Source organism: Homo sapiens, chromosome 6 (genome assembly GCF_000001405.40).
Source record: "Homo sapiens chromosome 6, GRCh38.p14 Primary Assembly".
Classification (NCBI taxonomy): domain Eukaryota; kingdom Metazoa; phylum Chordata; class Mammalia; order Primates; family Hominidae; genus Homo; species Homo sapiens.
Window position 1 is genome coordinate 152,692,987 of NC_000006.12, and position 264,102 is coordinate 152,957,088.

Below are 264,102 nucleotides of genomic sequence, written 5' to 3' on the forward strand. Positions count from 1 at the left end.
TGTTTTGGCTATACAGGGTCTTCTGTGATTCCATATAAATCTTAAGATTTTTTTTCTATTTCTGTAACAAATACCATTAAGATATTGATAGGGATTGCATTGAGTCTTTAGATCACTTTGGGCAAGTGAGCATTGTAACAATATTAATAATTCCAAATGATGACATTGGCATGTCTTTTCATTTACCTGGGTTTTCTTTAATTTCCTTCATCAGAATGTTATAATTTTCAGTGTAAAAATGTTTCACCTCTTTAGTTAAGTTTATTCCTAAGTATTTTATTCTTTTTAATGCTATTGTAAATGGAATTGTTTTCTTAATTTCCTTTTCAGATTTTTCATTGTGTATAGAATACCATTGATTTTTGTATGTTGATTTTGTAGCCTGCAAATGTACTGATTTCAAACATTCAAAGAATAACAATTGTCCTACATTCTCACAAAAAAACAGAAGAGAGGGAATGCTTCTAAACTCATTTTATGAGGCCACCACCCTAATACCAAAGCCAGACAAACCTACCACAAAAAAAAGAAAAATATAGGCCAATATCCCTGGTGAAAATACATGCAAAAATCCTCAGTAAATGCTAGCAAACCAAATTCAAGAGTGCATTAAAGGGATTATACACCATGATCAAGTGGGATTTATCTCTGGGATGAAAGAGAATTCAACATATGAAAATTAATCAATGTGACACATTGCATTAAGAAAATGAAGCTTAAAAACCATACACGATTTTCTCAATAGATGAAGAAAAAGCATTTGAGAAAATTCAACATGAATTCATGATAAAGCCCCTCAGAGAAACAGATATAGAAAGAATAATAAAAGCCATATATGAAAAGCCCACAGCTAACATAATAATCAATGGGAAAAAAACTTAAAACTTTTCCTTTAAGACCGGGAACAAGGCAAGAATGCCCACTTTTCCACCTCTATTTAACGTAGTACTGGACGTCTAGCCAGAGACTAGAGAAGAAAATGTAATCAAAGCATACACATCAGAAAAGAAGAAGTAAAAATATTTTTATTTGCAGATGATTTAGCCGTATATGTAGAAAACCCTGAAGACTCAGCCAAAAAACTATCAGAACTGATTTCAGCACTTTCTCCCTGTGCCTCTAGCTCTGACTCTCATTGTTCAGATTTAAGTCAATTTCCCTCTCAGATCTGATCATCACTTTCCATAGCCACAATCAGACATTCATGAAGACTTATTTACTGAGAAAAAAATTAATGACACTGACCTTGGGAAATTATCTTTACTTCCACTGTAGTTTGTAAAATCTTAAAACTTAACAGCTAGATTTTCACCTGACCTCTATTTTAATGTTGTCATCATCACCTCTATTTTTAATTTTGTCATTCTCCCTACCAAAGTGAATGAATTTAAAGAGAAAGAAAAAGAAGACCAACATTTATACCATGTAAACAAAGAAGAAAAAAGGCATAACTCTGTTAAAATGACATGTTCATATTTTTAGTCATCCTCCTAGTTACTTTCTAAAAACTTGAATTAAAAAACAGATTTAAAATTTTAATTTTTTGTGGGGAGTTCTTATAGGTTTTGACAGTACTCCCAGTTTACTGAAACTGTTTGGGTCAATTTAATATTGGGAAGATAAAACCTATTATAGTTTTAAAATATAAAGCTAAAAAAGGAAATTCAATGTCAAATATGTACCTTCTCTTAAATGTGATGATGTTCTTTTGTATCATTTGATATTGTTATAAGTTAAAATGTAAAACTATTAAAATGCATGTGAATAGAGATTTTTAACTTGTTTTTTAGGGTCCAGTGACACTTTTATTAACTTGGAGTGTCCAAAATACTTTCATCTTGAGATCCCTTCAAATTATTTCATTTCCCTATTTAATAAATATTTATGAAGAGCCTATTGCATGCCAGGCACTATTTCAGCCACTGGAGTTCAGTTTGTGAACAAAATCAATAAAGCTCCTATCCTCATGAAACTTATTGCTGGTGGAAGAGACAAAACACAACCAAAAAAGCAAAGCATTTTTATGTACCCTGAATGCTTACGTTCCCCCAAAATTAATATGTTGAAATCCTCCCCGCCAAGGTGATGGTAGGAAGAGGTGGGAACTTTGGGAGTGATTTGGGTTATCCAACCCTCATGAATGGGATTAGTGTCCTTATAAAAGAGGCTGAAAGTGACCCTTCACTCCTTGCACAGTGTGGGATCACAACGAGAAGATGACTGTCAACGAGACAGCGAGCCCTCAACAGACACTGACCTGCCAACCCCTTGATCTTAAACTTCCCAGCCTCTAGAATTGAGAAATAAATTTCTGTTGTTTTAAAGCCACCCAGTTTAGGATATTTTGTTATAGCAGCTGGAACAGACTAAGACACATATATAGCATAATGTCAGGGTATGATAAATAACATAGGGTCAGGAGACAGAGCATGGTTTAAGTGGGAACACTTTAGACAGGGTGGTTAGCGAGTGCCTGTTGAAGAGTGACTTCTGGCCAGAGACGTGAATGAGGAGAGTGAGGAAGTCATGTGAATATCTGAGGCAAGAACAAACTTCTCAATGTACTTTATGACCACTGGAGAACCCAGACCTAAAGACCCAGGTTATGAAATAATGAGCAGTAGAAAAGCAAACCTAACAGTTTTGTAAAGATAAAAATCAAGTTCCTGTTGTGGCATGACAAGTCATGGGACTCAAAAATCACGTAGACATAAACATTCACTTAGATAGATCCATGCCAGGGAAAGGTATGAACCCTTACCAAGCAAATTACATACACAGACAAGAGCCAGTGCTGTCCACAAGCAAGCTATTCCTAGGTCATAAACTGATTTAAGAAACACATTTTCTTTAGAGTTTTGACTGGGTTGTGGCCATCTGCAAAAATGAAAACCCATTGGGAGAAAATCTGCATAGTTCAACATAGAACAATGAAAGGAAGTGTCAGCCTGTATCCCAGCCCTGAAATGGAATGAGCTCTGTTTCTGCACAGAAGGCAGTTGAGACAATGTCAGTTACCCATTCCACTCATTTTGGTTTATTTTAAGGAAAATGCAATCTATGCAGTGTTTAGGAAATTATATACACCTTTGAAATTAGGATTTATTGCAATCAGGTAACCTTTAATAATGCAAAATGTGTATTTAAAAATACATTTAGTAATTAAGAATCGTACTCGATGCTTTTAGAACAGTAAAGTGATTAGTATTTCAATATACTTTCATCCAGATTACATTTTCTTCAGAAATAACATGTTCTTTTAATTTTCTATTTTTATGAACTTTGTTAACAATATTGAAAAGTAAAGACAACTGTTGAAATGTAAGCCCTTTTTGTCTGTTAAGTAATAGTAGGAGCTTTTATTTACTGGATTATTTGAAAATAAACTTTAGCAAGAATATTATAGAGGTGAGTCTTTATATTTGCTCAGTGAATTCTCTAAATTTTCTATGACGTTTTATAATTCTCTTAGATGATTTATATTTTAATTTCTAATAAATTTATACTTAAATTCACAAAAAAATGAGACTGATCAGAAACAACCTCATTTTGGAAGAAGCAGGACTGCAAAAATTAATATAACTGTCTTTTTTTGTTGTTTTCTTAGAACTACTCAGGAATATATTACAGACTTCACAAAGAGGAATACTACTTTGCACTAAGTCATATTCTAATGACTAATAAGTTAGAATATGATTAATACAAGATATATGCAAGAGTTCAGGCTAGAGTTACTCAAAGATTGATGAAGCCAGATCATGGAATGCAGTTTAGCGCAGTTACTAGGTGCAGTTTGACACGTTATTCACAATTTCCAGTGCCTCCAAAGTCCTCAGAGGATCCAGTCTAAACAAGCAAAGCTTGAGGAAAGACTCTTGAAATGTTAACTAACTTGTGTTTCTCAAAATGTTTCATGTAACTCTTTCCTATATCAGTTCTCAAACTTCTCTATAAAAAACAAATTCCTGAGATCGTTGTACCCTTTGTTATAGCACTTAACAAACTTTGTAATGAAAAATTTTGCATTTATGTTTTCCCTCCTTGATTTTAAATATATTTCTTCAATGTAGAAACTGTTTTTTCATACTAAATACTAAGTAAAGAGTAACACAAATTTTATATAAATTACACTTAGATATTTATGAAATGAATTAAATAACTTTCAAAATTTGTATACCAAATAGAGAAACAGACATGTTAAGAATATAGTGGCCGAGCGCAGTGGCGCATGGCTGTAATCCCAGCACTTTGGGAGGCCAAAGCAGGTGGATCACTTGAGGTCAGGCCTAGTTCATGACCAGCCTGGCCAACATGGTGGAACTCCATCTCTAGTAAAAATACAAAAATTAGCCGGGTGTGGTGGCACGCGCCTGTAATCCCAGCTACTCTGGAGGCTGAGGCAGGAGAATCGCTTGAACCTGGGAGGGGCAGGTTGCAGTGAGCCGAGATCGTACCACTGCACTCCAGCCTGGGCGACAGAGCGAGACTAAGTCTCAAAAACAACAACAACAACAACAACAAAGAATTTAGTAAGTATCTGAGTTTTGAATAGTCCTTTCCCCCAATTTACTATATAAATTTAATTTTCAAGCATTGGAACGTGGTCTATTTCTCAATTCTGTATACATTTAATTCAAGGTGCTGTAGCTGAGAGTTTGGAGTCTTCCTTTCCATGTCAGTAGGGGATGAGGAAACACACACACACACACACACAAACACACACACACACACACAACCCTGTTATCCTAAAAGCAGTTTTGGAGGTGGCTGAGAGGAGAGAACTTAGGAACTTAGCTGAGGAAATGATGAAAAGGACATTGTTTTGTGTCTCAGGAACCATGTGGAATTCCAAGATAAGAAAAACAGTTGCTAATTTGAGTATAAAAGCAGGAAACATGATACACTTATTTCCTTTTATGCGAACACAAGTATATGAGGGGTTGTGTAAAAATTATTTTTCTCTTGCTGTACTACAAAGAGATAGAATCAAACTGCTTTTTTTCGACATACTGGTTTTTCTTTCTGTTTTTCTTCTCTTTCTTCTATTTCTTGTGGATATTATGGCTAATAACACAACAAGTTTAGGGAGTCCATGGCCAGAAAACTTTTGGGGTAAGGTATTTTCTTTTACTGTTTAAAATTTAAAATTAGGATGTAAGAAATGCACTGCGTGATTATTAAAACAGTGAAAATCTCTGAGACATTTTGTTTACTATAATGTGATTACTTAAAGTTTTCATGTTTATTAACAGAAATCTATTTCATACGTTTATTAGCAGAAATATATTTATAGATATAAATATATACTTATATATTTATTTGTCTTTATAGTGTTCTATGAAGATATTCAAGAAGAATCTGGGTATTAAGTACAGATTTTGGCTGGTGTTACAAAATATAATTAGGAAATAGTGAGGATAAAAATAAAAAACATAAGGTGGAGGTAATTCCTGCTTAGAATATGGCATGTAGATTTTGTTGGAAAAATTAACTTTCATTTGTTTGAAGGTTATAGATTATATATTTTATTTTATGAAACTGAGATTTTCCATAGAGGCTATTTTCACTTATGTTGTGAATGTTATATGCTTTAATTTCCAAAGTGAATCCTAATAACATCTGTACTTAAATGAGTGAATTTAAAGTGCAATAACACAGGTAAAATAAATGAATGACTTTAGAGTATAACAAATAAAACATGGAATAATATGAAATTTGAGAAAACTATAGTAGAAAAGATTAAGTGGAAATAACATCACGTGTAACATTCAATGGAATCCTATCACAGGGGTTGGGGGGAAAGAACAATACAAAAGTATTTTTTGGAGAATTTTTTGTCTGAGTCCAGCCACAGCTAACAGTCCAGTGTTCCCTGATGTTGACAATGGGACTGTGCTGAGGTCAAAACTCAGTTGCTCCAGGTTAGAGGTACAAAGAAGATGGGCTCACATGGGGAGTTGACATGTACTCTTGGGTTCAGGGAAATTTTTATATTAAAGGAGGCAATTTAAATTAAATTCAGAAAAACACTTTAATGAAGAAAATAGTATATATGGACAGATCTGTTTATATGGCCAGAACAAGTTTTTAATCCTCTCAGTGTACAATTCAGACTTTCTGCTGTGATTCAAGGTGGGGTTTTGGGAACTTTCACATAAACAGTGAGCAGTAGTGGCCGACTTTTCCCAGCAATCTATATGTCTACCATCACAGAAATTTGCATGAAAAGAATTCACTCCAGTCCTTTAACCTATGTACTTTCTTAGATGAAAAATGTGGGGACAAATATTTATTGGTTTTAAAAGATATTAAAATTCAGCATAAGAAAAAAAAGAATTAACTCATTCTTTTTTTCTCACCTACATTTATGTTTGCTGGAAGACTGAAAAGGAAGGATATTGGTGAGCTCCTAATAAATTTATGTAACAGAATTAAGAAGAAGAAAAAAGATTATTCTAGTACATTGTAAAGAAAGGCTTTGGTAATAGGTTATTTTAGGTAGCTAGCACTAGACAGAAGCCTTTGAATTGTAGATGTCTGATTATATGCTTGTTAAAATATTATTTGCTGTCCTCACTTATAGAGAAAATAAGTGCTAAATGCACACTGAAAAAGAGCTAGAGTCTGTCTAAATCAAATTCATCATTATAAAAGTGTTCTGTATAAATTATTCAAAAGTAAAGTAGTTTTTGCAAAAATTAATATGTAGAAGTCAATCTATTTTTTTCAAACCATTCAAAATTAAATTTCAGGTTTACTTAAAAAAACAAATCATTATTCACTGACTAAAAGATTAAAATAAACTTGATATTAATAAGAGAATGTTTAGTTGGAGTTCACCTATTGATTCTAAAAATTTAGATATTTTTAATATGGAAATCTGTGCTTAAGAGGGAATTAAAACCTGTTATTTCAAAGCCAAATACTAGTTTTTCCTTTCTCTTGTTATGTGACTGTAATGAAAATTAGATGAAAATAATGAAAACCAGAAAGGGGAGTGTTACATTGATAAACATTAACAAAGCCAATGGAAACATGGAGAGCAGATATAATGTTTGATGATTTTAGGAAAATATATAAAAGATTGTATTATTGCCTCTGGGGTAAAAATATGAAGTATAAAATGTGAATAAAAATATAAACATATAAAATGTATACATTTCCTGAAATATAAATGTCAATCTTTTAAATTTCCATTGCTTTTGTGTATCTAAATTGATGTCTATTTTGACCACTGACTCCTCAAAAATATTATTTTGAGAATCTTGTACAATGCAGTGTAATGCATTGTTATTGCTTCCAAAATCAGTCATCTGCTTGGCACATTGAATTTGGAAAATAAAGAAAAACAGCTTAGAAAAGGAAAACTTGTACATTGAACCATATAAATTGCTCAGACGTAGCACACTTTAAGGTACAGAAAAAGTTGTTTTCCCAATATAACTTTTCTGGTTTACTTTAATGAGCGCTAAATGATGGCATAATAATATCGGGTTATTACCAAAAACAATAGCTTGCATTTTCATAGCTATCACCCACTAAAACTTCCTAAAGGTGTGCAAGCATTTAAGTGCAAGGGTTGGCAACAAAGTTAGCCTGAAAGTGACAACACAGATGCAGACTATCACCTTCCACTCCCTATTTTTGCTTTCTTTAACGCACTTCCTTTCTCTATAAACATTCCCATGAAAGCTGCAGGAAACATGGCCCGTGAAAATTTGCCATGTCCTCCTCTAAGGCAATAGGAGACAAATACTGAACTCAGTTATTCTCTCAGTACTTGAGAGTCCTGTAGAAGACGTAGTTTTGGTTGTTTCTGCTGTCTTGCTTTGCATTTTTTTCCTTATGGCTAGCTTTGTGAAAAGTTGGGGGAAGATGTGGTTGCAGGAGTTTGCATTTATTCACTTAATTCAATTCTCACCAAAAGTACAATGTCTGTCTCAAAAGGATTATGCTCTTGGAGGCAATTATGCGTCTATACATATGCTACATATGCACATACAAACCTATATAGTTGTGGAATAATACAAGATAACATATGATAAAATAGCAATGGTTGATAATATGAGTTAAAACAATATATGGCAGAAATAATCCCTAAATCTTTCTCAGAAAAAAAATGAGGTGCTATCTGTTCCTAGAAAGATAAATTTCAGACAGGGAGATAATTCTAAGAAGGACATTCTAGTCATTCATTTTTTTCCCTCACCAACTCATTCTCATCCAGTTCATTAGTTCACTCAGAAGCGTTCGCTGACCATATTAGGCAATGTGTTAGGAGTCAGTGACACAAATAAGGCATTTCAAGAGGTTTGGGGAGCTCAGGAAAAATGTCACCAGCAAATATGCAGAAGTAAAAACACCCAGGCATGTTTGTGGAGAAAAGAACGTCTTGGCTAGAGATTCTGTGTGTGGTCGTTTCAGGGACATAGTTTGTAAGGCAGGTTGGAGGCAGATTTCTGCAAGATTTGAATGTCAGCGTGAAAGTTTGATCTAATTAAGCCTGATCACTTGCAATCCAGTGATTTATAATCTCTCCATATTCCTCCCTCTGGGAATTTTCTTTAAGGTTGGAGAGGGTGTGTGGATGGGTGGAGGGGTGGAGGGGTTATATATTCTGTGTATTGGAGAGGGGGGACCTTTGTGCTTGATCAAGTTCTGGCCTCTGCTGACATCTACTGACATGTATTTCTCATCAGCTTTTGAGACATTGCCCTTTCTCTGATTTTCACTGCCGAAATCTCCTACTATAAAATCTGGCTCACATGATCTGTGTAATATTAGCTAACAGCATGGCTTTTCCTTTCTGTAAATCCCTCTGGTCTACTGGCCCTTATTCGGGTACTTCTCCATCTGTCTCAATGGCACAGAATAATTTTCAATATTGTCCCGTAACCCTAGAGCTGCAGGAGCCTTCCTTAGGAGGTTGGGCTACATCAGGTGCCCTTGGCCTGGATGCAGTAACACTATGTCCCCTGCTCCCTACCTCACTTCCTTATCTGCCCTTCAGATACCCAAGGGTTCTCAGAGCGGCTTGCCATCTTTCCCAGGAAGCTGGAAATAAGTACCAGTTCCTCTGGGATTCCCTAATCAATCTGTAGCTCATCACAGGGAGGGCTGGAGAGTGATGCTTCCCTTCTCCAAAACCCTTACAGGTCGTATTCTATATAGCTCTTCTCTTTGTCTCCCCAAAGCTCCTCCTCTTTAGATGCATGGAAATTGACTCATAGGCCATGGTTTATTCTTTCCTATACTGTTTATGATAAAAAGTTATGTTCTTAAGTCCTTTAGGCTGTTAGCTTTTAGAAACTGAACCAAACAAAGAAACTCAAAGCACTCTTTTCTATTTCGAAATATCCAACTATTGCAGTAAAAATGTTGGCTTTCAAACAATTATTTATTCTATATGTTTAAAAAATTATTTAGTAATTTAAATGTGAAGTATTGACTTTTCCTTTTTCTATGCATCCTTGCTAACAGACTTAATTCTCTCTAAGGTAATTGATGAGATGCAGGGTTGTGAACTGATTTGTTGGGGATCAAGTGCTGTCAAGAGGAGGGATCCCTGGCTACTAGCAGCAAATACTGTTCTTTAGCCTGTAGAAAAATATGGCCCTTAGGGACCACCCCAGCAGATGGGCATAGGATGTTCCCCAAGAAGTTAAGAGGGGAACAGGTTTATGGCCTGGGCATATGTCCCAAGAATTTCCACTATATCTTCCCCAAATTTGGAAACAAATACTATGTCTCAAATTCGTTTTTTCAATTTGTATTTTAAAAAGAAATGTCTGTGTTGCATATTAATAGTCTATTCATTAGTTCCCCTATCTCAGTTACCTAGAAAGTTTGAAAAACAAACATTTACAAATGCTTGTCTTCAAAATGCATCAGAATTACTAAGAATTATGAAAACTCATCTCACTGGACTCCATGCTCAGAGATTATGATTCAACAGATGTGAGATGGAACCCATAAGACTGGACTTTTTAATACATCCCTGACCTCAAACTTCTGCATCTAAATTCATGAGAGAAAGTGGCCTATAACTGTCCTTTCTCTGATAGCTTTGTCAGGTATCAATGTTATGCAAGCCTTGTAAAACAAATTGGGACGTTTTCCCTACTTTTCTATTACTGGGAAAGGTTTGTATAAGAGGGCATTGTTTATTGTTTAAGTGCTTGGGAAAATTCCCTATTGTAACTATATGTAGTATTTTCAATTGGAGGGTTTTAAATGGCACATTCCATTTCTTTAACAATGGTGAACTACTCAGATTTTCTATCAATTCTGTTAGTGAAGGGAGTTTGTGTTTTCCAGGAATTTGACCATTTGAATTAAATTTCAAAATATATTGCTTAAATGTTGTTTATGCCATTCTCATTAGTTTTTCAACATTTTATTATGAAAATGTTCAAACATACATAAATATTTGAAGAATTCTACAGTGAACATCCATATACCTTACCATCTGAATTCTATCTGTAACATTTTTATAATACTCATTTTCTTTGTCATTCTATTAGTCAATATATTTCAAAGTAAACTAAAGGCATCAATACAGTTCCCCCTAATTACTTTAGTATGCATATCATTAACAGGAATTCAATTGTTTTGCAACTCTTTTCCCTTTAAAGTCAAGTTTACATACAATGAAACATATAAGGTGCATAAAAATGAAGTGTACAAATCATAACAGAACCTTTGTAGAATTTTGACACACACACTTGAGTAACCCAAAGCCCAATCAAGATACATAATCACTGGCCCAAAAAGTTTCCAAATGCCCCCTCCCAGTCTAAAGGCTTTAAGACTTTAAGATTTTAGCTTTCATATTTAGGATCCATAACTGTCCACTTCCAATTAAATTTTTGCATATAGTGTAGAAATTGAGGGATTGTTTTCATATTGATATCCAGCTTTTTCTGCACAATTTCTTGAAAATATTTTCCCTGTTTTTTATTTTATTTTATTTTATTTTATTTTATTTTATTTTATTTTATTTTATTTTATTTTATTTTATTTTATTTTTGAGACAGGGTCTCACTCTGCCACATGGGTGGAGTGCAGTGGTGCAATCACAGCTCACTGCAGCTTCAACTTCCTGGGCTCAAGTGATCATCCCACCTCAGCCTCCCACATAGCTGGGACTACAGGTGTATGTCACCGCACCAGGCTAATTTTTTTCTTTTTGTATTTGTAGAGACAAGGCTTTGCCATGTTGCCCAGACTAGTCTCAAACTCCTGGGCTCAAGCGATTTGCCCACCTTGGCCTCCCAAAGTGCTGGGATTACAGGCCTGAGCCACTGTGTCCAGCCAAGACTTTCTCTATTCAAGTCCTTTGGCACCTTTGTTGAAAATCAAATGGTCATGTAAGTGTAAGGCTATTGCTGAGATCTCCATTCTGTGTCATTTGTTGATTTTTATAGTAAGTCTTGAAGTTACGTAAATCTTCCAACTTTATTCTCCTTTTTATTTTTTAAACAATTTTTATCACATAATTGTACATACTTATGGGGTACAGAGTGAAACACCAAAACAAGTATACAATGTGTAATGATCAAATCAGGGTAATCAGCACATCCATCACTGCAAACATTTATTATTTCTTTGTGCAAGAACATTCAAAATATCTTCTAGATATTTGAAACTATACAATATATTATTAACTGTTTTTCTCTTTCAGGATTACTTTGGCTTTTCGTGACTTTTTGTATTTTCTCACTCCCAGGCTTTATTGAGGTATAATTGGCAAATAAAAACAATATATTTAAGGTGTCCAACATGATATTTTGATATACATATATATTATAAAATGATTACCACAATCAAGCTAATTAATACAACCATCACCTGAGGTAGTTAGCTTTATTTTTGGTGGTAAGAACATCTAAGACCTACTTTTTTGGCCAATTTCAAGTATAAGAAATAATTTCATAACTACAGTCACTATATTGTATGTTAGGGCTCCAAGCTCCTGCGCAACTGAAACTGCATTTTTCTCTCAGCATCTCCCTTTTTCCCTCACCCCCAAATCACTGGCAATCATCATTCTCTGCTTTTATAACTTCTTCTTTTTTACATTCCACAAATAAGTGCAGTCATGCAGTACAGATGCTCGTCCATTTACGATGGGGTTATATCCAGACAAACTCCTTGTAAGTTGAAAATATCAGGTTGAAACTGTATTTACTAGAGCTAAGCTACTGAACATCATAGCTTAGCATAGCCTAACTTAAATGTGCTCAGAACACTTACATTAGCCTACAGTTGAGCAAAATCATCTAACACCAAGCCTATTTTATTAAAAAATGTTAAATAGCTCATGTAGTTTGTTGAACGCTATACTGAAAGTGAAAAGCGAAATGGTCATATGGGTACTGGAAGTACAGTTTCTACTGAATGCTTATGGCTTTTGCACCATCGTAGCCAAAAAATCCCAAATCTAACCATGGTAAGTTAGATTAGAGGCTGGCTGTATTTGTCCTTCTGTGCCTGGTTTATTTCACTTAGCATAATGTCCTCCAGGTTCATCTAGGTTGCTGAAAATGACAGGATTTTTTTTTTAATGCTGAGTAATAACATTCCCTTATTATATACAGATGGTCCCTGACTTATGATAGTTCAACTTACAATTTTTTTGACTTTAAGATGATATGAAAATGATACACATTCAGTAGAAACTATATTTTGAATTTTGATCTTTAATGTTTATTATTTTAATTTATTATTATTATTATAAAATTTTCCCCTTCTTTGGTGTATTCCAGCCTTGGACTCATAGACTCCAGCTGACTGAGATAAAAAAACTGGTATGGAAATTATTAAAAGAACACTCAAAATTCCAGCAATGACCATTGCTAAGAATGCAAGTGTTGAAAGATCTTTGATTGTTGAGAAAATTATGCAAAGTTCCTCAGAAGTTGGTTACGATGCTATGGTCAGAGATTTTGTGAATATGGTGGAAAAAGCAATTATTGACCCAACAAAGATTGTGAGAGCTGCTTTATCGGATGCTGCTGGTGTGGCCTCTCCATTAACTACAGCAGAAATTGTAGTCACAAAAATTCCTAAAAAAAGAGAAGGACCCTGGAATGGGTGCAATGGGTGGAATGGGAGGTGGTATGAGAGGTGGCATGTTCTAACTCCTAGAATAGTGCTTTACCTTTATTAATGAACTGTGACAGGAAGCCCAAGGCAGAGTTCCTCACCAATAACTTCAGAGAAGTCAGTTGGAGAAAATGAAGGAAAGGCTGGCTGATGTTTAAGAAATCACTGTAACCATCAGTTACTGGTTTCAGTTGACAAACTGTATAATGGTTTACTGCTGTCATTGTTCATGCCTACAGATAATTTATTTTGTATTTTTGAATAAAAAGACATTTGTATATTCCTGATACTGAGTACAAGAGCCACGTACAATGTACTGCTTTCAACTTAAATCGCTGAGGTATTTTTACTACTATTTTCTTAAAATCAGGATTTTGGTGCTTGCCACCACCAGATGAGAAGTTAAGCAGCCTTTCTGTGGAGAGTGAGAATAATCGTGTACAAAGTAGACAAATATCCAATTATGTGACAACTTTTGTGTAATAAAAGTTTGTTTAAAGTTAAAAATACTACCTTTTATTATTATAAAGCTGGATGTTGTTAGATGATTTTGCCTAATTTTAGGCTAATGTAAGTATTGTGTGCATATTTAAGGTAGGCTAAGCTAAGCTATGAAGTTTGGTTAAAAGTTAGGGGTATTAAATGCATTTTTGACTTATGGTATTTTCAATGTACGATGGATTTATCTAAATCCAACCTCATCATAAGTCTAAGAGCATCTGAAATATAACATTTCCATTATAGAAACCATATATGTGTGTGTGTGTGTGTGTGTGTGTGTATGCATATATATGTCACCATATTTATCCATTCATCTGATGATGGACACTTAGGTGGATTATGTATTTTGGCCATTGTGACAATGCTGCAATGAACATGGAAGTGCAGATATCTCTTAGAGATTCTGATCTCATTTCCTTTTAATGTACACCTGGAGGGATTGCTGAATTCTATGGTAGTTCTATTTTTAATTTTTGAGGAACCTTCATACTATTTTCCACAATGGCTGCATCAATTTACATTTTCATCAACACTGTACAGTTTCCTTTTCTCCACATCCTCACCAGCACTCATTATCTTTTGTCTTTTTGATAATAGGCATTTTGGCATGTGTGAGATGATATTCCATTGTGGCTTTGATTTGCGTTTCCCTGATGAGTAGTTATGTTGAGCATTTTTTCATCTACCTATTGGTCATTTGTGGGGCTTCTTTTGAGAGATGTCTATTCAGGTCCTTTGCTCATTTTGTAAACAGATTATTTGTTTTCTTGCTTTTGTGTTGTGTGAGCTTCTTATATACTTTAGATGTTAACTTCTCATCAGATATACGGTTTGCAAATATTTTCTCTCATTCTGTAGGCGTCTCTTCTCTCTGTTGATTATTTCCTTTACTGTGCAGAAGCTTTGTAGTTTGACACAATTCTACTTGTCTATTTTTGCTTTTTTCCTGTGCTGTCATATGCAAAAATATAATTGCCCAGATCAATATCAAGCTTTTTCCCTATGTTGTCCTCTAGTAGTTTTTTGGGTTTCTGGTCTTAGGTTTGTATCTTTAATCCAGTTTGACTTGATTTTTCTATATAGTATGAGATAAGGGTCCAGTTTTATTCTTCTGCATGTGGATATGCAGTTTTCCCATTACCTCTTATTGAAGAGGCAATAATTTCCCCATTGTGCATTTTTGATACTGTTGTCAAATACCAATTGTCACAAATGCATGGATTTATTACTGGGCTTCCTCCCTATTATGTTTCATTAATCTAAATGTCTATGTAAATGCCAGTACCTTGCTGTTTTGACTATTATAGCTTTGTAGTATATTTTAAAATCAAGTGGTGTGATGCTTCCAGCTTTGCTTTTATTGTTCCTTTGTATTGTCATCATATACAACTTAGGGTCATTTGTAAAATAATACAAACAGCCTGTTTATTGGACTTTTAGTTGATTTAGTTATATAAATTTATTTATATAAATAAATTTAAGGGCAGTTGGCATCTTAATAATATTGAGGCTTGTAATTCACAAATATAGTATATCTCTCCACTTTTTAGACCTTTAATTTATTTCAGTAGTATTTCAAAATTTGTGGTGCAGACATCTTGCATACATTTTGTAAAAAAAGATGCCTAGGTATGTTATGCTTAATGATGCTATTGTAATGGTGTAATTATACTTTCCAGTTGTTTGCTGCTAGTATATAAACGTATTTTTATATATAAGTCTTACATTCTGCAGTCTTGCTTAATATAATTTGTAGTTATATTTTAGAATACATAAGATTTTCAATATAAAAAACAAGCTAATAGCTGAGTGCATTGGTGTGTGCCTGTAGTCTCAGTTACTTGGAGACTGAGGTGGGAGGGTCATTTGAGCCCAAAACTTTGAGACCAGCCTGGATGATATAGTAAGTCCCTGTCTCTAAAATCTCTTAAAAACTAAATCAATCAATCAAGCTAATAGATTTATTTATATCCTGTCCCAATTCTTTGTATTATAATTATTACATATTAAATCTATATAAACTATACATTTCATATGAAAATATTTTAATTTTTGCTCTAGCTAGAAAAATATATTTTAAAGAAATTGATGGAAAAGAGTCTTCTATATTTACTCTGATACTATTTCTGATGGTCTCAATTTCTTCTTAAAGATCCCAGTTTTCATTATCCCCAGACTAAGGATTTTCTTCAGCACATGTTTTAGTGTAGGTGTGCTGGTGATTAATTTGAATTCTGTTTCACCTGAAAGAGTATTTATTTTTTTATTTTTTTTTTTATTATACTCTAAGTTTTAGGGTACATGTGCACATTGTGCAGGTTAGTTACATATGTATACATGTGCCATGCTGGTGCGCTGCACCCACTAATGTGTCATCTAGCATTAGGTATATCTCCCAATGCTATCCCTCCCCCCTCCCCCGACCCCACCACAGTCCCCAGAGTGTGATATTCCCCTTCCTGTGTCCATGTGATCTCATTGTTCAATTCCCACCTATGAGTGAGAATATGCGGTGTTTGGTTTTTTGTTCTTGCGATAGTTTACTGAGAATGATGGTTTCCAATTTCATCCATGTCCCTACAAAGGATATGAACTCATCATTTTTTATGGCTGCATAGTATTCCATGGTGTATATGTGCCACATTTTCTTAATCCAGTCTACCATTGTTGGACATTTGGGTTGGTTCCAAGTCTTTGCTATTGTGAATAGTGCCGCAATAAACATACGTGTGCATGTGTCTTTATAGCAGCATGATTTATACTCATTTGGGTATATACCCAGTAACGGGATGGCTGGGTCAAATGGTATTTCTAGTTCTAGATCCCTGAGGAATCGCCACACTGACTTCCACAATGGTTGAACTAGTTTACAGTCCCACCAACAGTGTAAAAGTGTTCCTATTTCTCCGCATCCTCTCCAGCACCTGTTGTTTCCTGACTTTTTAATGATTGCCATTCTAACTGGTGTGAGATGATATCTCATAGTGGTTTTGATTTGCATTTCTCTGATGGCCAGTGATGATGAGCATTTCTTCATGTGTTTTTTGGCTGCATAAATGTCTTCTTTTGAGAAGTGTCTGTTCATGTCCTTCGCCCACTTTTTGATGGGGTTGTTTGTTTTTTTCTTGTAAATTTGTTTGAGTTCATTGTAGATTCTGGATATTAGCACTTTGTCAGATGAGTAGGTTGCGAAAATTTTCTCCCATGTTGTAGGTTGCCTGTTCACTCTGATGGTAGTTTCTTTTGCTGTGCAGAAGCTCTTTAGTTTAATTAGATCCCATTTGTCAATTTTGTCTTTTGTTGCCATTGCTTTTGGTGTTTTGGACATGAAGTCCTTGCCCACGCCTATGTCCTGAATGGTAATGCCTAGGTTTTCTTCTAGGGTTTTTATGGTTTTAGGTTTAACGTTTAAATCTTTAATCCATCTTGAATTGATTTTTGTATAAGGTGTAAGGAAGGGATCCAGTTTCAGCTTTCTACATATGGCTAGCCAGTTTTCCCAGCACCATTTATTAAATAGGGAATCCTTTCCCCATTGCTTGTTTTTCTCAGGTTTGTCAAAGATCAGATAGTTGTAGATATGCGGCATTATTTCTGAGGGCTCTGTTCTGTTCCATTGATCTATATCTCTGTTTTGGTACCAGTACCATGCTGTTTTGGTTACTGTAACCTTGTAGTATAGTTTGAAGTCAGGTAGTGTGATGCCTCCAGCTTTGTTCTTTTGGCTTAGGATTGACTTGGCAATGCGGGCTCTTTTTTGGTTCCATATGAACTTTAAAGTAGTTTTTTCCAATTCTGTGAAGAAAGTCATTGGTAGCTTGATGGGGATGGCATTGAATCTGTAAATTACCTTGGGCAGTATGGCCATTTTCACGATATTGATTCTTCCTACCCATGAGCATGGAATGTTCTTCCATTTGTTTGTCTCCTCTTTTATTTCCTTGAGCAGTGGTTTGTAGTTCTCCTTGAAGAGGTCCTTCACATCCCTTGTAAGTTGGATTCCTAGGTATTTTATTCTCTTTGAAGCAATTGTGAATGGGAGTTCACCCGTGATTTGGCTCTCTGTTTGTCTGTTGTTGGTGTATAAGAATGCTTGTGATTTTTGTACATTGATTTTGTATCCTGAGACTTTGCTGAAGTTGCTTATCAGCTTAAGGAGATTTTGGGCTGAGACGATGGGGTTTTCTAGATAAACAATCATGTCGTCTGCAAACAGGGACAATTTGACTTCCTCTTTTCCTAATTGAATACCCTTTATTTCCTTCTCCTGCCTGATTGCCCTGGCCAGAACTTCCAACACTATGTTGAATAGGAGTGGTGAGAGAGGGCATCCCTGTCTTGTGCCAGTTTTCAAAGGGAATGCTTCCAGTTTTTGCCCATTCAGTATGATATTGGCTGTGGGTTTGTCATAGATAGCTCTTATTATTTTGAAATACGTCCCATCAATACCTAATTTATTGAGAGTTTTTAGCATGAAGGGTTGTTGAATTTTGTCAAAGGCTTTTTCTGCATCTATTGAGATAATCATGTGGTTTTTGTCTTTGGCTCTGTTTATATGCTGGATTACATTTATTGATTTGCGTATATTGAACCAGCCTTGCATCCCAGGGATGAAGCCCACTTGATCATGGTGGATAAGCTTTTTGATGTGCTGCTGGATTCGGTTTGCCAGTATTTTATTGAGGATTTTTGCATCAATGTTCATCAAGGATATTGGTCTAAAATTCTCTTTTTTGGTTGTGTCTCTGCCTGGCTTTGGTATCAGAATGATGCTGGCCTCATAAAATGAGTTAGGGAGGATTCCCTCTTTTTCTATTGATTGGAATAGTTTCAGAAGGAATGGTACCAGTTCCTCCTTGTACCTCTGGTAGAATTCGGCTGTGAATCCATCTGGTCCTGGACTCTTTTTGGTTGGTAAACTATTGATTATTGCCACAATTTCAGAGCCTGTTATTGGTCTATTCAGAGATTCAACTTCTTCCTGGTTTAGTCTTGGGAGAGTGTATGTGTCGAGGAATGTATCCATTTCTTCTAGATTTTCTAGTTTATTTGCGTAGAGGTGTTTGTAGTATTCTCTGATGGTAGTTTGTATTTCTGTGGGATCGGTGGTGATATCCCCTTTATCATTTTTTATTGTGTCTATTTGATTCTTCTCTCTTTTTTTCTTTATTAGTCTTGCTAGCGGTCTATCAATTTTGTTGATCCTTTCAAAAAACCAGCTCCTGGATTCATTGATTTTTTGAAGGGTTTTTTGTGTCTCTATTTCCTTCAGTTCTGCTCTGATTTTAGTTATTTCTTGCCTTCTGCTAGCTTTTGAATGTGTTTGCTCTTGCTTTTCTAGTTCTTTTAATTGTGATGTTAGGGTGTCAATTTTGGATCTTTCCTGCTTTCTCTTGTAGGCATTTAGTGCTATAAATTTCCCTCTACACACTGCTTTGAATGCGTCCCAGAGATTCTGGTATGTGGTGTCTTTGTTCTCGTTGGTTTCAAAGAACATCTTTATTTCTGCCTTCATTTCGTTATGTACCCAGTAGTCATTCAGGAGCAGGTTGTTCAGTTTCCATGTAGTTGAGCGGCTTTGAGTGAGATTCTTAATCCTGAGTTCTAGTTTGATTGCACTGTGGTCTGAGAGATAGTTTGTTATAATTTCTGTTCTTTTACATTTGCTGAGGAGAGCTTTACTTCCAACTATGTGGTCAATTTTGGAATAGGTGTGGTGTGGTGCTGAAAAAAATGTATATTCTGTTGATTTGGGGTGGAGAGTTCTGTAGATGTCTATTAGGTCTGCTTGGTGCAGAGCTGAGTTCAATTCCTGGGTATCCTTGTTCAATTCCTGGGAACTCCCTGACCCCTTGCGCTTCCCAGGTGAGGCAATGCCTCGCCCTGCTTCGGCTCGCGCACGGTGCGCACACACACTGGCCTGCGCCCACTGTCTGGCACTCCCTAGTGAGATGAACCCGGTACCTCAGATGGAAATGCAGAAATCACCCGTCTTCTGCGTCGCTCACCCTGGGAGCTGTAGACCGGAGCTGTTCCTATTCGGCCATCTTGGCTCCTCCCCCTGAAAGAGTATTTATTTCACTACTATACTTAAGGGATACTTTTGCTGGATATAAAATTCTGAGTTGACAGCTTTTTTAAAATCACTTTAAAATATCACCGTGTCTTATTAAAAGTGAGTATTTAAATAATTGTCTTTTATGAATGTAATGTTATTATTATTTGTAATTTGGCTGTGTTCAAGTTTTTTTTGTTAACCTTTGATCTTCAGCTGTTTGACTATGACGTGCATAGTTCTTTATATATATTCTGCTTGATGTTACTGAGACTCTTGATTTGTAGATTAATTTGTTTCACTAATTTTGAAAAATTTCAGCCTCATTTATTCAAAATGTTTTTAGCTCCATCCACCCTTTCCTCTGTTTGGGGGATTATAATTGCACATTTGTTAAATATTTTTATATAGTTCCACAAGGCCTAGAGGCTTGCTTTTTCCCCCCAATATTTTTCTCCATTTTTCAAATTGGATAAGTTCTATTAATACACCTTTAAGTTGGCCGATTCTTTTCTCTCTCATTTTAATTTCACTGTTAAGCTCATGGTATAAATTTTTTAGTTCTCATTTTTTTAGTTTTAGAATATCCATTTTGTTATTTCTTATAGTTTCTATTTCTTTGCTGAAATTTCCTATCATTTTATTCATTGTGAGTGTTTTACTTGAAATCATTGAATATGGACATATGAGTTGCTTTAAAATTTTTGTCTGCTAATTATGTCTGGATCATCTTAAAGTTTGTTTTTGTTGACTGTCTTTTCTCTTAAGAATGGATCACATTTTCCTGTTTCTTCATGTGCCCAGTAATTTCATATTGTATCTTGAACATTTTGAATGGATTCTGCTATATTACCCTGAAGAGTGTTATGATGTATGTTTTCCCCCTAGTTTATTTTCACAGGCAAATAACTCTGTGGAACTACAACTACAGAAACCTATAAAGCCTGTCCCTTGGGCAGCAGCTTAAATCTCACTTTAGTTTATTTTTTTTTCTCTAGTGCTGTTTGGAATACATCCCACGTATGTGTGATTCAGGAGTCAACCAAAGATATGTGAAATGTTTATAAATAAAATTTGGGGATTCTCCTCTCTGGCTTTCTCTTCTCCAGGATTTCCCTCTCACATTCTCAGCAGCTCTTGTTTCCACAATCTCTGTCCTTTGTTTCTCAAGATCAGAAACAGTGCAGGTTTTCGACTGTAGCTTTACCTGTCCCAGACTGGAAGCTTCCCTCAGGTTAAAAGGTTTGAAAACTGGAGCTTGACTAGTACTTGCTGTTCTTTTCTTCCAGGTCTCAACTCCTCTCCAGTAGCTACAAGCATTTGGTCATTCTTAAGGCCTTTAGGTAGAATTTTTTTTTATATTGTTTTCAGTGTTCATAGTCATTATTACTTGAAAGGGTCAGTTCATAAAAGCTGATTTGGAATCCTAGCTTGATGTTTTTATTGCCTGTATCTGTTCTAATGTCACATTTCTTACTCTTGATATTGGTGATTTTCTCTTTCTCTCTGTCTCTTTCTCTTGCTCCTGCCCACTCTTTTTCCCTCTTTCTCTTTCTCTCCTCTTTCCATCCTTGTCGTTCCAATTAGTATTTTATTCATTTTTATTAGATTTTTTTCATATCTGGCTTTGATAATTTCCTCTATTTTTTCTTTTTCTTTTTTTTTTTTTTTTGCCCCTGTTTCATTAAGTTCTGCTTTCTCTTATTTACTGTATGCTACTTTACTTATGTTTCAGCTAGTGATCTTTTCCTAGCTTCTTAATATGGAAACTGAAATAATTGTTTTTGTAGGCTTTCTTATTTTAAAATGTATACCTATAAAGCTATAAATGTTCTTATGAATGTGGCTTTAGGCACATCTCACATGTTTCGATATTTCACAATTTTATCAGAATTCAGTTAAAATATTTTATAATTTTCATTAGGTATTTTATTTAATTTTCTTTATAGATCCTCAATCTCTGCTGAAAATTTTTAACTTGTTAATTTTTTAAACACATTAATCAAGTTATTTTAATATTTTTGTCTGATAATTCAAATATTTTCATAACTTACAGATATTTTTCCATTTTCTATTTGTTCTTTTAGTTTTTGTTTACTTTGTCTTGCCTCTTAGGATGACTTGTAATTTATTATTTATAACACATATATATATAACATTATTAGGTATATATAAATTTATTTAAGTATATAACTTTCTATTTCATATATATGTATAAAACTTTCCTTCTGGCAGTTAGGGGAAGATCACCTCAGTCCAACTTGGGATTGATCTATATTTTTATCTTTGTGAGGTCTGGTCTTTCTCCTGTTTACCATTAAGCTTAGGGAGTAGATCCTAGGGGGCCTAATTCCAGATTCTGGGATGTTTCCTAGGGTCCAACTTCCTTGGCAGCCCCTGAACACCAACTTATGTTTTCTAAGCTTACTTATAGTGCACAGCATTCTACTCAGATATTTTTGTTTCTTTTTACAGATTATTGTGATGAAAGATTTTCTTTTCTCCTGGAATTTGCTCCTTTGATTTAATAGTTTTGATAAGTCTCTGATGGCTTCAAACAAATTTAAGAAAATATTTTATTCTCCATTGTACGCTTGCTCTCATTGGTTTGATACATGTTAGTCTATCATATACAGAAAGGGGTGTGCTACCTTGATACTTTTGAATTTGCCCTCACCTCTAGCAATACTGTTAACTAATTATATTCAGAATATGGCTTGTGCTTTATAATTTTGATCAAAACTACTTTCAAATCTCCAAGCCTTTTGTTTATTTGACCACTACCATTCACAAAAAGGCATCTACAATTTATTTTTTCCATGAAGCTTTTTTAAACCTTCCAGATATATGTTATCCTCCTATCTTTCAAACATAATGACATTTTCAGCTCATAATGGTTATGCGTCTCATTCACATTTTCTTAGAGTATAAATTAATGAATGTAGTTTCCATTAACCAGGAAGGAAAAAAGAAAAACAAGAATTCCATTTAGGCTTCAGAGGTGGGACAGGGTGTCATTTTAGGTGGAGCAGCCAGGGTAGACCTCAATGAGAAACTTACATATAAGCAAAAGACCTGAAATTAACCATACAGATAGCTGAGGAAATAATTTTAGGAATAGATTACAACCAGGGATGGGCCCTAAGTCAGGAGCCAGCCCATCTGATGTACTTAAGGAATGGTGAGGGGGGAAGTGCAGACAGAGCTCAGTGACCCAAAGGAAGAGTAGAGGAGATGGGCTCAGATAATTGGGAGCCTATCAAGTAGGGACTTTTAGGATATTCTTAGGCATTTGTTTTTACTCTGGGAGAAGTGGAGGATTTAGAACAGAAGATTGATATGATTTGACTTACATTTTATAATGTTCTCTCTGACTACTGCATTGAGCACATTGTTGGGGTGTGAGGGATATGGCAAGGACAGAAGCAGGAAGACCATATTCCAGGTCACAGATGTGGGAATGTGGCCACTTGGATCAGTGAAGTCGCAGAGTGGGTAGTGAGAAGTTGAATTCTGGATTTCTTTTTGTTTGTGAAAACAGACCCAATAAGATGTTCTGGCACATGAGATATAATGGAAAATACTCCTCGGCTGTTTAAATTATTATAATCAATCAAATTTCTATGCCCTAAATATTATTCTCCCTAAAAGCCCTTTTCGTCAAAAGTAGTTCTATTGCCTGAACCATTCTCCTATACACTCTATGATACCAAGGACTTCATGGCCTGCTTTGGTGAACATTGAACTTATGATTCTTAACAACTGCAAAGGGTTTTTGAATGTTTTAAACAATGTTACATTCTGCCATCACTGATAAATCACTTTCAGAGTTGGAATGCTTCAACTCAAGGCCACTAGATGGTGACCTCTACTAAATTTTAATACCAGTGGATGGAATTTGAGGTATTGATTATATTTACTAAAAATCATATTCAATATTACAATATTAAAATTGGAAGACACGAACGTGGCTGTTATTATCAGGCCAAGAAGGGTCAAATGACTTGAGGAAATTACACAACTATTAGCAGTAAGAGCCAGTGTTCGTTGAGGGCTTGTTATGTGCCATCTACTTGCTAGTTTTGTAGGTACGTATTACAAATTAGGATGACATATATTTAATTTATATGGCATAGCTGACCAATGTTAGAGTTTTTTCCTTCTGCTTTCAAAAGGAAAGTTAACATTTTTAAAAGTAATCATTTGGTCTCATAAGTTGCATTATATTGCAATTATTAAGAAGAAAGATTATGGCTCATTTTTCTTCTCCTTAGATTGTTGAGAAGTAAGAAGGCATATCATTTTTTAAAAAGTAATATCTTTGCCAATGTCTTTTTTTTCAGTTACATTTTCTTCTACACTAGGTTTTAAAAAAGGCTCCCAAAATACATTGTCAAAAGTCTGCCAGAATGGAATTACATATATGAAAATTTAAAGCTGTATGACCAGTAGATGCTGCTTTCATCACACAGTTTCTAAATTCTAGTTTGGGCAGGTCAGAAAAATCATCAACTATAATTAAATGAAAAAAAAATGTGTATGAAAACCACCCCTGTTATTTGACTCAGCATCTCTTTCTTATTGCCTTTCTGCATTTCTACATTTGCCTTTGCTGTTTGGACTTAAGGGAGCTTAAGAAGATAGATAAGTATTTTACCATATACCTCAGGAAGTCTTAGAAATTCTTCTGTCAGCAGTATTATTTGTAGGTGTTTTAATATTCTGCAAGGTATAAGAATTAGTGCAATGATTTCTGATATGGTTTGGCTGTGTCCCCACCCAAATCTCATTTTGAATTCCCACATGTTGTGGGAGGGACCCGGTGGAAGGTAATTGAATCATGGGGGCAGGAATTTCCTGTGCTGTTCTTGTGATACTGAGTAAGTCTCACGAGATCTGATGGTTATTATGAGGGGGAGTTTTCCTGCACAAGCTCTCTTCGTCTGCTGCCATCCATGCAAGATGTGGCTTGCTCCTGCTTGTCTTCCACCAGGATTGTGAGGCCTCCCCAGCCATGTGGAAATGTAAGTCCAATTAAACCTCTTTCTTTTGTAAATTGCCCAGTCTCAGGTATGTCTTTATCAGCAGCATGAAAACAGACTAATGCAATTTCTAAAGTGTGTATTTTACTGACTTTATGGATTAAGAAGTCGTTTTCATGATGCGTGTACTCTACTGAGCAAAAATTAAACAAATCCATATCAAAAGCAATTTTTTTGTAATTTGTATAATTTCCGTTGCACCCCCATCTTATCCTACTTTATATTCATTCAAAATTTAAATAGCCTATTATTGTGTGTATATATTATTATTATGATTCTCACGTACATTTTAAATTCATTATTTAATCCTTTTTGGATATCTATATAACCCAATATTTGATGACATTTTAAGTCATTTCCCCAAATTTTGGGCATAGACAATAGGTTTACCATATCAAATCAAAGTATTACCAAGCCACAGAGAATGATCATTTTAAATAGGTTTGTTGTCAAATTCCTCTCATGGAAATATTGTTATAGTTTTAGTGCCACAAAAATAATCTTTTTAGTTCCCAAACTGAAACTTGTCATTTAAGAAAATTGTGATGGTCCAATATATTCTATAATAACTTGCCCATTAGAGTTTGGATATTATCCTAGTTTTCTTACATCAGAACAATAATGTATTTTGGAAATAAAACAGTCATCTGAAATATAAATATATTTCTCACTCCATGTATTTTTGTTGTTTTTGCTAATATACTCAATTGCTGTATTTTATTTAATTAATTTATTTTTACTTTTTGTAGAGACAGGTCCCATTATGTTGCCCAGGCTGGTCTGGGCTCAAGCGACCCTCTCACCTCGGCCTCGCAAAGTGCTGGGATTATAGGCATGAGCCACTGCACCTGGCCTCAATCACAATAATAGACAAGAAATTATTTTTCATTGATTGTGTATTTAAATAGTTTCTATTTTTTTCTCGAATCTAAAGTTTGCTATTATTCCACTATAAATAACATTTATATTGGGAATATCTGATTTGTCAGAAGATGAGAGGCTCAAAGGGCGTACACAGAGACCATGTACAAGGACTCTTGTAATCTTTAAATACTTTCATTGAGTAACTGAATATATTTTCTCCTTTCAGATTCTGGTTTTAACTCCATTTTGCTGAAATCAAGGAAACATCTCTTTTTACATTTTATCTATTATGCCTGCTTATATACTGAGATATTTAGAGTCTTCAGTCAGACTCTAGTAGTGGTTAGGTACATTTACACATAGGAAGGACATATACTTTGTAAATTTGAGTATTTGTCTTCTCATTTGTATCATACACTAGTGTAACTAATAGTTCCCTAACCACCGATACTTGCCAATCAATTATTACAATAAATCAAGTGTTAATTCTACCACATGAACCTTAGCTTCTGTTTCAATATCTATAAAATGAGGAATTTATGTCCAACACATTTTCAAAAGCTTGTTTTAGCTGAAACTCCATTTCTATGAGTCCATAGCTGAGCTTGTTGATATTTAAAAGTCTCCACTAAAGGCTATTGATTCATGGAAATATATCTGTAGAACACACAATATTATTTAACCACCATTCTCTCAAGTATTTCTGTTCATAACAGGCTGCAAGATACTCTGGTATTGAATCGACCAATTTTTATGCAATTTATATTGCTCATTTTCATTTTAGATTAATATTTTCTTACCTTACACTTAGAAAATAAATAAGCAATTAACTATGAATTAAGATGCTTTGGTCTCAGATCCTTACTTGACCTTCACCAGGTGTGGGACTATGGGCTTGTTACTTACCTCTCAGTAGCCACAACTATTAAATGGGAATAACGCTAGCATTTCCTTTATTGGGATGTTTGAGGATTAAGTGATATAATACACTAAAAAATGTGCCTGGGAACTTTGCATAAAGCCATTGCTTTAGAGAATGTTGATATAATTATTTGTACAGATAATTGTGAAAGTAGGACACAATAAATGTAGCTTTTCCACAGGAGATAAATGTGACAATATATGGTGGAAGGACACTGAACTATATCCTAAAATTAGACAGCAGTGATTATTCCTTTGTAGTTATTAACATTAGTTTGTTTTGTTATTTCTGCATTCTAGGTAGTCTACATATTATAGATTACAATATGCTAAAAAGAACCTTGGCAATCATAAAATCTAACTCCTTTATATATATGTATAATGAAATCAGTGGGTCTAAACAAATTCCCTAAAAATCACAAAACATATTAGGAACAGAGCTGAGTTTGGAACCCTTTATCAGAGAGCTTTTGCCATGTAACAATCCACCCCCAAACATAGTAGCTTAAACTAATAATAATTTGCTTAGCTCACAATCCTGTGGATTGGTAATTTGAGATGAAATCAGCTTGGTGGATTTTCTGCTGGTCTTTGCTCATGTGTCACAGTCATTTGGTGAGTTGACTAGCATCTGAATTATCTAGGATGACACCATTCATATGTCCAGGTTAGCAGGCTCTTGGCTAGGGCAGTAGGGGTTCCTGGGCCATGTGTCTCTCATCATCTGGCAGGCTAGTCTGGCCTTATTTATATGCTGACAATGGCAGGGGTCCCAAGAGAAGGAAGGGTGGATGCTGAGCCTCTTGTAGCTTAGGCTTGAACTTGTATAGCTTCAATTCCATTGCATCCTACCGTCAAAGCAAGTCATGAAGCCTGCCCAGATTCAAGGGGTGGGGAAATAGACTCTATCTCTTGATGGGAGGAACAGCAAAACGTTTGTGGCTATTTTCTCCTCCTCTTCCCCAGTCTCACAACACCCATCAGCTAATTTTCAGGCTATGGCTCTCTCAATACAGACTACCTACATAAGCAATTAGATATGATAGCTTACCTTTCTACTTAGCAGTAACTTATTTTTGTCTAGGAAATGTAGGAGTCTTTACTGAAGATGTGATACTTGAAGGTAGAGCTTGAAGAATGAGTTTTCCAGACAGAAGCTTAAAAAATTGAATTCAGATAAAAGGACAAATATGTGGAAAAGCTCAGAGTTTTAGAGAGAATGACAGGCTTTGGTACAGTGAGAAACGAGCATGACTTGTGGGTTAGATCATGGAGGGGAAACGTTGGGGACAAGGGGTTTGATCATGGAGGGGAAATGTGGGGGACCAACAGGCTGGAGGAGTCTTCTAATACCCAGAATTTTTCTTTGCAAAGTGGTGTGGTGAGGGGAGACTCAGTTACCTAGTTTCATTCAAGAATATGTATTTAGTTTACAAGAGGCAGTAAGGTAGCATTTCCATTAGGAAAAGGCATTTTTCTCCCCAGAAAGGGAAATCTGAACAAATTACAAGTTCTACAAATTACAGAATACTGGTACGTAGCCGAGGCTCTATGGAGGTTCAGGTGACAGGAATTTCATCATCACAAGGGCGTAACAGAAGCATGAGCTGGAACCTGGGAAACAAGAAAGAGCCCAGTAGTCTGCACAGGTCAAGTCATCAAAGAGTCAGAGATATAGGTGACTGTCTGGGAGTTCAGGAAATATGACATAAATCAGTCAGCTGGCCAGATGGTTCTATCCCAGCACTTCCTGTCTCAGAAAGAGCAAAGGAAGTGAGGCATCATGAAGACTGCAGGTGGCAGAAATCAATGTGATTGATGAAAGCAGACAGAGGAAAAGGCAACATCAAAGTGATGACAAAATTCTTTATCAATCTGGCACATTAGTTACTACTATAACTCAAAAGGAAATCAACTTTGGGCTACATTTGCAGCTCTGTAAAAAATGGATGAACTAAATGCCATAAATTAATGACATCAAGTAAGACTACTTTTATCTTTTATTTCTTAAAGATGATAAAACAGGTTAAGTGACCTGGAATGCCGCAGCTGAAAGTGTTATTTTGTATCTTTCTGCTTGAATAAATGGAAGCATTATCAGCTTCCATTTGTTCATATCCACCTAACACTGTCTTCTATTTCCCTAATTCAAAGTATGTTTAAATTAATCATGTATTCTTTGAATTACAGTATATATGCTGACCCTTGTTTTTAGTTGAAAACCTATTTAAAAATTGATTTAGCAATTTGTTTTCTTTGTTTCAGAGGACCTTATCATGTCCTTCACTGTATCCATGGCAATCGGGCTGGTACTTGGAGGATTTATTTGGGCTGTGTTCATTTGTCTGTCTCGAAGAAGAAGAGCCAGTGCTCCCATCTCACAGTGGAGTTCAAGCAGGAGATCTAGGTCTTCTTACACCCACGGCCTCAACAGAACTGGATTTTACCGCCACAGTGGCTGTGAACGTCGAAGCAACCTCAGCCTGGCCAGTCTCACCTTCCAGCGACAAGCTTCCCTGGAACAAGCAAATTCCTTTCCAAGAAAATCAAGTTTCAGAGCTTCTACTTTCCATCCCTTTCTGCAATGTCCACCACTTCCTGTGGAAACTGAGAGTCAGCTGGTGACTCTCCCTTCTTCCAATATCTCTCCCACCATCAGCACTTCCCACAGTCTGAGCCGTCCTGACTACTGGTCCAGTAACAGTCTTCGAGTGGGCCTTTCAACACCGCCCCCACCTGCCTATGAGTCCATCATCAAGGCATTCCCAGATTCCTGAGTAGGGTGGCTTTTGGTTTTTGTTTCTTTCTTGTCTTGTCTTTTATTGAAAGGAAATCAAAAATAGGCTAAACAGAATTTTGAGGGCATGGCCCAAATAACTCATGAGTTCCAAGTTGAAACATGGTTGTGCAAGTTGGACATTACAATGTAAAACACATTTTCTTCAAACACGTTTTCCCTTTTGTTTCAAAAAATGTAATATTTTCCCCCAAGCGTTTTATATTTATGTATTTTGTATTCAATGTGAGGCTTATTAAAAATAGTGATTCTAATGTAAGAATCAGCTAAGATGCATTATATATATTTTAATTAAAATTAAAACTTCAGATATTTGTGGATTACAATCCTCATTTACTTCCAATGTGACTAAAAAGAGAAAAAAAATCACTGTGTCACTTTAAAGAAAAATCTTCTAAGGGATTTGGATTTTACTTTCTTTAGAATGACAAGTGAATCATATTGACATTTTACAATCTTAGATTTTTCTTTTTTTTTCTTTTGAGACAGGGTCTTGATCCGTCGCCCAGGCGGGAGTTGCAGTAGCATGATCAGGACTCACTGCAGCCTCTATCTCCCAGGCTCAAGTAATCCTCCCATCTTAGTGCCCCAAGTAGCTGGGACTACAGGGGTGCACTACCACACCGGGTTGAATTTTTTTTTAATTTTAGTAGAGATGAAGTGTCACTATGTTACCAAGGCTGGTCTCAAACTCCTAAACTCAGATGATCCTCCTGCCTCGGCCTCCCAAAGTGCTGGAATTAGCCTGGCCAATCTTGGATTTTTAATGGAATATGTGGGCACAAAATGACAGAACATAGGACATTCTAAAGTTCCTTGATTTGATCATTATAAGAAGTGTGGGACTCAAGCACAGGAAACTGAACTCTTTTGGTGTCATTGGATGTTTCATTTTTGACACTAATTTTTTCTGGACAAACTCTTTATGTGTTTTTCCCAAGAATAGTTATCTACTTCCTGGAGGCAAAATCCTTGGATTTACTAACATGATGATTTACCTTTTCTTCACCGTTGTCGTTACATTGTTAGAAAAGCAACAGGAAAAAATCCAATTCATTTGACCTAAAAACAAGCCTCAAGTTTAAAACCAAGCTCACGTTTTTCTTAAGGGAAAAATTTTCTTTCTTAAACTTACATCTAGCAACTTGGAAAGCACTTTCTCTGGGGATCTTCTTTTGTAACTTTGCAGACAAATAAGTATGAGTCACTGGGGAGAGAGTTTGTTATTGAAATAGATGTTGCCCATGAAGAATTCTCCTTCCTGGATTGACTCTTAATCATCAGGCATCATTCCTGGTTTGCTTCTCTACGAATCTCAATTCCAACTTCTCTGCAGAGTCTGTACAGTGATTAAGCCATGCCAGATGGTCTTTGGTGCACACAGTTATTTAAGAATCCACTTCCACAGGTGGCTGCCCTTGTAAGGAAGAATGCATCCCTAAATGTGGCCACCAGAGAGTTCCAGTGGGCAGATGTCTGTGGCTGCCCTTCTCATTTAAGGACATGAGTTCACTGGAGTATTACTCAAAAAGTCTGTGGTTCATTTCCAGTATTGTGAATATTTAGTTTATGTGGCCGTTTCTTTGTTTCTTTGAACAGTGGGATTTTCAGTGAAAAAGTACCCTCTTTTTCATTTCCTATTGCAGTGGTCACAGCTAATAGTGTCTGAACATGGTTCAAGAATAAGAGATTCCATGTAGCATTTTCTTTATTATTTTCATTTCCCTTATATTATCCATCATTCCTTAAGGACAATTATTCTTAATAATGCTTATAGAAAATGTTCTCTAATTAAACATGCCAAAAGGAAAAAGTAAGAGAAAGAGGGAGCAAGAAGAAAATGGAAGAAAAAGGGAAAAAAGCTAACCGGATAACCAATTTGTTATAAGTTGGTTTTCAACAAAGAAATTTAGCAGCCAAGTAAGGTTTCAAGGGAATATTAACTTGGTATCAGGGCTACTTTTTTTTTTTTTTTTTTACTTGCATGTCATCCTTAATGTCTAACATGAAAAATCAGCAAAGAGTATGGTTTTTATCAAGAATTTGTGTTGGGAGTAAAAACTGCTTTATAGCTCCCAAATTAGGAAGAGAAGAGCAGAAATCCTCTGGGGCATTTAACCATCTGGCAGAATTGTTGCTGCACCCTTATCCCAGTTATAAGACAGTCAAAATGACTATTTCCTAAATATTGTGAGTGTATGAAATGTGAAATTAAAGCAAAAACTGGAGACTTTTAATGTATTTCTTTAATTTGAAATGTTTTGTGGATTGTGAAATAAAAATAAATTTATGTCAAGTTTTATTCAAAATTCATTTATGAAATAATGCCAACACTGTTCTAAAAAGCAAGGAGTCAAGAAATTATAAAATTCAGATTAAATCAGGAAAACACATTAGATGGAAAATTATACTATAGAATTTGAGCTTATTAAAATTTATTGCATAAGAAAAGTCTCCTTTTTACTTTGGTATTTAAACCTAACCTAGACTATTTGTAAATGAATAGACTGAGACACAAATCCTTTTTCATATAAAAATGTATAATGGAGAAAGGGAACATCACAAATAAATTTTACAAGATTTTTAAAATTAATGCAGATGGAAGAATTAGTAAATTATTTATTTAAAACATGAACTTAGAGTCTTATCTCATTAGCTAAATACATAATTACAGAATTATTTAATTATTTTATTTAGGGAATAAGCATTTTAAATAATGGCTATCTAAAAAAATAGAGGAAATTTGAAATAAATGTTTAGCAAATCTATGAAATAGGAAAGGGGTACTTTTTAAGAGCCAAAGGGATGAAATAAATTACAAAGGAAAATATTAACAGTTTTGATTATTTAAAAAAATTTAAAATTCTGTTCATTAAAAGATAAATTTATCCAAAATCTAAAACAAGCAAAAACAAAAAAAGAAGAAAGAAGTTAAGTTAATATAAATATGGCAAAAATGGCCAATATCTTGAAGTCATGATTAGCACACATAAATACATATGGAAAATACTCAGTTGTAAATAGATAAATTAGTAATGGACCAAAACAAGCAATTCACCAAAGAGAAAAATTAATTGATTTACAAGTTTGTGGTAAAATACTGCATGTTACTACTAAGAAAGTGCCCATGTACATTTAAACAACACTCTAGTAGTTTTTTCTATCACATTAGCTAATTATTATTATTATTTGAATAAAGACGGTGTTTTGCCAAGTTGGCCAGGCTGGTCTCAAACTCCTGGCTTCAAGAGATCCGCCCACCTCAGCTTCCCAAAGCACTGAGATCACAGGTGTGAGCCACCATGCCCGGCCCACAATAGCTAACTATTTATGAAATAATGAATCTCCTCACTGCTGGCAAATGTACTAAGAAGGGAGTGCTCCTACATATTTCTGGTGGCAAGGTAAACTGGCATTGCCCTTTTGGAAGGCAGTTTGATGAAATGTATCAGGAGTCTTGCACTAGGCAGACCACGAAGTCTCCTAGCACCTGCCAGGTACACGGTTTTCTCTGAGAAAAGTGGCGATGAACTTGTATGGAGACCAAGCCTGCTATACTAGCCATGTGGGACTGGATCAGAGCATTCCGTATCAGATGTGAGTAACCGACCGAACTAGATCTTCCCTGCTTTGTGTGAGAGGGTGGGGATGAAGGGAGAGAATGGGAGAACTGCCACTGAGAGACCTCGAAGGGAAAGGAGAGACGAAAATAACAAAGACCTGGAGTAAAATGGCTGCAGTATCTTTTGAATAAACTTCCATTACTTAAGATTACTCATATCTTTTTACAATGTTACAACTTGAAATAAATTCACCCGAGTACCAGTTCAAAGAAAGTGATGGCCGGGCGCGGTGGCTCACGCCTGTAATCCCAGCACTTTGGGAGGCCGAGGCGGGCAGATCACCTGAGGTCAGGAGTTTGAGACCAGCCTGACCAACATGGAGAAACCCTGTCTCTACTAAAAATACAAAATTAGCCAGGCCGTGGTGGCACATGCCTGTAATCCCAGCTACTCAGGAGGCTGAGGTAGGAGAATCGCTTGAACCTGGGAGGCAAAGGTTACAGTGAGCCGAGATTGTGCAATTGAATTCCAGCTTGGGCAAGAAGAACAAAACTCTGTCTAAAAAAAAAAAAAAAAAGAGAATGGCTGATGATAAATAGACCCTCACAGTCTAGACACTGGGATAGTTCTACCCTCACCCAGGCAAGTGGGACCCATGCCTCATGGGGCCCCACACTTCAGATTACCTTCTTTGAAGTTTTCTAAATCACAGTTCGGTGTGTAGAACTGGCCAGGACTGGCAATGCCAACTGGACAGGGCACATGAGCCTATACACCAAGACCTGTGTGGATGCTAGTCCTTTTTTATTTTTTTCGTTCCCTTTCAGGTGATCTTTGACCCGTATCTAGCATGTCAGGTCAACCAGCTATCTCAGAAGCTCTCCAGGACTTTTATCTATGCGGTCTCTGTGATTGAACCCCAGTTTCAGGAGGACAGCCTGGCAATCAGGTCACTGCTGCTGATGGGAGTGTATTTCTTTCACAGAATCACATGATACTGGACAGCCAGAATGGTACTGCCATGCTGATCTGGGGTGACTTTAACTCAGAATGAAGAATCTCTGGGTAATAACTATCTAAGTACTTCTTCTCAACTCACTTAAAATATTTATGGAGGCCGGGCGCGGTGGCTCATGCCTGTAATCCCAGCACTTTGGGAGGGCTGGAGTTTGAAACCAGCCTGGCCAAGATGGTGAAACCTTGTCTCTACTAAAAATAAAGAAAATTAGCCAGGCATGGTGGCGGGCGCCTGTAGTCCCAGCTACTCGGGAGGCTGAGGCAGGAGAATCGCTTGAACCTGGGAGGCAGAGGTTGCCGTGAGCCGAGATCGCACCACTGCACTCCTGCCTGGGTGACAGAGTGAGACTCAGTCTCAAAAAAAAAAAAAAAATATGGAAAGATCACTAAACCTCATTTGTGCCCATGAATTTTGTAAAACATTTTTAACTAATTTTTAAAATACAAGATAAGGCCCTGCAAAAAATATTTGTCCAGGGCCTCACACACTGTAGCTCTGTCCCTGTGCTGAGATGATATGGGGAGACACAAAGTATGAGCCTAATGTGATTTGAAAAGCAAGTAGTCCATACTTTGTTGTGGTAAAATTCTGATCATCTCTCATCCTTGTGTTATAGACATTGTGTCTGTAACCACAGAAGAGCTTAGAATATTGTAGCTATAGCTTGAGAGTGGTTCTGAGAGTTGAAGCCATGCTGGAAGAACAGATTTAATGAGATCTTCATTGTGGTGTAAGTAAAATAGAGAACGGCCATGCAAGTGCACTAGCATATGTGGTGGCTTTTGTAAGGTATGTTGGGGAAAGGATAGATGCAAGTTCCAAAATGCCTGACCAGGAGCTAGAGCTGCAGGGCCAGCAGGTGTCACTGCTGCCAGTGACAAATCCCTGCTCCCAATGGCTGTCACTCTGACACTACTGAAAAGCTACAGCAGAAATGGACACCTTTATGAACTGTGGGATTCTCAGAGTGCCAGGGACTCAGGGACTTCAAGACTGGGGAGAGTCTTTATTGAAAAATCAGGCTTCAGGCCGGGTGTGGTGGCTCACGCCTGTAATCCCAGCACTTTGGTAGACGGAGACGGGCAGATCACTTGAGGTCAGGAATTCGAGACCCGCCTAGCCAACATGATGAAACGCCGTCTCTACTCAAAATACAAAAATTAGCCAGGCGTGGTGGTGTGGGCCTGTAATCCCAGCTACTTGGGAGGCTGAGGCAGGAGAATCCCTTGAATCTAGAAGGCAGAGGTTGCAATGAGCCGAGATCATGCCACTGCACTCCAGCCTGGGCAACAGAGTGAGCCTCTGTCTGGAAAAAAAAAAAAAAGGAAAAAGCAGGCTTCATAGGTAAGCCTCTGCTTAGCTAAAATAGAGAACAAGAGGGCTGAAACTTAAATTAGATTACTGACTACAGTTGGGCAGGAAGAATGGGCAATGGGTGCCATTAAGTAACAGAAGTCAAACAGCCAAATGGTCAATGAGAATCTGAGAGTATAGGACTGTAGGGTATGATGGGAGTAGCCTAAGGTATTTGTTCAAAGCTGAGGAGCAAATTGAGGGAAAAAAATTCACAAAATGCATGACAAGGAGTTAATCCTTTTACATAAAGAGCTCACAGGATCAATGGGAAAAATCGTTGTAAGAAAGAAATTAAGAAATTCACTGGTGAAAATGAACATAAAGAATTCTAAGTAGAAAAAAAAAACCTTTAACAACACTGAAAGTGGAAAAACTAAAAACTCCTATTAAGAATTCACAAAGAGGCAGGGCGTGGTGGCTCATGCCTGTAATCCCAGTACTTTGGGAGTGTGAGGCAGGAGGATCACTTGAGCTCAGGAGTTTGAGACCAGCCTGGGCAACATAGCAAGACCTCATCTCTACTAAAAATCAAAAAACTAGCCAGGCTTGTAATCCCAGCTACTCGGGAGGCTGTATTCCCAACTACTTGGGAGGTTGAGGTGAGGGCATAGCTTGAGCCCAGGGGGTTGAGGCTTCAGTGAGCTGTGATCGTGCCACTGTACTCTAGCCTGGGTGACAGAGTGAGACCCTGTCTCAAATAAATAGATAATAAATTAATTAAAAAGAATTCACAAAGAATAGCAACAGAATACAGTCAAATTTTGATGATTGACAAGGATATCAAGAATCAAGAACAACATGTGCTTTCCAGCTTAGGGACACGGTGTGATTTGTGGAGAATGAGTTAAGTGGACAAAACTGTCATCTCTCTGAATATCCAGTTTGGAGAAACACTCATGTTTTGAAGCAATTAGGAATAGAATTTTTCAAATTAAGGAAAAGAACTCTAACAATATCTGAAAACCGCTATAAAAATTCTATGCAAAGCTATAAGTATTGACTCACACTGATGCTAGGCGCGAATGTTCTTTGGAATTTTAACTACACTAATATTATTACTAGGATTGTTAGTTTTGGTTAGTGCTCCAGTGACAAATTTCCACAGGTTTTTTTTTTTAAGTGGTTTGTCTTTAACCTTATTTTTCTATAAGCCCTGCTATTTTTAGCTCTTGGTTTTGTACAACCTGAGGAATACATATACAGTGTCACAACAAAAACATAAACACCTAAGTCTGTATACATAAGTATGAAAAATTTCAAAAGTTAAATGATTGCTCTTACATATGAATGTCTTATCACCAAAGTAGCTTGCTGAATGTCTTATCACCAAATCATCGAAGTATAATGCAAAGAACCAAGCTGAAATCCAAGGTACAGCTGCCACACAATTCAGGAACATTTCGTGGTAGGATGAAATTGGCCGCAGTTAGAAAAACACAAATTAAGGAAGAAACTGCAGAGTCAAAACTCAGACTGCAGACTCCCCCTGCTTTATCCAGTTGGTGTGCTGAATATTCAAGCCTACATATTTAAACCTTGTGATCTGCTGAGCAGCTACACCACAGGTGCTCAACAGACCAAAAGGGTCTGAGGGAAACAAGGGATTCCACCACATTCTAACTGGGCAAATGGCAGACTTGGGTAGATCCAGTGGCCTTTGCAAAGTGTTTTGGGGTAGGGATCCAGACAGAGTCAGGCAAATATCTTCCAGATGGCTCAAACTATAAAAAGTAAAATTTAAAAGCCCCTTTCTTCAACATGGAAAGAAAGGAATTAAACTAACCCTCAGAGAGAGGCAGTAAAATGTAGATGTGCCAATCACATTGAAATTCTTAATGTAACCAGGCAGCTTAACTTCAAAATGCATTTTAAAACTTGTATTTTTCTTTTTCTTGGATTTCAAGATATAACCTTGCAGCAAACTGCAGAAGCATTTTCCTTAGCCTTAAAATAGATTCCATGTTCTACCCTTTCTCACCATATATACTCCCTTCACATTTATCTAACTGTATGCTAGCATCTAATTATGTGCCATCTTAGAAGTTCCAAGGGCCAATCTTCAGACGGAAAGTCCAAATCTGGACCCAGGTGCAAAATTCCAGAGATTACTTCAAAGTGGCTAGTCAACAACTTGGCCATTGTCGAAATGACACCAGCCCATGCTCCCCGGTGGATTGAAACCCAAGATAGCCACTGGAACAAGATACACAGACATTGTACTCCGCACAATTTTTGCGTGCCATCCATTATCAAGTTTTCCCTTTTTAAGCCCTTGGCTTGCCCCTCAAAATTGAAGTGGTTGCTTTGGATGGGAATCTGGCCATGTCTCCATTACTACTTTTGTTTAATAAAATGACTTTCTACCAGACCTTACTCTTGTTAATTGGATTTTGCGAGTGGGAAGCAACCAGACTTGCATTTGGTTACATTGGTCCCTGCAGTCCCTGAAGCCTAGCTATTGAATATCTCTCTTTCCTTCATAGGTAATGAAATCTTTATTGGAATCTACTAGATACCACAATCACCTTTTATAAAATTTTCATTTTTATATAAACAACATTAGATTAGGTCACAATAACTTGCTGAAAAGATTTCTAACCAATACAGGGATTCAATATATACTGCTTTATTTCTGAAGCTGATAAATTGAGAAATATGTGTCTAAGCATATTATCTGAAATTATATTAGCAACTGCTGGCAAAATTAAATATAGATGATCTCTTTTGGGAAAATAGGCATGTAGACAAATAAAGCACAGGTTATACAACAAATGGTAGAAACAGAAAATAATAATGAAAACAAAAATTTAAAGCATAAGATATCAGAATTAAAATAGATTACTGTCTTTATAAAAATAAAAATGAGACACACACACATACACAAGACAGAAGACATCTTTTCAATCAAAAAATCCTACCTTCAAGTCAATAAATCTTGCCTAAAGTGAAGTGGCTCAGAAAATGTGAAAGTAAAAGGGCAGGCAAAAGTATGTTAGTGTGTACCTAGCGTGAAAAAAAAGTCGGGCAAGATGAAATATGTGAAATAGGACAAAGAATATTACTTTAAATTTTTTGTGTGTGTTTAATTAAATTTTTATTTATTATATCATTGCTAATCTAATAGATTGTACATGGTAGCTCAAAGCGGTTTTAGTTTGCATTTCTCTATTTTTTTTATACTTTAAGTTCTAGGGTACATGTGCACAACATGCAGGTTTGTTACATATGTATACATGTGCCATGTTGGTGTGCTGCACCCGTTAACTCGTCATTTACATGAGGTATATCTCCTAATGCTATCCCTTCCCCCTCCCGCTATCCCACGACAGGCCCTGGTGTGTGGTGTTCCTCACCCTGTGTCCAAGTGTTCTCATTGTTCAATTCCCACCTATGAGTGAGAACATGCGGTGTTTGGTTTTCTGTCCTTGCGATAGTTTGCTCAGAATGATGGTTTCTAGCTTCATCCATACTTTAAATTATTGAAGAGCCCACTCCCAGTGAGGTATAAAGCATCACGAGTAAGCATCAGAGAACGCCATTTTTTTTTTTTTTTTTGAGACCGGGTATCTCCATGTTGTCCAGGCTGGAGTGCAGTGGCGCGATATCAGCTCGCTGCTACCTCTGCATCCCAGGCTCAAGCTATCCTCCCACCTCAGCCTCCCAAATAGCTGGGACTATAGGGCACATGCCACCACACCTGGCCAATTTTTATATTTTTTATAGAGATGAGGTTTCACCATGTGGCCTCGGCTGCAGAAATGACTTTATAAAACAAACTACAGAGTGAAGGATGCAAAAGAATATACAAGTAAGTTTGGAAGGCTTATTTGTGGATAAGAAGTCTAACATTTTAAGATAGTTTATACCCAAATTAATTTATAATTCAATGTGATGAAAGACAGAATTCTGACATACAGACTTTTGTTTTGTTTTTTATATTTGCTTTTGTTTGTCTTTTAACTTAGATGAAGATAAAATGTCATGTGGAAATAAAACTTAAGAAACAATGTCATCAAAATTCTGACAAAGAAAAGTAACAGAAGATCCTCGGCCTAACAGATATTAAACTGGTCTTAAAGCTAAAATAAAAATTAAAAGTCATGCAAATCAACAGAAGAAAATAAATAATACTAAAATAGAACTAGGCATATATGGGAAATTAGTTATGATGAGAGTTGAATTTTCAACAAATTAAGACAATTGATTAATTAATGTTTGGGAGAAAATTAGCTGTAGAGAAAAGTCTCTGATTCAAAATAAGTTCAAAATGGAAAAAGAATGTAAACAAAAAATGAAATAGCGGCATGCAATAAAAATACATAAATATGTAAAAATATTTACATGGGAAAAACTTTTCTAAACTAGTCTTTGAACAATGTAATTTCAGATTCTTTTAATTTTGAAATTAGTTTTTAAAAAACTAAAGTTTTCAAATATAGATTCAAAACAATTAGGATTTATTATAAGTGTGTAGTATTTATTTATTACAGCAAGTGGCCTTATAAGAAAGGCAGAGGAAGATTTGGCACAGACACAAAGAAGAGAAGGTGATGTGAAAATGGGACAGAAAGAGATTTCTAGAAATACTGATCTTGAATATTGGAGTGAAGCAGCCACAAGCCAAGGAATGCCAGACCCTGTCAGAACATGGAAGATGCAAGGAATGGATGCTCTTGTGCAGAACCTTAAGGTGAGCTAAAGTTAAAACATTAGCGCCTTCTCACAGCCTTCCTGGGCATACACATGGCCCTTCACATGTATGTGGGTTTCTAGATTCCCCAGGAATATGTCAGAGCTTTTCCCTATAGACACTTCATTTTTTATTTTTGTGTGTTTGGTTTTGTTTTTATTTGTTTTTTATTTTGTTTTGTTTGCTTGTTCTTTTGTTTGTTTTTTTGTTTCTTTGTTTTTGAGACAGTGTCTCACTCTGTCACCCAGGTTGGAGTACAGTGGCATGATCTCAGTGCACTGCAACCTTCACCTCCTGGGCTCAGGTGATCCTGCCACATCAGCCTCCAGAGAGGCTGGGATGACAGACGCATGCCACCATGCCTGGCTAATTTTTGTATTTTTTGTAGACATGGGGTTTTACCATGTTGCCAGGCTGTTCTCAAACTCCTGAGCTCAAGCAATCTGCCTGCCTTGGCCTCCCAAAATGCTGGGATTACAGGCATAAGCCACCATGCCTGGCCTTCCACGGTTTTCTTAAACATTTTTTGCTCAGCCTCTTTCTACTCCAACTGGTGTCTCTTTATCAGGCAGCTACAAAATCAAACAGTTGCTGCTGACTGTTTTTAACAAGTGCCTTGGAGGAAAAAGGGAGCTTTCCACCTAGTGAGCTCTGAATGAAGTTATATAAAGACAATCCCTGTGAATGGGGTTTTCAAGAAGTTGCTAGTCAGGTCAAATAGTGACTACTGCTGAGGCATGGAGCTTTTTAAAGAAGCTCTAACCCATTTTGACTTCTCTGATGACTGTTAGGCTGTTGGTTTCTGTAAGCCTGATGATTTTCATGGCTACCTTGGAGCTGGCAAGAAGGACTTGGGAATAGGCAAGTTAAAATGTCACTAAGGTCTCTGTTCTTAACAAGATTCAGTTGCTTTTCTTGAATAAATGCTCCTCAAGTTGTCACAAGTCTTCAGTTAATTTCCAGAGTACTGAACAAGTTGCTTTTTCTTTTGCCATTTATTTCCACTGTTTTTATGGCAGAAAAAATGTTCAGAAGACCTTATCCCATCACTCCATAAGTGCTTCTGCTTGTTAACATTTTGGCATACAGACAGTCTTGCCTCTTAAAGTCTACTGGCACAAAGAGCCAGGTCTTAAAAATTAAAAACAGTCCATCAATCCTTCACCAGAATACTGTGGTGATTTCTCCTGTCTCTGCTTTTCTTATGCTGTGAAATGAAATGTGGGATTCAAGACTATCCTTTAGAGGTAGATGATTGCTTTTAAGAGCATACTCTTCCTCAATCATAAGTATCTTGTGAGACCAGATTGTGGAATTCCTACTGATGGTTAAAAGGTTCCCACATCATATCTCAGTTTTAAAACAGGAACTATATTATTCTAAGGATTTCAGTCCTCCAACTCTTCAGAATAAATCTCCGACTTCATGAAACTTATTTCTGGTTAAGCGCAAAACTTATGGTTCAAATTCCTCCCCAAAAGTTTCGGAAGTGAGGAGATGCTCATGTGTGTTAAACACCAAAGGCAACTGTGTTGCTTGGAAAAACTGCAATGTTGGTGTTTAGACACTTCCATTCACCTGCCTGGAAGGGAACATAGTCATGAGCAGTATTCTTTCTGGGTGGAAATAAGAGGTGGGAGCTGCGTGCAGTGACTCATTTGTCCTTTCTCTTTCCCTATGTGCATGCATGCTTTTCCACAGATTATAACTCATGGAAATTCTCATTGGAAAAGACACTTCAGTAACATTTCCCACATGCTTTGACATTTTTTTTTTTAGGAAAATGTTTCATTCTATTAGGTTAATTCCACCCCAAGGTATTTGCATAAGTGGCGTGGGTCTGGCCTTTGACGTTATCTTCCTGAATGATCTCTGATTGCTCACTCAGGCATATTGTAGACTCTTGGTCTCATTGAATCTTGTGCTATCTTTACCAAATCAAATCTGTAAAGTTCACTGGCAATTTAATGTATTGTTTTTGAGTCATCTTGACATTTTGACTTCTTAAGTGTAAACTGAAAAATGCATTTACTGGAAATTTGGAAATTTGTTTTTTAAAATAAAACAACATATGCCAGATCCCTAATCTACAGATGATTTATAAAATCAGGCAATGCTTATGAGGTAATGCTGCTGAAAGAAGGTTTCTAAAAAGGAAATTTATCTCCAATGTTTCTAAAGCACATAAAAGAACAAGACTGTTTTTAACAGGAGAATAAAACATACAAAGAAGGGTGTAAATTATTAGGATATCATCCAGTTTTTTTGTAAGGCAGGTAGAGAGGAGGCTCAAATGCTAAAAGGGTAAAAATATTTAGTTTAGCATTGTTGAAAGAACTGGAGAAGATTGTCTTTATTTCAAAGTTGTAAATATTATAAATAGATAAACTTTTTGGTAAGTGAGCCTTTATTAAGAAATCAATGCATATTGGTTTGAATTGGTAGAACCTTTGGATATTTCATAATAAATAAGATCTTATTTTGTAGTAATATTGAAATTTGAAATTTTCCTAGTAGATACTTTTTATTATTAACTTAAGTAGTCTAGAGTTAATTCTTGCTACCGAATTGGATCACCATATGATGAATTCTGTCACTACATTTATATTAAACATTTAGCTATATCCATGGACATTGATGTTTAGAGGTAAACAAAATGCCTAAATAGAGGTGAAGAGGAACTCCAAATATGCTTACCTCATGCATTCTAAAGTTTAGAAGTTTTGGCAACTGAGATTTTGCAATCACCAATGGATCACAGAAATTGACAAGATAATTGTTATTACTCTTTTCTGTTTTAATATAAATTTTCTAAAGTATTATAACATTTTGAAATAGAAAGTTTAAAATATTTGTTTACTTAATTTCAGAATTAAGTATTTAATTAATTGCTGACTTTGATGAGATCAGGCACACTCAGGGTGGTATAGCCATAGATGAATTGCTTACTTTGAATGAAATTGAATGTAAAGGAATGTAACAGTTAAAAGAAAAAAGCCCTTTTTTTCTTCATTTTATTCTTTCATTCCATCTTTTATTTCTTTCCTCTTTGCATTGTTATATGATATTTATAAAAGGGGTTCTAAACAAGATAACAAAAATATAAAGTAGATGATAGAGTTGGGGCCAAGGGGAAGCAAAGTGGAGCCAGTAATAAGGTTAGTGCTAAAAACCAGAGTCTTACATCGTTAAAACCAACAAAGGGCCATGGATTTAGCTCTTAGCTTTTTAGCTGTGCACTTAATGAAAGGAATAGGAACAGATATATATTCACAGAGCTCATAAGATAAAGACAAATTATTCATTCCAGAGCACAGTGAGTTCTGATTTTAGGTCCTAACAATATTTGAATTTTATCATAAAAAGGATCCTGTGTGATGCAATGAACAAATTACTAAGTAATACCCTTAGGATAAATACAGCAAGGAATTTTATGTGGATGTGTCTTAATTTAGGGAGTTGTCATCATGACAGAAAAAAAATCAGTGAAAATAATCCTGTTGAGTCAAACCCCACCATATCAATGAGGCAGGATTCACTTCCGTGGTCCTGTGAGGGGACTATTAGAGTATCTGGAGAAAACTTCCTGACCAGGTTCAAGACCCCAAAGGGAATCGATAAATTTTGAAAGAGAGCTCTAGGAAATCCTGTAAATTGTGTACATCGGTGGGTGTATAAGGTCATGGATGCATTTTTCTGAAAACAGGGTTTGCATTTTTTAACAAAAGAAACTTTGCCTTAGAAAAGGTTGAGAGAAAAGAATAGGCTGCACATCCATTATTAATACACTTTTTTTTAAAAAAAGAAATTCGTGAACATGCATGATCATTAGTTTTGAGAGTGTGCTCCATGCTTACTTCTCGGAATAAAAAATTTCTGTATGACACATTAAAGAATAAAAACATATGCTGTAAGAATCAGTCAACAAGGGTGGTTTGTACTTCCTCTTAAGAAAGTTGACATGCTGATTTAGTGCTAATTGGTAGAGAACCCTGCTTCATATATGTTTGGAAGTAAGCACAGGGTATATTCCTAGGAAAGATATAGATCTTAACAGAAAATGATGTTGTGAGCCTTCCAAATGAAATTACAAAACTTTGAGTTTTTATCATGTAGTGTGTTAATAAGTTTAACACAAGTATTTTTAAAGCAGATATAACCAAAAGCTTATCTTGAACATTACAAAAGAAAGAGTTGAATAAGACACTCATAGACTGTCTGGCTTTGAGCAATGCAATTTCCTGGAACAATATACTAAGATAAATTGCTTGCAAAATGTACTTCTCTGTAACTGAATGAGATACCTTGCTGAATGGGGTTGTTAGCTATAAATAAATTAAAAGTTTTTTTTTTTCTGGCAATAAAGAGTTTGAAGTAGAAGCTTCTTAAGGTCTTGGCTAGATCATGAGAATAAAATTACTATGCATCTTATGTATGTGTGTGTTTATATATAAATTAAGATTTAGTATTATATATTGTATATTAAGAAAAATATTGGAGATATCTATATCTATTTCTAAAGTCTCCCAGAGAGATTGGATAACTTGCATAAGGTCTTATACTGTATTTATGTGGTGGAGCTGGGATTCAAGCAAGGGCAGTGCAGCTCCAGAACACCTGTCTTAGCCATTACACTATGCTCCCTCTATGTACAATAATATGATCATACTATTTGCTTGTGAAGGAATGTTCACTCTCCACTGTCTGTGAAAGGGATCTAGGTGGGGAACAAGGCATCATCTATTTCATTCAAAATGCTATTAAGTCATAAAAGAACAAGTTATTGTGAATGAAAGAATAAACCCTCTTATTTACTACTAGAAATCAGTAACTGCTCTTTCAAGACCTGGTATAATGCATATGTTGTTTAAGGTTTCACAATTAAGAGGCATCCAGAGCAGCTAATATAATAGCTGTATCTCTTCATTTAGTCAATGACTGTTGAAGTGTAGGAAGTATTGTTTCACTTGTACAAAATTAAAGAGTTTATTTAAGTGATTTATTTTCTTCTCTCAGTTTCTCCAGCCAGCTTTATGACTCTTTGCACCAGTTGACATAGCAATTCTATTTCTAGGAATTTATCCCAATCAAATAATTTAAGGAAAGCAAAAAGCCATATTCATGAAGATATCTAGAATATCTTTATTTGTAACAGAAAATAAGAAAACATTAGTGGGGAAAACCATGGGTCTTACATTAAGGGACATAAAAACAGCTATATAAACACAAATATAAATAATTATAAAAATTCTGTAAAAGCATGGAAAATGTCTGGCTAAATGTCAAGGAAAAACAGCATTAACAACTATCATAGACATATATTTAACATGTATATAGACATGCTTTGAACATATATTATAGACATATGATTAACATCTATTATAGACATATGTTTAACATCTATTATACTTTCAGCAAGTAAAATGTATACTTGTGAAAGGAAATATGGAGAAAATGGAAATAGTTATATTGTAATAAACTTACAATTATTTTGTTGTTCTTTCCTTAATATTGTCGTTTTTATCTTCCAGTGAATTTTGCCAATTCCTTGACAAGTTCCTAGGTTTTCACTAGAGGTTTTCAGGATTTCACTGTCCATTAATGGAATTCCTACCTTTCAAATATTGGCTTCTCCACTCGTTAACTAAATGACACTCTGCCAGTTAATTAACTTCTTTATACCATATTTTTTTTCCTGCTGAATATGGAGCGAATAATGCTTACTTCATAGAGTTGTTGAGATCAAATGAGATAATGCAAATTAATCCTTAAGTTTACAGCGTTTCCCAGCACATAGTATGTGCTTAAAAGAAACAAAACAACCCAAATGGATTAGCACATTTAGCTACCATTTGTTGAGTATTCAGAAGGTTGGACTAATGTGTGAGACATTACTGTTTTAATGGTGAAAGAAAAAAATGTAATTAACATGTCAGAACAAAATTTTAGTTTTGTTTTTAAAGCCATGCTGATAAAAAATATATAATGCATCACAGAATTTTAAATATAAGGCACCATTACAGTTTTTCTAGTCTTTTAGAAACAAAGGTATTTCAATTAAATGCAGCTCAAAATCAATAATAAAAATTTGAAAAATAGAGAAGAGAATGAAAAAAAGAAAGTATTATCAATGGCATCATCCAAAATACAGCTCCTGTTAACATTTTGGGGGTTTATTTTTAGGATACACAAAGGATACTTTTAAAAAAATAAAATTATATTGGGAGTTTTATATTTCTCTTTACACTTAACACTAGAATTGGTTTCTTCGTTGCCAAATAGTTTCCCTTAAAAAAAAGCCTACATTATTTTATATTGATTGGAGATTATAATTTATTAAAATATTCTACAAGTAGTTTTTAGAATATTTTAATAAATTATAATCTGCAATCAATAGTATACCTTTTCACAATTAAAAGTAAAACTATTCTAAATATTTTTGTATTTTTTTTTGCTGTAGGATTATTTTTATTACTTCCTTAGCATAGTTTTCTAGAGATAGAATCATTGGTTTAAATTGTGAATATTTTTAATGATTTTGATATAGATTGATGTATCACATTGCCAGCAAAGAATGAAGAGAATTTAAAAATTTTGCAAGATGAGAGTTTCTATAATTTTAACTTAAGCCTCTTTCATTTTTGATCAGAGGTAATGATTTATGATGGAACATTTAACTATGTTAATTGATCATTTTAAGTTTTTATTGCATGAATTTTCTATTCATATCGTTTCTCCTTTTTTTAGGCATTTAATATTTATTACCCATTTGCAATGAATGCTTTAGGTTTAGAAAATATTAACTTTCTGTCATATATTCAAGTAAGCCCATAACTTCCTTTGCAATTTTTAATTTCACTTGAAATTTGAAATATTTTTTTAAAGTCATAAACTTGATATTCAATTCTATGTTTTAAAAAATACTAAGTTGTCAGGCAGTTTCATTTATTTGTATGTAACTCTTTAGTTTGGTGAAAATTGAATCCAATTGGCTGTTCATTTCATCTATCTGAGGAAGGTGTTTATATTCACTTCCAAGATTCTTTCTCTTTAGAATTCTTAATTCAGAGTAAGAAGCAAAAATAAAAATAAAAATACAGACTCCTTCTTAAATATTTTATATATGTATATTGTTATTGTTATTATTATTATTGTTATTATTTGCGATGGAGTTTCGCTCTTGTTGCCCAGGCTGGAGTGCAATGGTGCAATCTCAGCTCACCACAACCTCTGCCTCCCAGGTTCAAGCGATTCTCCTGCCTCAGCCTCCTGAGTGAGTAGCTGGGATTACAAGCATGCGCCACCATGCCCGGCTAATTTTGTATTTTTAGTAGAGACGGGGTTTCTCCATGTTGGTCAGGCTGGTCTTGAACTCCCAACCTCAGGGCATTGGCCCACCTCAGCCTCCCAAAGTGCTGGGACTATAGGCGTGAGCCACCGTACCAGGCCGGAAATATTATAATTATTATCCCTATCAAAAAAAGCATGATAACTTCCATTTCACTTTCTAAAAGTGCTTAGAAATTTGCTTCTTTTCTTACTGTTTAACCATATAGAATTTTTGGCAAACTGACAAAAGAGCCTTAAATAACCAAAAGTAGACATTGTACAAAAATAGAAATATAAACTTGAAAAATAAGAAGTAATAAAATAGTTCTAACTTTTATGAAGTGTTGGAAATTAAAGTATACATCTGACGTAAATGCATAATTAGTTGACACCATTTCAGTAAGTTACTCTCTTCCAAAAGAGGCTCCAGTTTGTTTTAAACAAGTACACATCTCCCAGATGAAATCCTTTTTAGGTGGAGCTGTCTTACAAGAAAGTGAGAACAAAAGGACGAATATTTTTTACTTTTGAAAAACTAATTTTTTTATATAAAAATTTACAGCGTATTTAGTTATATTTGATTTATAGATATATTTTTCTTTAGCCATAAGCACATTCTTAATAAGAATAATTGTAGAAATATGAAATTAATTTTGAAAGGTCTTTATAGGTCAAGTTTGTAAAGACAGTTAACAAAGCTGAGAGAGGAGTTTCAGGAAAACCCCAGCCACTTTTTATTTCCTGTGATAAATGTATACGAGCTATAGAATTTAAGAAGTGTGGGATAAGTATATTAAGTTCTAAAAACAATGTGAATTTCTAAATAATTTCTCCCCAATGTGATGCATTGACTTGAAGTTATTTCACAGAACAAAGAAAAAAAATCCCAACTTTGTCAATGTTTCCAGTCTAGGTAAAGTGACTAACACGTTTTGACATCGAATATGCCCATTCATGCTAAGAAAAACTCTTAAACAGTCTAAATAGAACCCCCTTTGCTTTTGAGTGAAGTGAAGATTTTAGATCCTGGAATTACTATAGAGGCTTTAAAACATTAATTGGAACTCTTTTTCACATAAGAACATTTCCAGATTGTTTTCTTTTTGCTTCAGCAAAAAGGAGGAGATTCAACATTAAGATTAAGTAATACTGGCTGCAAAAATAAACATCAAAAAAAACCTTTCCACTTTTCCACCTTGAATGTTTATTCTTATCAGCGCTCATTTGGGAGCAACTTATAATGTACCAGGTATTGGGGATATAATGATACATAAGACAGTTTCAGTAAGAGGCATAATTAAATCAATTGATTATGTAAGTGTGCTGTAGAAAATATTATCACAAAAAATACAGATAAAATGCAATAAAAGCAAGGCTGGAAAGGCATTCTAAAGGGGTAATGAATCATAGAATTTAAAAATTGTATGATTTTTATAGAAAATATTCCCTTTTCTGTTGTGAAGTTACACTATTTTTGTTTTTAACAAGACCTGGAAAAACATTTATGCATTTAAAAATACGTCCCAATATATGAATCAAGCATTATTCAGATGACTTAAAGGACTAAGAAAACGACTATCATCGAATGAAACTTAGCCTAGAGAAAAAAAGAAACATGGCTGAGAAATCTTTCAAAACAAAGCTGGTAGGATTTCAGTAATAGCCATCCTGTACAAAGACTAAGTTTTATTTGAGAATAGGAAAGAAGTATTGAACATTGGACCCAAAGAACTGAAAACTAAAACAATAAAAGTTTTTTAAAAAGACTTGAGGTCCAAACCAAATAGAGTTGAAATAAGTACAATTTCAATCTCATTCACTCGCTCATCTGAAATAGTTACTGAGCACCTATTACGTGACAGCAACATGCTTTTGCATGCTAAAAGTGTCTGGCGATGGAGGAAATGTCATTGTATGTCACTGTAGTGATCCAACATGCTCAGTGTTAGGCTGGGGGAAATACGGGGTTAAACAAGGGCCCAAAATCACAGCACCTCACCCAAATTTGATGGGAGAATGGGTTACAGTCTTTCTGGAAAAAAATGTTCTACTGTAAGCTGAGACCCGAAGGATAAAAAGAGATTGGAGTAGGTGTTTCTGAGGGAGGAAATGGTATGTGTGAAAAGCCAGAGACATGAGAGAATACGGTACTTTTGAGAACCTGAAAGTTGTTCCACGTGGCTGAGAATAGATTGTGGGTGGATGGGGAGGGGACAATGAGGGACCATTGATGAGAATAGCGTGATCCAGGCTTGCAAGCCTGTTTCCTTCAAGAGCAATAGGGAACCACAGAAAGATTATAAACAAGGGAATGATATGATCAAAGACATTTTGGGGGAAGATCACTTTAGCAGCATTATGGAAAAGAGCTTGGAAGAAAAAAGGTTGTAACTAGTGGAACCCTATTTGAGTCTATAGAAGTTGCACAGGAGAGGGAGAATGGAGGCCGGGCCTTCTTTAGTGGATCCTCAGTTTTGTCATCCAAAGAACTTGGAATCCCACATTGATTTCCCCCATCACACATAATGTATGATTGTATATGTGTAAGTATGATTGTCAGAGGCAGAGGTCATTGATACCTGTTTATACACATAAGTATGATTGTCAGAGGCAGAGGTCATTGATATCTGTTTCTAGAAACTCTGATGACTGCAAAAGTGTTTCTCATTTCCTTAGTAAGAAAAATGCCAAGAATAGTCCTTGTGAATGTAGAGAAGAAAGAAGCACCCTGTGCCTTCTCTATCTAATACTTAGGCTCAGCACTGTTTTGACAGAAAAAGCGGCTTTCTCTCTTTCCCTCCATGGCATTTCGATTATTTTGTAGTTGTTGTTGTTGTTGTTGTTTTGACAGAATCTCTCTCTGTCACCCAGGCTGGAGTGCAGTCACATGATCTCAGCTCACTGCAACCTCTGCCTCCTAGGTTTAAGCAATTCTGCTTAATTCTCCTGCCTCAGCCTCCCATGTAGCTGGGAACACAGGCATGCACCACCACGCCCGGCTGATTTTTGTATTTATAGTAGAGATAGGGTTATGCCATGTTGGTCAGGCTGGTTTTGAACTCCTGGCCTCAAGCAATCCACCTGCCTCAGCCTCTCAAAGTGCTGGGATTATAGGCATGAGCCACTGCGCCCGGCCCTTGCGTGGTATTTCTTTGAGACACCCTAAAGGCACTGCAGCCACAGAAAGGAGTGTGGACCTAGGAAGCGACTCCCCGTTAGGATGCATCTCAACAACATTTCTTTTGGTTGTCATTTGGGGTAAGAACTATTTGCAAGCAAATGTAAATCACTGGATTGAACTGCCTGTTAACATCATCACTACACATTGCTCAACCGTCCCGGTAAATCCGGAGGGTCACAGCAGCAAGGCAACCATGCCCCACTCCCCACTCTCCATGCTCTATTCTGTGGGTTTTGAATTTGCTGGCCTCACAACCCACTTGAAGAGAAAGGTGAAAGGTCCAGATCTCAGCTCCGCTACTCATTGGAAGTCACTTGCCTTTTTTCAGTTATGAAGTTGCTAAAATTTCTCAAAACAAAGTGACAGGACTAAATTACCTTAAATTCTTTCTAGCTGAAAATGATGGTTTTATGAGTCAGAAATGAGAACATTAGTGTTCCAGACTTGGAAGTACAGGGAAGTAACTACAGATACAGGATATTAGAATATATGATTAAGAAGAATGGTGATTTTAAAAGCTTATCAAATAGCTGCAGCTCCTGCTTCCTTGACAGGGAGAGTTTCTTTCCTGAGGGCCAGGCGCCAGCAGCCCTGGAGACGCAGGGCCCAGTTTGCCTCAAGTCTCCTTCCCAAGGCTACTCTACACCTCCTCACAAAGACCCCATGAGGATTTGGTGTCTGGCTTCTGGCAGCACATTGACCTTTTCTCTGCAATTGTGTCAGCAATGGATCCAGCTTCTTTTCCTGGAGGGGACTCGAGGAGCATCAAGGGCCTGAATGAACTTCTAATGTATTTGTGTTTCAGCAGCAGTCTTCAGAAATCAATTGTTCACCAATTGGACAGACCGGCTCGGGGCTAGAGTGCCCTTCCTCCAAGTTCCCACATTGATTATTTTAAGAGTTCTTCCAACTCAAATGAAAAATACCAAAAATTTTAAAACATGCAGGCCTTCTGAAGCTATCCAATCCTAAAATTAAATATTGGGTGTGGGAATGGGAGTACACTAGGAAGGGTCCAGGAAGGACTCAAGGCTCTTTCCAAAGGTGAATTGAGGAGAGTTTAATAAAGAGGTAGAATTGAGGAGAGTTTAATAAAGAGGTAGAAGTAGTGAGGTAGCGAGTAATCCATGAATGAGCCTCAGCAGGGAGCCGTTGGCCCCTCTAGGGCTGCAGGAGAGAGGCCACCCTGCAGAAACTGAATCTTGCGGGAGGAATGTAGTCTCTTCCAAGCCATGGCCTAGGGGAATAAATACCCAGAACTCTCTTTCCCTCCTCTTTGGTCCTTTCATTTCCAACCAGCACGTCTCTTTTGCTGAGCCCAGCCAGCAGCCAGAGGACCAGGGTGTGGACGATGTAGTCCATAAAGGTCAGCCTTCAAGGAAATAGAAACAGTGAAGAAGAGCAGAGAGGGTTCCCAGCAGAGGCGGGAGCTGGGGGGAGAGCCTGTGGCGTCAGATCTCTCCCAAGAGTAAGCCGAAACTCAGGGCTCCTGGGAGGTCCTCTAGGGCTGAGGCAAACTGAAAGAAACAGGTTTAGCTTTAGGGCCAAGGAATGGGTTGAAGAAGCCTAAGGTGAGGAACCAGGTGGCAAAGTTGGAGACCAGCTGGAACAACTGAAGAACAAAGAGAGGGAGGGAGACATGTGGCCTCCAGGGTCAGGGCAGGCCTCCATCCTGCCCCCGTGCTCCATTCTAGGACAAATCTCAAAGTTACCAAGCTTCGGTCCCAGGGCCTCTTTGAAACTGGTTTTAACACTAAGTAGGATATAGGGTCCCTGGCAGGCTCTTCCCAGGCAAACCATGACTATACACAATTCAAGGCCATTGTAAAGTAATGGTGAGTATATATTTTCACAGGCCACAGAGTAAAATGAACACAAAAATTTGTTTTTAAAAATGTTTACCTCTGCCAGGTGCAGTGGCTCACACCTGTAATCTTGGCGGCATGGGAGGCTGAAGCAGGAGGATCACTTGAGCTCAGGAGTTGGAGGCTGCCTTGAGCTACAGTTGTGCCACTGCCATCCAGCCTGGGTTACAGAGACAGACTCCAAGTCTAGGGGAAAAAAAGTTTAACTTGATCATTTCTAGGTAAAGGCAATACTTTTCAGATTTAAAATTCTATCATTTCAGATTTTCTGTCATTTCAAATGTTGTCTTTCAGATTTGAAAAGAGGATTTGTCTCCTCTTTTCCCTCAGAGTAGCATCTAAGCTTCTGACAGAGCAATGTGAAATCTGGGAGGCTTCCTCTGGGCACTTTGGAGATGGTCTAGGGCTGGCTGTCATCGACTGAAATATGCAGTGACATCTGGTCCCTGGGTGTGGACACCCACGCTGGCTCTTGGTAGGTTGTTTAAAACCTGTCCGTTGCTAGGCCCTTTCCACTCTTTGTTCCTTGGATGGTATTTTGGGTTTTCCTAAGCAGGGTGTGCAACTATCATCCAGGTTTGTCTCCCGTACCATTATGCAGAGTGTTTCTCCATGATTTGCTTTGTCTTATGTCAACCAGATGTGAAATGAAGCCAAGTTAGCCTCTATTGTTCAGCCCCTACACTTGATAACACAGGGTTCTGTCATCCATCCCTTCCACTCTACCATAAACTCACACCAGCTTCCCCATCTCAGAGGCTCTTCCCTGGCCTGTGGAGAATAGATGTAGTGGTAGAGGGGCCATGAGAACTCACTCAGAAAATATTCTTGCCAAATCTTCATTCTAACATCTAGACTGCAGCTTTCTTAAGGTTAAAAGCCAGAAATTAGACATGGTTGTTTTTCATTTGATCCATATAGTAAACACAGAGGGTGATTGAGTTGAAGGCTGGTTGCATGGAATGTGTACAGTCATCTCCCAACACCCCGGCAGACGCCTGAAACCACTGACAGCACCTAACCCTACATAAACCATGTATTTTCCATCTGTCAACAAATTGGCTAAGTGACTACCTGGGAGGTAGCATAGACAGCACAGATATGCTGGACAAAGGGATGATTCACATCCCAGGCTGGACTGGGCAGGATGGCAGAAGATTTCATCATGCTATTTGGAATGGCACACAGTTTAAAGCAAATAAATGGTTTATTTCTGGAATTTTCCATTAATGTTTTCAGACTGCTGTTGACCACAGGTAACTGAAATCATGGAAAGAGAAACTGCAGATAAGGGAGGACTACTCTATGTGGTGGGGGAACATATACATAAGAGATGACATTGTGAAGTAGGTAAAATTGGTTTTAAAATCTTTAATACTCTATTTTTCAACTTCCACATCTTAGTATTGTGTGTTCCTGTGATTTCTCTATACCCTTCTTTTTGAAATCTATTTTCAGGAAATCGTCTGATACATACAACCCTAATAAAGTTCGAATGACTTGCAGCACTTGCATTGTTCTTTCTACATGTAATTTGATTTGAAGCAAAAAAATTCTGAGACAAAGGAATAATTTTCTCTAAACTCAGCATCAGTAAGTGGGACAGATAACGAGGTTTTGGAGTTAAGGGAGAAGTTGTCCTCGATCATATCATTTAGATCATTATTTGTTTTGCTTTATATTTGCTGATATATTTTTAGATTCCGAAATGAATTCTAATAGGTAACTTTAAAGGGAAAATTTACCTTTATTGTAATATTATTTTCATCAAATCACTAATATGACAAGAATACAAAATCCTGAAAATAAGTTCAAATTTTCTAATTTAAAAGAATTGAAAGTGTTTATATATACTCTAATATAGATGCTTTAAATATATAAACTTTTAATATGCTATACAAATATACGTATGTATATACATCTTATGCAAATGTACACTTTTAGTAAAAGTATACATGTATATTAAATGTATGTATATATTCTGTATGTTATACATATATACATGTATAATATATTGTATAGAATATATGTATTTATGTATATATAACATATACAGTACATAATACATTATACATTAGGTATATAAAATATATATACGCAAATATATATTTCCTAATACAAGTTATTGAAAGATATTGGATTTAAGACTATTAAAGCAAACATATCATCTTAAATATCTGCCAAACAGGAGGATCTAGGGGATTGAAAAACTTTTTTTGTGAAAGATCAAATAGTAATTATTTTAACCTTTGAGAGCTGTGCAGTTTGTTGCAACTATCCAACTTTGCCGTTGTAGCACAAAAGCAGCTATAGAGAATACATATATGATGAAATGCTTTTATGTTCCAACAAAACTTTATTTATGGACACTGACGTTTAAATTATATATAAGTTTTGGCCAGGGAGGTGGCTCACACCTGTAATCACAGCACTTTGGGAGTCCGAGGCAGGCGGATCACTTGAGCTCAGGAGTTCCAGACCAAAGCCCGACCAACATGGTGGGCACCAGTGGTCCCAGCTACTCTGGGGGCTGAGGCACGAGAATCGCTTGAATCTGGGAAGCAGAGGTTGCAGTGCACCAAGATTGCACCACTGTACTCCAGCCTGGATGATAGAGTGCATGAGACTCCGTCTCAAAATAAAATAAAATAATAACGTATAATTGTCATGTGTCACAAAAAGTTCATTTAATTTTTTTAACCATTTAAAAATATAAACATCATTCTTAGCTTGAGAGATGTAAACAAACAAAAACAAATGAATGAAGAAACAAACAAACAAAATCCAGAGGGGTCAGTCTATTTAGCTCACAGCCTGTAGTTTCCAGACCTCTGATCTAGACTTACCCACTCAGGATTACCAACGCAGACATTGGCTAAGTCTCAGGACTGGAGGTGAAATAGGGTGAATTAGGCAGGTAAAACCACCATAAAAAGAGGCAGAAGAGCACAAGCTTAGGCATTTAATCCATAATAAGAATATGGACCCTCTATTAGTATTTTGCACTAAAGAAAAAAAGGCAAATTTGGATTTCTGCTAATATCCTGAGCTTGAAAATCCCTTCCATCTAATTTCCTTGCATCCAGTATGTTTGAATTTAGAATGCCAGTTTTATTTCCCTGCTCTTGGTTCTGTTGGTGAAAAAAGGGGAGAGGAGATGCCAATATTTTTATGAGCTGTCAATTTCCATATCTGACCTGCTAGCATCAAAAAGGTGATAGCAACAATTACAGAATATTACCAATTCTAAATTGAAAGAATGCTGACTCAAAATCAGACGGTCTATCTTCCAATCTCGTATTTGTTATTAACCACCTGAGTGGCAAAAATTACTGAAACTTTCTGGAGATCAGTTTACTTATTTGTAAAAGAAGGATCTTGAAGATTTTTCTATCCATGTGAATGAATTATAGTTCCCCTTATTACAAACATCACTTTACTGAGAAGGCCTAAGGCAAAAATAAACTTTGCCAGAAATGTAGGCAAATTATGGAAGAATATGTCAAAGTACGGAAAAGACACATTTAAACAGTAAATTCAAGTTTGTATCTTTGTACTTATTTACTAAGTTTTATGGTAACCGAGAATTCAGGATAAATTTGACTGCAGTACTTTTTCTTATGTTTATTTTTTCTGGAAGCATCCAAAAGTTAAGCTGGCTACAGGACCTCTGGTTTACAATTCATTTCCTTGAAAGAAAAGAAGAAATAAACACAATTCTATAAAGTCTGTGAATTAAAACTTTGAACCTGCAGATGGTGCTATGATTCCATTTTCAAATTGTTTTGCTTTCTAGTTTAAATTCATAAGAGAAAATGCAGTTGTTTGGTTGAGTTTACTTTTATTCAGAGGTAATAAAATTGAATTATTTCTTTTTATTTTATCTTATTATTATTATAATAGAAGCAATTGTCTTTTGTATTGGGAAAAGCTACTATAGTTACTCTTTGTAAATGCTAAGTGCTTGCCTAGGCCAAATAATGATCAGCTTTACATCTTTTATGTTTAAAATTTTTCTTCTTATCATTCAGCAGTCATTTGTCTGTGACCCTCAATTAAGTTGCTTTGCTGTTTCTGCTCTTAAATAAAATTGGTTCACTAAGAATTGGGTGATGAAGAGCTAAGGATAAAAAAATTCCATATGAGAACTGTTTCAACCTCTAGTTTGTAATAATCAGGTAAAAAAGATTTCCTGGAATTAAGCCACAGGAACTCTGGCTTAAGTCAGAGCTGTCAACTGGGAAACAAATTTCCAGACATTTTGAAACTTAATTCATTTAATTTTTCTGGTAACTGGATTAGAAAATATGATTAAGCATAGCAGGATATTCTTTTACTGGATCAGTCTGACTTTGAACGAAGGAAATAGATACTACAATCTTAAAGTAGAAGAAAGAGGACTGTAAAGCCATTCTGTCTTATGAAACTTAGAAACAAAATGTAAAAATAATACACATGGCAGAAAGCCTTTAAAATAAAAGGAAAAATGGCATTTTCCTCTGTTGTTTAGGAAATTTTTCATGTGGCTGCATTTTTACCTTAAACTCTGATTGAATGTGTGCTAGACTACCTTTAGTTACAAATCCACAAATAGAAGTGAAGTATTTATCAAAGTACTATATAAATGCTTTTCAACTATTTGAAGCCACCTGTCAAGTGATTGAATCAGAAATGTTCAAAACTGGTTTGAGTATGTGTGTGTGTTGGGGATGAGGGTAGAAAACTAATTCTACATTATGCAAAGACTTATAAAAGTGATGAGGAAAATCTTTAAAAAGAAAAGACAATTAAATTCCTTGAGGTATATAGCCTGACAACAATTTATTTTTTGGATCATTTGACACAGTGTATGTAAAAGTGCATTGGGAATTGTGCCATTTTATACAAATATGAAATAGCACTACTTGTACTGCTTTGTACAACAGCGTGCATATCTTACTATCTTAGAGACTTTCTGAAACACTTATCTTGGAATTAGTTTCAACAAAGACGAAATGTAATAATAGGAAGGTGAAAATTATCTCTAGAGCTTTTAAAGTTAGGATAGATTTCAAGAAAGATTAAATCTGGAACTATATGAATAGCATAAAAATTAAAAATATTAAGAGAATTGATACTTTGTAATAAAGTATAATTATACTTTTATAAGCGTAATGAACATAAGTGTTTGTTGCTTTATGCATTTGTTTCTACACATGAAGTCTTTATTTTCTGAAGGAATCCCAATGGCCCTGGCTATAACACTACAATCATTTTCTTATTTTACAATTAATTAAAGGTTAAAACATTTCACATTGAGCTTGCTACTTTGTTTGTTTAAAGAAAAGTAAATTTCCTCTTATCTTACATTTTGAAGTTGCTCACTATAAACTTATATAAATTAGGCATAATGACAATTAAGTAAGAACTTCAAGCCCTATTCATCCCATGGCCGTCATACTGTGACGTCTTTCAGAGCACTTTGTGATTGCTCAGTCCTAAGTATAAGCCCTATAAAATGATGGGCTTTGAAATGCTGGTCAGGGTAGAGTGAGAAGCACCAGCAGGCAGTAACAGCCAACCCTTAGCCATTGCTAAGGGCAGAGAACTGGTGGAGCCTTTCTCTTACTCCCAGGACTTCAGCACCTAAGACAGCTCCAAAACAAACCAGAACAGTCAGCTCCGGGGGAGCACGACTGGGCGAGGTAAGTGAAAACTTTACCTTTCCTCTTCTTTTTCCCTCCTGCCTCTGGAACTTTTCTCACAAAATAATGAATTTTTCTCTCTTGAAAAGAATTTGATAGTGCTTTGCTTTTGCAACAGCAAAAAACAAGTTTCTCAAGTCACCTGGTAAGGATAGAAATACTTCAATTTCTCTCATATGGATAGATTTTCTGAATTCTTTTGTTTGTAAGATGCTTTACCCTGCTTGCTCTTTTACTGAATACTGATTTTTACAAATAATTCATTCAAGTAAAGTTTACTTGTATGTAGATTTTTGACTGAAAATTTCAGTGGGAACATTTGCTTTTGAAATTTTCAACTTATTTTTAAAGTGCTTTTTTTTTCCTATTTCGTATGTTGGTTAAGTGAATCTAAGATGCATTTATTTTTTCCTTAAGTTTAAATTCCATAATTTTTATAGGCAGCAAGAGAAACAGACCTTACTCCTAGGCTTTTAATCTAGAAACTAGAAATGAAATGTGTAAGTTGATTAAATGCAAGAAATGCAAGCTTTGCTTTTAATATATATTTTCCTCTTATGGAAAAATTTATTTCAATGACAACATATGATTCAGTAATATTTTGAGTATTAATATTCACTACTGAGTTAAGAAGTTCAAATCCAGGTGTAAGGAAATAAGTTTCCGTAATATCTACAATTGAAAGAGGAAAAAGTAATGTATATACAAAATCTTTTTTAAAATTATATGTATATATACACATTATATTTATACATTTGCACACACACGAGCAGAATAATTATTAAATAGATGATACTCTAGTCTTATATTAGTCAGATACTGAAATTTTAAAGCAGAAGAAAATCAATGTCTTGAAGCTGTTTCCTTCGTCAAAAAATACACTAAGCTTGAGTGGTACATCCCTGTTATGAAAAGATTGTCCCCAGGGTTATTTCCAGCACTATAGAAGTATGGCATTCAATAGATACTGGGGCCAACCATGTGCCCAGACAGCAGGTGAAAAGGATTCTAATTTTTATTCAAGCACCTGTCACTGAGAGAAATACTGATTTTTGAATGTATCATCTTGCAATTTAACTCTTTCTACAAGATGAAAATTACTCTTTACAAACTCTGCAAGAGCCATTGAAAATTACTGCTAGACAATCAGAATTACCTTGCTGGTGACATCTTTGGCTGGAAGAACTGAGGTGATTCTCTCTCTTTAGAGGCACAGAAATGGACACCAGAAATAAGGCCCAGCTCCTTGTGCTCCTGACTCTTCTCAGTGTGCTCTTCTCACAGACTTCGGCATGGCCTCTTTACAGGGCACCTTCTGCTCTCAGGTAAGTTCCCTTTCAATTCAAACATCTGAACATTCCTTCCTCATCTAAATGGGAATTTCCTATACATTTTGTTGGACAACTAAATAGTATAAATTATGTATTATGTATTTAAATTTTTCCTTGATGTGTTGAGTGAGAGGTGTTTGTCAACATCAGGTCATTCTGAGTCCTGGAATTCACTTTCAGGGCATGAGAGACACTGTCAGTTATTAGTTTTATGGGCTGAGTGGATCACATTCCCAAACATGGTGAAAGGAGGCTTTCACTTTCTTTTTATTCAAAACCATCTTTAGATAAATAATAAGCTTTTATCCATTGTTATCTCAAGTCAGTTCAATTTCTGGTGGAAAAAAGCTGTTTAGTTGCCAACCACATTTGAGTTTATTTTCAAGATTAATCAGTAAATAATCATAAGACTAGTAGTTGATTAGTGAAACATGTATAAAATCATGTTGCACAGAAATCTATCTAGGCAGAGTCAATTTGCCAATATTAAATATGGGGTAATTGATCTATTGAGATACACTCCCCCAATAGGAAAATTTTGATATACTTTGTTTGGACCATAAATCCTTAGTTTTATTGTTCTATATGTTATATTATATATTCCAAATCCATAAAGTATAACACAACTCTTATTTAAAACTTTATTAATGTATGCTAAAGAAGTAAACAATAAATGAAAACTATATTAGCTTGAATTTTCCTTTCAGTTTACGGGCACCACTGTATCTCCAAAGGAAAAATAATAATTGGGTTGGTTTCCTTCTTTGCTTATTAGGTCATTCTTGATTTTTTGCTTAAGGTAGACTTATGCTCAACAGAGAGAATAACCTCTTAGCTATTAGTGTTCTCTGTGAAATCTGTTTAAATACAGCTCCTGCGTTGCTTTGATAACTAAACAAAATGGTTCTATCTGAATAGTTCTACCACAGCAGATGAACAATCACAAGAATGTGGACATTTGTGTTGATTGCTAAGCTTCAGACCCACAGAGGACTAGTTGCTAGTGACTCCCAACTCCCAAATCACTGAAAGATACACAAGTGTCCAGGAGCTGACACGCTCCTTGGATGTTTGCCCTAACAGTGAAAATCTGCACACACAAAATTATAAGAGTTGCCGGTGATTGAAATATGCATGCATCCATAAATATAGTCATATTCCATATATGCATTTGACTATTCTTAGTCTTTCAGTGTAACATTGTACATCCCTTATTAAAGTTGTGTTAATACATAAGATTAGAAAAAAGAAGGCCCCATAAAACTTATTGAATTCAAATTCATCTTCATAGATGAGCTATCCATCTATGGAGACATTCTTTGAACTCTGTCAATACAGAGAAATATATAATGCCAAAGTAAATATTTGAAGCAAAGCTTGGGGGTCGAGAGAGAGAGAAGCAGTTAATACTCTGTTCTTCAGAGATGTTTGGAACAGGTAATACTGAACATCACCAAATCCATAAATTGTTATCAGTTCTCATTCAATATTAGTTTTTTGCAAGTTTCTATTTTGCATAAAATATTTCTACATACGAAATTTGACTTTGCAAAGTGAAGATATTCTTGGCATAGTAAATTACACCAAAGAAGTATAGTTTGCTTAATGCTCTGATAAGATTGAATTAAGTAGCTCTTGTGTTTTGTATATTCAGCTTATAAAAGTCATATGGCATCTACTTTATAGGATAATAGGAATTTCCTATTTATACTCTCATTAACTATATGAGCCATTAAGTCAAATTATGCTATTCTCATATTATGACTGGGTAATACTTCCCAAGAGTCTAAGTATCTTATTTTAAATGGTTGCGGAACCATACACACTGTCTTCTGAAAAAAGAATGTATTATTCTCGTGTAACTTTCCCCATCAGGTTGGGTGACAGAATACCCTTTGAGGGAGCAAATGAACCTGATCAAGTTTCATTAAAAGAAGACATTGACATGTTGCAAAATGCATTAGCTGAAAATGACACACCCTATTATGATGTATCCAGGTGAGTTTATTTTTATAAAACTATCCAATGAGTTTTATTTTAGAAAATGTGTTTAAGAACTATAAACGTGCTTATTTTATCTCACCATGAAGCTATTCCGATAGCAAAACACTAGAGGTTTCTATGTGTCATGGCTTCATTCATCCTGATTTACTGCAGATCTTACAGCTGTACATAATTTTCATACTGAAAGGTTGTAACAAGCCAGGATGAACACACCATTCACTTCCATTCTGTTGCACATAATTCCAACATCACAGATTGTACCAATTCTGATAAAAGTACAGCATTTAGCATTCCAATGATGGAAGAGTTGCCAAGGAGTTTTGTCTCTATATAAAGAAAAGATACCTGATAGAGCTGTTCATTCATAGAGCTGTTTGTCTAGAGCATCATTTCAAGTACAGACCAAGTAGCTCTATAGTACTTGGTACAGACAAAGTATAAAAGGTGCTTCATTTGAAAGAGAAAAGGTGGGATGATAGGCCTTAATGCCTTCTCTATCTTAAGAGATTTTGTTTCCAAATATTTTGGAAAAAGAAAAAAAAAGGTGTACTGGGGTTTATGAACTTTCCAAAATCAGAATATTTTCCCATTGTGAATGTCTTTATTCAGTGGGGCAGACACAAAGCACCATGTACAAATAGCAGCTAATTTAAATAGATCATATTTTTACACCAATATTTCTTAGAAAGAAATAGTTATAAAGATTCAACCATGGAGGAATATTGAAATGTGCTCCTAGAAATGCCTGTTTCTTTAATTTTTCAGTGTCTTGGGCTAGAAATATAGGGTATATCTTGATATAAGTGACTAGAAGATCTCTTTTGTTAGGGTGTTAAGAAATCTCCTTTTGAACTTTAGTTTTAATGAGAAGCTTTCATAATAAGCCCATAATTTTTTTGTTATTTAATAAGCCATAATAATATTCTAGAAAGCCATTTACAAAATAATAGCTATTTTTTTCTTCCTTGTTTTAGAAATGCCAGGCATGCTGATGGAGTTTTCACCAGTGACTTCAGTAAACTCTTGGGTCAACTTTCTGCCAAAAAGTACCTTGAGTCTCTTATGGGAAAACGTGTTAGGTAAAGAGAATTTATTATTTTTATAAAATATGTTATCATTATTCAATCTGAATATTGTATTTTCACTCTTAACAAGTTATTTACTTTGTTTGAAATTGAAAACTCGTTGATAATGTTTAATTTAGTTAAATGAAATAACTTGTATTCTTCAATAACATCTATCAAGCCCATGGACTAAGACTTTTTCATAATATCATATTCATTGACTCCAGACACACATTTTTCTCAAGTAGCAATCATTTAGCAATCTGCAATCAAATTGAACAAGACTCAGTAAAACAATCAAAAAGAGATAGTACAGACTGAGGTAAATTTTAAGGTCAAACAGAATATTCTTTTTACTTCCTGCTCAAATTAAATGGAGAATTCCAAATGGCCAACAGTCAAATATTTAGATGACGTTGCTCAGGGTAGCATAGCTTCTAAAGAAGTAATTATGTTTTTTTTAAAAAAAAAAAAAATTTCTCCCAATGGCAGAGCACAACTTCAGCTATTCCCAAATTTTTATTTTTGGATGAATTATTTGCTCAGCTGTACAGAATGTGTCATAAAACAGTCCCAGGCCATGCCAAAATATGGCAGATGATTCCTTGCTTTCCTTCATCCTTAGGTTTAGTTGTATTTTTCTTTTAGTCTTTTTATGATAGAAAATTAGTTGGGTGGGAATTGCTTTTTATGTGGCTCCAAGAAACCTGGAACATGTGTGTATTTATCATTTCTTGTGAAAACTCTTTGATTTCCTTTTCCTCATGTTCCTTAGCAGTAACATCTCAGAAGACCCTGTACCAGTCAAACGTCACTCAGATGCAGTCTTCACTGACAACTATACCCGCCTTAGAAAACAAATGGCTGTAAAGAAATATTTGAACTCAATTCTGAATGGAAAGAGGAGGTAAAGAAAAAGAGAACTTGCTAAAATGAGGAATCATGACTGACTTTCAAAATAGAAGCTGCACATGGAGACCTCTCTATCTCACTTATCTAGCTATACTACGTGAAGCAGTGATTTTCAACCTTGGCTGACATTAGACTACCCCGCAGAACTTTAAAAATACAGATGTCTGGGCCTTCTCCCAAACCAATTGCCAGGAAATCGGTGTCTTCGGTGGTGTGGCCCTAGACATACATTTCTTTTAAGAGTTCCCCAGTTGACTTTACTATGCTGCCAGTGTTAAAAATGATGACTATACAGACATCTAGTCTGAATCTAAGAGCAAGTTTCATCAAAAGTGATGATTTTTAAAACATGTAAAGCATAGTCAATTGCAATTTGGTAACACATGGAACTCACTTCGTGTGCATATTCACTACTGTTATTTAATCAAATTAAACCATTAGGTATTTTGTATATTTAGATTCTGTAAAATCTATATCTCTCTATGGTGTGTAAATATTGGACACAATACATAAACAGTGTAGTGTTCTGTCTTTTTATTCCAATTGTTTTTGTTTAAGTGATGAGTATTAAGGATAATTCTGTTTGGGTGTGATCAGACAAGATGACCTCTTTGCCCACTAGATGATAATTCTGTGAGAATAATTTTAGAAACTCTAAGATTGATGAATAATTCATAGGTACTAACAAACCTCAAAGATAATTGTTTAGCCTCCCCATACACTTTCAGAGCACAGAGAACAGCACATTCATTATGTCATAATAGTTTCTTTAGACCCTTTCTCATCTGAGAGCCTTAATATGTACAATGTTTTTCTGGTCTGCAGCAGTGAGGGAGAATCTCCCGACTTTCCAGAAGAGTTAGAAAAATGATGAAAAAGACCTTTGGAGCAAAGCTGATGACAACTTCCCAGTGGTGGGTATATTCGTGCATTCCTTCTGTATTCTTATGGCTGTCTCTGATTATATAAGTAGCTAAGAGTCACTTAGTAAGAAACATCTTAGGGTTAAATAGTTTCTCATCATGAGACCTCATCCAAGACAGACACTTCTACAACAGTGGACCCCAACCCAGTAAACAGCTTAGAATGATTCATGAAATTTTTTTGATCTTGTAAAAGAGAGCACTCACAATAAGCAAACGTTTTGAGATCTGAATAGTGTTCCTGGCTTACTTGGGGTTATTTCTACCTTTGTATCAAGATAAAAAAACAGAGGAGGCTGACTCACACTGACAAGAAAAATGGGCTTTCCTTTTGAGGATCGACCCATGCTGCTTTTATTAATTGAAGGTTTAGTCTCACAATTGACTGTTAGCTCCTCAATTAAGTATAGGGAAATAGCACCAAATTAGAGCATGGCCCATTACTATGAAAATATCAAGGCATTCTGGGTCTAACTATATTCCTTGAAACATGGCAAACTTCATAGAGCAAAAGTTAAATTTAGCTTGTTTTACCTGTAAGTTTGTTTTACCTATATGACTCTAATAGCATTCTCTGCCAACATTTTTTTTGAGCAGAAAAAACATGGATAGACTTTTTTTCTTTGTGAAGTAATAAGCTTGCTATCAAAATTGATTTTATATAAATGTGGGTTCAAGACATATTTCTTTCCTGAGTTACATTACATTAATATTCACATTCGCTCATAAAAAATCTATAATACTGGGCAAGTGCTTAAAGAAATTTCATGCTGTCACCATATCAAAGGTTAGCAGATTTTAAAGGGCTATGGAGTAAAATATGTTTGGCTTTGTGAGCCATCTATTTTCTGTTAGAGTGACTTAACTCTGCTATGGTAGCACAAAAGCAGCCACAGTTAGATGTAAAACGAATAGGAGTGACTGTGTTCCAATAAAACTTTATTCATAAAACCTGAAGGTGAGCCAGATTCCAATCCCTAACTAGGTTAAGGAGATTAAATTCACCCATGCTCAAACTAAAGGCAATTCATGGCCTTACCTCAGTTCCTGATGGGGTTATCTAAGGTTTTCAACAGTCATCAAGAGTGGACATGGTGTCTGGGAAGATACCTGCTTAATTGACTGCTTTTGTCCACTAATTACCCTTAGACCTCTAAGAGAAAGCAGAGGCAGGAGTGTGGCCCACATCAACTCTTTATCTTTTATAGACATCTCAGAGAAACAAGTCCCTTTGCTCAAAGAAGAAAGTTAATTACATATAGCTTTTCTAAGAGTGTTTATAAGAAGGCTTCTCCATCAAATTAAGAAACACGGTAGGCACTAAAATATAAAGGAGAATTGATTAATCACACTGTGCTTTGTAAATGGTAAGATCACTTATGAGATTCCATCCTCCATTCTTTTCTTTTTTAAATGGGTGGCTTTGGACAAATTCTTTGAAGAGGAAATCATGTGGGTCATCCATTAGTGAAAATTACAAGTGAATCATTAATAATGGTTAGTTAGACGTCTTTTCACATTCCAGTTCCTCTCTGATAATCAGTCCTCTAGAAGCTGCTCTCTTGGTATGTCCCAGGACATGATCCCCTGCCACAGGCTGTTAACAAGGGACAAAGAGAAATAAGTGTTTATCAGATAAGTAAATCAGTGAATGAAACTAAGATGCTAGAAATAAAATATATTTTATGCCTAAAGCAACAATTTTTTCTTTTTCAGAATTCTTGAAGGAAAATGATACGCAACATAATTAAATTTTGAGTTCTACATAAGTAATTCAAGAAAACAACTTCAATATCCAAACCAAATAAAAATATTGTGTTGTGAATGTTGTGATGTATTCTAGCTAATGTAATAACTGTGAAGTTTACATTGTAAATAGTATTTGAGAGTTCTAAATTTTGTCTTTAACTCATAAAAAGCCTGCAATTTCATATGCTGTATATCCTTTCTAACAAAAAAATATATTTAATGATAAGTAAATGCTAGGTTAATTCCAATTATATGAGACGTTTTTGGAAGAGTAGTAATAGAGCAAAATTGATGTGTTTATTTATAGAGTGTACTTAACTATTCAGGAGAGTAGAACAGATAATCAGTGTGTCTAAATTTGAATGTTAAGCAGATGGAATGCTGTGTTAAATAAACCTCAAAATGTCTAAGATAGTAACAATGAAGATAAAAAGACATTCTTCCAAAAAGATTTTCAGAAAATATTATGTGTTTCCATATTTTATAGGCAACCTTTATTTTTAATGGTGTTTTAAAAAATCTCAAATTTGGATTGCTAATCACCAAAGGCTCTCTCCTGATAGTCTTTCAGTTAAGGAGAACGACCCCTGCTTCTGACACTGAAACTTCCCTTTCTGCTTGTGTTAAGTATGTGTAAAATGTGAAGTGAATGAAACACTCAGTTGTTCAATAATAAATATTTTTGCCATAATGACTCAGAATATTGCTTTGGTCATATGAGCTTCCTTCTGTGAAAGTACATTTGGAGACACAACTATTTTTCCAAAATAATTTTAAGAAATCAAAGAGAGAAAATAAAGACCTTGCTTATGATTGCAGATAATTTTTTTGTTTGATTATTTTATATGATTCAGCAGTAACTCATTTTAGCTCTAAAGTTCTAGGCACTAGATAGCTTTTGTGGTATTTGATTGTGTGCAAGTTCTAAAATAATGATGGCTTAAAATAAAAGAGAAATTTCTTTCTCACGTAAGTCAAGAAGTAAGATGTCAGGGTTATTATAATGGTTCTGCTCAGCAAAACCCTCAATAACTTACACCCCTTCCAGCTCATCCCTCATCTCCAATGGTGTGGCACTTTTCCTCATGATCCAAAATTAGAGCTAGCATTCCAGCCATCACATATGCATTCCAGGCAGCAGGCTATAGGAAGAAAAAAGGGAGCAAATATTATATGCCAGTTCTCTTTGAACTGATATCTTATACTAACATCCCCTTTACTAGTACATAGTCTTATGGCCACAGTCATTTGCAAGAGAGGCTGGGAAATGTAGTATGTTTTCTTTTCTTTTTCTGGGTGATCATGTACCCAACTTAAAACTAAGACTCTATTAATATAAAACAAGGAAAGAATAAATGTATGCAGCGATTAAAAATAATTCCAGGCTTGGATCTTAAATTCTCACCCAAAAAGCTTAAAGAAATAATAAAGAGAGCGAGAGTCAGACCCTAACCATTAATGAAGAAGCATTATCCCCATAAGGCAAAGTTTTGCTTGGTTTCATTTTCTACAATTAGGACAAATGGCCACATCAGGAGGAACTAGTCTAGAAGTACCAGTAATTGCAAAGTAGTTTTCACAAGTTGAAGTAAATTGAGCTTCTTGTATCTCTTTTTCTTATCTGATTCTTCAAATTATTAAATATTTATTAAGTGACATTTTTATGAGAAGCACTGCAGTGAAAACAGACAATTTCTAAGTGTTAAGTGTACATAAAAAGCTTGTAAAGATGAAATGGAGCCATAATTTGAGTGTGTAACTAAAGAGTTTTAATTTTATTTTATTAATATGAATCTTTTCAATTTATTCCCTATTGCTTCAAGAAATTCATTGAAGAAATATTCACTGAATGACTATGATGTGCTATGTAGCTATCTGAGAGATTGTTCTGGGCTGAGGGAACAGCAAGTGCAAATGAGGGAACAGTCCTGACATATCTGGAGAGCAAGGAAGCCCATGTGGCTGGAGCAGAGTATGCTGGACAGGGACTCAGTAGGAGAGGAGGTCAAAGAAGTTACTAAGGACTGGACCTTGTAGGGCCTCACAGGCCACTGTAATTGTTTGTGAAGTGAGATGAGGTATGGCAGAGTTTTGGACAGAGGTGTGATATTATCTGAACTGCACTTTAACAGGATCTTTCTGGATACTCTAATGAGAGAAGAGTGAAGGAGTGCTAAGGGTGGAAGCAGGGGTACAAACTAGGGGGCAAGTGCTATAAATCAAGTGGCAGATGATGGTGCCACCAAGGCAGAAGCACTGGAGGTATTGAGAAGTATATCTGAATAGATCTTGAAAGAAGAGTCAGGTTTTCTGAGAATGGGTTGAAGACAAGAAATAGGAGAGGCTGGGCATGGTGGGTCATGCCTGTAATCCTAGTACTTTGGGAGGCTGAGGCAGGAGGATTGCTTGAGGCCAGGAGTTCAAGAAGGAGGAAAGTCAAGAATGACATCCAAGGTAAATCACCTGAGGCAACTTGAAGGATGGGATTGCTATAGACAGAGAAGACTGGGAGGAACGAGGGTTCAGGGAAAGGTGAGCTTAGTTTGGATGCACTAAGGCAGATGTTGAGTAGGGAGTTGGAGATGTCATGAAGAGGAGATGCTGAGCTGCAGATGGGCAAGTGGGAGATTTCGCATATAGACGGGATTTAGAAACACAAGACTGGACGAGATCAGCAAGAGACCAAGTGTTGCTAAACAACAAAACACAACAAAAACAGAAACCTCAACACATAATCCTTGAGTGTTTTTATTTCCTAGTGCCACCATAAGAAGGCACCGCAGACCAGGTGTCTCAAACAAAGAAATCAATTGTCTCACAGTTCTGGAGACAAAAAACGCTAGAGCAAGGTGTCAACAGGGCAGGCTCCTTCTGAGAGCTGTGAGGAAGAATCTGATCCATGCCTCTCCTCTCGTTTCAGGTGGTTTGCAGGCAACCTTTGGCTGATAGAAGCATCACTTCTATCTCTGCCATGACCTTCAGGTAGCATGTCTCCAAATATTCACTTTACATAAGGACATCAGTCATTTTGGATTAGGGCCAATGCTAATAATCTCATTTTAAGTTGATTTCCTCTGTAGAAACCCTATCTGAAAATAAGGCTACATTCTGAAGGACTAGGGTTAAGGACTTTCACATATGAATTTTTGGGGACACAATTCAGCCAATAATCCTGGGGCATGCCAACATTAAGAGTTTGGAGTTTTGAGAAACAAATGGGATAAAAATGGACTGGAAGAAGAAGCTATTGAAATAGGAGAAAAATTGGAGACCATGTCATCTGGAAAACAAGTGAAGAAGATCTTTCAAGGAAGAGGGTATCATTAACAGAGCCAAATCCTGCTGCAGGGTAGATTACAATTCATTTATTTAATTCTTCTGCAAGAATTTATAAGGAACTTACTATCTACCCAGCACCATTTTAAGTTCTGATGATATAGTAGTGAATAATACAGATCAAAATTCCTGCCCTCATGGAGCTTGCATTCTTTGATTTGAAACAGATAATAAAATAGTCAAGTAAAATATAGTCAAGTAAAATATATATTGTTTTAGAAAGTGATAAATGCAAAGGAGACAAATTATGTACTTACAGTTCCATATGGCTGGGGAGGCCTCACAATCATGACAGAAGGCAAGGAGGAGCAAGTCATATCTTACGAGGATGGCAGCAGGCAAAAACAGAGCTTGTGCAGGGAAACTCTCCCTTATAAAACCACCAGATCTCATGAGACTTATTCACTATTACAAGAACAGCATGGGAAAGACCCACCCCATGATTCAATTACCTCCCACCGGGTCCCTCCCACAACACGCGGGCATTGTGGGAGCTACAATTCAAGATGAGATTTGGTGGGGACACAGCCAAACCATATCAGAAGGTGTCAATTTGGCTTTATGTCAGAGAAACATCAAAAGCACGTTTGCATGCTGAGGGGAGAGATGCAAGATAGGGAAAATTGGTGATGCAGAAGGTAAAGTGGGGTTTTACTTGAGTGATGTCCTTGAGAAGAGAGAGGAAGTGGGTGATTCAAAAATAGAGGGATTGACCTTTGCTTGGCACAAGCTCTCTTCAACCACACTAACAGGCAGAGTGGTTGGGTCCGAGGTGGATGAATGGAAGAACTGGTGGAAGTTTACACCAGTTCTGATTACACCTGTTTTCTCAGGGAAATAGCTGAGAGTAAGGATAAGTGAGGAGATGTGAAGAAAGTAAAAGAAAAATATGAAAGAGTTTGCTGGATGAGTGGGAGAGTAAATAACTAGGAAAATATGTTTCTTATACTTAGAGTCCAGTGATGACTGAGGTAACTTAGAAAAATGGGTCAAATTAAGTAGTCCAAGATTATTTTTTATTATTTTGAAAACTTAATGAAAACTAGGGACCTTTTTCCAGAAATACATATGTGTATATACACACACATGCAAACACACACACACACACACACACACACACACACACACACATATAATACTTTCAGAGCATTCACCAAATCTTACATGCCCATGCATGAAATTTCACAGTGCTCAGCACCTGCTGTTTAAGATCCTTACTCCAGAATAATGTAGTGGTTGGAGTCATGTGGAGACCACCCTACAGCTTGGGAAAATGGTATGTAGAGTACATTTATCAGGGGTGAGATAATAAAGATCTGGATTTAGACTGGTGGAAGTGAGAAAGAATAGAATTTGAGTCTAGCGCCCACTGCTTTAGGGAAATCTGCATCAGCAAACCACTGAAATAAAATGCTTGTTGGGACATGAGTTTAATTCCGGGAAGAGAGGAAGTGTCAAAACCCAGATTTGCTAGGGTAATCCTGAATTGATTAAGATGATTATAAAATTGACTGAAATTATTTTTTCAGTATTTTTTTAACATAAGGGCTGTTTAGGATACAAATTAATTTCAGTTATAAAAATTCAGCCATATTGCTGCATACATGAGTTTGAAGTGAGACTAAGATTAATGCCCTCTAAAATTATGTTAGAAATCATTCTCTATAGATCTGAAAATAACATTCTATCTTCTCCTTTCCTTTCAGTAGATACACACAAAATCTGCCAAAAAAAAAAAAAAGGAGAGACATAATATTCCTGGAGTTTCTCAGGTTTAATATGGTATATTGAGCTCATGAACATGTCTCCCTTTCCTTGCCAAAGAAATATTGTCCCATGCCATCAAAACAAGAAAAAGGGAGCCATAAATGGTCAAGAGATTACAGTACATTTCTGGGGAAAGACGGGCGGTGGATTGAAGAGCGGATCCAGGAAATTGACAAGGCAACTTCAATGTTGAACTAATGTGGACAGTTTGTAGCAGATTAACTGTCCTATGGAAAAGCTCAGATTTGACAAATACAAGTAGACATTTCTTCCTGATATTTCTGGGAGAATGTACACACTTTCACAAGTTCTGAATCCCAAAAGAAATCAGTTGCAAAATCAGGAATGCAAGAATTAAAGCTTAACATTCAACGTAAAAGCGCTACTCATTTGGAGGCATCCTCTTGTGTTGATTCGCTAAGGTTGCCATAACAAAGAATCATTGAATGGGGAGCTTAAACAACAGAAATTTATTTTCTCACAAGGAGGCTAGAAGTCTGAGATCAAGGTGTCAGCAGGATTGGTTTCTTCTGAGGCCTCTCTTCTGGGCCTGTGTCTTCACATAGTCCCCCCTCCATGTACATCTGTTCTCAAATTTCCTCTTCTTATAAGGACATTAGTCATACTGAATTAGTGTGCTCACCCTAAAGACCTCATTTTAATTTAATTATTTCTTTAAAGACCCTATCTCCAAATACATCCACATTCTGTGGTCACATTTTGTAGGGTTAGGACTTTAACATATAAAATTTAGGGGGACCCAATTCAGCCCATGACACTATTGATGTCAAGTCAAAAGTAAGAGCAGGAAACGCTGATTGGTGGAGTTGCCTTTTTTTGATGTTTTTTATTATCAAACGTCTTTATCAGGAAGAAATTATTTTCACATGTTATTGAAAGATATTTCATCACAATATATGAGTATATAATAACAAGCCATGTATTTATCATGCTGTTTTTGTTACAGAAAATCTCTGAAACATTTAGTGTGATCCCATCACAGAAAAATTTTCATGGTTGCAGTTTGATTATTTTTATTATTTTAAAACATATAAATAATGTGTTATGAAAAATGCAAAACTACTTATAAGTTTGGAAATTCCTAAGAATTCCTGCCAATTCTGATTGACCTTTCCTGAATACCAAAGATTAATATTTGTCAGGAATTTGGAAACACTATAACTGAGGGCAAGCTTATGGAAGGGCCTGAATATAGGGGCATACACTGAAGGCTTACATACAAGATTATTGATCTCCCATTCCTGCTACAGAATGCTGAAATTCCTGGATGATCAGAAGAAAAATAATTACAGAGTTATTCTCTAAAGAAATGGGGTTGGGGCAGAGGGAGTAGCTGCCATGGGAGAACTAGGATGACAATTGTGAGAGTCGAACCCAGAGTTAAGCCTTTGTCTATGTGGGGTCACCCTGGTTGCATCGGGCTTCCTACACCTGCTCAGCCTAAAAAGAAACCTGCCTTTAAATAACTTCATCCACATGGAGAAATCCCACATGTCGTAGTCAGACTTTCTAGCTCCCCCTCCCCTTCCCTCCCCTCCCCTAACCTCCCCTCCCCTGACCTCCCTTCCCCTCCCCTCTCCTTCCCCTCTCCTTCCCCTTCCCCTTCCCTTTCCCTTTCCCTTCCCTTCCTTTCCCTTTCCATTTTACCCAAGAGATTTTAAATTAATGGTGGAAGGGGCTATCATAAATGGTGTCTATGACTGAACAACCAAAGATGTCCTGGCATTTGAAGAAAACTTAAAGAATATGTAGTGAAAAGAGATGCTAGATAATAAAAGATAAAGTCTAACCGAGAATGAATAATATTGCACGTATAAAGCAAGAACCTGATGCAGTGTATTAGTCAAGGTTCTCTAGAAGGAGAGGACTAACAGGATAGATGTATATATGAAAGGGAGTTTATTAAGGAGTATTGACTCACATGATCACCAGGTGAAATCGCACAGTAGGCCATCTGCAAGCTGAGGAACAAGGAAGCCAGTCCGCATCTCCAAACCTCAAAAGTAGGGAAGCCAACAATACAACATTTAGTCTGTGGCCAAAGGCCCAAGAGCCCCTCGCAAGCCACTGGTGTAAGTCCAAAAAACTCCAAATGCTGAAGAACTTGAAGTCTGATGTTCAAGGGCGGGAAGCACCCAGCAGTAGGAGAAAGATGAAGGCCAGAAGACTCAGCCAGTCTTGTCCTTCCACATTCCTCTGCCTGCTTTTATGCTAGCCACGCTGGCAGCTGATTAGATGGTGCCCACCCAGATTAAGGGTGGGTCTGCCTCTCCCAGTCCACTGACTCAAATGTTAATCTCCTTTGGCAACACCCTCACAGACATACGCAGGAACAATGCTTTGCATCCTTCAGTCCAATCAAGTTGACGTTCAATATTAACCATGACATTCAGGAACAGAGAAAAAAAGCTCATGGAGTTTAAAAACTGCCTAAATTAAAATAAAATTTAATTTAAAAGTATGTCAAAATGAAACAAATTCTTAAAGTATTAGAGATAAAGTAGAGATTAAGTCATAGAAAATCAATAGAGGTCTTGGATTTGATAAATAGAAGTTTCAGAAAAAGAGAATGGAGAAGAGAGGGGAGAAAATAAAGAAATATCAGAAATGTAATGTTACCTTCCCTAGATTGTACTTCATGTGAGATCTGGATGCACGCTTATTTTATTCATGAATGAATGCATGTTGCATACTATATTAACTGTTTCAGGTGTTGAATTTGTAAGTTGGAAACTACGTTCTTTGGTGAAGGACACCAAATTTTCTTTAATAATCACTTAAGATAACCAAAATGTTTCTAGACATCTTAAATGTGATTATATTTTCAATATCTGGGAAAGTAAATTCTAAATACTTAGTTTTCTAACACATCTGAAAGGATTAAGGTGAATCTATCCATTTTAGTAATCAAAGTTACACCTTTTCTTCTATACGTTTTTATGTAGCAGATATAATATATATGACTATGAATACTACTGTATTCTGTATTAATATTAATACTAACACATACACACATACACACACATGTACACATACACACTCTGGTTTTGGGCTTCAGAAGCAGAAACTATCTTACAGGATATCTCAAAGATAGATACTAAGAGTTCTATAATCGTGTCTATGAGTTCCTAAGACCCTTAGAGCTGCACATTTCAGTAGATCTAGATTTTAGAAAAATATACTCTAATTACTTATTTCCCTATTCTTGTTTGGTGTTCCACACTCAAATGGTCTCCTAGCTGGTTAACTGATAACAGCTGCAGTTTTTGGAAAGGAGAAAGAGGGAAAGGATACATGAAAAGCATCTGCCTTTTCACAAACCTCTGTTAACAGCTTTTTCTCCCTATTAGAGAGAAAACATTTCCTTGGTCCTTCTCTTTTGCCTTATGTAATTGCAAATCTCTGGCAAGATGCATCTCTTTTCAGACTTTAACTTGTCTCATTTTTCCCCCACACAATTGTGCTCTTTCTTTTCTTGTTCCTTGGAAACTCGCCCTCGTTTCATAATTTTGCTTCTTCCCCCTTTGCTGTTCTGTTCTCTACAGAGTTACGGGTTCATTCTCTCGGGTGTCTTATTCTGCCTCATGCCCTATCTACATGTTAACCTCATCTGTTCCAGAGACAGAAAATGGATCTAGATCTCTCCAGATTTCCTTTTGTCTCTTAACTTTTCTTTGCATGGGATCTTAGACAGATGCATGACACTTGTTAAAGTATCTTTCTCAATTTACATTTCATTTACCTTTCTGCTTTAAAAACATAGAATCTTTGAGCTAGCAGTTGCCATTATCTGTAAGTTTGTAGTTGATGTCTAAGGAAATTACTATGCCATTATTCCTAATTTTTCTTCAAAGACATTTCCCCTTACCTTGATTCTTATAAAGAAATGTTGGCTATACCCTTATAAATTTGGGTAGACATTAATGAAATAAGGATTTGGAGCAACAGGCATATGCCAAAAAAGAGAGCTTATCATAGAAGGGTAAATCTGAAATTGTGTGTAGGTAGTGAAGATAAGACTAATGGAAGAGAACTGTGAAAATTCCCATTTTAAGATCTTAGGTCTCATGAGGACTCAAACGCATGAGAATGATATAATGGACTTTGGGGACTCGGGAAAGGGTGGGAGGGCATGAGGGATAAAAGGCTACACACGGGGTACAGTGCACACGGCTCAGGTGAGAGGTGCATCACAATCTCAGAAGTCACCACTGAGGAACTTATCCATGTAACCAAAACCCACCAAAATTAAATTAAATTTCCCAAAAACTATTGAAATTTTAAAAATAAATAAATATAAAAACAAACAAAAAGAAATAAAAAAGAAAAAGAAGTGAATCTTGGTTTTAAAAAAAAGATCTGGCCGGGCACAGTGGCTCATGCCTGTAATCCCAGCACTTTGGGAAGCCGAGGCGGGCGGATCATGAGGTCAGGAGATTGAGACCATCCTGGCTATCACAGTGAAAACCCGTCTCTACTAAAAATAAAAAAATTAGCCGGGCGTGGTGGCGGGTGCCTGTAGTCCCAGCTACTCAGGAGGCTGAGGCAGGAGAATAGTGTGAACCCGGGGGGAGGAGCTTACAGTGAGCCGAGATTGTGCCACTGCACTCCAGCCTGGGCGACAAAGCAAGACTCCCTCTCAAAAAAAAGAAAAAAGAAAAAAAAAAGAAAAAAGATCTTAGCTCTTGTTGAGCAGCTGCTTATAGGAGAGCCTGGGCTGAGAATATACCTGAAAAGTAAAGGAAAACTGTAAATAAATAAAAGATGATATTAGAAGTTGGGTTATATGTAGTGGTTATAATGACAATATTTTAAAACATTATGATGAAAGTATATAATGATTTTTACAAATAAAATATAAATATTTTACTTCCCAAATTGAATACAATTTACTAAATTGTGGGACATAACTACTAATTTGTTTCTAATTGGAAAATGTTTGGAAACTAAATAATAATGGAAATAATTTGTAGTGAAGTGATGTTGTATGGATTATACTAATTTAGTGATGTTGCAGGTGGAAAGGTAATTCAAGCTACCAAGGTTCACACTTCCTTTTGGGAAGTACTAAATAAGTATTGATGATGCAAGATGTATTGGAACAAACGACAAAGTATAAATATCATTTTTCTTTGTCCCGTGACTCTCAATGGGGCATTAACAGCAGGGGCTAAAAAGGAGAGGCTATTTCTCAACAGTCACTCTCTATGTACGTAGCCAACAACTTCCGTCCACCATTAGCTTGAATAAACTAGAATATTAATGTCATTAGTCATCATGTATTTGTGATAAGAAAAATTGCTAATTAGTGACTCTCCTTAACAGTCCGTATTATCAGAAAGAAAACATGACTCTAAAAGGACGGGTGATGAATAAAGAATACATGCAAATATTCTCTGGTTTTCCTAGAACTGGGAGACGGCCACCCCATGTGACTCAATGGCTTTGGAGCATGAAGATGAAGGTTTAGATTCCTCCCTTTTTGATAACTTCTAATGTCACTATGCAGTCTCATGGGAACCCAGGAACTCATTCTCAGGTTTGCAAATGAAGCCTCTGTCTGTAACTATAAAAATGAAGCATCAGAATAGAACTGAGAGCCCAAGTCTGTTACAGAATCTGGTGAGGTTCACACCAGAGCAATCGAAGTGCCCACACATACGTTGACATGCAAGTCATAGGTTGATGCAATTTTCATACCTACATTATTGTTGCCTGATATGGGTGGTGAGTTGCTACAAGACAGAACAGAGGCTCACCTTCCCCCCAGAATTAAGGAGTCACAAGGATATCAGCCTCACTGCCTGGAAGATACAAAAATGATTCAGCTTCAGGACATTGAATTGAGTGTTTAAAAACTGCATGGTACATCTACAGTCCCAGACCGGCTGAGAAGCAGGATTCACTTTTCCAGGAATCAAACACTCAGGGTATTAAAGCAGTAGCTGGTTTGCATCAGGACTCTGTCCCGAGGGCCCTCTGCAGCCCAGGAGCTGCCCAAGTCAGGGTTTGCCTTTGGTCTCACTTGGTTCAGTGACCTTTCTTTCCTTTGGTCCATTTGCCAGTACAGGGCCAGCATCTCTGCTTTGAAGGGGGTTGAATGGCCTCAAGAGCCTGCCTCAACCTTGGTCAACAGTTCATTTCTGCTCAAGCGCCAAACTGCAAAGGTCAATTGCTTACCAATCTGACCCACAGACCAACTCAGAGACAGAAATAGCTCTTCCTAGTTCCAGGAAGGGTCAATATTCACTAAAGCACAGTGCATATGGACCCTTGGTGTTTATTTTTTCCTAAAACATAGCCACAGGAGTTCACACAATAGGTCTCTGTTCCATGCTTACAGTGCCCATATTTCTTTAGCTATTTTTCATGTGTAATCCCAAAGATGCTTGCAAGGAAATCACAGAATAAGATTTGAGGAAAAAAAAAATCAGTAAGTCCACGTGTTAAATTTATAATTCAGCTCAGTTAAAAAGGAATCCGATCACAAATTGTAACCATGATTCAGAGCACAGAAAATTGTTTTGGAATTTGGATTACTCAATGTGAATTCATCCTGCTCCCTCTCATTTTAATAAACCCATTTCAATTCTTAAATTATTAGTAGGACAAAAATTAAAAGAAAGAAATGTTGTGGAAAGTATGTGGAAAATAAGATGTTAAAACTATTTTTTAAATATGCTTTGCTGCAGGCAAAACCCAGTGTTCTCATCAGCTTAGTGTATTAAAACCTCATCAAATTCCAAATTCCCTATTCCAATAAAATAATGTAAGAATTACTTAACTTCGTTAACTGGTCCAGATAGCCACCAGAATTTAGAGTTGCACTTCTATGGATACTGCTACTGTTGAAACTGTTTCTTAGTTTATCTTTTCAGATGATTATGACAGCCTTCCTTCAAAAAGTAGTTCATTAAGAGAGGAGATTAGAAAATATAAAGGAGTTGGGAAAATCGTGTCAATAATTGGATCTCCACAGCTACTGTAAGCCCCTTGCCTGTCTCTATTACTCTCTGAGGCTACTCGAGAATGTAGAATTACATACAATATTTCCCATATTTCTTGTCTAGAGGGGGGATGTAGTCTACAAGCTACAACTGAATTGCTGGGTCTCTATAGCCTAGGAGAGGTGGGAGTGGTGAAGGGCTGGCTTTGGAATGCGGTGTTGTGGAGATCACAGCTCACCTAGCCAGCTCTCTCACTGTGCCCTGAGCTGGGTAAGTCAGTCTTACTGCCTCCTAAGTGCCCTCAGCAACTTGAATGGAATCGTTACCTTCCCATATACAAGAGGACTGACCAGCTCTCTCAGATTCTCATGCCCTGAGGAAAGCTTATGAACCTCCAGAGTCCTCCCTCAGCTGGAGGGCCCTTTTAACCTCAGCCTATGCAGAGACAGATTTATTCTTTCCGGTTTACCTCTTACTAGACCACTAGTGTCTGAAGGAAACCACTAGCCAGACCTCCAGCATTGAGGGTGTCAAACCCAAATGATTTCAAGAGTCAGGTCATTAAAACACATGCGAGAGAATCTGCACACTGTTCTATCATAAGACTGGTAGAAGTTTTGATCTGTTGGAGAGGAAATCTCCTATATAAAGCCATATAATTTTTTTAAAGTATATTTTGACCAAACAATCCAAGTATTTGGGCCAAATTTAGGTCTAGGTGTTAGTTTATAACTCCTGAATTCTATTATAAACTGACATTACTAAGAATAAGGATACAGCAAATTAGGATTATACTTTCAAGAGTAATGAGCAGCTTGAAAGAGGAAGATCTGGTTGAAAAATCAGATTAAATGAAAGAAACAGGAGATACTATGATGGGGGAATTCAGACATATAAATATAGAAATTTATAACATAGGATTTTATCTCAATGAAGTTTAAGGCAGCTCCCAATGGAAAGGCCACGGTATGAATTTAAGATATAAGTGTTAGAAGTTAGAAAATATTAATATTGTCTTTTGATGAAGAGATACTTCCATTTTGACAACTTCAGTTTATTAATTTTCTATTCTATGGTTAGTTTTTGTTGTGTTTTTTTTCCTAAGAAATCTTCACCTGTCCCAAGGTTGTGGAGTGTGTTTGCATGTAGAAGTTTTATGGTTCTACATTTATGGTTAAATTTATGATCTCAAATTAGTGTTTAGAAATGGAGTTAAGTAGTAGCAGTTGAGGCTTTTTCCCATTGAACATCCTGTTGCCTTAATATTTGTTAAAAATATTTTTCTTAGCCTGGCATGGTGGCTCACACCTGTAATCCCCTCACTTTGGGAGGCCGAGGCAGGAGGATCACTTGAGGTCAGGAGTTCGAGACCAGCCTGGCCAACATGGTGAAACCCCATCTCCACTAAAAATATAAAAATTAGCTGGGCATGGTGGCACACACCTGTAATCCCTGCTACTCGGGAGGCTGAGGCAGGATAATTGCTTGAACCTGGGAAGCGGAGGTTGCATTGAGCCGAGGTCGTACCATTGCACTCTGCACTCCGCACTCCAGCCTGGGCGACAGAGTGAGACTCCATCTCAAAAAAAAAAAAAAATTCTTTTGCTCATTTAACTGACTTGGCTTCTTGATTTAAAAAATATCAATGGACAGTATATGTGTGGGTCTCTTTATGGCTGTGTGTTCTCTTCTCTTTATTTAGTTATCTATACTAATCCCAGTGCCACAGTGCTTTGACTACTGTAGCTTTATCATAAGTCTTGAAATAATGTAGCAGGGGTCTTCCACCATTGCCTTCTTTTTCAATAATGTTTTGGTCAGTCTAGGTCTTTGGCATTCCATATTCATTTTAGAATGAGTTTGTCAGTTTCTTCAAAAAACAAAGCACCATTCACTTTATCCCATCATCAATATAGTCTTATAATTGCAGGAGTAGGTGCTGGAGCTGGGACTTAGCTTTTAGGTAGCAGCCCCAACAAAAGAGCATGTCAGGGGTTTTCGTGGAGAAAGAAAATGTCTAAATGGAAGGGTGAGACAAAATTAGAGGCACCACAAGACGTGATATGAGAGGAGACATGAACAGATTCCTGAAAATTGGCTTTACCACTCACCAAGCCCTCACTGGAGTTTCAGTGACTTTATAAAAGAGCCACTGGTACTCCAGACACCGAAGGAACAAAACACAAACAAAAGAACAAAGAAATACAATGATAATAGTACTTGTTCCCTTCTCCAGGATAAGATAACGTAAAATGTCAGTTCAAACACAACTTGCAGGAGAACTACACATTGTGAAAATCAGACACTAAAAGGGTGAGTGCAGAGATGCCTGTGGTCACTCTTTGACTGCTGTGGAGAAATAAACAGCTTCAAAGGAAAGAGCCGCTTGGCCGGTGATACTTGACTTACGTATCATTCTATTGCCAGAGGTGACCACCTAGCTGATTAATAACCTCTTTTGCTCTCGAGGAAATCCTTACGTATCCTGAAGCTATCTTTAACTTGTTGTAGATTTTACAGCATTTGGCACTGAACTCTATTATAGTCTCAGAAGTGGAGGCAATTGGTAAATAACTTTTGCACAGCTGTGGTATATAGTCCCACACACCTCCACCTAGGATGGTAGTTACTATTTTAATTGACAGAGTCCATAGGTTTCTAGGGCTGTTTGAAGGTGGTGAGAGGATCTTTTGATAATTTAAACTAGATCACCTTGAAAGAAGTATAGGTAACTGGTTTTGAAAATGTGTCAGGTGCAGTGTTGTACATTAGACCTACTGAGAAATTATTACAAAAATAAAAATATAAAGCCAGGCGTGGTGGCTCATGCCTGTAATCCCAGCACTTTGGGTGGCCGAGGCGGGCATATCATGAGGTCAGGAGATCAAGACCATCCTGGCTAACACAGTGAAATCCCGTCTCTACTAAAATACAAAAAAAACTAGCCAGGGGTGGTGGCAGACACCTGTAGTCCCAGTTACTCAGAAGGCTGAGGCAGGAGAATGGTGTGAACCCAGGAGGTGGAGCTTGCCGTGAGCTGAGATGGCGCCACTGCACTCCAGCCTGGGCAACAGAGCGAGACTCATTCTCAAAAATAAATAAATAAATAAAAATATAAGAAAAGATGAAAACTCGAATGAAGGCAGTGACAGTGGAAATAAATAAAAGACAGATATTTAGAGATATTAAAGTGGTGGCCGGGCATGGTGGCTCACGCCTGTAATCTCAGCACTTTTGAGGCCAAAGCAGGCAGATCACCTGAGGTCAGGAGTTCAAGACTAGCCTGGCCAACATGATGAAACGCCGTCTCTACTAAAAATACAAAAATTAGCTGGGTGTGGTGGCACGTGCCTGTAGACCCAGCTACTCGGGAGGCTGAGGCAGGAGAATTGCTTGAACCCAGGAGGTGGAGGTTGCAGTGAGCGGATATAGCGCCAATGCACTCCAGCCTGGGAGACAGAGCGAGACTCCATCTCAAAAAAAAAAAAAAAAAAGATATTAAAGTGGTAAAGTCGACACCACTTGATGATTAAAAGAATGTGGGGTGAGGGAAGGAGACAGGGACAAATTTCTTAATAAGAAATATCATGTACTGAATAATTACCATGCACCAGGAACATTGCTTTACATATACTTTGTATGTAATTGTAAAAATCCTAGAAGTAGGTAATATTACCAACCCAGTTTAATGAAAAAGAAAATAGAAGAGTACCGAAATTAAGTAACAATTCTAAAAACACATTGTATGCAAGAGAATTTGTAATCAGACGAGCTAACTCCCCAGCTCTTGCCTTTGTCTACTAGGCTACATAAACCATAGATTTCTGGCCATTGGTGGGTCAGGATGGTGGTACCAATAGCAAACATAGGATGAGAAGGGTTTGGGGAGAAAGATAATGGCTTCAAGTGATGAAGAAATTGAAATTTGAAATTGAGGTGTATAGGGTCTCCACGTGGAGATATCTAGTAGCTCAGAAGAGATAACTTAGCTGAAGTTATAAATGTTGGATTCATATGCTTATAGGAAAGAGTTAATGCTATGAAAACTGATGAGGTATTACAGGAAGATCCAGCTAGTGAAAGAAGAAGTTTAATGCTGTGAATTGGTAACACCAGCATTTAAAGGACAGAGGAAGAAGACTAGATACTTTGTTTCCTCATAAATCATAAATGTACCACTCCATGAACTTTCACAAAGTGAATATGCCCAAATAACAGCATCTAGATCAAGAAAGAGGCCATTATCAGCACCCTACTTGCCCCATTTCAAGTAATACACATCCCCAAGGGTAACCACTGCACTAATTTCTAACAATATAGATCAGTTTGCCTGATTTTGAACGTGACATAAATGGAATTCCACAGTAAATGCTCTTTTGTGTCCAGCTTCTTTGACTCAGCATTGTTTTAATTTATCCATGTTAATTCCCATTGCAATAAAGAATTCTAGTCTGTGGCAGACACACCCTGAAGGCCCACAATGAGCCATGGCCCCTTCCCTCAAGTGAGGAAAGACCTGTGACCTGTCTCTAACCAACAGGATATGTCAAAGAAGATAAAGTGTCATTCCCATCCTGCTGGCCTTGAAGAAGCCACCAGCTCTGCTGTAAATTCCCCAAGGAGAAGGCCATGTGGCAGGGAACTGCAGGCTGCCAGTAAGAAGCCAGAGCCCTCAGTCACACAGCCACAAGGAAGGGAATTTTGCCAACAGCCTGAATGCACTTAGATGCAGATTCTTCCCTAATAGAGCCCTCAGATGACAGCACAGCCTGGCCAGCACCTGAGCAGAGGAACCAGTTAAGTTGTGCTAAGACTCCAGACCCATGGAAACTATGGATAATAACTGTGTGTTGTTTTACTATTCACAATAGCAAAGACATGGAATCAACCCAAATGCCCATGAATGAGAGACTGGATAAAGAAAATGTGGTACATTTACACCACAGAATACTATGCAGCCATAAAAGAAATGAGATCATGTCCTTTGTAGGGCCATGGATGGAGCTTGAAGCCATTGTCCTTAGCAAACTAACGCAGGAACAGAAAACTAAACACTGCATGTTCTCACTTACAAGTGGGAGCTGAACAACGAGAACACATGGACATAGGAGTGCGGAACAACACACACTGGGGCCTATCAGGGGGTGCAGTGGGAGGAGGGAAACTATTAGGAAAAATAGCTAATGTATGCAGGGCTTAATACTTAGGTGATGGGTTGATAGGTGCAGCAAACCACCATGGCACACGTTCACCTATGTAACAAACCTGCACATCCTACACATGTGCCCCAGAACTTAAAATAAAAATAAAAAATAAATAAATGTGACTTAGTTTGAGGTAATTTGTTATACAGCAACAGAAATCAAATATATACTGTATAAATACACTATAATTAATTTAATTTACCAATTATTAATAAATATTTCAGTAGCTTTCCATTTTTGTCTATTAACTGGTGATGCTATAAATATTCTTGTGTGTGTATGTGTGTGTGTGTGTATATATATATATATATATATATATATTTGTGGGGGTGTTGTGTCAGTCAAGGTCCACTCAGAAAACAGAAACAACAAAATAATTTGAACAGGGAGGTTTCATGCAAAAAAAAAATTATTGACTATTTGTAGGGGATTAACTACTAAAAAGGGGATAAAAGAGAGCTGTACAAAGTCCCTAATGCAAAGGGAGACAAAAACTTGGAAGAGGGCCCCTCTCTAAGGATGGGATTCAGATCTCAATGGAGAAGATGAAGTTAAAACCCAGTGGAGGCTGAAGTTAGCCGAGTTGCCCCAGGCCTGAGCTGCTCCATTACAGCAGGTGGAGGCCAAGGACTGGGACTGGGAAGCTGGAAAGCTCCCACTGGGGTGCTGGTGGGCAGAAAACCCCCTGCTGCAGTGCCTATGACATTTATGAAGAATTTGGAGGGAGGTGAAATTCTCTAGGAAGTAGGCTTGGGTCACTGTAGGACTTACTGGGAAATCACCCACAGGAGATGCTGGGAAGTACCCATGGGGACGTCATTGAAACCAGCTGGTGGTGAGTTCCACTGGGTGTCCCACAGCCTAGCCTTGCACTGTAGGAACAAAAACAACAACAAAAAAAGCAGGCACTTTACGGGAAGAATCTTCTTCCTGCAGCATCCCTTCCAGACCCTCTAACGGCAAAGGAAGAATATTTAGTAACTCCAGCTCCAGTATCCTCAGCAGGGCAATGAACACTGGTTTTGTGGCTGAGAGACAATAAACTGACAACTGGTACAGGTGTACACCCATAAGAGACTCGTAATCTTTTTATCCTCTTTTAAATTAGTGTGAAAGTATGAAATAAAAATTATTTAAAAATTTTATGGCCAGGCGTGGTGGCTCACACCTGTAATCTCAGCACTTTGGAAGGCGGAGGCGGGAGGATCACGACGTCAAGAGATCCAGACCATCCTGGCTAACATGATGAAACCCCGTCTCTACTAAAAATACAAAAATTAGCCGGGCGTGGAGGCGCATGCCTGCAGTCCCAGCTACTCAGGAGGCTGAGGCAGGAGAATCGCTTGAACCTGGGAAGCAAAGGTTGCAGCAAGCTGAGATCGCACCACTGCACTCCAGCCTGGCAACAGAGTGACTCCGTCTCAAAAAAAATAAAAAATTACATCATAATGTCTTATCTTTACCTATGTTAGACAAAATAAAGACAACAGCAGAAATCAATAAAGTAGAAAATAAGGAAATTATAGAAAAGATCTACCAACCTCTTTTAGCTCTTTGAAAATATTAATGAAGTTGAAAAAAGAACTTTGGCAAAATTAATCCAGAAAAGTACAAAGAAGGTGCAAAGGTATACACCAAAATATTAAGCATGAGAATGAGGAACTAATTGCACATGGAGAAGAGATTAAAATGTAATAATAAACTAAGGAGATCATCTTTTATGCCAAAAAATTTGAAATTATAGGCACAATGAAAAATATATCTGAGTAAGAATAGAAAGAGTAAATTACTTTACAATTATTAAGGAAACTTTATAAGTTGTTTAGCATTGCTGTGGACTGAATGTGTCCTCTTAAATGTCATATGTTGGAGCCCATTGTGACAGTATTTGGAAATGGGGCTTCTGGGAAGTAATGAGGGTTAGATCAAGTCATGAGGGTGGGGTCCTCATGATGGGCTGGGCCCCCATAAGAAATGACACCAGAGAACTTGAGCTCTCTCTCTTCCTGCCACGTGAAGACACATTAAAAAGACTGCCTTCTAGAAGACAGGGAGGAGCCCCTACCAGAAACCAACCATGCTGGCTTCAGGATCTGGGACTTCTAGACTCCAGAATAGCAAGAAAATAAATTTCTATTGTTTAAGCCACACTGTCTATGGTGTTTCGTTCTGGCAGCCTGAGCTGACTAAGACAAACATAATTTCACAAATGAGACCCCAGATGCAGTGTCTTGTATATTTATTTATTTTTATTTATTTATCTATTTTTTTGAGACGCAGTTTCACCCTTGTTGCCCAGGCTGGAGTGCAATGGCGCGATCTTGGCTCACTGCAACCTCCGCCTCCCAGCTTCAAGCGATTCTCCTGCCTCAGCCTCCTGAGTAGCTGGGATTACAGGTGCTTGCCACCATGCCCGGCTAACTTTTTTGACATTTCTAGTAGAGACGGGGTTTCACCATGTTGGCCAGGCTGGTCTCAAACTCCTGACCTCAGGTCATCTACCCGCCTTGGCCTCCCAAAGTACTGAGATTACAGGTGTTAGCCACCGCGCCCGGCCTCTTGTATATTTATATCTGACCAAACATTTAAGGGACAGATTAGCTCAATCTCAGGTACGTTTCCAGGGAATTGAAGAAGGATTCCTATCTAACTCGTTCTATGAAGTCAGCATAACGTTTGATGCTAAAACTAGATTAAAAAACGCATGAGAAAGGAGTGCTACAGGCCAGTCTTACTCATAAACATAGATGCAAAATCCCAAATAAAATATTTTAAAAATTACTTTTAATTTTTTTTGACAAATTGTAATTGTATAGAATTATGGGATACACAGTGATATCATGACATATGTATGTTGTGCAATGATTGAATCAAATGAATTAACCTACCCATCTTCTTAAATATTTATTTCTTCCTCCTGTTTAACTGTGACTTTCTATCCTTTGACTGACATTGCCCCATTCCACCACCCTTATCCTCTGGTAATCACCCTTCTACTCTCTGCTTCTATGAATTCAATTGTTTTAGATTCCACATATAAGTGAGAACATGTGGTTTTTGTCTTTCTCAGACTCACTTACTTTACCCAGTTTAATGTTCTCCAGGTCCATCCATGCTCCTGCAGATGAAAAAATTTTCTTCCTTTTTGTGGCTGAATAATATTCCATTGCATATATAATATGGTTTGGCTGTGTTCCTACCCAAATCTCATCTTGAATTGTAGCTCCCACAATTCCCATGTCATGGGAGGGACCAAGTGGGAGGTAACTGAATCAGGGGGCGGGTCTTACCCCATACTGTTCTCTTGGTAGTGAATAAGTCTCACAAGATCTGATGGTTTTATAAGTGGTTTCCCTTTCTGCTTGGCTTTCACTCTCGCTTTGCCTGCTGCCATGTAAGGCGTAACTTTGCTTCTCCTTTGCCTTCCGTCATGACTATGGAATTCCCCAGCCATATGGAACTGTGAGTCAATTAAAACTCTTTCCTTTATAAATCACCCAGTCTCAGGCATGTCTTTATCAGCAGCGTGAACATGGACTAATACAGTATATATACCACATTTTCTTTATCCTTTCATCTGCTCATGGACACTTCAGTTGATTCCATAACTTGGCTATTGTGAATAGCGCTGCAATGAATGTGGGCGTGCAGATATCTCTTCAATGTAGTTTCTGGATTATATGGTAATTCTATTGTTAGTTTTTTGAAGAACCTCCATGCTGTTTTCTACAATGGCTATGTTTACATTCTCACCAACAGTGTGTGTAATCTTTGTCTTTTTAATAAGACATTTAATCACCATTTCGATGGGTATGAGATGATATTTCACTGTGGTTTTAATCTGCATTTCCCTAATGATTAGTGATATTGAACATTTTTTCTTGCTTGGTAGAAATGCGTGGTTGAGGTTTGCCTCTTCATCTGGGAAGAGCTTTAGGGTGAGCTTTGAGGGTGCACTGAGCCATTGTTTGAAAGCCTGGATGGTACAAGTCTAGTGCCTGAGCTTTGCTAAAAGGGGCCTTGAGGCTGAGGATGGAGCCTAGCCATCTAGGAACTCAAGCCAGGCCAGCCTCTGTGGCTCACATCTACAATCCCAGCACTTTAAGAGGCCCAGGTGGCAGAGTTGTTTGAGGCCAGGAGTTTGACACCAGCCTGGGCAATATGGTGAGACCTCATCTCTACAAAAAATAAATAACCGAGCATGATGGCATGTCCCTGTGGTCTCAGCTACTTGGGACGCTGAGGCAGGAGGATATCTTGAGCCCAGAAGTTCCAGGCTACAATGAGCTATGATCATGCCACTGCACTCCAGCTTGGGTAACAGAGGGAGACACTGTCTCTAATAAATAAACAAACAAACAAAGACTCAAGCCTAGTTAATGTGCTCTGGGAGCAATCAGCCTGGCTCTGCTTGTGGGCTGTGCTGTTGGCACCTCTAATCCGCACCTCTGCTGGCAGTAATATGGAGCTACCACCAAGATCTGGGTGCAGGTCACTGTGGGCAGTGCCTCCTTGCTTTGTTTCTATCTGACCCTGGGCAGTCTGGTCATGTCTTTCTCCCCTGTGTTCCCTGTGTTCCCCATGAGACAAGATCAAAGTGGGCCTTGGCTTGGCGGGAGGCTAGGGGACCTGGATGTGAGGTTTTGGTTCTCTTTTCCCGCTGTTGGTCCTCTGTGTGTGGTGCTGCATCGACTTGGAGGATGTGGAGAGGCAATACCTGTCTAATGCTGTTCTTATTCAGTTCCATGGTCCATTCAGGAGTCTCAAGCTTATTCTCAAGTTTTGAGATTTTCACCAAGGTGTTCTTATCAGTGGATAGTTGTAGTTGAGCTTTCTATGCGGGGGAGAGCAGCCTGGGACCTCCTATTCTACCATCTTCCCCTGAATATCCCAAACAAAGTACTTGCAAACCAAATTCACCTGTGTTTCTAAGATAACACGAATTGATTAAGTTGGGTTCCCAGGAATTCAAAAGTATTCTAATGTTAGCAAACCTAAAAATGCTATTCATATTAGCAGATTAAAGCACATAAAACTATATGACAATAGGTGCACATATTTCAGTACCCATTCATGGTAAAAAAAAAATTAACAAAGTAGAAATATATAACTTGGTAAAGGTTTATACCAAAAAATTACAGCAAACATAATTTTGAATGGGAAAACATTAGAAGTATCTCTTTAAAAATTAAGACTACGTCAGAGATACAGTTGTTTTTTCTATTCAACTTTGTACTATAGGCCCTAGTCAGAGAAGACAATAAAAGTAAACTCTTGTATATAATCACCAGCAGATATGTACATGAATATTCCTAGCAACACTATTTGTAATATCTTCAAACTGGAAACAGCAAATAATGAGAAATATGAGATTTAGATATTCTTTACTGCCCTAGGACCCTTGTATAATTTAATCTGTATGTAACTTTTCTGGTTATGTATAGATCATGGTATCTTTTTCTTGTTTGAGAGGGAGAGATTTTTTTCTTTTATGCATACACCACATTGCTTATAATTTAAATCAACATATTAAGTATTTAAAAATAATTAGCAAATCAATAGCAGTAATAATTACTTATAGAAGAGTTAATATTTTCATATTTTATGTAACATTATATATATATTTACAGTGTATGTTTGTGAAATTATCATGTAACATTTGAAGCCAATCTTATTTTTGAAGAATTGTATTTAATATTTTCTGTTCTAGTAACCAGTTTCACATTATTCTAATTTATCCTTCTGTGAATTTTTGAGTGTAATATAGATATTTTAAATGAAATTAAATATAAACATATGTGAATATCTTTGGACCTTTATAGATGTATGGGTTTAAAATTACTCACATAGAAAAACATAATGATGCCCAAAGGGAACATAAATATTGCAGATCATAAGTAATTACACTCTCAAATGCTCATGGAATTGTTAATCCTATTCATGACTAGCAATTCACTCACTAAAATTTCCAATTCATTGTTTACACTAGTGAACTATTACAGTGTTGCCAACCTGACAACTTAACATTGTCAAAAACTTAGCTGATTTTAGTTGACTTGTATGTAGGAAGGCTTAATGCAATTTATGTGCAATGAAGATATGGTACAAAGCCTAAGAAGATATGAAAAATAACCTGCTCTTGGAATGATTCACCTTATTTTCAGTGGACAGCTGAAACCCAACTGAGACCACAATTTAAATTGGGAAATAATTTGTTGTTAGTTTCTACTCCCGGAGCCAACAGCCTACCTAGAGCCACCCTACTGGGCATTCATCAGTTATATTTCTTGGTCGACAAGCAGAGTGTAGTAGAGTTCATTTTGAATTTAATTTCAAACCCCATGGTCTTAACCATTTTCCCATTCCTTTCTGTGGCCTCTTAGTTCATCCCTGAGAGTTAGAGACTTATGTTTTTATGAGTGGTGATGAATGCTTAGAAAAAAATCTGGGGACATTTAGTAGAATCCTTCAGGCCCAGCACTGACTGAGTTGACAGAAGCCTCTTGTTTTTTAATTGCTCTGGGACTAGGGTTTTGAATTGTTGGCCACAGCAAAAACTTTGGTTCTACCTCTGAAATCTGATTCCAGAAAGGAGGAGAGAGAAGAAAGAAGAAATGTTACACCAAAATGTAAACTCTATGACAGCAGAATTTTTTTTCTTTTCTTTTCTTTTTTTTTTTTTTTTGAGACAGAGTCTTGCTCTGTCGCCCAGGCTGAAGTACAGTGGCATAAACTCGGCTCACTGCAACCTCTACCTCCCAGGTTCAAGCAATTCTCCTGCCTCAGCCTCCCGAGTAGCTGGAATTACAGATGCCCACCACCACACCTGGCTAATTTTTGTATTTTTAGCAGAGATGGGATTTCACCATGTTGGCCAGGCTGATCTCGAACTCCTGACCTCCTGATCCACACACCTTGGCCCATGGTGTTTCAAGCCTGTAATCCTAGCACTTTGAGAGCAGAATTTTTAAAAATCTCCTTTGTTCACTAATATATCCTGAGGGCCTAAAATAGTGTTAACACAAAGTTGTTCTGTAAATATTTGCAGAAGGAATGACAGAAGAAAGAAAAGGAAGAAAGAGGAGAGAGATACCTGGGTGACCAGGCGTTCCTGTGACAGGCCACCATCTGCCTGGCTCTCCTGCGACTCTGTCTGGTTGCTCGCCTCCAGTGCTTCAATTCTCTGTCCAAACTTCCTGACTTCTAAAGCTGCAGCTTTCTAAGGCCACTTGTCTCGCCCTTGGAGGATGTGGCTTCCTGCTTTTAAAAGGCACTTTTTAAGCACCCAGTTACCTACTGAGGGTGAGACAAGCATCGGGTTTGCCCCACTTAACAAGCTATTTTGAATATATGGAATATATTCAGCCTTAAAAAAAGGAGATTGGAAATTGTGGCACATGCTACAACATGAATGAACCTTAAGGAGGTTATGTGAAATACACCATAGTCAAACTCATTGAAACAGAAAGTAGAATGATGTTTGCTAGGGGCTTGGAGGAGAAAAAAGTGGAAAGTTGTTGTTTAATGAGTAATAGAGGTTCAGTTTTGTGAGATGAATAGTTCTAGAGACTGGTTGCACGACAATGCGAAGGTATTTAATATATTACTGAACGGTACAACAAAAAACATATCAAACTTCTCATTGGGTCTGTCGGAGAAAGTCACATTAAAAACAGCAAGCTGAAGTCAAGCCAGAAAAGGTCATAGGTTTTCAGAAAGCTTATCACAAGCAAAACTTTGCTATAAAAGTGAAAATCAGATAATCTCATCTCAAATATTTCAATTACAAAGGATTAAATTATTGAGCTCCCTGTTTTTTCCTTTCTTGAAATAGGAAATGTTCTAAGAAATAAAACCCTTAAAACATAACAATGATCCTGGCTGAGTTGTGGCAATTTCACCAGGATTTCTGTGAAGGACTTGAATTAACTTATTACTTCCCATTGCATGTCAAAGTTCAGGTTTATGAGGTTAGTCTAGCTACCATTCTAGCAAACTTTAGAGGAGAACAGCAAACAAAATGGCTAGCTATCGATTGTACATAAATTTACAAGATGAAAGGATTTTGGTATATTTTGGGTAATTTCCAAAAGCTGTGACATTGAAGTCGACTCCTCACTCACACAAGTTATTTGAGGCTGACAATTGTGTTCTTTGAGTATGCAGAATTGAAAACAATTAGATCCCTCTGATTTCTGTAAGACACTTTTGAAATTTAAGCATGAGTCATGACTTGCCTTGTAGCTAACCTAATGACCCGACTTTAATTAATGGACTGCTGCTCTAACAGAAGCACGCTACCATGGTGTATTTTGTCTATTTTTATTGGCCAAATTAGCCTTATTTTGTTAGCTGTCCTCCCTTTTATCCATCCACCCATCCATTCATTTGCTAGTCTATTTATTTATTTATTCACCAAAAATTTAGCAAAACTTTATAGAACATCTATCTGCTGTATACTTAGGAGGGACTAAGCTATGAAAACGAATATGAGTAAAACACCCATGAAGACATTCTACCCTCAAGGATGGATGTCACATTGTATTTAGGAACTTGAAAGACTGGTCTCTAGTTCTATTCTTTTTCTCTCCATTTCCAATCTATTTTGAACAGCCTTCTTTTTCCTTTCATGCCATTGGTCTCAGTTCCCTTACTTTATTTAACGTAGGTCATTTTGGTCTTGCATAACTCAATATCTTTTCATTGAAACTATTTTCATTGGTGTTCCACACCAACTTATTTAAGTATACTAGCAATTAACTAAACTTCAGTGGTTCTGTACACCTTTTCCTCCTAAAATGTGCCTCATTTTGGAAAAAGATTCTGATTTCCCTTTGGGAGGATTGTCTTTGTTCCACAGAATACAGTCTATTTAGTGTCCTAGTAAGTACAGTCTGCAAATCAAGGCACTTAGCTCTTCAGTAGCCAAAGAATGAGCACACGACTGAAGCTAGACTAAGGAGTTGATCTTTCTGGAATTTAAGTCATGAACAGGGTGAAAACAGAACAAAAATTCACACAGGCGGCAGGTCTAAGGGGATATCTATTGGCATCCAGAGCTATGCTGATTCCTGCCTTATTCTGCTTTCTCCTTGAATCTGTGAGCTACACTCCATCACACTAATGGTTTTCTTTCCTATTGGATCACATGAGTGGCTGTCTGAAGTTTTCATCCAGAAAACCCTGATTGATTGATGTTTCCCTATCTGTGAAATCTCCAGATCTCCAGGGATTATTTGCAGAGTTGTGTCTCCAACATTTTCATGGAGACCATAAGAAATATCTCATGAGGACTCACCAGTCTGTGCTCTCAACTATAAGTGGTGCCTCTGGGCATGATGGTCCCACCAAAGTGTAGCCACCACCTGCTGAAGTTGACCTCCGCTGATCACCCAAACCCTTTGTGTACCAAAGGTGGCTCTGACTTCCTGATCTTCATATTCTGAAGCCAGGCCATGTTCTTTGCCAACATGACATAAATCTCTTTACCAGTTGTATTAGTCTGTTTTCACACTGCTGATAAAGACATACCTGACACTGGGTAATTTATAAAGGAAACAGGTTTAATGGACTCACAATTCCACATGACTGGGGAGGCCTCACAGTCATGGAGGAAGATGAAGGAAGGGTAAAGGGACGTCTTACGTGGCTGCTGGCAAAGACAGAATTTGCACAGGGAAACTCCCCTTATGAAACCAACAGATCTTGTGAGACTTATTCACTATCATGAGACCAGCATGGGAAAGACTCACCCCCATGATTCAATTACCTCCTACCAGGTACCTCCCATGACATGTGGGAATTGTGGGAGCTACAATTCAGGATGAGATTTGGGTGGGGACACAGCCAAACTGTATCACCAGTAGTACTGTTCTGCTACATGGGCTTATGACTTGTGCTCCCTTGATTCCCAGTGTCTTAGAGATACTTAAATAGAATCACACTTTGTATTTTTACTTAAATTTTTTGTCTAGAGGACTGAGAAAATATTCATGGGAGCTGGACCTTGAAAAAGCAAGAATTAGGCAAAAATTTATTTCCCTGACTGAACCCTGGTTATGGTGATTAAAACTGCTCTTTGTGAGCTAAACATGTTTCCTTTGATTCTACTGAGAGGTTTTGAAATGACTGCAGAAGCCAACACCTGCTCACCTAAATAATGCATTTGTGTCTCATTGAAGATTTGCCTCAATGTCTAAAATATTTAGCTGTTTAAAAGGTCAGGTGGGAAGCTTGTATGAATAGTATGACTATATTTGGAATTTTTCCACCTGTGATATTGAGTAATGCTCTTTCCTGCTATTGTATTTTTTTATTTTTAATTTTTTTATTTCAATAGGTTTTGGGGGTAACAGGTAGTGTTTGGTTACATGAATAAATTCTTTAGTGGTGATTTCTGAAATTTTGGTGGACCCACCACCCAAGCAGTGTTCACTCTACCCAATGTGTAGTCTTTTATCCCTTGCTACTCCCACCCTTTCCCCCATGTCCCCAAAGTTCAATGTATCATTCTTATGACTTTGTGTCTCATAGCTTAGCTCCCACATATGAATGAGAATGTATGATGTTTGGTTTTCCATTCCCGAGTTACTTCACTTAGAATAATAATCTCCAATTCCATTAAGATTGCTGCAAATGCCATTATTTCATTCCTTTTTATGGCTGAGTAGTATTCAGTTATATATATGTATATACGTGTGTGTGTGTATATATATACATATAAAACATTTCTTTATCGATTCATTGATTGGATAAAGAAATTTACTTTCTTCTATAAATATAAATGTTTATTTATTTATTTATTTATTTATTTTTTTAGACAGAGTTTCACTCTTGTCACCTGGGCTGGAGTGCAATGGCACGATCTTGGCTCACTGCAATTTCTGCCATCTGGATTCAAGCGATTCTCCCCCCTTAGCCTCCCAAAGTAGCTGGAATTACAGGTGGCTGCCACCATGCCCAGGTAATCGTTTTGTATTTTTAGTTGAAATGGGTTTTCTCCATGTTGGCCAAGCTGGTCTTGAACTCCTGACCTCAGGTGATCCACCTGCCTCGGCCTCCCAAAATGCTGGAATTACATGTTTAAGCCACTGCGCCTGGCCTATAAATGTTTATTTATGGCAGAAGATGATTGACTTTATTCCATAAATATAAATTCCTTAATATAAATGTTATATATGTATAACATTTTCTTTATCCACTCACTGATTGATGAACATTTGGGCTGATACCCATATTTTTGCAATTGCAAATTGTGCTGCCATAAACATGTGTATGCAAATATCATTTTCATATAATGACTTTTTTCCTCTGGGTAGATAGCCAGTATTGGGATTCCTGGATCAAATGGTAGATCTACTTTTAGTTCTTTAAGGAATCGTCACACTGTTTTCCACAGTGGTACTATGTTTACATTCCCACCAGCAGTGTAAAAGTATTCCTTTTTCACTGCATCCATGCCAATATCTATTATTTTTTGTTCTTTTGATTATGGCCATTCTTGCAGGAGTGAGGTAGTATCGCATTGTGGTTTTGATTTGTATTTCCCTGATAATTAGTGATGTTGAGCATTTTTCTACACGCTTAGTCTAGTCACATCCTTAGCTCACTTTTTGATGGGACTGTTTGTTTTTTTCTTGCTGATTTGTTTGAGTCCTTTGTAGATTCTGGATATCAGTCCTTTGTCGAATGTACAGATTGTGAAGATTTTTTCTCACTCTGTGGGTTGTCTGTTAACTCTGCGATTATTATTATTATTATTATTATATGCTGTGCAAAAGCTTTTTATTTTAATTAAGTCTCATCTATTTATCTGTGTTTTTATTGCATTTGCTTTTGGGTTCTTGATCATAAAGTCTTTGCCTAAGCCAATGTCTAGAAGGGTTTTTCCAATGTTATCTGTTAGAATCTTTATGGTTTCAGGTTTTACATTTAAGTCTTTGATCCATCTTGAGTTGATTTTTTAATAAAGTGAGAGGTGAGGATCTAGTTTCATTCTTCTACATGTGGCTTGCCAATTATCTCAGCACCATTTGTTGAATAGGGTGTCCTTTCTCCACTTGATGCTTTTATTTGCTATGTCAACAGTCAGTTGGCTGTAAGTATTTGGGTTTATTTCCAGGTTCTTTATTCTGTTCCATTGGTCTATGTGCCTATTTTTATACCACTACCATGCTGTTTTGGTGACAATGACCTTATAGTATAGTTTGAAGTCAGGTAATGTGATGCCTCCAGATTTGTTCTTTTTGTTTAGTCTTGCTTTGGGTATCCAGGCTCTTTTTTAGTTCCATATGAATTTTATAATTTTTTTTTCTAGTTCTGTGAAGAATGATGGCGGTATTTTGATGGGAATTGCATTGAATTTGTAGATTGCTTTTGGCAGTATGGTTATTTTCACAATATTGATTTTGCCATCCATGAGCATGGGATGTCCTTCTATTGTACAGGTGTGGCAATTTCTGAGTCCTCTGGAACGTCAGCACTCTCTACTCAAATGGCCTCACGTATCTGTATTATCATCCACTTCTACTTACTTTCTTTAAAAATATAGTTATCACTTCTGATTACTTTGGTATCCTTTATTCACCACAAGAAAAAAAATCAAATCTATGGCTGCTGTATTAAGCGTACACATGATACAATGTCTTTAGATTTTTTTAAATGTAACATCTCATATTTTTTCTGTCTCACAGTTTGCCTAATGGAGAGTATTTGATAGTTTACTGTGTCATCTTTTCAAATGTTTTGCCTGCGCATGTAATGTTTGATCCTTATTAATATAGAATTCTCATTATTCATAGATATTTTCCCATTGATTTTATTAACTTCTTTTAGTTTTACTCAATTTCTGCTGTTCTCTAATCAGTATTTATTATAAGCTTAGAAGAAGTATTGTATTACAGACACTTTGTCTATTCCACTAATCACTGAGTGTTTATGTCTCAACCAAAAGTTCAACGTTGTGACTTAAACAGTAGAAAAACCAAATGTGTTACCCAATTCTTATCTTTCGATGCCAAGAAATACAGCTGAACAGATAAAATGATAATCTATAAAATTATTGATATGCATAACAAAATGCAGCAGATTAAACACTGTGGGCATGGGCTGTTAGTGTAGAGGAGCTATGAGCTGGGGAAACAATGAAGATTAAAGTAGCTCAAAGTTGGCATTGGGGAATCTGTAGAGATGCTATTGGGGCCCACCCAGATCACCTTCACCAGTCCAGCTATATAGCCCCCAGGTGCTGTGAGTGTCTCTGCTTCCCTCACAGTGGCATGCTTTACCTGAGAATCGCCCTCAGCTCAATAGGTGCTGCTTTTTTTTTTTTTTTTTTTTTCTCCTTGAGATAGAGTCTCACTCTGTCTCACAGGCTGGAGTGCAGTGGTGTGATCTCAGCTCACTGCAACCTCTGCCTCCTGGGTTCTAGCAATTCTCCTGCCTCAGCCTCCCGAGGTAGCTGGGATTACAAGCATAAACCACCATACCTGACTAATTTTTGTATTTTTAGTAGAGATGGGGTTTTGCCATGTTGGCCAGGCTGTTCTCGAACTCCTGACCTCAGGTGTTTTTTTATTTGAACTGCCTCAGCCTCCCGAAGTGTTGAGATTACAGGAGTGAGCCACAGCACTCTTCTAACGGGACCTTACTTCTTACTTCGAGAGGACAGAGGTTAATAACTGACTGATCCAGGAGGAGAAAAGGCCAGCTCCTTTGTCTCAAAACGGAACAATTTCTAGGGTATATACTTTCCGCTTCTGAGCCCCTCAGGGCTCAGATAAACTAAGACACATTTCCAGCCAAGGCCACTTTCTTGCTTGCCTTCCTTCCTGTCCTGCATCCTTTCCTGTCCTGCATCCTTTCCTGTCCTGCATCCTTTCCTGTCCTGCATGCCCTTTCTTCTGCAAATCCTCCTCAAAATGGCAGGCCCAGGCAGACTAATCTACAATTTACAGCAAAGTGTGAGTGTCCAAGGGCCTCCTTAGCTGCACTGACAGATATTCATCTCCTGCAGCCAAGGGGCAAACAGAGCTGAAGATCAGGCACAAACTTCATTAGAAAAATGGCAGTTTTCTAAGAATTAATTCTGAACCTAGACAATTCCTCCAAGTCAAAGTCAAGGCCCTGATAGGGAAGAAGGGCTATTTGATAGGATGATTTTACTCTGGAGAACCTGGTCTCCCTTGACTTCCCTGAATCCTCCTGACTTTCAGAAGTGGCTCCAACTCCCTTGATGTAAGGGAGATGACCCCTTTCTTGAATGCTATGCAGAGACCTCAAATGAGGCATTTCACAAGGCAATCAATGATTGTCCTCTTCAGGATCTGCCTTACTTCTCCTCATGGCCACCATAACTAACAGTAAGGTTAAATATCAGCATGACCAACCCTATTGGGAAGTGCTGGGCCTGTGAGAGCTGCTATCAAGGTATATTACCATATATTTATTGTCTCATTAATTTTTCTGTGAGGAATATGCAAAAGGTACTTGTGATTGAAAAAAGTCTAGGTGAACTTCACGGAGATGGGGCATTTCCCAGTATGATTTCCTCAGAATAATGGTCCAGTGAAATAGCCCATCAAAGAAGGCTCAGAAAAATTTGTAGGGAATAAACCTTGGTTTATCCCAGTGTTTCTTAAACCTAGTTTAATTATGAAAAAACTCTTACTTTTCACCTTTTTTTGTTTTCAACCTGTTAGTGTTCTGAATAACCAATATTTAAAGGATTCCACATCAGGAAATTCTGATAAAGAAAAAAACACAAGTCTTTTAAGTAATGAGAATAAAATTTTAGGGCAATTTCTGCCTTTCACTATCATACAATATGGGTTTCACTTTTCTGGCTCCAAATTTCTTTCTGTATTTTTATCTATTTATCTTTGTCTGTTTATCTATCATAATCTATCTTGATATCTATCTAACTTTTTATTTTGAAATAATGTTAGATTTACAGAAGAGTTGGAAGGATAGGAGAGTGTTGCTGTATAGCCTACATTCAACTTCTACCAGTGTTCATATTGCACATAACTGTGGTACATTTATCAAAACTAAGAAGCTAGCATTGATGTAATACTATTAATTATAGACTTTATTAAGATTTCATCTGTTTTCCCACTATTGACCTTTTTCTATTCCAGGATCCAATCCAGAATAACACATTCATTTAGGAATTCCTTTTATTTTTGTGAGGGAGTTCAACATGACTTACTCTAAGTATTATTCCAATATCCCCAACTGCAAATAACTGAAACTTAAATTTGAGATTCCAGGAGTCTCAATAAATGGGAATGAGCAGGCTGCAGTAGGGATAAACAATGAAGTATTCAGTAACTTCCCTACCAGATGCTCGCTGGCCTCACTGGAGACACAGTTCCCAAGTCCATTATCTGTGCCCTCAGATGAAATCCTCAAGAGACAGGCAATGTGATTGGCTCTTAGTCAACCACATGAGTAACTGCCTTCCCTATAAGTCCTGACCCAATTAGCTGAGGCCAAAGTGGAGGGGGTGATTCCTTATATAGAGAAACTGTCTTCCATGACTGTGAATGAAGCAAATTAATCCATGAGGGAAGTGATATATGGCAGAGAAATTAATGTCTCTGCCATAGATTGAATACAAGTTCCATTCTGTTGTAATGTTCTGTTGATTCTACTGTTTTTCCACACTCCTAAAAAATTTCCCGTGAGAAGTTAACTAATTTGCACAATAATACTTTTCTATTTTATAGTCTCTGAGTCGACCATGTGAAATCACTGGATATCCGAGTGGTGAACTGAACTCCTCTTGATAAAAACAAAACAAAACTATACATCATAACTGTCCTAATTATATAATCTAGCTACATTTTTATTAGTACCAGAAAAATAGAAGCTATTGTCTAGCTCTTTCTGTGTTCCAAATTATTTTTCTTTCATAATTCTGGAACAATCCACTAAGATTCCCTAGCAATCCAAACAGAGAAACACAAGTGGGTACTTCTTAAATACTTGTCAGTGATGATAAAACTGCCACATTAAAATACCATTTGTTGTGTATTAGGTAAGAAAATTTCTTGTAGATTTGTCAGTATGAATGCTCTAGTTTGAACTGTCATGCAGCAATGTGTTGAAGTCAGGCTTAAAGAATAGTCACATACTGGAGAAATAATTTGAGTATAAGGAATTGTTTCTGTCCATGAGGCACAGTCACAGTTAAAAACAGGATTAGTATATATTGGCTATCTACATTGCATAAGGAATAAATTCTGTGTTTATACCATTTGTGAAGGACTTTTAATGAGACATTTAACTTTTCAGCCACATAATTAACATTCCCTACATATTGTTAAATTCAGATGAAAAGGAGAGCAGCCATGCATCTCATAAGGTAATGTTTGAAACTGGCTGCTACTAACAATCCATTCACTCATAAACTAAAAGATGTAGGAAAATTGTATCCTCAGTGTCTTATTTTGGAAAACTCTAATGTGATCTAAAGAGTTTATCTTTACATAAGTGTGGAGGGAAGAAAAAAGGAAAGGAGGGTTTGTTGCTGAAACTTTTATAACCTTAATATTGGGCACGAGAATTATTTTGAGGGATGTAACACTCTTTGTAGAGATAAATGTCTTGAATAGCTTTGGTAAAAGGTGAGAACTCCAAGGCATAGGTAATATTAGGAGTTAAGGCAACCTTAGAATTGGCCAAACTTGTAGGAAATGGCCAAACTGTTTTGTAAAAGAATGATTTGGGGTTTTGTTTCATTTTGTTTTTGTTTTTTTGGGTTTTGTTTTCTTTTTTGATATTTAGAGAAAAGAAGAGGGGGGGAAAGAGCAATACAAAAGAGAGAAAGAAGGTATGAACCTGGGTACCACTCAGAGAGCAACAGGCAGAAAGCAAATCTGAAAGCTGGGACAATTAAAGAACTTTTAAGAACTGGAGTGACTAACGTTGAAGTTGAAGCTGTGTTGTAATGTTGACCACTCCTCTATCCTCCTCTACCAAATTATGATCACATCTATAATATTTCTAAAGGCCCCGGGAATAGTTTGGAGGGAGGAGCCATAGATAGCATCATTATATAAGTTTCACGTGTGACTCTATGTGTTGCCCAAATACAGGGAGAGCTTCTGGGATGGTTAGGTGATTCATAACTTGAATGAATTTGACCAGTGCAGAAGTCTGAAGCCAAAGATGCATGTGCATTTTACTTGTTATCGACTAGCACCCTAGTGAGATTTAAAGAAATTTAGGGGATCTTTGGAATATTAAAGAAATACATTTCCTGGGGGAAAATTCAAGGCATCTTTACATATACTCTAAAAATCAGGGAGTCATCAACTGATACCTCATTCAGTGAATACTCAGGATGGATAAATGCGAGAAAATAGTGCCTACCTGAAAAAAGAACAATAAATGCAAATGATTTAGTCATTGTGCTGGACATGACTAGTTCATTCTCAGTCACTTAACTATAGTAAGCACATAATAAAGAAAGGTGATATTATTATTCTACCATTGTATCCTTTCTAATAGATTCCACAGCGTTTATATCTCCCACACTATTCTCAACACTAACATTCTTCTGCTGTAAAATGAAGAGCATTTTCTTTCCAATGATACTGACTTCTCAAAGGAGACATTAAATTTTAAATAAATGAAAAGCAGTGAAAATATAATTACATATTCTCCTTTGATTCTTAAAAATTTATTGCTTACGAAATATCTTTCCACTCGTTGCTTGAGCTCCTGCATTTGACTATAATGTATATTCCATGTTTTACTGTCTTCTTATTTGGAAAAACTTCTTGCTTATTGTGTAATGAATTACTTTCTCATCTGCATGCAATATTGTTTCTTAAGAGAAGACAGGAATTAATACTCATGAATACCTGATAAACATTAGGCATTGTATTGGGTTCTACAAATGGATTATTTTCATTTGAATAAAATTCTCCTGTGAACGTAGCACCGATGTATAAACTGTATAAACTGATTTCATGGGTACATTTGTGGTAGCATATCTTATTTGAAGATGTTTTTTAAAGCTAGCAAATAGGTCAAAATAGAATTTTAAATTACTCTAAAAAAGTCCTTAACTACTTTTTACTTACATTATATGTTGTTACTTACATTTATATATTTACATATATTATATATTTAAACCTATATTTAAATATGGACTTATCAATGTATAATATATACCATAACATATAGTGCATATGTTAATATATTCTATAATATTTTAATCACTAAAAAGAGAGAAGTATAATTGAATTTGTGTAAGTTACTCATTAACATTGCAAATGTTGAGATATTTTATTTTTAAACACTGAAGATTAATTTTTCTTGTAAAAGTATCCTAGAATAAACAAATCAGAAAGGAAGATACAAGTAGCGAGTCTCATAATCAATTACAAAAATGCAGAAAAAGTGCCTCAGGTTAAGTGTAAGAAACTTGAAAGACAATTACATTTGAAAGTTTGAAATGAATAATGAAAAATTATTCCATATCTTCTTACTTCAAATTTTATCTTCTCAAAAGTCAGCTTTTCTGACCTACAATAATGAGATTTCTGTCATTTAAGGCTCATTCCAAAAATCCTGCTTCTAATGTGTTAGGTTAACCATTTTAAATTCTCCATTGCTGTCCCAAATGTCAGTGAACTAATTTGGCAGTGAGTGACTTTTTTCACAGATGAATGCCATTTCCTGACTCCAGCTTAGTTAGAAATGCAGGGCCATTGCATGATTCTTTGTTGGCTCTTCCTCTCATGTTTATAGTGAAAAATAAGTGTAGGAAAATTAATAACCTCAAAATAGAGGAATTTCTGTTGTCTTAGGAAACAAGATTTTGACTCATATCATCTCTTGGTCTTTGACCTTAAAAATGCAAAAAGTTCTTGCCCTATTATAACTATTCTCTATTAATAAAATTTGGCACATGCCATTTTCTGCTGGGAGAAATATTTTTCAGGATTTGTATTAGGTTTAAAGATCTATTGTAAAGCTAGGTGGTGAGAGTAGTAAGCCATCCCTTCATATCCAGAGTTGCTAACAGGTTCACTGAACACCACGATGCCAAATCACACTTTCAAAATACTTGCATGTGAGTGGCAGACTCAGAACATAGGATGGTAGCTGGAAGTGGATGTGGAGTTTAAGGATTGTTTTTGAGCCTTTGTCTTAGTTTTCCATTTTTTTAAAAAAAGATGGCTGTTGAACAGGAGAGGAAAAAGCAAGTACTTGGTGCAGACTTTCAGCCTGTTCCATCAGCAGTTAGCCTTGAAAGCAACAAATGTTTCAGATTTCCATTCTGAATTAGACAACACGCTACTTCTTTAGAACTTTCTGAGAATACCCACTGCATTTTGATAGCACGGTGGTCTTGTTATTCCTTGTTATAACTTTCAGTTTTTATTGTGAGAAAGAGGCTGCCCTGTGGAGAGCCCTGAATTCTTAATCCATTGGCCATCCCCTGGCCCAGAGAATCTCACCTCTGAGATTTTCTCAGTTTCGAACCTGGGTCCTGTTTGAGGTTAGTGTCTGTTTGATAAAAAGGGAATCCACATGTGATTTCTAAACCCAAGCTTTAGCCTGCTCTTACAAAGCCTTGTTTCAAGTGGCGAGAATTTTTTTAAAAAGTTATTTTCCCAAATTAAGAATGTGTTTCCTTGTCTGAGAAGCGAGATGCATGAGTCAAAGAAGCTAACTTTTTAGATGCCAAATGGGTCTGTATTCAAAAGAATTCCCAAGATAAAAGGCATGATTTCATTTCAGGATTAAATGATTCAGAAATGATGACAAATCTTGTGTGTTATTCCTTCAATTTTCTGGAAGAGTCAAAAAGAATAAGCACCTCGATTTATCATTCACTGTGGGCTTATAGGGTCTTAGGAGCTTTCCTTCCTATGTGGCATTCTTCAAGCCTGACACAAAACTAACCTGTTGTCCTACCTATGCCACCACCTAAGACCAGAGGCTTCAATCTGTGTATCTAAGTGTCAAAAGCTGGAACAGGACACAAGCAAACTATAGTGTGTGTCACTTGTTTGCTGGTGGACTTGGCAAATGACATTAAGAAATGTGATTAAAAAAAAACTAAAAATAATACATGGTATTTTTTTCCCTCTTTCTCAAGAATCCAAGGATAGGAAATGTGAAATAAATTAGGAAAAATGTGACTGTTTTCTCGGGAAAAAATGTGACTATATTAGTCCATTTTCACACTGCTATAAAGAACTACCTAAGACTGAGTAATTTATAAAGAAAAGAGGTTTAATTGACTCACAGTTCCACATTGCTGGGGAGGCCTCAGGAAACTTCCAATTGTGATGGAAGGTGAAGGGGAAGCAAGGCACATCTTACATGGTGGCAGGAGGGAGAGAGAGTGTGAGGGTCAAAGTGCCAGACATTTATCAAACAACCAGCAAGGGAGAAGTCCAACCTCACAACTCAATCACCTCCCACCAGTCCACTACCACAACATGTAGGGATTACAGTTCACAATAAGATTTGGGTGGGGACACACAGCCAAATCGTACCAGTGACAATCTTTATGAAGAAGTTTACCTTTATCTCCTTGGCCAGGAACATGGTCCCCACTGCACAGGAAAGGCATACCTTATCTGTCCTGCCCCCTGCTCCCTGGGGGAAGAGAAATAGATTCTCTAGCCTCAGCCAAAAGGTGCATTTTCCCCAGAAGGTGCTGCCCATGAAGTTTAAATTTAATGAAAGAGATGTGGCAAGTTCACACCACATACCCTGTGCCAAAAGATGCCATTGTCATTTGCACATGAAAGATGCTCTTCTTGAATTGCTGTTTGTTGAATCCACATCTGTATAATTCTCAGAGAAAACCTATTTGTTGACCCTCCCTCCTTCTACTATATTTGTAGACTTTGTTCCTTCCCATTTGGAGAATTTATGCCAGTCAAGGAGCAAATTGTCATCCAATGATCTTAGAAAATTAACAACATATTGGGTATTATATTCTATATCAAAGCATATGCATTCCCATGCAAAATATGTCTCTTTTCACTTAAAGGCCCTAAATCATGTCAGACCTGGGCTTCAAGAAAAGTTCAATATTCTGTATTTCACCTTTCTCTTTGATTTCTCTGACATTATTTCTGCGATGAGATTCTCTTTCTAGGGGCTGCAATGTTTACCCTCTTAGTTGTGTGAGCCCTCAAACCTCATATTTTTTTCTGAAAACTTGTAGCTAATTAAATCTGTTTATAGTTTAATAACGTGTTCTATTTGGACACTGTGGTTTTACACATGTTAAATTCCTAATCCATGTAGACTTCTTTTTTTGGCATGTTCTCTGAGGTAGATAATAGCATCTTGAACTTCTATAATTCCACTGACTTGCTCACTTCTAATTTGAGTGCTGGCATAATCCTTAGCATACAAGAGATTCTCAATATAAAGCAGTTAACCCATTGATGTGTGATTTGGGAAACAATTTAAAATGCGATGATGCAAATAAAGAAATAAAGGGATGGATAATTGGGGGCAGGTCAGGCTTATGAATTGGTGTAGAGCTCCATTCCCCAAATATCCCCTTAATTAGAGTGTTTTCATTAGAGTCATTTTGGAAATTGTTACAATGCTCACTGTAATGATGTTACAATTCTGTGTCATGAATGCTCCATGTAAAAGCAAAAATGCCTTCATTTAATTATTTAGTAAAAATGTCAAAGAGGGATGTGATCACTGAAAACTGGAAGTATTAAGTAAAATAATAAAATCATTCAAGGAACACAAACTCTTGCTTAAGTAAGCTTACCTACCTTCCTTTCTCCCTTCCTGGCAAAATTTCTGTGAATAGTCATCTTTACCTTCTCTCCTCTTAAGTGCATTTATCCTTCAGCTCGGTTAAATACTCATCTTGCCCTTTTGTACCATCTAAAACATTCTTTGGTTACCAGAGGCTGGGAAGGGAAATGGGAGTGAGGTTGGAGGGAGATGAGGATGGTTAATCAATACAAAAAATAATTAGAAAGAATGAATAAGACCTACTTTTTGATAGACCAGCAGGGTGACTACAGTCAATAACAATTTAATTGTGCATTTAAAAATGACTAAAAAAGTATAATTGGATTGTTTCTAACACAAAAGATAAGTGCTTGAGGGAATGGATACCCTATTCTTCATGATGTGATTATTATACATTGCATGCCTGTATTGAAACATCTCATGTACCCCATAAATATATACACCTACTATGTACCCAAAAAAAAGAAAGCAAAAACTAAAAAAAAAAAAAATTTGCTCTAATTTACTAGTGACAGCTCAAAAGTGAAATCCAATCCAAATCCAATAGTGAAAATCCGTCTTCATCCTACTTGACTACTCTTCAGTGAATCTCATACTTTGTCAAGCTTGCCCCTCGCTCAGCATCTAGAACTTCATTCACTTGTATCTCTTCACACTTCCAAGATTATTGGTTTTTTGTCTTTTTGGGGAGCCCTTCTTGAGTTTAAGCTAACTAAAGTAGAAACAATATCTTCTCAATCACAATATAACCTACCACTTACAATACATTTTCGAACAAAATAGGTGTGTTTATTTAAATGAATGGATTTTTAAAAATGAATTAATATCAGAAATAAAAGGAAATGGTTTCTCATCTAGCTCATTGTTGAGGTATAGAAATGAGATTGATGGAAATTCAGTGACTAGTCCATGGTCACAGAGTCAATTACCAACAGAAATGGAACAGGAGCTGAGGTCTCCTTCATGCAAATTCTACATTCTCTTCTTATACCACCACAAAATAAATGCAAATATTTTTTCCCTAGTAAACCTCCACAGAGTTAAAGTCATGCCTATTTTATCTGAAATCCCATAGGAGACTAGAAATTGAAAAAATCCAAAGCTGCCATGTCATCTAAATCATTCTTTATTCATACAAATATGTGTATTAAAAATATACCTCTAAGACGCCTAGTTCATAATGCCACTATGTATTAAGCCTTTTTAATTATTCCTCCAAATATGTTTTTTCTTATTTCCTTGGCTTTTTTTCCAAAATGAAACTACACTTTACTAATCTTACTGCTTTTATTTTAGAAATAAGCCCAAATCACTTGGCTAGTTTGCCAAACAGTGGAAGGGCTACAATGAATCAGAGAGTAATGTTTGTCCCTTAAGCCATTGAGTCACTTCAGAGGATCATCTTAAGAAACATTAGAATCATAGAATCTTCTCATTAAAAGGGACTAGCAAGGTCATCTACCTTGAAATTTCTCTAAAGCTGTAATTCATCAATGACCATTTACTTTGTAATAGATCATAGTTCTGAAGCTCTGCTGCAATTCTTCTCATTTCTCTCAGTGCAAGCTGGTGTTTTCTTCTCCAAAAGGCTCTATATTTCATAGGAGTGATTGATTAGTTGGTTTTTCAGAGCAAAACAGTCTGAATTCAATCCTTTCTTTGCCACTTAATAGCTATGCAATCTTGGGCAAATGTACTAATACCTCTAAATCTTAGTATTTCTCATTTCTAAAACAGAGATGCTTAATCACATAACAAAAGTAGGAGAAGCTACGATCATGCTGTATAGTAGCAAAGCTTCAATAAGTAGTAATCATCATTGTATAGTAAACAATTACTTGAGAATTCTCTCTCCCCATCATGTTCCCTTGCTGGCAATTTCTTGATGCTGGTTTTAATTCTCTAACTTCTTTCAAGTTCATTTCTTCTCTCTAGAGATTTTTCCCTCTCTCCATTGAGCTTGAGCACAGAGGAGCTTTTGTAAGCTTTTATGTTCTCCACTCTAAGGTTTCCCAACTTCCATGTAGAGTTTACATTAAATAGTCATCATCTCAGACACAAAGACAAATTAAGCATTTGCTAGGGGGGTGCATAGGAAGGTATCCATACCAGTACTTCATATGTCCTAGACCTTGAATCAGACAAATTGCCTCATGTTCTCCCTTGAAAATTTCACATGGAAATTTCCACGGCTGCCAGATTTTTAGGTGTCTAATTTTGTGGAGGACCTCAAAGTTCTGATTTTAAATCTATTAGATGGCTTCCCTTTCCTTGGTTCTTCCTGCCAAAAGTCACTGTCAAGCCTGGTCCCCCTTGGAAAACATAGGAGCATATATACATATGTATATGTACATATACATACACATATATACATACACATACATATATACCTGTATATACACACACATACACACACATAACACCAGTCAACTTTTACAGGAGTGTGGCTCTTCTAAGATATTTGCCCAGGGCTTGGGATTTCAATTAAATGATCTTATTGCCATACTTATCAGTCAATGCTTAGGTGTCATGCATCTACTTTGCTATCTCGGTGCTCCAAAGCTTTGTGAATTTCTTGATCATTATCCACCATATCTTCCAATGAAAAGTTTATTTATATCAAAAGTTGTGTGATTCCAGTCTTATTTCTGGTATGAATTCCACTTATGAATGAATGAGAAAGAAAGCTAGTAGATGGCCCAAAGCAAATTTGCAAAGTCTTCTGTCTCTCTTTCCATTTCCTGTGTGTGCCTGTCCTCCCTTTGTTGTTCTCATTCCAGTTTACCTTAATTCCATGAGCATTTTTCCACCTCCTCCCTCCAGACAGAGACTTGTCCTTCTGTAGTTCCACTTGTTTTTATTTCCTGTGGTTACCTGCATCTTTCTTGAGTAAAATTTGGACGCAAAAGGGATTTGAAAAAGTCCATGCTTAGTAATACCACTTCTGGGAATTTACTCTAAAGAAACAAATCATGAGAAGTAAAAAGTCATTCTGACAAAGAAATTTATAATATTTACAATGATAAACTGAAACAATCTAAATATCATAGTATATATCAACCAGATGGAATGTTATGTGGCTTTTATAAAATTCAAGGCTTTGCAGTAACAAAAAACTGAGTGAAATAATATTATGGAAAATATATAATGTAAAATTATATTACATATAATTAGAACAATTTCATTTCACAGAAAAAATATTAATGCTAGTATAAGCACCTTAATAAGGTTGTACTCAAATAGTTTGCCCTTTTTTTCATGTTAATTTCTGTTGATAAAATATTGATGCCTAATACTTTCATCTATTATGAGTCAGGAATTTTTCTAAGGCCTTTCCATGCATTTAATTTTTACATCTCATTTAATCTTCATAATAATTCCCTAATGAAAGTGACAAAATATGTCCATTTTACAGATGAATTCAAAGAAGATCAGGCACAAAGAACTAACTTGTTCAACTAGCTAATTTAGAATTTAATCCAGGTAGTCTATCACCAGAATCCATTCTTTTAATCATAATACTGTGCTAACTCTGATGTTTACATTGGTTTATAAATGTATTCTTTTTGTCAAATTAGTTAGAAAAAAATAACACTAATTTATTTAAGCTATAATTTGACAATGTTTTTAAAAGTGTTAATATGTCATGGTAATGATATCAACACACACACAAGCAATGCACTGATTTCAACTGTGTAAAACCCCACCTGACTCTATTTATATTAATTACTGGTTGAAATAAAAAATCTAGGAAGGAGAACAGGGTCACCCTGATAGAATTAAATTAATATTTTCATTTAAATCCATTTAATATTATTATCATATTGTGTGAAATAGAAAAACAAAAAATAAAATAAACAAAACAAAAACTTGCCTATTGTGAGGTCTATTTCCATGAAGATTTATAGGGAAAAGATTTGAAGAAGCCAATTTTTTTCTGAGGACCAGAAAATCAAGATCCAGTTTCAATAATGATAGCAATATTCAGTGAATTATAGATTACCAAATTCAATATCATATAAGTTTGATTCTAATGAGGTAAAACAAGGAATATTTTCTCTACAATTTACGTATAAATAAAGCTATTATTGCCCACTCATCTGAGAATTTTTTTTTACTTTTCCTTTTAATAAATTTTTTTGGGGGATTCAGTGGGTATATGTGCAGGGTTGTTACATGGGTATATTATGTGATGCTGAGGTTTGGGATACAGATGGTCCCATCAACCAGGTGGTAAGCGTAGTACCCAATACGTAGTTTTTCAGCCCATACACCCCTGTCTAGCAGTCCCAGGTGCCTACTGTTCTCATCTTTATGTTTATGTGTATTCAATGTTTAGCTCCCACTAATAAATGAGAACATGTGGTATTTGGTTTTCTGTTCTTGTGTTAATTTGCTTAGGATAATGGCCTCCAGCTGCATCCATGTTGCTGCAAAGGACGTGATTTTCTTCTTTTTATGGCTGCATAGTATTGTATGGTGTACAATTTCTTTATCCAATTCACTATTGTTGGGCATCTAGGTTGATTCCATATCTTTGCTATTATGAGCAGTGTTGTAATGAATATGTGATTGCATGTGTCTTTTTGATAGAATGAATTATTTTCCTTTGGGTATATACCCAGTAGTGGCACTGCTGGGTTGAATGGTAGTTCTGCTTTAAGTTCTTTGAGAAATCTCCAAACTGCTTATACAGTGGCTGAACTAGTTTGCATTCCTATCAAAAGCATTTCTTTTCTATGCAGCTTTGTCAGCATCTGTTTGTTTGTTTTTTTTTTTGACTTTTTAGTAATAGCCATTCTGACTGGTGTGAGATAGCATCTCTTTGTGGTTCTCATTTACATTTCTCTGATAATTAGTTATGTTGAGCATTTTTTCATATGTTTATTGGTTGCTTGTAGGTCTTCTTTTGAGAAGTATCTGTTCATGTCCTTTGCCTATTTTTAAATTGGATTATTGTTTTGCTTGTTGATTTGTTTAAGTTTCTTGTAGATTCTAGATTCTGGATATTAGATCTTTGTCAAATGTATAGTTTGCAAATATTTCCTCCCATTCTGTAGGCTGTCTGTTCATTCTGTTGGTAATTTTTTTTTTTTTTTTTTTGCTATGCAGAACTCTTTAGTCTAATTAGGTGCCACTTGTCAATTTTTGTTTTTGTTGCACTTGCTTTTGGGGACTTAGTCATATATTTTTTGCCAAAGCCCATGACAAGAAGGATATTTCCTAGGTTGTCTTCCAGAATTTTTATAGGTTGAGGTCTTACATTTAAATCCTTAATCCATTTTAAGATTTGTATATGGTGAGGGTAGGGGTCAGGTTCTTTCTGCATATGGCTACCCAGTTATCCCAGCACTATTTATTGAAAGCGAGTCCTTTCTCTATTGCTTATTTTTGTCGATTTTGTTGAAGATCAGATGATTTTGCATGTGCGGGTTTATTTCTTGGTCTTATTCTGTTCCATTGGTCTATGTGTCTGTTTTTGAACCAGTGTCATGCTGTTTTGATTACTGTAGCCTTAGAGTATAGTTTGAAGTCAGGTAATGTGATGCCTCTAGTTTGTTCTTCTTTCTTAGGATTGCTTTGTCTATTCAGGCATTTTTTGGGGTTTCATATTAATTTTAGGATAGATTTTGTTTAATTCTGTAAACATTGGGGTTGGTAATTTAATCTGTAGATTGCTTTGGGCAATATAGCCATTTTAAGATACTGATTCTTTAAATCCATGAGTATGGAATTTTTTCCATTTGTTTGTGTCATCTCTGATTTATTTCAGCAGTGTTGTGTAGTTATCCTTATGGAGACCTTTAACCTCCTTGGTTAGATGTATTTCTATGTATGTGTGTGGAGTCGGAGAGATGGGGGTGTGTGGGGGTTGGGTGTGTGGCTATTGTAAATGGGATTGTGTTCTTGATTTGTCTTTAAGCTAGAACATTATTAGTGTACAGAAATGCTACTGATTTTTGTACGTTGGTTTTATATCCTGAAACTTTACTGAAGTCATTTGTCGGTTCCAAGGTCCCTTAGGCAGAGTCTTCAGGGTCTTCTAGGTAATAGAATTATATTGTCAGCAAAGAGAGATGGTTTAACTTCATCTTTTCCTATTTGGATGTCTTTTATTTCATTATCTTGCCTGATTGCTCTGGTTAGGATTTCTCAATAACACTTGAAATTATCTTTTAAGCCTTAGTAGAGTTTTATTTAAAAAAGAATTTTACTTTACTATTTTCTAACCTCTTTAGGTTAAATTGAACATATTTACAAATGAAAGTACTCTAAATTTTTAGTGTTTATAAAGTATTACATCTTCATTTGCTAGTAGAATCTCAAGATTCTCTTCTGAATGAGTGTACTCACCATTGTCTAAATACTTTTTAATGCTTATGTTGCATAATTTCCCTGATGAGAATTGATATGGTTTGGCTGTGTCCCCACCCAAATCTCCTCTTGAATTCCCACATGTTGTGGGAGACACCCAGTAGGAGGTGATTGAATCATGGGGGCAGGTTTTCCCATGCTGTTCTCATGATAGTGAATAAGTCTCATGAGATCTGATGTTTTTTAAAAATGGGAGTTTCCCTGCACAAGGTTCTCTCTCTTTGCCTGCAAACATCCACTTAAGATGTGACTTGCTCCTCCTTGCCTTCCACCATGATTGTGAGGCCTTCCCAGCCATGTGGAACTGTAAGTGCAATTGAACCTTTTTTTTTTTGTAAATTGCCCAGTCTCGGGTATGTCTTTATCAGCAGTGTGAAAATGGACTAATACAAAAATTATATAAGTTATTTAATATAGATAAACTTCTAGTGAGCAGCTTCTTTTGACTGTGTACATCCTGCTTGATTCACAGGGGGCAATAACAATTCTGGCTCCTTTCCAACATTTGAGCTCCTGGACCTACATGAAAGGTGTGGGAATTGGAGAAACAGTTACAGGCCACACTAAGATCTCTGAAATCCAGACACTTCACTATAGCAGAAATGTTTGCTGTGAGTCTGAACAGTAAGGACATAAAACTGAAAGTTCTACCTGATGAAGTACAGAATGTTTTGTTGTTTATTTCTTTGAGTAATTCAGCTCTTTCTAAACTGAAGAGTGAAGGAATACTTAGTAAAATCACATCAGAGGAGAAGACCACTGTTTTATGTGTTTCTAAAAAAAAAAAAAAGAAAAGCAATTAGTGTTGTCCTTGAATTAGTTTATCAATCATGCGTATTAAAAAAAAAAATAAGAGCCTCAATCAGAAGCTAACTTTGCCCTTGCACAGAGCACTACGAAAAACCAGATTTTAATTTATTAGAGGAAAACATTATTCTTCAATTTATCATGCAAATTCAAAATTTCATTATAACCAAGAGAAAACAGAGTTTCTGAATGATCTTAGAGCTGCTGTCAGTGAATTCAATCTATGAAATTGATAATAAAGATTTTTTGTTTCATTTTTAACTTTTTATGAATAAAAAGCTTAAGTCACAACCATGAATACTGAATCAACACATAATACATTTCCCTAGATTTTTTTCCAAGCATTTAGAAAGCTTCAAGGCTTTGATTATTTCATTTGAAACCTGGAAGTACCTATTGAATAATCAAATTTTTAAAATTTGGCATTCCTTTTGCTGTCATCTGGCTTTTATAGTTTCTGTTAAGAAATCACCCATCAGCCTGGTTGTTATTCCCTTGAAAGTAATCTATTCCTTCTCTTTGTCAGATAATTGTTTGTTTGTTTTTCTGCTTCATATTTCTTTTTCTATTTTAAAGATATATAAAGATTTTGTATATAAAAAATCTAGGGAAATGTATTATGTGTTGATTCAGTATTCATGGTTGTGACTTAAGCTTTTTATTCATAAAAAGTTAAAATTGAAAGAAAAATCTTTATATTAACTGTTTATAGTTCAGGAGACCAAGAATCTTAAATCATGTGTCTATTTCTAGCAGCTTAGTACACATTTCACTAACTCTTTCCCTGAAAGAAATAAAGAAAAAAACTAAAATTATTGGATAAAATATTTAAAATTTTTTGAATACATTAATGAGCTGATAAAAGAGTGAGAAATCTCTGATGTGAAGTACTTTAAAACATTCACTTGAAAATCACATTCAGTGGAAAGTTTTGATAAATTCATAGCAATCTATGCACCCAAACTGGGAGCTTCATCTCCTGAATGACTAGATGGAATGTAAACTCCATTTTCTGTTACCATATAGTTCTTCAGTTATTCGTTTGATGGCTTTAACAAAATAACAAGGGAGCCACACACATCGATTTTCTTTTTTGTATTGTAAATCCTCAGGGCAGGTCGGTGGGCAGTTCTCAGAACTGTTTGCAGGTAGCTCTTTTCATTTTGCAACTTGATTGTGCGATTCAACTGTTCTGTTAAACTCATACAGAGAGGGCTACAGGAGTAAGGATAGTATTTGATTAAAATCCTATCTAATATTTATTAATTATGTGATCTTTGCAATTATTTTGAATCCAATTTCCTCTACTGTAAAATTATGATAACTCCTTCGTCGTGGTATTGTTTTAAGGATCAAACAATATATGGTTTGGAAAGCACCATGCCTACTGCATGGTAAAAATATTTAACAGATGTTAATTTGTCACTGTCATATGGAATCTAAGATGATTTTCAAAATAGAGCTCAATGATGTAAAAATTATTCTTTTTCCTTTGTATTAATAGAAAAAATCCTATTTTATGTTTGCTAAAAAATATTAAAATATATTACATTAAAAAGGAACTCTTGAAAGTACAATTCAGACTTCAGGAAGGAGTATTTCTTATAATGTCAAAAAGTTGTATTTTATCTATTCCCCACTCACTCTGAGTAAAGTAATCAGACTCTATTATGAGAGAGAATAAAAAAATCGGGGTGTGCAGGAAAAAGAATAAAATGAGTAAAAGTTTTGAGACCATCTTGTTAATAAACTCCATTGGAATACAAGTAGTAATATGCAAACAGAAAATGAAATATGAGCTACAATTGCAAATAATAACCATTTACATATTTTGCAGAGTTTTCTATAATATTCTATTATCATAGACTAGCATTAAGATCAAGACCTTGAAAAATACCAGGAAAAAAAAACACTAAATAAACTATAGATTGGTTAAAAAAATCATAATTCAGAAAACAGAGGATTAATAGTTAAAGTATAAGTTTTAAGAGATGAAAAACTTAGACTAGAAAGAAGTAACCAAAAGTTGGAGAAATGCCAATTAAATTAGCAAGATATGCTTTCTACCAATCAGACTATTTAAAAATACTTTAAAAATTTGTATTGCTGACAGAGATCAGGTGAAGATTATTATAATACATTGCCGTTACAGGATATGTAGCAGCTTTGGGTGCAGAAATATATAACCTATTAAGTTAAAAATCATTTGTCTTTTAATCTGAAAACCCCACTTCTAGAAATATATTCCATAGGAGTCAAAGTACCAGGATACAACATTGCTCACAGTGATAAAGCACTTCAACAACGGAATGACTGAACAAATTATGGCATAAGCATGCAGTGAAACATCATGCATACATTATACCATGTATTCATTAATAAGAACAAATCATTTCACTTGGATAGCTTTCCACAAAGAGTTGTTGAATATGAAAAGATGCAGATGGGGATGTAAAATCTTATTCTGTTTTAGAAAAGAAAACATGGAGAAAGTATAGACTGCTATATACTAGGATGTCACATGAGTTACCAGTGGAGGGGAGTGTGAAGAGGGTGGCTCCGGAAAGAAGAGGCAGCAAGCCAAACAAAAATGGAGACAAGAAATAGACTGCTACGCTAATTTCTATAAATGTTTGTAAGCACTTTTATCTAAAGTTAGATGCATGTGTCTGTAATAAAAATTTTAAAATTAATCAGAAACAGCTCTCTAACCCCAAAGTATCTCCAGTCCCCGAATTTGGAAGTCTTATGTGGTTTAGCTGCTGAACAGCAACTCCTTCCTCCATTTTCATTTCCAGTTTAAAACATGGAGAAATCGTTGGTGAGATGTAGTGATAGGAGGTAAATAAGTGTGCTCCTCAGTTCTAAATTCAAAGGATATATTTGCCAACTTCTTCATCTATCAGAATGATTTTATTAATTTACACTTCACTTCAAACATACCACGAAGAATCTGACTGACCCTGACAAATCTAGGGGGTTGGAAGGGAGTGCATTTTGTTATTAATGGACTCAAAGAAGAATATTTGTAAGCAAGGGTCCACGTTCCCTTTTTCTCTTAAAATTAGTACTAGTTTTCCATGAAATATGAACAAAACAGAAACAATAATTGAGATTCATGAAAAAATTCTGGGGATAAAAAAACAAAAGAAAGAAGAAAAATCCTAGAGCTAATACTCACCCTAGAATGTCCAATATATGAGGGGCAATATTTTTTTTTTTTTTTTTTTTTTTTTTTTTTGAGATGGAGTCTTGCTCTGTCCCCCAGGCTGGAGTGCTGTGGCGCGATCACAGCTCACTGCAAGCTCCGCCTCCCGGGTTCACGCCATTCTCCTGCCTCAGCCTCTCGAGTAGCTCCCGCCACCATGCCGGGCTAATTTTTTGTATTTTTTTTTAGTAGAGACGGGGTTTCACCGTGTTAGCCAAGATGGTCTCGATCTCCTGACCTCGTGATCTGCCCGCCTCGGCCTCCCAAAGTGTTGGGATTACAGGCGTGAGCCACCGCGCCCGGCGAGAGGCAGTATTTTAAGGCAAAAATGTTATTTATTTTCAGGGAGATAAAACAAAGCATCACAGCTATGAGAATTAATTTTTAAAATGAACCGGTAAAGATTTCTATGGAAAGCAGATGTAAAAGAATCAATTCTTTCAAAGTGAAGGTAAATGATGGAAGGTGGAGCTAATAATAAATAGGGAAAAAAATAACAATGAAGAGAATGAGACAAAAATGTCAGGTGTGGAATAAAAACAAGAAAGAAAACATTCAATAATAGAAATTACTAAGGAACAAAACGGAGAAGGAAAAAGTTTTATAGTAAAAGTCATGAGGCAAACTAAAAAACCAATATCATTGGATATTCAAAGTGCTTTTGATATCCGAGCAAAATTCATAGGAAGTCAGCACTTCATAGTTTGGTGCAATTCTTTAAAGGTTAAAAAAAGTCTTCAAGCTTTTATATAAAGAAAACTTAGTTTCAGGGCATTAAAATCAGGACTCCTTTCAACCTCATCACAAATAGAGTATCAATCAATGGCCTGGTCTCTGAAAGGAAAAAGATCTCAACCAAGACACTCAGGAAATGTGTCATTTGTGTGTGAAAACAATAGGAAGACATTCTTCGAACTACGGACTCCCACTTTCCCACCTAGAAATTCTTTCTGCAAAATACACAACAGGATATAAACCAGAACTCCAAAAGACTGAATTACATGTAAGCTCTCCAATTGGATTATGCATTGGAAAAAAAACAAACAAAAACGTTTGATGGCCATTAAAACCATGTTCCCATTACAGAGCAGTCACTAAAGTGTATGATTATTGTTTGATAATAGTAAGTAAGGGTCTAACAAGGGAAGACGTGCTGTAAGTCTAAATAACTGGAGTAAATTTTAGAAAAAAAAGTAGAACAAACATTTTAAATAATAAAATAAAAGTTTATTTAAAGGTTAAAAAATGGGATTTCAGATTCCAAAATTTAGATAATGAGCTAGGAGAAGCCACATGGCTTTGAGGTTACACCCTGCTTTCCTTAGAAGATAATTGAGAGTAACAACAAAAATAAATAAATAATAACAACATTAGAAAAGCTAAAGGGAGTTTGAGATAATCATTATGAAAGCAAAACAATAAAAACAGCATAATTAATGATTCAAAATTACTGAGGTAGATTAAAAGAAGCACAAAATAAATTTAATTATTGACACTAATATGATATTTATTTTTAAAACTATGGAAATAAGGAAAAATGTTTACAATGCTATATTAATACAATTTGAAGCAAAAGGAACAAATTGATAAATTGTACATATATGTCTGTGGACAAACCAGCACAAAAATAGAAATAAACATACTATAATGTAACATTATGGGTAATTGCTTTATTTACTCATACGGCTTAAAAAACTTTTAAAAATAAATAAGAACAACTCTCTTAATTTCATTGTTAAATTACATTAAGGCAAGATTAAACATTTTAAAAATATGCCAAATTCAATTTTAAGACGCAGCATATATTGCCACTTTTAACAGGTAGTAATTTAACTGCAGAGAAAGACTTTCGTTTCTTTCTTATTATAAAAAAAAAGTAAAGAATTATTCACCATTGTCTTATCATTACTTTAGAAGACAAGCTATTTGGTGAATCTGTACAATCTATGTATTAAGTAAAGATATTTTTGCGCTTGGGTAAATAGGTCCCTCAAAGCTGGCAGGGCCTCTAACTAAATATACACCATGTGCAGGTTATTGAAGTAAAAACGGAAGGTCTGTGTGTGACATTTGCAGATACTAAAAATGATGCTTAAATACAAACATGATTTTCCCATTGGAGAACGACGGCTTGCCACTAAGATAAGAATACTGCTTTCAGAATTTCCTTCTGAACTTTCTAGGCAAGCCTCTCTAGTATGCATTCTCCAAAATCAGATATATTACTGAACTATCATATAGTCCAAGACTGTAAATCTTTGGTTCATACAATGTCAGGGATCATGGAGAAATTTAACATTTAGGAAAAAAAAGTTATCTGTGGATATTGAAGAAGACTTTATAATCATATTACTCTTTCATTTTATTCATGATTCTAATTTCAAAAATTAATCTTGCTTCCCCCTCTACCTTTCCTGTACATCCTCCATATCAACTAGATTGCCCTTGTTTTAATTTTTCACTTTTTTAAAGAGCAGTTTTAGGTTTACAGCAAAATTGGGAGGAAGGTACAGAGATTTCCCATATATCTTCTGCCCTGACATGTGTACAGCCTCCCCAGTTATCAGTATCCCCAACAGAGTGGTACATTGTTACAACTGATGAACCTACATTGACATACCACAGTCACCGAAACTTCATGGTTTACATTACGGCTCCCTCTTGGTTTTATACCATCTATGGGTTTGTACAAATACATAATGACATGTCTCCACCATTATAGTGTACACACAGAGTATATACACTGCCCTAAAAATCCTGTGTTCTGTCTACTCATCTCTCTCTCCCCTCCAACCCCTGACAACCATTGGTCTTTTTACTGTCTTCATAGTTTTGCCTTTTCCAGAATGTCATATAGCCTTTTGATGTTGACTTCTTTCACTGAGTAATATACATTTACATTTCTTCTATGTCTTTTCATAGCTCTTTTTTTTTTGTCACTGAACATTTCTTTGCCTGGATGTACCACAGTTTATTCATCCATTCACCTACTGAGGAACATCTCGGTTGCTTCCAGATTTGGGCAGTTGTAAATAAGGCTGCTATAAGGATCCATATGAAGATTTTTGTGTGGGTATAAGTTTTCAACATTTTGGGTAAATATCAAAGAATGTGTTGGCTAGATCCTATGGTAAGAGTATGTTTCGTTTTGTGAGAAAACACCAAACTGTCTTTTAAAGTTGCTGTGCCACTTTGCATTCCTACCAGCAACGAGTGGGAGTTCTTGCTGCTTCACATCTTCCCCAGCATTAGGTGTTGTCAGTGTACTGGATTTCGGCCACACAAACAGGTGTCTCATTATTGTTTCAGTTTTTGTTTTCCTAATGACATAATGTGGAGCATCTCTTCACATGCTTGTTTGTCATTTATACAACTTGTTTCACGAAGTGTCTGTTAAGTTATTTGGCTTATTTTTAAATCTGGTTTCCTTCCTTCCTCCTTCTCTCCTTTTCTTTGTCTCTCTCTTTCTTTCTTTCTCTTTCCTTCCTTCCTTCCTCCCTCCCTCGCTCCCTCCTTCCTCCCTTCCTTCCTTTCTTCCTTCCTTCCTCCTCCTCCTTTTCTTTCTTTCTTTCCTTCCTTCCTTTCTCCTCCTCTTCTTTCTCTTTCCTTCCTTCCTTCCTCCTCTTCTTTCTCTTTCCTTCCTTCCTTTCTCCTCCTCCTTCCTTCTCTTTCCTTCCTTCCTTCCTCCCTCCTTCCCTCCTTTTCTTTCTTTCTTCCTTCCTTCTTCTCCTCCTCCTTTTCTTTCTTTCTTTCCTCCTTCCTTCCTTCCTTTCCTTTCCTTTCTTTCCTTCCTTCCTTCCTTCTTGATAGGATCTCACTTGTTACCCAGGATGAAACGCAGTGGCAGTCACTGTGGCCTTAAACTCCTGCGCTTAGATGATTCTCCCACCTCAGCCTCCCGAATAGCTGGGGCTACAGGTGCACCACCATGCTCAGCTAATTTTTTGTAGAGACAGGGTTTCATCATGTTGCCCTAGTTGGTCTCAAACTCCCAGGCTCAAGTCATCTGCCCATCTCAGCCTCCCAAAGTGTTAGGATTACAGACATAAGCTACCACACCCAGACTTGTATTCTTACTGTTGAGTTTTAAGAGTTCTTTGTAAACTTGGATAACAGACCTTTACAAGATGTGTCTTTTGTAAATATCCTATCCCAGTCTGTGGGTTGTCTGCTCATTCTCTTGATATTGTCTCTCACAGTGTGGAAGTTTTTAATTTTAATGAAGTCCAGCTTATCATTTTTTATCATAAATCATGCCTTTGGAGTTGTATCTAATAAATTACTACCATATCCAAAGTCATCTAAATTTTCTCCTATAGTATCTTCTAAAAGTTTCTAGTTTTGCATTTTACATTTAGGTCTATGATTCATTTTAAGTTGGTTTTCAGGAAGGATGTAAGGTCTATGTGTAAATTCATGACTATTCTTCTTTAGCCTATTGATGTGATTGATTACATTAATTGATTTCTTTATTGTTGAACTAGCCTTGCATATCTGTGATAAATGCCAGTTGGTCATGGTGTATAATTATTTTTATACATTGTTGTATTTGAATTGCTAACATTTTGTTGAGATTTTTTGCATCAATGTTCATGAGAGATATTGGTCTGTAGTTTTCCTTTTTTGCAATGTTTTTGTCTAGTTTCAGTATTAGGGTAAGCTGGCCTCATAGAATGAGTTAGGAAGTATGCCCTCTGCTTTTATCTTCTAAGAGAGATCTTACAGGAGTCCTCTAATTCCTTCCTTAAATGTTTAGTAGAATTCATCCCAGTGAACCCATGAAGGCCCAAGACTTTATGTTTTGTAAGGTTATTAATTATTTATTCAATTTCTACAATAGACATAGATCTATTCAGATTGTCTATTTCTCCTTTTACAAATATTGGCAGATGGCATCTTTCATAAAATTGATTCACTACAATCAACCAATAATCAAATCTGTGGGCAAACAGTTGTGCATAAAATTCCTTTATGACCCTTTAATGTCCAGGACATTTTTATTTTGTACCCTCAGTCAAAACTGTAGAACATACATATGATCTTTGTACTTGTTGAAAAATATTTGTTGCCTTTCTTTTCAAAAAACTACCTAAAATAAGTAAGAGTTCTTATTCTTCACTTAAACAAATGGAACACTTTATTATTGTGTGTGCATTTAGTTGGCTGTTATTTCCACTTAAATTTCTCATTTTTTATTTCAGTGGTATTAATCAAAAGCATTGTGCCATGTGGCTGTATATTCTCTTGGATAAGCAAAAGGATGCTGGACTTGTACAATATGTGCCTGTGATCACATATATTCTTAAATAAATGTGAAGGGCATGGCTTTGTAAAGAGGCTTTGAATTTCTTGACTTCAAGTTTCACTTCTAATCATTAAATCAATTGGAATTTTCTTTATGGTCATTTTAAAGACTATTATAAGCTGTTACTATTTACCAGCTTTTCAGAATTAAAGAACTTGAAGTTTTTCCTTTTATCTTTGAAAGGAGGCAAGCATCTCTATTGTCACAATCAGCCTCCACACAGCATGATGGGGATGGCCATGTTTTTCTCCCTAGGAGTATTGCATTGTCACTTGAGCTGTTCAAGATTTGGGATGTGATATTTTTAATCTGAACTTCCAAGAACCCATAAATATAATTAAATGATTCTGATGAAGCCAGTCCCAAATATCTGGGCCATGACATTTACTTCATCATTTAATTGGGCAGAGAAACAAACATTAATAGAATAAATTGGAAATCTTAATCATACAAACATGCAGATATGGAGAAAATCTTCACATTCCCTTGCACAGCTCATCCTCGTTGTTGCCTCTGTCTTCTTTCCCTCTGTTATTATTCTACCGCTAACCTGAAAATATCTTCTTACATTCTTTCCATTATTCAAATGCATCCATCGTGCAAAATAATAATTTATTCATTCATTTTCTGAGCTCAGTAACCTACAAGGGAATGCTTAATTGTTGGCTATATCTTTTTTCTCTAGTAATTTCATACATGCCTCTGTTTCTAAATCATTGTTATGCTTCTGAAGAATAAGGATCATAAAATGGTGGTACACAACCCTTAAAGATGTAAGAAATTTGAGCAATATTTAGACATGATACAAGGATCATTTTCAATATGGAGAAACTGAGCCCCAGAAGATTTAAATTCATTCAATCATGTATTTGGTAAGTGAGCATTCACATTGTGGCTGGTACTGTGTTGAATGCCGTGTATACAATGCAGACCAAAAAATAACAGAGTTTCTGTTCTCATGGACTTCAGTCTGAAGGAGGGATTCAGCCACTAATCAAATAGACACTTAAGAGGTAAAATTTTAAATTGTGATCAGCATTTTCGGAAAGCATCTATAGTGATACAAGAGAATTTACTAGGGGAAATGGACCATTCCTTAGGTTCTACCATCAGCTAGAACAGAGTATAAATTGGAACCCAGATTTTCTTCTTCACAAATAATCCCTTAGATCGTTGACCACATAGTTTACATTAGATGAATTCTTCCCAATCAGTTGATTCACTATCGTTCAGGTGATCTGCAGTTGCAGATAAGCGTGGTATACAAATTTGAGTACTGAGGCCATTTATCTCTTTAGCCGTGGTTTCATATAGCTGATTTTCTGCTCTCTTAGGAACCAGTTCTGAGAAAAATATATAGGAGTTGTTATTTACACTGAATTTTGCCAGCATGAGGTAGGCCAACCAATCAGACCTATAGCTTCTGTGTTCTCTGACTAGGCTCCCACCAAAACATGTTTAACCATCACCTAGTACTTGAAATTCGAATTCAGCATAACAGCTACATGACTACCTGGTGTATTTTTGTACTTCTCTGGCATTGAGAAGAGCTCCCTTAAGGCCACACATTCCATATTCAGATAGATCTTTTAGAGTTGTAAAGATGTTTGTTTAATATAATGCGTTAAAGTGTAGCTACCTTCCAAGAGTTAGAACTCAGTATTAGCACCATATTCTCATCCAGCCACTGAGATATGTGACAAGTGAAAAGTGGTGTAAGATATATATGCACACATATATTCCTGGTGGAGACAGGCTATGACAACTTTCTGACTTTAATCTTGCAAATGATGGAGTACTTGACAATGCTGAATCACAGAAAAAAATCCAAAGCTTGCTCTGTGTATTAAAACATCCATTTAAAAATATTTAGAAAGAGCCACCAAGCACTTGTGAGCATATGTGCATATGCCCGCAGTTCCCTTTGCTCTGGAAAATATTCAAGTGGAAAGCTACTGCTCTGTTTCATAAGTAACAGCAATTTGTGACAAGCATGGAATATGCTGGGCATCATCAACTGCATTGTTATCAGCTGCAGTACAATTTAATTAGCGAGCCTGAGTTTGATTATCTGCCAGTGCATGCTACCTTAACTGCTCTGTTCCAGTTTGAGGACTAAATTTTGTCTGATCATGTTAACATATTTGAGAGCATACCTCAACATTCTCAAGTGTTTTGTTCGTCATATTATGCTCCCGCATCAACAAAATTGTATTAAAAGCCTTGACGTCAGCTCAAAATATTCTGAAGTGAATCAAAAGCTTATTATTTCTAGACGTAAGAATAACTTGACTTCATGTTAGATATGATTTCCTCATTTATAGTGCTGCTTAAATCAGATGAATGTAAAAGGATATACTGGTCACTATAATTTCAAGATTTTTTTAGATTTAGGTGTGTTTGTGTTCATGTTTCAGAATGAGTGTAGTTCCAGCTTCAGATAAGGAAAGGAAGTTTAGGGTGACAGGAAGAGAACACAGTAGCCAGAAAGCCAGATGACAAATAATAAGATTGTCCAGGCAAGGTATCAGAATCAAGGCAGTCCAGGAAAGGGCTAACAGGGCATCTCCCAGAGCAAACGCAGATGAAAACAGATGTCACATCAGCAAGCACTGGTCAGAGTCGTTTGTGTCTGGACTTCAGATGCTAGAAACAGCAAACTAGAGGGCTTTGGCCTTTTCAGTTTGGCTCTTGACAAAGACATTTTCCATTTGTAGACGCTGTCAAACACTCATTCTTTTCATCTGTGCACTCTCACATGTAAAATTAATGGCAACAATTAGAAGCGAATGACCGGACCTAACACATAAAATATCGACTTAAAGAAAACATATAGGAGGAGCTGGCTGAAGAAAATATGAGAAGGTTTAACATATGGTATTTAATTTTTTCTAACATTGCACAAATGCAATATTTTCTTTAAAATGTTTCATATAAATCTTGGCAGAATTTATATTGTTAATTGACTTCTGTCTTTTTAGATAACTTAAGTGCTTGTATATTACCCCCGGCCAATTGTAAATGCTTGGAAAGGAAGCCTTATCGTATATGCCTTTGTTTATTTGTGTTTTTTTGAGACGAAGTCTCGCTCTGTCGCCCAGGCTGGAGTGCAGTGGCATCATCTCGGCTCACTGCAAGCTCCGCCTCCCGGGTTCACGCCGTTCTCCTGCCTCAGCCTCCAGAGTAGCTGAGACTACAGATGCCCGCCACCACGCCCGGCTAATTTTTTGTATTTTTTTTTTTTTAGTAGAGACGGGGTTTCACCATGTTGGCCAGGATGGTCTCAATCTCCTGACCTCGTGATCTGCCTGCCTCGGCGTCCCAAAGTGCTGGGATTACAGGCGTGAGCCACTGCGCCCAGCGTATATGCCTTTGTTACAGTGTCTATGTTACCTGGCACTGTGTGAATTATAGGGCATCTGCCCAACCAAGTCTCGATAAATTTAATATTTAGTGTGTATACCATAAACTAAAATCCTAATAAAGTGCTAAGTGCAGTATGAAAGCCTTAAGGGAGGAAAAAAAGCAAAATTCACATTGTGTTAAATCTCGTCTCACGTAAGTGCACCTGGCTTACAGAGTAGATAACTCAATGGGGTCAAAACTGAACATTTTTATTTTTCTCCAATCACTGCCCTTAACAAGACTCTGTCTAGTATTTCTTTCCCATCACATAATGGCATCTTTGAAGCTGTGATCCCAAATTTTATCTAACGCTGTCTTCTTTTCCTATCAAGAAGGAACCTATGTGAGGAAGAGCCAATGTCTGATCTTCCTCTTCTCCTCTCACATCAGGGTCTTTGAGAAGACTGAGGGGGAAGGTAAAAGTATGTGGACTTCTCTTATTTACACACCTTCTTCCCTTTCTCTTCTGGGTCTAGCTTTTCTTGGGGTATGGCAGAGAGAAGAAAAGGGAAACTAAAGAATCTTCAGGTTTTACAGACCTGGCCGTGTATTGGTGGTGGGGAGGCAACTCTGGTGCCATGCAGGCTTCATCTAGAGACCCCAGTCCTACTCCGGCACAAACTCTTCTTTTCTGCTGCTAGTGGTGTCATCACCTTAGATGTTTCCCTGCTGCTGATGTGGATGGCTTCCTTAGGGTGATCTTTAGAACATTCTTAGTGAGACACAGACACATCTCCCTATAACCCACCTATGCCTTAGGCTCATTCATGGGCCTTTATCTTACTTTGTCTACTTATCTCCTGGGTGGGGACCTTGTCTCCTGCCCTCTCCCCTAAACTCATGTTTCTTCACATAAAAACACAGAAATAGGAACTCTTTTACACTGCTGGTGGGAGTGTAAATTAGTTCAACCATTGTGGAAGACAATGTGGCAATTCCTCAAGAATTGCCCGAAATAATATTTGAACCAGAAATAATATTTGACCCAGCAATACCATTACTGGGTATACATCCAAAGGATTATAAATCATTCTACTATAAAGACACATGCACATGTATGTTTATTGCAGCACTGTTCACAATAGGAAAGACTTGGAGTCAACCCAAATGCCCATCAATGATAGACTAAATTAAGAAAATTGTGGCACATATACACCATGGAATACTATGCAGCCATAAAAAAGAATGAGTTCATGACCTTTGTAGGGACATGGATGACGCTGGAAACCATCATTCTCAGCAAACTAACACAGGTACAGAAAACCAAATACCACATGTCCTCACTCATAAGTGGGAGTTGAACAATGAGAACACATGGACACGAGGGTGGGGGTGGCATCACACACCGAGGCCTGTCAGGGAGTGGGGGGCAAGGGGAGAGATAGCATTAGGAGAAACACCTAATGTAGATGACGGGTTGATGGGTGCAGCAAACCACCATGGCACATGTATACCTATGTAACAAACCTGTATGTTCTGCACATGTGTCCCAGAACTTAAAGTATAATAATAATAATAATAAAACAGAACTTTGAAGTTCTCTTCTACAGCTTTGAGAGCTTTGGATAACTGGAATGAAGGCATGGGGTTACCTCCATCTTCTTCCTGGCACAACAGAGCAACTGCCCCTTTTGCCATGCTCTTATGAATGCTTCAGGCAAATGTGATTCCCAGGAATCTTCAGGTGAAAAGCAGACACCAGCCTCTCCTTCATCTATACCTGCAAGCTCCAGAGAGCAGATGGTAAGCTTTCTCCTCCCTTCCCTGGGGCAAGCATTTCATTCTCTTCTGAGGGTGACACTCTTGTGCCTGCAGGTACTACTGCCAGCATGACTGTCCCTGGGACTCTCGCTCATGCAAACCCCATAAATAATCATGAAAAGTCCTAAAAAAACACTCATGCTGATTTTTTTTTACTTCGTAGACAGTTCTTAGAAATGAATAGATCCCCTACCTATCATCATATACTTTTACTCTTAATTTGTGTTTAAAAATAATTAAGTTATAATAAAAAAGGCAAAAATAATCTACTTGAGATTCAGCAAAAAAAAAAAATCATTATAGCAAAGAATTCTTAGTCTTAGATGTCAGAGTGAATTCCTGCATAAAGCTTTATAATCTTCTCACTAAAAGTCATTAACATTCATTATACATAGAAATAGTGAGGAGAATAGTTAAAACAGCTGTGTACATTAATAGATAATTTTAAAAAGTATTCTGGGTAAAGAACATTCTGCACTGTGGCATTGTAGTTAAAAATATGGAACCCTGAGTGAGAAGAATCTGGGTTCAGGTTATGAACTGTGGCCTTGAGCGCATTATGCAACCTCCTGAGCTTCAGTTTCCTCGTCAATAAAATGGGCATAGTGATTCCTAGCCCAGAATTATTGTAGGAATTGAAACAGATAAGGCATGTAGACATGCAAAAAGCCCTTAATAAGTAGTAAACATCACCTTGTACCCCATAAATATATATAAATTGTTCATTAAAAATTAAATAAAATAAGTAGTAATATCTTTATTATTTTGACAAAATATAATCCTCTATTATCCTATGTACTTGATTTGTGGAAAGACACAATTATCCTCTATACGTGATTTGTGGAAAGACAGTCTAAAACCAAGAGAGAGAAATTCTTCTAATAATTCTTTTAAACAAAGTAATTTCATTTTGAAAAAGAATGCCAGTTATTCTTCTGCTTCAAACTTAAGCATTCAGTTATCTTAAGACTTCAGGCTTCAAACTTAAGTATTCAGTTATTTTAAGACTATCCAAGGATATATCAGGATAAATGTACAGAATATCAATATTTCACTGAGATGGTGTGTTTCACTAAGTCATTTGCATTGTATAATGTAAGATATCATCTTCTAGGTGGGAAATGAGAAATACATTCCATAGATGATGAGTTTGGAAACATTTTGACCCGAAAGGAATTAATATGGAAGACAAGTTTTAGAAATGCTGAGGCTCAGACTTTGAAGCCCATGTTCTACCTATCTAGTGTGTGCATGTATGTGATCACATTGCCTCACATAATATAATGCAGAGGTCAAACTGTGTCATTTCTAACATCCCTTCAGCTCTAGCTTTCCACAATTAAGTGAGTGGAATCCTGCTGAATGCAGTTGTTCTATTTTTAAGTTTCATTTTTGTCTGTACTTTTCCTAAAGCAAAGATCACCTCGTCTAAACTTCAAGAATTATAAGATGCTTTTTTCTCAGTCAGAAAACCCCTACCCAAAACTTGAGAATTTTGTGTCCCTATCAGTATTACCTAATTAGTATTTCCTATCTATTCCAATCTAAAAAAAAAACATCATAACAAAAAGAATATTCTATACTCTATATCACTTATTTTTATTTCATAATAAGGCAAAGCTGTTATCATATGTGAAACCCTACTTGTCCCTGAAAATCCTGGTCTTTAATGAAAAGTAAAAATAAATAATAACTTCTTTTGTGGTTATGTTGTGATACTCCTTTTTATCAATTGGTATTACCAAGTTAAGGGATTAATACAATAATTGAGCTCTGTTTTGAATTCAGAATGATCCAACTTACTCAGTGTGAGAAAGAATTTAGAAAAAAAGAAGGTAAATTTAGTTTCACACTAAGGAACTCGTGTTAATATTAGCCCTATTAATAATGATAAACATAATGGTTAATACTTGTTGGGTTGGGCACTGCTGTGCAAAAGGCAGTGTTCTGGGCATTTTGCATACACTGATTCGGTCTATCCCTAGAGCATCCCCAGGAGGTAGGTATCAATCGTGTTTCCTCATTATTGTAGTGAGGAAACTGATAAACAGGAATTTTAGCCACTTACTGAGGTTTGCCTAGATTGTGAGTAACACAGACAGTACATTGGAAAAAACAACATTTGTGAAAAATATTTTACCTGTGATTCTGAGCTGCAAATATTTTTAAAATTGTACAATGTACTCTAAAAATTGATGATGATAATTTACTATAGTAATTATATTGTAAAATAGAATGCTCTTAAATGATGTAAAACTAAAAATGTAAAACAACATACAAATGCATTTAAAATGTTAAAAGGAAAGTAAATATATTTATAATAAATAACATTTAGAATGTATATAATTAGTATGTTTAATGAGTACTAAATCTTTCTCTTTACAGAGTTACAGGAAATTCTGGTTTTGAGATTCTGTAATTTGTACAAACTCATTTTATTAAGGAGAGAAAATGGTGTTTAGAAATAGTCACTGAGAAATTGTTCTCTATTTCTACTAAGGAACCACCCTCTTCCTCTAGGCTATAAACTGGATCTTTTCCCTAACCCCCTACTTTTTTAAATAAAGCAGGAAAGTAATGATCTGGGCCACTTTTAAAGCACATTATTATAATATTTGAATTTAAGGTGTATTAAACATTCTGACATTAAGTGTCATCATTCTCATAGTCCCTAGGCCTGGGAACGTAGCCTGGCATGGAGGCACCATGAGGGAAGCAGGTAGCTGCATGATGTTCCCTAGGAGAAAAGAGGTTCAGGAAGCTGAGACAGACACAAGAAAGCTGGGAAAGCATAGCAAGGGGGAGGGAGAGAGAAGAGGTCTGGGTTGAAATCACGGAATGAGCAGGTTAGAAGAAAATGAACCTGCTAAGGAGGTCCAGGAGGAGGAGCCAGAAGCAAGGGAAATGAGAGGAAAATGCAGACACCACTAGAGAGCAGTTTGGTTGACCTGCCAAATGATTCAGAAGACTCGGAAGTGGAAAAATCTTCTTTTCCCATCTGCAGCCTCTCCAGAGAGAGATGATGATGATCCAGGAGCTGAGCTCAACGAAGACAGAAGTACATGCTCCTCTCTCCTCAAAGGGAAACATCAATGAAATTCACCTTGCTGAATGCTCAGACATTAATTTTCAAGGAAGGGTTCCAGCTCAGGATGGGGCTTAGGGTGTGGCCTATGAGGCACTCTCCTGGGGCACAAAATTTTAAAGGGTGCTAGAAATTCCAGTAATCAAGATAAATAATATTTTAATGCAATATTTTTAAAAACTGAAATTAATACAAAAAATCTGGGATGCACAAAATATCAGAAAGTTTAATAAATCCAGGCTGTTTTACCATGTGGCATTGTTGTGCAACAGCAATTGTCTCAGCCCATGTCCAGGGCATCTGAATGTTGACAATGGTGTGAAAACGGATTGGGCAGCACGGATTCATATATAGTCATATTTTTAAAAAATATAGAGCTGTTATTGACTTCTCCACTTGGCCCAAACTATAAGAAGGTATTTTGATATATGTATATGGGGTTCTTTTTTTTCTTTATACTTTAGGCTCTAATGTGGGACTGCTTCTGAAAGCATATATTTGATGAGGCAAAATTAAAAAGGGAAGGCAAGCAGGCTAAATACTTGAAGATGTTAATTTTAAAAATAAGGAGCTGGGCACAGGGACCATTCCCTAAATTGCATTAGAGAATTGTATTGATGGGTTGAACATAGGGGTAAGGGGGAATTTAGAACTAGATGAAACCAATTTGACTTGATCTCTCCATTTTACAAGATAATTTTGTTTGCAGTAAATACTAACAAAGTAGCTAGAGATTTTAGAGAAACCAAGAAGTGGTCTTTAAAGAGGCCACGGAAGAAAAGTTATTGAGTAAAAGTCATTCCCTAGAAAATAACACATTAATTAACATATCCAGGCATAGACACTTGACAGTTTGACAAAGGTGGGCTCGAAAAGAGGAGAAGGCAAATGAATTAAATGACAAATTCTACACGGTTCCTGCAGTGATGCCTTTGCTTAGGCAGTAATACAGATTAGAATTTTAAAATGAAGAAAACGAACTGGACCAGCCTCCCTAAAATTATCAATAATAAATTTATGCTTCATTCAGACTCAATATGACTGAGGTTAGACAGTTCTCCGTTATAAAAGAAAATGTATCTATTAACTTGTTATCTTCAAGAACTGGGATTTTGCATTTTCAATGGTTTTGAGTTAAAAGTTTTTGTAGATTCCTTTTAAACATTTACTGCTTATTTATAAGTATGTTTATCATTTACTTAACCTCAGTTGAAGCATATTCTGCTTACATGTTATTAGATGTCTTGTTATAAATAAATGGATAGTATTTTAAGGTGAAAAATTTCATATATTAATGTTCACTGCTTAAAACTAAAAGGTGAAAGTTAAAATTATTTTATTAAAACATTTATTTTTATGTTTGTATAATTTCATTTTGTTTAAAATGGCCTTCATTAACAGAGAAGGGATCTTGCACTGGCATTTTAAATGTTGGGATCTTTGCTTGTGGCCTTGGTTTCTGAGTGAGAAAAGGAAAGCCAAGTGGTATATAAATAAAATTTAGATAAAATAATCAAAAATTTAAAACTAAAGTATTTGAGTCATTATTCTCAAATTTTTTGGGTTAAACCCAAACATAAATGGACATTCACTGTACAAAACAAAAATGTAATATTTTGTGGAATTTAAAATATATATGTAATTAAAATTCATGACTACTATAAACAAACCAAGATTGCAGGTATAGCCTTCAGAGTAAGCATTAATAAAATATGTGACTAACAAATTAATAAGAAATTAGTGGACAAATAGAACTTTTGATTAATTAAAGAAAAAAGAATGTAGAGAAAGAGGACCATAAACTCAGGGGGTCAAGTGGAAATAACTGGTAAGACAAAAACACAACTATATCAGATATTACAATAAATATAAGTTAAACTAAATAAACCAAATAAGAAATAAAATACATTGAATAAGAAAGAAAGCCCAGCAATACGCAGCATAGAAGAAACACATTTTAAATACAAGAACATATAAAATTAAAAGTAAGAGAACAGAAAATGTTTACTATGAAAAACATTAACAAAAAAAGATCATCTAGCTATGCTAAGATCAGAAAAGTATGCTTTAAGGAAACGAGCTTTATAAAAGTTAAAGAAGGGCATTTCAGAATAATAAAGGGGTCATTGAAACAATAGAGTGACATACTCCTGGGTCTGCATGTACTCAGTGACAAGGTTTCAAAATATATGACAGAAATGGAAGGAAATAAACGTGAAACAGACTTCCAAAAGCTGACAGAATAAAGGGACAAAAAAAATTTAGTAAGGTTTGAAAAGATTTGAATATCATCATTAATTTGACCTAGTTAACATATATAGAATAGTGCACTGAACAACAAGGAAATGAATGACTAAGTGCAATGGATACCAATATTAACTATATGCTGGCCACAAATTAAGTCTTACCAAAGAATTTACTAATTCAGAATATATTCTCTGATTACATCAGAATTAAGACAAAATAATGAGAAGAAAGCTACCAAAATCTCCGCCTGCTTAGAAATCAAGCAATAAATGTCTATTCAATACATAGACCAAAAAAGAAATCAAAACAGACATTAGAAAATATATTTAACTAAATGATAATAAAGGTATAGCATATAAAAATCTCATGAGATACAGCAAAAGAGGTGCTTAAATAAAATTCTATGATCTTATGTTGATCCAAGGGTACCAACTTTCTGTTATAAAAATAAGATCTGGGGATCTAATGTACAGCATGGTGACAATAGTTAATAATATTGTATTGTATACTTGGAATTAGCTAAGAGAGTTTATCTTGAGTTCTCATCAAAAAAACAAAAATTAAAAAGGGAAACTACGTGAGTTGAGGGAAGAATATGTTAATTAACTTCATTGTGGTAATCACTTTACAATATATACCTATATTGAATCTTCATGTTGTACACTTTAAATATACACTTTATTTATTTATTTATTTATTTATTTATTTATTTATTTATTTATTTATTTTCTGTGACAGAATCTTGCTGTTTCACCCAGGCCTGGTCAGGAGTTCGAGACCAACCTGGACAACATAGCTAAATATATACTTTAAATATGTGAATTTTATTTTTCAGTTATTCCTTAACAAGCTGAAATTTTTTATAATTTTAAATGTACATATTAAAAGGGATGAGAAAGATTCATCAGTATTTGCTGCTTCACATTGCACAATTATGTTATGGAGGTGGCTTCTTTCCTTAAACCTCATGTACCCACCTCTGCTGGCTTACAACTTTTTTCTGTGGCTTCCTCACCTCTCTCAGCCTCCATAGAAGTTCTTGCTCTGGATTAGGCTTCAGCTTAAGGGAATGTTGTGGTGGGTTTGACCTTCTAACCAGACCACTAAAACTTTTTCCATATCAGCAATAAGGCTGTTTTGCTTTCTTATCATGCATACGTTCACTGGAGAAGTACTCTGAATTTCCTTCAAGAAAGTTTCCTTTGCATTCAGAAGTTGGCCAACTGTTTTTTTGCAAGAGGTTTAGTTTTTGGCCTATCTTGGTTTTCAACATGCCTTCCTCACTAACCATGTCTAGCCTTTGATTTAAAGTGAAAGACGTGTGACTCTTCCTTTCACTTAGAGGGCATCGTACTCATTTGCCTAAATTCAATACTGTTGTGTCTCAGGGAACAGGGAAGCCTAAGGAGAGGGAGAGAGACAGGGGAATGGCTGGTTGGTGGAGCAGTCAGAACGCACATAACATTGATTAAGTTCACCATCTTACGTGGGCACAGTTCATGGTGCTCCAAAACAATTACCATAGTAACATCAAGGATCACTGACCACAGATCACCATAACAGACGTAATGATAATTTAAAAAGTTTGAAATATTGAAGAAATTGCAAAAAATGTGACACAAAGACACAAAGTGAGCATATGCTGTCGGAAAAATGGCACCAATAGACTTGCTCGAAGCAGGATTGTTGCAAACCTTTAATTTGTGAAAAATGCTGTATCTCTGAAGCACAATAAAGTGAAGCATGGTAAAATAAGGTTTTTCTATATTATATATATATATATGTATACATACAAAAAACTACCAAAAGAGGAGATGGCAAACTATGGCCCCAGAGCAAATCTTTCTCACAGCCTGTTTCTTGAAGCTAGATATGGTTTTTATATTTTTAAATCTTTATGAATAAGAAAAGAAGGAGAAATAGGAGAAGATTTGCTATACAACATAGTGCCTATAAATAATACTGGTATTGTGCACCTGAATATTTAAGACTGTAGACTTATGTTAAGTCTCCAAACAATGATGTAATCTTTCGTTGAATTTAAAATATATATAATTAAAATTCATAACTACAATAAACAAATCAAGAATGCAGGTATAGCCTTCAGAGTAAGCACTAATAGAATGTATGACATACACACATATGTATACACACAGACACACACATAAAGGGGCATAGGGAAACTTTTGGAGGTGATGCACGTGTTTATTACCTTGATTTTGATGATGGTATCACAGTTGTGTGCCTACGTCCAAATGCTTCAAGTTGTACACATTTAGCATGTGCATTTTTTATACAGTTATACCCCAATAAAGCTGATAAAGGTACATCAGGGAGTTTATTAATAAAATATTGAGTTATTTGCATTTTTAATATTTATGGTGTTCATCAACTTTTATAATTAGTAACTGAGGAAGATATTTTTACTCATTCTAAATAAATATTTACTTTTGTTCCTAATTTTGGGTTTCTTGTTTTGCATTTTTAAAAAAGTTCCTCCCAATTGTCAAAGTTTCTGGGCCCACAAAATCTGGACCTGCTCCTAATTTTTTGCCACATATCTGAGTCTGGGTATTTTCTTCGTGGCTTTTAGGGGGCTTTGGGGTTCTACTGCCATGCCTGTGATTCCTAGTATTTGGAAGGTAACTAGAGGTTGCAGACCAGAAGGAACAGAAAGCCACCTGACCTAAGCTCTAGCTGTGGTAGAAAAAGGTGTGTAGGCCTGCTATGGTGACATAGGGCTAGTTACTTTACCTGTCCCTTTGCTCTACACAACTGATACTATGCATAGTTCCTTCTACCTCAATCCAGGCCCTGTTACCTCTGTATTGTATCACCAAATTGTAATTTGAAAAAAAAAAAAAAAAAACATAATAAAAAGGGCTCAAATATGCCAAGATTTTGTTTTATTTTATTATTATCTTTTTGAGACAGGATCTCACTCTGTTACCCAGGCTGGGGTGCAGTGGTGCATTCACGGGTCACTGCTGCCTGGACCTCCAGGGCTCAAGCAAACTTTCTGCCTCAGCCTCCCAAGTGGCTAGAACTACAGGCCACAGTGCCTGGCTAATTTTTACAATTGTTCTTGTGGAGAGAGGGTCTCACATGTTGCTCAGGCTGATCTCAAACTCCTGGGCTCAAGCGATCCTCCTGCCTTGGCCTCTCAGGCATGAATCACTGCACTTGGCCTCCATGATGTTAAAATGAGATATTTGTGATATACAGCATGCTGAACAATCTCTAACATGATAATTAGAATAACCTTCAAATATGTAAATTCTAACCATACCTTAGAGCACATTTTAAAATTCCCTGTCTTCTATTATATTACTTGCTCCCAAATATTCAAAATTATTAATTCAATTGATTGATTCTGAGAAGACGGTAGGGTGATGGCTTAGTTTTTCAATCTCTCTAAATCTCCACACAAAAATAGAGGGAACAGTAAAGAAACAAAAATCTGGGCATCTGTTAGGATTTAGTATATATTTTTTACTATTTACCTATGATATGCTCTATTTCATGTGAATATAGTTTGTTTTACTACTATAATTCCTTATAACCAAGACTAATATAATAGATTTTCTGTATTCTCCAGTAGATCTAAGTGAGTTTCCACTTCATATTGAATCATCACTAAGTAAACCTATTTATATTCCTGAGGAAATTTATATTTGAAAACAACTGGGAAAGCATGCCCTGAAGTAGGTGGTAATGATAAAAGTTAATTTTGATGGAGTGGCGTTTTCAAATGAGTCAAATGTGGCCAGTAGCTCCTCATCTATAAAAAATACAAAAGTAAATTCAGCCCTAATTTGGTGAATCAATCACTTTTTCATTTCATTGACTCTTGAACCAAGGGATTATGTTCACTCTTGAATATAAAACCTCATTCATTAAAAGACAGCCTTTGACCAAACCAATTCCATTTATACAAATGCAATTAATTTAAAGGAGCTGAGTGCTCCTTTGCACAATGCTTTGCAGCAGTAGTATGCTCATCAAATCCAATGTGGTTGTTTACAGTTATTATAGAAACATTATCTCCAATGAGCCAAAACTACTTCTAGGAAATGTAGTAGTTATATTTATCTCCAAAATGTTTTCTTTCTCAAAATTATTTTATCTGTAAATGATAAAACAGCAAGATTTATCAGTTTTTACTTCTATAAGTTACAAATACTGAAATGTCCCACATAAACCTTGTTCAGTTATGAACACATTTATGAACCATAAGTTATGGTGTCTTCAAACCATTTGCATTTTTGGAGCAATAATTTTTAAATGTTATTTCCTCATACAATTCATGACAGATGATGTTCAAATATGGATGCACTCCTTCTCATGCATACAATTATATATTTATGAAACCTAATATTTACAGGGACATAAAGTACTGCAGTAATTCATGCATACTGCTTTTATTAATGACAGGTGGTTCCCAGATGGGACCATCAACTGCCGGTACAAGGCACAGTGTCCTGGCCATAATCCAACTCTATCTCCCCAACTCAGGAAAATCTACCAAAACACAATAATATTAGTATGACAATAACCATGTTCTACTCTGCAAAAATGTTATGAGTTAAAATTTTACTTTAATTATTTGTGGAAATAGTCACTTGCAGTACTTTGGATTAGTATGTCATGAACCAGAGATTAAGAATTACAGTTTGAGGTTATAATCAGATCTCTCTATTCAATTTCCTGCCGTAAACTTTTCATTTAAAAACAAGTCAGGATTCAATCTATGTTTGCTATATAAAGGTATTAAGTATATGAGGAAAATAAGTGTATATATATTAATATTGCAATTATATGTCTTTGGAGCTCAGAGAGATTAAATTATCAAGCCTGTGCTCAGCCAGGATTAGAAACAATTCTTTTTAATTCCAATTACTTTAAATTTTACTAAAACCAATTGACTAAATCCAAAAGTAAAAAAAAGTACTGAATTTTGCAAGAAATGAAATTTTATAAACATTTTTAGAAAACATTATTTCACACATACTAAAAAGTTGCAAAAATTATACAAAGAACTTTAGGAGGCCAAGGCGGGTGGTTCACTTGAGCCCAGGAGTTCAAGATCAGCCTGGGCAACATGGTGAAACCCCATCTCTACTAAAAATACAACAATTAGCCGGGCATGGTGGCTTGTGCCTGTAATCCCAGCTACTCAGGAGGCTGAAGCAGGAGAATTGCTTGAGCATGGGAGGCAGAGGTTGCAGTGAGCCGAGATCACGCCACCGCCCTCCAGCCTGGGTGACACAGCGAGACTCCATCTCAAAAAAAAAAAAAAAAAAAAAAAAAATTATACAAAGAATCTCTGTCAACACTTTGCTAAAGGCCTCAAATGTTAACATTTCACATTTTCTTTACTCTCTCTCTCCATAGATAGAGATATGTTATATATAAAAAATATCTATATTGTATTTATATACATATGTATATATAAATTTGTTATATTAACACATACATATGTTATATATATAACAAATTTATACATACACATACTTATGTGTGTGTATATACATATACATATATATATATATATATATATATTCTGAGTCATTTAGGAGTAAATTATGGAGATATATCCCTTTATTCCTAAATTATTCAGTTTGTATTTCCTGGAAAACAAATTCTCTTATATAAACACCTGACAGTGATTAAAACTAGGAAATTAACTTTGATATAATGCTATCATCTCATGTACAGACTTTATTCAAATTTCACCAACTTCCCATTAATATTCTTTAAAGAAAGGGCAAAAAATAGTTTCTTCTGCAAAATCTAATATAAGGTTCTTTTTTTATTTAGTTATTGTGCACCTTTGGTCTCTTTTGACCTGGAACTGTCTTTTATGACCTTCACATTTTGAAGAGCACAGATCACTTATTGCAAAGAATATTGTTCATTTTGTTTTTATCTGATGTTTCCTCAGAGTTAGATTTCAGTTATGGGTTTTGTGCAGAGTAGCACAAAAGTGATGTTGTGTACTTAGCGCCTGATATGAGAATGAACATTATAGTACACAATTGTTCCATCTTGATCCCTTGGTTAAGATGCTGTCTGCTAGGTTCCTCCATTGTAGAGTCACCATCTTCACTTTGTCACTAATAAGTATTTTATGAAGGAGATGCTTTGAGGTTATATAAATATTATCTTTCTCATCAATTTGCATCCATTAGTTTTTAGCTTTCATGGATGTTTCTTGCCAGAAATAATTATTATGGTGTTTGCCAAATGTTGATCTTGTATCTCATTTTTCTTTTAAAATGTATTAGCTGTCATTGTCCTATAAATAATGCCTTCATTTATCCATTTATCATTTTTTATTTCAGTGGGTTATAATTCTTTACTGACATTTTTATCCTCAGAGTTATCCTATATTTGGCCAGTGGGATGCCTTTCAAACAGACTCCTATGTCCTTTTCACATGGTCCCATCATTCTTTGAGCACGTTCTTACTTTCTGACACAGAAAGCTTCTCCAGGTTCATCTTGTATTTTTTCATTCCATGCCCGAGAATTAGCCAGTTCTCCAGGGAGCCCTGGATCTTTTTAGAGACGAAAGGTATTTATAAACAAAGAGCTAAGGGCTATACGAACCCTGTAGCAATCTACTTTGTAAAAACATTTATTTATACATACACACCAATATCTGTCTATACATTAATCTAATATCTATCATTTATCTTTATAACTATGAGCTCATCCCCATCCCTCCAATTCTAACAAAATACCATATGCCATTCTAGTGTCTTTCAGACTTGGAATTTGATTTTGGGTTATTTTAACGAGTTAGCCTGCCACGGTTTCATGGATGCTAATAGAAGATACAAGACTTCTGAGTCAGAGACAAAGGACATTTTACTCACAGCATAGCAAGCAACATGATTTGCGTGGGATCCTCTTGCTCTCAAGTCCCATGGGGATGATGTGCGGGCCGCAGATGGGAACTGGATACACAGTGGATTTGCAGCATGGCTGAAGAACTTATTGGTTTGTAGCAAAATAAGCAAACCTGTTTTTTTGTCTTGAAGTCATGACTTCATCTCTCAAAACTGCTTGCACATCCAACGCTGAGAAACGGCCTGGATAAAAAGTGGCGAGGGTGTTGCATTCCTGGCACACCCAGCAATGATGCACAGGGATGCCCAGAGCCCTTCGTGGATTGCTGCTCCAAACGCTTACCCTTCCCATTTTGTGATACTCTTTTCTGATGATAGCAAACCTGACTTCTGCTACGCTTCATTCATTTATGTATCTGCTCAATCCTACAGTATGCACTAAGAAGTTTCAGAATTTCTAAACTATACCTCTGAAACACTAACCTACCAACTACTAACTTGTTTGCCTTTTTTTTTTTTAGCCAGAAAGTATATAGTCAAAATACCAAATTCAACAAGTAATTGGGTTAGTTCCTTATTTCTCAGTTGAGTGTATTATGTTATTCATTTCCTTCTGTTTGTATTCTATGGTACCCCTCCCTTTTTATTTATTTTATTTGCTTTTAAAGATTAAAAAAAAACATGTTCTTTCCCTGAAAATTTCAAAAAAAAAAGAAAAAGAAAAAGAAAAACATAGCATGTTCTAACAGACACGGGCCGATTTGAGGGTGAATGGTGGCAGAAGGGAGATGATCAGGAAAAATACTTATCAAGTATGGTGTTGATTACCTGGGTGATGAAATAATCCATACACCAAACTTCTGTGCCACATAATTTGCTTATATGACAAACCTGCGCATGTACTCCTGAACCTAAAATAAAAGTTAGAATTAATTAATTAATTAATAAAATAGCATATTCTAAAAATCAAATCCATACCAAACATATACTAGGAAAAATGTCACTCCATTGTTACCCTATCCCTATCCCTTCTCCCCATAATTTCTATCTCATTTCAAACCACCCTGGTGAAAGACAAGTTTCTCATTTTATTTCTTCTTCTCAAGTTCACCAGCTTTTCATTGTCGATGTTCTGAATCACATAACTTTTGGATAAGAAATTACTTTCTAGACAACCAATCATATTTTTACAAAAGATTATACTCTCTTTAGCTATTCATAACCAATTGAAAATGAAAGAAATCAACCTCAAACAATCTTGTCCCTCTTGAAAATAGGAAATCAAATCAAATTAGAACTGTTTTCTAACGCCCGCTATGTTGGAAAGCTCTTGGTAAGGATACACAAATCTTCCTAGTTTATTAGGAATAAATTTGGGAATTAAGCATCTATTCTACCTTTCTTGTACAAAGTGCATTTGTGAGTAATCAGACAGTTGATAAAAGAACCTTCTTTCTGAAATAATTCTAAACAAATTCAGAAAGAATTTAAAATACATGTAATATTTTTCCTAATAAAATCATAGAACTAGGTAACATTCATCAGTTTTAAAATCCTTAGGTAAAGGCCAATAGGAAACCTTACAATGGATGGATCAGGTTGATCACACATGAATTCACAGATCAATCTTAATATCAAGTAAAAGGGATTGAAACAAGACGTCATGTACCATCTGATACAGAGCAATAGAAAGCACTCACAACCACCTATGAAATGTTCTTGTCAAAAGGAATTTAGTTAAGCATCTAGATCTGACTTTCAGTTCATAGGACATTCATAGAGTAAATGAGCATGTTTAAAAAATACCATGATGCTGCTATTCAGATTGTGGGAAATTCCAACAAACAAACAGCAAGAAAAAATGAAGGAGAAAAACTGTAATATATCAACAGAGGTTAAGAGGCATATTACACAAAGGCAATGTGTAGACTTTGTATCTTCATTTGAATAAGCCAACTGAAACAATGCATTTACAATAGAACCAGCAAAATTGGAACACTATTTAGATACAATTTTATGCTCTGGAATTATTGTTTTTAGGTGTGATAATGACATTCTCCTCATATTTTTTTAAAGTTCCTGCCCTTTAAAGATACACTGTTAGGTATTTACAGATGAAATGATATCATATCTAGGAATTCAATTAAACTATGCCAATGGGGGTGATTAGGCAGAAATATGAATTAAACTACATTTTTATGTTTGAAGTTTTTCACAATAAAAACATGTTTTTAAAAACCATTTTTTAGCTTTTTTCCTTAGGGACATTAAAAATTTTAAATAGAAATTTGGACATTTGTAAAACTAAGTTTTAAAGACTACAGCTATTAAATAAAATAGTTGCTTTGCTAAACTTTATCAAGCTAAAAAGGCTCTAATATTTATGAAGACCAGCTTCGTTTTACTTGAGTCACCTCCTTATTTTTATGACTTGATGTATCATTTGTTTTTGGATCCTGCAGTCTGAGTATAGCAAGAGAGTGCCGGAAACATGGAGAGCCAGAACTAACTGATATGGGCTGATTTTGAAAATACTATTACTTGTTTGAAGTTGAGATTACCTCAGACCAATTTTCTCAAGCAGCTAGTGTCTATGTTTTCTAGAGTTAAATTTATTTCATATTGCAAGTATTTTAACCTGGGCATGGTGGCTCACGCCTCTAATCCCAGCACTTTGGGAGGCCGAGGCAGGCAGATTGCTTGAGCTCAGGAGTTTGAGACCAGCCTGAGCAACATGGTGAAACCATATCTCCACAAAAAACACAAAAATTAGCTGGGCATGGTGGCCTGTGTACTTGTAGTTCAGCTACTTGGGAGGCTGTGGTGGGAGATCACTTGAGCCTGGGAGGCAGAGGTTGCAGTGGGCTGAGATCGTGCCACTGCACTCCAGCCTGAGTGACAGAGAGAGACCCTGGCTTAAAAAAGCCAAAACAAAAACCAAAGTATTCTAAAATTCAAGGTGTAAAATGTTGATTCATATTAAATTTTAAATAACATTTTATTAAAAGGTCAAATAGTAGTAATCTGGCAAATTATGTGTGTGTGTGTGTTTGTATGTGTGTGTGAATATATATATAGAGAGAGACATAGCTTACTCTATTACTGTTTTATTTTATCTTCAATTGACGAATGATTGTGAGAGGTGACAGAGTGCTGGCAGTCCTCAGAGCCCTCGCTTGCTCTCGGCACCTCCCCTGCTTGGGCTCCCACTTTGGCGGCATTTGAGGAGCCCTTCAGCCCTCCCACTGCACTGTGGGAGCCACTTTCTGGGCTGGCCAAGGCTGGAGCCCACTCCCTCAGCTTGCAGGGAGGTGTGGAGGGAGAGGCGCGAGCTGGAACTGGGGCTGCGTGCGGCGCTTGCGGGCCAGCTGGAGTTCCGGGTGGGCGTGGGCTTGGCGGGCCCCGCACTCGGAGCAGCCGGCCAGTCCTGCCGGCCCCGGGCAATGAGGGACTTAGCACCCGGGCCAGCGGCTGTGGAGGGTGTACTGGGTCCCCCAACAGTGCCAGCCCACCGGCGCTGCGCTCGATTTCTCACCGAGCCTTAGCTGCCTTCCCGCGGGGCATGGCTCGGGACCTGCAGCTCGCCATGCCTGAGCCTCCCACCCACTCCATGGGCTCCTGTGCGGCCCGAGCCTCCCAGACGAGCACCACCCCCTGCTCCAGGGCGCCCAGTCCCATCGACCACCTAAGGGCTGAGGAATGCAAGCGCACGGCGCAGGACTGGCAGGCAGCTCCACCTGCAGCCCCGGTGCGGGATCCACTAGGTGAAGCCACCTGGGCTCCTGAGTCTGGTGAGGACGTGGAGAGTCTTTATATCTAGCTCAGGGATTGTAAATACACCAATCAGTACCCTGTGTTTAGCTCAAGGTTTGTGAGTGCACCAATCGACACTCTGTGTCTAGCTGCTCTGGTGGGGCCTTGGAGAACCTGTGTGTGGAAACTCTGTATCTAACTATCTGTTGGGGACTTGGAGAACCTTTATGTCTAGCTCAAGGATTGTAAATACACCAATCGGCACTCTGTATCTAGCTTAAGGTTTGTAAACACACCAATCAGCACCCTGTGTTTAGCTCAAGGTTTGTGAATGCACCAATCGACACTCTGTATCTAGCTGCTCTGGTGGGGCCTTGGAGAACCTGTGTGTGGAAACTCTGTATGGAACTAATCTGATAGGGACATGGAGAACCTTTGTATCTAGCTCAGGGATTGTAAACGCACCAATCAGTGCCCTGACAAAACAGGCCACTCGGCTCTACCAATCAGCATGATGTGGGTGGGGCCAGATAAGAGAATAAAAGCAGGCTGCCCCAACCAGCATTGGCAACCCGCTCGGGTCCCCTTCCACACTGTGGAAGCTTTGTTCTTTTGCTCTTTGCAATAAATCTTGCTACTGCTCACTCTTTGGGTCCACGCTGCTTTTATGAGCGGTAACACTCACTGCGAAGGTCTGCAGCTTGACTCCTGAGCCAGCGAGACCACGAACCCACCAGAAGGAAGAAACTCCGAACACATCTGAACATCAGAAGGGACAGACTCCAGATGCGCCACCTTAAGAGCTGTAACACTCACCGCGAGGGTCCGCGGCTTCATTCTTGAAGTCAGTGAGACCAATAACCCACCAATTCCGGACATAATTGTATGTATTTATGGGGTACAGTGTGATGTTTTGATACATGTATACAGTTTGTAATGATTAAATCAGGGTGGTTAGCATATTTGTCTACTGTATTAGTCTGTTTTCACACTGCTATAAAGATACTACCTGAGACTGGGTAATTTATAAAGGAAAGAGATTTAATTGTCTCACAGTTCCACATGGCTAAGGAGGCCTCAGGAAACTTACAATCATGGCGGAAGGCGAAGGGAAAGCAAGCACCTTCCTCACAGGCAGCAGGAGAGAGAAAAAGCAAGCGAACGAGGAAGTGTCACTTTTTTTTTTTTTTTTTTTGAGATGGAGTTTCACTCTTGTTGCCCAGGCTGGAGTGCAACGGCGCCATCTCGGCTCACTGCAACCTCCGCCTCCTGGGTTCAAGAAATTCTCCTGCCTCAGCCTCCCAAGTAACTAGATTACAGGCACCCGCTACCACACCCGGCTAATTTTTTGAATTTTTAGTAGAGACAGGATTTCACCATGTTGCCCAGGCTGGTCTTGAACTCCTGATCTCAGGTGATCCAGCCGCCTCAGCCTCCCAAAATGCTGGGATTACAGGCATGAACCACCACGCCCAGCCAATGCCACACTTTTAAAACCATTAGATCTTGTGAGAACTCCCTCACTATCATGAGAACAGCATGGCAGAATCTGCCCCCGTGATCCAATTGCCTCCCTCCCTCGACAGGTGGGGATTACAGGTTCCTTCCTTGACTCGCGGGGATTACAATTCGAGATGAGATTTGGGTGAGGACAAGGAAATATATTAATATATATTAATATAAAGAATATAAAATTATTCAAAGAATAATTTGAAATAAAAGAACTTGGTTATAAAAATGAACAGATCTATAAAAGAGACACTGTAATAGATAAAAGTTCTTCATCTCATCTACATTTTACACTTACTCAGTACCATCTCCTCATACCCCTTCCATATGGTACCTCTCCTAATGTAACCATAGTACTAAAATATAGAGGACTCTAGAATTGTAAATCCTCACGGTAGCAATTCACACCCCTTGGCTTGACAAGGCTATTCTTTTTAGCCCTCCCCAGGGGGTATTCTCTAAACATAAAGACTCATTCCTGTAAGGAATGCCTCTTCCCACAGGTCTCTGCTTTGTACTCTAATACTGGGGGACTTCAATCTACTTAAGGGAGAATGTCAACTCCTAATTGAGTGGAAGATATTTCTAGAAGTCTCATAGAAAATGAGTTCTTAGTAAACAGATACCATTGCCAAACATGCATCTCCAGAGATCTCTGAAGTAGAGATTTTGATAGAGGCCTTAAAAATTCGTTCTTTGGGGAGGTAAGTGATATTTTTGATACCCAATAGATTCTTTTTATAGTTTGGTTTCAACTATGAAAAGTTATTTCAGGGTCACAGCAGACTTAATTGAAGATAATAAGGGATGTTTATAATTAGATGAAAGGCCCCTGACTTCATTGGGTGCAACCTTTGTTAAACAGCAGTTTCCTGTGTACAAATAGCTTGGAAATTGGAAATTATTCAGGAAATTGCTCAAAAATTACAGAATGGCTTAACATTTTAATGTCAAGTTTAAACAGTTGTACTGGAGACATACAAAACTCTGAGGTCAATTCTGAGTTGCACAATTGAGTTATATACCTCAGCATCTAGAATCTATTCTACTACAGGAGGTTGAAAGTTTAATCATAAAGATTAGGAAGAAAGATTAAAGAATAATTTGAAATAAAAGAACTTGGTTATAAAAATGAACAGATCTATAAAAGAGACACTGTAGTAGATAAAAGTTCTTCAAATCCTATATTTCAGAGGCAAAAATGGCCTGTAACTGTTGAGTGAAGACAGGATTATCAGAAATTCTGGAAAGATTTGAGTCAACATTACTGAATTAGGCATGGTAAATCTCAAGTGAGCTCTGGACCATGGACAACTTTAAATGGCAGACACAAACATGACTTTAATCGCTCAATTATAAAGCAAATATTTTTTCTAATTTTAGACAGGTAACATCTATTTGTTTTAATATAAGTATACTTATTTCAAGGGAAATAACTCATATGTGAATTCTGACATACATTTTCAAACATAAAGAATATAAAAGACAAGCAGAGAAAACCAGAAATCCTAGTTCAAGAACTAAGATGCTCCTGTGCTGTAAACTATAAAATTAATGTTTCAGAAAGCTCATTTATACCCTCTTTCCATAAAAAAATTAAGCTACTTTTCAGCTTCTATATAAAATAGTGGATGTTCAGTTTTAGAATTACACCTGGTATTAGGAGATAAATGGAAAGAAATATAAATCTGGCTTTGGCTCAGGGTTTATTCCCAACATCTTTTACATCTTCATCTTGTGTCTTTTTTATCTTCAGCTTATGGGAGGAGAGTAAAAAATTCTCAGAAAAAAATAAAAAGGTTTGTTAATTTCTCCAAAACATATTGGACTATAGTAGCTTTAACAGCATGGATAATCTTGCAAATATTCCTAACATCATTCTTTGCATGACCTAATCAAAGAACTGCTGACATTTTGAGACAAATAATACTGAGACTAGCTTCCAAATTTACTTGTTCTCATATTTTCAGAATTCCAATGGATATGTTTTTGTGTCTGGGGGTATTACTGAAATGCTTTCATTATCTGTAACCCAACTGTCTTTTAGGTGGGGTGGGTTCTGCCAAATGAAAATCATTGATGAATCTGATTATGCAAATTTTAGGTGTAGAAATGAGAGAGATGTAAATAGCTACCAAAGGAGAATTGACAAGTCTGAGCAGAAGAAGCACAGATATCAAAAGGCAAAGGAGGAGGAAGACTTGGTGAGATAGTAAAAGTCCACACACTCAAATGAGAATCTCTTTCTAAACCTTCAACAAGGATTATTAATCTCACAAAAGTATATATTGATTTTTTACAGGAAAAACAAAAGGTAGCGACTAAGTTGTCTGAGTCTGATCTGACATGAACAAAACAAACCAAGGTATGAGGGATCTTCAAAAAGTTCATGGAAAAATGAAATTAAACAAAAAATAAGAAATATCAACTTTATTTTTCAATCTAAGCTCCATCACGTTCAAGACACTTTTGTAAGCAATGACACCGACATTTCGTCCATCCCTAAAGAAGTGAGGATCCTGGGAATTTAACCACATCAATGCAGCCTTTTTTACACTATTAACTGAAGAAAAATGGATGCCCTTTACAGATTTTTTAAATTAGGGGGAAAAAAAAGTTGCAGCCAAATCAGGACTATAAGGTGGATGCCTATTTAACATCGAAACTCTCAAACTTGCCCTTGTTTGATGAGAGCACTGAGCAGGAGCATTGTTGTTGTAGAGGACTCTCTCATGAAGTTTCCCAGGCATTTTTCTGCTAAAGCTTTGACTTTCTCAAAACACTCTCATAATGAGCAAGACATTATTGTTCTTTGGCCCTCCAGAATATTCCGAAGCAAAATGCCTTGAGTATCCCAAAACACCGTTGCCACGACCTTTGCTCTTGACCAGTCCATTTTTGCTTCGATTGGGCCCTTTCCACCTCTCAGTAGCCATTGCTTTGATTGTGTTTTGTATTTAGGATCATACTGGTAAGGTCATGTTTCATCTCCTGTTAACAATTCGAAGAAATGCTTCAGAATCTTGATCTGCTTGTTTCAAAATTCCAGTGAAAGCTCTGCTCTTGTCTGCAGCTGATCTGGGCACAATGGTTTTGATACTCACTGACTGAAAAGTTTGCTCACTTTTAATTTTTCAGCCAGAATTGTGTAAGCTGAACCAATTGAGATGTCTAGGGTGTTGGCTATTGTTTCTATTGTTAACAATTGGTCCTCTTCAATTAGGGCACAAATTTTTTTTCCTTGCAAATTGTTGTGGGTGGTCTGCTGCTGCACGCTTCATCTTCAACATCACTATTCCCTTCTTAAAACAAGCAGTCTATTTGTAAATTGCTGGTTTCTTTGGGGCTTTGTCCCCAGAAACTTTTCAAAAAGCATCAGTGATTTCACTGTTCTTCCACCCAAGCTTTACCATCAATAGATGTTTGTTCTTAATTTTAGCAGAACTCATGTTGCTCTGATAGAGACTCTTTGTAAACTAATGTCTTATCCTTCTTAGTATCTCAAACTATATCCTGTTCAGATACATTATAACAGGTTAGTATGAGTTTATTTTGGTGCAAAAAAGTTTTGAAGTCCATGCACAGTTTTTTTCTTAATAAACATCTTCCGTGAATCTTTGAAGACTCACATATATGAGTTAAGGAGCCTGGCACAGAAGAGTGGGAGAACACCAAGATATTAGCAGATATGATAGAAGGGCATTGAACTTCCAAGGGAAATCTGAAGATATCTAAGTTTCAGAGAGTAAAGAGGGCTCCAAATGACTTTTGAGTTACAAAACATTTGGAGATATGTATGCAACTTTATGCTTCAAAAAAATTAAAATCACTTCTAGTTTATTTGTAGGACATATGGAAGAAAAGCAGAGCTGAAAATTTATAACTAATTTTTTCACCTTGTTCTGATAACTTCTAGAATCACTGTGAGGAAGTACAGTTCTCACTATTTTTCTTCCTTAGAACTATAGACTTAAAGGAATATTTTACCTGTAATGACAATATATGCCTAACAAGTGCGATCTTTTCTCCAAAAATAAAGTTGGTGTAGATCACATAGAACCTGAAAATATAAAGAAAGTAAACAGATATCTATGGAAATGTCAACTCTTATTTTATTTTAGTTTAGTTTAGTTTGGTTTTGATTTTGCTTCAAAGAATTGCCTAAAGGAACACGTTTACATGTAACACCGAAGTCAGTTTCGGTTACATGTAACACCGAAGGCAGAGTAAACTAAATGTTTAGCAAACAAAAGAACTTCTGAGGGTAGAAAAATAAAAAGAATAATATTATAAGAATGCCTTTCTTCTATATATAGGAAATATTTTTCTTGTCCAGTTTTTAAAAAGCAGAGGGAAGACTACATCAGGAGAGCAGATCAGCTCTAAGAGTACTTAGCCCTTCCTGCAGAAATCTTCACCCTCTCAGCTCTTATGGCTCTGAAGACCAACCCTTCCATTCTTGCCTCAGGAACCTAAGGGTTTTGGGGTTTAGCAGATTTTTTTATGTCAGTCTCGAAAGGGAGGAATCAGATTTTCAAAGTTATCACATATTATTTTAAATATCCAATTACAACAAACAATGTATGAGGCATGTGCTGGGTGAGGAGTCAGAGCCGCAGCAACGTGAAGTGATCAGCTTACAGGTAGTAAGAAGAATTTACTGACAATAGTATAGGTTGGAAATCCTTTTATTAGATAGGATTGAAGTCTATTATTAGATAGAAAGAATGCTGCAGAAGAGTGCAGTGGGAAGCCTCAGCAAGAGAGGACTGACTGAACATGCCATGGTGGATTTTCCCTTATGGGTATTTATGGACCTTAAAGCAGGAGCTTAAGGATAATTTGAACCATATAGGCCATGTAGGTCATGATAAATGATTACATTTATAGACATTTTCGTGCCTTAATATTAGCAAGCGTTGCAGAATGAGTTTCAATATGAATGCATTCCAGAGATGTATAGACATTCTAGTTATTTATAAATTTTAGGAAAGAAGCCTAGTAGCAGATGCTGGCTTTGGATAATAGGGAAGTCTAATTACTTATAAATTCCTCAGATAAGGAATTTTGCCTCTGGACGGTCTGCTTGATGGCCACCAAGTGATCTTGGCTCTCCTCTGTATGTAAAGAAACTAGAAACTATGGTTCATACGTAGGAAAAAAACGTGGCCATTAGAAACTGTCTCTAAGGAAGTCCAGACAATGATTTCCTAGGTGAAGTCTTTGAATCAGCTATTGCAAATATGTTCAAAGAAGTAAAGTAAACCATGTCTTAATAACTAAAGGAAAGCATGAGAGTGATATCTCACCAAATAGAGAACACCAGTACAGAGTCAGAAACTATAAAAAAGAACTAAATAAAAATTTTGAAGTTAAAAAGTAAAATAATTCAAATGAAAATTTCACCAGGTAGTCTCAACAGCCTATTTGAACTGGCGGAATAAACCATTGGTAAATTCAAATATAGGCAGTTCAAATTATCTAGCCTTAGAAACAGAAATAAAAACTAAAGGAAAGGAAATGAATATAGCCTCAGAGACCTGTGGGACATCATCAAGTGTATCAATATACAAATAATGGAAGTCCTAGAGGGAGAGGAAAGAAAGAACAAATAACATATTTGAAGAAATAATGGCCAAAAGCTTCCCAAGATTTATGAAAAGATTCATTTATATGTGTAAGAAGCTTCGTAAATTCCACATAGGATAAACTCACAGAGATCTATACATCATAATCTAAATGAGACCGTGAAAGCTGTGAGAGAGAAGCAATCTATCAGGTACAAGGGATCCATAAGATCAGCAGCTGATTTCCCAGCAGAAAACATGGAGGCCAGAAGGCAGTGAGATTACATATTCAAAGCGCAGGAAGGGAGAAAGGTAGGCTGTCATTATCTTATATTTCTCTGAGTCCCAGAACTGCCATCATCTTGGTGAGGATTCTTTGCCTCATCCTTGATTCTTCAGTTCAGAAATCATTTTTATCTTTTTCCCCCACCCCCATCCATTTGCCTTAACTCTGATAGGGTAAAACTGGAAAAAATAAGGCAATGACTTCAAACAATTGGAATTAATGAGAGGCTCAAGTAATATGCACACATGCAAGAATAGTAGAACTAACTAAAAACAGAGAAAGTAAAAAGATTAGTGATGATGTTGCTGAAATATGAAAAGAGACAAGGTTCTGAGTCAGATGAATTTTTACATTTTGATTCTTCATTTCTGTTTTTCTCCCAAGGAGAAGTCCTATTACTCTCTCCTGAATTTTAAGAGATTAATAAAGATTCTAATGGATCCTGAAGTTCAGGATCAGCAGAAAGTTTCAAAGGGGATTTTCCAGGTGGGAAGAAAGTATGCAGAACAGAAAGAGATGGAACAGTCAAAAGACAAGTGTTGGTGAAGATGTGGAGAAACTGGAACCCTTGCACACTGCTGGTGGGAATGCAAAATAATGCAGTTGCTATAAAAAACACAGTATGGATATTCCTCAAAAAATTAAAAATAGAATGATTATATAATCCAGCAATCCCATTTCTGCATATTTATCTAAAAGATTGAAATTTAGATCTTTAAGAGATGTTAGCACTCATGTTTTATTGCAGGTCTATTCACAATAGCCAAGATGTGGAAACAACCTATTATGCCCATCAACAGATGACTGGATAAAAAAATTGTGGGATAATATACACAATGGAATACTACTCAACCTTTAAAAAAAAGGAAATTCTTCAATACACACAACACGGATGAATCCTGAGAACATGATGCTAAGTTAAATAAGCCAGTCACAGAAAGACAAATGCTGCTTGATTCCACTTGTATGAGGTATCTAAAATAGTGAAATTCATAGTATCAGAGTGCAATGATGGTTACTGGGAGCTGGGGATGGGGGAGAGGAAACGGTGAGTTAAAATTTCAGTCAAGCCAAATAAATAAACTCTAGAGATCTGCTGAACAACATTGTACCTGTATTCAACAATTATGTATTATGCACTTAAAATTTTAAGAAGGTGTAGTTTCTTACCACACTAAAAAAAAAAGAGAGAGAGAGAGATGAGACAACGAAGAGGAACTTTGCCTGCTTTAGTATTAAGCTAAAAGTCAATTCTACTCCAAAGACTCTTTAATCTATGTCACTAGGATGCATATCTCTGTACTAAATCCTTTTAGGGGAATTAAAGCAAATAGTGGCTCTTTCAGATGGCTGTTATCAAATATCTTTTATTATAAAGATAGAAATTTGAGTACCTAATTTGGGAACTTAAAATTTTCATAAAACTTTTCAATAATTTTTTACTAAATACATAGTTATGATTCTGTCCTCACCAAAAATAAGAATGCTCCTCAGGGCACTCAACGCAAGTATAAAAGATATCTATAAGTAAATAACTACCAAAAGATTACATTATAATTTTTTTTGAGATGGATTCTCATTCTGTTGCCCAGGCTGGAATGCAATGGTGCGACCTTGGCTCACTAGAACCTTCACCTCCCGACTCAAGAGAGCCTCCTGCCTCAGCCTCCAAGTTGCTGGGACTATAGATGCATGCCACCACACCTGGGCTAATTTTTGTATTTTTTGATAGAAAAGGGGTCTCACTATGTTGTCCAGGCTGGTCTTAAGCTCTTGACTTCAAGCAGTCCTCCTGCCTCAGCCTCCCTAAATGCTGGGATTACACAAATGAGCCACTGCGCCCTACTACAGTATAATTTTAATAAAGGATTAAACCTCATATAAACTTTATCATTTAGAGGATATTTACCTAAAATCAGTGCTTAAATATACTAAGAAAATGTAGCCTGAATACCATGATGGGGCAAAGAGAGTGAGTGAGTGATTGATTTTTCTTGAATTAGGACAATTCAAGTTTTTAAAAAATGTTACTCAACATCTGAGGCATTCAAAAAGATGCATAAATAACAATAAAATATATACCCATGATTCCCTCAACTTATAAAGCCTTTTATTTATTTTTTTAAATTTTTTTTATTATTATTATACTTTAAGTTTTAGGGTACATGTGCACAATGTGCAGGTTAGTTATATATGTATACATGTGCCATGCTAGTGCGCTGCACCCACTAACTCGTCATCTAGCATTAGGTATATCTCCCAATGCTATCCCTCCACCCTCCCCCCACCCCACAACAGTCCCCAGAGTGTGATGTTCCCCTTCCTGTGTCCATGTGTTCTCATTGTTCAGTTCCCACCTATGAGTGAGAATATGTGGTGTTTGGTTTTTTGTTCTTGCGATAGTTTACTGAGAATGATGATTTCCAGTTTCATCCATGTCCCTACAAACTACATGAACTCATCATTTTTATGGCTGCATAGTATTCCATGGTGTATATGTGCCACATTTTCTTAATCCAGTCTATCACTGTTGGACATTTGGGTTGGTTCCAAGTCTTTGCTATTGTGAATAGTGCCGCAATAAACATACGTGTGCATGTGTCTTTATAGCAGCATGATTTATAGTCCTTTGGGTATATACCCAGTAATGGGATGGCTGGGTCAAATGGTATTTCTAGTTCTAGATCCCTGAGGAATCGCCACACTGACTTCCACAATGGTTGAACTAGTTTACAGTCCCACCAACAGTGTAAAAAAAAAAATAAAGCCTTTTATTAACACTCCTCTGTGAAGCCTGCTATGCACCTATTCCTGCTATGAATCATTCTGTCACCAAAGGCAACCACTGTCCTGAATTCATTGTTTTTCATTCCTATATCTTTAATATTTAAGTTGTTTTCATGTTTTTAAATGGTATATAAATATTTTATACCATACATATTTTGGCAACTATTATTTTACTCTATGTTGGAGATATCCATGCATATAGGATAATGTAGCTCTAGTTCACGTTCCCTGCTACATAGTTCGGTTGAATGTACGTGTTCATTTATTCAGTCACCAATTATTCATTGAGTATCTATAATGCATTGTTTAGGTGCTAGGGATATATCACCCAGCTTTTCTAAATTTTACATTCTCGTTACAGTCTATGTGCCGGTGTCCCCACAAAATCCTAATCCCCAAGATGATGGTGTTTGACAGTAAGACTTTTGAGAGTTTCCTACCTAGGGTATTTCATGTATCAGCAGGTTGGTGAGGAGGAGTCATTTTATAGGTGTAGAGGGTCTTATTTAATACTCTGAAATCAAAAGAATAGTGGGTAGTTTATTTATTTGTTCACTTCTTTATTCACAGCTGTAATCCCAAGCCATCTCTAAGTATGTTCATTCTGGAGTCCAGACATTCTGAAAACCAAATGGAAGAAAAGGAGCCAAGGTGACTAAGAAGGATCAGCCAGAAAGGAATGAGGAAAAGCAGGAGTGCCCAGAACCTCAAAAGCTGAGAGAAAGTGAACTTCAAAGAACAGAAGTGCATCTGGGTAGATATCCTAAAGACTTGAAATCAGTATGTGGAAGAGGCATCTGCATTGCTATGTTCATTGCAGCATTATTCACAATAACCCAGATGTTGAATCAACCTAAGTGTCTATCCATAGATGAATGAATGAAGGAAATATGATCTGTATACATAATGAAATACTATTCAGCCATAAAAAAGAGTGAAATCCTGTCAGTTGCATCATGGAACTGAAGGACATAATGGAATACTATTTAGCCTGAAAACAGAATTCATACTCCAAGCCCCACAATACGCAATATACCTTTGTAACAAGCCTGTACATGTACCCCTGATTCTAAAATAAAACCTGAATAAGAAGAAGAAAATCCTGTCATTTTTTGACAACATGACTAAATGGCTGAACCTGGAGGACATTTTGATAAGTGAAATAAGCGAATCACAGAAAGACAAAAGCCATGTTTTCACTTATACGTGGAATTTGAAACAAACTCATAATAGCAGCAAGTAGAATGGTGGTTGCAGAGGCTGGGAGTGGAAGGCATGGGGAGGTGATCCAAGGCTAGAAAGTTGTGGTTAGACAGGAGGAATAGATGATGGGTATTTAAGGGGATGGATATGTTAATTAGCTTGATTCAATCATCCCATGCTATATACATACATCTTAACATCACTGTGTGACATATAATTATGCATGGTTAAAATGTGTCAAAAAATAAAATATAATAAGTCTGAAGCAAATCAAAAAAATTAAAAAGATGATATGGTCTATTTTATAGCTGTGCCATACTATCTTTAGCTAGTTCTCTATTGCCCCAATTTTACTATTTTAAATCAATCTGTGTATGAACAACAACAAAAGACAAAAGTGGAGAGTGGGGTCAATGGTGCTCAGAATCAAATAAAATGATGACAGTGTTCACTGAATTGAGCAACGTGGAAGTCATTCTTGACCTTAGAAAAAGCTTATACAGACATTTTTGGGCAGAAGGCAATTGGCAATGGATTAAGGTGAGTATGGGATATATTACAGAGGGCACTTTTACTGTGGGCTACTGTTCCCAGTGATTTAACTAACAGAAGAGGTTTATAATGGTAGGCAGATGTCACACCAAGTGTCAGGTTCTAGCCCAAGCTGAGGTCTGAGGGAAGTGGGTGGGTGAGTGGTGGGTAGCTGGAAAAACACTTGAGAAATCCTAGGCAACCATGGCATGGCTTTATTCTCTTTCTGGGTGCAAGCCGTATGTACAGCATCAGCAGGGTAGTTATGCCTTCTACAGACAACAGTGGCTCCAAGCCAAGCATGAGCTCACGTGAGTGTTCACCTAATGCACCTCACATGGCATGGTTACATAATGTTCAGGGTTGTGCGCCTGCGCTCCAAACCCTCTGAGTCATGCTGCATGGGAAGGCCACCTCGGCCTGCTCTTGACTAAAGCACAGCCATTTCCCTTACAGCAGAGTGCTTCCTGCTACCCAAACACAGACCCAGACCAGGTTTGGTGACCTTCTCATGTTTGCATACAGGAAAAAAAAAGCCATTTGTTTCTTGGTTTTATATATTTAAAAGATTTTCAGCACAAAACTTGCTTTTACTTGAATTTCGAATTTCTTCATTGTAAATATTTTAGGCAGTGAAGAGTTATTTTCTATACCTTTTTGTTATAAAGGATTTTGTAATTGAACAAATTTTTCAACATGTAGCCTGATTAAAACATGGTAATTTTTCCCCTTTGTCTCATTCTCAAATATTAATTGATTTTAAAATGTTCCTAAAGAAAAAGCAGACTATTGTTTTAAGTGTATGCTATGTCATTGAGAATCAAGCAACAGGAGCACAACACAATGTGAGAATACAAAACATTTTATAAGATGAATTCCAAAGCAGCATAAAATAAAATTATCAGCGAGTAATGAAATAGAGAGAAATATGGATCTGTAGTTGACGTTCAGAGACTCAGAAATCTAATCATCACAATTGAAGTGAGAGAAATACATCTTAATGAGTCCTTCAACATCCCCTCAAGATTTCAGTATATAAATATTTAAAAGCAGGGGACTTAAGCAACTCTACAACAGTTTCGTTCCAGTCCAAAGTATTGAAAGAATCTAACTTGTTCTTTTTCTGCCTAAAGTATTGAGAGATACTAGCACAAGTCTATGATACAATCTAATTTCCTGTACATTTGTAATAGTTCATTAGACTGTGGAGGAACTAAAATTTCCTCTAGAATATAAACATGTAGGGCCTGTAATCTCAGCACTTTGGGAGGCCAAGGCAGGCAGATCACTTCAGGTCAGGAGTTCAAGACAAGCCTGGCCAACATGGTGAAACCTTGTCTCTACAAAAAATACAAAAATTAGCCGGGTGTGGTGGCACCTGACTATGATCCCAGCTACTTGGGAGGCTGAGGCAGGAGAATTACTTGAGCCTGGGAGTCAGAAGTTGCAGTGAGCCGAGATTGTGCCACTGCACCCCAACCTGGGTGACAGAGCAAAACTCTGTCTCAAAAAAAAAAAAAATATATATATATATATACACACACACACACACACACACTTAAAGAACATAAATGGTCTTAATATTTCTAGCATGTGCAAATTTTAGAAAGTCACATAGTAAACATATTATCATGAAACTTTATAGCTTTATTTTCTATGTAGAACGCCTCTCTTAAAGATTGTGATTTTTAAAAAAATTTCTATAGTCAGAACATCTTATTTTATTCATAATACATGACTAAGTTATTAGTCAAATATGTTTTGAAAATCATCCTAATTTCTTTTACTGTAGCTGTTAGATATCTTGGTGGAAACACATGGTTATGTTTTAACAGGCAGCTCCCACTGACATATTAACAATGAGGTTTAGTGAGCAGTGTGATGTAGGAAGAAGGTGCTGCTTTGATTCTGATTAGGAAAGTCAGGTGGGAGGATGAGAAACACTAGCTGATAAAACAAAGAACTTGAGCAGGATCAGGAACTTCGCCAAGGAATTAGCCTTTGCAAAGAGAGATGTCTACTTCTCTGAGAAGAAGAAAGGGAAGATGGGTTCACATCCACTCCTTTTGAGAAGGAAGGGAGACAGCTGAGGCAATTTACAGTAAATAATCTCAAACTTCATAAAATTTCAATAGGTCACTGGCAAAGAACAGAGGGATAGTGGTGGAGTAGAGGGGTGTGAACAACAGGAACGTTTAGAAAAGCTACTGTAGGTGGTGCAACAGATATGCTGCTGTAAAAAAAAAAATCTAGCAATAGTAAAGATACAGCTGAGCTTGCAAAGAATGGCTTCAATCATTCACTCTGCTGTTGTGACTTGAACCATCAGAACTTATGAATACATCTAAAGCATAAACAGAGACTCTAATGCTAGGTTAGGGACTAATTTGATGCTTACAATGGAATGGACAAAGACATGAGCTTTCAGTGGTGTTCAACACGTGTGAACAGCCACTGCAGGGACTTGGTGCACGTGTGTTTCATGGGTGAAGAACGAATGAATAAATGAATGTACATTTCCTTCCCTCTCAGTGTTCATTTTCCAGGTGTCTACTATAGCCTATCATTTGACTTTTTGTTGAGAATAGCTATGTAGAAAGATGTGCCAACATTTTGCAAAATTTGTGACTATCTGAGGAGAAATAGTCACTATTTCTTAATGAGAGAATTCTGGAAAGAGGTATGGTGACTGTAATTTTTGAAAATTACTAAAAGATTTATTGTGTTTAGAACTTCTCTCTTTCTGGACTCAATTTTCTTATCTAAGTACAAGAGGTAAGAATATTGATCATTGGTACTATTGCCCAGCACTAAACCATTTTACATACAAGATTTCATTTAATTTTTATAATAGTCCTAAAACATAGGCACTATATTCACCTCCATTGTTTAGATGAGAAAACTGAGGAATAAAGTAGCTCAATTTCACATCAAGAAAATGAAGGAGCTGGGTTTTAAACCTAGAATGCAAAGAGAGATGGGCCTGTAGGCCTACGAACTGTGCTAAATATATTTATAGTTATATACTTTAATAAATTTGGAATTTTGAATTTTAAGATTATTGGAGGACAAAACTATAGATGGTCATCAGGAAGAACTTATAAGAAAGTTTTCACTATCTGCCAAATTCAGAAAAGAGTAACTTTTCAAGGGGAAAAAAGAAAAAAAACTTAAAATTTTTTTTGTGTGTTTTGAGATAGTCTCATTCTGTTGCCCAGGCTAGAGTACAGTGGCATGATCTCAGCTCACTGCAACCTCTCCCTCCTGGGCTTAAGTGATTCTCCAGCCTCAGCCTCCCCTGTAACTGGGACTACCAGTGCGCACAACCATGCCTGGCTAATTTTTGTAATTTTTAGTAGATACAGGATTCGCCACATTGGCCAGGCTGGTCTCCAACTCCTGACCTCAAATGATCCACCCACCTCAGCTTTCCAAAGTGCTGGGATTACAGGCATGAGCCACTGCCCACTGTGCCCTGCCCTAAATAAATAAAATTTGAGGCAACTGAAGTCATAATTTTTTACAAGGAATCTTCCCTTGTACTTCAGATTTGGAATGCACAAATCCCAGGCATATGAAAGAGTGTGGCAAGGTATACTCAAATAAACGGTATAAACTTCGAAAAAGGTTTTACACATAATTTTCCCCTAGGCAGTAATTTGAGTATTATGATAATATAAAAAAATTACCTTTTTAATTGGAATATAAAACTAGTATACTTTTTAAACTAAAACCTGGGACTTAATGTTCACTTTTCCATGATCTTAGGCTATGTAGCTATCCTTCTTAGTATTTACTTTCTTCTACCTTTAAACTTGTACTAGGAAAGTTTTTGAAAACCATTGTTCAAGGGCAGTAAGAAGATGTGGCACAATTTATCTAGCAATTAAAGATAACATGATGTTATCTTTAGGAAGAAAACCCTAAGGCACTCAAATAATTCTAAAATATATGGAGGTTGTGTTTTCTTGATCTCTGCTCCTGAGTGGTTAGAATGATCCATGAATTGGAAGGACTTCAGTTTGCATTGCAGGGACAGGAGTGCCGAATCCAGATCTTTGTAATAATTAATTTGCATCACTGCTCAGTACTGAGAATACAAGTGCAGAAAGAGAAGCTGAGACATAATTGCTGACAAATACGCTGTGTGTATTGAAAACCAGAAAATTTGCAGCTGCCTCACAGACGCCCTCATTGTGCAGATTTACAATGAACCACAAAAGAGACATGAGGTAAATGTAGGGTGTGTGCTGCAAGCCATTTTGATGAAATATCTGGGGGACAATTTAATATGAAATATCAGTTGGTAAAAGAGACCAGCTGCCCATTAAGAAGGATGACTCAAGCTAAAAATTCTAGCTCCTATTTTATAATGAAAGATTGCCGATATATAAACCTTCATTTGGGATATAAAATAGTGCTGGGTTTGAATGTGTAATGGCTATGCATGCAATCTTCCAAAAATCTGAAGGAACAGTTTTTTTTCTGAATCTGGTCAAAAGTCAAAACTTCTTTGGAAATCCAGCATGCAGGAACTTAGAAACTATCTTAGATGACTTTCTTTTATTCCTAAATCTTTCTGTGTGCATGCATGGGATCTCAATGTACTCTCAGCTATAGAATTCTGAATTATTTTTATGTAGACAACCAACCAATCCTTCTGTTCCAGCCTCCCATGAATCTCACTATTCAAGATAATAGATGTATCTAGCTGCTGAGCTTTCTGAGGTTTTGCAGTGCAAATCAACTTACTTCTAACGCTCACTTCCAGCTTAGCTTTGAGCTTCCTTCAGCCTGCGAAGTTGATTACCACGTGTTCCTATTCTTTCCAGTTTCCAGAATTTTGTTGCTGTCATCTTCTGTTCTGTTCTCTTTGTTCTTGTGGGTTAAAGCCCTTATAAATATAAGTCCCTTCAATCCACCAATGTTAGCTGCACATTCTGCTAGCTTTTACCAGAAAACATTTGAACAAATAAATCTGTTTTAAATGTTGAAACTCTGAGCATCTTGACAACAACAAAGGGAGGAATTTGAGGACTAAGGATCTTCCTGGAGTTCTTTACTGTATCTATGTGGAAATAAAAGCATGTTTTTAAATGAACTTTAGATTCCTGTTGAATGCAAGGTTTATAAATGACCTCTACTTTCATGTTAAGACTTTTCAACTCCCGGCCAGGCACGGTGACTCACACCTGTAATCCCAGCACTTCGGGAGGCCGAGGCAGGCAGATCGCTTGAGATCAGGAGTTCAAGACCAGCCTGGCCAACATGGTGAAACCCCATCTCTACTAAACGCACAAAAATTAGCCAAGCATGGTGGCACACGCCTTTAATCCCAGCTACTGGGGAGGCTAGGCAGGAGGATCCCTTGAACCTGGGAGGCAGAGGTTGCAGTGAGTCGAGATCGCACCACTGCACTCCAGCCTGGGTGACAGAGTGAGACTCCATCTCAAAAAAAAAGAAAAAAAAATTCAACTCCTTTGAAAATGTGTTTATCTCTGAATCCTACCTCTGTGAAACTTTCCTACTGACTTCTTTCTAGTTCGTACACTTGCTGCTGGATATTAGAGTGCTTATCGTTTTAAGCAATAGGCCCTTAAAAGGAAACACATCTTTCCCCAGCTCCTTTCTATATCTTTGTTTAGTAGCATTTGTTTTATCAGTCTTAAGTCGAACTATTAATCCTTATTGGCCATCACCTTGCTCAGTCCTTAGTGCCCATCCCCTTGCCAGGATGCTAACTTTCCACTGGGACTCGGCTCGATTCTAAAGGGAATATTACCAACCTTCACCCATCCTAACAGAACTAGAACTCACAGTCCTTGAAAATATCAATGACAGAAGTGAAGAATCCCTACAGCTATTGCCATTTTAAACTGAGTGTGTTCCAAATGGCCCTGGTAGCTGAGAAGTAGAGATTATTTGATTCAGTTTCCTAAAATAGCTCACTTCTCTCTCATCTCTGTGTTGCTCTTGCTGTCCAGGCTGCCCGCAATGCTCTATCACACAGGTGTCATTTTCCATTCCAGCCTTCTGTTTGTGCAGAAGCGTAAGTTCTCTTCCCTCCCTTCTTCCCTTCTCCATTCCTCCCTTCTCCCTTCCTTTCTTCCTCCCTTCCTCTCTACTTTTTCTATCATATTAAGATCATATTGTACACACAATTTGTACCTTACTTTTCTGTCAAAGCATTTTCCAACACCATTGGCTCTTCTGTGAGGATGTTGTTTTAGTGGCTGATACTTCACCATTTAAACTTTCCTCAATTCATAAATTTCACTCATTCCTTTCCCTCCTGCTTTAAATCCATGTACATCTTCTCCATGGTGCTTCTTCCTGACTCTCTCTGAGAGTGATGCTGCTTCTCTCTTTCTTTTCAAGTAAAAACATGCACTCTTGATTCCACAGCCTCTATTGTTTCTCCTTAATGCTCTTTTTGTTTCTGCTTTTTGAACTTTCAATTTCTGAAATCTGACTCTGCCTAATCATCTCAGGTCTTCCCATCAACAAGTAACCAACCCCGAAACCTTGTTTGACTTTGCTATTCTCTCAAAGCATTGTTCTAAGTGTTTTTCTTAACACATACACTAATTTGTCTCATTGTCTGGTCACCCCAACCACTCTTTAACTTCTTTAGTTAAATTTCTGTTGTCTCCATTCAACTTAAACTGCACTCAAGGCTACGAGAAACCTCCTAGCAGGCCCAGGAGCCTAAACTTACCTAGTGGCCTTTAATCAGTTTTTCTTTTCCTCAACATTCTTCAAAATACCATGGCATTTGCCCTTTCATCTCCCAGTCTCTCTAACCCCTCCCTCACTGTCTTTATTTATGTTTTCTCTATCAGCTCCCATTTTAACTTCTATTCCATTCTGTTTATGCTTAGTTTGTTAATGGTGTGCTTGTTTGTTTGTGGCAACCAAGTAAAGTAGCATAAAAATTTTGGAACTTGAATTCTAGTCTTCCCAAATGGGTTTACTAATACCTTCTATCTGTCACCAGTAATGGTTAGTATGAGAAGCAAGTATCTGTATGTGTTCATTGTGCATATCTAGAATTATATATTTTTAAATTTCATTAAACTGAATTATGCAATGTTCTAATGTCTGTGTGTGTGTGTGTGTGTGTGTGTGTGTGTGTACACAGAGAGAAAGCGAGTGCCTTAAGGCTAGCGAACATAGCTAAAAAAATTGCTGAGAATCAGAAGGATTATTCAACACAAAATTTTAAATGTATGGGGAAAGAAAGGATTTAATAAGAATCACCAAAAGAAAAAACTTTTGGTAAATAGATTCCAGGCTAAATTTGTTTTTGCTAATATGCAGATAAAATAACTAGTGGGCCTCTTCTTAATTTATAGATGTGTGAAAATTAACCTAAAGAAAAAGTAAGAGAGAAAATTGATTTAAGGTATAATAAGTGGCTTGGAGTCAAGCAAAATTGATAAGATAAACCAGATCTCTTTTAAGCTTGCTTCTGCAGGCAAAATAAGCTTTAATTCAAAACCTCATTGAATCTGTATTAGTGAGTATGTAGAGTATATAGCAACTAGATCATAGGAAAGGTCAGTCTCACTATCCCCTGAGGCAGAGTTGGTTGTTCTTACATTACACAGTTGCCTTTGAAGCAAAGGTTAACATCACTGTTATATTAAAGTCTCTCTGCATCCTACAAAGGGACCCTTCAGCCCTGTCTGTCATGAGAACAATGTGGTTTTCCCTTTCTCTCTCCTCAGTTAGGTTATGCTTTATTATATCTCCTTAGTTTATCAAGTCCAGGGATATAGATCTTTAAAAATAGATCACGTCTCCATAATAAGATTCTCCCTGTGAAGGTCTCTGGAAATAAAAACATCATGATGTTTATGTCCTACAGTACCAGCCCATCCTACGATACTTACAAATGTAACATCTGCCTGCACATGAAATCTTGTGGTTATAAACTGAAGTCTGTAGCTGAGAGGCTTTTGTCCAGATGCCCCTGACTTGTAAGTGAAAGTATGAGTACTTACGTTGAAGATTGTCTTAGAAAAGAGGTTCTTAAAAAGGCTGTCACAAGTTTAGAATCTGGCCCTCAAGGAAGGTCAGTCCTCCTTGCTCTCAGGGTGTCTGGTCTCTGCTTCCTTTGGCCTTTTAACAAACTTGTTTGAAAAACAGATTTACAAACATCTGATAGTTCTTTGCCATTCTGATTTCTTAAAAAGTGGCCAGGTGCAGTGGCTCACGCCTGTAATCCCAGCACTTTGGGATACTGATGTGAGCAGATCAGCTGAGGTCAGGAGTTCGAGAAAAGCCTGGCCAACATGGTAAAAGCTGACTCTACTGAAAATATGAAAATTACCCTGGCATCTTGGCATATGCCTACAATCTCCACTAGTTGGGAGGCTGAGGCAGGAGAATCACCTTGAACCTGGGAGGCAGAGGTTGGAGTGAATCGAGATCGCACCACTGCATTCTAGCCTGGGCGACAGAGTGAGACTCTGTCTCAAAAAAAAAAAAAAAAAAAAGAGTGCCTGAAAAGATCCACCTATATCTTTAGATGTTCAAGACTATAATCTACCTCAGGAAGAATATATAGTACAACCTACACAGAAATTAACTTTATTGAAAGAACATTTAAAAAAACAATCATGCTTCAGGAGTTGAAATATCATTACATTTATCTTAAATATTTATTTACTTCAAAACAAGTTTAAAGGCAACCACCAGAATCTGCTCAGTTCTGGTCTTTTACATGTTTACTATCCAACACCTGAGGCACATGAAGGCTCAACCCTCCTCCTACTCCTGTTCCCAAGGCCAAGATGGATCCTAAAGAGGGTGAGGGTGAGGGAGAGGAGTGAGGATGGGGGTGGGCAGACTTCAGGAGCTGCATGTCAGAATGGGTGACATCCCAGCACAGTAACTGCTAGTTCCCACCTGACCTCGGGTTCCATAGACAATCCCACAGTTTGGTATCCCTATACTTAAGCGTGTGTCTCTGACTCCTGTCTAGTATACTAAAGGGGACCTCTCGCATTCATTAATTCATTTATTGACTCATTCAGTCAACACTGACAGTGCTTAGTATGTGTCAGATACTAGGCTGTTTGTTATAATAGAAAGATGAACAGGTGTCTACTCACAGCAATGGAAGGGGAAAAAAAATGACCCAAACATCTTGGATGAGCTTACCTTTTTTGACAATCTCCTGCCATCAGACCTACTGTGCCTTGGCTAGATGATTCCTTTCCCAAATCTTTCACTCTTTCTCTTACAAAACAGACCCTTCCTGCATCTTAAGTAGTCTTTTGTTTATTTTTCTTCAAGACAGAGTCTTGCTCTGTCACCCAGGCTGGAGTGCAGTGGCATGGATCTCAGGTCACTGCAATCTCCGCCTCCCAGGTTCAAGTGATTCTTCTGCCTCAGCCTTCCAAGTATCTGGGATGACAGGAGCACGCCACCACACCTGGCTAATTTTTTGTATTTTTAGTAGAGATAGGGTTTTGCCATGTTGGCCAGGCTGGTCTTGAACTTCTGGCCTCAAGCAATCCGCCCACCTCGGTCCCCCAAAGTGCTGGAATTACAGGCATAAGCCACCATACCTGGCCAATAATGTGATTATTTTATATGATGTTTTTAATAATGCTTTTTCACTTAATATAAGAAGAATGTTTTCTCTCATCATTAAATAGTCTTTTAAATCTAGTTTTAATAGAATCATAAAGTCCCCCTGTGACAGGTATCCCATTATTAACTAGTTCCATTTTCTAATTAATTTTTCTTAAACTTTTTATTACAAATTACTCTGTGGTGGACATCCTATAAATATATATCTGCATAAATGTAGCACTGTCAAACTATTGGTTACCTGTCCAATATCCACTATCCCCTTCTTCCTTAATTAAAGAACCCTGAGCAGCACCCTGAACATTGAAAATATCGCAGCCCCGATCCCACGCTCTGTAGCAACTTGGCGTGGTCATTTGCCCCAGTGCTGGCTAATGATATATAAGCAGAAGTGTACTAGCTATTAGGTTGGTGCAAAAGTAATTGTGGTTTTCACCATTACTTTTAAAAACCGCAATTACTTTTGCACCAACCTAATAGAACTTCCGGATTAAAATAATCTAAATCAGGGTGTCCCATGCCTTTTGTTCTGCAACGTCCTTCTTTCTGTCTAGAACATGGACCTGATTCCCAGAGGTGCATTGGCCAGCGTGCAAGCCTGAGGAAGGAAGCCACACCATGAGGACAGTGAGGCCTGATCCTTGATGATGTCTGTCCTTGAACTAGCCATCCACAGAGTGCTCCCATACATCCCCTTATATGAGCAATGTAAACCTGTTTTAATGTAATTCTTCTCAAATCCTCCACATGGCTATGTTTCACTATTTTCTTTGAGTGGTGGCTAAACAGAATATAATTTTTATAGAGTTTATTATTTTAAAATATGTTCAATTAAAACTCAATTATAAGACAAAGAATCCAAATAAAATATTTGAACCTAACGATTTGAGTACACATTTCACTAAGGAAAAGAAAAAAGACAAAGAGGAGAAGGAAAAGAAATGTAAATGGCTAATAAACACATAAGAAAATGTTCAACATTATTAATTGTTAGGAAAATGCAAAATAAAATCACAGTAACATGCCAAGAAATTACTAATAAATTTTCATTTATTACAATGGTTATAATTAAAAGAGACAGACAATATCATGCGCTGGCAAAGATTGGAGAACTGGAATTCTATTGCACAGCCATTAGGAATTAAAATGGCATAGCCACTTTGGAAAACAGTTTGGCAGTTTCTCACAAAATTAAACATAAATTACCATCCGACCCAGCAATTCTACTTCTAGGAATCTATCCAAGAGAAATAAAACCATACATTCACGGGAAAACATGAACACTAACTTTCATAGCAGCATTACTTATAATAGCCAAAATGTGAAATTATCCAAATGGTTCCTGAATAAATGACCAGTGCATGAATCATAGACAGATAGTGAAGTCTATATAGCAATAAAAATAAAAGATGCACTACTACTGCGACAACATGGATGAAACTCAAAAACAGTGTGCTAAGTTGAAGAAGCATCCAGATGCAACAGTCTGCATAGTGTATAATTCCCTTTATATGAAATATGTGGAAAAGCAAATTTACAGAGCCAGAAAACAGATTCACGGTTGCTGAAGACTGGTGGTAGAGGCTAGGAATAACTGCAGAACAGCACTAGTGGACATTTGGAGTGATGGAAATGTTTAAAAATGGGTGTGGTGATGGTTGTACAACTATAAATTTACTAAAATCATCGAACTATACACTTACAAAGGGTGAATTTTGTTTTATGTAAACTAGACCTCAATAAATCTGTTTTTAAAAATATATCCAAATATTTTCACTACAAGTGTACTATTGTGGTTAAAATTTTTGTTGTTGCCAAAACATTAAAGCCTAATGGTAGAGATAAATTATGCTTGAGACAGTTTGAAAGTTTTCCTTAAGCATGAGATACTCTTTGTGCAGAAGAAAAATCTCATGCTGCAAATGTGAATGACTAGGAATAGAATGAAGAAAAGAACTCCTGAGATATATATGGACCAAAATGTAAAAAAACAAACAAACAAAAAGACTGCAATTTAGGTCACTTCACTTTGGAAAGCCGAAATGATATTTTGAAACCTTCCCAAATGAACAGATGGCCTAAACCCTTGGTCCAAAAATGGAACCATTTATTTAATTCTTACTATGCATCAGGCACTGTGTTAAACAAACAGTTTTCAACATTTGTTCCTTACTAACTCACAACTCCATGAGGTATTAAACATCTCCACTTTACAAATGAGAAAACGGAGACTCAAGGAGGCTTAGCCTCCTCCCCAATAGCAGGAGATGGCAAAGCAGAGCCTCTGATCAAACCCCAGCATAATTCCAATGCTGAAGCCTACACTGTTAACCTCTACAATGGACCACTTTCAAATCACCATGCCTCATCTCAGAGCTCCAGTGCCTAGAAAAACAAAAGGCACTTAGTAGGTAATCAGCAAACATTTGTCAAATGCATTTTAGTTGAGATATATATGGAAGTAATATACTGTGCTCTTAATAATCTTGTAGAAATAAGCTGATTATTATCAATTTTTTTGTTTTCTTCTATTCTCAATTAGTAACACAAATGGGAGCATTTTATAATGTGGATCCTCCTCAGGGCATTCTTGTTTGCTTGCTGTTGTTTTTACCCAAACCAATGTTCCAGATTTTAGATCCTGACTAACTCCTCCTCCTTTAGGAGGTTAGCTTTTTTGGTTTAGGAATACATCATTGGGACATCTTTCCCAAACTTCAGCTCTATACTTCTAGAATTCTATTATACATGTTCCTCTGTGTGTCCTGACAAATCAGATCTTTTCCACCAGTCTCCTCTTCCTCGTTTTCTTATATCTATTAATGGCAACAAAAATCTACCCTGTCAAAAATCTATCCTGTGGCTCAGACATAGAAATTTGATAGCCATGTTTAGTAAATGTCCAATTCCTATCATTTCTACCACCACAAGTTCTCCACATCACCTGAATCCAATTCCTATATATAACTCTCTCGTCATATGACATCTTATCTCACTGGACTTCTGTTACCAAGGAATCGATCCCTGGATGTCAACTTTCATTTTCATCCCATAGACAATTACCCTAGAGGAAAGTTCTTAATATCTTGTCAACTCCAACTCTGTTACTTCTCCTGAACGTGGCTGGTTATAACTCAAATCGAAACCAGATGTAAACGGAGCCAAAACAAGTGCAACCGCAACTCAAAATGTCAAGTGTCAATGTCAAGGAACTCACATAGCATGTGCTGTGTGTCTGACTTATTTATTGTTGTTGTTTGATTTTTTTTCTTAGTTTGGGGAGAGAAGAGGGAGCTTTGGTGAAAGCTGTTTGATTGTAAGCTACTTCTCAATGACAATGACAGAAAAATATGATGAAGCAGGAATCAATGTTCAAAAATGAGCTGGAAATACCTGCTTAGGGTGGGCTGTAGCTGATATTGACTAGCATGTTAGAGAATTGAACTTATTTCAGTATAAATTATGTAATAAAAAGATAAATCAGTAGTTATACAAAATGTTTCATGGTAATTCTTATTTTCACACACAAAAGTATATTTTTCTTTGAAATGCCATCATTTTCCTCTGGAGAAACTGGAATCAAACAAATGCACTATTTAGAAAAATTAAATCTCAGAATACATTTTTAAGACATAACAATAACGCAAAAAATTCTGATTTCCAAAATATTTATCTATCACAAAACATAGTTTGCTAACTTATTTGTCTATGTACAGCTCACAGCAATGCTCTTCTCCTTTATCACAGAGTTCTCAAATAAACTGTGGGTAGCCTAGAATATTCAGAGCTTCAATTGCCAAAGCTGCTGAATACCCAGAATTTCATTTTATTGGACTTTTATGCAAAATTCATATGGAGTTACATAAAATTCTGCCTCTGAGCATTTTCAATGTAATATTTGTTTCTTCGTTGAAGACTGTTTTTCACTTTCTAGGTTTACATATGAATTCATTTTCAGAGTGCCTTTATCTTGGTTTCTACTACATAGTCTCATCTCAGTGGAGCTCTGCGTTGCATTACCAATGGTGGGCTATCATTCTCCAGGTGTATGTATTGTCAGTAATTTTACTATTGGGCTTTCTTTGTTTCTCTAGTAACTTCCATATAATACCAATTAATTGTTCTGCTGTAACTATTATTATTGTCAATTTAGCCTTTACTAGAACTTTGGTTTATTGTTAAGAATTTATTTCGCCTGATAAGAATTTGTTAATATACTAACAAACTTAAAGTGATTTATTGAGCACCTATCTGTGCCAGATATTTGGCTAGACCCAGGGGAATTCAAAAACAAGTCAGAACAAAGCCAGAGGCCTCACATAACCTGACTTCAAAAGATATTACAAGGCTATAGTAACTAAAACAGCATGGTATTAGCATAAAAATAGACACATACACCAATGAACAGAATAGAAAACCCAGAATTAAAGACACACATTTACAGCCAAGTGATTCTCAACAAAGCCAACAAGATCTTACATTGGGGGAAAACACCCTCTTCGATAAACGATGCTGGGAAAATTGGATAGCCACATGAAGAATGAAACTGGACCCATGTCCCTTATCATGCACAAAAATTAACCCAAAATACATTACAGACTTAAATGTAAGACCCAAAACTACAAAAAACAAACAAACAAAGAAAAACCTAGGTAAAACTCTCCTGGACCTTGGTCTAGGCAAAGAATTTGTGACTAAGACATCAAAAGCACAGGCAATAGAAACAAAAATAGCCAATGGAACTTAATTAAACTAAAAAGCTTCTGCACAACCAAAGAAATAATCAAGAGTGAAGAGACACCCTGTTGAATAGGAGAAAATGTCTGGAGACTATTCATCCAACAGGAAATAATATCCAGAATATACAAGGAACTCAAACAACTCAATAACAACAACTAAATAATCCCACTAAAAAGCGAACAAAGACATGAATAGACATTGCTTAAAAGAAGACATACAAATGGGTCACAGGTATGTGAAAAAATACTCAACATTACTAATCATAAGAGAAATGCAAATCAAAACCACAATGCGATAATCATTTTATCGAGTCAAAATGGCTATTTAAAAAAAGACAAAATAATAGATGCTGGTGAGGATGTGGAGAAAAGGAAACCCTTATACACTGTTGGTAGGAATGTAAACCAGTACATCCCCTGTGGAAAGCAGCATGGAGATTTCTCAAAATCTAAAAATAGAATTACCATTTGACCCAGCAATGCCACTACTTGGTTTCTACCCAAGCAAAAAGAAATAAACTCATGAAAGGGATACCTGCACTTGCATGTTTATTGCAGTATTATTCACAATAGCAGAGATATGAAATCAACCTAAGCATCCATCAGTGGATGAATGGATAAAGAAAATGTGGTATATATACACAATAGAATATTATATGACCATAAAAAAGAATGAAATCATGCTATTTGCAGCAACATGGATGGAACTGGAGGCCATTATCTTAAGTGAAATAATCTATGCACAAAAAGACAAATATCACATGTTCTCACTTATATGTGGGAGCTAATAAATTTGATTACATGGAGGTAGAGAGTGGAAAGATAACAGAGACTGGTAAAAATGGGGAGGAGGATGAAGAGAAGTGGCTTAAAAGTGCAAACATACAGTTAAATAGAAGGATTAAATACAGTGTTTGATTGCAGAGTAGGGTGACTATAGTTAACAAAAATTTACTGTACTTTGACTTGATCACTCTGTCTTATATACATGCAAGAGCATTTCACAAGTACCCCATAAATCTGTACAAATAAAAAAGACACAAACATTTGCTCCAGTGAGGATAAAATATGATAAGACGAAAGGTCTTTCCTTAAATAACAGTGTGAGCTAACCAGAGATTATCAACTTGATCATCTTTTTTCCCTCTGATATAGACCAACAAATGATTAGTTGTTTGTTGTTATATGGAAGCATATTATAATCAAACAGATACCATTGTCTGAATTTGCTGGTTTGGCTAGTCTAGTAATATACAATAAAAAAAAAAAAGAACTACAACTAGAAATTAGAATTCTAGCATTTCAAAAATGCCTTTTACATGCATTATTTTATTTATGCATCACAAACCCTAAACATTAAAGAAAACAGACCTTTCCTACCTACCTTACACTACAGTAAGACACCAGGTGCTCACAGACACCAAGATTATTGTTTGAAGAAGTGTGTAAATATAAGCCTCCAGGACAGCTTATTCCTAGTTGGTTTTTATTTCAAGACATTATATGGGAGTTGGCAGTTATACATTATAGACATTTAATAAATATAAGTTCGATAAATAATATTATTAAGAATTTTTATTAATAATTATTATCAAAATTATTATTCTTAATAATAAATTTCTGATACTTGGTGCTACAATTTCATTCAAATCCAATATGCTTACATGAGGTCTGCCTATTTGAAAGGTTTTTCATCCACAATAATAATAATTAAAGAAACCCTCAAATCAAGTGCAATGAAGGGTTTCTTTCCATGGAAAAAATTCTTTAAACTACACTCTAAATTCCACAATAAAGAAATGTCTCATTTCAAAAATCAATATTAGATTCTTCTCACAACAACAAAAGTACATTAATATTATGGAAAGTGCTCTTCAGAACTATCAGATAGCAGAATCCTGGCATGTCATTGTTATTCTTTCTCCTTTGTCATCTTTAATGAGAAGTCCTTTTATATCACGATGTTATGTTTTAGAATATTGAAAACATATCAGACAATAGATAAAATATCATCTGGCTCTACAGTGAATCTTTTAGAATTTTTATTTTTAATGTGCTTAGATTCTGCATCTGTTAATTCCCAGTTGATTACTCAGAATTGTTTCTCCTGCCAAATACCAACTACCAAGTCTTTATTTTTATTTCTAAGTCCTGACGGTTCCTCTCCTAATAAACTAAGAATATGAAAACCTACAGAAGGAATTACAATTGCCCTACCTTACAGGATTGTGTCAAAGTTAATGAAATAATCAACTATTAAGTTCATTAATAGTTCATGACTTTCATAAGACAGGTATGACAATAAATGCAAAGTTTTACTCATCACACCAAAGTGTCATCATTTATGCTTTGTCAAAAATTAAAAATATGGCATAAAAACTTTCCTGAAATCAGCTGATTGTTCCTAAAAGAATGACTGTTGCTTTCATTTCTTGTACTGAAGTATATCCATTTACTATGACCTTTAATAATGGAGACTTTTTATTGGGTCACATAATATACTAGTATGTGTCATAATAGGCCCATTCTTGGCGCAGTGACTAGATGGAGCACATTTAGCTTGGCTACTGGACAGCCTTCATCAGCGACTCATGATGCTCATCTCTACAGCCCAGAGGACATTTAAAGAACTAAATAAAGATATAGAAGGCGGCCCCTTCTCTCATCAGTAAGCCTTACCATCTAAGGGACACTCTGGACATCGGAAGATTCCAAGTCGTCTCTTATGGTATAGAAATATTTGTAGAGAATTTTCGAAAGACGGATGATTTATTTCTGTCTTTCTCTCAAAACACCCCGGGGCCAGTACTTCATCACTATGTCTAGGCCTTGTATTGCCTAAAATAAGCATCCACTTACAAAATGGTGGTTTCTTCCTTTATTTGGAAAGGAAAATTCTCTGAAACAACTTACCAAAGGCTTCATCTTCAATGGGGCCATCTATTAGTGACATAGTTGGGAAAAGCCAATTAATGCAAGGATGGTGCATAACTGCAAATAAGCGCAATACAATATTATACAATACCTTGAATTACTCATTTCAATTGGCCACTTGAGGGCGCCAAAGCAGAAGCAATAAGAGTCCTTAGTCTTAGCACTTCAGAGAACTGCTTGCTTTCTCTACATTTCTGTTTACACAGATGGTCTTGCTTCAAACACCACTGCATGGTAAACAGTATCTTTAAAACTGGCAGATATGATAAGATGAATATTTTCTCATTCCTGCTTTTGGTTACTTCTAAACTGTGCAACAAAGCTAAGAGTTTGTGTTATCGCATGGAAACACATTCCTTTATTCTCAGCATGAATTTCGCATGAAACCAAGACTTCCATCCAAACACACTGAACATAATTTAATTCATTTTCTTTCATACTTCTTACTTCACCTTCAATTTTTTATGACTATTTCTTTCCCACTAGCATTTTTCTACTACTCTGACTCCATTGTACAATCAAGGATTTAAATTCCATTTGTTACATTAGTCTCAAAGCCATTTAAGTAACGACATAGCAGTCTGCTTGCTAGAATGCTATGGTGGATGCTTTAGTCTTCCTTCTTTTCAAGAGCCATGGTGCTTTGAAGCTTTAAGCTCTTATGTCTTTATGCTCTTTATGTCTTTATGATCTTTAAGTTCTTATGTCTCCATATTTTGATTATTTATTTACATATCTTTTCCTATTAAACTATGAGTTCTTTGAGTGCAAGAAATGGGCCTTAAATGTACCTTTCTGTCTTCTGTGTAAGCTCTCAATAATAGCTGGCTAAGTGAGAAAAGAAGAACATGATTCCTGATCTCAAGTAGAATTTAGTCTGATAGGGAACGTGAGTCAGGCACCTTGAAAAGTTAAATAATATTAAAGAAGTTAATACAATGTCAAAATATGAGTTGTCTACAGTGGTGTTGTCCAACAGAAACATAACTGAAAGTTTTCTAGTAGCTACATTAAAAAGGTAAAAGGTAACAAGTAAAAATAATTTTAATAGTATATTTATTTAATCAAGTATACCCAAAATATTATCATTTCAACATTTGACTGATATAAAATATTTATTATGATATACTTCACATTTTTTGTCTTTGAAATTCAGTATGTATATCTAGATAGATAGAAAGTTGATGGATGGATGGATAGATAGATAGACAGATGGATAGATAGATAGATAGGTTTTTTTGTTTGTTTGTTTGTTTGTTTGTTTTTGAGATGGAGTCTCCCTCTGTCACCCAGGCTGGAGTGCAGAGGCATGATCTCGACTCACTGCAACCTCCGTCTTCTGGATTCAAACAATTCTCCTGCCTCAGCATCCCAAGTAACTGGGATTACAGATGCCCACCACCACGCCCAGCTAATTTTTGTATTTTCGGTAGAGATGGGGTTTCACCATGTTGGCCAGGCTGGACTCAAACTCCTGAGCTCAAGTGATCCACCCTCCATGGCCTCCCAAAGTGCTAGGATTACAGGCATGAGCCACTGCACCCACCCTGAAATACAGTGTATATTTTACACTTAAAGGACAACTCAATTCAGACACAATATTTTCATCAGAAATACTTGATCTGTGCTGAGATTACTTACAATTTACAATTGAAAAGTAGATTCACATGCTCAAGTTGTTCCAAATACATTTTAAAACTTTTCCAATAATTTGAGTACCAAAACATTATTTTTGTTTAATATTCATATGCACATTGACAAAACTGGTTTGTTTTTTAAAAAGAATTGTTTAGACTTTGAAGCAAAATCATATACCTTTAAAACTATAGCTCCCCAAGTTAAGTAAACTCACTAACTGTTAAGTCAACCGGTTATTAACATTGAATTCAGACTATTGTGTAAATTAAAAATCAACTCCTAATCAATCAATATCAACAAAGCATTCTTCATGTTTTTCATGTAGTTTGTGCAGCCAATTTATATAAAACTGTCAATTACAATTAAAATCTTCTGAATACTGATTTATAAATATTTGTAAAATCTTTAGTATTGTTTAGAAGTATAAAAAGGTTTAATTTCAACAGAAGTTCTCATGCATGTCTACCTAATCACAAATATGCTTTTTCTTTCTATTGGAGCTTCAAATTTATATTATTCACATGTAGTGTGGTATCAGTGACAGAATATAAACCACATTGTCATTTCTTTTGTCTTTAATTATTAAATATATGGTAAACATTTATTAGTTTCAAGAAAATCTTGAATTGGAGTTAGCAGCACAGGAAATTTTGTAAAAAGTCTTCCATGACTTAATGCATGAGCTTTGGTCAAAGAACTTAAGATCATTAGAGTCCTAATCTCGTGTTTCTTTCAGCAGTCCTCTAAACTTGCAGTGATTCCTAGCATACACCCATATGTACTGAACAAGCATACCCATTAAATATTTCGAGGAGTCTGTCTGAAAAAACTGCATACATACTGTATGTATCATAGCACAGAATGAAAGAAGAAAGAAAAATTCTCGTTTTAAAATTCCAGTACACTAGAGCAGTTTCATCACAATAGAAATTATTTTTTTCATAATTAGCTTAAATTCTTCTTTGGAGATATGAAAGAATCAAAAATATCTATGCCGTGCAGTTGTGAAACCACACTTCTTCATATCTTTGGAAGTAAATCCTTTGAGACAAAAGGCACCCACATTGCTAATTGAACACTATCTCTTCTATTGCAAGACTCAACTAAAGTGAAAAGAAAGTGCTTTCAATTTTTCCAATTTGGATTCATTAGATCATTGATACGGTTAGAAGGGTCTTGTATTATGAAGCAACTGTTCGGTTAATTAAGTGTAGATATTTCACTTTTTATAAAATACCTTTTTAAGGCTTTTCTGCAAGATTGGAGAACAGAAGTTCCATATCTGACACAGTGACTCCTTTTACATTCCTTCATCTAAAAATGGCTTTCTTTTTCATACAAATATACAAGCCATTTAATAGCTGGCCCTAGTTACAAGGTCAGATTTACTTAAACATTATAATATTTTCATTGTGATGATTGGACTGTTCATCCTTATTTTTGCCAACTAATTTTTTTAATTCTTTTTTAACTTGTAACTGTTGAGAGGAAAGTTATTATTAAATTCACTGTGTATTTCCTGAAAATACATCTAAATATTATCCACTTTATTAACATAAAATCTTTTTTCACAACAGCTTTGAAAGCTTTTTAGGTTTTGCTCTGCCACAACAAATTGCAATTGCCATTCATCATTGGGACATATCTTCTTCCAATTTCTGTCTCTCACTCTTTCTCTCTCTTCCAGTCTTCTGGGCATAGTGCTAGCTTCTGCAACTCTTGATTTTAAATCAGCAACATGCCTTCATTTTAAATCTAAAAATATATGTCCATACTTACTTTTTAACAAGAAAAATAATTTAATTATACTACAATTAAAATATAATAGATATCCCCAACATAGTACCATAATTATACCTACCTTACAATTAGTTACTGTGACTTTGGCTGTCTGTCTCAACAACTCGAATACATTATACTGTTTTATCAGTGCTTAGAAAACATATTTGGAACTGAGTCAGTTCAGTGATATTGACTAGATGGATGATGCGTTTATCTAGAAATGAAGTCCATACCCCCATCCACCCTCACCTCACATACATTGTGATATAATAATGTTTTATGTGGTACAACAAAAAAATAAAATATTGTCCTACCAAAAAACAGAGTTGTGTTTAATAAAAAATGTTATTTGCATTGCTTCAGATTCTAAATTCGGAGATAAATTAATTAAAACTAAATAAAATAACAAACTCGATGTCTCAGTCATAGGAACCACATTTCTAGTGCTCAGTAGCCTCAGGTGGTGAGCAGCCTCCCAACTGAACAGTGCAGCTGTAGGCTGTGCATTCCCCAAGATTACGGGTTAAACATAACATTTTTGTTGTCCACCATACCCAGCACATAAACAATTATGGATTGAATTTGGTATCCTATTGCCATACATGATTAAAGTGAGAACAAACATGTGTTTGCAAATGCTTCAAGTTCCTAAAGAAGACTTCGCAAAAGAATTGAGACTTTAACTGGTATTAAATATTTAAAGGCAAAAAGCAACAGAGAAAGTGCACTTTAAGCAGCTAAGTAACAAACCAAAACAGAGCACAGATGGGAGAAGAATGAGGAAGGTAAAAATCTAGAACGTTAGATTGAGGTCAGGAGCAGAAAGCCAGAAGTGGACATTAGCCAGTTGGTAGTGCGGGACTTCTAAGAATTGTAAACAGGAAAGTTATTATGAAAGACACATTTTAGGACTTATCACGTTAGAGTGATATTATTCTAAATTTTTTTTTAGGAGGATTCATCTGGCGACTCAGCAGGTTAGTGAAGAAAAAGTTAGAAGAATATTACCCTAAATCACGGTCAGGTGATAAGGGTCTGCATTATGACAGCTGGAACTGAAGTGAATGAAATAAATGTGAGCACCACAAAGGAAGTCTCATCGGGGCTTGGCTGAATATAAAGAGAGGGAGGAATTAAAATGTGTTCTGTTTTTCATGTGGTAAGAAGGGATTGGTTTACAATTGTCCCAATGGTCCTTGTATCCCTGCTAAGGAAACATCATAATTATTTATCTTTATTTCCCTTCCTACCAAATTAAGAAATCAAATTTGAAGAAAAACCATGGCTAATCACATATGTGAAGGAGTCTCTCTGTCGCTCAGGCTGGAGGGCAGTGGCACAATCTTGGCTCGCTGCAACCTCCGCCTTCTGGGTTCAAGCGATTCTCCTGCCTCAGCCTCCCGAGTAGCTGGAATTACAGGCGCGCACTAACGCGTCTGGCTAATTTTTGTATTTTTAGTAGAGACGGGGTTGCGTTATGTTGACCAGGCTGGTCTTGAACTCCTGACCTCAGGTGATCCACCCACCTCGGCCTGCCAAAGTGCTGGGATTTAAGGTGTGAACCACCGTGGCTGGTCTGTGGAGGAGACTTCTGTACAATAGTGCACAGGGAGCTGGAGCGTTGAAGTTTTATGAGCCCACAAGTTATCTGAGGAATAAGGAAGGGGTCAAGAAAAATGACTCAGGAAGTAGTCTTCAAAAATGCACACAGTTCAGGAACTAAAAGAGAAAGGGAAATAAGAAAAGGAAGAGACCCAGAAAAATGTTGTGCTATGGCGGTCCAACCAGGAAAAAAAAAAGTGTCGTAAAAAGGAAAAAATTGAGCTGGGCGCGATGGCTCATGCCTGTAATCCCAGCACTTTGTGAGGCCTAGGCGGGCGGATTACCTGAGGTCAGGAGTTTGAGACCAGCCTGACCAACATGGTGAAACCCTGTCTCTATTAAAAATACAAAAATTAGCCGAGCATGGTGGCAGGCAACCGTAATCCCAGCTACTCTGGGAGGCTGAGGCACGATAATCGCCTGAACCTGGGAGGCAGAGGTTGCAGTGAGCTGAGATCGTGCCATTGCACTCCATCCTGGGAGAAAAGAATGAACGAAAGAAAAGAAAAGAGAAAAAATTGGCTGGGCGCAGTGGCTCATGCCTGTAATTCCAGTACTTTGGGAGGCCAAGGTGGAAGGATTGTTTGAGGCTGAGAGTTCACGACCAGCCTGGGCAACGTAGTGAGACCTTGCCACTACAAAAACTTTCAAAAATTAGCCGGGTGTGATGGCTCCTGCGAGTGTGGTCCCAGCTACTTGGGAGGCTGAGTTGGGAGGATCACTTGAGCCCAGGAGATCAAGGCTGAAGTCAGCCATGATTACGCCACTGCACTCAAGCCTGGGTGACAGAGCGGGACCCTGTCTCAAAAAGGCAAAAACTGTCAATAGTTTAAAAAAGCATTGGTATACCAGTAAGGGGCTTACAACTTTGTTTTTTTAGACTACAGTTTTTCAGTTTGTGGTCTTTTAGCAATATTTGCTGATATTTTTCTGTCCTGGCTAATTTTTTTTCAAATGTAATTCTAAGTACTTATCAATTTGTAAATATACATTGTTCTCTTTCTTAATGAATAAAAGGTAATCTCTCCAACTCCAATCTTAAACTTTTAAGTTATATGAAAAATTTATACATTTTATGTGCTTCATGAAAAAATATGAATTTTTACCATCTACTAGAATTAAAATACCTTAGAAGTAGAAAGTACTTATTTTATTCTCCACACATCCTTAAATAGCCCATGCAATTACAAAGTAGTTAGTAAGTATATGAACTAAACAAAAATGATTCATATATGAGTACCAATATATAAATATATGCATCCTGAAACAGGTTACCATTGACTTCTGAAGAAGAATGTGTAATTCTATCAACCATTCAGGTCTACATCATTTTTTTATTCTTAGCTGTACCACAGGAGACTAAACCAATAAATACAGCAATTTTTAAAATCAATTCACCTGGTATTCAAGGTTTTAATTGTACTTTCTTCTCTTCTATAGCTATTGCTACAAATGTTTAAAGAGTCAAATGAAAAGATTACATTGAATTAAACAGTAAATTCATTTTAAAATACAGAAAAAATACAATACTATTGAAATGTCATATAAATTATTTTACATCTGGTGAAATAAAATATTACAGAATATTATAAATGGAGACACACAAAGCCAGATACATATGTTAAAAAAAAATTATGTATGGACTAATAGATAGGAAATCATGCTAAAATGACCACACCCTGTATGTTTAAGTATGTTGGAACTAGGTAGGGTTTTTTCATCTTTTCCTGTTTTACCAAAATGTCTATATTGAGGGTAACCTTCTGTAAACAAATTTGAATGTATACATTTAAAAACAAAGCTCTAAATAACCTTTCTAGGTTCGCCTTGCTTCTGAATCTTCTGCAGTCTGTTTAAAGCAACTGGCCTGCACATGCTGATGCTCTCACAGATTTAAGAGTTTAAGAAGAAATCCACAAATTCAAGCATATACATCTAATAAGTTAATTGAGTTTTTAATGGCATTTATTTGTATTTTGATAACTAGTTAGCAAATGAAAAGTGCACTGGAAAGAATGCATTAAATTACTTAGGTGAAGGAATGACATACATAAAAATTGTCAAAGGGATGACGGAGGAAAATAAACCAGTTTCATTAAACCAACACCTAACACATGCAGTGAAAAACCCCTTGTTCTGATGGCAATGAACGTTGTATTTCTATCTTAATACTTTGCATTACGACTGTCCAATGCATTGTATAGTTTTCAAGGACCCAATCATACTCTTAAAGTACTTCCTTAATAAGAGGTAAATTATATAATAGTAGAACACAGCTGTGTTTGCTACAAAAATTCAATAAAACAATTTAATAATCTTCATAAAGTATTTATCTACTTGAGTGAATTAACTAAGTACTCAATAGAAATTGCTTTAGTTCTCCACAGCCATTTACTCATGTGGTATATCCTCTGTGCACATTTCTCAAGTGCTCCTCTGAGGTGTGGACAGCATTCCACACACATTGGACAAAGACTGCTGAACCAGCCGAAATCTACAGATGAAGACTCCATAAAAGTAACAAGCAAGGAAAAATAAACTACATGACATGCCTTGATTCCATGTCTCTTTTCGTCATGTTATATATTTTTCTTGTGAAATAAGGTTTGGAAGAATCTGAGGGCCAAAACTGAAACCAAAAAGTACATGGCAAAAAATAACATATAAATAACTCTTAAAATATGAGGGAAAACATAAAAATATAAAAACCAGATGAAGAAAATAGGCAAAGGGCACAAATAACTCCCCTGCCTCCTCACTCCCCAGTTCTCTCTCTCTCTCTCGCACTCTCTCTCTCTCTCACAAAGACATATAAAGAAATGATACTCAAACTTATGAAAAGGTGTTCAACCTCACTTAAACACATGAAAAGATGTTCAACACAAGAGAAACAAAAATAAACAGACATCATGTATGGCATCTATCACATTCTCAAATATCATTACACACTGTCAACAAGACTATGGCAAACGGGTTCTATGGTACATTACTGGTTCTGTCATACATAATTGCATACACACATGCAAAATGGTGAAATCTACATGGAGCAGAATTTAGCAATAACTCACAAAACAACATATCCATTTACCTTTTGCTGCAGCAATCTCATTTTTCTAGAAATTAATGCTAAACGTATATCTCCAACAATACAAAAACATACGAATTAGGGTTTTCACTGTGGCACTATGTCTAAACTGCAAAATACTAGAAACAACCTCATTGCTCATAAATAGGAGAAGAGTTGAATAAACTACATTACATCCACACAATGAAATACTCTACCACTGGAAAGAATAGATAGGTCTGTAATTTTTGATATGGCATGATTTTTAACATACTTATTAAATGATAAAAGCAAAAAAAAGTATGCAACTTTTATTTTAAAAAGAGAAGAGGAGAGATATATATGTATTTACTTCTTTGTACAGAAAAAAACCTGGGAAGGTAGGAAGGAAGTGTAAATCTAAAATTAATGTCATGCACTACCACAAAAGGGTAGGGGAAATGAGAAAATAAATCAAGAGGAGAATAAGATTTATCTGAGCATATCTTTTTATATAAACTTTACTTTTGAACATGTTACTACTTTCACAGTCCCAAAAATAAAACAACGTTCACAAGAATTGGAGAAAAAAACTAAAATAGCACACCAGTCAGAAAAAAATGAGCCTATATAGCTATATCAAATTAATAAAGTAATCATATAGAAAAATATTAAATCAAGTAACTTGATTATACCCTAAGTGGGATATATCCTGATTATTCCCTAAGTGGGATATATTCTAAAAACAGAAAGGGCATATAGTCTAAAGACAGAAAGGACTGCCAAGAAATCATGAACTTTACTTGGTTAGTTTGCTGTTGATGTGATATCAGCGGAGCAATTCTGAAAATATTTTTTGTATTATAGATAAGAGTCAATGGTATGTACGTTGATATTGTCGAACAAGATATGGAAATGGAAAGGAAGAATTCTATATATTGAATGAAAATTCTAGATATCAGTCTGAACTACTCACTCTCAATAGATGGATAATTGACAGGTAGATTTATATGAAAGATTTATAAATAGATTTATATATAGTCTAGAAGCAGTGACACCTGCAGTAGCAATAAGCACATCGGTCAGAAGAAGAAGAGTACAATGAGAGAACAGAACATTTTGTTTTGCCACAAAGTAAGAAAGTGCCCCAAAACAAGATCCAAGGGTTACCATTAGCAAAATGTGGCTGAACTTCAGTAAAAAATAATGATCAAAACAATATATTATAAGGCATAAAATTTTAAAATAAATAGAGTTCTGGGCCGGGCGCAGTGGCCCACGCCTGTAATTCCAGCACTTTGGGAGGCCGAAGCTGGTGGATCACTTGAGGTCAGGAGTTCAACACCAACCTGACCAACATGACAAAACCCTGTCTCTACTAAAAATACAAAATTAGCTGGGTGTGTTGGTACATGCCTATAATCCCAGCTACTTGAGAGGCTGAGATAGGAGAATCGCTTGAACCCGGGAGGCAGAGGTTGCAGTGAGCAGAGATCGTGCCATCGCACTCCAGCCTGGGCAACAAGGGCAAAACTTCGTCTCAAATATATAAATAAACAAATAAATAAAGTTCTGAATGATTGATATTCAAAAAAGGCAGGGAAAGGAAGGAAAGCACACTCTTCTTGACAAAAGAATGACAGCTAATACGTCCAGAAGAAATTCTGGAATTAGAAAATTACTGTTTTGGAATTCCCAGTGGAATCATTGATTCAGGCAACAATCATCAATGTATGCTAAAACCATTGGGTCAAATTTTCTTGTAAAACAGGATATTCATATCATTTAAAGGTCTTACCCCAAAAACGATGAACTAATTACACAGTGTAGAAAGTTGTTTTTATGGAAGAATACCAAGTGATCAAATGTAACAGTAATAGGACAAGCTGATATTATTTGCTTCCTAATGTAACCCACTGGTAAGAACACCATTTCACCTATGACTATTCTTCCCAAAAAATGTTTCAAAGAGAATCTGGTAATGAGGAAACAATCAAAGAAATCCTAATCATAGACATATGTAATTGTGGGACAATGCACAAAACCACTGCACAAAATCAGTGTCACAAAGGGCGTATGTGGAAGAGCCATTCTAGAACAAAGAGTCTAAAGAGACATAACAACAAAACCCAGTATTTGATTGGCTTCTAAATCCAAAATTTAAAAAATAAACTAAAAAGGATATTTTGTGGGAAATTGGAATAGGAGCTTTCACAAAATTATTGAATTGATACACCTGTGATTGCAAAATAATCAATATACTGTCTTAATTATGAGGGAGAGAAAATAAAAGTAATTTAATATAAAATAACATATAAGTCAATATTTTGTTATGAACGTACAAATATATTTGAATTTGAATACATGATAAGACAGTCAGATGTTTGTCCCTGAATACAGACTTATCATGGGTGAAACAGCTGTACATGGAGTCTACTATCAGTGTGCTGTGTTAACACAAGCGCCATGAATGACACGCATGTTACTGCCTTTAGTTTTCGCAGTAGGGAACAATGACTGGGAAAATTCCAAACAAAACACAACACAAACTTCTTTCATTTTACATTGTAGTTGCATTGCTAATAAAAATCAGTAAAACATAAAATCTTGCAAAATATACTCTGCAATTATATATTTAAAATACCTCCGTTCTAGGCTCTGAAAATTATAAAGTTTTCTAAGTACATGAATGTCTGGTGGTGTATTTTTAAAAATTGTACAAAATCAAGACTATTATTTGCTGGGCAAGACAGTCCTCATTGCAGGATGTTGAGCATACCTGGGCCCTTCCCACTATATACTAAAGGTGCCCTAAGGTAGGTGGGAGCCAACTCTGAGGTGGAGATCAATATGCAGGACTTTATTAAAAAGTGTTCTTGGTTTCAACACAGTGGAAGGGAAGGAAGTAAGATTGGGCAGAGAGGGAAATTAGTCTCCATGAAGTCCTCAGATTATCCCATGGGACATTCTGAAGTGAGGAGCCTTCCAGCATGGACAGAGTATTGGGCCAGGATACGCCCAGATCAGTTATTGGATGTGGGCTGCTCTGGGAATAGGGTGGGTTCTTGGACAAGGTGCCTGTTGTGAGCAGAGAGAATCCTGAAGAGAGCTGACAGCTGAGAGCTATCAGACGGCAGCACAGCCAGCAGCTGGAGTGACAATCCTCCACGCCTGAAGGGGGAGCTGGGTACAGATAACAAAGTCCACTATACATTCCTAAGAAGTATGACAATAAAAGTAAAAGCCAATGTTTTAATCTATATAAAATGTAACTGTATTTTCCACCGAAAGTGTAGGACACTCTTAAGATTTTTTTAAATTTTTGTAAAGATGATTTTTTAGTTTCCTTCCCCATCACCCCTTGTACACACACAAACCCACATGCACAATACACACACACCTCTTAGATTTGGAATTGGAACGACATTAAATTCATAAATTAATTGACAAGAAAATTGTCTTCTCATTCGGGAAAATGGCAGAGGTTTTCACTTAATTATAACTAAATAAAATAGACATTAATAGTTTAAAAAACCCTGATAACTGCTAATAAAGGAGAAGTCCCTTAATTTACTGTAAGTTATCTGCAAAAGAATTCAGTTTTTGCAGATTCACCTACTGGCTGAAATTTGTCACCCAAAATCAGTTCTGCACTGTTGCAGACATTGACAGGCACCTGTAGAGCAGTGCAAAATTTGACTCACCAATCCTCACGTTCTCAGCTGAAGGTGAACAGACCTTGCTTTGCCTTTTTGTTTCAGTGCTCATACTGTAAAAAAGTGTCCTTTCCACCGGGCGCGGTGGCTCACGCCTGTAATCCCAGCACTTTGGGAGGCAGAGGCGGGCGGATCACGAGGTCAGGAGATCGAAACCATCCTGGCTAACACGGTGAAACCCCGTCTGTACTGTGAATACAAAAAATTAGCCGGGCGTGGTGGCGGGTGCCTATAGTCCCAGCTACTCGGGAGGCTGAGGCAGGAAAATGGCGCGAACCCGGGAGGCGGAGCTTGCAGTTAGCCGAGATCGCGCCACTGCACTCCAGCCTGGGCGACAGAGCGAGACTCCGTCTCAGAAAAAAAAAATAAAATAAAATAAGTGTCCTTTCCTTGGTTTGTTTAGTGCCACATTGTTGTATTTTTATTGGCGATTATACTGTTTAAAACAGCCCCCAAGCATACTGCTGAAGTGCTATCTACTGTTACAAAGCCAGAAAGCTGTGATATGCCTTATGTAGAAAAATATGTGCCACATAAACTTTATTTAGGCATCAGTTACGGTGTCGAATGCCATGAGTTCAATGCTAATGAATCAATAATATATATTAAACAAGATTACGTGGATATATTGATTTAAAAAGTTGTGATCAGAGGTGCACAGCAACTTAACCTTGTATTTCTCCTTGGAGCAATGATTCAGCATTCACTAATCCAATGTTTGTCACTACCTTATAGGATATAACTTACAACATCTTATGGAATAGAACTACTATGAATAATGATAATGAAATGTATAAGGGTTAGAAAGGAAAGAATGAAACAGTCCTTATTTGCAAATGATATTAGTATTAACATAGAAAATCCAAAATAATCCATAAGGATTATAATTAATAAGTACATTTAATAAGTAAATTAATAAGTAATATTTCTATTTACAAATTTATTATATAAAAATCAATTATGGGGGGAGGGATAAAAGACTATAATTTGGGTTCAGTGTATACTGCTCAGGTGATAGGTACACCAAAATCTCACAAATCACCACTAAAGAATTTACTCATGTAACCAAACACCACCTGTTCCCCCCAAAACCTATGGAAATAAAAAAATAAAAATAAATACAAATTAAAAAATAATTTTAAAAGTCAATTTCATTTCTATGTAACACAAAATAGAAACGTAAAATTTAAAAACACATCACTTATAATAGCGTCAAACAATTACCAATAGTTGGAATAAATCTAACAAAAGTCATGTAAGATCACTACAAAAATAACTATAAGACGTTGATAAAGAAATTTAAAACCTCAGAATCAAAGAGTGTACTATGTACGTGAATTGGAAAACTCAATCATGTTACCATATTGATTCTCTGCAAATTTATCTATAGCTTCAGTAAATTGTCAATCAAAATCCTAGCAAGATTTTTTATAGAATATGTCAAGATGATCTTAAAATATATATGAAAATGCAAAAGTCCAGGAAAAAACCAAAATTGTCTTATGGAAAAAGAATAAAGTTAGAAGAGTTGTGTTATGATAAATCAATAGTTGACTGGTAATATTAACTGGCAATACTAAAATAGTATAAGATTGGTGCAAAGCTACCAAAATAGACTATGAAACAAAACAGAGAGTCTAAAAACAGACCTGCACATATGTGAACACTTGATTTTTGTGAGAAGTGGCACTGCAAAGCAATAGGGAAATGGTATTTTTTTTCAATAGATGGTGCTATTTAAATGTACATTAAAATAGAAAAAAATAGAAACTTGACTCCTAACATTGTACTTTTTATAAAAATCAATTCCACATTTGCTATAGAGCTAAATATAAAAGGGTATATAATAAAGCTTCTGGAAGATATTATAGAAGAATATCTCTATGACCTTATGGTTAGCAAAAACTCCATAATGAAAACACAATAATGCAAAAGTCATAAAATAAAGTAGAGAAATTAAGCTTCATTAAAATTTAATAATTCTGTTTACCAAATGATAAAATTAAGGAAGTGAAAAATTGATCCATAGGTTGGGTATATATATCTGCAATTCATATATTAGCAAAAGGTTGATTTGTAGCTGTAATATATAAGAACTCTTGTAAATCAATAAGAAACAAAATTTAACAGTAAAAGAGAACAGTCAAATGGTCAAAAAACGAAAACAAAATAAAGCAAACAATGAAAATGTGCTTATTTCTCATTTGTCAGCAGGAAAATGCAAATAAAATCACAGTAAATGCCATTACATCTTCACTAGAGTGGCTAAAATTAAAACAACTGATGATAATTGCAGAATAGATGAAATTCTCACAGACTGCTGGTGGGAGTGCAAATTGGTACAATCACCTGTAAGAAGTGTTTATCAGCATCTACCAAATCTGAATATATGCAGGAATACTTACCCTATAACCCAGCAAATCCACAGCCCACTCCTAAATAACCAGTAGAAATGTATACACATATTCCAAAATGTATATAAAAGAACAAATGTCCATAAGCAGTAGAATGGTTAAATTGTGGTATACATGGTAATTGAAAACTATACAGCATGAAAATGGAAAAAAAAAAAAAAAAAGCCCTGGTATTTGAAAAAAAAAAGCATAATAATCTTACAAACATATTATTCAAAATAACAAGATACAAAAACAACACAAGCTGCATGATTCCATTTATTAAAGCCAAACACAAGCGGAAGTAATCTGTGATGTTAGAGGTCAATGTTACAGGTCAGGAGAGTGGTCACCTCTGAGGAGAAAGAAGGGCATGCAATTGGCATAAGGCAGAGGAGCTTCTGAAATGCTGCCTGTATTCATTCCTGATCTAAGTGTTGGTTACTTGAGTTTATTTTCTTTGTAATATGCCATCAATCTATTATAATTTGTACATGTTTCTGATTGTGTTTTGTTTCCATTTTAAAAATTTAAACTAATAATTATTGTTCCATACAAACCATCCTCATCAGTGCCCAGGTCCACACACTTTCTCTTTTTCTGCATACATCCAATTCCAAACATGATACATGTAGTCCCATACAAATATTCTATGCTCAATTGAAAATAAATAATACACTATTGTCTTTTCAAGGAGACACCAACAGTCATGTCCAGTTTCTGGGTTCTGTGCTGAGTTTAAGAGCTCTAGGGGCGTGAATTCTTCTTGGTTAGTTCCAATTGTGGTTCCTCATGGCCCAAGAAGTAGTCAATGGTCCCAATTAATGAGAAATCTTATCATCCCAACACACTCAAAGTACCACCTTCAAAGATAACAATATCCTCATCATAATAAGAGCTTCCCTTGAAAAATAGAGAAGAGGAAGAGCCGCAGAGTGCTGATTGGTCTGTGATACTCATCCCCGTGGGAAGGAAGGGTAATGATTCCTTGCTCTACAGTAAAATGAGGCCCCCAGAGGCAATCTGGTTGGTTACAGTTGTTCTTGCTCTGAAGACTTTCTTGACACACCTGAAGGGACCCTGGGGGTGGGGGAGTGGGGAGTCAGGGGCAGAGGGATGGGGGATGATTCTCTTCTGGGGCTGCATGGCTTTAGGACCTTTCTTCCTTTTGGCATACTTGGAAGAGCTGATGATTGCTTTTGATTATAAGCACTCAAGACTCTCTTTTTAGATTTTGGCATTTCCTAGCAATAAGTCCCTTAAAAATTCAATTTGATGATGAACTTTAATTCATTCCACAAATATTTACTGAGTGCATATGATTGTCTAGGCTTTATTCTAGATACTTGGGATATATCAGGGAACAAAACAAATGTAAATACTAAACCCAAGGAGATTGTGTTCTGGAGGGAGCAGGCTGAGATTCAACAAACAACACAATAATAAGTAAATTATATGCTGTAGAAGGTAATTAGTGCCGGTAATAAAGAAGAAGTAAAGCATGACCTACCATAGAAAGGAAGGTTGGAATTGGAGGACAGCAAGATGGTGGAAGGGGAAATGGTAAAAGTTTAGTATTAATATTGTCAGTAGAGGCCACTTTGCAAAGGTGAAATTTAAGCAAAGACTTGAGTTAGAGAGGGAGTCAGCCAAGCAGTTATCTGAGGCAAGAGAATCCAAAGGAGTGGAAAACATAACAAACATACCCTAAGGGGAAGCATGATTGACCTGTCTAAGGATTGTAAAGGGTCATGGTGGCTGGAGGAAATGAGGGCAGGTTGAACAAGAAGTATGAGGAAGTAGCAAATGCAAAAGAACTGAAACCATAACAAACAGTCTCTTGGGCCACAGCTCAAACAAATTAGAATTCAAGATTAAGAAATGCACTCAAAACCACACAACCACATGGACATTGAACAATCTACTTCTGAATGACTCCTGGGTAAATAATGAAATTAAGGCAGAAATCCAGTTCTTTGAAACCAATGAGAACAAAGAGACAATATACCAGAATCTCTGGGATACAGCTAAAGCAGTGTTAAGAGGGAAATTGATAGCACTAAATGCCCACATCAAAAAGCTAGAAAGATCTCAAAGTGATACCCTAACATCACAACTAAAAGAACTAGAGAGCCATGAGCAAACAAACCCCAAAGATAGCAGAGGCCAAGAAATAATCAAAAGCAGAGATGAACTGAAGGAGATAAGGACATGAAAACCCGTTCAAAAAATCAGTGAATCCAGGAGCTGGTTTTTTTGAAAAAATAAAATAAAATAGACCATTAGCTAGACTAATAAAGAAGAAAAGAGAGAAAAATCAAGTAGACACAACAAAAAATAATAAAGGGAATATCACCACTGACCCCAAGAAAATACAAACAACCATCAGAGAACACTATAAACATCTCTATGTAAATAAACTAAAAAATCAAGAAGAAATGGATAAATTCCTGGACACATACACCCTCCCAGGACTGAACCAGGAAGAAGTTGAATCTCTGAATAGGCCAATAATAAGGTCTGAAATTGAAGCAGTAATGTATAACCTTCCAACCAAAAAAAACAAAAAAAGCCCAGGATCAGATGGATTTACAGCTGAATTCTACCAGAGGTACAAAGAGGAGCTGGTACCATTTCTTTTGAAACTATTCCAAACAATTGAAAAGGAGGGACTCATTCCTAATTCACTTTATGAGGCCAGCATCATCCTGATATCAAAACCTGGCAGAGATACAGCAAAAAAAGAAAAATTCAGGCCAATATACCTGATGAACATTGATGCAAAAATCATCAATAAAATACTGGCAAACTGAATCCAACAACAGCATATCAAAAAGTTTATCCACCACAATTAAGTCAGCTTTATCCCCAGGATGCAAGGCTGGCTCAACATGTGCAAATCAATTAATGTAATTCATCACATAAAGAGAACTAAAGACAAAAACCACATGATTATTGCATTAGATACAGAAAAGGCCTTCAATAAAATTAAACATCCTTTCATGTTAAAAACTGTCAATAAACTAGGTATTGATGGAACATGCCTCAAAATAATAAGAGCCATTTATGGCAAACCCACAGCCAGTATACTGAATGGGCAAAAGCTGGACGCATTCTCCTTGAAAACTGGCACAAGACAAAGATGAACTCTCTCACCACTCCTATTTAACATAGTAATAGAAGTTCTGGTCAGGGCAATCAAACAGGAGAAAGAAATAAAGCATATTCACATAGGAAGAGAGGAAGTCAAACTGTCTCTGTTTGTCAATGACACAATCCTACATCTAGAAAACCTCATCATCTCAGCCCAAAAGCTTCTTAAGGTGATAAGCAACTTCAGCAGTCTCAGGATACAAAATTAATGTGCCAAAATCACAAGCATTCCTATACACCAACAATAGAGAAGCAAAGAGCCAAATCATAAATTAACTCCCATTCACAATTGCTACAAAGAGAATAAAATACCTAGGAATACAGCTAACGAGGGAAGTGAAGGACCTCTTCAAGGAGAGCTACAAACCTCTGCTCAAGGAAATCAGAGAGGACACAAATGAATGGGAAAATATTCCATGCCCATGGACAGGAAGAATCAATATTGTGAAAATGGCCATACTGCCCAAGGTAATTTATAGATTCAATGCTATTCCCATTAAACTACCATTGATATTCTCCACAGAATTAGAAAAAAAACTTTAAATTTCACATGGAACCAAAAAAGAGACCTTATAGACAAGATAATCCTAAGCAAAAAGAACAAAGCTGGAGGCATCACACTACATGACTTCAAATTATACGACAAGGCTACAGTAACCAGTAACCAAAGCAGCATGTTACTGGTACAAAAACAGATACATGGCCCAATGGCACAGAATAGAAATCTCAGAAATAAGATGGCACAGCCACACCATCTGATCTTCAACAAACCTGACAAAAACAAGCAATGACAAAAGGATTCCCTTTTCAGTGCTGGAAGAACTGGACAGCCACACGCAGAAAATTGAAACCAGATCCCTTCCTTACACCTTATACAAAAATTAACTCAAGATGGATTAAAGACTTAATTATCCATTTGGATAACTAAAGACTCTAGTTATCCATTTGTCTAATCTTTTTTCAAGGTAAAACCTAAAATTGTAAAAACCCTAGAAGACAATCTAGGCAATACCATTCAGGACATAGGCACAGGCAAAGATTTCATGATGAAAATGTCAAAAGCAATGGCAACCAAAGCAAAAATTGACAAATGGGATATAATTAAACTAAAGAGCTTCTGCACAGCAAAAGAAACTATCATCAGAGTGAACAGAAAACCTACAGAATGGGAGAAAATTTTTGCAATCTATCCATCTGACAAAGGTCTAATATCCAGAATCTACAAGGAACTTAAACACATTTACAAGAAAAAAAAAAGACATTACAAAGTGAGCAAAGGACATGAACAGACACTTCCCAAAAGAAGACATTTACGTGGACAACAAATGTGACAAAGAGCTCAACATCTCTGATTATCAGAGAAATGAAAATCAAAACCACAATGAGATACCATCTAACACCAGTCAGAATGGCAATTATAAAAAAGTCAAGAAACAACAGATGCTGGTGAGGCTGTGGAGAAATAGGAACTCTTTTATATGGTGATTTCTGCATTTCCAACTGAGGTACCTGGTTCATCTCATTGGGACTGGTTGGACAGTGAGTGCAGCCCATGGAGGGCAAGCCAAAGCAGGGTGGGGCATTGCCTCACCCAGGAAGTGCAAGGGGTCGGAGGATTTCTCTTTCCTAGCCAAGGGAAGCCGTGACAGAGTGTACCTGGAAAATCAGGACACTCCCACCCAAATACTGTGCTTTTCCAACAGTCATAGCAAATGGCACACCAGGAGATTATATCCCGTGCATGGCTCAGCAGGTCCGACGCCCATGCAGCCTTGCTCACTGCTAGCCCAGCAGTCTGAGGTCGACCTGCAAGGCAGCAGGCTCCACCATGGCTGAGGCTTGAGTAAGTAAACAAAGTGGCCGGGGAAGCTCAAACTGGGTGGAGCCCACTGCAGTTCTGCAAGGCCTACTGCCCACCTCTGGGGCAGGGCATAGCTGAACAAAAGGCAGCAGAAACTTCTGCAGACTTAAATGTCCCTGTCTGACAGCTCTGAAGAGAGCAGTGGTTCTCCCAGCATGGCGTTTGAACTCAGAGAATGGACAGACTGCCTCCTTAAGTGGGTCTGTGACCCCTGTGTAGCCTAACTGGGAGACACCTCCCAGTAGTGGCCAACTGCCACTTCACACAGGTGGGTGCCCCTCTGGGACAAAGCTTCCAGAGGAAGGATCAGGCAGCAATATTTGCTGTTCTGCAATATTTGCTGTTCTGCAGCCTCTGCTGATGATACCCAGGCAAACAGGGTCTACAGTGGACCTCCAGCAAATTCCAACGGACCTGCAGCTGAGGTACCTGACTCTTAGAAGGAAAACTAACAAACAGAAAGGAATAGCATCAACATCAACAAAAAGGACATCCACACCAAAAGCCCACAGGTCACCAGCATCAAAGACCAAAGGTAGATAAAACCACAAAGATGGGGAGAAACCAGAGGAGAAAGCTGAAAATTCTAAAAACCAGAGCACCTCTTCTCCTCCAAAGGATCACAGCTCCTCGCCAGCAACAGAACAAAGCTGGACAGAGAATGACTTTGATGAGCTGACAGAAGTAGGCTTCAGAAGGTCGGTAATAACAAACTTTTCCAAGCTAAAGAAGGATATTAGAATCCATCACAAGGAAGCTAAAAACCTTGAAAAAAGATTAGACAAATGGATAACTAGAGTAAACAGTGTAGAGAAGACCTTAAATGACCTAATGGAGCTGAAAACCATGGCATGAGAACTATGGGATGCATGCACAAGCTTCAATAACCAATTCAATAAAGTGGAAGAAAGGGTATCAGTAATTGAAGATCAAATTAATGAAATAAAGCAAGAGGAGAGGTTTAGAGAAAAAAGAGTAAAAGAAACGAACAGAGCCTCCAAGAAATATGGGACTATGTGAAAAGACCAAATATATGTTCTATTAGTGTACTGGCAAGTGACAGGGAGAATGGAACCAAGTTGGAAAATACTTGTCAGGATATTATCCAGGAGAACTTCCCCAACCTAGCAAGGCAGGCCAACATTCAAATTCAGGAAATACAGAGAACAACACAAAGATACTCCTCAAGAAGAACAACCCCAAGACACATAATTGTCAGATTCACCAAGGTTGAAATGAAGGAAAAAATGCTAAGGGCAGCCAGAGAGAAAGGTCGGGTTACCCACAAAGGGAAGCCCATCAGACTAACAGCAGATCTCTCAGCAGAAACTCTACAAGCCAGAAGAGAGTGGGGGCCAATATTCAACATTCTTAAAGAAAAGAATTTTCAACCCATAATTTCATATCCAGCCAAACTAAGCTTCAAAAGTGAAGGAGAAATAAAATCCTTTACAGACAAGCAAATGCTGAGAGATTTTGTCACCACCAGGCCTGCCTTAAAAGAGCTCCTGAAGGAAGCACTAAACATGGAAAGGAACAACCGGTACCAGCCATTGCAAAAACATGCCAAATTGTAAAGACCATCGATGCTAGGAAGAAATCACATCAACTAACGGGCAAAATAACTAGCTAGCATCATAATGACATGATCAAATTCACACATAACAATATTAACTTTAAGTGTAAATGGGCTAAATGTCCCAATTAAAAGACACAAACTGGCAAATTGGATAAACAGTCAAGACCCATCAGTGTGCTGTATCCAGGAGACCCATCTCATGTGCAGAGACACACATAGGCTCAAAATAAAGGGATGGAGGAAGATCTACCAAGCAAATGGAAAGCAAAAAAAAGCAGGGGTTGCAGTCCTAATCTCTGATAAAACAGAATTTAAACCAATAAAGATCAAAAGAGACAAGGCCATTACATAATGGTAAAGGGATCAATCCAACAAGAAGACTAACTATCCTAAATATATATATGCACCCAATACAGGAGCACCCAGATTCATAAAGCAAATCCTTAGAGACCCACAAAGAGACTTAGACTCCCACACAATAATAATGGGAGACTTTAACACCCACTGTCAATATTAGACAGATCAATGAGACAGAAGGTTAACAAGGATATCCAGGACTTGAACTCAAGTCTGCACCAACCGGACCTAATAGACATCTACAGAACTCTCCACCCCAAATCAACAGAATATACATTCTTCTCAGCACCACATTGCACTTATTCCAAAATTGACCACATAATTGGAAGTAAAGCACTCCTCAGCAAATGTAAAAGAACAGAAATCACAACAAACTGTCTCTCAGACCACAGTGCAATCAAATTAGAACTCAGGATTAAGAAACTCACTCAAAACCACACGACTACATGGGAACTGAACAACCTGCTCCTGAGTGACTACTGGGTAAATAACAAAATGAAGGCAGAAATAAAAATGTTCTTTGAAACCAATGAGAACAAAGACACAACGTACCAGAATCTCTCGGGCACATTTAAAGCAGTGTGTAGAGGGAAATTTATAGCACTAAATGCCTACAAGAGAAAGCAGGAAATATCTAAAATCGACACCCTAACATCACAATTAAAAGAACTAGAGAAGCAACAGCAAACACATTCAAAAGCTAGCAGAAGGCAAGAAATAACTAAGATCAGAGCAGAACTGAAGGAGATAGAGACACAAAAAAACCCTTCAAAAAATCAATGAATCCAGGAGCTGGTTTTTTGAAAAGATCAACAAAATTGATAGACCACTAGCAAGACTAATAAAGAAGAAAAGAGAGAAGAATCAAATAGATGCAATAAAAAATGATAAAGGGGATATCACCACCGATCCCACAGAAATACAAACTACCATCAGAGAATACTATAAACACTTCTACGCAAATAAACTAGAAAATCTACAACAAATGGATAAATTCCTGGACACAAACACCCTCCCAAGACTAAACCAGGAAGAAGTTGAATCTCTGAATAGACCAATAACAGACTCTAAAATTGAGGCAATAATTAATAGCCTTCCATCAGAAAAAAGTCCAGGACCAAATCGATTCACAGCCACATGCACACGTATGTTTATTGCGGCACTATTCACAATAGCAAAGACTTGGAACCAACCCAAATGTCCATCAGTGATAGACTGGATTAAGAAAATGTGGCATATATACACCATGGAATACTATGCAGCCATAAAAAAGGATGAGTTCATGTCCTTTGTAGGGACATGGATGAAGCTGGAAACCATCATTCTGAGCAAACTATCACAAGGACAGAAAACCAAACACCGCATGTTCTCACTCATAGGTGGGAATTGAACAAGAATACTTGGACACAGGAAGGGGAACATCACACACAGGGGCCTGTCATGGGGTGGGGGGCAGGGGGAGGGATAGCATTAGGAGAAATATCTAATGTAAATGACGAGTTAACGGGTGCAGCAAACCAACATGGCACATGTATACCTATGTAAAAAACCTGCACGTTGTGCACATGTAACCTAGAACTTAAAGTATAACAAAGAAAAAAAAAGTTCATACCACCTGGGAGGCTGAGGTTGTAGTGAGCTGAGGTCTAGCCACTGCACTCCAGCCTAGAGACAGAGCAAGACTCCATCTCAAAAAAAAAAAAAAAAAGTTCATGCCTTCTCTCCTAGCAATTCTGCCATAACTGCTCTTAATCACAGTATTATGTGTAATGGAGAAAAATGGCAACAGCATACATGTCTGATGGTGATGGCTGAAATGAACTGTTACATCATAAAAACTAAAAAATAATAATCATGTAAAGATTTTAACACATTATCTGTCACACAGGAAAGACTCAAAGGTTTGTTCTAAGTATTACTGTTATTAGTTTATTAATAAGAATTGCTCTTGGGCAGATGAGAATAATTGCAAAAAGACCCTAAATATTTTAAGTGTAGACTGTCATTATAATTCATAATTCCTAATAAGTCATGCCATTAAATGCCACAAGTAATTTTAATACCATTCATTTATAGTTTTAAATGTAAAAGTGAGAAAGCCAAAGAAATACTGAGCTATTCAGAAGACAAATTGTTGTGTAACATATCACATTAATATAAAGTGTGACTTAAAATATACCTACCCATGTCTTAATTATAAGAAATTTAATAAATCAGTTGAAAACTATTTTAAGTGCTATTGACAAAGACTCTTCCTTGACCTAACTCTAAGTCAGACTTTTGGGCTTTTGGGTTCATCTGGTTTAGTCCAGTTCTAGCAAGAATCCTGCTGGATCAGGTTAGCAAAAATCCACCACCCTTGATATCTGATCGAATTCCCCACTTCTCCCACCCTCAGTATCTTATCACTCTGGCCTGCCTTCAGCAATCATCCTGGCAAGTGGGCTTAGCGAGCATTATTCTCACCCCTGATGTTTCCTCTTAGTAATTTTCTATCCGCTTGACGACCTCACCCCCCAACCCAACTCCTTGGCTAGAAATCTCCACTTGTCTTTATTGTATTTGGAGTTGAGACTGATCTCTCTCTTACCACAAAACCCGTTTGTAGTAGGGAAGTCTTCTCTACCGTCTTTATCAAGTGTCATGAATAATATTTTTCTGTAACATAGACGTGCCAGAAAATGTGCTTCATTTTACAAAAGGTCTGTGTTAAGGAACCAACTTCTGTTAAATGATGAGGATGCTATTTGCACTTTCTGATAACAATGAAATATTGTGCAATTAGCATAGAGGACTATTTGAGTGGATTGAGGGATGAACTGCATAATGAGAAGCTAATTACAGGGAGAGATCCTCTCTGCAGATATTTGTAGAATATTTTCGTTTTGACAAAAATGCAGAATATTTATCTGGCATTTACATAAATCAGTTGATGTCTGGGATGAAATTGTACAGGAAAAGATTGTTATCCTAAACCAAGAGGAAGTATTCTCTGTGCCCGTTATTTCATAATTAAATTTCATGTTCTCTTGTAATCAACCAAAATATAAATATTGATTTTGCCACCTGTGTTTTTAAGTACAGCTGAGAAAGACTTATCTGAAATCGTTTTTCACCCGAAAGTATGTGTAATCTGTGGACTGTTAAGGAACTATTTTCTAACTCTTGAAGTTTGTGATAAACAATTTTTTGCCCATGAGACAATAAGTTAGAATCACTAAATGAGTAAAACACTTAGTTTACATTATCTTCCCTGTATTTAATGACTCAATCTCTGTTTCTGTGTGTTTAAAAATTTCTCAAAAAATACGACAACAGCAACACATTCCCGCCTCTCTTGGCTCCACCCTATCCAACCCCCTCAAGAAGCTCAATAGTCACTAGAACCTTCTGAAGTTGACCCAGGAAAGCTAGGCTATAATAAACAAACCATGAATATCGATGAGGCACATACTTTGAAATTTATGTTACTTTTAATAAGTTTAGGTTTTAATTAAATGAATTTAGAAACTGATTGTGGTGTATAGGTTTATAATTGATTATTGTATATTACAAAGCAAAAATCAGGTTCCATAGTCTAACACCAGTTTGACAATGGGCAGAAGATATGACATCCAGACTGCTCCCAGAATATCTCTTTTGAATGTTCATGATAAATACGTTTGAAATTTATTATAAATAACTGTAACATAAATTTATTTTTATACAATACCTTGCAATTTCCAAATTACCTCTGCATATGTTATTGCCTTCCTCACTACACTGTGAGCATCTTAAGAACAGAGATTTCTGTTCATCTATATTATAGCCTTAAGTTTCTCGGGTTCCATGGGTACCCTCTTGCAAGTTCCTGAGGTGCTACTTGGTAGCCCCAAACATTCCTCCTCATTAATCCAGATCCCAATTTTACACGCTCTTCTATTGACTTCTAAATTTAATAATCCCAGTCTTTTTTTCTTTTTCCCAAGCCCTAGGGGAAAACCTGCTTCCTGCAGTTACCACCTTTGCCCTATGATTTGAATGTGTCCTCTCCAAAATTCAGGTGTTGAAACTTAATGGCCAATGTGATGATAGTAAGAGGTGGAACCTTTAAGAGGTGATTAGATCTTGAGGGCTCCTCCATCATAAGTGGTATTAAGACCCTTATAGAAGGGGCTTCATGCATTGTTCCGGCTCATTTGCCTTTCTGCCTTCCTCCATGTGAGGACACCATGTTCCTCTTCTCCTGAGGATGCATAGCAAGGCTCCATCTTGGAAGCAGAGAGCAGCCCTCACCAGAAACCCCAACCTGACAATGCCTTGATCTTAGATTTCCTAGCCATCAGAAGTGTGAGGAATAAATTTCTGTTTTTCATAAACTATTCAGTCTCATGTATTTTGTTATAGCAGCACTAAAACACTCTTTGAATCACTACTTTTACCTGTTTAAATGTTCAGTTCCCTAAAAAGTGATTGGTAATTCTTCATATTAAAGTCTGTTAAACTAACTGGTATGATTTTTCTTTCTTGATTGGACCCTGACTAACAGAAGAGAGAGAATTGCAATACTGTCAGAAAGACTGGAATGATTGTATTGGCTGAGTTTATTATTTTGAAATCTTAACACTGCACTTTACATCCAGGTCTGTCAGAAAGACTGGAATGATTGTATTGGCTGAGTTTATTATTTTGAAAGCTTAACACTGCACTTTACATCCAGGTCTTTGTACATAAATCCTTTTTTTAATGGACTTTTCCACTGGAAACTTGCTATTGAGTTGCATCAACTCGAACATCCCACTTCTTCAATTGGTGAACACTTTAGGGCTTCTAATAATTATTATACATTTTCTGATACTGGCTAATTTTTTTGAAAACAGATGCCTGCGGCTTCAGTTTTACTACCTCGTTTTGTGAGTGACACTGTAAAACTTTTTTGTTCTTATGGCCAAGAGGAGAAAGAGAAATAAATGAAGAAACTAACACAAACTTATTTCCTTTAGTCCCTTTCCTTAATGAAAAGGAAAAGAAATACACAACACCAACAGTCCAAGCCTGGTTATCAGCTGCATTGTAGAAGAAATGGTCAGATGAATAGGTCTTTTGCTTGTTAGGGAGTTTTATTGAGCACTTCGGAAAAAAAACTCAGTTCTCTGTGTATTGAAATGGAAAAACAGTGTCCAACGTCAAGGTCTCTCTTGAAAGAAAATGTTTCAAATATTCTGAAAAAATGTTTCTGAGGGGTCAGTTTCTGAAGCTAGCTGATTTAGTTTCTTTTGACCTAAAAACAGGCAAATACTATGGGGAGTAAGGTATTGCACACACTGCTTTTAAAAACATAGTTTTGTTGTGGCCTAACTCATGTTGGCCAAATAATTCCTATTTATAAACAGTCCACCAAGTCCCATCTATAAACAATCTACCAAAGTTGTGACTAGATAGAAAGACTAAGCATTATCATTTTTATGGTCCTCCTTGCAATATTCCCTCTTTTCCCCATTACAACCAATTATTCTTCTTTTTAGAAAAATTTTCTGTAATTAACATTTTCAAGGAAAGTCTTAAAATGCTTTCAAATCACTACTTTCTAAGAAAAGAATAAACCTCTGAAAATCACATGACTTTCTTATACCTCCAGTTCCAAATGCAGCGTCCACACTATATCTCTCTTATTCAATAAGCATTTTTAGTCACCTACTATGTGCCAGGCCTGTGTCACTGCGCCAAGGGCTGAAAACAGAGAAAACCCAGACCTAGACCTGCCTCAAGAAGCTCACAGCCTTTTAAGTTGGATAAATGGCTATGCAAGGCAATGAGATATGATGACTACCTAAAGAGATGAACAAATAGCTATGAAAGTCCAGGAGAGGGAAAGATACATCTCAAGTGGGGAAGATCAGAATTGGAAGAGGTGACATTTGGATTAACTTAATGCCAGTGTATTTCATCACACAGACACATGGGTGGCATGTTAACTGTCACAGGATGGATGAGGCTTACCTGAGTTAAGGCTTAAAATAAGATCTACCCACAAGACAGGAACTGAACTTAGGGAAATTAACCTAGTTCTAGGTTCTCTTTCTTAGAGTGTGGCCCAGCAGTAATTGTATCAGAAAGACTTGCCTACTTCTTAAAAATGTAGATTCCTATGACCAATTCCCAGGGTTTCTGATTTATTGACTGGAGTGAGTGAATGCAAAAATCTATTTAACTCATGATGCAGTTGATCACTATCCTGTCTAAATTTGCAAGGATTTGTCAAGCAACAGGTGGGAGTGCAGAAAGCTCAAGTTAGGGACATCCGATATAATAAAATTAGATATTCTGACAGACAGGTGGAGACAGAGCAAGGACAGTGCCAGGGAACCCAGGAGCAGGCAAGATTGCATATCCAAAGAGACCTGCAGCAAGGCGTCCTGTCCCCTCCATATTGCCCTGGGTATTGGGATTTCAAGTTTAGGACTTTCTTCCAGGTGAGAATATAGGGAAAAAGCCAATTGGAGATAACAAAGTAAATCACACAGTTTTGCGGTGTGTGTGTGTGTGTGTGTTTTTGAGACAGAGTCTCACTCTGTCACCCAGGCTGGAGTGCAGTGGCACAGTCTCAGCTCACTGCAACCTCTGCCTCCTGGGTTCAAGTGACTCTCCCGATTCTCCTGCCTCAACCTCCCGAATAGCTGGGATTACAGGTGTGCGCTGCCATGCCTGGCTAATTTTTGTATTTTTAGTAGAGATAGGGTTTTGCCATGTTGGCCAGGCTGGTCTCAAATTCCTGGCCTCCAGAGATCTGCCCACCTTGGCCTTTCAAAGTGCTGGGATTACAGGCATGTGCCACTGTGCCTGGCCAATGGCACAGTTTTAAAGTTTTCTAGGCAGTGTGTCAAAAAAAGGATGTGGGCACTAATCGAACTTACCCATGATTTGGTTCCTAGGAATGGGGGCAAGATGAAAATGCCAGAATCTAGTTATGAGAAGCAAGACCAGAAGCATATCTTTTTCTGGTTTTAATTCTGGTTCTTTAATATTAGGTTGGTGCAAAAGTAATTGTGGGTTTTGCTATAGAAAGTAAAGGTAAAAACCGTAATGACTGTTGCACCAACCTAAATAGAATCACCTAAGAAGCTTTATAAAAACATGTACTCCTAAGATTCACACTGGACTTAGAAAATCAGAATGGTTAAGACAGAAATGTGAATTTTTATAAGCTCTTCTAGGTAATTCTGGAAATTATTCAAGTTTAAAAAGCAATAAACAAGGACTCCTTTTCTCTGCCCACAACAACCACAGCCCCCACCAATCACAGGTCACAAACAGAGCCTGCAGTAGGAATCTTGTGGCAGATACTGGGAAGAAAAGAAGCCTGTGGATCAAGCAGTTAACATAAAAATCTCACGGCAAGAAGAAATGCTAGCTTGCAAGTTCTGTGAGTCTTGCAGCAAACAAGATATTTCCAGCACAGAATGCCAGCAAAGTTTCTTGTTGCTGTTGTTTTGTTTTATTATAGTATTTAAAATAGTTCTTCAGCATATCAATACTTAAAATAGTAAAAATCCCATTGTCCCTGTCTTAGTGTGCTCCAGTTGCTGCAACAAGATATCATAAACTGAGTGGCTTATAAAGAACAGAAATGTATTTTTAACAGTTCTGGAAGCTGGGAAGTCCAAGATCAAAGTGCCAGTAGATTTGGTGTTTCTGGACACCCAATCCACATTGGGAGGACCTAATCAGCTTACAAAGGCCCATCTCCTAATACCTTCAGGTTGGAGGTTAGGATTTGAGCATTTGAGCATTAGAATTTCAAGGGGACACATTCAGACCAAAGCAGGTCCATTCTCTTACTCCAGCTCAACAGAAGAATCTCATTTACAGACATCACTGAGCCTTCTCCCTGTCTGAATTTTTTTTTCACCTAGTGACTATTGACAAAGAGCAATATTGAATATGATACTAACTTCAACCAAACAACATTGGCAGCATGTAGAGTATTTGCTCATTCCATGGTCTCATGTCACATCACGCTATTTTTAAATCAAATTCTGCTTTTAATCTTTAGTTTTAATTTACCTTTATCTGAAATATAAATGTAATTAATCACGTAGAAGGAAAGTAGGAGCTAGCAGGATAGTAATCTAGCTAAGCTGCAAGCAAGTGAAGCTTTTTTGTAAGGAAAGAGCTGTAGAATCACAAGACAATCTGTATCACAAACCAGCAAATATATGCTAAACAGTGTCTAATTTCACGGGGTGCCTCCCAGTTGAAATTGAGCCAGGCCACCTGATTCCTTATTCCACTGGTAAAGACCATCTCATGTGAACCAGCTGCCATGGATGTGGTTCAGAAAGCTGTCCCTGAAAAGAACTCTGGGCCATCTGTGCTTACAGTGCTATTAATAGAATGTTCTCCAAATCATAGACCTTCATCTGCAACCTCACATCAAGACTTTCTCAAACATGAGACCCGGAGAACATCACTCATCAGCATTCTTTGTGATCTATTGGGAAGCACCATGATTTGAAGGCAAGGGTCAAAGGTGGGGTGGGAGCCGGATGAGACTGTGAACTCTCTGAAGCCAGGGGCATTCCTTTTCCCCCTTACCTTGCCAGGGTCAGGCCCTGTGATGACACAATTGTGTGTTGAGTTGTACTGAAGCATTTTGTAAGTGCCAAGCCAGTGGAAGCAGCTTTACAAGGTTATTACATAATGGGAAAAGTCGTGTTCATTATTAAAGGAAGATGAGGAAAGGGAGGTTCATCAGTTAAGTAACTTCCCCACGTTGACACATCCTGAGTAGTAGGGCCAAGATTCAGACACGGGTTCTCTGACTCCACACCTGAATTTGATGGCCTGCACCGTCTCATACGTTTTTGTTTTCCGTTCATTTTGGTTGTACTTGGGAACTTCGACTTTGATTGTGATTTATTTTTCTTGAGCCAACGCTGATGGAGTTTTTTATGACTCTAGAGAAAGGTGAAATGACTAATACAAGGAAGCTGAAATAGCAATAACATTTCTTAAAATTAATTGTTAAGAAATATAGAGGCTTAAACCATATAGAAATAATAGCAGATGACATGAGACACCAGATGGAGTTCACCTAGGCACACAATGCCTGCTTGATAAACTTAAGAGAAATTGTAGAACACACTAAAAGAAAAAAATGGAAAAAATAGTCATAATGTTTAGATCTTTAAAAAAAAATATTTTGCTAAGGCCATCATTTTCTCTTTAAGACCATAGAAAATTAGTGGCTACCAGAAACATTGCAAAGATAACTAAAGATATTGATGTGAAACATGGAAGCAGCATCCTCTTACTTAATGTGCTGCTAACGAAATAAATATAAGTAAACCAAGGCTGACTACATATCCCTTATGTTATTTTTTCACCATGGTTCTAATCTTAAGAACATCAAATATATGAGACATGATGAGTGACAATGACAAAGATACTTTGCAATACAGTCTAAACCAAAGCATATGGCATGTGACATATATAGATATGTATAGATCCATTTATTGATATGTGTGTATATATATCTATGTATCTGTATCTCATATGACATGTAATAATATACTGCCAAGAACAAGAGTAGAAGTTATTAAAATATGTTAAAAAAAAACTAATACGAAAGTTAGGATACAAGTCAAGAGAACAAATAATCTAAGAAAAATGGGAATATAGTTTCTTCAGTTGTTTATTCATATGCCAGACAGTGCTAAGTGTTAGAGGTTAAGGATGTGTAACATCTAGTTCACTTCTATATATGCTTACAGTTTGGTAAAGAAGATAAAAATCTGTTAAGCAATGCCTTACACTAGTGGAAAAATTAGAAAAGATTTCCAGATTGGGTGCAGTGGTTCACACCTGTAATCCCAGAACTTTGGGAGGCCGAGGCAGGCAGATCACCTGAGGCAAAGAGTTCAAGACCAGCCTGGCTAACATGGTGAAACCCCATCTCTACTAAAAATACAAAAATTAACCGGGTGTAATGGCGCATGCCTATAGTCCCAGCTAGAGTTCAAGAATCACTTGAATCCAGGAGGCAGAGATTGCAGTGATCCAAGATTGCCCCACTGCACTCTAGCCTGGGCGACAGAGGGAGACTCTGTCTCAAACAAACAAACAAACAAACAACAACAGAAAGACTTCCAAGAGATTGTAAACAAACATGTAAAGTAGAAAATTAGACCAATGAGAATCCTTGAAGTATATTTTGAAGAGTTAAAAAAGCCCAAAAAACAAAAAGGAGAAAATAAATGATTTAAATGTCTATTTTTAAATGTAAGACAAAGGCAATAAAGCTGTTCCTGTAACCAAATTTCTGTTTAGTAGCTCTGTATTGTTACCACAACATACCAATGAGAACTCTGGTTCCACGGAGGAAAACCTTTTCTATGACCCTCTAGAATAGCAAACTCAATGCCAATGGGGGAATTACAGAGTTCTTTTATGGTTTCCTGTGTTTTGTCTGTCAATATTAATGCTAAGGACATTAATTGAGATACATGCTTCTAATTCCCCTTACTTGTATAGAAGTACTGTAGATTAGAGAAAGGATTTCCAAAACTGGGGGAAAAAAGAGTCCCTAAAAAGCAGCACCATAAAGAATTGTAAAAGAGGAGAATCATGTCCTCAAATGTTAAAAGAAGACTTATGGATTAGCCAAGGAAATTCTCACCTTTAAAGAAAAATGAGACATTATGTCAATGATTATGGGGAGGTGGGAGAAAGACAGAAATGCCTCAGAATTGTCTGGATGGTTTTATAAAACCACACCACACACCACACACGTGCATAAACACACACACACACCACACATATGTACCTGTATGATCTGATGTGCTTATGACAGTGGCATGACTCAGAACCAGGGCCATGATGAACCACTACCATTAGGGGAATATGTCTTATCCCTCTGGTGTGCTGGAGATCACAGAGTTATTTAAAAATCAGAGGGCAAGTAGCAGAAGAACTAAGGCAAAAGGAGATGCCTTGTAAAATACATTAACAATAACAGTTAAAGCAACAGAATCAACTCCCACCAATGGAAGAGTAGGGTAAGAGTAGGATACCCTGGTACTTGCCTCACTGAAAATCATCTAGAGCCAATTTAAAAGGAAAGCACAAACAACCCTCCAAAACAAATCCAACATAATCATTTTGTGAAGGGCAAAAATAGCCCCCAAATTACAGAAATGATGCATTTTTTAATTCAACAAAAGACAAGATCAGGAAAAAAATGAGAACAGAGGGCTATAAGTGAAATTTTTGATATTATGCACTTATGAGACACTGAAATATGCAATCCATTTTATTTATTGCTGTGGAAAGTAGTGTGTATATTACTTTATAGTAGAGTTCTACAGGTATAAATTTTATAATTGAAATAGATATTAATTATTACACATAAATGTTACTATTTTTTATTTGAGTTTGGTTATTTTTAGTTAGAAACTGCCTATAGTTTAACCCTGATAACACGGTTAAATTTTTACTTACAAATATAGTAAACTAAAAGAGCTTTTTCATTCTAGCATGCCCATATTGTGGGCTTATGTTTTCACCCTCTGCAATATTCCAAACTTGTCTTTAAAGGAAAATGAGACATTCTATCAATGATTATGGGGAGGTAGGGGAAAGACAGAAATGCCTTAGAATTATCTGGGTGATTTTACAAAACCGCACCACACAGACGCACACGCGTGAGCAAGTGTGCACACATGCATGCGCGTACACACACACAGACGTAGAAGTCCTATTTCTTCAAAGTAAAAACAAGTTGAGTGTTCATACTCTGTATCAGAAAAAAATACCAAAAGTTTAATGAAGAGCTTACTCCCCTTTTGTTTTAATTTACTGAAATCATCTATCTATATATATTTTTAATTGTCAATATTATTTTGGATTTTATCTTTCCAACTACTGTTTTCTTGTTGCTCCTTGAAGAAATTATTTTGGGGAATATGAAGCTTCATGTTTACAGATTTGCAGACCCTTTGATAACACAAGAGGATGACAGAACTGCCTCAGGTTATCTTCTGAGCTGGCAGACTTCTCAAATTTGCACAGACACAACCTTTAGTGACCTTTGGAGCTCTGAAACTACATGAATCATCATTAAAGGAAAATTGAACCAAAGCCACTGGGAAGTTCCTTTTTCAGAGGATTAACTTCGTTTCGTTTCATACATAAGCAATGAAGGTATGTATAGATCCATGTCATTTCTCAGGTCGAGTTAAACTGTCCTGTGATTTAAAAGTTATAGTATGTACATGATTTTATTTGAAACTCTATATAGCTAATAAAGACAAAGAGAACAGCTAATTCGAAATTGCCTGCACAAGAAAATTAAAATTTCCAAAATCTATTATAATTTTGTCACTCTAAATGAAGATTCATGTGACATGTTGGACTCCCATACAGAAGACTACTTCAGGACTGTCTTTCTATAATTACGACTTTCACTTCATTAATAATTATAATGCCTTTTCCTATATGCATCTGTCCAACAGCAAGTGAAGACAGGAATTGCCTGACCTTACACGACAAATAAACTCTCAATTCAAATCATAATGAAGTTGGTAAAACAGTTTGGCTTTAGGGAGATGAAGATGATGTATTGTGGGGAAAAAAGTCTCTTATTACTAAGGTATATTTTATCCCCATATAAAGTAGCAAAATAATATTATTTATTCATAAACAAAAAAGAGTGATCTAAAGGTTTTCCCAAGTTATTTTAGATTGGTGCAAAAGTAATTGCAGTTTTGCCGTTATTTTGATGGCAAATAATATTAACACATCAACATATATAGGATATCAGATCTGAATTTAAAAGGTCAGTTTATAAATTGTATATCGTTCTCTCCAGATATAAAGTGGATTCCAGCACTCTGCACGCCTGAGCCTCTGCTCCTGTGACTATCCTGCCGCCTCTATCCTCACTGCTGCCACCTTGAGGGAGATCGTGCACCTGCAGGCTGGTGAGTTTGGCAACTAGTTCTACGGGGTGATCAGTGATGAGCATGCCATCGAGCCTACTGGCACTTAGCATGCGGATAGCAACCTGCAGCTGGAGTGCATCAGTGTGTACTGCAATGAGACCACAGGTGGCAAGTATGTGCCCCACGCTGAGCTCATGGATCTGGAGCCCAGCACCGGGGACTCTGGTGTGCTCAGGCTCCTTCGTGCAGATCTTACGGCTGGACAACTTCATCTTCCATCAGAGTGGTGCCGGAAACAACTGGGCCAATGGGCACTACGCAGAAGGTGCGGAGCTGGTGGATTCGGTACTGGACATTGTGAGGAGGGAGGCTGAGAGCTGTGACTGCCTGCAGGATTTCCAGCTGACCCACTCCCTAGGAGCAGGGACTGGGCCTAAGAGGGGTACCCCTCTCATCAGCAAGATCCCAGAGAAGTATCCAGACAGGATCTTGAACAAGTTCAGTGTGCCCTTACGCAAGGTGTCAGACATGGGGGTGGAGCCCTAAAACATCACCTTCTCAGTCCACCAACTGGTAGAAAACACAGATATGACCTATTGCATTGATAATGAAACTCTCCATAACGTCTGCTTCAGAACCCTAAAGCTGACCACACCCACCTATGGTGACTTGAACCACTTGGTGTCTGCCGCCATAAGTGGGGTCACTACCTGCCTAGGCTTCCCCAACCAGCTCAATGCTGACCTGCAGAAGCTGGCTATGTACATGGTCCCATTCCCTACCTGCACTTCTTTATGCCTGTCTTCACCCTGCTGACCATCCACAGCAGCCAGCACTACCAGGCCCTCATAGTGCCTGAGCTCACCCAGCAGATGGTTGATGCCAAGAACATGATGGTTCCCTGAGACCCCTGCCATGGCCACTACCTAAAGGTGGCCACAGTGTTCACGGACTACATGTCCATGAAGGAGTTGGATGAGCAAATGCTTAATGTCCAAAACAAGAACAGCAGCTACTTTGTTGAGTGAATCCCCAACTATGTGAAAACAGCTGTCTGTGACATCCCACTCTTGGGGCTATAAATGTCTGCCACCTTCAACATCAACAGCGTGGCCATCCAGGAGCTGTTCAAGCACATCTCTGAGTGGTCATGTTTCGGTGCAAAGCCTTTCTGCACTGGCACATGGGCAAGAGCATGGACTAGATGGAGTTCACCAAGGCTGAGAGCAACATGAACAACCTGGTGTCCCGGTACCAGTAATACCAGGACACCTCAGCCAAGGAGGAGAGAAAGGTTGAGAAGGAGGCCAAGAAGAAGGTGGCCTAGAGCCTTCAGACATGGACACTGGGTAAAGTGGGGAAGCAGTGGGAATTCTATTTACTCACAATCTTTTCTCTGATAACCAGGTCTCACTGTGTGTACACTTGGAGCTCTTCCCGACTTCATAGCACACACTGTACCGACACCATCATTAACAGCATTTTCATAGTGAAAAGAAAGTGCATCCCCCAAGAACCATCTCAAATTCATCTCTGTTGGCCAGGCGCAGTGGCTCACACCTGTGATCCCAGCACTTTGGGAGTCCAAGGCAGGCGGATCACCTGAGGTCAGGAGTTTGAGACCAGCTTGGCCAACGTGGTGAAACCCCATCTCTACTAAAAATATAAAAAAAATAGCCAGGCATGGTGGTGCATGCCTGTAATCCCAGCTACTTGGGAGGCTGAGGCAGGAGAATCTCTTGAACCCAGGAGGCGGAGGTTGCAGTGAGCCAAAATCATGCCACTACACTCCAGCCTGGGCAACAAGAGCAAATCTCCATCTCAAAAAAAAAAAAAAAGTTAATCATTTGTCTCTGTGAGGCTTTGCAAATTTCAAAGCATCCTCGGCATTCTCAGGGGGCTTTCTCTCCTGAGCCTCTGGGATGCATCTTAATCAATTTTATTGCATTTAGTTTGTAGAATAGGTAAATTTGGACAACATGTCAATATCCTAAAACACTGAAAATCCTAAATCCTTGAGGGTGGAAGTTCTTATCGCTTCAAACATACTAGTGCAGGACCTGGATATAGTAGGTGCATGATATTAAAAAAAAAAAAATCAAAGTAGAGATCTTTCACCTCCCTAGTTAGCTGTATTCCTACATAAATTATTTTTTGTGTGTGTGGCTATTGTAAATAGGATTGCATTCTTGATTTGGCACTCATCTTGAATGTTGTTGGTGTATGGAAATGCTACTGTTTTCTGTACACAGGTTTTTTGTGCCCTGAAACTTTGCTGAAGTGGTTTATTAGATGTAAGAGCTTATGTGCAGAGACTCATTAGGGGTTTTCTAAGTATAAAATCATGCTGTCTGCAGAGATAGTTTGACTTCCTCTCTTTCTATTTGGATGCTTTTTATTTCTTTCTCTTGCCAAATTGCTCTGCCTAGGCCCTCCAATACTACATTGAATAGGAGTGGTGAGAGTAGGCATCCTTGTCTTATTCCAGTTTCAAAAGGAATGCTTCCAGCTTTTGCCTGTTCAGTATGATGTTGTCTGTGGGTTTGTTATAGATGGCTCTTATTATTTTGAAGTATGTTCCTTAAATGCCTAGTTTGTTGAAGGTTTTTAACATGAAGGGATGTTAAATTTTATCAAAAGCCTTTTCTGCATCTATTGAGATGATCATGTGGTTTTTGTTTTTAGTTCTGTTTACGTTATAAATCACATTTATTGATTTGCATATGTTGAACCAATCTTGCATCCCAGGGATAATGCCTACTTGATTGTGGTTAATTAGGTTTTTTGATATGCTGCTGGATTATTAACTTTTCTATCAGTGTTTGAATAAAGTAAAAGTCATATGCCTCATGGAAATGCCATTGAGAAGCTTCTTAGAAGTTTGGATTCCTGAATTACATCTTCCATAGACTTCCCAGAATCCACATGACAACAAAATGTACACTCCACTGGTACCATTTAAATTAATAGAACATTGTGCTGGAATTAAGTTGAAAAGCACATTCTTAACATCCCTATTTCAATGATGTAAAAAAAAAAGAAGAAAGAAAGAAATGAAAAGAAAATAAAAAAGAAAAGAAAGGCTTCCTAGAACATCATGGACTACGGAATAAAATTCAAAGAACTCTTTCATTCAACACAATGTAAATTATATTATGGTTCCTTTCCCAAAGCTGACCCTTGCTTATGACATGTTCTATATTCATAATGTTCGTATTCATGAGACTGTCACCTGATAACTTTTGCATAAGTTGTTTGCACCAAGTACCACGACAAAAGCATTTTCATTGTCTTTTTGTTAAAAAACTGATACACAGGAAATAAATCAAGCAAATCATTACATTATCATCATCAGTCCAAATTGTTCATATGTAGATGGAATAAAGTCTTTTATTATTCCAAATATTTTATAAATGTTTAATTGGAATAGTAAAAAATAGAATATTTCCAACTTATTAATTCATTCTCATTCTTTCCTTCTGACCAGGCTTAGGAAACAGAAAAGCAATTTTCTTACCCTACTTCAAAGAGTCCCATGAGACTCATTTCCCCAACAAAAAACTCCCAAATCATCATTAAACCTATAGGTAACAGAAACAAAGATGAAGTTAGTGAGACAAATAATAGCCAAGCCTATGATGTAACAAAAAGTTCTTTATTCTCAGAAAGCTCTTTAGTAAATGAATTGTTCTGTTTGTGAGATATCAGTCTAGACTATAATTCTATTTAGAAAGAGGCTTGGGATTTTACCTCAATGAATGGACTAGTTAGATATCACAATGGAAATTATTATAACCAGGGCCTCTGGAGACAACAAATATAACTTTGTAAGGATTTCCTACTTGGTAATGGAGATAAGAATGTCAGAGTTGTTCAAGGAAAGTTACAATCCACAATCTCTGTTCTCTTTCTAGCAAATATATATTATATAATATATCTTAGTATATATTGTAAGAAATATACTTACTATATGTATTTGTATATATAGTAAGAAGTAATGGTAAATAAAAGGAAGACAGAGCTAATGAAGAAAAGATTCTTTCACCTTATTCGTGCAGGGCCGAAACTGTTAAATATGTGCTGCTTATTAAGAAACTAATGTCTGAAATGGATGCACTTGTCTAATTTTAGCATTTTCCATGTATTATTTTAACATATCTCGGAAAAAGGGACTATAAATCCTAATTCAACTGTGTTACTATAGTAAACATCATATTTACAAGTCATTCTGTGGGAATTATGCAAAGCCGCGTCTCCATTAACACTCCCTTTGTTTCCTCCATTGCCAAATGGAAGAACAGAATAGATACCATCACAATCTTGGATTAAAAAGAATATCTCTCTAGGAAACAAAGCTGAAGGGGGGTTGGTGGGAGAATGAAGTTACTCAAGGGGCATCTGATTAAATGAAAGAAGCCAGGCAGACAGAAGCACAGAGGGTAATAGCTATTTTGATCCAGTGAGTATTGACCACAAAGAAAAAAAAAAAAAAGGATCTACATTGTCACAATTACTCCTATCTGACAAAGTCTAAACGTTTCTAGGTCACCACGTACCGAGTTTTACCAAAGTGACTTTCAGATGTCACATAACTATATAATTTCTCTTTTGGCTGAAGTTAATCACATAAACTAGGAGGTCTTTGAAGACCAGATTGACCCTGATCTGGATGTACTCATTCTTTACAGCTTGTTCAATGAGGAAACTATTGCAGTCTTAGGCAGTCTTAAAAATAACAGAAAGAACATTTTCACAAGAACCTATACATTAGGTGGGGAAGAAATAACCACTTTCAAATAGCTTTTCTTTCCTCCACTTGATTACACTCATTATGTTTTGACGTTAGGCTTTCAAGCTGGTCAACATTTATGGAGACAAGAAAAAAAGGGGTTACAACGACTGGCCACAAACACCACACTTTGATTGGAAAGGAAGAATAATGTCCAAGAATGTGGTGAAATTAGCACACCTAGAGTACTGGGAATATCCAGCTTCAACCTGGAGGATCACAAGAAAGATTTTCCTGGGCGACAAGATGTCAAGGGAAGCACCTCATCTGACTACAGAAAACAACGACATCTGGAGAAGTTATTTCCTGCATAATCGGGAAAAAGAAATGAATCAATCACTTTTAAAACAGGTTCTTCCTTTTCTACTGTCATCTATGCATCATTAATGATTCACTCAAACTACTGAGTTTAAGTTGAGTAACATTTAGATGAACTTATATGGACTATGGCATATTCAGTCACAATTATTCACTTATTTTTCTTAGCTTGTGTTAATCTTCCCAAATCTCACTTAGGTATGATCAGATATGTTTAATCATTTATGAATAAATTGTGTAGTTTTTAATTTTAAAATATTTTGTCAGTTATACATGCACGTATTCAGTCAAACAGTTCTACAAAATCATATATATTTAATGAGTCAAATCGTTGTACATGACTTACTTAGAAAAACATAGCTTCTTTCCACACCTCTTGCCTCCATTCCATCCTCCAGGCAACTATTTTAACTCTTTTAGTTCTTTATCTCTATATAACCTACTTAAACTGCCACACTCTGAATTTTCAGTTTTAGGCATAATCTATGGATTTGGCAGTATGGAAACAGAGACTTACTTCTTTTTCTCTACCCCTACCAAACCCATAAGCACACTCATTTCTCCATTTCCCCAGTATTGTTACATTATCTTTGTGGTTTTATATTCAGTACTAAGCCACACAGTACACAATGGTGATTTGCATAATTGTTTTCTCCCTGCAGTCTTGCATTACTTGTTTCCTTTGTTTATTACGTTTCTAATTCGTCTCCCTCATGCTCCTTATTTGTATAACTCCTTTTTCATTAAGTTGAAACCTGTTACATAGATTCTATTAATTTTATCCCCTGGAGACAACTTCCCAGAGTCTCCTGACCTGGTCCAATATGGACTGCCTGGCTGCTGGGTGCTGCATGGGTCATCAACCTGAGAGCTTTCTGACCACAATCGTGGGTCTCCCACATGTCTCCCTGCATGTCTCTTATGTATTTTATGTCTCTTTTGTCCTCTTTAGATGTCCTCCCATTTTAGTGGAGTGCATTTTCCAGTAGATTCCTGGTAAAGAACCATGGACTTTGTTTCATCATCTTGAAATGTTACTAACGAGAAATTCAATTACATTTTGTTTCTTGATCCTTTTAAGCTATGTTTTTCAATTTTGGAAGTGGTTAGAATCTTCTTATTCCAAATATTCTGAAATCTCTCAATAATATACTATGTGGATTTTGTTTCCATTTATTTCTCACAGCACCTCTTGTGAACATCTTTGGTATGGAGACATAGGTCATTCAGGAGCAGGAAATGATGTTTTGACAATTTTCTCCCTTTTGTTTTCTTCATTCTTTCTTTTCAGTTTCCTAGTATATGGATGTTGGTCCTACCATACAAATCCTCTAGTTTTCTTATCCTCTTGCTCCTAGTTTTTATATCTGCCTTTTAACCTATTTTGTAGGATATTTTACCCTTTGAATGTTTTACTCACTTTTTAGTTTCTGCATTATATATTTAATTCCCATGGGCTCTTTCTTATTCTCTGACTGCTTTTTGTATAGTACTGTGTTCTTGTTTCAGGGATACTATTACATTTCTTTCTGTTTCTTCACTCTCTTTCTCTATATTTTTTCAAATTGTTTTCATTTTTGTTGGTTTTTGGTTAGTGATTTTATTATAACTTGTTTGTTTCACATAGAAGGTTTCTTAAGATGACCATTGAGTCTGAACTGTCAAGTCATAGATAAAAGTAGAACAAAAAGAGCTGATGGAGTTTTGCATGAGAATGGAGCTTTCCACCTATGGGCTTCCCTTAGGAGCTCTGTACTGTGGGGAAGGCAGATCTTGAGAGGAATCATCAGTCTTTGCAAGACAACTACTTCACAGGAAACCATCACAATGTCTACAAGCTAAGGGACACTAACTTCCAGGAGAGAACAGTGCTCTTTTAGAGACCTAGGAGTCTTGGCAGAATTTATGATTCAATTTTCCCAGCTTCCTAAAAATCTGCTCAAATGTTATCATTCTAATTTTCAGTGATCCCACTCCTTCACAACCAATGCCCTAACTTTAACCTAAGATACTCTGTGAGAGTAAAGATAGAATTCATTTTATTATTCAGCCAAATGAAGTATTAGACTTTGGATTTGGTTTCCAGAAACCTTGATCCTGTAATTATAGGAAATAAGGTTTCTTTTAGGGCAGTTACAGAAGCTCTGACCTTTTGCTTATACCTTGATCCGGAACTTAAATTTTCTTTCTCCAAGTTGGTTCCTCTTAGAAATCACCTACAAAACATTATAGTTCTTATGTCCACTAAAAAGTCCTATGGAAGCACCTACATAGTCAACCAAAATCTTGTCTTCTGTCGACATTTGATTACAGGTGACTCTGGGTTAATTTAAGTAAGCCTTTTTCCACCACATACCGTGAAATACCATGTTTGCTTTGATATTGTCAACAAAGTCATTTTAACCAATCAGATCACACAACCAATTCCAGATTCCCATTGTTAAGTTTCTGCTCCTCTGCAACCTCTAGAAATATCATTTAGGGATTAATCAAAAAACAAAACTATTATGAGCATTATGAAATAAAGGATTTATTATAGGAATAAAATCTTATACAATTTTTTTAAAAGCTAGGAAATAAAGGTCTTAAGGGAGCATTGGAGAATTAGGCAGAGGTCACTAACCAGCCTTCCTGAAACATTGGTAGGCATAGATAAGTCAGAGTCTACAAGGAAATATGTCAAAATAAGCACATCCTGTTGCCACAGCGAGACTGCATAGATTAGAGCTGGTAAGAAAGTCCATGGAAGGTGACTGACTCTGTGTTGGGTGGTGATCTAGGATATTCTTTCTACCCAGAGCTAGTAGAAGAAAAACTGGACTTGGAGACAGAAAGAACCAGGACAAGATGGAATTTGTGGGTACCTCTGCATCTGTCTCTCACCACAACTAACATGTTGACCCTCAGAAAGCAATGGTTGTTGCATCACTTCTGCCTTAAAAATCCCGTAAAACATTTTCATTTGGCCAACTCTAGCCTGGAACTGTACAGAGAGGAGGATTCTGGGTGTTGTTGTTTCAGCTTATCCAAACTGACACCATGCAGAATCCATTACAAGTTATGTGTTAAATAACTGACTTGGCAGAAACTTATTATTAAATGAAGAACTATGTTTTCCACACAAAATCCTTAAATGTGTGATACTACTAATCCCATCTCTTGTTTATATGGTCCCTCTACACTTTGATCTTTCTCTTTTTACATCTGTATTCTCAAATTTCTCAATTTTTTAATGCTGGAATGAGAAAAAATAAAATCTTATAGTTTTAAAACTTCACCAATAAGTCATCTAAAGATCAGGTAATGTGAAACCTAAAATTAGTAGTTAAAATAAAATTAATATATTTTTTAGTTTTTCCACTTTGCAGATTTAAGCGAAAATTGATATTGGGGAACTCTTCTTTTAGTTCTTAATTCACTTGAAGTAGAAGAAATATCATTTCAGCTTTTTTGTTGTGTTTATTTGGTAATGAGTTTTCTGTACTTTACTACTTTGATAACTCTTCCAAGGTTTTTTTTTGGACTGAGTCGCTCTATCGCCCAGGCTGGAGTGCAGTGGCGATCTTGGCTCACTGCAACCTCCGCCTCCCAGGTTCAAGCGATTCTTGTGCCTCAGCCTCCCGAGTAAGTGGGATTACAGGTAACTGCCACTATGCCCAGCTAATTTTTTTTTGTATTTTTAGTAGAGAAGGGATTTCACCGTGTTGGCCAGGCTGGTCTTGAACTCCTGACCTCAAATGATCCACCCACCTCAGCCTCCCAAAGTGCTGGGACTATAGGAGTGAGCCACTGCGCCCGCCCGGCCTCTTCCAAGGTCTTAGTGTTTTGTTCATCTTTTTTCTTTAACCATTTATAATAATTTATGCACAGTAGTTAATAAAAAAAAGAATTACAGTGAAATAGTAAAATAAAAATCCTGATATACAGTAATGTCAAATGAAAACAATATTAGTTGAATATTAATATTCAACTAATAATGATTTATGTAATGAACATGCATATAAAAAGCACATAGAAGGTTATTATTATAGTAATTAATCATCAGAATGCATATAATTGAATGTAAGTTTGGAGAAGACAGAAACCGAAGAGACGCAAATTACCCTAGAAAACACCTACTCTGAACTAGGGCCATTCATATCTTCCCACAAAAAGCTATTTTATCTCCTATCTGAGAAAAGATAAATGTCTTTAGAGACATGCAATAAAATCAAGGTCATTTCTAAAATGTGGGGCTAGCTTAAAAGTAAATTTTGTGAAGTGATCCTGGAAGAAGAATATAAACACGTTAGAGGAAAGGTGAACTCAATTAATTTGATCTTCTTTCAAGTGGAATTCTTCAGATCATAGAGAAAGCAGATGGATAGATGACTATCAAGAAATAACAGCAAAGATTACAAGGGCTTTTGCTTCATGCTTATTTACGATATTTATTTTAAAGATTTATAAACATTCATATTTATATGAACTTACATGTGGATCTTATGGGTTTATAGATAAAGACAATGTTAGAGTTAATATTACAAATACATTTAGACTGTGAGTAATTTTCTCGAATTTTAATGAAATCCTATATAATAGCTTACTTCAAGTTGCCAAACAAAATGTAAATTTCTTCCTACTAATGTTGCAATAACATTATTCTGAAAATCTTTTTACTTGATTTAAATTGTTTCTTTTCCATTGGCTTCATTATTTTTTTATGTTTTACCCATGATAACACTAAAAGGGACAAATTGGCCTACTAGTTTTCTCACTACTCTCCCCTTCAACAATTTCTCTACAGAAAAGGTTTCTTTAGTTATTTAGTTAATTGCATTCTGTTATAAAGTCATCAAGATAATTTTATAAGTTTGAATCAAATGCTAATATTCTCTATTCTGGACAAACAAATGTTGCACATGTAGGGTGGGAAATGGGATCTGCATTTATGATCCCTAAATGGCTTAATATTAAACTTTCTGATTATTATTATTAGTTAATTTGTACTAATTAGCTTTTTTTTAAGGAAAATAAAATATAGAACTATCGGACATAAGAACCATAATGGAATTCATTCAGCATCAGTTACTGAACTCCCTAAGTTACCATTTGAAATATCAGTTAAAAGCCATGATAGATGACATTTTTTGATAACTGACTCTTTAATCCATTTTTGACAAAATTAAAATTAAATTAGTTTTTAAGTTGTAAGTGACCATTAAACTATTAATTTGGCTCAAGAGAGATTTAGCTTGGTTTATTATTATGTAGTGTTTTTGTTGCAGTTATTAGCCTTGAGAACAAGGACTTCATTGAACTTGTTTGCTGTTATATGCTAAGTGCCTATAGTTATACCTGTTCCAGATTCATCACTCAATGAGTAGTTGTGGAAGGATGAAAGAAAGGAAGAAAACAATTTCTCTTTTACTCAGATTTTTCTCAGAATATAGTGAGCTCTCACCAACATGAAAGACTTGCACATTTGTAGAGTGCTATTATGTTTATTAATGTATTTTCACATATACTGTTAAAATACAATTTCATAGTAACTTTGATTATAGAATGGGCAGTTTTATTTCCATTTATTTATTTTTAATAAATGTTATTTTAGATTTATTTTTAATAAACTGTTATTGTTGATTCACAGTGATATGGGCAAATTTGTTATACGGGTAAAATGCATGCCACAGAGGTTTAGTGTACAGATCATTTTGCCACCCAGGAAGTAAGCATATGACCCAATAGTCTTTTGACGCTTGCCCTCCTTCATCCCTCTACCGTCAAGTAGGACCTGGTGTCTGTTGTTCCCTTCTTTGTGTCCATATGTACTCAAGGTTTAGCTCCCACTTATAAGTGAAAACATGTGATATTTGATATACCATTCCTGTGTTGGTTCACTGAGGATAGTGGCCTCCAGCTCCATCCATGTTGCTACAAAGTACATGATCTCATTCTTTTTTATTGCTGCTTAGTATTCTACGGTGTATATGTGCCACATCTTCTTTATCCAGTCTACTGATGGGCATTTAGGTTGATTCCATGTCTTTGCTATTGTGAATAGTGCTACAATGAACATACAAGTGCATCTATCTTTATGGTAGAATGATTAACATTCCTCTGGGTGCATACCCAGTAATGGGGTTCGTGGTTTGCATGGCGATTCTGCTTTGAGTTATTTGAGAAATCTCCAAACCGCTTTACACAATGCTGAAACTTATTTACATTTTCACCAGCAGAATAGAAGCACTCTCTTTTCTCTGCAATATCACTGGCATCTGTTTTTTTGACTTAATAATAGCCATACGGATTGATGTGAGATAGTATCTCATTGTGTTTTTGCTTTGCATTTCCCTAATGATTAGTGATGCTGAGCATTTTTTCATGTGTTTGTTAGCCATGTGTATGTCTTTTTTTGAAGTGTCTGTTCATGTCCTTTGCCCACTTTTTAATGGGGTTGTTTGGTTTTTGCTTGTTAATTTGATAAATTTCCTTATATATGCTGGATATTAGACCTTTGTCAGATGCATAGTCTACAAATATTTTCTCCCATTCTGTAAGTTGTCTGTTTACTCTGTTGATAGTTTCTTTTGCTGTGCAGAAGCTCCTTAGTTTAATTAGGTCCCATTTGTCAATTTTCATTTTGTTACAACTGCTTTTAGCATCTGTGATGGTTAATATTGGGTGTCAACTTGATTGGACTGAAGGATGCAAAGTATTATTCCTGGGTGTGTTTGTGAGGGTGTTGCCAAAGGAGATTAACATTTGAGTGAGTGGACTGTGAGAGGCAGATGCACCCTCAATCTGGGTGGGCACCATCTAATCAGCTGCCAGCTGCAGCCAGAATAAAGGCAGGCAGAAGAACATGAAAAGACTGGACTGGCTTAGTCTTCTGGTCTCCATCTTTCTCCCATGCTGGATTCTTCCTGCCCTCAAACATCAGACTCCAGGTTCTTCAGCTTTGGGACTCTTGGACCTTCAACCAAAGACTGCAGGCTGCACTGTCAGCTTCCCTGCTTTTGAGGTTTTGGGACTCAGACTGGCTTCCTTGCTCCTCAGTTTGCAGACAGCCTATTGTGGGACCTCACCTTGTGATCGTGTGAGTCAACATTTCTTAATAAACTCCACTTTATCTGTACATCTATCCTATTAGTTCTGTCCCTTTAGAAAACCCTGACTCATATAGCATCTTTGTCATAAAATTGTTCCCAGGGGCTATGTCCAGAATGATATTTTTTAAGTTTTCTTCATGAGTTTTTACAGTTTTAGGGTTTACACTTAAGTCTTTAATCCATCTTGAGTTGATTTTTGAACATGGTAGAAGTAAGGGGTCCAGTTTCAGTGTTCTGCCAATGGCTACCCAGTTATTCCAGCACCATTTATTGAATAGAAAGTCCTTTCCCTACTGCTTGTTTTTTTGTCAATTTTGTTGAAGATCAGATGGTTGTAAGTGTGTGTCTTTATTTCTGGACTCTCCATTCTGTTCCGTTGGTCTATGTGCCTGTTTTTGTACCAGTACCAAGCTGTTCTGGTTACTGTAACCTGGCAGTACAATTTGAAGTTGAGTAATGTGATACATCCAGCTTTTCTCTTTTTCTTAGGATTGTATTGGTTATTTGGGCTCTTTTTTGGTTCCATGTAAATTTTAGAATAATTTTTTTCTAATTCTTTGAAAATATTATTGGTAGTTTGATAAGAATAGCATTGAATCTGTAAATTGCTTTGGGCAGTATGGCCATTTTAACAATATTGATTCTTCCTATTCATGAGCATGGAATGCTTTTCCATTCCTTTTATAGTCTCTGATTTTTATTTTTATTTTCAGCTGTTGTAGAGATCTTTCACTGCCCTGGTTAGCTGTATTCCAAGGTATTTTATTATTCTTGTGGCTGTTGTGAACGGGATTGTGTTCTTGATTTGGCACTCAGCTTGAATGTTGTTGGTGTATAGAAATGCTACTAATTTTTGCGCATTGATTTTGTATGAACTTTGCTGAAGCTGTTTATCAGATTTAGGTGTCTTTGGGCAGAGACTGGGATTTTCTAGGTATAAAATCATGTTGTCTGCAAACAGAGATAGTTTCACTTCCTGTCTTCCTATTTGGATACATTTCATCTCTTTCTCTTGCGCGACTGCTCTGGCTACAACTTCCAGTACTATGTTAAAGAGGAGTGGTGAGAGTGGCCATCCTGGTCTTGCTCCAGTTTCAGGGGGAATGCTTCCGGCTTTGGCCATTCGGTATAATGTTGGCCGTGGGTTTGTCATAGCTTTTCTTACTTTGAGGTATGTTCCCTTGATATCTAGTTTGTTGAGGGTTTTTAACATGAAGGGATGTTGAATTTATCTACAGCCTTTTCCTTATCTATTGAGATGATCATGTGTTTTTTGTTTATAGCTCTGTTTATATGATGAATCACATTTATTGATTTGTGAATGTAGGGAAGAGCCAAACTTACATCTCAGGAATAAAACCTACTTGATCATGATGGAGTCACTTTTTGACGTGCTGCTAGATACAGTTTGCTAGTGTTTTGTTGAGGGCTTTTGCATCTATATTCATCAAAGAGATCAGCCTGAAGTTTTCTTTTTTGGTTGTGTCTCTGCCAGATTTTGGTTTTGGAATAAAGCCGGCCTCAACTATGAATTAGAGGAGTCCCTCCTTCTCAATTTTTTTGAATAATGTCAGTAGGATTGGTACCAGCTCTTCCTCATACATCCAGTAGAATTCAGCTGTGAATCTGTCTGGTCCAGGGCTTTTTCTTGTTGATAGGCTTTTTATTACTAATTCAATTTTGGAGATCATTATTGGTCTGTTTAGGGTTTCAGTTTCTTTCTGGTTCAATCTTGGGCAGTTGTATGTTTCCAAGAATGTATCCATCTCTTCCAGGTTTTCTAGCTTGCATGCATAGAGGTGTTTACAATACTCTCTGAGGGCTTCTGGTATTTCTGTGGGGTAGACGGTAATGTGCCCTTTGTCATTTCTGATTGTGTTTATTTGGAGCTTCTCCTTTGTTATTAGTTCAGCTAGCAGTCTATCTATCTTAGTAATTCTTTCAAAGAACCAAACCTGGATTTGTTGATCTTTTGTATGATTTTCCACCTCTCAGTTTCCTTCAGTTCAGCTCTGATTTTGGTTATTTCTTATCTTCTGCTACCTGCAAAGATTTGCTTTTGTTTTTTAGTTCCTCTAGATGTGATATTAGGTTGTTGATTTGAAATCTTTCTAACTTTTTGATATGGTGTTTAGTGCTGTAAACTTTCCTCTTAACAATGCTTTAAGCTGGAAAAAGTGATTTATGCCTGTAATCCCAGCACTTTGGGAGGTTGAGGTGGGCAGATTGCTCGAGTCTGTAAGTTTGAGACCAGCCTGGGCAACAAAACAAGACCCTGTCTCAAATAAATAAATAAATAGGCCTTTGCTGTTTCCCAGAGATCCTAGTATGCTGTATCTTCTGTTTTCATTAGTTTCAATGAATTTCTTGAATAATACCTTTATTTCATTGTCTATCCAAAAGTCATCCAGGAGAACATTGTTTAGTTTCCATGTAATTGTTTGGTTTTGAGAGATCTTCTCAGTATTGATTTTTATTTTTAATGCACTGTGGTTTGAGAGTATGGTTGGTATGATTTCAGTTTTTTTAATTTTTTGAGAATTGTTTTATGGCCAATTGTGTGGTTGATTTTAGAGTATGTGCTGTGTGCAGATGAGAAGAATATTCTCATACTATATTCTGTTGTTGAAAGGAGTGTTCTTTAGATGTCTGTTAGGTTCATTTGGTCAAGTGTTGAGTTCAGGTCCTGAATATTGTTTTAGTTTTCTGCTTTGATGATCTGTCTAATACTATCAGTGGGGTGTTGAAGTCTCCCACTATTATTGTGTGGTTATCTAAGTCTGTTTGTAGATCTCTAGGAATGCGTTTTATGAATCTGGGTGATCCAGTGTTGGATGCATATATATTTAGGATAGTTAAGTCTTGCTGAATTGTACCCTTTTTCATTATGTAATGCCTTTTATTATTATTATTATTGTTGTTGTTGTTGGTTTAAAGTCTGTTTTGTCTGAAATCAGAATAGCAACTCCTTTTGTATTTTCAGTTTGCTTAGTATATTTTTATCTATCCCTTTTCTTTGATCCTATGGGTGTCATTGCATGTGACATGGGGTCTCCTGAAAACAGCACACAGTCAGGTCTTTCTTCTTTATTCAACATGCCTCTATGCCTTTTCAGTGGGGCATTTCACCCATTTATGTTCAAGGATAATATTGATATGGGCAGATTTGGTCCTGTCATCATGTTGTTAACTGGTTTTTATGCAAGCTTGATCTTGTAGTTGTTTTATACTGTCAGTGGTCTGTATGCTTAAGTGTGTTTTTGTGGTGGCTGGCAATGATCTTTCCTTTCCATGTTTAGCACTTCTTTAAGGATCTCTTGTAAGATAGGTCTGGCGGTAATGTATTCCCTTAGCATTTACTTGTCTGAAAAGGATCTTATTTTTCTTTTGCTTATGAAGCTTAGTTTGGCTGGATATAAAATTCTTGGTTGGAATTTGTTTTCTTTAAGGATCCTAAATATTGCTGCTCAATCTTTTCTGGCTGGTAGCGTTTCTGCTGAAGGGTCTGCTGTTAGCCCAATGGTGTTCTCTTTGTAGGTGACCTGCCCCTTTTCTCTAGCTGCCTTTAATATTTTTTTATTCACATTGACCTTGGAGAACCTGATGACTATGTGGGGATGATCGTCTTGTGTAGTATCTCACAGGAATTCTCTGAATTTTCTGAGTTTAAGTATTGACCTCTCTAGGGACTTTGGGGAAATTTTCATGGACAATATCCTCAAACTTGTTTTCCAAGTTGCTTGCTCTTTCCTTCTCTTTCAGGGACACCAGTGAGTCATAGGTTTGGTCTCTTTATATAATCCCATATTTCTCAGGTTTTGTTCATTCTTTATTTGAGAGAGAGTCTAGCTGTGTCACCCAGGCTGGACTGCAGTGGCACAATCTCGGCTCACTGCTGCAATCTTCGCTCCTGAGTTCAAGTGATTCTCCTGCGTCAGTCTCCTGAGTAGCTGGGATTACGGGCTCTCACCACCACACCTGGCTAATTTTTGTACTTTTAGTAGAAACAGGGTTCCACTATGTTGGCCAGGCCAGTATTGAACTCCTGGCCTCAAGTGATCCACCCTCCTCAGCCTCCCAAAGTGCTGGAATTACAGGTATGAGCCACCATGCCTGTCAGATTTTGTTCTTTTTCTTGTATGGTTGTATTGAATTCCTTAGATTCCTTGCATTAGGTTTTGATTTTCTACTGAGTCTCAACGATCTTCGTTCTTATCCAGAGTCTTTTTTCAGACTGGTTAAGAACAGCTGCTGGTGAACTAGTACGGTCATTTGGAGGTAAGAAGACTCTCTGGCTTTTTGAGTTGCCAGAGTTCTTGCACAGGTTGTTTCTCATTTGTGTGGGCTGATGTTACTTTAATCTTTGAAGCTGCTCTCCTTGGATAAATTTATTTGCTTTTACATTCCTTGATCTCATTGACAGTTTGACTGTGGTATAAGGTAGGTTCAATCACCTAGCTTTGTTTCTGTAAGATTTCAGGTGGCCAACACTCAACTTAGAGCTTCTGGACTCATGCTCTAGCCCTAGGGGGCTGGAACCAGGCACACAGCTTGGTTCTCTGACCCCTTGAGATTAGGAACCCACTGCATTGGAGAAGCCAAAGTGTTCCAGGTCCATTGGCAACAAGACTCCAGTGAAGCAGTGCCAACCAAAGCACTTCATTAGTGCCATGGCAGCAGGGTAGACACTTGCACACACAGGCCAGCAGCAACAGCAGCATGGCAGGATATATGTGCATTGGTGAGGGCAGGGCACAGGTGAAGGTGGGGCAGTGGTGTCCATGTGTGCTTGTGCTCTCAGCAGCAACATGGTGGGGTGAGCGCACATGCCTGCCTTTGGGGGCAGTGCAGTGTGGTCCATCCATACACACTCCAGCAAAGTGGTGGGGGAGCTATGAGCAAGTTCATGCCAGCAAAGCAATGGGAGAAGGCTGCAGGGCCAGGAGGATGTGGGTAGGGGTAAGCATAAATAACTTTAAAGAACCTCAAAGGCATCAAGATTTACATAGTTCTTTCTAAAAGAATGCATAAAAATGCACTTCATTTTTGCATCTCAGATAAAATATGTAATTAAAACTCTGTGGTCTAATACTACCACGTAGCTACATGGAAAATGACAAAATTCAGACACATGAGTCCAAATGCTATCTTATTTATTATAAGATAAAGTGCCAGCTTTAAATAAGACTGTCTTCAAGATCATGGTGGAAATCATAAAGAATAAGTAGAAACCTGTTGACTATTTTACTCTCTTCAGCAGTTTCTCTTCACAACTGAACATTTCATGTTGCTAACAGAGAGCAGGCACTGGAATGGAGATAAATTTATGTGTACATATTTTTCTCAGCACAAAATTAGGGGGAATGACCTAGAAAATCATGGAATTAGCAATTTTCTAGTGTTAATATAATTATGATTATAATTATTATACATTCTATTTTTAAAAACTTAGAAACAAAAAGTATTCCAGAGAAAATTGACCATAATCACATCAAGCACTGACCGTCACACTTTCTGCATTTCTTGCTATTCTTCTATGCATAATTTATATCATTTTGTAAATGTCTTTACTGTGTTTGCACAAGTAACCTGGTTCTAGGGGGATAAAAAGTATGTATCCAGACATTGACATTCTTTGTTACTGTGACTAAAGTAGCATGACTTTGGAGAGTGGAAGGTAGGAGAAATTCAATTGCTTCTGAGGCAGCTGCTGTTGCACATGTCCCTTATCAATGTGGTCATTTATATACATAATTTCTGATTTTGCTTCATCTTGTTTTTACAGGAAAGAAGGGGTTAATAATCCAGATGTTAAGGTAATTTTTAATGGTAAACACTATGTCTTCTTTTCCTCCTTTTATTCTGTCATTTTTCTAGTGGCTCTGCTATGGTGTAAATAGGCATAGATGGCAAGTAAATTCTTGCTATTAATAGTTAGATTATGAATGTTTGTACATGACTAACATTATTATAAGTTAGAATGGATGAACTGTACTTTCATCAGCTTGAATTCTAATGTGCTTTCTGAGCAGTAGTGACAGGAAGGATGGAGTTGAAATGGGCATGGTGGATTTGGACACAGCCCCAGGCACAGCTGTGGAATGTGCTGTGTGTGAATGTTCCGTGGGGAGTATCACCTCAGAGAGGAGCTGAAATACCTGCTGTACTACATCTTCTCCTTTTTGTCTTTCTAAGGGTAAATACAAATTAAAAATAAGAGGCTTAACTTTACCTTTTTAAAATAATGGAAGGGACTCCTTGCTACCCCCCCATCCTTTTATTTCAGCTTTTGTTTTAGAAAACTTTGTGAAAATTGTAATTTCTGTTTCTGACCCTTTGAGATTTATGAAATTCTTTCTAAAACGATTTCTTTAAAATATGCCTTTTGCCAGTTTTACCACAAAGGAGTATTTCTCTCAGGGAACATTTCTACATTGCTGGTGGGAATGTAACTAGCACAACCACTGTGGAAAACAATGTGGAGATTCCTTAAAGAACTAAAAGTAGAACTACCACTTGATCCAGCAGTCCCATTACTGGGTATCTACCCAGAGGAAAAGAAGTCATTATACTAGAAAGATACTTGCACACACGTTTGTAGCAGCACAATTCGCATTTGCAAAAATATGGAACCAACTCAAATGCCCATCAATCAACAAGTGGATAAAGAAACTGTGGTACATATATATATATATGATGGACTACTACTCAGCCATAAAAAGGAATGAATTAATGGCATTCATAATGACCTGGATGGGATGGAGACTATTATTATTATTATTATTATTATTATTATTTGAGACAGAGTCTTGCTCTATCGCCCACGCTGGAATGCAGTGGCATGATCTTCATTCACTGCAACCTCCACCTTCTGGGTTCAAGCAATTCTCCTGCCTCAGCCTCCCGAGTACCTGGGATTACAGGTGTCTGCCACCATGCCTGGCTAATTTTCGTATTTTTAGTAGAGACAGGGTTTCACCATGTTGGCCAGGCTGGTCTCAAACTCCCGACATCAGGTAATCTGCCCACCTCAGCCTCCCAAAGTGCTGGGATTACAGGCATGAGCCACTGCGCCCGGCCTGGAGACTATTATTCTGAGTGAAGTAACTCAGGAGTGGAAAACTCAACATTGTATGCTCTCACTTATAAGTGAGAGCTAAGCTATGAGGATGCAAAGGCATAAGAATGACACAATGGACTTTGGGGTGTCAGGGGGAAAGGGTGGGAAAGGGGTGATGGATAAAAGACTACAAATAGGGTTCAGTATATACTGTTTGAGTGATGGGTGGACCAAAATCTCACAAATCACCACTAAAGAACTTACTCATGTAACCAAATACCACCTGTTCCCCAAAAACTTATGGAAATAATTTTTTTTTTAAAAAAAAGAAATATTTTTCTCGAGATCTAGATCTTTTTGTAATGTAATCATCAAGGAAGATAGAGTATTTATCTCCCTGTTTCTGTGGGAGGCTAGAAGCCTTGATTCAGCTTGCAAAACTACCTTCTGTCATAAAAATATGACAATTGTGTTTTTTACATAAAAGTAATTATCAAACCTGGATGGTTACCCCAATTACTAAGTGAAATTATCAGGAACATGAACTGGAGCAGTCAACTCCTCTTACTTGATGGCTAGTTATCGTTTATCTTGAGACAATGTATGTAACAGATTGGATTTGTAAATATCTGTCTGCAATGTAAAAGGGTAAAATTTCTGTTTTTGCAATCTCTTTAGCAGATTGCTTGTGATGTGACTCACATTCTGATTTAATGCTCATTCAATAATGAAACTTTTTTCTTCTTTTTTTTTTTGGAGAGGATCTTTTGGGTTAGGAGGTGTTATGGACTGAATTTTGCCCCCCTAAAATTAATATGTAGAAGTTCTAACCCTCAACACCTCAAAATGTGACTGTATTTGGAGACAGATAGGGTCTTTAAAGTGGTAATTTAGTTAAAATTAGGTCCTAAGGGTGGGGCCCTAATTCAATATAACTGAGGACCTTATAAGAAAAGGAGATTAAGACACAGATACACACAGAGGGAGGACGACATGAAGACACGTGGAGAACATTGACATCTACAAGGCAACGTTAAGAGGCCTCAGAAGAAACAAGCCTGCTAACCCCTTGATCTCAAATTTCTAGCCTCCAGAAGTGTGGGAAAATTAATTTATGTTATTTAACCCACCCAGTCTATGATCCTCTGTTTTGGCAGCCCTAGCAAACTAATACAGCCCATTTTGTTTTTCATTTTTGGGGGGGAAATTTCATTTCCCCATAACCTCGCATTCTTAGTTTCCTCCTTCATTAATTCTTGCCCTCCACAAATATTTACTGAACATGTATTATATACGTCATGTTATTGGCTAGGTTCTAGCAAGGCAAAGTTGAATAAAACATTACCTTTTCCCGATAGAATTTAAGACTACAGTAAAAGACAAACAAAGAAATGAAAAAACATTAAATGTAACAGATAAGGCTGAGAGCTTCATTTATGTTGTTCCACAATACATTCAGTGCCTAACTCAGGGCACAATCCATAATAAGCACTAAATAAATACTTGTTAAGTGAATGAGGGCATGCAAAGAGAAGGAGCATACAAACTAGACTTGTGGATTAGGAAGGGCATCTGTATTAGTTTGTTCTCATGCTGCTAATAAAGACATACCAAAGACCAGGTAATTTATAAAGGAAAGAGGTTTAATTGACTCACAGTTCAGCAGGGCTGGGGAGATCTCAGTAAACTTACAATTATGGTGGAAAGAAAAGTAAACATGTCCTTCTTCACATGGCGGCAGGGAGAAGAACGAGTGCCCAGTGAAGGGAGTAGCCCCTTATAAAACCATCAGATCTCGTGAGATCAAACTCACTATCATGAGAACAGGATAGGGGAAACTGCACCCATGATTCAATTATCTCCACCGGCCCCTCCCATGACACATGGGGATTTATTAACTTCTAAGAGAAAAAATGTTTAAGTTGCATTTTAAAGAGGAAATAGGAGTAAACTATTTGTAGGTAGGAAAAAAATTCCAGGATAACGAAACAGCATGTTTTCCTACAATATGGTGTAAATCAGCAGAATACAATTAAGGGACTTTCCACTGTAATTGGAGCAAAGAATGTTAATGTAGAAGTGAAAAATATGAGATTTCAGAATTAGGCTGACCCTTTACCATCTGGGTCCAATCTTATTGCTTGTCTTTTGTCCCCAAAACTAAGAAAAACTACTAAAGAATTTATATACAGCAAGTGACATTATGGGGCCAATTTAAAAACAGAAAATCGGTGATTGCAGATGAATGAGATGAGAAGGAGTGAAGGCATGTAATACAACAAAGGCAGACAGAAAGAAAACAAGCACAAGAACAGGTGAGAAAACAATCACGAAAGGAAAGGTTGTTTGAGCAGGAATCCTACAGGATATTAATCGCATAAGTAAGTTAGTAAATCAGGAAACAGGAAGCTATATGCGATTGTTACTACTCTTACTTTCACACTTTCCATTGTAGACATTTCATCAGACAAGTAATGAAAGGATTTCTAAAAAGGATTTATGAACTCCTAAAACTAAAACTGTCTATTTGTTCTATTTTTTCCATGAAAATAGTGCCCTTTTCAGTTTGTTTTCATGAGATTTTATTTTGTTGGTGGTGGTTTTGTTGATGCTGTTGTTTTATTTTCATGAGATTGTAAACAGTCCCCGTTAGATACCATACTCTGACAATCTATAAAACAAATGAAATAATCAACATATGCTTGGCTTTATGAAAAAGAAAATACTATTCCACATTAACTGTAAAGACAGCAAAAAAGGAATCACAGTGGGAAAAACTGAGTGTAGTTGCTTTAGAACAGAAATTATTAACTGTTATAATACATAAACATGTAAAAATGAAAGGCAGCTCCCACCTCAGTCAACCAAATCTCTAATGGTAGAGCAACCATCATAGATTCCACTAGCACAAGTGAGTATTGAGTTGAAGGCTGCAAATTTGCAACACCCACTAAAACCATTTACATGTAAATGACCCTTTCTCTTGCACATAGTCGATTTTAGACTGCTCGGCATCAAACTTTTTAGCATGCAGTTTGTGCAGCGTAATGAGGTGAGTGGAGAAGGAGAAAGAATTAGTATAAACTGCTGCACTTTCCTGGGACTTGTATTGCTTTTGCCTTTTTCTGGAACAGTGGCTTCCTGGCCTTTTCTCTTACTCAATGTACCTTCTCCATGAAAAGCTAATAGCAAATAACAAAGTAACCTAAGAAGGAGAAAAGGAGAAATGAATATTAGAAACTCACTATTTGCAGCTCAGAAATTGTGTTAGGTATTTTCTTGGGCTCTCTAATTTAATTTAAATTGCAATAGCAAATTTAGGCAAACTCTACCTCAATCTCTCTTCATTTTTTTTCCAAGACACATTCACTTCAACCAGACACATTACATTCACTTTGAAAAATTAATGCAAATGTCTCAAAGGCATCCTGGATTGTTTTATTTATTTTGTTAACAATTCACGTGTTTTATTGCTTATTTTATTTATATATTTTTTAAGATGGGGTCTTGCTATGTTGCCCAGGCTGCACATGAACTCTTGGGCCTGAGCAAACATCGTGCCTTGGCCTCCCAAGTAGCTGGGAATACAGGCATGCACCAACCACTCCCTGTGCTGGTTTATTTTAATCCCATTTTTGTATTTGGCATTTCTTCCTCTAAAAAGTTTAAACTTTTTAAAACTCTATGTTCATTTCCTTACATATTCATAAGCCTTAAATTATTCTGGTTATGATTTTACCCATCTGAGGATAAAGTCTGTTCTCTCTCTAAGACATACTAAAAGGCTGAGAATATTTCATTATGCCTCTCTTATCACCTTGTCCCTCATAGCCGCTCCCCTTCAACCCCTCTATCCTATCACCTTACCCAAATTGTTCTTCTTCACTCCTTTTGATAAACTCCAAATTGTGCAAACAATAGCTTCAAATCTAAGAAAAATTGTTTCTACTTCAAAAGAATTATCTTTGACCAACTACTCCCAAAACTAGCAGAACTTCAGCTGACCCCTCCACCTACACCCTGTAAAACGTTTTGTCATCCTTCGCCAGATCGGAATGCTCCATTGGAGCTTTCTCATGCCCAGGATTCTTGAATAAATTATTATGCTAGTAGTAAACTAGTTTCAAAAACATTTTTCTGCTTTTTGCACAAGAGAATGAGTGCTACCTGTTAGTTTTTTAATGTTGTATCATTGAATGCCTGATGATAGAAATTAGAACCAGTAAGTTAACACTGAATTTTGCAAAATACCATCAGTCAAGGGCCTAGCAGGAAACAGCTGGCACATATAAAAGGTTGTAACTGAAGAAAATCTTAATGGGATGAGTATTTACAGAGCTGTAGGCAGAGTTGTGCTGAACCAGTAACAACAGGAAGCCACTACTAACCCAAGGCCCAGAGCCATGAAAAAGAGGCAGACAAAGTCTTGACCCAGCAACTTCCAGAACCATGAGGAAAAAAAGAAGATGGGAAATTTGTAAATACCACGGTCCCACTCTCCTCCCACCCTCTGATCTCCTGTTGGTTTTTAGGGAGGGCTGAAGACAACAGGAAACCAGAAAGCATGGGAGCCCAAAAGATGCTTCTTTTAGAGATGAGCCTGTGAGAGCAGAGCAGGGCAGAGAAGAGCAACGGGTTGACCTGTGATATGGTTTTGCTGTGTCTCCACCCAAATCTCATCTTGAATTTCCATGTGTTGCAGGAAGGACTTGAAGGGAGGTAATTGAATCACTGAGGCAGGACTTTCCTGTGCTGTTCTCATGATAGTGAATAAGTCTCACCAGACCTGATGGTTTTATAAGGGGGGAGTTTCCCTGTATAAGCTCTCTTCTCTTGCCTGCCATAATGTAAGACGTGCCTTTCACCTTCCACCATGATTGTGAGGCCTCCCCAGCCACGTGAGTGGCTGTAAGTCCATTAAAACTCTTTCTTTTGTAAATTGCTCAGGCTTGGGTATGTCCTTATCAGCAGCATGAAAACGGACTAATACAATCTGACATGGAAAATGCAGGCCGGGTGCGGTGGGTCATGCCTGTAATCCCAGCACTTTGGGAGGCCAAGGCGGGCGGATCATGAGGTCAGGAGATCGAGACCATCCTGGCTAACATGGTGAAACCCTGTCTCTACTAAAAATACAAAAAATTAGCCGGGTGTGGTGGTGGGTGCCTGTAGTCCCAGCTACTCGGGAGGCTGAGGCAGGAGAATGGCGTGAACCCGGGAGGCGGAGCTTGCAGTGAGCCTTGATTGCACCACTGCACTCCAGCCTGGGCGACAGAGCGAGACTTCGTCTCAAAAAAAAAAAAAAAAAAAAAAAATGCAACACAACTATTGTCTCAGGTTGCATTCTTGAAACACAGAATCTGGAAGAAAAAAGATTTTAATATAGGAAGTTAGCAGGAAGACGCTCTTGAGAACAACACTCAAGGGAGGGAAGCATGATGGAGTGAGGCAAAAATTGAGCTGCGATGCAGTCAGAGCAACAACTTCAGCTGATCCTTCAAGGGCTCTGAAGCTGGGGTAGGCCTTTCAGAAATGTTCTGAATGGGGAAGAGTGACCTTGGCGTTTGTTCCCAGCTTAGTCAACCACTGGAAGCTGTCTGCTGCAGGGGAGAGAGAATAGCCTCCACCAAGGCAGTTCCCTTCAGCCAAGGTCTATTCTTAGGTAGAAATTTGGCTGTGAACTCTCTGGCAGCCAAAGCTGCCAGACCTGGGGAAAGGACATCTGGTTGGAAGGCCAACCCATGTGGCGCATGACAGTTTCCACTCTAATATGTCCTTAAATCAAAACAATCCAGAAAAACAGTCACATGGGGCACTGGGGAATTTAATTTTCTATCTTAATAGAAATATATTTATTTCCTAATTTTTATTTTATGAAATATCTTGAGAAAAACCTATCTTTGTATCAGTTAAACCACTTCAAGATGGACGTGATTTTTGTGAAGTTGAGCTTTTGAGGACTAGCCAATAACTTTAAAATGAAACTCTAATCCGAAAACAGGGACCCAACCTCATGAGGACTCTCTCCTCAGGAGGGCGAAACCATGCCCTCTCATCGCCCACCTCCATTGTTATCTCCATTTCCTATATTTTTAATCCTTTGGGACACTACAGCTTCTATAACATGAGCCAAATAGAGTGTAATAGGCAGTAATATCTTGCTTCCTGAAATGTGCATGCAAAAAAGTTATATAGGTGAGAGCAGACGTAAGCACATAGGGAAAGATAAGGACCAGTGCATTACCCAAAAGAACACAAGGACTGTAGCTGATTCTCTGGAGCACCCAATTCTCTAGCAGCAGCAGCTCTTCCTGGATCCAATCCAATGACTCAATTCTTTCTTTTTTTTTTCTTTTTTTTTTAATTACATTTTAAGTTTTAGGGTACGTGTGCACAACGTGCAGGTTTGTTACATATGTATACATGTGCCATGTTGGTGTGCTGCACCCATTAACTCGTCATTTAACATTAGGTATATCTCCTAATGCTATCCCTCCCCCCTCCCCCTACTCCACAACAGGCCCCGGTGTGTGATGTTCCCCTTCCTGTGTCCATGTGTTCTCATTGTTCAGTTCCCACCTATGAGTGAGAACATGCGGTGTTCGGTTTTTTGTCCTTGCAATAGTTTGCTGAGAATAATGGTTTCTAGCTCCATCCATGTCCCTACAAAGGACATGAACTAATCATTTTTTATGGCTGCATAGTATTCCATGGTGTATATGTGCCACATTTTCTTAATCCAATCTATCGTTGTTGGACATTTGGCTTGGTTCCAAGTCTTTGCTATTGTGAATAGTGCCACAATAAACATATGTGTGCATGTGTCTTTATAGCAGCATAATTCATAATCCTTTGGGTATGTACTCAGTAATGTGATTACTGGGTCAAATGGTATTTCTAGTTCTAGATCCCTGAGGAATCACCAAACTGACTTCCACAATGGTTGAACTAGTTTACAGTCCTGCCTGGGATCTAATTAAACCAACGACTCAATTCTAACAGCATTTAAGATCTCATGTTAGTCACATTAGATGCAAATCTACTAAAAAGTAGAATTACTTCTTTGATTTATGAAATCAACCCATATTCTTCTCCAGATCTGAGTTAAAAGTTGGGTCATCACCTAAGGCAGTTATAAGAAAAACCAAGGACATTCCTCAAATATTATCTAAAAGCAGGGAAATGTCCCAGACAGATCTTACTGTTTGTAGACAGAAAGGCATCACTTCATTAAGTTTCCTAAAACACAAAGTTTAAAAATATCTCTAAGTACAGTTTTCAGTAGGAACCAGGGCAAGGTCTTAGAAACAACTTCCTTGACAAGTTCAAGAACGATGCCATGAGGGAGAAGCAGAAAATCATAAGGAAAAGAGAGAGTGTGAGATCAAGTCAAAAATGGAGAGTGAGTTGACCAAAGTAAGTAGAGAATTTTAGAAAATGAAAAGTGCAAGAGAAGAATTAAAGCTGTATTGTTTATAATCAACCCTGCAAAAGTGAAATCAGTGATCAGGAAAACAAACGCGTATGCCCTTCAACAAGAAAAAGGAAAAGGGGCAAAACTAATGTCAAAGACAATAAGATGCTGGGCATGGTGGCTCACACCTGTAATCCCAGCACTTTGGGAGGCCAAGGCAGGAGGATCACCAGAGGTCAAGAGTTTGAGACCAGCCAGGCCAACATGGTGAAACCCTATCTCTACTAAAAATAGAAAAAAAGGTAAGCCAGGCATGGTGGTGGGCACCTGTAATGCCAGCTACTTGGGAGGCTGAAGCAGGAGAATCGCTTGAACCCGGGAGGCAGAGGTTGCAGTGAGCCGAGATCACACCTCTGCACTCCAGCTTGGGTGACAGAGAGAGACTCTGTCTCAAAAAAAGAAAAAAAAATGATAAATAAATGATAGTAGAAATATTGAACTGCGGAAAAGAAAAAAATTCTAGAAGTAGCCACAATCACAGAAATAATAAAAGCACACTTAACTGAGTTAAAAGCAATATAACTTGAGTCTGCAAGTGAAACCTATGGCATGTAAAAAGCTCTTCTCAGAGGTAGCCTTATATTTTAATTATTTTGTTTATGAGCAACAGAAGCAGTAAGTTAGTTGGAGAAAATATAAGAAAATGTCAAACATCCAGATGACACAGTGAACTGGAGAATATTTATATACACATAATAGTTTAGTGTGCAGGCTCTGAGACAGACTTCCTGAATTGGAAATGAGTTGTCGATTTTTAGCACAGTAACATTTAGAAAGTTTATTGCTGGAGACTTCTGGTTTTCATTCTGACATGTAAAGAGCTTGGAAGGTGTCACTCTCATCCAACAAGAAAACTTGAAACAACAACTAAAATAGCTGAAAACACTGAGAAACAACAACTCTTCCTAGATCCATCAGAAAACTGAGGTCACAGGACAAGCTACTGCCCTGAGAACCAGAGAGAGAGGTGCACAGAGGGAATCACAGGTTTCCCAGAGCAGAAGCCTGCTGCTAGAGCCAGCCCGGTAGAAACACGTAGCTGTACTTGACGAACTGCTACAGTCTCAGTGTGAACTAGCCTGGGTTAAAAACTCTGGGGATCCCAGTCTTAAGAGGACCCTCATTGTATCATAAGATTTAAAAACATATAATGGCTTCTAACACAATAAAAATCATGAATTTAAAATAAAGAAAAGAGATCTAATATGTCTGCCCACCTTCTAGCATTATGCCTTTCAATAGGAATCAAGTTACAATAGATTTATAGTTTTTAGAGCAGTCAGGTGTTCTGTAGATAATAAATTCTAAGTATGTAAATGGATTTTCCAAAATAAGCTTTACAGGGAAAGCATAGTTCTATTATTTTTTATGGAAATGCCAACTACCATAGAAGCAACAATTCGAGAATTATTTTAAAAGCCGTTCAAAAGCAATAAATGTTTAGAATTTCAGAATAAGAGACTTCTAACTCAGACTAAGAACTCAAGAGCTAATAACTGAAAATTAAAAATTCAGACAGTGGAATACCTCCTCTTCTAACCACAACGTAGTAATAAAGGTTAGATTTATCCTTTAACATTAAACACAAGGAATGCTGGACAAAGTATATAGTACAACTGTTTTCAAACATTAATCAACAGGCAACACAGGACTTGGATCCCTGAGATATGAGATGCAATGGAGGTTGTCTTCTGACCACACAGAATTTTTGCTTAAAGGCAGATTATTGACTACAAAAGAGGGAGGGGGAACCTTCACAAATTACAGTGGTTTTGCTCAGTTGAAGAGACAGAAATCAGAGTTCAGGTAGTCTAATGCAGCAGAATGTGAAGAGCAGAATTCTGAAAAAGAGAGAACTATGCAAAAAAAGAGCTACAGAAATAAAAATTTGATATGCTTTTTCTGAACACTAAGATGTACATTCGTCGGTGGCTCACGCCTGTAGTCTCAGCACTTTGGGAGGCCGGGGCTGGCAGATCGCCTGAGGTCAGGAGTTCAAAACCAGCCTGGCCAACATGGTGAAACCCCGTCTTTACTAAAAATACAAAAATTAGCCTGGCAGGGTGGCACGCACCTGTAATCCCAGCTACTCAGGAGGCTGAAGCAGGAGAATCACTTGAACCTAGAAGGCAGAGATTGTAGTGAGCCGAGAACACGCCATTATGCTCCAGCCTGGGCAACAAGAGCAAGACTTCGTCTCAAAAAAAAAAAAAAAATTCTTGAGGTGGTTATTTATTTAGCTCATTACTCCTTGGTTTTACCTGTTAAATCACTATAATTTGAATATTTTGAATTTGAATGCTTTTATAAATCAAAAACGTGATTTGCATTTACTAACATGAAAAATTATTGATACAGTTTTGTTCTGTGTCCCTACCCAAATCTCATCTCCCATAATCCCCATTGCAATCCCCATAATCCCTGCCAGTAGAGGGAGGGAGCAGGTGGGAGGTAATTAGATCATGGGAGTGGTTTCCACCATGCAGTTCTCATGATAGTGAGTTCTCAGAGATATGATGGTTTTTTAAGGGGTTCTTCCCCTTTTGCTCTTAGCTCTGTCTTTCCTGATGCCATGTGATAAGGTTTGAACTTGCTTCCCCTTTGCCTTCCACCGTGATTGCAAGTTTTCTGAGGCCTCCCCAGTCAGGTAGCACTGTGAGTCAATCAAACCTCTTTTCTTTATAAATTACCCAGTCTTGGGTATTTCTTTATAGCAGTGTGAAAACAGACCAATACAATGATATCATGATTATTACCAGATTCACAATTTTCAAAATACTATGAAAAGATAAATTGTTCATCCTAGTATTAAAAAGTAAAGATAGAACACAGAAATTTAATTTTTAAAGTATAGTAGTCATTCAGTATTAGAAGCTGAAGATGACTAAAAGTAAGCTAATAGGAATATACAAATTAAAACCATTACAAAGAAAAGTAACAATCTAGACTTAATTATGTATAAAAATTAACTTGATAAATGTTCATTGTCATAATGAAACCATTAAGCCCTTACTAAATGTTATCTCCAAAATTTTTATGGAAAAATTCTTTCTTAAAGTTTTGTAAAATTTGTTTAAGCCATTTTGACTAATTAATTATTAAATAATGTGACACAACTGAATATTGTTTCAATATAAAATATAAAAACATACATTCAAGTTTCTCCTAAAACAGCAGAGGACAGATGAGTTACTACTACTGCTTGACGACACTAAACAGGATTAAGTTACAGATCACAATTTCTTATTCAAATGGCTCTATCATTGCAGAAGAAAGTAAAGACATGGAGGGGGATTAAAATCAGAACATAGTCAACCATCTTTGTTTTTATTTCCATGGTCACAAATAGATCCATGTGGGTCTCTGGCACTTCAAATACTTAATTTGGTTACTTAAACTTAAGTGATTCCTAAGATGCACCAGGAAGTATTTCAACCAACTTGTGCATCCTGACATCTAGATTAGTTATTAAAGAGCTCTTTAGAATGTATCTTCCTCTATGTCATTTCAAATTCAAAACTGTAGATTAATAATTAGATTAGCCTTCCTGCTTCTCAAATCATAAGAACAAATCTTAGAGCTTTATTAAAAACTAAGAAGTAGCATAAAACAAAGATCAATAAGATCTGAAATGAGGCTGTAAGTTTCTAAGCAAAAGCAACAAATATTCAATATTTAAAATATTTTTCCCTATATAAGTGGCTATAACTCAATTTAGACCATGCATAATTTAAATAATAATTTATTCCATTTTAATTAATATTTAATATCATTTAATACATTACGTTTTCCAAAATTTTCTGTCAGTGTATTCAAGGCTCCTTCTCCATAACCAGTATGGCGTCATGGAAAGTGAGTATGCTTTGAAATTAGACTTCATAGGTTTGAACTCCTCCTCTTTATAAGCTTGGTGATGTTAAGCAAGTCATTTAACCTTTTTCAGCTTAGGCCTGTATAGAAATGGCAATAACAATGGAACCTATTTCATTAACAGGTCAGCCAGGTGTGGTGGCTCACACCTGTAATCCCAGCACTTTGGGAGGCTGAAGCGGGCAGATCTTCTGAGGTCAGGAATTCAAGACCAGCCCGGTCAACTTGGTGAAACCCTGTCTCTACTAAAAATACAAAAAATAGCCAGGCATGGTGGTGCATGCCTGTAATCCCAGCTACCTGGGAGGCTGAGGCAGGAGAATCGCTTGAGCTCAGGGGGCAGAGGTTGCGGTGAGCTGAGATTGTGCCATTGCACTCCAGCCTGGGCAACAAGAACAAAACTCTGTCTCAAAAAAAAAGAAAAAAAAATGTAATGTCTGTTGAGTTCCTAGGACACATGACTATACATTTAGCTATTATTCTACTTCAAGTTTTTAGAAGAGGCCAAGTCAATAAAATGACTTGGCCCCCAATTGCCAAAGGAACCGAGAAACCAAGAAGAAGGGGGCAGATAAATCCATTTTGTCAGCACAGGTGGATTTATTAAGGGATTTATTAAGGGAACTTACTGTCAACAGAAGCATGGTCTTGGATGCCCGCAAGACAGGTAGATCTCTGCACTGTTATTCCCTAATCCATGGCTTACATGCCATAGAAAATGGATATATGTGATCTAACAAGACAATTAAAGGCACTCTCCATGACAGGCAAGAATGCTACGTGCATCACAGCCTATAAAGTATGTGGTAACATCAAGATTGCTTTGGCCTAAATGTAGGAGTACATGTTCTTACATTAGGGACAATAAATAAAACAGAAGCCTGGAGACACTCCCGGAACTGGGGTTAATCATAAGTCAACTGGTGGATTGGTATCCAAGATGGAGTCACTTTTTTCTCCACAACTGCACATATTGGTTTTCTGAATTATCGTTAAATTTGAAACTGTGCAATTATGCACAAAAGTCATACTTGTTTTTACTTTAGTACAATCCATTTTGAAACTTTAGGAATATTGTAGGAAAATACAAAAATACCCGATAAAATTTAATGATCATGCTTTATAAAAGTAGTTTGAAATTTCTTTAAATTTTGGGAATTCAATTAAACAATAATGATTACACCTAGAAATGAGCATGTGCACCTAGCAGTGCCTTACATGAGATTGGTTTTTCTCTTTTTTCTTTTTTTTTAACAATGTTTCACCCTGTTGCTCAGGCTGGAGTGCAGCGGCATGATCACAGCTCGCTGCAGCCTCGGCTTTCCGAGCTCAAGCAATCCTCCCACCTCAGCCTTCCGAGTAGCTGGGACTACAGACGTGCACCACCATGCCTGGCTAATTATTTTTCTATATTTTGTAGAGATGGGGTCTCACTATGTTGCCTAGCTGGACTTGAACTCCTGAGCTCAAGTGATCCTCCCACCTTGGTCTCCCAAAATGCTTGGATTACAGGCTTGGGCCATGTGTCTGGCCTGAGATTGTTCTTCTAATTCAAACTTTTAAAGTAAACTTAATGAATTATAAAATACTCGTTTGGTATCATCATTGCATGATGGGAAAAATGGTTGACCTGGCATTTGAGTACGTATGAATCGAAGAATAAATGGCTCTATCAGGATTGAGGAACCACATGGTAGTTTTACTCAGTCTTATCTTCGTTAGAAGATACATGAAAGAGAAAATAGGAATTTGCCTGCAAAAAACCTGGGATTATTTAAACTGAGTAGCAGTTTCGGTGTCAAAATTAAGTGTCAAGACTACACAATGGGGAAAGGATAGTCTTTACAACAATGGTGCTGGGAAAACTGGATATGTACATCTAAAAGAATGAAACTAGACCCATATCTTGCATCGTACACAAAAATCAACTCAAAATGGATTAAAGACTTAAATGTAAGACAAGAACTATAAAACTCCTAGAAGAAAACATAAGGGAAAGCTTCACAACATTGGTTTCGGTGATGATTTCTTAGATATGCCAACAAAAGCACAGGGAACAATAGCAAAAATAGACAAATGGACTATATCATACTAAAAAGTGTCTGTAGAGCAAAGGAGACCATCAACATAGTGAAAACACAAGCTACCAAATGAGACAACATATTTTCAAGCATATAAGGAATTAATATTCAAAATATGTGAAGAACTTCTATAACTCAATAGTAAAATAAATAACCCAATTAAAAATGAACAAAGAATTTTAATAGATATTTCTTCAGATAAGACATACAAATGTCCAGAAAATATGTTAAAAGATTCTCAACATCATTAATCACCTGAGAAATGCAAATCAAAACCACAGTAAGAAATCACTTTATACCTATTAGGGTGGTCATTATTAATAAAAGAAAGGCGGAAAGGAAAGAAAAGAAGTGTTGGCAAGGATGTAGAGAAATTGGAACCCTTGTGCACTGTTGGTGGGAATGTAAAATGGTATAGCCACTGTGGAAAACGGTATGGAGGTTCCTCAAAAAATTGAAAATAGAACTACCAGGCTGAATGTGGTGTCTCACACCTGTAATCCTAGAACTCTGGGAGGCCTAGGTAGGTGGATCATTTGAGGTCAGGAGTTTGAGACCAGCCTGGCCAACATGGTGAAATCTTGTCTCTACTAAAATTGCAAAAATTAGTTGGGTGTGATGGCACGTACCTGTTGTCCCAGCTACTCGGGAGTTTGAGGCAGGAGAATTGCTTGAACCCGGGAGGCGGAGGTTGCAGTGAGCCAAGATCACACCACTGCATTCCAGCCTGGGTGACAGAGCAAGACAAAAAAAAAAAAAAAAAAAAAAAGAGCATCATATGCACCAGGAATCCCACTTCTGGGTATTTATTCAGAAGACTTGAAATTAGGCTCCAGAAGAGACATTTGCATTCCCATGTTCAGTGCAGCATTTTTCACAATAACCAAGGTGTGCAAACAATCTAAATGTCTCAATGTGATGAATGAATACATAAATGTGATATATATACACAATAAAATATTTTTCAGCCTTTAAGAAAAAGGAAATCCTGTCATATGTTACGACATAAACGAATCTGGAGGTCTTTAAAAATATGTGAAATAAGCCATTCACAGAAAGACAAATACTGCATGATTTCATTTACATGAGGTATCCAAAACAGTCAAATTCACAGAAGCAGAAAGTAGAAGAGTGGTTGCCAGAGGCTGTGAAGGAAGAGATGGAGAGTTGCTGTTCAACAGGTATAGTTTCAGTCATGCAAGATGAAAAAGTTCTAGAGATTTGCTGTGTAACAATGTACCTATAGTTAAAAAATACTATACTGTACACTCAAAAATTTAAGAAGTTTCATGTTACGTATTTTTATCACACTAAAAAAAAAATAGGCCCAACAAGCAGATTTTTAGCCTGCTTACTTTGCATAATCTGTAAAACTTCACCCAACCTCTGCTGGATGTTGATGAGTTAGATTCAAAACTGCTTTGCCCTTTGGAACTCCCTGGTCCGGAAACTTCCCACTATGCTGCTGAGAAACATCACCTAGACACGTAGGAACATAAAATGTCTGTCTGATCTTCCTCTCTCCCGGGAGTCCTCTTGCCCTCCTCCCTTTCTGGATGGTGGCCTCCATGTAGCCTTTGGACAGACTGCTGCTGTGAGCAATTTCCTCTCTCAGATGACCTTGTCCAAGTACCACCCGATAAAGCTTACAGCATGTCACTGCCTCCTGTGGGCATATATTTTTCCTTGATTAACCCCAAACACCTAACACTCATGATCAGTCTAAAGCTATCCAAAGCTTACTTGCAAGGAGCCCAATTTCTGCTTTTAATGGTCTGCCTTTTAGGCTGATGGAGAATTTGAGGAGCCGATAGCTGAAGAAGGAACAGGTGATGCTGTCTGTAAATTGACTGCTGGATGTTACCAAGAAGACAATAAAAACAATACGTGCCATACCTGGAGGCGAAACTCCAGTGGACAGCAGTAGTCTGTTACGTAATACGGACTATGCTTTTTATTTGTGTAGAACTTCTAGTTTAAACTCTCATATCAAATCAGATAATGAAAAAACCCTTGGTCTGGCAACACCTCTATATTTCCTGCAGGAACATCTTCATGAAAGTGCAATATACAACTGTATTACCAGCCATTGTCACGTATTGATATAAGAAAGAGACATTATTTTCAAATGTTCCATATAATTGTACTCTACGTGAAGTTGCACTAGTTTTGCTAATTGCCCTCACACAAAGACAAACATGATACATTTAGTGTTATGAAAATAAGATGATTTTCTTGGGAAAATTTCATGATCCGGCTTATTAGATGAGAGCTCAATTATAGTAGGGCTTTTTTTTTTCTTAGTCCGGGTTTTCTTTTTATATCTGCCTCCACCCAATGCAGGACTCTTATTTCTTTATCAGAATTGCAATGATTTTGTGGTCTAATTGCATTTGTTTTTTTCTTATTGCATTAGAGCACTTTGCTCATATCAGCACTGTAGTACTGACTACATGTATTATAGTTAATTGCCAGCCTCCACTAGACAGTGAGCTTTTTGGGTGCAGAGAACACATCTTATTCATTTTGGTATCCCCATCACATAGCGCTGTGTGCTTCTGTTGGGATAGAAAAACACCAATTCATTTTCATTGATTTCCATCATTGAATTTTTATAAGCCACCTCAAATTCTTTGGGTAATAGGCAAAGTAAAACATAAGTAGCAATTTTAAGTCAGATATCAGAAAGTGTGTCAGTCTTTGTTGACATAAGAATAGAATGCATATTTACTGCCTTCTAGTAAAACATAATTTCCTATGCTATTTTTGTAAACAAGAATTTGGTAAAGAATACTAAATGATGTCAGTACAGATTCATTCTCTCAACAAAATATGGTGAGCATCTCTTCTACATAAATCTCTATTGTAAGCACTGGGAGGAAATGGGGAATTTGACAGAAGCTTAAAGAATAGTGAGAAAGATGTGATTTATCATATCAGGATTCTATCAATTGGCCCCAAGTTTCCTGCACTTCTTAGTAATATGATAACTTAAAGGTAGTAAATATGGTATGTCCTTAATCCGTCCTTTACAGAATCTCTTTAAACATCAAGAGGGGGCTTTGAAATAAGTGTCATTTAGGCAAACATGAGATGGTGTAGCAGCACAAATCTATTTCCTGTAATACTCCTGTAAAAGAAACTTATCTTGACAGTAAGAGGCCCATGGAACTAAAGCCAAAGTTATCATGAAGTGATTGTGTAGAAAGACTTTATTCAGTCACCAGGTTTGATGGGGTCCAGAATGTTGCAGGAAGGTAAGAGGGAATACAGAATTCCAGGATTCTAGTTCACAGGTTCTTGATAACCTCAGGAGAGTCACTTTTTCTTGGCACTGTGTATAAAACTTTAGGTAGAGTGTAAGAGATGTAATAAGTACTAATATTTTCTAACTTCCTTCTTCTTTCTCTATCTTACTAAATATTAAATGATTATTTCATATCTCTTCTTCCCAAAATGAGAAGAATGGATCCTATAACATTAAGCTAGCAAAGAAATTTACACTGAAAGTAAAATAAATATAGTGATTTAAATTTAATGGCTAGTATTAGTCAAAAGGGTGGATTTAATGGCAAAATAATGTTCTTTCTTATTTTAAAGAAATGGAGAACAGAAGGAATAGGGAATGCTGTCTTTGAGTTGTATTTAGAAGTGACAAAAGTTAACAGTCTCACAAAACTGAAAAGACCGGTTTTGGTGGTCTTTTCAGGCACAAACTTTCTGGAATAAACTAAAACTCACGATGTTTTTAGGCTATTAAATATGGCTGGAAATCTAAGAGTTTCTCTGTTCAAGTTTAGATTATGCCCTTTTCTATGAAAGAAAAGACCTTAAAAAATGTTGATTATGATTGTCAAATCCTAAGTGTGATGCAAACTGGAAAAATATACCTATCCTAGTTCCCTACCTCATTTACAACCAGCCAGTAGCTTCGCACTGGGCTTGGAATGAAATGCCAACTCCTAACTGTAGTCTACAAAGCTTGCAGAAGCTCAACCTCAGCCATCTCATCTCCTACCCTTCCTCCTCCTTGCTGATTCTCTGGGTCCTCTGGCCTTCTTGTCTTCCACAAGCATCCTGAGTCCAAGCCGAGCTTAGGACCTTTGCTCTTGCTACTTACCCTTCCTGTGATGCTCTTCCCCTAGATTTCAAAAGGCTATTTCCTTCCATCACTCAAGTTTCAGTACCCGTGTGGCCCTCTCAAAAGAGACTTCCCTAACTCCCTTGTTTGAAAATATAGACCCTAACTTGGCCACTTTCTTTCCTTTTGCCTTGTTTTGTTTTCCTCACAGTGATTCTTGATATCTGAAATTCTTACCTTATGAGTTTATTTATTATTGTCCTATCACCTACTATAAGGTAAGAACAAACAGACTGGAGATCTTGGCTATCTTGTACATTGTTGCTGCTCCATAAGAACTTGTTGAAGAGATGAATGAATGAATGCATGCATGGATGAACCTAATTCCATCTTTAAAATATCTCCAAAGGGGGATCACACTTTAACAGTCTAGTTTAACTTGTGAGGAAGTGTTTTTCCTGATATCTATTCAAAAATATTTATCTTTTGGCTAGTGCTGACTTTTTCTTGTTCTTCTCATGATAGATTTCATATACTTGAATTTTTTTCTCTAGACCAAGTAATTTCACTTCCTTTAGTCTTCTCGTCTTCTCTCTTGGATTTTATGCATCAATATTTTAACAGTGTAGATGACTGTTTCTTCCAAATCTATTCACATTTTCTTTTTCTTTTTTCTTTTTCTTTTTCTTTTTTTTTTTTTTTTTTTTTTTTTTGAGTTGGAGTCCCACTTTGTCACCAGGCTGGAGTCCAGTGGCAGGATCTCAGCTCACTGCAACCTCTGCCTCCCGGATTCAAGCGATTCCCTTGCCTTAACCTCCCTAGTAGCTGGGACTACAGCTGCGTGCCACCACGCCCAGCTAATTTTTGTATTTTTAGTAGAGATGGAGTTTCACCATGTTGGCCAGGATGGTCTTGATCTCCTGACCTCGTGATCCACCCTCCTCAGCCTCCCAGTGCTGGGATTACAGGCATGAGCCACCTCATCCAGGCATTTTCTGTCTTTCTTTCCTTCTTTCTTTCTTTCCTTCCTTCTTTCTTTCTTTCTTTCTTTCTTTCTTTCTTTCTTTCTTTCTTTTTCTTTCTTTCTTTCTTTCTTTTGTCTCTCTCTCTCTCTTTCTTTCTTTTTTTTTTTTTTTTTTTGACAGAGTCTCACTTTGTTGCCAGACTGGAGTGCAGTGGCAGGATCTCGGCCCACTGCAACTGCCGCCTCCCAGTTTCAAGTGATTCCCCTGCTTCAACTCCCAAGTGACTACAGGTGCGCGCCACCATGCCCAGCTAATTTTCATATTTTTAGTAGAGACGGGGTTTCACCATGTTGGCCAGGATGGTCTGGATCTCCTGACCTCATGATCCACCCGCTTCTGCCTCCCAAAGTGCTGGGATTACAGGCGTGAGCCACCATGCCCAGCCGAAATCTATTCACATTTTCTACCTTGCTCTAAATTTTAGAAACATGGAAAAGTAGCCATTATATGAATAATGTTCTGACCAGTGTTGAAGGCATATGCATCATCATTTAATTCAAGAAGGGGTAGACTGAGAACTAATTTGTTTACTTTATCTTTTCCTAATGAAAATTAAAATTTCATTACTGTGGTACTCATGCATGTAGACATATTTTAAAGTTATATTATTTATAGTCATAATTTCCTATTTTCATCATTTTTGAAAAGTAATAAAAATGTTTTACTGTCTCCAGACTTTTAAAATGTATCTGAATAACCTTTAAAAATGTGAGTAACCATAAACAAATGTTTTCTTCAAATCCTAATTGACAATTAGTCCCTTTTTGTCCTTCCTTTTTTGTCATGAGTTTCAATAATATTACGTTCAATTTGCTGAGTAGTCTCTGACATCTGGGCTGTACAAATCCAATCAATGACATTTGACATTATGGAGCTGCTCATGGCATGCCAGACACCATGTCACCTTTGAAGCAGTCTCTTAAAGTATCCAAAAGCGATCAGGTCCCGTTTCATGAATATAGTTAGAATGCTATTTGCTTTGCAAGTAAAAAGAACATCATCATGTAGGAATAAGCCCTCTGATATTAGCTATATTCTTTCAGATATTAAATAGATGTACAGAAAAGATTAAAGAATTTTCTAATTTTCTGAGGATGATAGCTCAGTCATCCCACTATTTTGCTAAAAGTGAAAACTCTGTCTTCTCTCTCCTTTTTTTTTTTTTTTTTTTTTGAGATGGAATCTTGCTGTGTCGTCCAGGCTGGAGTGCAGTGGCAAAATCTTGGCTCACTGCAACCTCTGCCTCCTGGGTTCAAGTGATTCTTCTGCCTCAGCCTCCCGAGTAGCTGGGACTACAGGCACACGCCACTATGCCTAGCTAATTTTTTATATTTGGCCAGACTTGTCTTGAACTCCTGACCTTGTGATCTGCCCACCTTGGCCTCCCAAAGTGCTGGGATTACAGGTGTGAGCCACCATGCCCAGCCCAAATCTGCCCTTCTTTTATCCTTACCAAAATTTTTATTGTGTAATAACTCTTTACCAACCCAAATCTGAAGTTTTATGGATATAAAATGTATAAGGCAGCTAGTCCCTTTGCTAAGAGGAAAAAAATCTTTCCAGTGTGCAAAAAATGAGAGTCACTAAGGTATTTTAATATCTGAATATTTTTTAATTACATTTTGCTGCTTTCTTTGCCTTTTTCTTCTTTCATTCTTATGAAAGCTGTGTGTACACAGGATTTATGAGTAGATTCCACTGAAAAGAGAGAATGACCTCCAAGTCCCTCCCTCCCTTGACTCCATGTATGTGGACTATCATCACCTGATTCACTTTCCTGCACTCTGATATCAATGTCAGTCTGTCTCACACATTCTCTGTGGCTACCTAAACCATTTTCTTGGTGGTGTCCAGATTCTCATAATTTGGCCTTGTACCACCCAACTTAATTTTCCAATAAACTGCCAAATATATTATCCACTAATGTGCTATGTCCTCCTGCCTAGAGAATCTTCTCTTTCCTCATCCATCGTAATGGCCATCCTTCAAAGTCCAAATCAAATTACATCCCTTCCCATGAAATCTTCCCAAATTTTCATCTTTCTCTCTCCTGATAACCCAGTACTCTCTATCCGAATCAAGTCTCCATTGACTTTCCTCTTCTGGGAATCTCTGTATTCCAAGCACCTCTCAAATCTATTAGCATTACACATAGAGTTGATGGATATGGTAAGTAAATGCATCTGTTGACTGATTGATTTGTTACAGGTAAATTTTTATGTCCTAAGTATTGAAAAGAAGTGACAAAAGTGGTATGGACATAAAGGAAGCAGTATTATGGACAAGACGTGACAAAATAGAGAAGCCCAAAGTAGCAACTTTTGGAGAGTAAAAATTTTAAGTATTTACAAGGCTAATACACTCTATTACCTATTCAGAAACATTTATTGATTGGTATCAATCAGTTCCACAAGTCATCTATAAACCTGCAAACAAATGGTGCCTAATTTGCACAGCTGGTTGCCATACATGATACGCCGGAGATCTGTTCTCACTAAACTAACAAGGACTTTGTTTTTTCCACTTTGTATGCCCTGAACACAGCACAGTGCTTGGCACATAGTAGTTGCCCAGTAAGTATTTGTTGACTGAAATAATCAACTAATAAATTTTTAAAACTTTGAATTGTGAGCATTGATACTGAATCAGGCTGGCTACTTAAGCTGAATTTAATTTTGTTACTAAAATTTAGTTAACATTGTCAAACCTGAGCAACCGTGAAATTACAGAAATAAGTGTTTTAAGTTCCACTAAATAAAACGTTTTAAATGTTTACATTTTTTAAAGTGCCTGAAGCTAAGCCAAAACAAAGAAGAATTCCAACCAGGAGGAAAAAGTTAAAGCTGTTTTTTAACATCCAGTCAATAACTTGAGTCTCTGGTGCTTTTACTCCAGAGTAGCCATGCCAACCCATAAGCCAAAAAGGTAGATCCAAAATTAACAGTTGTGTTCAAAGACAAAAGCCCAATGAAATTATAAGTGATGTGATCCAAGGACTGAGCAAAGATAATTGCATTTACTCAATGTTAGTTTGCATTATAATTGCTATTGTAGCCATCATCATCATCAACACCATCATCATTCATAGTACCTATCTATGTGGTGTGGGATAGACTACTGACAATGAGCCAAGGAATTAGGGAGGATGATGGTTAGGTCAGGTTCAGGGTCCAGACACTCAGGCATTAATAAAAGCCAGGTAACCTATCAACAATACTCATGGTACCAAAGACAGAGAAAGAGCCCCAGCAAGACATAACTGAGCCAGAGAGTTACTGACACTGAGATCCTTATACATAACGAGATTCTTATACACACTAAGATCACTCTCATAACAAACATTTGGCAAAATTGCCCTGAGGGGATGAGGAAAATTCAGATACGGAGTTAGGGGTTAAATGAGCTCAATGACTGAAGGTTTACGGACTGTGAGGGATGAAAAGTTGGACAGGCCATTGCAATTAACAGAGCTTACCCAGCGGAGTTCAGACTTCAAAAAGTTATCAACATCTTTTTTTTTTTTTTGAGACAGAGTCTCACTCTGTCGCCCGGGCTGGACTGCAGTGGCGCGATCTCGGCTCACTGCAACCTCCACCTCCCGGGTTTGTGCCATTCTCCTGCCTCAGCCTCCCGAGTAGCTGGGACTACAGGCGCCCGCCACCATGTCCGGCTAATTTTTTTGTATTTTTAGTAGAGACGGGGTTTCACCATGTTAGCTAGGATGGTCTCCATCTCCTGACCTCGTGATCCGCCCGCCTCAGCCTCTCAAAGTGCTGGGATTACAGGCGTGAGCCACCGTGCCCAACCAAAGTTATCAACATCTTGATTCAGAATGTATAGACTACCAATTCCATGAGTGAAGACATATGTATTTTGTTCACTGCTTCCAGTGTCTACCACAATGCTCGGTACAAAGATAAATATTTGTTAAAGGAATAAATAAATTAGCAACTGTTGCCAGGCACGGTGGCTCACGCCTGTAATGCTAGCACTATGGGAGGCTGAGGCAGGCGGATCACGAGGTCAGGGGTTTGAGACCAGCCTGGCCAACATGGTCAAACCCCATCTCTACTAAAAATACAAAAAATAGGCAGCATGGTGGCACGCACCTGTAATCCCAGCTACTCGGGAGGCTGAGGCAGGAGAATCGCTTGAACCTGGGAAGCGGAGGTTGCAATGAGCTGAGATCGTGCCCCTGCACTCCAGCCTGAGCAACAAGAGCAAGACTCCCTCTAAAAAAAAATAATAAAATAAAATAAAAATAAATAAATTAGCAACTGTTAATAATTGCTGATTAATTCAACTATAATTCTTTTTGTTCTCACCATACAATAGGTGCCAGAAAAGCTTTACATTTAACATACAGTTACTGATTGCTCACAACTTATCGTTTTTCTGAAGTCTATGCTAACTTTCCAAGCCAAAAGAAAAAAAAAGCTGTATCTAATTTTTCATAACCCTAGAGATATAAGCCATCAGCATCTTCTTTTCCGGAAAAAGAAAATTGTTTTCATCTATTCTTCCACCTTCTTTTAACTCTCATTTTCACAAGAAAAATATATATATATAATCCACTCTACATAAAGCAGCCAGTGCAATCTACCAAAACAGCAAATCTGACCATGTCCTTTCCCTGTGTACAGCCTTCTGTGAAAGGTTGCCATTGGCATTTGAGGGACTTCATACCTGGCTTACCAGAGCTGCCAGGAACTGGAGAGCAGGCATCCAGCCTGACGTCCCTCCACGCAGACTTCCTTTCACCAGCCATGCCCCCTCCTACCTCTGGGCCTTGAAACATATTCTGCCTGCCGGAAATGCTTTTTCTCACTCTCTCTCAAAGCTCTATAGAGGTATAATTTATACATAAAGAATCATATATATTTAACATGTACTACGTGATGAGTTTAGACATATCTGAACACCTGTAATATCATCATCACAATCACCACAATCAAGACAATATGATTTAAAGAGAAACCAGAGTACTCCATCAAGACAATAGACATATCCAACACCTCCTGAAGTTTCCTCATGTTCCCGTTTTTGTTTGCTAGTGGTAAGAACACCAGTATTCTCTAATGCTTATCAATAAAAGAATGTCTCTGAAGCCCTACATCTTTCAAAAACATTTTAAGAAGAAATTTTTGAACAGCAACATATAGTAGCATCTAACAATCAGAAATGCATACTTTAAAGATAAACATATACTCAAAATTCGGAAAGAGCAGAAGAACATATTTTGGCAGGTGAGTAGATGTTCCTGTCTGTCTTGCATAATGCCTCTGGATAACATTTGGTCAATCTACCCCTTTATTATTTTCCAACTATGTTTTTTATTATTATATAATGTTAATGAGCATATTAGAATAATAAATGAAATTACTTAATGTATTTTGGCATTACATTTTAACTGTAAGAGAAAAATAAGGCTATTAAGGGTGTTCTAGACCTTTAAAATCATTTTTTTCTCTTTCAATTCTGGTAACTAAGGACTGAATTACTCAAAGCTATATCTCAAAATAATATACACAGATCTCACTCATGCTCGTGCTATTCAATCTGCCTGAATAAATCTGTCACTTTTAATAATGTGCTCAGTATTTTAACGTTAACAATTATTTCCAGAGAGTAATGCTTTGCTGTATAAAAGCTATAAAACCAATAGTGTCACACAGCAAAAGATTATACTATACTATACGCACGGTTCAAATAAATTTAAAGAACAATTGGTAAAGCACTTAAGATAAACTTGGTATAAAATGAAAACTACAGAAAAAATGAGAAATAGGTGTTATTTCCCCTAAATTGACACACAGTGCTCATGTATAAATAAGCAAAAAGAATTACCAATATGAAAGTCAATCATATGATGGCAGCTCAAATTTAAAATATCATTTTATCCCTCTGATATGTCATTTCTCTTATAATCGTGTTTAAAAGGTATCATAAAAAATGAAGTTTTGAAATATGTTGAAGAATGTGATTTTTAAAAAGCAATAAAAATAATAATTCTGTCCACACCCTGTATTTGGTGAAAGGTAGATTATCCTAAAATATAACTGCCATCTGGGAATAGATACATTATCATTTTCTTCCTGTGACTCACTTATACATCATCTGTAGCCTCCATTTTTTTTCCTTCATCTGAGATGGTTGTTATAGCTCCAGGAGTGGAGAGCTAAAAAGCTAATAGTGTCCATAAAGGTCAGTCTTAGTCATAAAGGAGTAGAGATCTGTGGGTTGATTTCAGAGGCCTCAAGGAAGGTTCCTGTTCCCAAAATATCTTCTTAAGGATCCCAAAGTTTATTCCACAAGATGTATTATTTTACCTCAGTTAGGAATAAGACTGAAATTATGAGTCCTCCAAAGGCATGGCATTTTGACTTAAATTTATAGCAATGTTTAGTATCAAAGCTATTCTAAATAGAAAGAGTAGGTGGAAAGGCAGAGAGAGGAAGCAAAGTGTAAAGATGCTGGGTCCCCATGGTGGAAGGAGTTGACAGGAGGTTGCCGCACGTTCAAGCCCAAGGGCACACAGTCTTGCCAGTCAGATAAACCTGGGCTTAAGTTACTTCACCTTTGAGAGTCCCCAGGTAAACATTTGTAACATGAGAGGCAAAAAAAGCACCTGGCTGAAAGAGTTTAGGAGTTTTTTGTCAGGGGTGGAGGAGGGAGTTAGATGAGTAAAATGAGTTTATACCATGTAAAGTGCTTAGCTTAATGCCTAACACAGAGAAGGCACTCAATGATGTTAGTTGCCATAATTATCCCTGTTTCTGAAAGTAGAACAGAAAAATTCTCATGGCAGATAAATCAGGTGTACCTGGCTGCATGCCTGGAAAACTCATAAAGGAAACTTTATTAGACTAGAGGCTATTTAAAATTGCATCCTGCCATGAGATATTCTGGTCCTATGATGGTTTGTTCAACTAGTTATGCACTTAATGATACCAGTAGTTCAGAAAGCCATTCTTCAACTATGCTGGAGAGAAAGAGAACATCGTTTTGCTTTGACTCCTCATGCAAACCTGCACAAGGTTTTATTCTCAGGGGAAACTTAAGTCAATAAAAGTTATATGTTTGACACTTGGTATAGAATATTCCAAATTTGGATACAGTGATGCTTCCATCAGTAATTCCACAGGAATGAAGTTTTTTTATTAAATAAACCATAAATTGTGGTTAGGATATAGGGGAATAAACCCTCAAACAACATATGAACATAGAATATGCAATAATCATTTACTCTTAGAAATGCCCATGTGTAACTAATGTTACTCTACAAAAAATAAGAGCAAAATTAGAGAGGCATGGTGGCGTGTGCCTGTAGTCCCAGCTACTTGGGAGGTTGAGGTGGAAGGATTGCTTGAGCCTAGGACGTTGAGCTGCAGTGAGCCATGATCGTGCCACTGCACTCCAGGCTGGGCAACTATCTATCTAAGTTCCTATCTAAAAGAGTAAGATCCTATCGAAAAGAGAAAAGAAAAGTCAAAACGTTAAAAAAAGTTTATAAAGTAAAAAGCTTACAGTAAGTTAAGGTTAACTTATTATTAAAAAATAAAAAATCTTTTAAAATAAATGTAGTGTAGCCTTACTGTACAGACTTTATAAAGTCTACAGCAATTTAAAGTAATGTCCTAGGCCTTCACCTTTACTCACCACTCACTCACTGACTCACCCAGAGCAATTTCCAGTCCAGCAAGCCCTGTGCATTGTAAGTATCTTAAACAGGTATACCATTTTTTATCTTTTATATCATGTTTTTACTGTACCTTTTGTATGTTTAGACACACAAATAATTACCATTGTGTTACAATTGCCTACAGTATTCAGTGAAGTAACAAGATGTACAAGTTTGAAGCCTAGGAGCAATAGGCTGCACCATACAGCTAGGTGTGCAGTAGGCTATAGGTTTGTGTAAGTATACTCTATGATGTTTGCGCAATGATGAAATTGCCTAAGGACACATTACTCAGAAACTATCCCTGTTGTTATAGTAGCAATAATGCAAGAGGAAATAGATATATCCCTAACCATAGCAAGAAATTTTAGTATACCTCTATGAAAATTGATAGATAAAACAGTCAAAAAATAGTAAGAATTTGGAAAGCTTAAATAATACAATTAACAAGCACAAACAGCAGTCTATATTCAACAAGTAGAGAATACACATTTGTTGAAAGTAAACATGGAACACTTATAGAATTGGACTACACACTAGTCTCCAAAACAAATATCAAAAAATCAATATCATATATACCACCTTCTCACTGTATGTTCTATAGTAAAATAAAATTCAAAATCAAAATCCAAAAGACACACCTGAAATTCTATTTATTTAGAAATTTAAAAGCATTTATTTATAAGTAATGTTTGAGTCTAAAAAGTTAGTATTGGGACTAATAAAACATTTATAATGAAATGCCAGTGGAAAAAATACATATTAAAACTTTTGGCCTAGAGTTGATGTAATATTGGGAAAGAAATTCATAGCCCTAATTGCCTATGCTTAAAAAGAAAGATTGAAAATTGATCATTAAGTTATTTAACTCAAGAGAAAGAACTAGAACAGTGGCAGGAGTACAAAGACATAAAAAGAAGGAAATTGCAAGAACAAGAACAGAAACTCATAATGTAGAAATCAATAAAATAAGGAGATGCACAAAAAAGCCGAAAGCTGATATTTTTTAAAGACTAATAAAAATATTTTTAAGAGGCTGGATAAAGACAAAAGGAATTATCAAATAAAATATATTAGGACTGAAAAAGGTAAAGTAACTGTAGAGAAAAATTAAAAGAATTAAAAGAGCATACTATGACTCTATGACAATACATTGTAAAACAAATAAAAATAAAAATTCATAAACCTGGTTCAAACAAACTAAAGATATACATAACTTTTGTGTTTGTTTTTGCTTTTATTACTTTTTTCTTTTCTTTTTTTTCTTCTTTTTTTGGGATACATATATCTTTATATGTATATGTGTGTATAGATACATATGTGTGTGTGTATATATATCTGTGCGTAATTGAAATGATTTTTGAGCTCACATCTATTCACCAAAGAAGCTGACCCTTTGTACAGCATTACTCCCATGGCTATCACTGAATTGAAACCTCCTTAAGGATGGGACTATTTTGTCCTGAGATTTTCTTCCTCCAGAGTATCTAGCACATAATCTGATTTACTTTTAAAAAACACCACTCTTCTACTGGGTGATTTGATGAGACTAGAGCAACATTTTCAGTTAACGAGTTCTTGACATGGTCTTGCTGTTGGTAAAAATGTTCATATTACTCTATCAATTTGAGCATCATGCTTTGCTTATTAGTCTTCAGAGATCAAATTTCCATGGAATTTATTTAACTGACAAAAAAACAAGGTTATTTATTTCCTTATATCTGTTGTTCTCTTTTCTTACAGATATTAAATCATAAGACTTGGACCTTGACTATGAACTCCACAGTACACTAAAACTAGTTTCAAATGAAACAAAACAGGAGTATACTAAAATAAACAAGTGTATAAAAAATATTTTTCCCATTGATAATGATCTAAACTATTGATATCGAGGGAATTCTCCAATTTGACTACATTTCCAAAGATCACTACAGCACTGCCAATGCATAGAAGTGCAGTTTCTATGGACTCATCATTGAAAAACAAGAGGGAGAGAAAAAAGCAGTTAGCACAACTGTCTTCAAAAACAAATACAAAACTATTTTCAGCAGAATAGAGCACCTGCTTTATTGAAGTAAATACAAAATAGAAAGGTAAAGCACAGTATTTTCCAGGTGAACTCACTGCAGCCACTGATGATGTCAGTTTGTTTCCTTCCCTTTTCCTTTGGCAGAAGGGAAAGAATCCTCAAATGTTCAATGAGCCAACCAATGCTGCCAGTTTATTCAATAACATTTGAAGTAAGGACAAAACATTAAAAATATAAAATCTATGGCCTTGTGCAAATTCATAGCAATTTAATGGGAAAAACAACACTATCATTTTGGTTTTGAACCAAACCAAAAGTTATTTAAGAGATGATCTAACCAAAATATTCTATATATTACAGATGAGTCAGTTTCAAGTCACAGAGGCACAAGTGATGGCTAAAATGCAGTAACCAGGTCATATTTTAAAAAGAAAAAGTTCAGTTTTTCAGATGAAAAATCATGTGTAGATGAAGGAAAATTTGTAAATCATTGGAGGAAATCACTTTATTACTATTGTTATTGCTAGTTTATTAATAATTTTTAGTTGTACTGGACTATACAGATATGAGTGAACACCAAAAAAAACTCTACCAAGATATGCAGGTACTAATACTCTGGTATAATTTTTAAAAGTAGGCCAGGAGCTGTGGCTTATGCCTGTAATCCTAGCACTTTGGGAGGGTAAGGCAGGAGAATCACTTGAGTCCAGGAATTCAACACCAGCCTCGGCAACATAGGGAGACTTTGTCTCTACAAAAAAAAATAAAATTTGAAAAACAAATTTTAACTATTTACAAAGACAAATATCTATTTTTATTATAAAAAATTATATTTTGGTGACTATAAACTTGTGAAAAGACATGAAAAGGCATAACACATTTTATAAAAATGATTTGTATTTAATGATATTACATATAAACCACTAAAATGATAGCTATAGATGTCTACATATACAAAATATGCATATATGCATGCATGTATAATATATGTATACATGTATTATATATAGTATAGTATATTAAGCAGAAATGTTTTTCAATATATTTCCATGTAACTAAACCTTGTATATATCACTGCAGATTTCTTTGTCTTTTCATAGACAGAAATATTTTATAACTTGACATGAGACATCTGTCACAGAGAATGACAGTCTCATACATTTTAGCCTGGCTCCCCACCTCCGCCTTGGATTCAAGAAAAACATTTTGATGATTCACGCACAGTGTAAGGATAATATGACAATAAAATGACTTCAGGCTATGTAAGCCCATAAATAAAGGGAAATCAAACCTTTCATACAAGTAAATCCACGCAAGAAATCAATTTGTAAAATTGAAAAAACTTCTTCTAAATGGGCATGATGGGTATAAGTCTCTAAAAAGAATAAACACATCCATTTGCAGTTTCATTTTTTAACACATTCTCTCAGAGTTTCACTCAACCCCTCCCCAAAAAATATTTTGGAGTTTTATGGTGCCCAGCATAAATTTCCTTCTAATTTCTTGCTTTTGAAACATTCTCAATGTGATGTGATTTATTAGTTGATAGGAATCAATCATTTGTTTTCCACAGTTAACCATATCGGCTAGAGCAGAGTTTCCCCAACCTTAATATGCATATAAATTACCTGGGGACATTATTAAAATGCCAATTCTGATGCAATAGCCATGGGATGGGATTCCATTTCTGGTAAGTTTCCAGGTGACACCGAAGCTGCTGGTCAGCAGCCTGCTCATCATATACTGAAGGACTAGAAGATTTTGGCTATAGTTATTTGTTTTCTTTCCCTCTCATACACAGGCATTCAACAAACATGCTGAGCATGAACTGTGAATCAGCCATTGAGCTCTCAGAAAATGTGAATTTAAATGTAAGCAGCTTTATGAAGATTTTTTTTCCTTTATATTTTGCTTATTCCATTCGGTTATGGAAAATAGACTTCAAAATGCCTAAGGGAAAATATGATTTACGAATATTTGTTAGACTTGATTGAAAGTAACTAATGTTAAGTTATTTTTTTTTCAAACTACCATTGAAATCTTGGTGAAACAATCTTCTTAAAGCCTTACTAAAAAGAATACCTTACAGTCTCACTCCTAACAGAAAAACTCAGCCAGGCAGTTCACTTATGAGAGTCAACCAAAAGTTCATTTTCTTCAACCCTGTCAAAAGAAAGTTGGTCTGCAATTAGATAGATTTGGGTGAAAGTACAACATATTTCACTTACTTGTATGACCCTGGGCAACTTTTATCAACTTCCTGAGTCTCCATTTTTCTTACCTGTATACATGAGTTAATAAAGTTATCTTCCATTCATTTAAAACATATTTATTGAGCACCTACCATGTGTTAGGCACTGTTCTAGCACTTGGGATGAATCAGTGAGCAAATGAACATAGACTTCTTCCTCATATATCTCTTGGATAGAAATGATGTACATTAAGTAGCCCTTGCCACACGCCTAACACTCTCTCTATTTAGTAGCTTTCAACTCTTTGATGCTTTCCAAGTAACTCCCAGGTAAGTAAAACTGTCATTTTCTTAAAATTTGAGATCATTTATCCTTAGTGCTTTATTATATGCCAGACATATTCCAAGTACTTTGGATATGTGTCTAAACTCATGTAATCCTCGCAGCAGCCCAAAAGGAAGATTGGTATGCTCATTTTACAAGAAGAACACTTACTCAGAAAGGAAATTAAGGAATTCTCCAAGATCACAGAGCTAGCAAATAGCAGAGCTGGGATCCAAACTCAGTTTGGCCTCAGACACCCCACTCTTAACCACAACACCTTGGAGTAATGAAATTAGAACCACCGTAAACAAGTCCAGAAAGTTACACTTCGTGTACTGAATAGCTCTAAACTGTGGATTAGCTAGGCTTATTGTGCCCTCTGGTGGAAATCCAATGAAGTAAATGAAAAGGAATATTAAGTGCAATAGAAACAGAAAACGGCGAGTTTACTGACATCCTGAGCTTTTGAAAAGTTTTCAAGCTCATGAACATGGCAGGAAAATCTTCCAGGAACAAGACAAGAATACCAGCAAGAGTCTAAGGAATCAGCAGGCTGTAGATGCCTCGCACGCTGACTCCACACAGCAGAGCCTTCAGAGTGACAACTGTGCAAAGGAAACTGAAGATAAAATCTCAAGGGATAATATCAGTGTTAGCAATCTTAGTAGAAATAATTTTAAGTAAAAACATATTTATCAGCGTGCCAAAAAGCATTATCACGAATCTACTGTACACCACCTTCTCAGGAATGAATTGCTAACGGGAAATGTGACGTTCTCTTTGTACTGCTAGAATTGTCAAGATTCACGGGTTTCTGAGACGATGCCCTCCTAAGGCCTTAGGAACCACTTCCGCACTCCTTACCCACCCCTTAGTTCCAGGTAAAGCCTATGTGGAATAATATATTATTTCTTTGTTCATCAGAGTTTGCAGTCAAGCAATTAAAGTCAATGGGCATTAAATGCAAGTTGACTGGTCCAACTCAACGACTGCACAGCATTTTATATGAAGTTACTAGTGCTGTTCCTGTATACGGGCATCTGAGGAAGGGCGGGAACTGTTACTGTCCTCTTCCCTCTTCCCTTTGGTCTCGAAAGTGACAAGCTCCTTGTTGCCAAGAGATTCTCAGAATGACTCTGTCACTATCCCCTGTATTCCCTGTAGTAGTGAGAAACTGTTACCCTCAACTACCTTCTTTGGCTAGGGATTCTCCTTTCTTTATTGCGGTCTCTCAGGAAGATGGTGTTGACACTGGACATTGCTTGTGCATCCATCTTCTGAGACTGTGTGACTTTTATGTAAATGTTAGTTTATCTAGAAAGAAAGAATATGATCTTATATGCCTTGTCCTAGAAAATTAATTTTTCAGTAGAGAAATCCACTAGCATTATACCATACCCTTCTCCAATTCACCATCTACTTATTTATTTATTTTTTTAAATGTTCATTTATTTATTTATTTATTTTGAGACGGAGCCTTGCTCTGTCACCAGACTGGAGTGCAGTGGTGCGATCTCAGCTCACTGCAACCTCCGCCTCCCGGGTTGAAGCGATTCTCCTGCCTCAGCCTCCCAAGTAGCTGGGACTACAGGCACATTCCATCACGCCCAGCTAATTTTTTTGTAGAGACAGGGTTTCACCATGTTGTCCAGGATGATCGTGATCTCTGACCTCGTGATCCACGCGCCTCAGCCTCCCAAAGTGCTGGGATTACAGGCGTCAGCCACCGCGCCCGGCCCACCGCCTACTTATTTAAAATGCTTCTAATTTATGGGAGAATCATTTGAGCCCAGGAGTTTCAGGCTGCAGTGAGCTATGGTCATGCCACTACACTCCAGGCTAGGCAACAGAACAAGACCTTGTCTCAAAGAAAAAGAAAAAACAAAAAAGTTTAGTTAAAAAGATTAGCACTAGTCCTTAAAAATAAATAACTACTTAGGTGTGTTTAGAACTCGGGTCACTAATGCATGTCTTTCTCTGGGGTGTCACAATCTCTAATGTCGCCCCTGAGTTTTCCCTTCTGCTATCCTATTCTTAGGGCTTTAAAAAAGTTTTCTATGGAATTTTCCTAACTCTTAGAGCGAAATAGATATTGGTTTTCATAGTATGAGGAGAAAATAAATTATGACATTTACTTTTTTTCACAGTAGCAAAGGAATTTCTGAAGGCATCTGCCTTCCCACTCTGAATTCACACAGTAATTTGCTAGTGTACCCCTCAATTGCCCTTACCACTTCTCCAGAAACCACATAAGCTTCTTGACCATTTCACCCCTGAAACAATCCCAGGACATAATACAATAGGTTGCACATTTTAAAGAGGGGAAAGAAAAAAAAAAAAGGGCAATGATTTTCATGATTCAAGATTCCCTTCAGTAATTTATTTGTTCTGATCGTCTTGTTAGGAGTAATTTTCCTTCCGTTCCATTTTATATTTTGCTTATTTTGCATTTATTTCATTTTATCTTCTATTTTAATTAGTATATATTTTTGGTTTTTCTCCCTGCCTCCTAGACTTTCTCAGGTGGACTTCCTACCTGGCCATACAACCCAGAAACTTATTTACGTGATAATTTTCCTAATTTCCTCAAGGAAGGTACATAACTTGTACCATTCTAGATGCCTAGGAAAAATGTTAACTCATTACATATAATAGACGCACTAGGTTATGAAAGCTCAGTTCTCTCCTGGACACCTGGTTGAGAAAGACTCTGCATTAGACGTCACCCAGCATAGTTCATTATGCATAGAAGGCACTCAATAAGCGTTTTTGTAAACAAACAGATAAATGAATGGCTCTAAACTTTTAAGTGTGAGCTTTGAATTCATTTTAAGATCCATTCAGTCCACACTTTAACAGAATTATTTTCTAGTAGTAAGTTTACTTTCTCTGCTTATCTACTGAGGACAAAAAAGCTTTTCAATTCTCAGAAGTAAATAAAATATGAGATAGAAAATTTAGCATCAGATTATTCCAGTCTTATCAAAATTCTAGAATTATGTATTAAGGGACTTCATTATTTTGACTATCATACACGTACAGATACTTGTAAGCATTAACACTTTGGCCTTAATAAAAGATCTACAACAGCTACACTCATTTATTTTGTGTCAGAAATTGCATTAGTATTTTATCTGTATTTTCAAATTTAATCATTTTGTTAATAATATCAGATAGGCAATATTGCCTTCTCTTTATAAGTATGAAAACTGAAGCTCTTAGATGTTAAAAATTTGCCCAAGGTTAAATAGTATGTGGAAAGGTTAGAATTGCAAAGCAGAGATATCTAATGGTAAAATATCATTCTTTACATTTTGGGACACTATTATCCTACAGGTACTGTGTGTAAATAAAAGTTCGGATATATCTAATATATGACTATGTACCCTCTTCTACTCATGGATACAGTTATCTTTTGCATATTGTCAACATAAAAAGAATTGTATTGGCCAGGCGCGGTGGCTCACGCCTGTAATCCCAGCACTTTGGGAGGTGAGGTGGGCAGATCACGAGGTCGAGAGATCGAGACCATCCTGGCCAACATGGTGAAACTCCATCTCTACTAAAAATACAAAAAATTAGCTGGGCATGGTGGCGTGCGCCTGTAGTCTCAGCTACTCAGAAGGCTGAGGCAGAAGAAGTGCTTGAACCCAGGAGGTGGAGGTTGCAGTGAGCCAAGATCGCACCACTGCATGCCAGCTTGGGTGACAGAGCAAGACTGTTGCAAAAAAAAAAAAATTATATTAACAAAATGTAGTGGATATTTAACTATCAGTGCTTAAAAGAAAGGAGTGAATAGTTTCTTCCATTTGCACTTTCATTCTAATGACCAGGCACTTCTTTTTATTACTTTGTCTATTCTCTAATCCTCACATGAATATAAAGTCCAAGCCTTTGGAAACCAAATGATAAAGTGTAGCTGGACTTTTTGACCATTATCTTCATTCCTATCTGTCTCCAATAGGTAAATGGATTTGGGACCAAAATATAAGCCTTAGAAACCAAAACAAATGAGGCATTAGCAAAGTAAAACTTTGCAAACCTAGACTTACAGATTCTTGAGAGACTTCAAAGCTCAGGATGAAGGGAAAAGTTTACTTCTGAGGAAAGTGAGTAGAGAAGGCATTTGAAAAGGTCACAGCAGGTTCTAATGCAGAGGCAAAGCCAAGTTTAATGGCACTCCATTCACACTCAGAGAAGATGTCTACCTGAATCTATCTAGTCATCCTTTCATTCATTGATTCATTCCAGAAATATTTACTGACCACTTTCTAGGTGACCTTTGTTGATAACAGTAGTTTCCTGTCAGTTTAAGGGCAGAAGCCAAATGAGTCAGTCACTGCAAAACCACGAGGGGTAGGAGTTTGGAAGGATACTATTACAGTCAATTCAAATGAAATCTGTTCCTTCTTTTATTTAGGAAATGCCCTCCAATCTCCATATCTATAACTTGACTTGTCTTTTAAAATTATGAGAGATCTGGGTATTAGGTTACTATTAGGTTACTATACCATGACATATTTAGGTTTCGGTGCCAGGAAAGACTCCTCTGGTACTTATTTATTGTGTGGTCTTAGACCAACACAGTCCAATAGAAACATAAAGAAGTGGGTCATATATAATTCAAAATTTTCCTGTAGTCCCAGCACTTTGGGAGGCAGAGTTGGGCAGATCACCTGAGGTCAGGAGTTTGAAACCAGCCAGGTCAACATGGTGAAACCCCAGGAGAATTGCTTGAACCCAGGAGGTGGAGGCTGCAATGAGCCGAGATCACGCCATCGCACTCCAGCCTGGGCGGCAGAGTGAAACTCTGTCTCAAAAAGAAAATTCTAATTGCCACACACAAAAAAAGTAAAAATAAACAAGTACAATTAATGCTCATAGTATTTTTTTTACTCCACTATATCCAACATATCGTTATTTCAACATGTAGTCGATTTAAAATTACTGAGATTTTGCTTTTCTTCATTCCCTGTGTGCAGTATGTAGTGTTTATTTTACACTTACAGCACATCTCAGTTTGGCTTTGAAAGAGCCACATTTCAAGTGTGTGGTAGCCACATGTTGCTACCGCATTGCATAGTGCAGATCTAGACTTTAAATATAAGCAGTGGATAAAAATGTCGAAGAGAAACAAGATTTGTGTCTTTCGTACTCAAGACCAAAAAATAAATTGTTTATATCTTCCTATCCTAGCTTAACACTTCATGCAGACTTCATTTTATATTCTGACAACGTACATTGAATAGAATAGCAGTAATATTGTTTCATCCCTTTTTACAGTCAACTTCACATGAATAGACAAATTCAAAAGTATGATGTTATAACAGCACCATCTTGTGGCGTTGCATTTACATTGCTGAAGCAGAATTGGGGAAAAAGAGAATAATGCCAAACAGTCAAGATAGAATTAGGAGTTTAAGAAATTAGTAGAGGTACTATCATTTTTCTTTCTCTTATATGCAGTCTTTTTTTTTTTTGGTGGGGGGGCAGAGTTTCACTCTTGTTGCCCAGGCTGGAGTGCAGTGGCACGATCTCGGCTCACCACAACCTCCACCTCCCGGGTTCAAGCGGATCTCCTGCCTCAGCCTCCCGAGTAGCTGGGATTACAGGCATGTGCCACTATGCCCAGCTAATTTTCTGTTTTTAGTAGAGACGGGGTTTCTCCATGTTGGTCAGTCTGGTCTCGAACTCCTGACCTCAGGTGATCCACCCACCTCAGCCTCCCAAAGTGCTGGGATTACAGGCGTGAGCCACCGCACCAGACCTTATACGCAGTCTTTATGGCAGGTCTTCAAGTTGTATATACTGGGTATGACACACTTTCTGGACATAGGACATGAAAATGCTAATTTCTGAATTCCAGATAACACTCTAACATGAGCGTTGGAGAATGGCAAGCAGGCTTCAGTGCTAATATGTTAATATGGTATTTGTTTCACTGAATTGTGTGAGACGAAAGCTGAGAACACCCACAAAACACCAGTGCATATGAACACACTGAGATTTTAACACTAAAATATAATCCCCGCCATTTATAAATACCAACTGAGCTACTACAGGGCTGCCAACCCTAAACATTCCTCATTAGAATAAAGGCTTCAATGAAGCTGTATCTGCCATTAAATAATCACTCAACCAATCTGAAATTCCAGTTGGTCCCATACTATGTTAGGATGGCCAGATATAACCATGTGAGAACATAGCCTGGTAAGTGGTTTGACCAGAAGTCACTCCAGAGCTGGCCTTCAAGTTCAGCCCATATTTGGCCAGGGTAAGCTTAAGGACCTTTCTGAGTCTTGTCATGTATTCTTGCCACAACGTAAGCCATCTAATGAATCTTTCAAAATAGACTTTATTTAATTCAATCTAGAAAACACATAGGTCTTCTCTGGATGCTGGAATACAAAAAAAGAAGTTTGAGTAAGCTTGAAGCTAGTAGAAGGACTTTCTGTAAAGAATGAATAATTTTTAAAAGTAGCATATATATCACAGGAACCATGAAAATACATCTAGACGTTATCCATTCTCCCTTATGTAACAAGCTCAAAATAGTCCATTTTTGTGATTAGACCAGTCTTAAACCTATTTTGGCCTGGGGAGAGTGAGCTCTTTTTTGAAGAACACTCTATACAGCCACAAGGTGGCTGTCATCCTGTACCTAAGCCAGTATCAATTCCACGTCAAACAATTACATGTCTCAGAGTCCTGGGGAAGACCTAGTCTTTTCAATATTAGTTACTATAGCAAATCAATAGATGTGAGACAGCTGCTCATCTTTCTCTTGCCCAATTCTCCTAGAAGGGTGGGCCCGCTCCTATTAGTTATTTATTCCTGCATAACAAGTTATTCCAAAACTTAGAAGCTTAAAACAACAAATGTTGGTTGGACACAGTGGCTCACACCTATAATCCCAGCACTTTGGGAGGCTGAGGTGAGTGAATCACTTGAGGTTAAGAGTTTGAGACCATCTTGGCCAACACAGTGAAAACTCATCTTTACTAAAAATATAAAAATTACCTGGCGTGGTGGTGCATGCCTGTAATCCCAGCTACTTGGGAGGCTGAGGTTGCAGGGAGCCGAGATTGCCCCACTGCACTCCAGCCTGGGCAACAGAGCGAGATTCTATCTCAAAAGTCAGGAATTTGGGAGCAGTTCGGCTTTGTAGTTAAGGTTGCACTCAGGATGTCAGCAGGGACTAAAGTTGCCAAAAGGCTTGCCTGGAGCTAGAGAATCTGCTTCTAAGAAGACTCACAGACCTAGTAATTGGCAGGAAGCATCAGTTTTTCTCCACTCAGGACTTCCAAAGACCTCCGTTTCTCATAGTGTAGGCCTCTCCATAGGCTGCTCATAATTGACAGCTACCTTCCTGCAGAGTGAGTGATCCAAAAGAGAAAAAAAGAGGCAGAAAGCACAAGGTCTGTTATAATCTAGTCTCAAAAGTGACATGCCATCCCATAGACCAAAGATGATACAGCATGGGAGAGGAGTACACAAAGATGTGAATACCAAAAGGTTGGGATCTTTGGAGACAATTTCAGAAGCTGACTGCCACAGTCTCCTCTGGTCCTCAGTGACTCACATCCTTCTCACAGGAAAAATACACTTACCCTTTCCCCAGACTCTCAAAAGTTTGGAAAAAACTTATATTATCCCGTTATAGCTTCAACTCAAAAGACAGAATCATATTTAAATTAGGTCCTGGTATAGATGAGGCTCTTCAGGTATGTTCCTCACATACAATTCCTCAAGTATGGTTCCTCTCAATTTAAAAATCTATAGACTAAAGGGATAATTTATTTGTCCTTCAAATACCCAACATACAATGGTGGCACAGCCAGAGGAGTGCCCTATGATCAGGAACAAGTCAAAGATGTCCACTGTTATCACTTTTATTCAACATTGTATTTGAAGTTCCAGCTAAAGCAATTAGACAAGAAAAATAAATAAAACCCATCCAAACTGCAAAGGAAGAACTGGAATCCTTATACATTGCTGGTGGGAATGTAAAATAATGTGCTGCCGTGAAAAACAGTTCAGCAGTTCCTCAAAAACCTAGACATAGAGTTACCGTATGACCCAGAAATTCCACTCCTAGGTAAACCCAAGAAAAGTGAAAACATATGTTTACATAAAAAACTTGTATATGAATTTTCTTATAAGCAGTATTCATAATAGCCAAAAAGTGGAAACAAGTCAAACATCTATTAACTGCTGAATATATAAACAAACCATAGCATATCTTTACAGTGGACTATTGTTTAGTTAGAAAAATAAACGATGTACTTACATATGCTACAACACGGATGACCTTGAAGACATTATGTTAAGTGAAAGAAGCCAGGCCGGGTGTGGTGGCTCACACCTGTAATCCCAGCACTTTGGGAGGTCAAGGCAGATGGATCACCTGAGGTCAGGAGTTCTAGACCAGCCTGAATAATATAATGAAACCCCGTCTCTATTAAAAAAAGAAATACAAAAATTAGCTGGGCGTGGTGGCATGTGCCTGTAGTCCCAGCTACTCGGGAGACTGAGGCCGGAGAATCGCTTGAAACAGGGAGGTGGAGATTGCGGTGAGCCAAGATTGCGCCACTGCACTCCAGCCTGGTGACAGAGCGAGACTCCGTCTCAAAACAAAACAAAACAGGAATGTGAAGAATTCTCAGCCTGGCCATGTGGTAGAGAATGAAAGAATATTTTCAGGAAAGGGAACCAAGAGTGTGGCCAAGTAATTGATTGATAAGGAGATTAGTATGGATAGAACAAAGCCAGAGCTACTAATTAGGACAATGGGAGAATAACCTCAAAGGTACTTTGGAGATTACTGGCGTAGCCCCTCCCGTCATAGGCCCAGAGTGTCATGATCTGAGGGAAGGAAATCCTGCAAAAGAGAGCCTAGGGTGCGCTGAAGATCTTGGGGTTTACTTCCCAGGGCTGCCTCAAGTCTCTGCTTCCCACATTCTGATGCAGCACTCCTTGACCACCCCAGGTATGGTTTAAAGGGGTTCAGGTGTGGCTTTGGCTCCAGCTTCAGAAGGTGTAAGTGGCAGTATCCACATGATGTTATGTCTGCAGGTGTGCAGAATGCAAAA

General features: G+C 36.8%; 2 protein-coding genes, 3 long non-coding RNA genes and 2 pseudogenes across 23 annotated transcripts, besides 4 other annotated features; 6 read left to right on the plus strand and 1 right to left on the minus strand.

The window, feature by feature from the left end:
• The first annotated feature begins 4,910 nt into the window (after positions 1-4,910).
• On the plus strand, positions 4,911-54,195 carry MYCT1 (MYC target 1). 7 transcript variants are annotated; one of them, XR_007059337.1, is made up of 5 exons: positions 4,911-5,112; positions 28,756-29,267; positions 33,678-33,915; positions 39,715-39,914; positions 52,584-54,195. XR_007059337.1 is itself a non-coding variant. In NM_001371624.1 (3 exons), exons 1-2 carry the CDS (start codon positions 5,061-5,063, stop codon positions 29,265-29,267), a joined length of 564 nt encoding a protein of 187 aa, NP_001358553.1. In that variant the 5' UTR covers positions 4,960-5,060; the 3' UTR covers positions 33,678-35,199. The 7 variants fall into 7 exon arrangements, 4 of the variants coding, with proteins under 4 accessions (NP_079383.2, NP_001358553.1, NP_001358554.1 ...); XR_007059339.1 differs by having other exon boundaries at positions 33,836-33,915; positions 52,584-54,193; XR_007059338.1 differs by lacking the exon at positions 33,678-33,915 and having other exon boundaries at positions 52,584-54,191.
• On the plus strand, positions 12,742-13,329 carry HSPD1P16 (heat shock protein family D (Hsp60) member 1 pseudogene 16; annotated as a pseudogene).
• Positions 28,203-29,402: an enhancer, noted in NCBI's record as "P300/CBP strongly-dependent group 1 enhancer chr6:153042324-153043523 (GRCh37/hg19 assembly coordinates)". NCBI's record gives its function as "activates an origin of replication core promoter dependent on BRD2, BRD4, P300/CBP, MED14 and CDK7 cofactors, with strong dependence on P300/CBP, by STARR-seq in HCT116 cells {active_cell/tissue: HCT116}" and the evidence as "EXISTENCE:reporter gene assay evidence [ECO:0000049][PMID:35650434]".
• Positions 54,196-57,810: 3,615 nt separating the features above from the next.
• VIP (vasoactive intestinal peptide) lies at positions 57,811-66,774 on the plus strand. 4 transcript variants are annotated; one of them, NM_003381.4, is made up of 7 exons: positions 57,811-57,973; positions 59,182-59,298; positions 61,180-61,302; positions 62,283-62,387; positions 63,148-63,279; positions 64,110-64,198; positions 65,924-66,774. In NM_003381.4, exons 2-6 carry the CDS (start codon positions 59,192-59,194, stop codon positions 64,153-64,155), a joined length of 513 nt encoding a protein of 170 aa, NP_003372.1. In that variant the 5' UTR covers positions 57,811-57,973; positions 59,182-59,191; the 3' UTR covers positions 64,156-64,198; positions 65,924-66,774. The 4 variants fall into 4 exon arrangements, with proteins under 4 accessions (NP_003372.1, XP_006715625.1, NP_919416.1 ...); XM_006715562.5 differs by having other exon boundaries at positions 64,113-64,198; NM_194435.3 differs by having other exon boundaries at positions 63,151-63,279.
• LINC02840 (long intergenic non-protein coding RNA 2840) lies at positions 61,890-183,011 on the minus strand. Of its 10 annotated transcripts, NR_183507.1 has the most exons (6): positions 182,721-183,011; positions 138,868-138,950; positions 138,067-138,282; positions 73,002-73,076; positions 66,994-67,098; positions 61,890-65,804 (listed from the first exon to the last, which is right to left on the minus strand). It is a non-coding gene; the product is annotated as a long intergenic non-protein coding RNA 2840 (long non-coding RNA). The 10 variants fall into 10 exon arrangements; NR_183508.1 differs by lacking the exon at positions 138,067-138,282; NR_183505.1 differs by lacking the exon at positions 73,002-73,076.
• Positions 145,406-146,915, plus strand: LOC124901440 (uncharacterized). Its single transcript, XR_007059822.1, has 2 exons — positions 145,406-145,505; positions 145,604-146,915. It is a non-coding gene; the product is annotated as an uncharacterized LOC124901440 (long non-coding RNA).
• On the plus strand, positions 170,594-175,460 carry LOC124901439 (uncharacterized). Its single transcript, XR_007059821.1, has 2 exons — positions 170,594-170,745; positions 175,324-175,460. It is a non-coding gene; the product is annotated as an uncharacterized LOC124901439 (long non-coding RNA).
• Positions 171,124-171,173: an enhancer, noted in NCBI's record as "active region_25290". NCBI's record gives its function as "activates an Ori minimal core promoter by ATAC-STARR-seq in GM12878 lymphoblastoid cells {active_cell/tissue: GM12878}" and the evidence as "EXISTENCE:reporter gene assay evidence [ECO:0000049][PMID:35858748]".
• TUBB4BP7 (TUBB4B pseudogene 7) lies at positions 204,939-206,487 on the plus strand (annotated as a pseudogene).
• Positions 221,504-222,005: an enhancer, noted in NCBI's record as "H3K4me1 hESC enhancer chr6:153235625-153236126 (GRCh37/hg19 assembly coordinates)". NCBI's record gives its function as "activates a minimal SCP1, AML or CMV promoter by ChIP-STARR-seq in naive H9 embryonic stem cells {active_cell/tissue: H9 hESC(naive)}" and the evidence as "EXISTENCE:reporter gene assay evidence [ECO:0000049][PMID:30033119]".
• Positions 222,006-222,505: an enhancer, noted in NCBI's record as "H3K4me1 hESC enhancer chr6:153236127-153236626 (GRCh37/hg19 assembly coordinates)". NCBI's record gives its function as "activates a minimal SCP1, AML or CMV promoter by ChIP-STARR-seq in naive H9 embryonic stem cells {active_cell/tissue: H9 hESC(naive)}" and the evidence as "EXISTENCE:reporter gene assay evidence [ECO:0000049][PMID:30033119]".

Excerpts from the sequence above, each read along its gene's own strand:
- MYCT1 (NM_025107.3), top strand. The coding sequence starts at position 4,917 with ATGCGAACACAAGTATATGAGGGGTTGTGTAAAAATTATTTTTCTCTT. Across the intron at positions 5,113-28,755 it reads ATGGCCAGAAAACTTTTGGG|AGGACCTTATCATGTCCTTC; the intron begins GTAAGGTATTTT and ends TCTTTGTTTCAG.
- VIP (NM_003381.4), top strand. The coding sequence starts at position 59,192 with ATGGACACCAGAAATAAGGCCCAGCTCCTTGTGCTCCTGACTCTTCTC. Across the intron at positions 59,299-61,179 it reads AGGGCACCTTCTGCTCTCAG|GTTGGGTGACAGAATACCCT; the intron begins GTAAGTTCCCTT and ends TTTCCCCATCAG. Across the intron at positions 62,388-63,147 it reads CTTATGGGAAAACGTGTTAG|CAGTAACATCTCAGAAGACC; the intron begins GTAAAGAGAATT and ends CATGTTCCTTAG.